The sequence below is a fragment of the Hemicordylus capensis genome, chromosome 2, assembly GCF_027244095.1.
Source record: "Hemicordylus capensis ecotype Gifberg chromosome 2, rHemCap1.1.pri, whole genome shotgun sequence".
Lineage (NCBI taxonomy): Eukaryota > Metazoa > Chordata > Lepidosauria > Squamata > Cordylidae > Hemicordylus > Hemicordylus capensis.
The window spans coordinates 77,405,355-77,693,712 of NC_069658.1; the positions used below are offsets into that span (position 1 = coordinate 77,405,355).

At 43.4% G+C, this 288,358-nt stretch overlaps 1 protein-coding gene across 16 annotated transcripts; it reads right to left on the minus strand.

Moving 5' to 3' along the window:
• Positions 1-9,120: 9,120 nt before the first annotated feature.
• SEMA6A (semaphorin 6A) lies at positions 9,121-242,437 on the minus strand. 16 transcript variants are annotated; one of them, XM_053303549.1, is made up of 24 exons: positions 221,155-221,248; positions 220,788-220,853; positions 220,590-220,685; positions 220,269-220,385; positions 218,103-218,256; positions 131,683-131,818; positions 127,536-127,653; positions 112,124-112,184; positions 109,278-109,340; positions 106,942-107,043; positions 99,094-99,184; positions 92,523-92,642; positions 89,590-89,678; positions 88,497-88,714; positions 79,607-79,738; positions 75,584-75,739; positions 73,550-73,726; positions 72,482-72,622; positions 72,275-72,355; positions 65,136-65,194; positions 60,282-60,302; positions 60,089-60,139; positions 50,506-50,670; positions 9,121-13,300 (listed from the first exon to the last, which is right to left on the minus strand). In XM_053303549.1, exons 6-24 carry the CDS (start codon positions 131,780-131,782, stop codon positions 12,111-12,113), a joined length of 3,135 nt encoding a protein of 1,044 aa, XP_053159524.1. In that variant the 5' UTR covers positions 131,783-131,818; positions 218,103-218,256; positions 220,269-220,385; positions 220,590-220,685; positions 220,788-220,853; positions 221,155-221,248; the 3' UTR covers positions 9,121-12,110. The 16 variants fall into 16 exon arrangements, with proteins under 16 accessions (XP_053159524.1, XP_053159527.1, XP_053159525.1 ...); XM_053303552.1 differs by lacking the exons at positions 220,788-220,853; positions 221,155-221,248 and adding an exon at positions 240,765-240,784; XM_053303550.1 differs by lacking the exon at positions 220,788-220,853 and having other exon boundaries at positions 221,155-221,282.
• Between the last annotated feature and the right edge of the window lie 45,921 nt (positions 242,438-288,358).

A 288,358-nucleotide genomic window follows, 5' to 3' on the forward strand; every position in this document is an offset into this window, starting at 1 on the left:
CATCCTCTCACCCCAGTGTAGTTTGCCTGACATGGCAACTGTGTATTGTTTCCTCAGCAAACAGGGGCATGGGGCGACATTTTTGTCTGGAAGATGGCATGGGAGAAAGGTGAAACACATCTCCCTCCTCCCTCTGCTTTTCTGAATAAAATGGCAGCTGCATTTCATTTCATATTAATCCGTCACTTATTGAGGCGCTTCACACAATTAGTATGAAGCGCGGTGGTTGTGGGGAGGGCTGGCTTAGGGGTTCTTGGCCTCCAGAAGTCTCAGGATGCCCCACATGAGTGCACGGGGCATTCTGGGGGGACCTCTGAGCCAGGGAGGCAGCTTGTAGCCTCCCAGTTGGGGGTCTACTCATGTGTCATTGTGCATTGCAGTGGCACACAAGCAGAAAAACAAGGTTAACAGAGCACTCAATCCATTAACCTCATTTAAGGGGAGGGGGAATTAGGCGGGCTAGCTGCCTTGGTACCACCGGGCTCTCCAGAAAGCCCAGTGGTTCCCACGATCATCAGGTAGCAGGATAGGCTCCATTAGCCCACTTTCTGGTGAACTTCAGAATAGCTTCATTATGTAATTTAGCCCTAATAAAAGTCTTTTCAGTCTCAGTGGCATCAGGCTCACCAGAAAATGATTTTACAGGTAATGCAACCTTAATATTTAGATAATTTATTGGGAGAGAGCAAGTGGGTGGATGAAATAATCCAGGAGCGCCTGCTGTCTCTCTGAGCATCTTCATAGCCCTGTTGTTATATGAGGAAGCAGGATAACCCAAAAGAAATATAAGAAAAAGTGTGATGTGCCTGCACGTAATAGAAAGTGAGTACCTTTTCAAAAGACTTAGCAGGCAGCCAGGAATCTCTCCTTGCCTAATGGATTTTTTAAAAAATGTCTAAAGATGGCTTCAGTATAGTCAAAGAGGAGCAGGAATGTTGCTAAGGATTACCTTCTTCCGTATGAAGCTAAGGTCAGCTTTGGTCACTGGCCCACCTTGGGCAGATTACAGACTGGCAAGATCCGAAAGGCCTTCTAAGGGACTGCAAGTCTGAAATGGTCTGCCTAAGGAGACTGGACTTGGTGTCTCCCTTCTCATTCGTAGGTAGATGTAGAAAACCTTTATGTTTCCAAAGGCATTTTCAATTTGTTCTGCTGTTTAGCTAATTAGCTCCATACTGGTTTTTGTGCTGCATTGTTCTGGATCGATGATATATATTTTAATGCTGTTTTATGGTTATAGTTCTATTTGATGTCAACTGTCTTGATAACATGTGTTAAAAGTGAGATATAAAGAAGCTGAAATAAATACTCATGACAAACTCTGGCTCGCTTTTTCCATATCCTAAAACCATCTACTTGTAATCCTTCTATCAAAACATGTTTGGCAATGAATGTAGGCAAAGGCATATGATGACAGTGATGCCACATGAGAAGGGTAATCAGAGAACTGGAATCCATTGTGGATTTCAGCTTTCACCCAGAAATTGGCAACCCTGTAAATGCACCCCATCAGCTTCATTCATCGTGAAGACTACAGAGATACCCTGAGATAACGAGGCTGTTGTCACACGCAGCCTAACCCAGGCTACGGGACAGAGCTGCACCTAGGTAATTTTGGAGCCTGGACCTAAAGGTGTTTGGAGGCCCCCCTCCCTTGCAAATTAAGCATCATCATGCTCTGCCAGGCAACCACACCACCCGGGACAGACTAAAGAGGATTTGGGGGTTGTGGAGGCCCTGGACTTGGGCCCCAAAGTCCAGGTGTAACAGTGCCTCTGCTAGGGAAACCCAGCCTGGGTTAAGCTGCACATGAGAACTGTCAGGATTGGGCCTGATACCAGTGGGGCAGTGCTGCCTAGCCTGGCTTTTTAGCCTGACTCTTAGTCTGGGTTAATGGTGCCAGCACACTGTTAACCTAGACTCTGGGACTTTGTGTCTCCCTGGGCTGCATCAAGCCTGAAGAGACACAGAGATACAGCCCGGGGAGACACAGCACCTGTCTCCTAGGGGAATCTCCCAATGTGCTGTGCTTAGTGCATGGTGCATTGTGGGATACCCAGAGGCCAGGATGTGTCATCCTGAGCTCTGGAGCCCCCCACTGCCTGGAGCAGCAGCTGATTGTCTGGGAGTCTGGTCCACTCTCCCAGCAACGTTTAATGGATCGTCTGGGATGAAGGTAAGATTCGTACAGCCTTCCTCCCACCCAGCCAGTTGTCAGAATAGTCCCAATGTCTTGTATGTATTGCTGCAGTGGAAAATGGCCTCTAGGTCTTATAGATATTGCAGGTTATTTATACTGATTATAATTTACCCACATGATCATCTTTATTATACTTTGCTTCTATTTCAAGATTCAGCTTAATTTCTGATGGCCTCTAGCTAAGAAGCATTATTGATTTTTCCTTTTAATATTTATGTTTCAATTGTTCTGCTCGAAGGGCTGCCAGCCACGTTCTGCACACTGATGGTTGGGACTTCCAAATGCATCTTGGCCCGCCAAAGAACCTACTCATCTAATTGAATTAACAGTGACTCTGTTCTGCTTAATAGAGTTTGTCATGAAACACTAAATAGATGCGACAATGATCACAGTAAATCATGCTTTGTCTCTGCTCTCTGGCTAACATTAACTATTAGCTGGCTGTTGAGAGGTTTATCCTTCTTACTAATCAGTACCTACATGCAGAACTATCTTCTTGAACGGATGGATGAAATATGCCAAAGATATGGCTAACCTGAAGTGTTAATATTGGCAATGAACTTGCCTAATTAAAAGAGATGCAGATGGCTCTTCTACCTAGCAATTTTCACCTCACTTACTTCAACTCCAATTATAGCCCTTCCCTACTGACTTCACACTGTATAAATTACGAAGTCATAAGGGCAGATGACTATTCACCTGTTTCTATTCATACAGAGAAGTCTAACACTTTAATCTTTTTCTGTGCAAGGCATGTGATCATGGTTTTAATATGTCCTCTGGAAATAGAGGTAACTTCATTTCCTAAAAAATCCAAGTCAAGAAACAGATTAATTATATTGGCAAACACAGTAGCATGACACGTACAACAAAACACAGTCGATACAACCCACTAGGATCCTCTCTTGGTCCACTGAAATAGCTGGGAACTCATTGAACTGGTATTACTGCCTTATGGTGGATGCAGTCTTGAGTCTGATTATTTGCTTCTATACGTCTGTATTTTTAAAATAAATTGTTTGATAAAAACAAATGTGCCCAAAGAAACATTACACAGTATTTTCATCTGTAAGTCCAAGTCAAAGGAATTGTACTGGGCAAATTCGATCCCCTCTGAGCTTTAACTGTAGCAGTTAAATTTTTAAACCACTGTTTGTTTTCTGAGTACATTTGTTAAAATATATAGCTCACTCCTTTCCCAACATGTCAAAAGGTTTGGTGCATGTGAATATATATATATATATATATAGCATTTTTCAAAATGATACACATTTCCTTTTACTGGGAAGTAAGGACTTTGCATGATTTCACCAGCTGAAACTCAAGTTCTCCCAAAATAAACTGGACTGACACAGGCAATAAAATGAGACAGATGCTATAATAGAATCCAAGATGTTGCACCTTCTAACTAGATGCACAGTCTATTAAAATGATGATCTGCATTTCTGCATCTGTTGTTTTAAGAAAATGGAATCACTAGATTGTACCATGTCATCATCCAGACACCTGCAGACCACCTTTTGTCCTGTGAGAGCAAGACAAATGACTCATGGAGAGCACTGAACCTAGTTAGATGGTAGATCTATCTTGCTGCCCAGCACTGTACAAACTCAATGGCATTTTCCAACAGTAGAAATCAGATTTGAATAGAGCTATCTTGCCCTGCTCCTTTTGTGATATTTTCCTGACAGGTTTTCAGTGCTAGTATCTCTAAAATAAATGTGTTAGACTTTAAGATGTCACAAGAACCTTTCTTATTTTTCTTACCAACAAAGTATCCTGTGGGACTTTAAAAGCTAACAGATTTCTTGTATTGCAAGCTTTTGTGGACTAGATCTCACTTTGTCAAACCAGGATAGGTTATGCCACAGTAAATCTGTTAGTTAATTTTTGTGGCAGAAACTACAAAGAGGAATACTGCTACCCTCTGAGATCAAGTGAGCCAAACTACTTTTTCTATTGCACTGTTTTCTTATCACCCAGTCTGTTCTTTTTTACTCAGATGTGCTGGATTCTATAGGCCCATTCACACATTGTGTTCAACACTCATACAAAGAGTGTGGTACAGACATTCACGTGTTATGTTGAACAAAAGTACACTTCCTATGTGTACTGTGCAGTTGAAGGGCCTTTATCTAGGTTCACTTTTAAAATGAACACAAGTCACTCATACAAACACATGTACGGGTATACAGACATCTGTACACTCATACAGCCTAATCTCTGATTTGGGCTCACATTAACTAAGCAGATCAGAAATCACCTAACTCACATCGTGTTGCAATCTCTGATGATTATTCAGGTAAATATCCCAAACTGCAATGGTTCCAGAAAAGGATCCAAATGAACTTGGATTTCTTTATATAAAACAGTTTTGGTCTGTTAATAACATAGGATATTATGCAAATTAATGCTGGTTTGCAATGAGCTTTCATATTTCATAATGACATACTAAATGAGGATATCATGATGACCATTAATACAATGAATCTTATGCCATTACATTGATTAAAAAGCTCCCAGTCCTATTGCTCTCCTCCTGCTAGCTCCTTCCCTCCCCACACCTATCCAAACCTGAAGAATTAATCCAACATAGTACTGAATAATTCATGTGTGGCAGTGACATCTTTCTAACTGTTAATAGGGGGAAAGGCCTCACACATTTCATCATGCATGTTCCTTTGCTTCTTCATTTATCCCCCCACTAACTGAGTCTATGGAATAGACCATCTGTAGGATAAATGAGAGTCTCTGCAGACTGTAGTAATGTCTCTACACACAGTACATTTTTTTTTGAATGAGAGGTGCAAAGAAAGGCTGGCTTTGACATGGATATTGGCATTTTCTCTCAGAATGCAGAGCTGCTGTGGCTTAGATGGGAATTTAATACCAACAGGTATAGAGGATCCATTTTGCTTGGAACTGGGAGCCAGCACTGATAGTAGTCTTTGAGGTGCTTCACATGCTATGAATTTAGTGAGTGTGAGAATTACTAGGCTCTCTACATACACCCACAGTTGAATGGCCTCTTATGAGATAAGAGGGCGTTTCACATGACCATATTGGGGGGTTAGAGATCTCCTACCCTAATAGCAACAGACAATCAGAATGGGTCAGCAAACCCAGGAAACACATGAAAAAGCCAGGCGAGGCCACCATTGCTGAAACTGAGAGCTGGAATCATAGAGAGTTATCCAAGGGCATGCAGACCTTTCCAGCATACTTTGTGTTGCCAATAGACTGGAAAGCCTCCTTACATCAGCAGCTGCCCTCTGATTCGCCATGGAGGTGCAGGAAGTGGCCCCAGCCCGCCTGCAGCTGCTGCAAGTACAGGATCATAGAGTGCACATTACAGGGTGGTACAGTCATGGATGGCAGCCCTTGTAGCCACAGCTCTCTATTGTTCCCACACATGCTGCCAAAAGAAAAAGTGAGTACATCCACACAACCAGCAAAACAAGGGAGGAGAGTTCTCTTCGTCTCCTACCTTGTTTAAGAGCAGGGTACAAAAACTGGGCTACCCTGCTTCAGCAAAGTGGGTTGGAGGGATATTTGTGAGTACATGCAACTGTTCAAACCAGGGTACAAGGTCTCCTACTCTGATGTTGATGGTTGTGTGAACAGCCCTAAGCTATTTAATGGACACCGACCAGTCCCAGCTGTAGAGTGTTTGACTGGAGCCCATTGACCAGCTTTGCAAAGTGATTGGTCCCCAACTTGAGATCAGAAAATGGTGCAGCCTTCCTTGGGCCCTAGAGTCCCTTGTCCTTGCTAAATCTGGTTCCTGGCTAACTCTACTCTGTACCAACACTGTACAGCAGTTGGGGTTTCCTTTTGGTTTCAGCAACTCTCTTTCTGTATTATACTCAGAGCAACAAGGGAAACTGTTTAACCACTTGCTTTGAGCACTGAGACTTTTCAAATGACCTCTTCTTTTAATACCCCAAACAAAAGGCAACATCCCAATTCTGAAAGAGTACAAACCCTGTCTATGACTGCAAATATCTGGCACTTCTCTCATCTGTTAGAGAGGGTATTTGGTAGAGGACTTGAAGCAGAGGTCTTGAAGCCATTCTAATTCTAAAGTATCTAGCAATACAGAGACTGCAAAACCAGCTAGGCATTGGAGGAGGAGAGCTAGACTTGTGGTAGTGAGCATGAATTGCCCCCTTTACTAAGCAGAGTCTGCCCCTAGTTTGCATTTGTATGGGTGACTACGTGTCAACACAGTGTCTGCTGTAAGATATTCCCCTTCAAGAATGGGGCCATAGCTCAGTGGTAGAACATCTGCTTACAGGCAGAAGGTCTCAGGTTCAAACTCCGGTGTCTTCAGGGAGAGCTGGGAAAACTCCTCCTAGAAACCTTGGAGAGCTGCTGCCAGTCAGTGTAGACAATCCCGAGCTAGATGGGCCAATGGTCTGATTCAGTATAAAGGAGTTTCCTAGGTCTAAGTCACACTGGACATTAAATGAAATATGAACTTCATCCGTGAAAGGATAACTAATGTGAATGTGGCTGGATTTATCAATGTATTATAGGACTGTGAGATAAGGGAGCCATTCAAATGACACAATGACATACTCACATAAAAGGCAAGCATAATATGCCTTGAGGAGAAAAGGCATATTACCTTGACGGGTGGGGGCTACACAAGGCTCTCTGGGCAGCGTTTCCTGCATCTGTGGTTGTTGTTGTTGGCCTCTGCCAGTGATCCTGCAGGAGAAGCCTGGTATTTTGAAGTCTTTCCAAAAGGGAACATTTGTGATCTAGCCTCTTGTTTTTCTTTAATTAGCTGTAGATAGCTGGTGAACTACCACAGCTAAATGCACACTAAAGATAATGATGGAAGTTGTCAAAGGAAGACAATACACCCCCATCCAAATTAGGAAGTATTAAATGTAGCAAACATAGCACAGGAGAAAGTAATACAATGCAAATTTAATTATAACGAGTTTCTATTTATAGTTTTCTTGCTTGCCATACTTAGAGCAACATTAAAAATATACAACAAAACCCAAACATCTTGGGAGGTTATGTAGCATTCTGATACTAAAAATATATTTTTTTCCAAGCCACAGAATTTCTGATTATATGAAACTCTGCATATAATTTGGAATACTATGAACACGATTTAACTGACGGTGTTTAGAAGGGATACAGAAGTACTCAGCCAAGGGTCCATTTGCCATGCTGAAGTTCAGTTTGTTGGTACACATGGTGATCCCAGACATGTAGACCTTGGTATAGTAACTGAATGTCTGAATCTACTATTCACTTCCACTGTAAATTATCGATAAGTTGGTTTGGTAAAAGCCTTTACAGGCAATCACAGATGGCATAAAACTGGCTCAAGTCTGGACCAACACAAATTGGTTCAGTGATAGGGATGTGCACAAAACAGATTTTGCATTTTGTTTCTAGCTTGAAACAAAATGCAAATGCTCAAAATGTATTGAGCCTATGGGAGTTTGTGGGGAAGGTGAAAAAACTGGTTTAAAATTGCCTGCTTGCCAATTTCTTTTGTGGGTTGGGTGGTAGGTAGGGTGCCCTACCACCGACCCAACCCACGCTAGGAGCTACTCAAAACATTTCAAGGTTTGTTCCATTGCAACAACCGGTTCAACTGCTGGTTTGATAAAACATTTCGGCCATCTGCATTTTGTTTTGAGCGCGAAACGAAATGCAAAATCCATTTCATGTACATCTCTAGTTTCTAGTCACCCACGAGGCTGCAAACCTTGGTTTGTTAGTTTATAATGTATGAAGACTGCCATAAATATATGATGATGAAGTCAATAAAAAGACATGCAGGCTATGAAAGGAGAGAGTGAGTAAGCAAATGTGTGATAACATTTGTAATGACTAACACTCTGTGAACACATAAAAGCCTGGGTTCCTCCTAGTCATCGTTTATATAGCATGTTTCATTTGCAAAGCGTTTTACAGTCCAGTTGGATCTTTAGAACCATCAGTGAAGCAGGTCATTACATTCACGTTTTACAGTCACTTCTCCAAGGCTGCTCCAAGGTTACTAGTGAACAGCACCCAGATCCCCTGGATGCTTGAAGAAGGTGATGGGCTGCACCAGCTCTTGCACTGCTGTAAATCAATTGGCAAGGTTATTCAGATCCTGGGGCCTAGCACTTACTATGGGGGCCCTTTGCTATGCTGCTCATCCTCGGTCCTTTCTCCGTCCCCTTCTCTTTGGATTCATGGAAACTGATAGCAAAGGATCATCATAGGAATACAGGAAGCTACTGTATACCAGTCACACCATTGGTCTGTCCAGCTCAGTACTGTCTACGTTGACTGGTAGCAGCTCTCCATGGTTTCAGGCAGGTCTTTTGCAGTTTTACTTGGAGATGCCAGGAGTTGAACCTGGGACGTTTTGCATGCGAAGCAGAAGCTCTGCCACTGAGTTCCTGGCAGTGGGCTGCGTAATCGGTGTTCACTGTAATGTTGATTGATTGATTGATTAAGTGCCATCAAGTCGGTGTTGACTCTTAGTGACCACATAGATAGTATCAGTGGTTATTTCCACTCTGCTGGCACTACTTGGGCACATGTTCTTGTGTTTTGGGCATTATACATTTGCATAAAGGGTGCAGGTGGGGATCCCTGTCCTTGCCAACATGGACAGGATTGTGTTTGGTGTCATTTAAACACGCCCTGTTATCCCTGCACCTCTGACCAGTGTAATCCTATGACTTGTAAAGATACAGTGGTGCAATATCCTTTACATCCAGCTCTAGCCACAGTTTGCCTTACACAGCAGACCACAGGTTTTCCCTGTAAGTTGCTTTTCTGCAACAGAGATCCAACAATTATATTCATCACCAGCACCTACTATTAAAATTAGCAGCGCAATCCAATTTATGTCCTATTTAGCAGTAATCAAGAAAGAACCAGGACACAAAATATAAGGTAGAACAGTCTGGGTTTATTACTTTATGTCATCAAGAGATTTTTTTTTTCTTCCCTTGCCATTTTTTTCTTTTCCTTTTCTATTTTTAAAATATTTTTTTCCTTTTTCTTTTTTTAACAACATACATTAAATTGTGAATCAGATGTTAGAGGGATGTGGAGATGAAGGGAAGTTGGTGACATCACAACATTTTACAACTTTACAACAAATGAGAGTCTGAATTTGTTGTGTCTACCAGTGTATAGCAAGGGTGGAAAGCAAAGGCACACGTAGGTCTAACAAGACCCTCTTCACACCAAGGGGCGGAAAGAGGTGGTGGAGGGAAGGAAGAAAGGAAGAGAACAGAAAACACACTCCAGTACAAAATGGGCATCTCAAGGTCAACCCAGTCGTTGGCGTGATGTATATTACAAAGGCAGATCTCTGTACAAAGCTGTAGTGATTATTCATTTCTACATTATGACAGAATGCTTTGCTAAGGTGTAACAAGGGGCACTGTGCCCTCTGGAACTCCAGGGGGTTGAGCTCGGGAACAAAATACTGCATTGCTCCTTTTTATTTGCCTGATGAATTCCCTGCTACCTGCAGTTTAGAAAGAAATTAGAAAGACAAAACAAAATCCCCAACAGAAGCATTGCTTTGACTTCAGTATGCATAGTTCCCTCATGGTGAACAAATCAGTTTCATTAGAGGCAGAGATGAAAGGAGAGAAGATGCAAGCACCCTTGTTACACAATTTGGTTTCAACCATTCAGACTGTCTAAACAACCACCTATGTGCTAACCATCTCGAAAACTTTCCTTGTTTTTGATCCTTCAGAAAACAAAATGCCCCTCCTCCCTAAATGCAGCAAAATAAAATTCTTCTCTTAAAAAATAACGCCCACCCCCAAGAAATCCAAACAGAAACCACCCCACCCGAACCCTCCCAAACATTCTCTCCAGGCAATATAAAAACACCATCCACCCCCACCCCCCCTTTTTTGCTACAGCATATCGACATAATTATAGTAACAGATTAAAAATAAAATATATGCTTGTGCTCGACCAACTGATAAACTGTCAAACCATACACACACACACACACACACACACACACACACTCCGTGCACCCACACGTTCCCCCATCCTGACAAATGGGATTAAAAATGAAATAAAATTCATTTCCCCCCTTTTTCTTTTAAAAAAGGGGGTTATGCAGCATCCTTCTGGATTTGCCTTACTGTCGCAGTTATTGAGAACCAGCAGGAACCAGCCTGCTTTAGGCTTATTTCCATTTCATGCCATGCATTGGTCATACGCTAGCTTGCGTGCCCGAGGTTTTTCTGCCGGAACAACAGCCACAGTGCTTCTCTGAGGCAGACACATACCAGACTAGGTGACGTTCTGTTCATGACTTTTATGCTGGTAAAGAATAAGAATAGATCACTATGCTGAAATGATATGAACATATTTAGATAGAAGGAAATGCTGCCCACAGTACAGCATCTATACTGCCAGCATAGCCCAAAGTTGGTTTGAGAACCAAATTGGCACAACTCGAAAGTCACGCTGAATATTGTTACTGGTCTGTCTTCTTGTCGGCCAGGGTATTCTGACAGTCACAACATTCTTCTCGGAACAGCGTGTCCTCAAATTCTCCGGGTTTGGGGGGGGGATAAGTGAGGATGGGATAAATAAATATCTGATTTATTCTAGAGAGAGGGATAAGGTTTTACATACTACATCTCACAAATATACACAACTGAGGGTGTAAGGCACAAATTTACATGTGGAAGAAAACAGGCTATTCACAGATGTATTTCCACGAAAAAAACTCGTGCAGTAAGACCATAATCTATGCATGGCACAAGCCAGCATATGAAGGAATTCACAATGTTTGTAGATTTGATTTGCCATCTCACATGCAAGGGTGAGATGAGATGGCAGAGAACAAGCTGGTGCCTTCACAGAAAGTATGAGCTACTGACAAAACCATGTTCACAGCAATGGGGCGCAGATGTGCAGCTTTCAAGAGCCTCCTCTGCCGTTACTCTAGGAAGATGGGAACCTTGGAGGGTGGGTAGGAGGGATTTTTGTTTCTTTATTTGCTGCCTGACAGAAGAGGTGGAAAGGCCAGACAGCACAATCAACTGACATTTAAATAAATATTCCCCCTTTTTTGATTTCCAGAAAGAGATCAGAGAGTCCAAACACAAAGTTCAGAATTCCAGCTCCAACTTATTTAACTCAGTGAATTTATTGGAAAAATAAAAAGAGTTTTAATTACTCCAGTTAATGGGTTTCACGTTAAATAGGCATAATTTGCAATATTTGTTTGTTTGTTTTCCTTCTGGAGAGCTGCTCATACGATGATATGCAGAAGTAATTTCCTTAGGAATAATAAAAAAAGACAAAAGGATGAACAATAAATAATAGGAGTTACTTGCGTTAACAGTCACATGTTATTCATTAAAAGAGAAGAGTAGCAGAAACTTATGACAGAGTTGTTGCCCAACATGGCAATCTGCTATAACCAAATGGCTGTAACACTGATGGGCATTTCACAGTACCTGCACATAGTAAACGTCTGCCACAGTTCAGTTAAGAGTTAGCTTAATCAATGAATTCCACTTTTGTTGGTGTTGGTTCTGTCTCCCCCCCGCCCCCCTTTTGCTTTCAAAGCACTTGTTTCCCAATTCCGGGATGCACTGTGCAGTTGAGAGTGAAGTTATCACAGTCATCATTCATGTGTGTGCTTTTGGCTCAATGTTTGTGGTTAGTCTTTTGAGTAAAGAACTGTCGTGTTGTGGGGGTGGGTCCTACAGTTGCAAACCATGGATTGCATGGCCCGATTGTTCAAAAATATTCCACTTTTCCCAGAGAGCAATACATCCTCAGCTAAGCAACAGCTTCTTTGTCAGTTGGAATGAGCAATCCGGTTGCCAAATCCTGGCTTTTAAGGGCATACTCGGGTCACCTGCTGTTCCCCCCCACCCCACGGTGATTATGTACATGCATCATTAGGCTTCATGGACGTTGAAAGAGGGGAAAAGGAGGGCTTGGGAGGTACGTCGGGTTTTAACGATGGTGTGCGTTTCAACCCTGATCTTGTCAGAGAGTTGTATGTGGTGAGACTAGGCTGTCTAGACACAGTCACGGTCTGACCCTGAGCAGCATGGACTTGTATAGAGTCCACTCTTTGTGGAGCGGGAGGGGGGTTGTCTCCCCTTCCAAAGCTCTGATTTCTCGAAAGGTGGGAGGAATTAGAAGAATTAGTATTATTTCTTTTGAGAGTTGATGTCTGATGATTTCTCGTAAGCGAGTTCGTTGGGTAGTTTCTCTTGTAGTCCACGTTATAAGCAGAAGTATGCATTTCCAATCGCTTGCCCAGACCGCCCTGGGATAGAGAGGACCCAGGGGGACCCAGGGAGGCTTCCCTCTGGGGTACTTTTGGTGGCATGCTATCCAGGTTTTCCACCAGATTTACCCCGTGGTTGGGGCTTTTGCCACTAAGATGCTCCTTTATGGTTCTGTACTCAAGTGTGGCGCTTTGGTCCTCCATTGCCATCTGTGCCACGTCACTCATTTTTGGCTGATCAACGTATTCATGCTGATAGCCTTGCTGAGAGATGGGCAGGACTACCACACTTGGGATATGGCTGGGCGAAGCCCGGAGAGGAAGATCTGTGGGGATCACAGGTGATGCCATGGGGGGGATATCTTTCGTGCAGGCATTGATTAGATTCTGGTTTCTCTCCCAATCTCTGCTGCCACGGCTGGGCTTCCTCTTCTGCTGAAGTGTTGGGGTGGACTCTGGGGTTGGTAGAGCAGCCAAGTCCAGGTGATGTTGGTCAGCTTTGATAAGCATCTTGGCAGTGCTGCCTGGGGTAGCAAGTTTGCCATTGTGCATCAGGGGTGTGAGAATGGCTTCAGGCTTTGGCTCTTTAGACTGACTGTCCCCAAAGAGGCCGCTGAGCTTGGTGACGCTGCTCATAGAACCCCGGCGGGACTGGGTCAGCTCCTTCTCCTTCCTCTGCACGATGGTCACATCTCGACGCCGATGGTCACAGATGCAGTACACTATGATCCCCGAGAAGACAGCCCCCATGACAAAGGCAAGAATGACTGCAATAGCCAGAAGGGTGACAGGCACCAGCTGATCATGACCTTTCAGATAACTCTCACGAATGACTCCTGCAACAAATATCACAAATTGGTAAACAAAACAGTGTAGAGAAAAATGTCATAATCACAGTTAATCAATGTATAGGCATTTATTAAATGTACTTGCAACTCCTATATTCTGAAAACAGCTCCATTTCATTGCAAACATTTCAAAAGTACTTTGAGTAGAGGTCTATCAATGGCTACTAGTCAGAGGGCTATAGGCCACCTCCAGCCTCAGAGACAGGATGCCTCTGAGTACCAATTGCAGGGGAGTAACAGCAGGAGAGAGGGCATGCCCTCAACTCCTGTCTGTAGGCTTCCAGTAGTATCTGGTGGGCCACTGTGTGAAACAGGATGCTGGACTAGATGGGCCTTGGGCCTGATCCAGCAGGGCTTTTCTTATGAGATGGCTCCAGGGACCCCCAGTGCCCCACTGTGGAGTGATAACCTACCACCCAGTAATTGGCTGGAATCCAGACAGTTATTGAGACATGCTCAGTGGCATTCTTCAGACATTTTCTTTGAAATGCGGGAGGGGGAGATTCAAAACTATTTTAGGCATGGAGGGTCTGCTGTTCAAAGACTATTATTATTTTTTCATATGGAATAGGGAGCAACTGTGTGACAAACCCAAGCCCAAAGCCCTTTTGTGCTCTGAATGACTTGTATGGATCTTTGAAACCCAGACATTCTCTTTGTATGTGGTTGGTGTATACAACTTTTATGAACCCAGATCTATAGTGGTTCTTTGGCCTAATCCAGTACTTCTTAAAAAAGGTGTGTGTGTGTGTGGGGGGGGGGTTTCTTAAATTGAGGGCCAAGTTATGGGGATTTAGACCTTATTTTGAACAGAGACTTGTTTAGGTTTCTGTGCAATCAGGAAAAGGGCCTAATCAAACATCCAGATTTATTTTATTTATTTATATACTGTCTGATATCTGTATCTCCAGCTTTATAGAAGAGAACATTATTTCCTGAGTGTTTAGAAGCATGGCTTTAATTCAGGACTTCTTTGGTTTTGAGAACGTGTTGCTGTCTTTTATCCCTTCCTCCTCTTTTTGCCACACACACACAACGTTACTGGAAGCAATGAACTGACAAAGAAACAAGATGAATGCTGCAGCTGTGCTTCCCGGTGCCCCTTTAAGAGCCTCCAAAGTTTGCACATGTTGAGTTTATCCTCTGAACTTTCTTTCTGGGCTGCATCACAAACCCCTTTTGAAACCTCCCTGAGCTTAAACATTGCTTGTTGTACAGCGCACAGGGCTGTGGTGGGAGTGGGGGCAGAGAGAAGGGGTTAAAGATCTACTGGGCTCTTGAAGCTACTTTACAGCTCATTTGTATTATGTCTTTCTCAAACTTTCTCGTTCCCACAGTTCTTGTTTGCCATGTCTGTATTTAGATTGAAAATTTGGTGTAGCATGTGTGAATATTCTAATGTGTGAATGAGTGGAATAACTATGAGGCAAAAGGATTAGCTCACACTGACAGTAAACTAGACAGGACGAGTCCAGCATTAGAAACTCTCTTTTTCCTCTCCCTGGAGAAACCCTCACTCAGAGACCTGACCATTTTACGGGGTATTCTCCTGTTCTTGTGTGTCTGGTGAGAAGTCCAGCTTCTCAGAAATCCCTGCCTATCGAAGCACAGTTAATCTAATGATCCGACTGTTCCCATCAACAATCACACAGCACATGACCAAGAGGCTGCATTTCAAAATGAATTTTTAGTTCAGCTCTTCCATTTCTTTATTTTAGATATATGTGCTGCCATATACCAAGTCAGCAATGATAACTGTATTCCACAATATCAATAGACAATGCTTGCAATCTACTACACAGAAAGGGTGTAGAGGGACATGAAAACTCACCCCTATTCACTCCTTTTGAGAGCTGTTATAATCTATACATTTCCTTAACACCCCCGCACAATCAGTTTGAGGTGCGACTCAAAGCTATGTATGCTATTTCCCACCCATTGAGAAACAGTCCAAACGTGGAATATATTCTTTCAAGCACAGAATAATTATGTTACCCAACTCATAGAAAAAGATGGAGACACCCATTTGCATAGTCCTCCTCCATGTGTGTATCAGAATCACTGAATTACAGCCAAAGTTACTAAGCTCTGATTGCTGTGCATATTTTTCTCATTTCCTTATATTTCAAAATAAGCACTGGGTTTTTCTGCTGACCTAAGCAGATAAATTCATACCTCGATGCCACAGACTATGGAGTAGGCATATGTTACTGTTAACTTCTCTTCTTATGCGCGCGAGCACACACACACACACACACACACACACACACACACACGTTGTGTATCAAACTGGAACAATTATTGTACCCACTGAGAAACTTTGTATTGTATTTGTTCCAATGCAACATTATGTAAATCAGTCTGATCCAATACAAACACAGCCAATATTTTCCATGTTATATTGGATGGTATCAGGTTTCTTCCCACTAAATTTTCTTTTGTTTTGCTCCAAATTATGTAACTCTTTCAAACTATATGGGATGGGGTAATGTTCCCCATATGCAGAAGACTGATGTAGGGAAGGAAGGATGTTGTCTGATTGACTTATCTAGCTGGCTGTTGAGGGAATGACTCCTGAGGCTTGGGTCATCTGTATTTTTGTTTCCTTCCAACTGCAGTGTTTTGAGGGAGTAACGTAGAAATAATATATCAAACTCTGCCTTGGGCTCCATTTTGCCTACTAGTGAGTATTTGGAGAAATGCTTAAATGTGCATTGGAAAGAAAGCGAAGAGTTTTGTAGTCTGATTTTAGTTTTATGTTCTGCTTGTTTGTGAAATTCCATTTCAGTTTGTTCTCTACCTAATTCCTAGTTGTTTAACTTTTGTTTTTTGTTGTTTGTGTATTGTCCAGTCCACAGTCTTGCCTTTATACTCCCACTCCTATAAACCAACAAGATCCGAAACCACACGTTACTTGTAGGTGTTTGTATGACAGCTTTACAGTAGTCAAGGTTTACTGTAGTGAAGCTGTATAGAATGCACACACAGTCACACAATTTCCATAGACTGTGTGTCTGTGTGCTGTTCTATGTGTGTTAAGACATGCATAGCTCCAACACACATTTCCACGGCACAATGCAGAAGCACATTTTGTGTTCTTTGTAACCCATGAAGCTAAAAATACAAATGAGCTCAGGTGCAGAGCAAGGCCCCGTGAAGCGAGGCAGGGGCAGAGGTGTTGTTGGCTCCTCACCTTCCAAATTGCTTTTCCAGACTCGCTGGCAGGGGCAGTGCTGAAGAAGCTGAAGGTACCAATGGCAGCTCCCATACCACCTCCTCCCCACTCTGTGGTCTGTTACCATGTGAGCGCCAGTGCAGTGGTAGCAGCTGCTGGTGCTCCAGAAGAGAAGATCCTGGATCTGGCACCAGAGGAGACTGTGGAGATGAGGGGAAAGCTCCAGGCAGAAGAAGGGGAGTTCGTGTTGCACACCCCTCACAGTTGCCCTAGAGCACCCTGCTCAGCTTACAGCTCTCCTGCAGATGTTGGCCTAAAATCCCCATAATTCTTCGCTATTGACTGCTATGGCTGGGGATTCTAGGAATTGTTATCCAAAAACAGCTGGAGGGCCAAAGTTGAGCAGCCCTGCCCTAGAGCAAGTTCTGTTGTGCACAATGGGATGTAGGGGTAGGAGGAGGAAGAGGAGGAGGAGGAGGCCATTCCAATTCCTACTCCTGCTGATTCACAAGTGCCAAGACAGCATTGGGGTCATAATGAGGAGAAAGCAGGTCCCTCACCATGAAAGTGGGGTAGCATATACTCATTTTGAAGTGCTGGTGGAGAATCTCATACCCTGTAGGCACTGTAAGGCAACAATCATCTGGGGCAAGGATGCACGGCATTTCAACACCACAGGGATGCTTTGCCATTTGCAGAGGCAGCATCCCATTGTCTTGCAGTCTGGTACTGGCACTGGCAGCAGCACAAGCCAGAAGTCCCCCTCCAGCCCCAAGGGGGAGGGGAATTAGAGAAGCAGATGCAGAGCACCCTGGAGGACCAGGATGGGGAAAAGTAATGCTCCAAAGTCAACCTACGTCATGCAGAGATTCTGGCTTTGCCCTGGTTGAATGGGCAAGACTTAGGCACCTGGTGGAACTTGTGCTCTGTTAAGGTCACCTTCAGCAGGACCATGGTGCCCTCCTTGTACTGGGCATTCAGGAGAAAGTGGAAGAGCAACTATGCAGGGCAGAGCCACAGACTGCTGTGTACTTTGCTACAGATATATGGAGCAGGCAGAGTGTGGTGTATGCACACATGGTCTCATAATGCATTGGTGGGGAGCACTGGTAGCTCTGGTGGGACATAGAAGGCATGATACAGAGGGGCTCTCCTTAACACAGAGATTATGGATGTGTTTGCACACAGCAGAAGAAATCTGGATGGCCATGGACCAGATAGTGAATCAGTGGCTAGTTGGGCAGGACCAGCTCACCTGTGGGTCATGGACAATGGCACCAATATGGTCAGGGTGATGCATGAGGTGGAATGCTTGGGCATCTGCTATGTGGTTCACACACTACACACAATCATCTGGCTCCCTTGTATTGGACAGCAGAATCCAAGTAGATTCCTCTGTCCTTCCAGGGCCACCTTTTAGACAGGTGCCATATGATAGCAGGATAGTTCCACTAAAGTATGAAGGGGGCTAAGATGCTGTTGGACAAGCAGGCCCAGGTGTGCATCCACAGCACAGGCTCATTCAAGGTGTGAGGATGCAATGGAACCGCACACACTTGAGGCTCAAGCACCTTGTTTAGCAGGAAAATGCAGCACATGCGCTGGCTCTAAGAGACTGGTTTGAGCAAATCACTCAGCAGTAGGGATGTGCAAACTGTTTTGACTCAAAATAAGTTATGTTGAGTGTTTTGAGCTCAAAACAGAATGCCCTCCTTAAAAAAGGGGGGCCTGCTTCGAGTCTGGAGCAGAACCCCATTTCAATTGAAACTGTTTGACATTTCGAGCATCATTTTGGAGACCTGGGTCTTTCCAGGTTACCCGCACAACAGTGGTAACATGCTCCGGCAGATCGCAATTAAAAATGTAAATAAAAGCTGTTGCAGAAAGCTACCAGCAGGGGGAGCAGTCTTGAGAAAACTCCACAATCAGAAAACACTATATCGAAGTGATTATTTCTGAAACAAGGCATCCGAAATGTGAACGACACACTGCTGACAGTGTACGGACTGCGGTGTCACAACACAGGACGTATGGAAGCAAACTTAGCAGATATGTCGTGACCCCACTGTAGGGTCTAATCTCGAAAGCAACCTGTTTTCGCCTTGCTGATTGGTTTTCTGATACTGGCTTCTGATTGACTTGCAATCTCCTTGCTTCTTGGTTGGCTTGTTATCTTAGAAATCAAGTGTTGTCATGGGCAATTGTGCCTCCACTGGCTGAGGAGCGGGGGAACAAAAGGAGGGAATTTCAAAATGTATTCAAAGGGACTGGAAGGCAGAGAGAGCCCTTACAGTGTGCCACCCTTGAAGGATATATCAGGACTGGAGGAAGGTAGGTTTGATTTTGTGGTTTTCTTTTCTCGGCACTGAGTTTAGTATGCTCCGCTATTGCTGCTATAACTATCTGGTTTTGCTGGATCTCAGATTGGTTGAACTTGGGTGCCTTCCTTCCTTGAGTTGTGATTTGTTTTGTTTGTGATATAATATTGTGGTGAGAAATGGACAGCGGCAGCTCTCTCTCTCTCTCTCTCTCTCTGTGATATTTCTTTGTGATTGCTGTGATGAGGTCCATGTCTGGCCTTGAGACTAACTTGTGCTTCACTCACTGCTCTGGTCTGCTCTGCAATATGCATTACACGGTATATTCAGTCAAAATGTGGCTGAAGTTGCTCTAGTTGAGCTTACGGCTATGCTTGCTGCTAAGGGTGCTGCTGTAGCAGCTGTTGCAATGCTGGGAAGTAAGGAGTCATAATTGTGTGTGAGAGAGAGCAACTTGTGCTAGTGATGTTACTGCCATGCAGGCACGGTGGCTAGCAGTGGATTCTGAGTCAGTGATTCTATTTTGGCCATCTTTGGAGTGTGTTTTTAATTTGTGTTCTATGCTGGGAGGGACAGATTCCCTTTTACTGTGTACTTCTGCAGTGTTTTTCAAGGCAGGGTTGCAAAATGCATTGCAAATTGCTATGCAAAATTTGTGTGCACTCTGTGAGGGCAGCTTGTTCTGGCCATAGGGATCAATGAGGAAACACAAAACACCCCATTGCTCCCCATGGGTAGCTCCTATGGATAACAAAGTGGGTTGTGTGGTAGGGCATGATGGGTGCCACCTACCACCCAACCCAGAAAAGAAAGTGGGCAGGCAATTAAACAAATGTTTTTAACATTTCCCCCAAATTCCTATGATCCAGAATACATCTGATTGACCATCTGATTGGTTGATGTGTAGGTGCATGCAGCAGCACATGCACAATGGAATCCTGTGCTTGCATGTTTTTACCCCATCACACATTGGAGGCACACATGAGAGTTAACCAGGTCTACTGAGTCTGAACTGGCTCTATGTAAGTTAATTCTGAGAATCAAATTAGACATTATTTTAAGCATGTGATTTGGATTAGCATGCAGCAAGTAGCTTGATTGGGCCTGGGACCAGGGCATGAAAGAGTAGAATTTAACCCTCTTCCGCCACCCCAGAACTAGTCCAATTGGAGGCGTATCTAGGGAAAATAGCACCTAGGGCAAGCTCTGAAATTGCGCCCCCTGTCCAAACACCCATCTTTCAGATAACTTTACCATAATATCAGCTCAAAAATACAAGCCAAGCTCGTTAATCTTTTAATATTTCAAAAACTATTTAGCAATGAACGTAGCCAGACCAAAAAATGCTGGAAATCTACAAATTTCAGTATGCTGGGGCTCGTGAAATACCCAAATACTATGTGGAGATGTACTTGGAAAACTAAACAGAAGTGCCTGTCTAATTCTCTACTATGCATTGTAGCATCACCATTATATAAGTTTTAAAAATAAATGGAGAATTTGACTTTTCCCAGATACTCTGAAAATAATAAAAGGATATGCAGAGTAAACTGTGTCACTGCTTGGAATATATTCTAGTATTTCAGAAAGACAGTTAAAATGAGAGCAAGAAACTCCCCGTGGGCCTTAACACTAAGGATTTCCCACTGATTCAAAGACAAACTCACCATTAATAGCCATATGATTAAGACATCACATTTAACTCACTTATCACAAGAAGCAAAGTAAGAGCAAATGAATACAATCCTAGCTCATAAGCTTCAGCTCAGTATTCACAAGCCCTGATTCTCTGTACATAGTGCCAAACTGAATATGTGTACAGTGACTTATATTATATTAAATTATTTTTTTAAACCTGTATCCCCTTTGGGGGGTTTCCTAGAGGCCGTGGGGGGGGGGGAGTCTGCAAAGGTTCCCTCTCCCCCCACTGGCCTCTGGGGACTTGCAGGGACCATTTGAGCATGTGCGGTGGCCATTTTTAAAAATATTTTTTTAAAATGGCCGCTGAAAACAAAATGGCCACTGCACATGCTCAAATGGCCTCTGTGAGGCCTGGCATGGCCTAGGGCCTCACAGAAACCATTTGAGCATGCGCAGTGGCCATTTTGTTTTCGGCAGCCATTTAATTTTTTTTTAATTTTTAAAAATGGTGCCCCCTTCAAGTGGCGCCTGGGGCATGTGCCATGCCTGCCCCACCCTAGATATGCCCCTGTAGTAGCCTTGGGGGTGGGTGGTAAAGTTTCCACAAGGACTTTCTACAGGGCAAATAGCAGCTGTGGTGTGTGTGTTTACAGTAATATGAGTCAATATTACCCACGGTTCCTGTTTACTAGAACAGGAACCTTTCTGGAACCTGTTTTTTGTAGTTACTCCTCTCTCTCTTTTGTGGACATGTTGGATCTTTTTTAAACTTTTGATAGTTTTAAATTTCAAGTTGAGGAAGTTTTTGCATTGGTTCAAGTTAGGACAGTTTTCACACTAGCCTTCCTTCAACTACCACTAGCCACCACTGGCTTGGATTCTGACTTCTGTGAGCAGAAGTCTGCTCATGAAACAGGCACTCTTGCATTCTCCTTCTTTCTTCAGACTCTAGTATCTCCCCCCACTCCATCTGTTCTCAAAGGTTGTAGGACTCCTTGGAACAGGATATCATATGGCGCAGAAAAGCTGACAGGAGAAGGGATTTGTAAAAAAACAGGGTCCCCCTATAGTGCAAGCAGGAGTGCCTTCCAACTGTGCAAGAGCAAGTCAGGACCCGAACCACTCTCTATTCAGAGCAAGTGTTGCTGAATGGGTTTGCATGGCAGCTATCCCCTAACAGGTATAACCAGATTCATTGTGAAAATAAGCATTCTGTTCAACATTCTGCAGTTTTAAAAGAAGCGTAATTCTTAGGGTCAATTTAGGGTCAGTTTACTAACACACCCCTCCTCAGAAGCCAGAGTAGGATAGGTTATTGAAGATTAACTGAATTCAATGTATAGCAGGAGGAGGAGCAGGAGGAGGAGGAGGAGGAGGAGAGCCTTCAGTAGGGTGCCTCGGTAGCAGAGAGGCAGTGGTCCTTGATGTAAGAAGAGGGATACATCTCTCTATAGAAAAGGCTAAGGACATACATGGCAAGCTCTGCCCACACAGTGCTTTACCAATCGGAGGTAACAGAGCAGAAGGACCATGGTGACTGGGCAGTAGGGATTCCATATGCAGATGGGGGGAGGAGCCTGAGATGGTTAAGTTCAGTTGGAATGCAACTGGTTGGAAGATGTGCTTGATTGTAAAGGAGAGAAGAATCTCTCTATATAAAAGGATAGTGGGCAGGGGTCTGCAAAGAGAGGGGTTGTGAGGGAGGAAAGAGCCCCTTCAGGAGAAGGAGGATGCACTATTCGAATTAGATGAGGAAACAAGCTGAACAAGATCTGTTCACTCAGGAAGGAAGAGAAAGAAAGAGAGAGAAAAAGAAAAAAAAGAAGGGAGAGGAAGAAAGACAGAAGGGAAGAGCAAGTGAAGGAGAGAGAAAGAAGGGAGGTGAAGAGAGAAAGAAGGGCAGCCTGAGGGGAACGAGCGGCCATGGTGGTGGCTGCAGCTGCAAGGAAGGGCCTGGTCAACCGCCACTGCTGCTGCTGCTCGGGGGTACCAAGGCCACTGGCAGAGGGAGGCAGGCAGGCGAGGGATGGGCATGGGCTTGTCCATGTCCTGAGGGGAACGAGCGGCCATGGTGGTGGCAGTGAGGAAAGGCCTGGTCAACTGCTGCTGCTGCTCCTGTGGGAAGGATCTAGAGCAGGGTGAGGGTGGGGAGGTCTCTGGAGTTAGGGGGCTGTGGCTTGGCCAGCTGGCACCGGCAGTGCTGAAGCCATGATTAAGAAGGGGAAGGGGGATGGAGCAACAGGATGGAGGAACGATCAAGGGGGGTGAGGGGGATGGAAGCAATGGGATGGAGGAGGAGGAGGAGGAGGAGGAGGAGGAGGAGGAGGAGGAGGAGAGCAGCTCAGGTGAGAGTGGAGAGATCTCTGAGGTGAGCGAGCTGTGGGGGAAGCAATTAAGTAGTAGCACGCAGATGCTCTGTGTGGGTTAAGCTAGTATACAATAATACATGTACTTTCATCTCGAAGGGGGGCAGTTATATCACAAAGACACGCCTGTTTGTTTTCATTCACCAAAGCCATAGCAGTTTGCTAGAGTTCCAGACTTGCCTTCCCATCAAACCTAGTCTGGAAATCTATTTTTAGAGAGATCATACTCTAAGGCTGCCCTTGATGTGTTGCCATCTCTAGCTGTGATTGCAGACAAGACAAACTCAGACTGGTAACATGTTGAGACTATTTTGGTCCCTCAGTCTGCCTGCAATATAAAGCAGCACACAGAGCCCTTTTATAGGACCCTCGCTGGGGTCCCATTTCAACGGACGTATGTTAATAACTCCACTCTGGAGACAGTCACATGCCTTGTAGTATCTCACAGTATTTTGGAAACAGTGAAGAAAAAGAAATTATACAAAGAAGAGCTGTCATATTTTAAAACTCAAGTCAGGCCTTCATCCCCTACTGTTAGAGAGACTGGTGTATGGCACTAGTTATACCCCTGGGATTGTTAACCCTCACTCCTTCTTAGGGTCAAACTAGATCCTACTTTATGCATGTACTTGGGGCTAGTATGCTTGTTTTTAATTCAGTAAATGGCAGCGGGATCAGAACCATGATGGGAAGGAGTGGAGAGATTAACCATTGAACCCTGCCACAGTCCCAATCCATATTGTGCGTACAAACACACACACACACACACAGAGGCTGTTCACATGTGCAGCCAAGAGCATGCTAAGGCAGCCAAACCCACTCTTGCCTGCCCATGTGAACCTGCTGCTGCCAGTGGCACCAAACCTGCCAAAGAGACCAGCCTCTTTAATGGGGTTAAGGGAACAAGGGCTCCTTTAGCCCCATTTTTTCTATCGTATGCCAACTGGGGCTGGGAGACTGCGGGGCATTGCTGCAGGGGAATCCTCATAATGCCCATTGCTGGGAGAATCCTCCCATTGCTGGGGGAATCCTCATAACGCACTGCACACTCACACAGTGCACTATGGGAATTCCAGGGGCCATGGCGGCAATGTGTCCTGGCCCCCTACCCTCCATGCTGCCAGAGGAGGCAGCTGCACATCTGGTAGTTTGATCTCCACGCCCTGACCCAAACCAACGATCATCTGCGGGGAGGTAAGCTTTTCAAGCCTTCCTTCTTCCACACAGTGTGCTTTGATGCCTACAAAATGCCTATTTTGAGCAAAAAAGATCAGAAGATCGGAAAGGGAAAAACTCAACTTCAGCACTAGGACAAAGCCGAGACTCTTCCTGCACAGTCCCTGGTTTTTGTTGGGAGAAGAGAAACAAAGCAATATAATATAATATAATATAATATAATATAATATAATATAATATAATATAATATAATATAATAATATAATATAATATAATATAATATAATATAATATAATATAATATAATATAATATAATATAATATAAACTAAACATAACTATGTACACCACTTTGGGCTCCTTAGAGGAAGAGTGGGACATAAATGTTAAACATAAATAAATAGATAGATAGATAGATAGATAGACAGATAGATAGAAAGAAATGGGAGAGAAATGGAGCACCACAACGTGGATCATAGTAAGCACTGAACCTGGACCTCTTGCTTCCAATCCAGGCAGGATACTTTTGATTATCTTTAGTAAAAAGTCTGATACCTGTCAGCAAAATGGCTGCCAAAAGGATCCAATCTGCCAAATCTGAGTTTGTGTTTGTGTGTTCAAACCACATCCTTCACTATAAGTGAACTTTTAAATTCTTTTCAGAGCTCCAGCAATCCAATAGCCATAGTGCATGGGAAACAGAGAGCGCGCAATGTGGCTTCCTAAGCGGGAATCTGTCTTCTTCTTTTCGTTTTAATATATAACGTGGACCAGATGGCAATGCAATAAAAAAACACACACACCCCTCCAAATGCTGGCATTCATGGAAATGGGAGTGAGGCTTGGTAAATGAAATATGATGTGATTTTGGAAGGGATGAAGAGGAAACTGCTAATTGGGGTATAAAGTTTCAATGACTAAATGTGCTGTGGTGAGGAGGCGAGCCATGAGTAGTAAATGCAGAGAGCGTGGCAGCTATTTCAAGCTTCACATCTTGAAATGATGCCCATAGTGGTTGGGTGGGAAGCATCCCACTTCCACTTCCACCACCTTCGGAATCAGCAAAGCTTAGCCCAGTCCCTTCCACATATGAGCAATTTTAATCTAGTTTTATTATGACTGTTTGTTTTTAATGGGGGGAAAAACCTGCCGTTCATCTTTGTTAAGATCTGGCAATAGGAATTTTACTGTGCTAAAGGCTTGTTCCTAACATTCACCCTTGCAGACATTATAGCTTCAAATCTGAAGCTTGGAAATGCTTCAGTGTGCACTGTGGGCCCCCCTCCCCCTTGTGTCTCTATGGTTATTTCAGATCATAAAGAGCACATATAATTTCAAGCTTCCCTATCCTTCTCCACGCACCGACCCCTAAAAGTGTGAATTTAAAACAATTCTGAGTCTGATCATGTGAAGAAGGGAAGGGGAATTGGGTATTTGAGATAAATGGCTATGTGACACAAGTTAAAACTAATAAACGGTTCAATAAAAAGAAGCATTGTGAGCTTCAACACATACTTATCAAATTGTATCTAAATGATACCAGATGTTAGGATCACACAAAGAGTTAACTTTAAGAAGCTTTTATGTCCTAAGCTGTTTGTTGGATGATCCTCAATAGAACGATTGAACAGCTCAGTTATAGCACGTGGACGTACAGTACAATGAAGGGCTCCCATTCATCTACCTAACACTGGCCCACACATTTCACAGCCCTAGGAGAGTGGAAGAAGGACTCCACCCTCACACAGACTCTGCAGCAGAGCTGTGGCAAAGCTTGTTCCTCAGATGAGCACAGATTGAGCAGGAGAGGGAAGAGATTTCCGTTTCTCTCCTCTCCCTCCAAAAGCCTTATTCACTTCTAGAAAAATGTTCCTGAGAACAGGGCAGCCCTCAGGAAAATATTTCTGCAAGTGAAAGGAGAAGGAAGTAAGGAAGGAGTGGAGAGAAACAAAAACCAACTCCCCCCTCGATCTCAACAAGCCTTTGCTGCAGCTATGCTGCAGACTTTGTGTGAGGATGCAGCCCTTCATCTGCGTTCCTATGGCGGCAGAACATGTGGGCCCCTGTCTCTGTGCCTTTAAGATTAATAATAACATTATGAGATGCCATTATGAGAGCTTCATTTGTTGAATTTCTGTCCAAGATCTAATGGGGACATAGAGCTTCTATCACTATAACTTGTACTATTTTTCAAGCTGAGATCACTCAGGCAAGAACAAAAACAAAACATTCAATGTGAGAACCATTTCCCACTTCACTGATCTCTGAATGTGCTGCATTTTTCCAGTGTGTGTGAAGGTGGCCTTTAAGAGAAATTGAGCTCTTGTTGAGCTCGAGCGCCATCTTTAAAGGAGTATGTGTGGAATGCTGGGAAGTGTAGTTCTTTCCAGCATTTCCCCTATAGAGCTCTATGGGGAAAGCAATGGGAAGGACTACATTTCCCAGAGCTCTGTGTCTTCAAAGATGGAACTGGGGCTCAACAGGGCTCCATTTCCCTTAAAGGAGCCCCACCAACACTGGACAAAGTGTAGCTCTATAAAGGTTGCGTCTGCATGGAGCAACATACTCTCACATGGAGCTGTGTTCCCTCTAACAGGGATTCCCAGATTTTGTTGATTACAAATTCCCAAGCAAAATCCATTGCAGCTGGGGATTCCGGGATTCCCAGATGTCAATAACATCTGGGAATCCCTGTTAGAGGGAACACTGTGTGGGAGCTGTGAATATTCAGCTAAAGCTACACAAAAGCCTAATGAACAATTAGTCAGGGAGCTACACTTAGGTTCAGTGGGAGCTGCCACTGGCTCCTGGGCCTTGCAATGAAGAATACTGTTCCATTAGGACAACAAGACAAAATGCAGGTTTTATGTTAAATATAGTGGACAGTCAACTTAATTTATTGTCTAAGTAGTGCTGAAGCATTTGTTTCCGGCACTATATACTGGGGTTGCCAGTATGTATTTATATCTGTGTAAACTGCTTTGGGAACTTTTGTTGAAAAGTGGTATATAAAAATTCATTGTTGTGTAGACCAAAAAAACCAGTGACCTGTCATGTCCTTGTGCCTTAATAGTGGTTTGATATGGCAGAATTAGGAATTAAGTGAAGCGTCTCTCAGCTAAAACTTAACAAAAAGAACAAAATGTCAATCACCTGCTTATTCCTGCATATCAAGATTCTGTTAAATGCACAGCTGCAGGAGCCAACTAAAAGGTTGGCAACCCCATTGGGTGCCCATGCAGCGGCAATTTGGATTACGATAAGAGTAGCATCCCAACTGTGATCAGACAACACTTAGTAGGCATGGAGCAGCCCGGTTCTGTAGCAGCGCAGGTGTGCTTTAGAATGCATTTCAGCAGTGTGTTGCGGTTAGCTTTTCTTACATTGGCACCTGCGCGGTATTCCAGCCATGAAGGCAAATGAATTCCTTTGTAGCTTGATTTTTTGCAGAATCACATGTGAGGATACTTTGCTTCTTAAGATGCAAATGTCTCTCAACACTTAATTCTGAGCTGGGGTACTGTTAAAACTTTTTACACATCTTCAGATCTTTCTCTTATGCTTGGGATGAACTAAAATTCAACCAGCTGTTTACTTTGGAAAAGCTGACTGCAGCTGGGCTGAACTAGATGTATATATGCTGACATGAATGTGGCTTGTTTCAGGGTTCCTGGCTAATTGTTGTGTTATTTCCCATCTCTCACTGCTTGCTATTTATTTCTCTGATGAGTTGCCCCTTCTTCCCAATTCCCTTGTGAGAACATCATAATTGTTATGTATTCTGGGCAGACCTTATTCTTTTTCCTCACTCAGGCCTCTCTATTCCTGCACAGTTAAGAAAAGAAAACACACATTCTCTGGTTCTGTGTAGCTCCTGTCCTATCCTGACTATGATCCATCTGCTCAGAGGAAAAGTGTCACAGAAGCTGAATGTCAAAAAGACTTGCTTTGCTTAAGGTTACTTGGAAGCATCTCAAACCAACAAACTCAAATAGAAAGAAGCAGGTATCCTCCGCCCCGACCACCTTTTGTTTAATGGAAGAGGTTAAGTACAGTATACTTCCAATAGCCTTTCAAAAATAGAAAGTTAATTTTAACAAGTGAATGAAAAAGAATGGATGAAAGGTGTGAACAAGATGGAGAATGAGGGTGAAGGGGTTACAATGAGTAGGCAACAGAAGGTCACAGGAGAGTCCAAATCCCCTGCAGTTTACAATGGCTATGTCTGTTCATGCCTGCTTCTACTTCTTGCTCACCAAGTTACTCACAGGAATATGAATCTATACGGGCCCCTGACCATGCAAGGAGGGAGAGGGTACACTAAATAAATATATTTAAAATCTCCCCCTACAGTGCAGTGGGACAAGCAAAGTGAGAACAGGTTGAACTAATTAACCTAGTCTTGATTAAATATCTCAGGTAGTTAATTAATAAGCACGTGCATGCCCTCTGAGATTCTTGAAAAGTGTTAATAAGCTGACAGAAAAGCTGAAGGGCAAACCTTAGTACCAAGAACTTGTCTTTTCCATTTCGTAACAAGTGATTTATAGGGATTAATGATAAGACTGGTGCAATCCAAATTGATGGAAAACCATATACACAGATTGCGCTCCTGAGGGCAGTTATTGTATATTTGGAGACAGACAGAAAACAGGGTTGCTGAGAGGTTAACTTGTTTCTAAGGCAGAATTATGATAAAAAGACAAGCTCTCTTGTTAAATGAATCAGGACACTGAAGTAAATCCAAGGGGACGATTGTGGAGGGAGAATTAGAGAGCTTGCACTTACAAAGACATTATACTTCTCTTTTCTTGTTCTTGTAACACATCCCATGACCTTGACTACACTCAGAGACTACAAAATCATTTAAACCAGAGGCAATGCCCATCATAACACACCGCACTATGGAATCAGCAGTGATATCTCTTCTCCTCTTTCAAGTCTTCTTGATAAAAGCATTAATGCTGAGATCACAAGTCTCTTCAATCCCTGACTGGCTTATAGGATCAAAGGGTTAACTCAAAGTCAGAATCATATAGTCCTGTTTGCAGGACATATCCAGGATGATCGAACATGAAAGTGGGTGGGGAGCAGGATCAAAGGGGCAGGCTCAACTCTCAGTTTATACACATGCAGTTCAGTGTCGACATGGTGTGTACTCTTGTACACAACTGTACATGCATAAGGCTCTCCCTACACAATCGAGGACCCTGGAAAGGCAGAGGTCCCATTTGCAGGAAGAGTGTCTACAGTTGCATAAATTTCCACACCACACAGACATCCAAGAAAATGCATGAGTGTCATACTTATAAGTGTATTCGCTTACCTTGGAAGTGTAATTAGAACATGACTCAGTTGAATGCAAAGACAAGAGCCCCTAAATAAGCAGGACCACTAATGTGCCTCAGTTCCACCTCAGTATAGAGTGCTAGAAAGATGTTATCTTCCACTGGCTGTACATGTGTGTGAATGGTTCTGATATGTGGGAGGAGGCTTATACCAAAGAAATGTTTACCAAAGAAAATTAAAATACACCAGGATCCGTGACAGATTTGATATCACATGCAATTTGATCCTCGGTAGGATTTTGAAAGCAGATTTTAGGTTTTCCTTTGCTCATTAAAGATAGTATCAGGGCTGGTGTCAGGCTGACATAGACCGAAGCCCATTACCTGGCAGAAGCTTACTGCTAACCTGGCCCATGTCCACTTTTTATTCTTATTTTATTTATTGCTGTTTGATTTCTATGCTGCCCTTCCAGGGGTGGCTCAGGGCAGTTTACATTTTTGTTCTGGGAGAGGTTCTGGCTTGCAGTGCGAAATGCAAATGACAAGGGAGCCATGCTAGGATTCCCTCTCCAAATGTCCCTCCCATGGGGATATGGAAAGCAACTCAGAGGTCCCCAACACTGCAAGGACTTGCTGAGGCAAGGCTGTGGGACTGGAAATCAGAGCATGTATCCACCTTAGGATACAGGAAAGTTGCTGCTCTGGTGCCTTTACCACTAGAAATTGTATTATCACCCTGCACTGTCAGGAAAGCCTCAGGGGTGATCCCTGTTGCACAAAGGAGGGGGTGCCAGAAATGCCTGGGGAAGTAAGTTTTTTTTTTAACCCCACCAGCAACAGGGTTTAAAAGAGCACAAGAGGGTGGTTGTATCCCACTCCCACCAGGGTAGCACCCCAGAGGCCACTGAGTGCTACATTTGCTCATGGGTAAGCGAAGCAGTAGTTCTTTTGCACACCCTTCAGCCCTGCTGGCTCCTTGAAACCGAAGAAAAAGAGTGGGGAGGGAAAGAAGAGTTGCTCTCCTCTTTCCAGCACTCTCCCCATTGGGTCATAAATGATTACTTTAGAAAAGGGTTGCACAATTTTGGCCCTCCTGCAGATGCTGGGCTACAACTCCCATAATTGCTTACTATTCACCACTGTGGCTGGGGATGATGGGAGTTGTAGTCTAAAAGCAGCTGGATAACTGAAATTGTGCTTTAGAGACTCCTGGGGTGTCACGAGACCCTTCTGGACAATTGTTTCTGCTGATCACCTGACGACGTCATCGGAGGGGGCTCCACTCAGTGTGCTGACAATGAGAGAGGCTCGGCTGTAGAGCCTGCTGGACAGGGCCTTCTCAGTCATTGCCCCCAGGCTTTGGAATGCTTTCCTGGCTGGCATCCGCTGCTCAGCCGCCGTCACATGGCTCTTCTTCAGACTTTTATATGAGAGTACAGTTTTTATTGCTGATGCTTTGTGTGTTACTGTTTTATATAGGGTTTTAAATGTTTGGAAAGATATATATTACACACACACACACACACACACACACACGTGTGTGTATTTAATATTTGTACTTTTAATTTGTATTTTAATTGTGCATTGTTTTAATTATATTGTAAACCACTCTGGGATTATTTTAATGGAAAGTGGTATAGAAATGGAACAATAATGAATACAATGTGAGAAAAGCTGCAGAGGGTATAAGTAACTAGGGGCCAGTTCTGATCCCAAACAACTGTGATAAGGAAGTGTGAATGCAGTGAGCACGCATGTCCTTTCCTTCCCAGTGTGTAGAGGTGACTTTCTATAGCAATGTGGAGAGTGGTTTGTCTGAACTGCTCCAGTATATTTGCCATAAATACTATATACACAACCACTGCACACATACTAAAATAGATTTTTTTGGCCTATACAGAGTAGCGGTTCTGACCAACTGCCCTCCACATGACTATGGAAGGAGGAAAGCACATGCCCAGTCACATGTGCACATGTTCTAATTGTGTGTGCTCAGACCAGTTGGACAAGTGTCATCTGATCTAGCCCTATGTAAACAAGAGCTTCCTCATTATCTTGGGTATTCAGCACATAGAGATTTGAAGAAATGTTTCAAAAGCACCCTTGGACTACAATTCTATGAAGACGTACCCAGAGGCAAGCTCCACTGAGCAGACAGGGACTTCAGGATAAATATGCTTAGGATGTTATTTGATTCCTTGCCTATTACTCAGAGGTTGCTGAATCAGGGTAAACCTAGTCAGTATCTCAAAAATAAGAGTGGGCACATGGCCAATCAATGTTGATGTGGCAATGTGGAACTGAGCCACCTAATGGTGCAGCGGGGAAATGACTTGACTAGCAAGCCATAGGTTGCCGGTTCAAATCCCCGCTGGTATGTTTCCCAGACAATGAGAAACACCTATATCGTGATATAGGAAGGTGCTGAAAGGCATCATCTCATACTGTGTGGGAGATGCCAATGATAAACCACTCCTGTATTCTTCCAAAGACAACCACAGGGCTCTGTGGTCGCCAGGAGTCGACACCGACACGACGACACACTTTATTTTAATGTGGAACTAACATTTAATTAGGACAAAATCGATGTAATATATAGGGGGGGAGGTGGTGGCTTGAAAAGAAACTATCTAGTCTTATACCATGATTTTATTTAATCATTCATGCATCTTAAATGTTGTATCTGATCAATGAACCATTTATACAACTGGATGTAGAGGTTTCTGTTAATCTACATCACAGCACAGATTCAGGCTCATAAGATGGCCATTGAATGCAGGGATGAATAAACCATAAGCCTTAGTTAAATTCTCATTTAATGGAGAGTGCTTTGGGCCATTGTATCCAGGATATATTTTGACCCTTTTGCGGACAAACTATGCTGAATGTATTCATATATGCTCTGTTTTACGTCCATGATATGTGATGGCATAATTGCAATAGGTCCCTTAAACTTCAGCTGTTGTGGTCACATGAGGGCAGGGTACCTAGAAAAGTCTGCTGGTTGCCCCATCTCAATGTAGCGCATCTTGCCTTGGGCCAAAAGTAGACAATGAAAAGCTTGCTAACTCATTTTTACTCGTTATCTCAGCCAAACACGACAGGCAGTAAAAATTATCATGTCACTCCTTGAAGGTGTCAGCTAACGTATTTAAAGCCATGTCTGGATACAGCACTGCAGGTTTTATTAAACAGGGTAAAAGCTGTACCCAGGGACGTGTGACCACTAGCGTGACGCATAAATCAGAGCCCTGCTGAGAAAGTGCCTGAGGCATCACTTCTGACTTGCCAGTATTTAAGCAAACACAGAGATGGCCTTTGGAGGCCTCTGAGAATGTTGTAATATTGCTCTGAATGGACATGAATGTTTTATGGAGTCTGAATGGACATGTAATGTTTTATGGATGTTTTGTCTTGGTACAAAGGTGCCTTTTTGTGTACGTGTAATTTAAGCTGTAATCCCTTAAGTCTCCCTCAAACAACTGAGCGGACAGGTCGTCTTAAGAGGCTGCTGGTAAAGGATACAAGTGCTTTGTGCCACTCTGAGAGAGTCTGGCGGCACAGAACAGCACTGCAATAACAGATAGAGGATAAAGCCAGAAATTCAGTTTCTACAGTTTTGCTGGCAGGTTGCTTAAATCCCTTTCCTACCTCTAGTATCAGTCCATAACACTGCTGTTGGCTTGCTTAATTAGATGTTTGTGTTTGGCAAATACTTTGGGCTGTGGCCATCTCTAGAAGAAAGCCCAATTGGTTGGTGTAGATGAATTGGAGTGGAGATAGAGAGACAAAATGTGCCACTGTTTTTGTGCAAGTGCATCAGCTAATGGCATTGATATGTCATAAGCAACTATATCTTAGGTATTTCTCTCCTCCACTCTCTTTGTTCAAAGCCATTAGAATGCATCCAAACATTAACTGAGCAAAAACAAGGGATAAAATATTAGAGGCACTCAAAAATCCTGACAGCAGTTCCAGAACTTGGCACTGAAGAAGCCCAGACTGTCCACAGAAGGGCAAGCAGGAGATCAGTGTGTGCCAGAGGCTTTTTCCTACTCCTGCGGAACCAGCAGCACGGGACTACAGGCTTATAAAAGTACCCAAGTCTGGGGTTTAAACATTATTTTAAATGAGTGAGAATTACAATTCAGTTAGGCGGGGAGAGCTTCTGTCCCAATTCTGAGGATAAAACATCTTTCTATTCATTCAATGTGCATTTTGGAAAGGAAAAATAGGTTTACCGTTTGCAAGATGAAAGAGGCCTACAAGTCAGTGGCCATCAATCATGATAGTTTTATGCCACCTCCAAGTTCAGAGGCAGTATGCCTCTGAATACCAGCAACAACAGCAGGGGGCAATTTACCTACATGCCTTAGTTGCAGGCTTCCCGGAGGTAACTGGATGGCCACTGTGGGAAGCAGGATGCTTTGGCCTGATCCTGCAGGGCTCTTTCTACATTCTCCTGTGTTTTCTGACCTTCTTCCCCAATGTTTAATCTGCACAGCACAATGATGTAAATGGTGGACATCCTCACTAAAGAAGCAGATGTGCAAAGAAGGACTGTGGACACCTGACAGACCCGTGCACAGTTCTCCCAGTCCCAATATGCTAGTGCTGTTACACAAGGAGGTGAAACATACCTGCTCTGCCCATCCATGCTCTGAAAGTGACCTGGTTGTGACATATTTCCTCTCCTCCAGATTGCTTCCAGAGCATAGGCAGAGCAGAGATGTTGTGACTGCCTGTGTAACGCGTGTGTAGAGAGACTAGTGGAGTTGCACGGGGGGGGGGGGCTGTCACATCCCTGCAGTCCCTCTTTACACACGCACTTCATTAGTCAGGATGTCTGTTATCATCTGGCATCCAGACTAACAGTATGCTGATGCAATGGGGGGGGGGGCGATTTTTGTCTCTCTCTATTTCCCTCTGAAACCTACTGGGTCTCCCAAAACTGTTTTCTTGAGGATTGCATGAGGCCCTCTGTAGTGCCAGCACAATTTAGGTAGACGGCCATGGTGATGAATGTTTTACGATCACAGAGAAGATTTTAGGCTGAATTAGACTCAGGTCTGTGTGATGTCTAAATCAGAGACATAATACAGATAGTCCTTTGCCAGGTGGTAACTTATCATGATGTACATGTAACCCCTGCTAACTGAGCAAAGAGATACCTTTAAAGGTGGTGATGCTCTTATATTTAGCAGGGGGAGAGCAACTGGCCCTACCCAGCCCCAGCACAGCATCCCTCCAGTGGCTGTTGCTGGTATCTGCCTTACGTTTCTTTTTAGATTGTGAGCCCTTTGGGGATAGGGGGCCATTTTATTTCTTTTTCTATGTAAATTGCTTGGAGAACTTCGGTTGAAGAGCAGTTTATAAATATTCATAATAGTAGTATTCACTTGGTAGGCCAATCACCTATACTCTCTTGCATAGAGCTGGGGAAAATCTCACCATACTGATGAGAAATCCAGGGAAGCAAGGGAGGAATAAGATTATTGTTGTCACTTGGGAGAGCAATACAGTTAACACCTCAGAAAAAACATGGAATAAACCTGATCCAGAAATATAGTCAATAGTAAGTATATACAAAAGACAAAATTATAAATAGATATCATATAAATAGATAAATATCATAAAATAAAAATAGATAAATCTCATTAAAAAGTCCTCAGTCGTATGCTAAGTGGATATAATGTAACCAATTATAGAGCCACTTGTCCATATCCATCAGAAGTTTGAAGTTCAAGCTTCTTGCAAAGGGTCTGTAGGGCCCTACAGACTCCTGATGGATACGTTTACTACATTTCGACAAGTGGCTCTATAATTTCTTAAATTCTACAATAAGGGCCTAATATCCTATGGAAGAAAGATGTGCAAGATTATTACTAAGAGGGAGATCTTGGAAAATTGTGAAAACTTCTTTGGACTAGAAGAAGGTGCATTGTCCCTGTGAGAATATTGTGTGAAAAAAATCACTGCGGAAATCTAAGGAAACCGAAATGCATCTGACTGTGAATTAACAGGAAGACTATAGGATCTGGTTAGCATATGCCTGAGGAGTTTTTATGATATAAGAATTAATGAACTAACCAGCATATGCTTGAGGATTTCTTCTATATTGTGACTTTTTAACATTTAAGTATTTCTATTAAGTACCATCAATTTTTATTCTTAAAATACCTATTTATATTTTTGTCTTTTATATATACATAATATTAACTATATTATAGCTACTCCCGATCTTTTATATTACTTCAGGGCAATACAGTTGACCAGTTGACCAAGTGAATACATGCAAATGGTTCAGGAAGAAGCCACAGATCTATGGTAGAGCACATGATTTGCATTTGGAAGGTCCAGGGTCCAATTCTTGGCATCTTCAACTAAAAGGAACTCAGGTTGCTGGAGATGGGAAAGAACTCTACCCCAAAGAGCTGTTGCTGCTCAGACTGGGTGATATGGACCAGTGATCTGATATGAGGCAACTTCATATGCACATCTGTCTACACCTGTCCTTGTAATCATCTGTCTTCACCTGTCCTTGGTTGGCTGATGTTATGATGCAGTGCACATGTGGCACACCTCTTCCCTATCATTTTATTTGCTAGAATCAAATAAGAAACGTATCCTAAAGTAGCCTTAAAATGGACCTAACAAAAAGTTATCTCGATTAATTTGAGAGAAAGGAGAGCAAAAGCCTTTGGTTGCTTTCTGTTAAATCAAGGGTAACTGCATAACAAGATGCAACTGGGTGGATCTGCTGCTCTAATTTCCCAAGCAATTGTCTGGCCATTACCCAACTGCATGGGGTCCAACACTGAACAAAAGCTGATTCTTGCAAATAGATTTTCTGGCTTATTTTGGCAGCATGGAAGAACCATTTTGCCAAATTGGGGAACTGGAGAAGAAATCCAAGTGTACTTTTTAGAAAATCTCAGTAAGGTGAAATCCTGGGAATTTCAGGTACACTGGGACAATCTGAAATTATTATATTCTGTTAGAATTTACAGAAAATGAATACAGCTTTTAATTAGAGGGCTATCAAAATTTAGATTGTTGTAAAATTATTACAAGCCCTGATTAAGTAATGTAATCATTGAGGTGAAACATAAAAACTAATACGGACAGAAGAATTAGTCAAATATATTGAAGAATATTGCCATTTTAATTATATACTAGAATTAATTTCACATTATAAATATGATCTATGATTCTTTTTATGTTAACTTATGTTTTGGTTATTGTAGCCTTTAAATAATTTTTAATGTGAAGAAATACATTTTTTTTTCCTTTTCCCCAGATCCGCTTACCTGCCATGCTGTCCCACTAGCCAGAGCTCGGATGGGATGTTCAAAGAAGCAAGGATAATGGTTCTGTAGGGTTAGTATTAACAGCTGGGACAACGCTTCTATAGATTCAGTATTAACACAGGATGGATGTCATCCAGCCAAAGCTAGGCACATTTAAGTCTCCTTAAATAGCCTGTGGAAGCTTCATGTTCAAAGGCAGTATACCTCTGAATGCCAATTGCTGGGGGAACAATAGTAGAGAAAGACTACTGACTTCATGCCCTACTTGTGGCTTCCCAGAGACATCTGGTTGGCTATTGTGGGAAACAGAAAGCTGGATGTGGTGGACCTTTTCTCTGAACCAGCACAGGTCCTTTTACAGTCTTAATGAAATAAATGAAACTTGAGAATATAAAATCAAATCATTAAATGTTCTAGTTTGGTTTTGGCTCAGCTAAAGGCCAAACTAAATGTGATGCTGGGAGATCTGTGATCAGGATTTCCGGTGGGCTCTGCTTTGCCTATTAGCAGCCCCAGGATTGTTTTGAAGATCAGGGAAGTGTTACTGGGAGGGGCTGTTTAACCCTTTCCTCCCATGGCCTCCCTCCAATGTAAACTGCCTATTAGTGCCATGGGGCTGGAGGAGAGAAAGAAAAGTACAGCTATTGCATCCGGAGGTGCACCTAGATAATTTTGGAGCCTGGACCTAAAGGCCTTTGGAATGGACCTAAAGGCCCTGAAAATTAACCATCATCATGCTACGCTGGGCGACCACACCACCTCGAAAGGACTAAAGAGGATTTGGGGACCCTAAGAGCCTGTGGAGGCCCTGGACTCTGGCCCCAAAGTCCAGGGGTAAGAGCACCTCTGATTGTATCACATAAGGGTATGTCAGCACAGTAATACTGCATGCATGTAAGTTGCACGAATGATGTTACATAAGAGTAAGGTTGCCGGTTCAAATCCTCGCTGCTACTATATAGGGTAGCAGCGATATAGGAAGATGCTGAAAGGCATTTCATACTGTGCGGGAGGCAATGGTAAACTTCTCTTGTATTCTATCAAAGAAAACCACCTGTGGTTTTGTGGGCGCCAGGAGTTGAAATTGACTTGACAGCGTAAGAGTAAGAGTCAGCCAATTATTTCCAAATGCCTTACTCTTGTGTAACACGGTTTGTGCAACGCAATGTTACCTGGTGATGTTACTCGTTTCTCCCTCCATCTCTTTCTGAAATATACAGCACCTCCCTGAAACCCGAACAGCAACGGGTTGGTTGCTGGGCAACCCAGGACATGGGGAAAAGGCTTTAACATTCTCTCCCAGATAATCATTTCCCAGATTTTCAAAACCATCTTCTTGCTCTGGTTTATTCCAGTTTGCTTTTGGCTCACACAAATGAAGACTTGAAACCCTGACCAGCAGTGGCGTAACTAGGGAAAACGGCGCCTGGGGCAAGCACTGAAATGGCGCCCCCCGTCCCCCCAACATACTACATTATACTTAGGTTTTTCCTCACAAGCGCCCGCCGCCAAGCCAGGCCACTGACTGGCCCACAGGCATCAGCAAAACAATGGGGGTGGGCGCGGGCGGCGCAGAAGGGACCGCTCGTGGAGGAGGGGGCGCCGACGCGCTCCCTTGACTGCTGCAGCGCTGCTGCACTGAGCAGGAAACATTTGTATTAACAATTTAAAAAAAAATTAAAAGAAATTTTTTTGTCATGGCGGCGCCCCCCATGTGACCAGAAAAGATGGCGCCCGGGGCACGTGCCCCCCCTATAGTTACGCCTCTGCTGACCAGGTTCAGTTTAGGCTCACTGGTAAATTTTAAGTATCATTTATGGGAATTACTACATTTGATTCTGCCTTTGCTCTCAAGAACACAAGAGCAGTGGCTCGCATACACCATAAGGGAACACAGATGACTTCAGCATCGCCTGCGCCCCACCATGCTCATAAGCACCACTGATGGAGCTGGCTCCATTGTAAGGGCTCTGTGCACGCAGCTGTGTGATGAGACCCATTATTTCCAATGGGAGTTGCATCACACAGCTGTGTGCACAGAGCCATTGCGATGGATCAAGGCTGCCTGCAGCACAGCCCAATTCGTAGGGCTAACGAGTATGCAGGACATGGCCAGTGCTGAAGCTGCCCCCATTCCCTTGTGGTATACGTGTGTCAGTGCTTTTAAAGCCTCTCAGCAAATCTGTGCCTTGTGACACCACAATGTGCGTGGTGTTATATTCATCACATGTGTGCCCTCATTATCTGACATGGGACAGCCTTCAGGAAGCTGCCATGTGGGTTCCTCGAAAGCCTGGAACATGGATGCCCCAGCAGGCTCTTAGAAGTGTTTGGTAAGGGAAACAGAATGCAAAATTCTGGCTCTGAACACCTCAATCCTAAACAAACAGCTTACATAACAGTAAGTGTAACTAGAATCAATGGAACTTGGTTTAAAATAATTGCTCCAATAATGCTGGAGGCATACACATGTGGAAGCAGATATTTTTGCCCAATTGCCTACCTTCTTTAGGAAATGGATGAGCACTCAGATAGCCCTGTTCAGAGAAGTGATGCAGGGAAAATGGAATTTAGCTCCTTGGTCTCCTTTCTACAGGTGATTGGCAACACTGCTGATGATCTAGCTGGCCTTCCTAGATGAACAGCTACAACTGCTGGATGAGTCTTTTCAGGGCTGGAAATTGTGCATATAGCAGCCCACAATGATGCATGTAGGTAACTGCTGGGGCCCGTAAAGAAACATAAGAAGCTGCCTTATACCGAGTCAGACCATCTAGCTGGTCCATCTAGCTGAGTATTGTCTACACTGACTAGCAGCAGCTCTCCATGGTTTCAGGCAGGAGTCTTTCCCAAATCTCCCTGGAGATGCCAGGAACTGAACCTGGGACCTTCTGTATGCAAAGCAGATACTCTGTCACTGGGCTACGGCCTCATCCTCATATGTTTATGATCAAGCACATTTCTCTGTTTCATGGACTGAGGTTGAGTATGCATCTAGGAAAAGAACTTCAGTTTGTTCGTTTGTGTGCTTTCCAGTGGAAACAGGCTTGGAAGAGCCTAGCCAGAGAAGCAGATGCCAATGGTGGCTTGCGGGGGGGTTGGAATTCCCTTTACAGACAGTTCATGTGGTCTTGGTCAGTCACTGCACTTGGCTAAATAGCTCCATTGCTTCCACCCACCGCACCCGGTATTTCCTCTCAGTTTTGAGCTCTTTCCCGTAAAGCCGGCAGGTTGCTTCTCTATGAAAGCACTGAATCCAGCCAGTGCCAAACAGTGCCCAGCTGCTGGCACTTGAATCAAAACTGTGAAATGTCAGGCGGATGCAACTATTTCAGTTGTTTTCATGGATGTGCTATGTTGTGTTTTGGGTGATTTGTCAAAGAAGAGGGGGAAATGGGAAATGAAGTTGCAAATTTGAAAAGCAAAGTCTGTTGCAGGGTGAGGCAGCTTTGCACCTAGGTGCCAATTCTGCTTTGCTACATCAAAAAGCCATTTGCTCTTTGTTTTATAAATGCTCATGGATGTGTGTTCATGTGCTCTTACATCTTGTGAAACCAGCTGTGGATTGATGCAATACCTCTGCTGCTGGGAATCACTTCTATGAGATGAAAATCCACTAAACACAGTGCAAGTTGGAGAGTGTATGGTAGCTGAAGGGCTAAGTTGACACCTTACTTCTTCGACAGTGAACTATGCACCTTCCACATTTTGCTCATGTCTACTAGCTTATACTCCCTGAATATGGATTAGTAGTTTCAATGACTGGGAGTTTCTATGATCAAATGATTGTGACCAATAATGTGACATGTAATGGGGCATGGATTTGTAACTCTTACTCAACTTGCAGTGGCATCATTTTCTGAATGCTTCCTCTGTTTCTCACCAAAACTGTGTGCCCTGCCATGCTAAGCATTCTCTTTGGAAAAACACTATTTTAATCTCATCTTACATCGGTTTCTCATTATCTCACTCTAATCCTTTTCCTATTATCTCATATAAACTCTTTATTTCAAATCCATCTTTCTACCTCTGCTTTAATCTCTAATTAAAAAGAAAACTTTTGTGACATGCATGAGCAATATGTGCTCTATAAACAAGGATGTTTACAATAATGTAACTGTCATTCACCAAAGGATATCTTAAGGAAAATAAAATCTATAGGGCTTTGCAAAGGAGAGACTATTTTAAACAAATCTCCACTCCAATTCATATGGGGAAAGTATTTATATGAGGAGATAGCCTAAATGAGGATAAAGTTGTTGAAATGTATTCAGATACTGAAGTGGTTCATGCAACTCAACCAACATGGCTGTATGTATGAAATATTACTTGGATTACAATTTCAAAATTTCTTACTTCTGGTTGCAGACTTCTGCCAGATGTTCGAAGAACAGCGGAAATAGAGACAGACAGGACTAATTCTGCCCAGTTATGCTATTTGGAAACCCCGGCACACCAAGCGTGAGAACTCCACTGCTGCAACAAAGGAGAGAATCTGCCTTTTTCTTTAGCATTGGGGACCTAAGGGTTAGCGTTTGATGTCAGTTGTCAACAAGGTTTACTAAAATGAGAGTGACTGCAGCCATATGTGTCTGAAGAACAGATCTCTTTCCTGGCCCCCAAAGATGGAATTGATTATGCAGTTGCTACTTGACTGACACAGCCTTTAAAGATCACTTGGCCCTTTATCAGTTCCCCATAGCCGAGATGGGCTCCAGGGTGCTCAACTGACATTGGAGATGACACTTCCAGGGTCATTTTAGTAGAAACTGCAGTGGAGAATTGTTTTACAAGTTATGAAGAGTGAAGAAACTGAGTTTCACTGATCATAATTAAACTCTCTTATAGGACTTTCTTTCAGTCACTGACATGATGTGCAGAGTTCTGGCTGGGTAATGTTGCGGCCTGGGGCTGCTGCAGAGTTGGAACATAGCCCTAACCCTATTAAAAATGGGCTGTTGTGCTTAGCAGTGCTTCGATAGTTTCAAATCAGGAGAACTGCTGCTAGTGCGACTACCCCTTCTTAACAGTGTTGATTCTGCGTACTGCATACTGACTCCACAGCAGCCATGGGATACAGCATTATGGAGTCATAATGCTGTGCACCATGTGGGCCACTGTCCGTTAGGGATGTGCAAACCAGCTCGACGTCAAACAGGTTTGATGTCAAGCCGGTTCGGTTCAACCATCTGGGGTCGAACCGAACCACCCCCTGTTCAGTCTGACCCTGGACTGAACACCCCCCGACTGTTTGGGGGTTCATGAACATTTTTTTTTAAACTGAAAAAAAATTTTTTAAGGCACTTACCCCCTCCGGGGGAGTTGTTGGAGGCAGTGGCGGGGGGTCCATGGAGGTTCCCCCTCCCCCCGCTGGCCTCAATGCAGCCCGAACCGGCCCGTTTGGGCCTTCCCCCTTGGTGTGGTGGCCATTTTGGAGGCTGCCACGCCTATGCAATTGGCCTCTGAGAGGCCCTGAATGGGCCAAAGAGCTGGCCAAACAGGCCGGTTAAGGCTGCATTGAGGCTGGTGGGGGGAGGGGGAACGTCCAAGGCCACCCCCCCCCCACTGTGTCCTTCAACTCTCCTGGAGGGGTTAAGTGCCTTAATTTTTTCCCCAGTTTTTTAAAAAATGTTTGCAAACACCCCCCCCCCCCCGGAGCCAGCTGGTTCCGTGCACATCCCTACTGTCCTTAAATCTTAAAGTAAGGGACTAAAGTAAAAGGTGCAAAAACCCAAGTGTACAATAGCTACTGGCGCCTATAATAAATGGGACCAATGATGAGCATTTGATTTGTTGAAGAGAGCAAGAAGCAAGAACCTCTTTCTCCCAAGGGAACCGCAATATGGAAGGCCTGGCAGAGTCTCCTTATTCCTTAGCCCATGGGTGGGCAAACGTGGACCTCCAGCTGTTGTTGAACTGCAACTCCCATCATTCCCAGCCACAATAAATCCCATAAATTGTGGCTGGGAATGATGGGAATTGCAGTTCAACAACAGTGGAGGGCCAGATTTGCCCACCTCTGCCATAGTCTCTGCTTCATTACTTCCTCACCTACATGAGATGTCTTTTCCAAAGAAAAGCTATGTGTGAGTGAGGAAACTTCAGGGCTGTGTCACAGGAGGAGGCAGAGTATAACCCTTCCCCCTAAACTGCAGCATTGATAAAAATCATTCTCTCCCAAAGTTGAGGGGAAAACATATTGTGGCTGTAAGTTTTCTAAAAGCAGCTTTGAAGGGCAATTGGGTCAGGGAATTGGCATGGAGGACAAATGGCTATACCCTTGCTGCTTTTAATTCGATCGGTTTAAACAGAAAAAGACATCAGGAGTTCCACATTGTATCTAGTTTGTCTCTCAGCAAGCCACCTCAGCATTATCATGCTTTCAGTGAAGCTTGGCTTCCCATGCAGATGAGACAGAGGAGGGCTAGCAGCAGAACCTGGAACTGGGCGATGGGCAGAGGAAGACAAATCAAATGCACCATCAAAATCTCAGCCTCTCCTCTCACTGATGTGCTCAGGATTTCCATCTCTGCTATTTTTCAATATGGTTCTTAGAAAATCTTGGGGGTTCCTTAAATTAATGCAAAGCAATTTGTACCCCTCATCAAAGTATAGGTGCCTATATTAAAATCATAGGCTACAGTAGGGCTGCTTAACTTTGGCCCTCCACCAGTTTTGGACTAGAATTCCCATAATCCCCAGCCACAGTGGACAACAGCCAGGGATTATGGGAGTTGTAGGCCAACATCTGTAGGAGGGCTGAAGCTGAGCAGCCCTGGGCTACCATCTTCATACCAAATGTACCTTCTCAGAGGGCAACATTCCAAATGGAAGTGCCCTTTCAGGTATATTGGTATAAATTTATTGTCCATGCTCACTTTTGTCCCTTCTAATAAATGCAGTTCTTTAGAGAAGGTACTAGTCAGCATCAAACACTTCTTCTGAGCCAAAAGTTAAAAAACCTGTGGCCACCATTTACCAAGGATGTTTCCTATGGAAGTCCCAATCAAGGAACATGAACAAGAGGAAAGCAGTGCTTTCTCTCATTCCTTATTCATTTCAGTGAAGTTTGCATCGGAGCAGACTGGAACACTGGATTTAGCTCTATATTGTACATGAATAGTCAAATTAACAGCACAAAAAAAAATTAATGCTCTGCGATGAGGAGGTATAGTGAATGACATCCAGAGCAACCAAATTGGGATGTAGCAGAGGTGCATCTGGCTGCCAGCCAAAGTGTTGTGAAGCAGCAGAGAAGGAGGAGGGAGTTTTGTTTTTCTCCCCTGTCCTGTAAGTGCTCTTTGCCTTCACAAATATGTCCCTGAGGGCTGTGCAACCATTAGGGACATATTTGTGAAAGAGCACTTATGGGGACAGCGGAGACCACCTTGTGCGTGCTCTACTGTTTGGCAACACTCTGGCTAATCATTGCATGTAGTTCTGCTACATCCCAATTTGGCTGCACTGTATGTCGACTGCTATTTTCTACCCACATGTAAGAGCAAGGGGCTTCTCCCTTTTATTAGTATATTAGGATTAATAAAAATGAAGATAAAAGAAAAGCTACACTATTTGTACAACAGACAAGATAATTGTTTTTTTGGCAAGGCACTTTATATTTGAAAACTGTGTCTGACATTGCTATAGATTTCCTTTAAAGGGAAAGCCAAAATCCGTAAACTGTTTACTTGCAAAGGGAGTCGAGTGATAAAATGTATAGCAACACTTGAACTCAAGACTACACACTAATGCATACTTACCTGGGGAAAAACCCTACTAAACACAATGGAACCTACTTCCTTGTGAACATTAATAGGCTTGCACTGCACGCCAGAGCAAATTGTCAGAAGACGGTAGAGGAGTTTTGTTGTGCAGATGGCACTTCTGAGTGCCATCTAGCACTCTGCTGACAACAATTAAATGATAGTCAGAGCAGTAGGGGCAACATAAGTCAGACTGGCAGGTGTACCATCCCTCACTCTAGAAGATGGCCCCATGACATTTAGGGCTGATTCAAACACTATGCCATTACCCAGTGATGGTTACTGAAAAAGCCTTCTGTGTGGTGGTTTTCGACCACAGTGTACCACATTAACGGTGGTTACTAATTCTGGTGTAGACACTGCGTGATCAGGGAAATCCATACAAACATGATTACAAACATTATGGTTTCCCATGGGATCCAAAAGTAATATGGGCAACTTCCATAACATTAAAACAGCCTTCATGAGTGCGCTTATATTTCTGAGCCTTATAGCATGACTGAAATCCACATGCTAGATGGTAGGTTGTGGTCTCTCTCTCTCTCTCTCTCTCTCTCTGACACAAGGGACTCAATGAATTCCACAAATGTTTACACATATCAAAAGAAATGTGATTTTAAATTACCTTTGATGCATGCTTTGCCAATAGGGTTAAAACAATGAAAAAAGACACTGTTTCCAAGACATAATGGCTGATATACTGTACAACTGTACATCAGCCTAGTAAATCTGCATTTGTGCAAAATGTGTGTTTGTGCAGCTTATGCAAATTGTGCAACTGTGAGCTACTAGACTGACATACTCTTGCGCAGTATGTCAGTCAGCATTTATAGCTCTTAAAACTTGAAACAGGCAAAATACTCTTTATTTATGTCAACTGCAAATGTATACCATATATTTCAGCCAGGGCCAGCCCAGATAAATAGTGAAGTGGGTGTGAAGTGCCTTTTGTTCCCCCTGTTAGTTTATCATTATTGTTTTTAACTCCCAAGTTCAATGCAGACAGTACACTCAACAAACAGTGAGCCACCAAGTTCAGCTTGATGCCCCCTTCAGGTGAGTGCCCTGGGTGACTGCCCAGCTCTCCCACTCCTAAGGCTGGCCCTAGTTCCAGTCCACAAGATCCCTCAAGACAGCTTGCAATGTGATAGTGTAAATAGCAGGGATGTGCAGAACATTCCAAGCTCGGAACATTCTAACTCAAAACGGGCTGTTTTGAGTGCTCTGAGCTTGAAACAGGATGCCCTTCAAATGAAGGGCCTGTTCTGAGCTCAGAATGACTCCATTCTGAGTTGGAACATTTCGAGTGTCCCGAGCTGTGCCAAGTGGGTGGCGAGGGGCAGTGGGAGGTATGTTTAACAATCATCACCTGGTTATCGCTTGCACTTGCCAGCTGTCACGAGCAGTGGTGTCCCATCAGGCATTTTGCACCGAGGCTGCCCCATCTACAGTGCTCTTCTGGCCTCTGCGCATGTGTGGCAACCATTTGCATGCACGCAAATGGCTGCTGCATGTGCACAGAGGCTAGAAGAGCGCCGTAGATGGGGCAGCCTCAGCGCGAGACACTGCTGCTTGCAGGGATTCACAGGTACGAGTGGTACCGAGGTAATGATTTTTAAAGTTACCTCCCACCACCGCTCATTGTCCCACCTGCTCGGAACCCAGCTCGACCAGTTGTTCTAAATGATTGTTTATTCCATTCCATGCACATCCCTAGTAAGTATTTTCCACATTCAACTGCCAGTTCACTTCCATAAATCATGGTTCACAGCAGCAGTCTACTCACCTGAGCAGCAGAGCCATGACACATTACTGTGGTTCCTTTCCTATGAACATTTATTATTTTATTGGAGCCATGTTCTCATGTGAATTTGCAGAAAAAGATTACATTGCTCACGTAAGTAGATAAGTTGCACAAATAGCGATTTGCGGAACTGAGCTGGCAGCTGAACAAGAATGAAGGGTGTCAGGATCACCTTACCAGAGAATGTTTTCCCTCTTATCTGATTTCTGAGTGCAAAGAAAAGTGATAGAAAGCCTTCTAAAAACAACACAAAAGCTTATACAGGGGAAAAATTGAATAAACCATTTGACCCTGCTTTCAAATGAGTGGTGCAATGTAACAACTGTAACACTCCACAAAGTTGAAACGACATCTGTGTTGAATTTTCAACACTTTGACTAAGAGGGACAGCTTGAGCAGGCACTAGACATCTAAGGACTAAGAGTGAAAACAGAACAGTTGGCTGCGGCTTTAGTTGATAAATCTAAGACTTTAAATGTATCAGGGATCTCTGAAGAAGAGAAGAGAGAGAGGAGACAGGGGAGGAAGGTAATGAAGGGCAAAGCCCAGTTATTGCTAGAGAAAAAACACTCCACTTTCTTCATTTACACTCTTTTGGTTAGTAGGAGATCTAAACACAGCACTGTAGTACTACTTATAGTAAAAAGGGTAGAGCCTTGGAACATTCTCACAACAGAAAGGGTTTTCTATCGTGGGAGAGGGCAGGGGAGAGACGATGTACAATGGCAGCAGAAGGGAAGGTTAGATTGCAATGTGAGAAATACTGGCTTTCAGAAAAGGTGAGAAACACACAGAATTAAATTAACACTGCAAACACAGCAAGAAACAAAAGCAAAACAAAAACATATTCCGGAAATGCTCTTTGCGTTTTTTTATTTATTTCCATGGAAGAATAGTGCAGGTGAATCACAGAGACAAGTTGAGAAATTCCGTCAAGCACAACTGACCAAGCACTGTTGGTTATTAGGGAGGATTCTTCCCCTCCCTCGTGGCTCTGTCACCAATAGAAGATGTTTTACAGTGGTCAAAATGAGCGGGCCAGATTGGAAGGCAAGATGCAGCTTTTATGACATGTGCTGCACTCCACATTTTCATCTTGGCAAGAATTGTGAGGTTGTTCCAAAACAGCAATTCCGGAGTATATTTAGCTACTAAGGCTACAGTGCACACAAATGTCACATTCCCATGAGTCAACCCATTTAATTATCCCCCTCCCCATTTCTTGCATCTCTTCTCAAGATATTCCCCAAGATGCTTGCACTGAATTAGAAGCTGAACATATGGATGTGACATCATCAAGGCAACAGTGGCATTGAAAACAAAGCAGCAAGTGACTTAAGAATTAGTACAATTAGAGGCAAGTCATTTCTGGGTAGGAAAAAGAAGAGAAAAAAATCATCTTCCCCAAGAATAATGCAACCACAAAATAACACCAACAAAGCACTTTGCAAAACAAAACAAAATATAAGGCAGGGGGAAAAAATAGATATTGTTTGTGAAGAAAAATAAATCCACTACCAAAGTGAACACAAAGATTAAGCGTAACACTCTCTTAATTTTTTTTTTTTGCACAACAACTCTTTCCTTTGCCCTTGATTAAGAATTTTCAATACCAATAGAAATTTTGTTGTTGTTTTAAATGCCATTTGGGCTTAGAATGGGCAAGGGAAGGAGGGACAGCACACAGATATGTGATAATGGTAAACAACCATGCAGTCACCTCTGCCACCATTGTTTGTCCGCGTTAACGTGTACAGACTGCTTCCAGCTTTGGTAATATTCTTAATTAGGCCCCAAAGAATCCATGATATTTAAATAACCAAGTCAAGTGCTAATAAAGTCTCTCTGGTAACTTCATCATTAGTTGAATTCAAGTGAAAATGATCATGAACCATCAAGATTTACACTTATGAGAAATTTCACTGGGAAGGGGGATGTTTTTGAAATTTAGAAGAATGTAATGTGACTTTAAAAGCAGCCTGCTTGCCCATCAAGGCAACTGCTCAACAAAGCAGCAGTGAAGTCTAAAAACCACAAAGAACAAGTAGTCTTGACTCATTCTGAAAGGTCTCTATTCAAACCACAGCATAAATTTTAGTTAAATAGCTGTCTTTGTACCAATTAATTAATCAACTAAATACATCTGCATATGACTAAAACCTCTACATGCATTTTTTTGGGAATATTGAAGGAACTGATTGCTTATAATTTAATAAACAAAAATTACCACTGATTGCTAGATGGAAAGATGATCTTTTATTTTTGTCCCTTTAATTTGCTGTTACAAAAACTTACATAACCAAAATACTTTCAAAAATAAACAAACAAGCTGTTAATTAACCGTTACAATCTGCATTCAGTGCCGGACTTTCAGAGCAAGGATGCACCAGTGCAATGAAAGCGCAGCTTAAAAGAACTTTCAAGTAACTGCACCAGTGCCCTGGGGAAGGGACCATTTTTGACACCCTCTCCTTCCCCAGGAAGTCCTCTGTGCCACCTAAAAACATGTCCCCGAGAGTTGCTCAGCCCTCGGGGACATATATTTGGATGGTGCTGCCTTGCTTTGAATGTCAGTCACTATTTAAAATAGCCCCAGCCCAATAGTTTTAGTTGATTAATCTATTAATTAAGGGGAATGAAGCTTGCAGCCCTAATTGCAACCATTGGATGATTTGGTCCCAAACCCTCTTTCCCCACTACAAAGCAATCTTGGCATTGCCTCTATGCAACCCTTCCCTGTCCCATCCATTACCAAGGGACTCATGTGGAATTCCCATGTCCCATTATAATAAATGGAAGCAGCACAGCAGCATTTCAGTGGATTGTCCTGAGGCACACCTTAGAGAAACAGCTATTCTGCAACTGACATGTAAAAAGAGCATGGATGTTTAATTCATTTAATCTGCATCAATTCAAGCCACTTCCATTGGAACTGGGTATAGAAGTCTCACTGAAATTAAAGACACAAAATGTGGTAAACATCTGACAAGACAGATAAAGCTGGTGCTTCCTATTCTAGGCAACATTACTTTCAAAACTGGAGAATGTTTTACTGGGGCCACTGTCCATGTAAAAAGATCTAATTGATTCTCAATCTTCTAGTAGCAAATGACGTACATCACAGAAAGCTTCAATGTGCTTATTCTGTTTGGTTCTGAGGATGTACTGACAGCTTTTATTTTTATCTTTCTTATTTTTTACATCTTTATATTCCACTCTTCCTCCAAGGAACCCAGAGCAGTGTACGTAGTTAAGTTTATCCTCACAACAACCCTGTGAAGTAGGTTAGGTTGAGAGAGAAGTGACTGGCCCAGAGTCACCCAGCAAGTATCATGGCTGAATGGGGATTTCACTTTAGGAGGTCAAAAACTGGAATTATGCTTCCCTGATCCAAAGATGAATGAAAAATAAATACATATTGTTGCCTTACAACTAGTTGTGAGAATATGTACATGTATATATCTGAGTATGATAGGTAAGGAAGGCTTTTAATGGATCCACACACTTAAAAGCATGTGATTCCAACATAGCTGTGAACTGGCTTTTTATTTTAATGCCTACATTTGAGTAACCAAAAAGCAAAATGATGAAAATATTACTACTACTTAGATCAGAACAGCACAACTTTTGTCTTTCTGCAGGTCTGGACTACAGCTCTCATCATCCCTGACTACTGGCCACTCTGGCTGGGGATGATGGGAGTTGTAGTCCAAAACCAGCTGGAGGGCCAAAGTGTACAGCCCTGACTTAGATGATAAAAAAGACAACCTCTAACCAAAGTGGCAGGAGCCATTTTGTCATTCATGGTCACCTTGGGTTTGGGCACAATCTATCAGGAAGGTAGCCTGCAGAAGGCCCACTGAAATGAATGGAAGCAGCTCACGTTCTTATACATTTCAACTGAGCTTGCACAAGGGAAGTGTCTGGTCGTCTGTGCCCTTATTTTCAATGGGATTTCCATAATACAAGTGCCTTGAGGTTGCAGTTTAAATAAATTAAACATCAAAAGTACTTTCATGCACTCTGTTGGAAGTGTAAAATGCTGAATAATGTAGAGCCGAAGCTCATCTTCTATCATCGTCATCTGATCTAGCTTAAACTTTCTGATCTCGCCTTCAAACATGTCCATAGTTTTTATGTTCACGTTTGTTCTGCATGGTTTTCTTAGTCACTGAAAAGCCAGAAACCAAATTTAATTTTTTTTATTTTGCTTCTGCCTTGCTCCCCCTTGGTGAGCTTTTAATTATAGGGCAAGAGCTGTATTACATGTTACCATGATCCAGCTGGAAGCAGTTACACTGCAGTCATCCCCTCTCCCTTGCCACCACAGGAAGAACGATTTCCAAGGCCTTACCCTTTTTGTCTTGGTGATTATGCGATGAGACAGCCACATGTGGATTTGTGTTTTCAGATGAGCCAACCGGATCCTTCCAATCTAGCATGCGCCCCCTAGCATCGTAGCCCTGTTGGGCTGGAGAGTCTGAAGTGGTGGTGCTGGGAACCAGGGCACTGGAGTGTCCTGTTTGCATCACAAACACAGTTAGAGGAAGGAAGAACAAGCAGCCGGGTCAGATGCAACATTTCCAAAGATGTTTCCTGAAGGCAGTATATTATTTGAACATTCACGATCAATGAAGGAGTATATTTTCCTAAAAGTCAGGGATTTGAATTTAAGTTAACGGCAAGATGAGGCGCAACATCTGAGAGGCCGATAGGATTATCTATGGGTTAAGTGGATTAGCTGAAGGTTGTTTCCTGCTAATTAGGTAAAACTAGTGTAGTGGGATGGACTGATGTCTGTATGTGCGTGCAATTCTTATTGTTTCAATAGTGGGAGAATTGTCAAAAGCAAAGCACTGATGAGTGTGGTTGGATATGCTGAAATTACTGAGATGAGAAAAGTAAAAAATAATCTAATGCAAAACAAGGGTGGGGGAAGGGCCTGGCTGTTATTGTCTTGTTCCACTCACATGGTTTTGGCCAAGAAAATGTAACTTACTGCCTTTTCCTTTGGGATAGTTACACAGACTAGCAATAACTAATGTTTTTAGCTTACTGAGAACACTGATTTAACGAATACTGGCCGACATTCTCCACAGCCCTTTGGCAATGGCAGGAGGGCTGCGGGTCCACAAGGAGCCTTCGGTGTCCCTGCACTGAAAGCTTCTTGTGCAGTGAAATAGAGGTGCAGCAAGAGGAGGGTGGGAGGGATTTTTGAATCCCCCTCTTCCCTACAAAAGCCCTTTCAGAGTCCACCTGCCACTAAGAGCACAGAGGGTGAACGGGAAGTGGCAGCAGCAGCAGCAGGCAGCACAGTGGGGTGGCTGAGTTCTGGGTAGGGAGAAAGGGATAGAGATCTTAAGTGTGGGTACCTTAACTGGAAAGAAGAAAATACTAATGGGGATGGGGTGAAGGGCTTCTGAGAAGAAAGCAGTCACCAGAACTTGGAGGATATGTGTGCATATGGGTTAGCCAACACAGAATGAGAGAGGTGGAAACTGTTCCTCTCAGCCCTGTGAAGGTTTTAGTATAGCTTAGGAGCTCTTGTCAGCTCTGATATACTACCTTCTAGTGTATGTAACTAGTGTATAGGAAAGCAGGTCAGATTCATAGGGTTTCACTGTGGTTTTAGCCACCAGATGCAACAGCTAATCATTACCATGATTAATTTATAGGACTGTATCTTAGGCTGGAGAATTACACTGACAAGGGCACTGTATTATACTTTATCTCTCATGACAGGGAGTGCAGTTCCACCAGAGCCCATTAATATTGAAACTCAGGAGCTGCCATTTAGAGTTTTTGAAATAAAAATAATAATTCTTTAAACTGAGGCTCAGTGGGAGGACAAGCCAATACATTTGCTTGGCATTTGGGAAGGTGCTACACTGTCTGCATGGAGTAGAGAGAGTGGACAGAGGGGGAAAAATCGCTCTCTCTCACAACACTAGAATCAGGGGTCATCCCATGAAACAGAAGGACAGGAAATTTAGGACCAACAAGAGGAAGTACTTTTTCACACAACCGCCCTGAGCTATTTTTGCAAGGGCGGTATAGAAATCAAATCAAATCAAATCAAATCAAATCAAATCAAATCAAATCAAATCAAATCAATCAATATTAATCTATGGTTTTTTGCCATGGGATGTGGTGATGCCAGCTAGTTTGGATGGCTTTAGAAGGGGCTTAGACAAATTCATGGAGGACAGGTATATCAATAGCTACTAGTGGCTGTGAGTCTAGTAGCTGTGGGCCACCTCCAGCCTCAGAGGGATGATGCCTCTCAATACCAGTTGCAGGGGAGCAACAGCAAGAGAGAGGCCATGCCCTCATCTCTGCCTATGGGCTCCCTGGAGGCATCTCGTGGGCCACTGTGTGAGACAGAATGCTGGACTAGATAGGCCTTGGGCCTGATCCAGCAGGGCTGTTCTTATGTTCATAAAGCAAGATAGCACTGCTGGAAATCTTGGTTTTTGTCCCAGGATGGATTCTGACACCCTTGCTGCCTAGCATATGAAATAATCTGCCTGCTTGCAAAATGGGTGAGTGAGAAGTGAAAACGCATGGTTCTACAGCTGGAGCCATGTTGAAACAAAATGATTCTTTAGAACTGTATCTCTGTCCACTTCTTAGTAATCCCTAAGCAACAGAATAGCTATGGAACTGGATGCCACTAGATTTTTATGCCCTCTTTTGCCTGCAGTGCCAAATCATAGCACTATTGGTATGTACCCTTGGCCAATTATGTGCTTACTTCAGTGCATCACAACATCTTTTTCATCTTTACAAGCAGTGCAGTTCTCAGAATGAGAAAACGATTAGATGTATCTAAAAGCATTAGCAGTAGATAAAGCTATTGCCAAAATAGCAGTTATATTTTATACCTGGATTTGATATGCCTCATGCACCCACATCCCAGTTAAGATACTTTCCGTTTAGCTGTGTTCAAGGGGCCATTTTATGGTTAAGCTGTACATATGGTTAAGGAAAACCTTTTCTTAATACGGTAATCTAGGGGAAATATTTGCCCAGGGGACACATTCTCTGCAGTAAGTGTTCCTGAACCATATGCTACAAGTATGTGGAGAACTCATTGATAATGGAAAGCTATAGCTCTGCAAAGAAATTAATGAGTACCAGATGGTGGTAGGGCAAGGAAGTGTTTCACACAAGTGTGAAAAATCAGCCTATTTACTCCATTACTAATGTGTTAGACTACTGCACATTGAGAAATGATTTTCTATATGGAATCAAGATAAACCTTCATATCTATGCTCAAGGGGTAGTGGTGGTTGTGGTGAGGATGATAAGGGGCGGGGAACTAACATCGTACAAATCTTTTCCACTTCTGTTTAGAACCAGTCTTGCAGACACTAACTGGGCACTCTTGACTTACTGAACCATGCCAGCAATCAGCTTCTTTTGGTAACCTTTATCCTTTGAATATTGGGATACCTTAAAGCTATGAACCATTCATATTCTACATGCATTCTAATACAGTATGTCAGACCAATGGTTTGCTGAACTCAGTGCTGAAAAGCCAGAGAGTTAGCTTTCCAGGATCTCTCTTTTAATTGGCCTCATTGATGCAAAGTTATTATTTACCACTGAGCTCAGCAACCCTTTCCTTAGGATGTAGGTATATTAAAAGGATTTGAACAGTGTAATACAATTCTTCTACAGAGAAGAATGACCTACCACATAACAGTAAACAGAAAGCAACGGGACTACTTGCAAATAAGAGGGTTCAGGATTATAACCATTACAGTTGTTACATTTACTGAGCAATTTTGGAAAGCATAGATAAATCAAAATGCAAATGAGACACATACAACCTACCTATATTTATATAGAGTAACTCTGAATATGCCTTCAATGTAACTCCTAAAACTAAATTCCTCAAAATAAATTACTTTTTACAACTCCATTTTTTTACTATAATCTGTTTAAATTAGCATCAATATACTATTATTTTTCAAACACTGCTTTGGCCAATGTCCATTTAAAAACATAAATCTTCAGATGTTTAAACAGAGTCTGATTTAGAAGCTTGCAGCATTTGGAAACAAACTAGCTGACATCCAGACTAACAAAGCACTGGTACTATGGGAGAAGCACCGGTACTTAGTAAGCTCCATTGCTCATGCAGTGGGGGCTGGGGGGATCTGAGAACCTCTCCTTCTCCTGGAAGTGCTAAGTGCCATCCAAAAATCTGTCTCACAGGGTTGAGCAGCCCTTGGGAACATATTAGCAGGTGCCACCGGGAGCTTCTAAACGGAAGAGGAGATGGTCAACCCTCTCCTGCCCCGCCATGAAAGCACCCATGCAGCATAAGTCTGGAACTCTCCAGAAGCACTGGCACTACATGGGTGATTCTCCCATAGCACCTGTGCTCCATTAGTCTGGATATCAGGAACTGTATCTATAAGAATACTACAGGTTGAGTATCCCTTATCTGGACTGCTTGGGACCAGAAGTGTTCTTCCGGATTTCAAATTTTTCTGGATTTTGGAATATTTGCATAATGAGATATCTTGGGCATGGGATCCAGCGCACCAAAACAGACACCAACAGAGTAGGTGCCAAACTGAGCAGGGAGTGGAGGAGGGGGGCTTTCTATTTTCCCTCTAGTGCCAAAGCAAGAACATTAAAAAAAAACATTAAAAAGCTTCATAATAAAAACAGAGCCGCAACTAGAGAATTACAGACACTAACAGTCTTCTGAAATAAGCAAGTTTTGACTGCATGTTTAAAAGCAGCAAAATTGGGAATCTGCGAGTGAGCTGAGGCGTTTTTGTTTGTTTGTTTGTTTGTTTGTTACAGCGTGGTGTCCGGATTTTGGAGCATTCCGGATTTTGGATGTCCAGATAAGGGATACTCAACCTGTACAAAACACCAAGGTTATAACAGTTTAAAAAGCAGCAATTGGATGCAGCTGGATCACTGAATGACAAGACCCTTAAAAACTATATTAATACATAGTTGACATTTGTTCTAGTAAATGACAGTGATTCGGGTGTTCTTCATACTATTCTGTTAAGTAACTAGAGCAACCTAGTGAGAGATAATGAATTGGGAAAACTAAAACAATACTACTGAGGGAGATGGGATGTGGCAATGGAAAAATGGGAGGCCTGATTCACGAAAACTGATGTTTATATGAGCAAGTAAACTTTTTCTGCAAAGAGAAAGTCTGTTTCGTGCTTCTGACAAAACAGTGTTTTGCATGTTAACTACCTTGCTTTGCATATGGGAAATAATTGTTCATGAAAGGTCAGATGTGCAGTACTTTCACTTTTGTGACCTGTTTTGTAAATGAATGCATTTTGTAAATAATTATCAGCCAGTGCAGTTGCCAAAAAAACCTCAGAGCTGAATACACAAGGAAAAAAATTCTTGGAAGTTAACACAATGGATGAAAATATCTAAGGGGAGCAAACCATTTATTAGGTTGGCATCTGGAGGCATACTATGATATTTACCCTTCTCTGTCACTTAATTATGCATTTTATTTGAGAAAATAAATAAAATGCATCATTAAAAAAATGTAGCTGAAACACATAATTTTCTTTTCATGCAAAAATGACTCCTTTTACATGATTATAATGGAGAGCAAAAATAAATAAAATGTTTACAAGATAAACTGTTGCTTAAAAGACATTAAAAATAAATGTATCTTATTTTATTTGGCATTTCGAGCAAACCACATGAAGAGGAAGAAAGGCAGTTTAATTTATAATGATGCCATAGAATTGTCAATATTGTGAGTTGTTAGTTCATTATTGGTATAGGAAAAACATCTTGGCCACTGGCCATATCAAGATCTGACCTGGCAGTAATGCTGGTGTGATATGAAAGGCAAGGAGTGGAATATCTTGGCTGTGGTATTTTTAATATTTGAAAGTGGACAAGAAAGCAGTTAAAATGCTCCCTGTTTTCAAATATGGTGGAGGACTAAATGTAGTTAGTTATAAGTTTATTCGGTCACTGACCAGCAAATGGATTAAATGTATAAATTGCCTTGTTTCATTAAAACATCCAGTGGATGCTGTGACACTCACTTAGTCACGTTTCACATAGCTGGGAAGCAACAGCAGGAAAGGGCTAGCTGGTTACATGTCCCACTTCTGGGCTTCCCAGAGGCATCTGGTAGGAAACAGGATGCTGGAACTGATGGACCTTTGGTCTGATCCAGCAGGGGTCTTATATTCTTATGTCCAGCAATTGAGGTAGCAATGAATATACGATGGCTGGTGTACAGAGCGGGTGTGGGTGTTGTATCTTGCCAGACACAAAACATTGTACTTTGTGTGTAACAATGTCACATTCCTGAAGCAGAAACTCTATCGGGGAAGGGGACCATGCAGACTGTGCACATTGTCAAATCAAGTTGCTTATGTGCCTCCTCAAACAAAAAAGTAGAGCTTCATTTAAATTAAAGATATTTCCATGTCTATGAACATGTTTAGCATTGCGTGCTAGTCAGGAGAAGAAAGTAGTATCCACCGAAGACCATACCACTTCCTGCATCAGACAGAACAATTTGCCAGACCGTAAGAGTCAATGGCTGAAGTCCAGATTAATGTTTTGTGTGCTTAGAAAACATTTTGTGCATACAAATGGGAAGGGGTGATTTTTGCTGATCTCCCCTTCTTGCTGCAGCCCACTGTGCCTCCTGAAAATATGTCCCAGTATGTGGTGGTACCCTCAGGCAATATTTTGGGAAGGCACAGAGGGCCACAGAAGAAAGGGCCAGTTAAAATCACCTGTCTCCCATTGCATACACCAAAAATAATTTTTGGTGCGTGCAACCTTGTGTGGATGTTAGACAATATTATTACCCTTGAGGACAAAGAGTTAAAAAGTCAAGAGATGCTGCTTAAATTATACTCTTGGTAGTTGTCAAAGCTATGAGCATGATTTCCTCCTCTTCCTTTCGGTGTTCTTCCATTACTGCTATACTCTACGTCTGGAGGTATCACACAGAAAACCTCTCTTCGGCACTCAAAGAGCAGAAGTTCTGTATTAAAATGAACACTGTCTCCCATGCAAAGCAAAGGTCAGACATCTCCCCATTGGTCTTCCGGTGTTTTTTTCATTATTATACTTGCAAACAAATGTCACTTGCAAATTTACAATCCCTGATGGAAAACAAATGCTTTAAATAATCTGTTTGTTTTGCTAATAAAAAAACTTGCAGCATCACAACTATTCATAGGAACACAGGAACATAGGAAACTGCCATTGGTCTATCTAGCTAGATAGACCATTGGTCTATCTAGCTCAGTATTGTCTTCACAGACTGGCAGTGGCTTCTCCAAGGTTGCAGGCAGGAATAATTCTCAGCCCTATCTTGGAGAAGCCAGGGAGGGAACTTGAAACCTTCTGCTCTTCCCAGAGCAGCTTTATCCCCTGAGGGGAATATCTTGCTGTCCTCACACATCAAGTCTTCATATGAAAGGTATACAATTTTGTTAGGTATGTGTGAATTTTGAAGATTAAGTTCTGCTTAAATGTCCCTCGCTTGTTTCAAAGCAGGAACATGGAAGAAGGATTCCCATTTTCCTGGCAATGTGAATGCAGGGGCAAGTGTGTGTATATGATTAATCCTTATTCCAAATCCATTTTCTCTTGCGAATGCCCCAGAAGCCCAATTTGCTTCAGCTGAAGAGAAAATGGTCTTGCAGGAGGACATTTGCAGAGGAAAATCAGCAGACTGGAAAAGGATTAAGATTCCTACTCCTGCCCACTGATTCTCTCCTGCCCCTACTTTCACATTATCTGGATAAACATGGTATTAGAAGCACATTTCTACTAATATAACATCTAGTTCTCCCCTAAGCCACCCATTCTTGCATTCAGCTGTCCATGTGTCCTATTTGGTCAGAATTTTGATTATTTGTTAATCTGTAAGGTCGTTCACAGTGAACCACACAATCAAAAACACTGGTGGTGGTGGGTGAGGGCTGGCAGAGAGGCAGGCTCTTACCTGCCTCCCCAGACCTGAGTGAATCTAGTTTTAAGGCTCTGTCACTCACGCACAGAGGTGCACCTAGGTAATTTTGGAGCCTGGACCTAAAGGCCTTTGGAGGGCCCCCTTGCTGGAGCCCACCCCCCGCAAGTTAAGCATCACCCCCCTATTCTTATCCCACATATTTCTTTCCCCACTCGCCCCTGCCTTTAAAGCACCCAGGACAGGTCATAATCACACTCAGACGCCTGGCGCAGTGACAACACCACCCAGGGCAACACCACCCAGGGATTTGGGGCCCTCCGGGGGTGTATGGAGGCCCTGGACTTCGGGGCCGAAGTCCAGGGGTAAGACCACCAGTGAATCACGCGGCACACAAGCTTCTCGACAGTGAGTGGCAGAGATGGGACCAGGAGGACGAAGTCCATCGGCATCGCTCACGGCACTGTACCAGGAGCGTGATGCATTGACGGATTTCCCCAGGGCCAGGTGCTCTTGCCACCCGGCTCTGTGTGCACTTGGGCTGCCTGAAGACCAAGCACACACATGACTGGGGAGGAAGGGCACACTCGCTCCCCTTTACCTTGGCAATAGCCTGGGGGGAATTCCTGGTGGGGCAGCACTGAGATCGGCCTTGCTCCTGGCACTTCACATGAGTAGCTCTACCCTGGTAGGGCTGCTCATGTGAATAGCCTCTGTATCTGCTTGGCAACAATCTGACTACTATGACCCCAATTCTGGGCCCTAGAATAATTTATCAAATTGATTTTAGGGGGAGCAAGAGCATGTAGTCTTATGTCTGAATATGGCCCACAACAGGAATTGTGGGCAATGGAATGGAAAATAACATAATGGAAAAGAGGGATGATTGTAAAGCTTTCTTCATAGGATGATTTTTTCTAAAATAAGGTTACTTTCAGTCCATGGTACTATTTTTTAGCCTTCCTTTGGCACATGGGGCTGAGGTACAGATGCATGTTCACAGGAATGGGTTCCTTCCATGCAATTTTCTGAAAATCATGATGTAATCAAAACACAAGCCCTATTCAGACACTTGTACAGTGTACACAGCTAAAATTACTCACACATTATGTTGAACACAGGTATAGCAGTATACAGTCCTTCCTATCTTTACCCAGTTCACTTTTAAAATGAACACAGTTACAGTCATTCACACAAAAACATGTATGAGCATCTGTATACTCGTAGAACATAATATCTGAATAGGGCTATAATTTCACTTCTGTCTTCAAATATGCCTACTTGGTAGTAAGCTCCACTGAATTCTATAGATGTTGCTTTCAAATAGAAGTATTTAGAATTATTTAGAAAAAAGTATTTATTTAGAAAAGTATTATTTTCAGCTGGCAGCTTGCAGTTTGGATCTCTTCTTGAAGCAATTGTGTTTGGCCACCCTGATCGCCACTAAATATTATTTGATATATAATTAAAATGTTTTGCCCCAGTTTCCTTTGTAAAGCAATGTCCTTAGGTTATAAGAAACAGATCCCCCTCTTCTATGGATTTTATACACAACTTGTAAATTGACATATTTGCATGCATCAGCTTTGTAACTCTGAAGCCCATAAAGAGACATGGAACCAATTAATATGGAGACTGATAATGAATGAGGTGGTCTTTTTGTTCATTTCCAGTCTCCCGGTCAGTGAATAATGTGGCTTTTGAGAATACAGGAGTTGACTATCCCCATCTTTGAAAAGTTCTGTAGTTCGAGTATGTTAATTTGCAAGGTACTTGGCTTTAGTAGTGAATTCAATGAAAAAGTCCTATTGGAGGAAATGGTTGAAATAACTGTACTTTAAGGAAGAGAACAGAATCTTGTATCAGTTTAGTGAACCAGGCCACATAGTGAAAAATGATGCTATCTACTTTGGGAACTACCAGCTAACACAACGATTTGACAAAGAAAAGATATATGTATATATATATATATCCCCAAACTGACCATACACTGTAGTGTAAGACATTTCATGATCTGATGAAGTAGTTGAAATGTCTATGAAAAAATAAATTAGGGAACAACATTAACTCAATAAAAAAGCATGGAAATATTTGACAAAGTTGTAAAACATATGATTCCTCCAAAATTGATCTGCACAGACAAGTATTAAAATGATGCAAATGGGGAACTTCCTTACCATTCAGTGCTACGAACGAATCTGGAAAAAAAGAGAAAGGAAGGGGAGTGGGAGGGGAAAAAATTATTTCTAATATCATTCTAAGTTCTCTATCCACAAAATTTTGTACATCTTACTATTATTCATTCATATTATGGCAGTGTCCCATCTTGAGATCAGCTTATTCATGCTGATCATCTCATATGGTTTTATCATATTTATTGTTGTATCTTGACTTAAATAAAAGCTTCATTTTTTGTTGCAAAGAGAAACACAAAGATCCAAAGCTTTGGATTCAAACCATGGTGTCAATGTACGAGTTTCTAAATGTTCTCTTAGAGATTGTGCCCAATAATCGGACAGAGGCTGCTTTACAGAGTTGCTGTTGTTTAATTAAATGAGAGATCTTAAGAATAATCCCTACAGCCATGCCATTCTCTTTGCCTAATCGAGGCTCCGTTTAAGAGAAAAGGCAGCAAATGATGGGACAAACCATATGCATGAATCCTGAAAAGAGCAGAGGGAATGACAAGGCTGGTTAAAAATAAAATACATGAAAGAAAGGCTTGTATAAGGTATCTTGGTCTAGGCTGGTGGGCCACTTAGGCCTTCAAAGCAAAATGGGACACTGCTTGTGCATTAGCCTCATAAATGGCTCCTTGCACAGGGACTGTTAAAATTCCCTTCAGATTGTAAGCAAACTATGACTGTTAATCTAAAAACTATCACTTGGAAAAATAGGACCCTGAAGTGATGTAGGAAGAATTCATCTTCAAGATAAATATTTAAATGATTAAATTCAAATAGCTAACTAATTAAAGCACATATATTGGTCCTTTTGAAAGAAGTCATGGCCTTTGGTAGTATCGTGTCTCACATTCAGTTTTGGCGGAATTCATAAAGAAGTGAAATCTCTGTACAATGACAGTGAGGAATGCAATGAAGGATGTCATGGTCCCTAATTCCAAAATATAACCCGCAGAACAACTGTGAATACCAGGAAATTATCAAGTTTGCACTATAAACTGTAGCATAAATGTCACACTAGTACAGAGACAAGACTAAACAGTGATAGCCAAATTAGCTGCAGCATGGAACCATCACAATCACTGAAATCTGTTTACATGGTGTGAATAAACCATTCCCAGACTGTTGAAAGGGATCCAGACTACTTGCCTTTGAACAGGCTAATGTGGAAGAGAGATAAGTTCACACACAGAAAGCAAAATGAATTGCAGTTATAATCATGAAGTTATCATCATCAGGTGATATACACAGTATCACTGGTAGTGTTATGTACAGTGGGACCCAAGTCAGAGACTTACAGACAGTGCAGCACCCCACCAAAAGAAGAGCCGGGTACATGCACTGACTCCATGCTAGTCCAAACTGCATCCACACTGATAGCAAGTGCAGAGAGGCCCTGTAACCCCTAAGGATTGTGTCAGATCTGCAGCGCCCATTTCCCCATCGTTCTCGATGATAAAACTGGTGCTATAGCTCTGATGCAATCCTTAGGAGCCGCAGAATCTCTCCATAGTTGCTAGCAGTGTGGATGTAGTTTGGACCAGCAGAGAGCCAGTGTGTGCCCCGCTCTTCCTTGGGTGGAGCACTGCACACCATGAAAGCCAGTGTTCTCTAATGGGCAGTATTTGTTGATTCCTAAGTTTTTTATTTAATCCACTGCGGTCAATATGATTTGGAAGGTACTGCACACATCCTAAAACAATATGAAGTGATGGCTACTTGGTGCACTTATGTTTGAATTCATACAGTACACATTTTAATATTTGAGTCCTTTGACCACAATGTGGCAGGTTCCTCTTTGAAATTATTAGGTCAAGGAAGTTTACTGTCTATTGTTTCCTCAAGGTATGACGGTGCTGTGTACTTAACTACTCAAAAATGTACACCTCAATCCTAAAAACTGCTAAGTAACCCAAATGATCTCAATAGACTTACTCATAAAAGTCCAAGTATTACAGTTTCACTGCTTTATGACTACATCTTAGTACTTCTGAACTCACTGGTCTAGGCAAATTTACTTCCAGATCAACTTGTTCAGGATGTTTAATTGAAGGCTGCAATCTGTAAGTACATTCCCTGAACTCCATGGAATTTATTTCAGAGTAATCCTGCTTTGGATCAAGTTAGAAGTGTTTCAAATGTATAACCATATTCTCTTTCCTCTGTTAAATCATGCATTGTCTTTCCCTCTCTCTCTTAGCCAATTAAAAACAATTACAGTTATGAGGAATAGGATATTTAAAGTTAGTTTATGACACACCTTGAGTTATCCTTAAGCACAGCTGAAGGAATTAGGTTATGAGTGTTTTGTGTAAAGCCATGGCACATAGGCAGTACTTTAAAAGATTCCCAGCATCTGAAATTCTAAATGTTTCTCCAGAGGGTAGCACAGATAGGCTGATTTTAAGAGTTAGGGAAGAAGGTTACTTCTTCAATGTAGTCCCTGTGTCTTGAATATTAAATAATTGGTCTTATGTGTATTTTTCATCTCAAGGGGAAGATTCTGATCTGATTCTTTTACATTATCTTGATGAGCTTCTGACTCAACAGGAATGTCACTGAACTTCTTGTGGTTTTTTGAGGAGTAAGAAACTCTCAAGGCTGGTTAAAGATGTCAGGGGTATCTACACATTGCACACAAAGGGGATATTTTGGAGCAAGGAAATGGCAGGCAAGGAAATTGTTAAGCACTCCTTCCAGCAGATGCTTCTTCTAAATTCTACTCAGAGGTTCCTTGCTATTTAAAATTGGAGTTGGAACACTGTTACATGTGTTAGTTTACATAGGAACATAGGAAGCTGCCATATACTGAGTCAGACCATTGGTCTATCTAGCTCAGCATTGTCTTCACAGACTGGCAGCAGCTTCTCCAAGGTTGCAGGAATCTCTCTCAGCCCTATCTTGGAGAAGCCAGGGAGGGAACTTGGAACCTTCTGCTCTTCCCAGAGCAGCTCCATTCCCTGAGGGGAATATCTTACAATGCTCACACTTCTAGTCTCCCATTTATATGCAACCAGGATGGACCCTGCTTAGCTAAGGGGACAAGTCATGCTTGCTACCACAAGACCAGCTCTTCTCTCTCAGACCAGCTCTCCTCATGTTTGTAACATGTATTTAACCTTGTAGGGTTTATGTGATTAGTTTATACATTAATTGCTGATAAACAGATACATGTGCAATAGTTCAGGTATAAAAATACTTTTTCTATTTTCACAAGAACAAATGACTGTTATGTATGTAATAAAAACACTATTCAGAAACAGATTTTTATCGTGCTTACAGGTATTCAAAATTCAAGATGTAATGTGGTGCTCACTAGCAACAAGTTATCTCAAGCACCTCACATACATTTTGAAAGCTTAGAAACCCTCTACTCTGTTTTCTATCCCTTGCCCTCTGGACCATCTCTCCTGGACTGATACCATGGTTCCACCACCATCATGCTCATTCAGACAATCTATAGAAGGCTAAGGTGCTCCCCGCCCTCCCTATCTCATTTCATTTCTACTGGCTGGCTGGTAGACCTATAATCTAGTTCATGCTTCAGCACACCTGAATCCAAAGCTTGGCATACCTACATTGTGGCTGTGCATTTCCTATTTCCTTAAATATGTAATCCAATTCAAAATCTAGCTATGAATTTGTAAAGCAAACACAGATTTGTTTAAAGCAGCTTTAAACAAATGTACATTAGCATTAAAAGTTTATAGCTGGAACCTGACTCTGAATATATGTTTATTTTTTCCTAATAGACCTGAACCAATTTTCAGAAGTGAACATTTTTGGCACCCTTCAGGGGCCTGAAATATCTCCAGAAAGACACATCCCCAATGTACTTTTTGTGTATCAGCCCTGATCAGCGGCAGGTTCAGAGCCACAGCTTCACTGAATAACCCTGCTTTTTCTTACTAATATCACACACTGATATCTGATTGACTACATGATGATCTTATTAAGAAGAAGAATGGCTATTTCAGAACAAAATATAGCATTGAAGCAGCAGCTGATTGGGTCACAGAGAGCTCATGTTATGGAGTGCTGCTTCAGTAGGTGTGTGCTGGTAGTGGTAGTGAACATTCATGCTGTATGAACACTTTTGCTCCTTACATTAAAAAAAAAATCATTGAAAGGCAGGGGACACACACTTTGTGCAGAAGATGACATTTATTAAATGTGGCCGCCCTATTTCAGCCATACTTCCTAACCCAGAGATGGTACAGGAGATCAATAACACGGGCTGACATCCAGACTAATGAAGCACCAGTGTTTCTGAAGAGTTCAACTAACTCAGGTTCACTGCATTACAAAGGTTCTACAACCTCCCCTTCCTCTGGAAGTGCTCTTTGCCACCCAAAAACAGGTTCCGGATGCCCTCAGGGATGTATTTTCGGATGGCACAGAACATCTTCAAGGGAAGGGGAAGTCATCAAAACTTGAGCCCCACTCCAGTGCAAGCACTGCTACAGCATTAGTCAGGAACTCTTCAGAAGCAGTGGTGCTATACTGGTGTTTCTCCTGTAGCACCTGTATTTTATTAGTCTGGATGTCAACCACTAACTATTATTAACTCAGGTCTGATGCACAGCTTAGGTGAGGTCTATAATTAAATTCCCTTCACAGCAGGATTTTAATTCCAACATAATTGCCATTTAAACAGGTGATATTTTTGTACAACTTAAATGCGTCTCTGTCTCTCTCTCTCTTTAGGTCTGTTGCTCTAAGTGCTGGTTCTGCTATTGTTAGATTTTTCTATCTTTACTGTTGCTGAATCTGAGCTCACAGCATTCAAGCATTTCTACAGATTCTCTAATGTAAGATAAATGAAAGATTAAAACCACTTCTGCTTACTTTGGCAGTCACCCAGGCCATCGGTATTGCCATGCTCTATGTCCTGCTCAAATGCCAGTCTAAAGAAGAAAAAGGAACATAATGGTGTGAATTAGTGCACTTGCAGGCCCCGCCACATACAGGTCACCATTCCTGCAAGCAAAAGGAAGATACAGACAACACACAGCCATTTTTTCAGTACTTCCACAATGCAAACGTCCTTTAGCATAAGAAGGTTCATTTTACTGTAGTCCCTTTTTGCTTCTTTGGGTGAATTTTTTTAAAATCCTACCATTGTCAAATGGATACTTTTAACTTCAGATGTTTGAAGCTTCAAGATTCAAAACCATTAAATCAATAATCCAAACAATTGAGAAGATACCCAAATATTCCTCACCTGCTGTTTTCCGATGACATTACCCCAGTAAGAAGCACAACTTAAGGCATGTATGCAAAAGCATGTATAACAAATGCAAGTCACAGTATGCCTGAGCCGCCACTGTATGCATGCCATGATGTTTAATGCAGCTTAGCACATGCACATTCCAAGGCACACTGGCCTGAAAAGTGCTATCTTTACTTGCCAAAATTGAAGGGTGTCTGGTGCTCAGTTCACAGTCTGTAGATTTCCATAACATGGGCAAGGAATTATTATTGGGGGGCAAGCAGAGAGTTGAACTTGCCTTGCAAAGAAACCTGGAGCAAATCTAACTATCTGCCCCAAAGAAGAGCTTCTGGCAGAAGTGAGTTTGCAGAAGTGAATTTGCAGGCCACCAAATTGGTCTGGGGAAGCCATCCTCTGACTTGAGATTGCACTAGCTTCATTACAACAATGTTGTACTGAGGGAAATGTAATTGGGAAGGAAATTAGAAAATGTGGTTTCATCTTCTGTGGACAGTGGTTTTCAGAAATAAATTTACATTGCCTGTTGAATCAGCCATGAGAATACGAGAGGACAGTAGTTCAGACTTTCTAATCCATTTCTAGTAAACATTGTATAGACGTAGGTTGACATGTCCCACAGCATAACATGGGTGGTGCAGATACGTCTGCCTTGTTGCAGGGCTCTAAATCACCTTGTGGTGCTGTAGTGCAAGAAGGCAGTAATAGTACTGCTGATTCTTGTGCAAGTGAACGTTGTATGCTACTTCCATTATTCCCAATGAAGGTAGTGCTCAATTTCCAATGGAGGTAGTGCTCACAAGAGTCAGCACCACTGATACTGCTCTCTTGCACAGCAGTGCTGCCAGGTGATTCAGAGTCCCGCGGGAGCATGGGCAGGTCTATACTGCCCATGTTATGCTGCAGGACATGTCAGCCACACTATACTGTATATACAGTATACACCCCCCCACCACACCCATACTGACTGAAGGCATTTTTATGCAGAAAGACAGGATATAAATTGACAAACAAAACTAAATTATATCCTTCTTTTGTTTTTTGTATTTATTTGTTCATTTGTAAAATTAATTCAGGGTAGTATGACAAAGCCTTGGATGTGGAGTAGGGGGCTTGACTTCAAATTCCTGTACAGTTATGATACTCTCTGGGTAATGTCTGGCATAGTTGAAGTTTCTAAAACTAGCCAGCTGCACAGGTAGAGGTGGACAGAACCTATTCAAGCCCACTTAGGAAAAACTAAGCAGATAGAGCTGTTTCTTACAAATATCTGCAAAACTAATGCCCTTCCTACTATGGATCCCCATAACACTGAAGATCACAACCTTGTGTTATGATATGATGCAATTATTTTCATTAAAAGCAGCCAATGATATGAAACAGGTATAGGGCAATGTACAATATGATGACATAACAAAAACAGGTTTCTTACCTGTAACTATTGATCTGGAAGTGATCCATTGCAGTCATACGAATGGGTTCTGCGCCTGTGTGGGACCATTAGGGCGGAATTGACTAGCTCCTCAAACTTCTTAGCCCCACCCTGTGCACATGGTGCGCTTCCTCAGTTTGGCCGGGCTAGCATTTTCTCCTTAGTTCCTGAAGTCCAACATTTGGATACAACCATCATATGGAACTAGTCCACAGCTCAACAAGGTAAGTTTTGTCTCATACTCTGTAAACATATGTTTTGTCACTTCACATACTGCAGCGGGACTAGCAGGAGGATCTTATGACTGCAACGGATCACTTCCAGATCAATAGTTACAGGTGAGCAACCTGTTTATCTGGATCGTGATCTGTTTTGCTCATAAGAGTGGGTGACTAACGAGCTGACAGTATGGAGGTGGGTGTAGTTTACTAAGGTTTCAGCATACCCTTTTCAGCATACCCTTCCTGAAGTAGGCTTGCACTGCAGAGCGAAGGTCCAGTGCATAGTGCTTAACAAAGGTATGCTCAGAGGATCAAGTTGCTGCTATACAGGTGTCCCTGAGCTTAATGCTAGCCAAATGGGCAGCAGAAGAAGCATAAGCCCAGGTAAAATGAACCCGTTTGGTCTTCAGGGGCTCCACTTTCTGGTGTTCGTAAGTCAGGAAGATCAGTTCCACAATCCAGTGGGATAGTCTCTGTCAAGAAATCTGGCATCCTTTCACTTTGCCCTTGTAACCCACAAAGAGGCATTTTGTCTTTCTATAGGGCTTATTCAATTGCAAGTAGAACAGGAGCGCATGCCTTACATCCAAGGGATGCAGGAAACGTTCTAGAACTGTCGTGGGATTCTGGAAGAAGGTAGGCAAGATGATGTCACTGTCGATGTGAAAATCTGCAACCACTTTAGTCCTAAACTCAGGATCCAGGTGAAGCACTACCTTGTCCTCATGAAATTTAGTATAGGGGACATCAATGCGAAAGGCATTTAGTTTGCTGACCCACCGAGCTGACATTATGGCTAACAAAAAGGCTGTCTTTAGTGTCACAGGTTTAGGAAGAGCCATTGCCATGGGCTCAAAAAGAGGCTCCATTAGAGCAGACAGAACAAGGGACAGGCTCCATTGTTCAGTAGGCTGTCGGATAGGCGGGTAGAGGTTGATTGGACCTTTTAGGAATCCCTTGGAGTCCGTATGTGAGAAAACTGTTTTTCCATCCCATCCGGGACGATAAGCAGAAAAAGCAGCTAAATGAACTTTGATGGAAATGTTGGCCAGCTTCTGCTGCTTCAGGATCGTGAGGTATAGCAAGACTTGGTGAGATGTAGCGGACTGAGGTAGAAAGGAATCTGACTCTGTGCATACAGCCTAAATCACTCCCACTTGCTGTTGTAGTTGACGCCAATAGATTTCTTCCTGTCGTTTAGGAGAATGACATTCAAAAGCCTTTCCTCCAGGCAGTCAAGTTTAGGGTTTTCCAGTTGGGATGATGGAACCTTCCGCCCTCCTGTATCGGAAGATCCTTGTGTTGAGGCTGATGTCTGTGGTGACCCTTCGACAGTCTGAGTGCCTGTTGAAATCATGGCTGCTGGGGCCACCATGGAGCAATCAATATACAATCTGCAGACCAGAAGACCCCAGATGAATTAGAAGGCTTCCTGTCTGGAGTTGCAGCCGATGCTGGTCCTTGAACAATACTGGGGTCACTTCTTGTTCACGGACGTTGTGAACAAGATGTTCTGGGGTCCCCCTGGTCCTGAACAATGGCTGGATGTATCACAGATTGATCTTCCATCCGTGTTGCTGTAGAAAAACTTGTGACCTGCTGAGATGATCCGCTAAGGTGTTCTCCACACCTTTGATGTGAATCGTGGTCCGCTGTGCTATGGCCCAGTTCCAAATCTGTAGGCTTAGTATGCAAAGGGAGAGGAAGACTGTCCCTCCCAAGAGGTTTACATAAGCAATTGTCATAGTATTGCACAGGCTGGTTTGGACCACTTCACCCATCAGAGATGGTTGGAAGGACTTGAGTGCCTGAAACACTGCCAGCCATTCTAAAAAGTTGATATGCATTTGGCACTGGTTCGGAGACCACAGACCCCATGTTTGAAGATCTCCTCAGTTGGCTCCCCAGCCTTGCACGGACGCATTCGTCGTGACCCGGGTAAATGGCTGAGGCACTTGGAAGGGGACTCCCGACAGCAGGTTGACTTCCTTCATCCACCATAGCAGTGAAACCAGGACTGGGTAAGGAATTGTCAGCAACATTTGAGCGCTGTTCATGTTCGGCTAGAAAATTGACAGAAACCAGAGCTGAAGATCTCCAAGCAACCTTGGAGATCACAGGCAGCATAGGGAGGTGCACTGGTTGGGTGGTAGCCGCCGAGTTAAAGAAGATATAGACAGGATCATCCCCATCTTGCGCCTGCTTCTTTAACTCCAATCCAAGCACAGATGCCATCTCAGAGATCTGTCGGTGATAAGAATGCACCTCCTCATTTGGAGACACATTGTCACTTGGCACTACCTTGAGTGGGGGGTTGTCAGGGTGTTCAGAGGAACCCGTCCTAGTATAAGTCAAATCAGAATTGTAGTCATCTGTTAAGATTATGGTATGTGGCCCAGAAGGACCGTTCTTAGGGACCGTTCTTAGGGACCGTTTCTTAGGGACCATTTGAGTAGTAGATGAAGTGGTGTCAAGGACCACTGTCTGGGTGGGCTGACTCTTTTGAGGATGAAGCTTAGGTACCTCCACAGTCTGTGTGGATATGCAAGCAAGCTGAATTTGGTGCTTAGGTACCGATGCATTGTCTATTCTCGGTGGTGTAACTTGGGTTGACATTGAGATTCCAAAAACGGTCGGCATAGGCAATGGAGTGACCTCAGTTGACACTGAGAACATAGTAGCAGTCAGTTTAGGTAATTCCAGTGGAGGCGTCACTTGGGTGGCTATAGGCACTATTGAAGCTGACAATTGGCGATGGCCCTCCAGAGTCTATACTCTGGAAGACCAGGGGAGTGCAGTTGTGTTTGCAAAGCATCTCCCCAACCTGCTCCGCTCACCAAGCCCTGTGTGGCAACTCCCCTTGGGGCTTTCCATGGATGTGGGCTGGAGATCTGCATCAATTGGAAATGCTGGAAAGCTGATGGTGTGGAATGAGTGGAGAGATGAGCCCAAGAAAGCAAAGTTCCTGGAGTTTTCGGTATCGAGAACACTGCTCCATTCTCCTCGGCACTGAGAACACGGCTTAGAAACCCATAAAAGGTCAATGCGAACAAAGTGCTTTCAGTGGAATCCAGAATATTCAAGAGGCATTGGGCATCACCAAGTCCCAAGCTGGCCTCCAGACTGTCATCCTCAGCATCAATGCCTAAAGAGACAGGGGAAAATGGAAGATGAAGGATGAAGAGTGTGCTACGCACGAAGAGTGGCTGAAGATGGAGATTGTATTGGTGTCGTAGCCGGTCATAGGGAGTGCTTACGGTGTCGAGCAGTCAATACTGTGGCCGGTACTGATTGCTGTGTTGCCGAAGTAGGGTGCCAAGTTGTGGGCATGGTAAAGTCAAGCTCCACAACTGCCAGAGTTTAAGGATGAGATCGAGGAATCACCAGCGCCAATTGGAGAGTCATCGAAGAAGGCATAGCTCACGAAGTGGTGAGTGTCTCTTTACGCCCAGTCCTGGCACTGTTCTTGCGATGTTTCTTGGGAGGGGAAACTTTGGCATCAGACCCTCAATGTTGAGACTTGTGCCACATATGATGGGACGGGTCGGAGGAGGGCTTAGGTGCCTTAAATGTGCTGGTGGTCAGGTGCAATCTTAGGGTGGTGCGACTGGGGTGGTAGCCCTGGGCCGCGCATTTGGAGGGGACCCGCTGTGCCAGCGAGCGGTGGTCAGGCTCGCAGAATGCTCACGCGCTCAGCTCCTGGCAGCCACTGTGGCTGCCCGCTGCCACCATGTGTGCTTGCCCGAGGGGGGAGCAAGCCTCATGCCCCCTGCACCTGATGCAGGGGGCACGGCTTCGCTCTGAAACAGGGCTGTGCACTCAGCTTCAGAGCAAATACTGGTAGTGCTACACTCACAGCGTGGCCGGGAGTTGCTCTCCTGGCAGGAAAAGCAGCGCCTGCCCATGCTGCATATGCAGTGCTGGCTGGAATTTGTTATGAAATGGGGCGCACGGCTCTGTCTCAGAGTGAGGCCACACTCCCTGCTGCATCTGATGTCAGATGCTGCTGATGTCAGATGCAGGGGGCGGGACCATTTGCCCTGCACCCCCCAAGGGACGGCATTGCTGGTGATAGACACTGAAGTAGTTTGTGTTGAGGTTTTAGACTGCATGATGGCAGTCCCCAACATGGACTTTAACTCCAAGCCTGATGTTGAACCCAATACCATACCAGATGTCGAAGGCACAGGGGTGCCTACAGGAGATCTGGGCATCGGCGTGCTGGGGCGCAGGCCCGCAGATGTAGGACTCAATTTTTCCTGGTTTGGTGAGAGAAAGTAAGACAAATCTAACAAGCAGAGGTGTTGTGCTCCTCTCCCAAACAAAGTAGGCAAAGTTCATGGTCGCCCACCGAGGGGAGTTTGGCACTGCAGTGGAGACAACATTTAAAGATCTTTTAAAAATCCAAAGTAGGCAAATGAAATAACAGGAATACTCAACTCTCAGTTTAGCAGAGAGTCCGTTCCGGGTCCAAGCCGAGTTAAGCCGTCTAAGAATCCCAAGTCGCTACCAAGAAAACCATCCATTCGTTTAGAATAAAATTTAAAACATCAAGAGAGAGAATAGTCTCTCTGGTCTAGGTCAGAGGATGAAGTAAAAACTAAGCAAATTTCTATCTTTATTTTCACAGAAACTGTTCCAATCCAAGGAGCTCACTGTCCAAGGTGCTGACACAATGGCGGTCAGAAAGGAACTGAGGAGAAAACGCTAGCCCGCCCAAACTGAGGAAGCGCACCATGTGCAAGGGGCAGGGCTAAGCACTTCGAGGAGCTAGTCAATTCTGCCTGAATGGTCCCGCGCAGGTGCAGAACCCACTCTTTTGAGGGCAAAGAATCATGATCCAGATCACAAGGTAATTTATTTCAAATGTTAAGGTGTAGAGAAGCAGAACTAAACACAGAGGTGCACTAATGTGCATAAAACTTGTATAAAGTAATATTTTGGAAGCTGAAAGAATGTAAAAGAGAAGGAAATAAACATTTCACTTTCCCCTCACCTTTCTTTATTGAGAAGCTCATTATTGCCAATTAGTTTTCACCATAGTTACAGATGTATCCAACATTACTATAGCTCACTCTATCTTCCAATGGTGATTATGACTTACGTAGTTCCAGGAAAGAGCTGCATGCATGCCCCGGTTTCCTTCATCCATCCACAATATGGATCTCTAGAAGCTATGCAGGCCCTTGATAGAAGAGATATACATGGATCATTCTAAAATTCATTAGTAGTACCATCAATACTTGGTATATTTGAGAAAGGAGTTAGTGAGAGAAATGGTGTGACACCATTGGTGTCAACGAATACCTACTTTTTGCACTTGCCGTGACGCTCACACCTTCCCAGCGGAACTCTTATTAAACAGTTTGAGAATGCTACATAAAGGGCACTGGTTCGTTTATCCAGCTGCATGCCCACAATTCTTTTGTCTTCTATCCCATCATAGCTGCACCTAGTGTGAAAAAAAGAGTCAATTCATTTATGCATTCATTCTTGGACAGTTGATTACAACAGAAATATCCCATCAGCATAAAACCAGGAGAATTAAAATTTAGCTTTGGAAAATGTGCACATAACATGGGAGAGAGTCTACCACCATTTCTCTGCTTTGCAGCCCAACATACAGATCATCAGCCCTGCCATAGATCAGCATGGGGAAGACCCCACTGCTGTCTTGTCTGAGGTCCATAAGAGAGTGGAGTGGAGATGGGTGTAAGAGCCTTTCTAAACCCAACCCCATCATTCATCTCTGTCATGAGCTAGATAATGGATGGCCACAGTTTTCATTCTTCCATTTGTGGCAGCAACCTTTATGATCCTCTGGGGCATGGACACAAACTTGCTAGGCCATGTTATCTAGGTCTAGCTTGCTTCCCAGCCCCTCATTCTGATAGGCATTTCACAACTATAATTCATATTTAATGTTATTATTATGGAGAGTTGAGATGATGACATGGCATTACTTTCGAAAAAGCTCTCAGAAGTTACATTTTTGATCATCATCCCAGATTTTGTTGACTTCCAATGAAACATAGTTGTAACTGGAGATGGAATTCAGTGTATTATTTGTCTTGGGGATGGGAGGGAAGAAACATGAAAGCTCTGTGAACAATTTTCATGTTCTGTTATTTCATCTTTGATGTGGCTGTATGAAATCATTTGTTGACCTTAGAGCAGTCATTTCTTTTCATGATGAAATTTAAATAAAGAAAAACAACAAAACAGAAATAAATATTTAGAGTTTAATTTTAAAAACAAAACAAAAAACCCAGCTCCCAAGGGTTCACCCCCACCCCCCACCCCACGGGAACAGCACTATGCTTGAGAATTCAGAACTACTGTTCTTTGTTTTAAAAAATACAGAACCAATAATACACACTTTTCAGGATTGTAAATGCTCATCTCCTCCAGAAAAAGGCTATCATTTAGAAAACCGCTATTTCCTGTCCTGACCAAGAACTTCAAGATGATTCCCTTCTCTGATCCAAGGAAAACCACAGTGTGATTCTGATTTGGCCCAGCGGCATTATCAACAGCAATTTTGGTCAAGCGATATCTGGAAAGACAACATCACAGCTTTCACCACCTTATTAGCCAGTCATTTACTTTATAATTACTTCCACGAATAGATAGGTATTTAGTAAAGTTATGAGCATGATTCGTCTATTCATAAACAAACACAATTTTAAGCTTAAACTGGCTAAAGCAATACACACAGAGCACTTTCACACAGTATAAAATCAGGCCTAAAGTGGTCTGAGATGAGGCCTCTAGGAGCTTATTTTTATGTTGTGCCTACTCAGCATTTCAGCAATATGGAAAGATTCCCAAAATTTAGGAGTAAAAGGCAACTGCTTTTTACAGTCTGTTTCCCACTTTGCTGAGAGCACTATGTATGAAGCTATGTGTATTTTGGAATCAATATACTTTATTGTGTGTCAGCACATTTATTTTTAACCTTTGTACGTGTTTTTAAACTGATGCAGAAAATGGTTTCCTAACACATTATTGAACCACAAATAAATATACTGATAACACATACATTTCCTCATACATGATTGCAAGCATGAGTGTGGAAAAATAATGCACATATTGGCTTGCAAAACAAAGCTCACAAAACATTTTATGTATTTTGGAGGCTGCTGACATGTATCCTTGTGTATAGGGGAATCTCCAAAAATTGTTGTTTCTTTTTATGCTGAGACACAGGATTATTTAAATGTGAATAGTTCTTTCTGAACACTTGCATAAACATTGGAACTATCCACAACATATCCTGACAGGCACCAGGATGTTTTCAACATATGAAAACATCCTAGCAGACAGATTTCATATCCGGTGGATATCCCTTCAAGCTATCTGTTAATCTTGCCCAGAGTTTTCTACTGAGGTAGAAAATGCTGACTCATAAGCAAACACACAAGCTGGTGTTTCCTCTGAGACTTGGGCTCAAGACAGCCTGTCTGGAGTTAAGTAACATCTTTCCAATAACTTAAGCTGCTTTGATAGTAATGTGGTAACTCCTTTGTCACTGTCAAAACTCATAAGAACCCAAAAATTATCGTAACAAACTAGACCAAAGATTCCCCCAAATCAACATTTTAAAGCTGTACACATGATCAGGGTGTAGAGCCAAAAGGGGTTCAGCAGGGAGTGCTTAATCTGCTCTCCCCACAGACGATCACATACCCCTCCTCGGGCAGATCGCCCACTCAGATGAGTGGCTTGGCTCTGGTGTTCCTGCGCCCAGCTGTAGCTTGCCTGGCAGTTCCAGGGAGCGGGCGAAGGGAAGCGCTGTCACATGGTGCCTCCCAGAGCCCCAGTAATGTACTGTGCGAGAGCGCGGTGCATTCCTGGGACCGCCCCCATGTGTGCCCACTGTGGCCGCGAGAAGCCGCAGCAGACACACAACCAAAAAACTGAGGTTAACCAAGTGCTCGCTCCGCTAACCTTGTTTAAGAGGGTGGCTACACGAGTGGGCTTGTTGGTTCTCATGAGCTTCAGGAACTGGGCTGGTTTCTGCTGCTCGTGAGAATAGCTTCTTTGTTTTCAGCAGTGGGTTGCCTGGTATACAAGGATCCTTTGGGGGTCCTTCAGAATCTGCTTGGGATTTCAGCATCTTGAATAATCTAAAGCCAGCTATACATTTAGCAACTTCCCTTCACCTCAGCTCCTTAAGTATATTGTAGATGGCATTGATCCCAGAGTCAACACTTTCTTCCCTTATGGAAAACGCCCATGTATTCCTACTCTCTAGATCCATTTCTTTAACCAGTTCCTAATCCAGCTCACAGCTAGATGGCAACAACAGCAGACATGTTAAAACAATGTTAAACAAACCAAATCCCAATACATTAGCAAATCTGAAGGGGGGGGGAAACACAAGGTAAGAATCAGAGGAAAACTTATTTACCTGACCATTGTCCGCAGAAACCATGGCTTGTTAACAATTGATGGTACCGCTTCGTCCATGAGAGAATGTGTTTTGATAAAGTTTAGAGTGTCATCTGGAAACTCGTTGGAGGATGTGTACTTTTGAAGAGATGTAGAGCCAGCACAGGAACCTGGTCTAATTTTTTTAAAAAAATGCGGGAGGGAATATAATTACTTACTGCTTTGGTGTAAATATTCTACATAAGTTGTATTTCTAAGTATCTGTATTAAGTGAGTGTGTGCCTTGTAGAGAAAGCTGAACAATGCATAATGCCATCATTTGAGGTGCTTTTAGATTTCCTCTGGGTCTTGTCATTCTACAGTGTGAGTTTAGCATTCAACACACAGTTCTGAGTATCATGGGAGTACCTGATTTATGACCATTAGTGCACATAAATTTCCCACGCACATTATGAAGTTTGTAAAATGCAAGTTCACAGTTCATCCATCTGCATGGAGCCCAATAAACACGTACATAGTTTGGCAAGATCCTGCTCATTTTTTAGGCTTGCTCCAGATTGACTTCTGCAAGGCTCTTGTTCTTGGAACGTAGAGCACTTTATTTAATTTACAAGGGAAATGTTGCGTTTTCCTCAAAGTGTGAAATAAAGCTGCTTAAAAACACAGCTTGGAGGGTGAGTTGAGCCAGCATCAGAGTAAACATCCTCTTTGCTATGGCTCCCAAGAACATTTTAATTTTTGACAAGTATGAAAACCCTAGCCTTTTAAGCATGAGTCTGCAGAGTCTTTTAATAAGGCAGTGTTATCTGTCTTGGATAACTGGAATACAAATGTGCTGCTTATTCCTGGAATCTCCCCAGTACTCTCATGGAAATGAGGCCAAACCAGTCATATATCGGCTGCAAAAAAAAAAAAAATCCAGTTTCTTTTGCTTACTACGCCCAACTCAAGTCTTCCCTGCCTTCCTATTGCTTCTTTTCTACAGTCACTATCCTCATTCAGTCTTTGAACTGCAAGTCCACATATTTGGATGTTATTCTACGGAGGCTGTGCTTCAATACAGCCTCTGAAAGTGTGCCAGATGTCCTGCCCCTGCATGTCACTCATGGCTACGGGCATTCAATTGAAGAGGCAAACACGGTAAGTGTGATGGTAGGTGCTTCTGTCATTGGTCAAGTGAATGGCCTGCCAGGTCAGGTGTCCAAGCCTGCCAATCACGGAAGCACCTGCCATCACCCTTACAGTGTTCGCCTCTTCAGATGAATGACTGTAACAATGAATAACACACCAGGCTGGAACTTCCGGCATGCTTTCAAATGCTGTACATGAGTACAGCCTCTGTGGAAGGTTTCATTAGCTACTGCTATGAGGAAATTACATATATGTTTATATTTATCTGAAGGGAAAAAAATATTTAAAAAACAAGAATGTAATTCTGGTCAGATAAAGCGCATGTGCATGAATATTGTAGTTTATTCTTGTATTTACACTGCATACTAAATCTCACATTGTTATGAAAATGATCAAACTTCCTACATAAGTTGGCAGCCTATTCTGGATGGGTTAGCACTCCCCTAGAAAGAGGAGATTCAGAGCTTGCAATTTGCCTTTGCTCCTGGATGTTCAGGTAGTAGCCTTCGTCAAGTGTGCTTTTGCCCAACGTTGGCTGGTGCACCAGTGCCTGGAGCAAAAAGACTTTATCTTAGCACACTCTTTGGCATCTCTTGCCTAGACTACTTCAAAGCACTCTTTGTGAGGCTGCCCTAGAAGATCCTTCAGAAATATCAGTTAGTACAGAATGTGGCTGTGAGGATTTTGACAGGAGCTAGACACTCAGATCATATTACCAAGCTAGTGAACCAGCTACCCTGGTTAATACCCTGGTGTATTTCTGGCTGTGATTCAGTTATTTACCTTTAAATCCCGAAGTGGGTTAGGGCCAAGCTATCTGATGGACTACCTACTCCGGTATAGTTCTGCATGGTCTGTAAAATCATCCCATGAGGCACTCCTGGGTGCCCTGCCACCATTGGAAGTAAAACTGGTGGTGCTGTGTACCTGAGGGTCCTCTGGGGGGGGGGGGCTGGCTCTCAAACACCCTCCCCTTGATCTTTGGTTACTCCCCTCCTTGTTAACATTAAGCAGAAGTAAACTCTTCTTTTCCAGTAGGCCTTTCCTGACACTTGATTGGCTTTGCCACCAGATAGTAATTGTTCTTCTGCTGCATAGGATGTCATTGCTGATCTGTTGTGTTTCTTGTATTTTTATTGTGATTTTTAATTCATTATTGTGAGCTGCTTTGAGATAGATAGATAGATAGACAGACAGATCAATCAATCAATCTCTTTATTTCGGTCAGCGACCAGCATGAGGTTAAAACAAATGTAAAAGAGCAGACAATCAAACTTCTATTACAAATGATAACACCAAATAAATTTTAAAAAGTCCTCCTCAGCATAGATCAAGGTACTAAAAGTACTACTAAAATAATTAGGGATAGAGGAGGCAGCAGTGTTTCATGCTTATGAGGCTATTACACAAACTCAACCAGCTGCCTTTTCGACTCCTAAATCTGAGAGGAATTAAACAATTCAGGAGCTTGAGAAAATATTGTCATTAGATTTACTGCTGATATACAGGTGATACCAGTACCTGCGTGCCCACCTGCAGCTAGCCACATTATAGCTACAAGTTGCTCTGGCCTTAAATCCGTCGCCTATTTTCCCAATACTAAGCTCTTACGCAAACGGAGGGCTGCACTACAAAATTTAGCTACCTGTCTGGTGGCGCAGGAGTTACTTCCTTCCAACAGCCTGTCAGTCATCTGAGGAGAATCAAGACCTGGGCATTTAGCTATCAAAGGGTAAATGAGATCTCGACGCAGGTGTCTATAGAACAAACGTTCCAACAGCACATGGGTGACTGTTTCCACTTGACCTTCACCACATGGACAGAGCCTCTCCCCATAGGGAATCCCTCTATATCGGCCCTCTAGGAGGGCTGATGGCAGAGCATTGCATCTTGCTAAGGTAAGAACTCTTCTAAGTGGGGGCACCTCCAAGACAGTGAGGTAGGATGCTGGAGCCAAACTATATCTGACTGATTCCTGGCTCTGAAAGTCAGGTACCCTTGCTATATCTGTTTGTCTCTCAATATCCTCAGTTCTCTGTTTCATGAGCTTCCTAGCTGTCTCCAAACTTTGCGCAAGCAGGGCAGACTGATCGAGGCCCAAAGTGGTCATCTTTTGGTTCAGAGCACACTTCCAGGTCGACTGATAAGAATCCTCTAATACTAGACGGCTCAGCCCTGTGTTCGAGGAAAAAACTCTCAGCCAATAAAACAGTACCATTTGCCAACATCTGGCCTCCACTCTAATGAGACCCGCCTCCAATCTGAGCCTCGCATTAGAGGTACACTTGGGTGTCTGAGATATTGCTCTCAAAAACTTAGACTGCACCACTTCTAAGGGGGACAGATCTGGGTAAGGACCCAATTGGGCACCGTACAGTAACTGTGCCAATGATTTCGCCTGGAAAAGTTTTAAGGCCGCGGGGGTAAAATACCCTCCCCTGGTTCTATAGAACCGCAAAATAGCTCGGGTGCTGTTTTGGGCAGCCTGGGCCACATGATAGGTATGGGCCCATCTTGATCCCGATGAGTGAACAGCTACTCCCAAGTATACAAAATTTTGGACCTGCTCTATCCTTTGTCCATCGATTTTCCACACCCGTCTCTTGGGTCTCCTAGCAAAGGAGAGCACCTTTGTTTTCTGTTAATTAATACGCAGCCGTTCTCTCTTACAATAAACAGCCAATGCCCCCAAGGCCCTCCTTAGACCGACTGGGGTTCTGGCCAGAATGGCCGCGTCATCCACATACAGCAACACCGAGATACTTCTTCCAGCTAGCTTGGGAGGATGGAAATCACAGCTATCTAGATGGGTCACCATATCATTAACAAAAAAGTTAAACAACAAGGGCGCCAGCACACATCCGAGAGAGAGAGAGAGAGAGAGAGAAACAAGAAACATAGATAAACGTACCTGGGCTTTGGCACTCGTTCATCAGGAACTGGTGTCCATATTGAATCTGGAGACTTTTGCTCTTTGAATCTCCCAGAAAAGACATTGGCAATGTCAAGAATATCATAAGCGCAGACAGCAGAGCCAGGGATGCTGCAATGTGACATTTCCAGAAATAGTTACTCATTCTAAAGTTATGCAGATTTTTTTTTGTCTGAGAAACATGCTGCATAGAAGTCTTCCTGTCACAGGCCATTCAATTCTGAACCTTCTAACCTCTGGGTATTGACAGTAAAAGGCTGCCCCCGTGCAGGCATTTGAGATGCTCCAATGGGCAGCCAGTTCCTGTCAGTACTGCTTGCTCCCAAAAGATGAAAAGCAACAGTATATTACAGTAATTTTGAAGACTCCGAAGATTCTGAGATATACTTCTGACAACTCATGCTACAAAGAAATTCCTGGATTATTAAAATCACAGCCCATTTTCTGGATAGAAACTTGCATTGTAAATGTAACACATTCACAAAATTAATCCTGCAAGCCCTGCCACATTTCCATTCTAGAAGCTATTTAGATGCTGGAGTGGATTCATTTTGCATACAGATGCACCTCACTCAACCTGAAAGAGCAGCAAAATACCACTATCCATCCGCTGAAGTTCTGAGCATCATTCGATTTTCCTGTATGTTTCTGGCTGAGTTCCTATGAGCAGGAATTTGCTTTACTCAGTCAACCATAAAGAGTTTGCAGAAGCAAATGCAGCTTGCCTTACACACACTAAAATTTAAATTTGGATTTTCTGATTTATTTGCATGTAACCTAATAGTAGCAATCACTAAATATAATTACAGTCTTACACAAACACTTTTCGAAAGGCTTAGTTCTTTCTTTTAATCAATGGCTTTCATATATGAATTATTCATTGATCTGCTTCATTTGTTTACACATGATCTATTGTACTGAATTTGTACATATCTAACTTATGCTCCATGATTCTGATCAGTCAATGAACACCATCTGGCTAGGAGTTATAACTCTGACTTAAGGTGGGGGGTTATCATGCATCCAACTACCATAATTTGGCATTTGGATGTTGGGGTAATACTAAGGGAGGGGTATAACCAAAAACAGTTGTACAACAAAACTAAGCTGTTAAATAGATGGCTTATTTACCCCAAACGGTAAATAAATGGAGTTAGAATACCAAACTCATAAAGGTAATACTTTGCCCCCACATATCAAACAATATTTCCCCCCACATATCTAACAATATTTAAAGTTGCAAAGTAACCTATCAGATAAGACCATTTCATTATAGTGTTTTCAATAATCTCTAGAACTGCATCAGAGATATATTCAGAATAGTTCAGACTACTCAGGAGTGAGCAGACAAAGTTTTCAGAGGGTTGTGGTTTTGGGGCGTGGGTGGGCGGGCGGGCAATGTATTGGGATCTACCAGCATGAAATACTGGCTTGCGGAAGTGGAGTGAGTCACAAAATGGTGGGCTTGGGACAGTAGAGCCAATCACAGAATGGCAGAATATACACAAATGTACATCGCCAAAATAAGGGATTTTAACAACAAAACTCTTGAATTGCCAGAGAATCTTGTGGCAGAACAGAAGGGAACTGCCTGACTGGAAGGAAAGGTGGAGAGAGGCAAGCCCAAATGTCTGGAGAGCTACTTCAGACAAGCCTGGAAGCTACTAGTAATGCCCACTCCTGTCATATACCAATGCCTTACAGCCTTATCATATTGTTTGGTGGTCCAACCCGAAGAGATCTTCAACCCTATGAGACTGCATAAAAGAGAGATTACAACTGGAACAGCTCAAGAACTTGTGGTCTTATGCCAGCGCAGGAAGTTCCAGAGGCTTTACTGGCAAAGCAGTGGTACACTTCCATTGATGGACTGTGTATGGCACTGTGCCAGAATATTTGAATACTGATCAAGAAGGATGCTACCCACTGTGTCACCCTAAAGGCATGGCACTGCTTCACACATTAAATTAGCAGCAGTTCTGCATGAAACATCTAATGCATACCCACCTCTGGTTTGTACTGCAAGGCCACTGAACATATTGCAAAAAAATTACATGCCAGGGAGCTGGGTCTAATGGCAGGTGTGTATATGATGACAAAAAGATCAGAACTGAGTGGATCTGCTCTGATTGCCAGGCAGAATGCTGTCCTAACAGTGCCAACTCAAGAAAATGGTTGTCCTACCACAAATGGCATAGCTCTCAGGTACCTGGGGTTGAATTATACATTGGGGCACTTCACACAAGCAATGTGAAGCGCCAAAAGGAGATCTGGGGGGGGGGAAGGGGGTTTGACCCGCTCTCTCTGACGAATGCCCCTTCCTCGGGCGGGCGAATTACCTGCCCAGATGAGCAGTGGCTTGCCTTCGGCTGTCCCGTGCAGGGAAGCACCGCCGCATGTCCTCTGCCCCCTGGAGCCCCAATAATGCACCGTGTGAGTGCATGGAGTGTGAGTGCACTGGGAGCCCCCTTCCCCCCTGAGTGTGTCCACCATGTCCACATGATAACTTAGCCCGGGATATGGGTGCAAACTTGGGTTAAGCGGTGGGCTACTTAAAAGGGTACACGACTGCCGGGAGCCATGTACTCACATACAGCGAAAACCAGGCTGGGCTTCCCCTAGCCCGGTTTTCGCTGCTTGTGAGAATAGCTTCATTATTTATTGGCAAAGAGTTATTGTTTAGATTGTGTTCCTTTTTGCTGCGTGCTTTGTTGCTCTACGATCCCATCCTTGTAGGATCCAATTGAAAAGTTCCTGTTTGCAGGTCGGGAGTCATATTTGACTTCATCTTCCTAGCCCTGCTTTGGGGACCAATCCTTGGTTGTGTTACAGTGTGACAGAGACAGAAAATGCTTTTCATGGATGATGATCAGGTGTTTGTTCCACCAAGAGTCTGGTTTATGGTGGCGCCAGAAGGAAAACATATTTTTGTTCTTAAATTGCAAGATGGCTGGAGGAGGACAATGAATGGCTGATGAGTTGCCCTGAAGGCATTATCCTACTAATTAAGGTTGTATCTGTGCTGATAAAAGGTAATGAAAACAGCAAGAAAAACACTGAAAATATTTAAGACACAATTTTACCAACACTTTTTAGTGTTTTCTCTTTCTTCCTCTTCCTCTTTTTGTCTTAATATATATTATGCTTAACCGCTATTTTCTTTTAATAAAATGTGCCTACTCCTTGTATTTGGCTATATTTTCTGCTCATGGCTTAATCATTCCCAAAGCAGCAGCTTTAAATTGGCTGTCAATGGTAGCTATTAGTTCATGTTGCCTGTATTTTCTCCTGCATTTTGTAGCAGTGGGGTGTGTGTGTGTGTGTGTTGTGTGTGTGTGTCCCTTTGACCTTGCTGTGGCTACCCTTTGACTTCAGGTAGCCACTATGTAACATGAAGACATGAACTAAAGCATTCCCTCGTCCCTCAAATGTCCTTTCTAATATAAGGCATGGGAAAGGAAACAAGCCCTCATTGTCACAGAAGCAATTTTACTTTAATTAGCATATTTGCTAATGTTTCCTGGAGACCTTAGCAACTGGAGACCTTAGCACGTTTCCATAAATTACTGAGAAGTGTGTGGTAATATACCAGTGCTTACAAATTCTTAACAGATGAGGTGATGGTATAGAAGTATTTTATTAGCTGACCTAAAAACTATGGGTGTCAAAATCACATTCCCCATTACTTTCATTTATTACTTGTATTGCAGCAATAATGAAAGGACGTCAGCGTGGTCAGGCCCCTTCAGCTGTGCTGCATGCTATGCAATTTTTTTAAAAAGAGAAAGATACAGCTATACACAGAAAAAAAAATTCAATCTATTATGAGGGAGAACTATTCCTACTTGGCACACACCCTATTTCCTTGTGATTCACAGGCAATACCATCTGTATCCTACTGAAATGCACTGAACTTGTTTAAGATTTCTCTGTTCCACAAGTCCCACTTGTTTCAATAGGGCCTGCAATGAATTGTGTTCAGAATCATTGATGGCTGTTTCACTACACATTTTAGAAATGGCAACAGCTGAAGTGACTTGTGCATCGTTAGTCTACTCTTATCAGGGGTGTAACGATAGGGGGGCAGGCAGGGCATGTGCCCTGGGCGCCACCCTGGCGGGTCACGTGGGGCGCGCCAAAAAGTGGCTCCCCCCGCCCCCCCGGATCACCCGCCAAGTGTGGCGGCGTGCGTGCGGCGATTTGGCGGTGGCGGGTCGCCCGCGGCCCGCCGAGTGCGGCGATGGCTGGTGTGGCGGCGATGGGCTGTAGCGCAGCCTGAGCGGCGGCGGCGGATCACCCACCGAGGATGGAGTGCAGGCAGAGTGATGCCGAGCCTGCCTCCTGGCCCGGTGTCGCTTCCCAACTGCGCAGGCGCGAAGCGACGCTGGGCCAGGAGGCAGGCTCGGCGTCGCTCTGCCTGCACTCCATCCTCGGCGGGCGATCCGCCGCTGCTTGTGCCGCGCTACAGCCCATCGCCGCCACGCCAGCCACTGCCGCACTCGGCGGGCCGCGGGTAACCCGCCGCCGCACGCCACCCCCAAATCGTCGCCGCCCACCCGCCACCGCCGAATCGCCGCCACCGCCGGTGATCTGCCGCCTGGGGGGCGCCGCCGCGCCCTCACAGGTATGTGGGGGCCGGGGGGTGGCATTTCAGGGCCAGAGCTTGCCCTGGGCGCCGTTTCCCCCTGATACGCCACTGCCTCTTATAAAGGGCAAACTTGCAGATCTTGCTTGCTGTGAGATACACAGTACGTCATCTCCACAGTACGTGCAGTTCATGCATTCACTGGAGTGCAGAATTAAAAGGCCCCCCTTTTATATATTAGAAGTATGAAGGGGATATGTGAATCTCATGTATTTTTATTGTTGCCAATTGTAGTTAACATTCTAAATAATCAATTGTGGGTGGAAAGCTAATTCCAATGCAGTTTAGTGAACAATAGTTGCTTTCAAATAGGGCATAGCAAATGCTGTTCTACAATCAGCTGCATGTGGTATTGTAAATGTGGTTCCACACTATACTAAACACTGTATTACTTTGCCTGTAAACAACCCATCATGTCTGCCCACCAAGTGGGCATCACAGTAGTTACCCCAAAGTAGTAGCTTCTTGGCCTTTTGGCTAAGATCAAGTGTGTGTAGTAGTAGTAGTAGTAGTAGTAGTAGTAGTAGAAGTAGTAGTAGTCACCCCTGCTAACTGAGCCAAGAGGTACCTTTTAAAGTGGTGATTCTCTTATTTTTATTGGGGGAAAGCAAGTGACCCTATCCATATCCAGCACAGCATCCCTCCAGTGGTTGTTGCTGGTGTCTACTTTGTGGTGTTTTTTTTTTACTTTTTGGGACAGGGAACCATCTTATTTACAGGGAGTTCCCAACTTACAAATTGTGTTTCAAAAGTTTGTTTGTAAGTTGTATGTTCATAAGTCGGAACGCACACAGTTCTGATGAGAGACGATTTATTTGTAGGTATGGCCTGGCGTTTGTTAGTTGGGGACTTCATTAATTTAATAGGTTATGGAGAGTTGTTTGTATGTACAAGTCGTTTGTAAGTTGGGGGTTTGTAAGTCGGGTGTTTGTAAGTCGGGGAGTGCCTGTATTTGTTTTAATGAGAACTTTTGTTGAAAAGCTATATATAAATATCTGTAGTAATATGAATATGGGTGTCTCTAGCACAATATAGATGGTGATAGTCCCTCCTCAGGTTCCTTCTGTTAAAACCTGAAAATACATGTGTACAAATATCCCTGCACACGTTGCTTCTGTATGAAAAAACAGTCAGATTCACAACTGCACTATTGTGCTTCTAATTAAAATAATTTTTGTGCTTTTGTGCAAAAAAAAAGTCAATTAAAAAAAGTAATTTCAGAACACTAAAGAATAATGGCAGGAATAGTCACTTTGTAGCAAAGGTAATAAGGAAGGTGCAGCCAGGTTTTTCAAGACAGAACTTGAGGATATCTCAGTCACTAGTGATATCACTGCAGGTATCACTGAGCATGCCTCCACAGAGGGCAAGGACCAATACTAAACAGATCTACACTACCAAAGTTTGTGTTACAATTCCATTTCAAGGTAAAAGTCTTCTCACAAATGACCACCTTTGAAAAAGGGAGTACAACTTAAAGAGTATAGTGAACTGGAAACAATGAGATATGGATTTTTTTTAATAACAAGAATGAGTAAATGACATCCACCCTGAGAAAACGACATGTGTGGCGGCAGCAGAAAAAGGCAAGGAAAAGACAAGTAATTGTTGTAAACGGTTTTAATGTTGTAACCTGGTTTTTCAGGGTTTTAAACTGTTTTGATTGTTTAATTGTTGTTTTATGGTATTTTATAATCTCAGTTTTAACTGTTAATTGATTTTAATGGTTTTGTTTTAATTGTAAACTGCCCTGAGCCATTTTGGAAGGGCAGTATAAAAATTGAATGAATGAATGAATGAATGAATGAATGGAATGAGGCGAGTCTCACGATTGGTGAGACTCGCCTTCAGAGAGTTTGTGGGGAGAGTGGGCTTAGCCCGCTCTCCCTGCAGAAGATCCCCAAACAGCCCAGGGAGGCCGCATTGGCTGCCCACACGACTTCTGGCTCCGTCATGGAGCCGGTGGGGGCTGTGGGGATCAGGGGCTACATGGCCCCTGGAAGTTCCAGGATGCCCTGCACGAGTGCGCGGGGCATCCTGGAGCGACCCACAGGGCCGTGAGGCTTGTTTCAGCCTCCTGGCGGGGGTCTCCGCGTGTGTTGCCGCACTGCGGCAACACATGATCAAATAGACAGGGTTAGCGGAGCCCTCGCTCTGCTAACCTCGTCTAACGGGAGGGGAAATTAAGAGGATTTGCTGCTGGGAGCTGCATGGCTCCTGTGGCAGCACACGATCCACCAAAAGTGGGCTAGGCTCCCTTAGTCCGCTTTTGGTGGATTGTGAGAATCTCCTCAATGAATGAATGAATAAACCTGAGTCGAAGCTATTAGAGATCACAAATTTTAATACCTTGATTTGATAGGTAGGGATTCTATTGTTAAATAACTGGGGGGAAAACCCCTTGCTGATCTGCTGCAAATCATCCAGAGATCTACCAAAAGATCTTAATCTAGCTTCTGCCCAACTCCATGATATAGAATCCTCACAGCCAAACACACTGGAAAGCCATTTAAGACTTCATACAACTCCTTTGTTTTGCATTCACAAACACCTTTCTTTACTTTTTGGAGAGCTATGTGGAAGATCTTAGAAGACACATTTGTGAGAATGGCAGACAGTGAGGAGACATCAATTCAAGATGTCTCTTGTAGACTGCAGGGGGCAAAATTTAGATTAATTTCATTCTAAATCCAGTTGAAATTAATGGAACTTAATTCGGTCATGGCAAACTTGCCTCATAGATTTCAATAGTGCTATTCATAACTAAGTAGTCTGGATTCTGCCTAGGGACCATAACTAATTCTTCAGCTGTATCCAGAGAGAAGTAAACATTCCCAGTGGGATCAAGTAAAGAAAGGCTTTTATTCCAAAGGCTAGAGACACGTCTGTCTAGTTTCCGGCATAAGTTATTTTACTATAAGTTGAATATGACTTTGGGCAGCTTCACATGTAACAGGGGAGAGTACGTAGGAGGGAGCTCCAGTTCCCAGAGAGCATGTGCTCCCAGCATGAGCTGATACTTCCACCCCTTTCCATGCTGTCCAATCCCAGATATGCCAGGTTGCCAATGTTGGGTCCCCTCTGCCACCTGACATCTGCTGCCCAGATTCAAATCTAGATTACAAATGTCAGGCGGCAGAGGGGAGCCAACACTGGCAACCTGGCATATCTGGGATTGGATTACACAGAAAGGGGTGGAAGTACCAGCTTGTGCCAGGAGCACCTGCTTGCTGGACACTGGTGGTTCCCTCCTATTTACCTGCCACCATTAGATGTGAAGCTTCCCATAATTTCTGTGCTTACTGACCATGCTATAACAGGGCTGCACAACTTTGGCCCTCCTGCAGATGTTGGACTACAACTCCCACCATACTTGACGTTTTTCCACTGTGTCTGGGGATGATAGGAACTGTAACCCAAAACCAACTGAAAGGCTGAAGTTCAGGCGCGTAGCCATCATTGTGCGAATGGGTTCAAAGAACCCAGGTCGCCAATGGTAGGGGCTGCTGAAGCCTCGGGGGCTGGTGTGAATGAACCCCCCCGCCCGGGTTACCGGGAGCCCCGAGCGAGTGCTTGCTGATCCTTTTCAGGCAGCGTTCTCTGCCTGAAAGCATCTATTCCTCTTTCTCCCCCTCCAGAGAGGGAGAGAAAGGGAGAATAGACACTTTCAGGACAGGGAAGCGTTCGCTCGGGCTCTTAGGAGCTCAAGGTCACGTGCAAAGAGGGCATGGCCTTCATCTCCGAAGAGCCCAAGCAAGCCCTTCCCTGTCATTTCAGGCAGTGTTTGCTGCCTGAAAGCATCTGTTCTCCCTTTCTCTCCCAAGTGAGAGAAAGGGGAATAGATGCTTTCAGGCAGAAAATGCTACCTGAAAAGGACTGGCAAGTGCTCGCTCGGGGCTCCTGGTAGCCCGGGTGTGGGTGAGGTGTTTCGTTCGGGAACACCCTGTGTGCGTGATGTCACGTGCATGGGACGCCATCAGATGGGACGCTGGTTGGGGCTGGACATAGGCCGCCGCTCGGCTGGCTCAGTACCTGCTGAAGTTGTGCAGCCCCACTGTAACTTATATTTTGCCACCCGGGTGATTTGTTATATAATAAGACCTTATACATGTGTACAGAATTAGCAATATTTTTCTTCTATATATTCCAAACCTTTCGGGTAGGCAGCTAAACCAACACAGTTAAATGGTGAACTTTGAGAGGCAAGGCTCCTGCGGAGGTTACCTGTTATATGGGGTGGAGAAGGTTGCTAAGACAATATCCCGACCGTTGATACGGATAACATCTGTAACCGCCTGCAGTATGTTAAAGTAGAAGTGTGAATCTCCAGGAACTGAGCAGTTCAATCGTGCCTTTAGGAAGGAAGTCCACTGTTTTTCTAGCACTCGTTGAGATCCACCCATGTCATTCTTGCAAACCCGAGCTACTCTGGGGAAAACTACCTACAGCGAGAAAAGGTGGGGAGAAGGAAACCTAAATATTTGTTTACCAAAAGGGGACAAAAAAAACTTTACTGGAGCTCTGTTTTTCTTTTTGTTCTTTCCTCAGAAATGACAATGCAGGCTGCTTAATTTGATCCCATGTTCCCTATAATCTGTGACAAATAACAAACAGAAGAAAATTCAGCTTTGGAACTCTGTGCTATGGAAGATAAGCCTGTGGCATTTCATACACAGCCATAAATCCTTCAGGAGATCAGTTCTTAGCCCCTGTAAAACTCATTTCCATGCAGACTGCTCAGCTTTCTATTTCTACAAACAAAAGCACATTCTATATTTGCAATCCATGAGGCCTACATTGCCAGCCTCTGAGTCTTGTATCCTCAGCATTTTTCAAAAGCATGCAAGCGTCATCAGGCTTTTATTTATGTCCTTCTCCTTTTTAACCTTGTAAGCTTTTTAAAATACATTTATTGTGGATTTTTTTAAAAGAATGCTTTCAATAAGGCTTTCGTTCTTGTTTATGACATGGCAAGATTGAAATTTCTTCCCATTTACTTCTGTTGTTCTTTATGAAGGTCTTCCAAATTCAGCTGCTTCTTTGCTTTAAAGTCAGACTTTTAATGATTATTTGGAGTTCTGAATTAAATCAATTTGCCATATGCTTTCCAGCTTAATGGAGGGGGGAAAAATCACATCTTGTCACCATCACAAGCCAGAAAGTTTTATATCAAGGCACTGTATTGCTGCATTTCAACCACCTCTGGCATGAGCAGCAGGATCCTCTCAAAACAATGACCTTGTCACTGTGATTTATGGCTCTCATTTCAAGGTCACTGCTAACTTGAACTGGCCTGTGAGGACGTTTTGCCTCTTACCTTTCCCATGCTGTGGTACTCCACTGCTATTTCTCTAAAGAAGAAGTAGATATAGTTGCCATAATCCACTGCATGGACAAAGTATGGCTCTGTAAGCAAGACAAAATGTTCTGATCATGTAAACATGAAAGCCAACTAGGGCAACAAATCTGAGCAAAGCACAACACCAATTCAGGATAATTTTTTATTTCTGTTCATGCAGGAGGATATTCTCTCTCTCTCTCTCTGTTTGGGAGGTAGATCATGGACAGACTTATGAAGATCTAGGTAACTCAGTCATGTTCTTATATGCTGCTAAAACAGATAGCATATTACTGCCGATAGCAAACAGAACTGGTTTCATCCACAAAGGGAGGACTGGTCATGTCAAAACTATTGCTAAGACAGTTTATTTTTCAACTAGAAGCACCCAAGTTTCTCAAAATTAGATCTTACTGCTGTTTAGTGAAAGAAATCCAAACAGGAACACAAATGGCTTTTGACTCATAGTTGTCTGTTGTTGTTTAGCCTGGGAAATACCAATTTTCAAAGTTTTTCTGGGAATTCAACATTTAGTTGTAATTCACTATCCTGTGAAAAGTCTTAGTCAGCATTCTAACTTTCACCAGAAAGTGTATAATTCAGAACCAATTAGAGCCTTTTCAAATGGTAAAAAGTGCATGCAACTGAATGGTGAAAGCAGGGCTGGTCTTATACTTGCCCTCACTCTGATTCAGAACTTTAGCAAGTATGGCTGATAGCCTCTGGCCATTTTTGTTTTTGTTTATAAAGTGGAACATGTGCTCTTTGAGGTGAGTTTACAGCCTTGGAAGAATTGAATAAAATGCTAAAGTTGATCAAAAATTGAAAAAAAGAGAGGAGGTTAGAAACAAAACCACAGAAGTATTTCTGGAACGGCATTATTTATATATTTGTACAATTTTTTAAATCCTGCCATTCAGGAATGTTTCCTGAAGCAGTGGCTAGCAATATTAAAATAAAACAGCGACCACAAGGTTATTCATATGTGCATGCAAAACTGGGTTACTGGAGCTATGGGGGCGGGGCAGGGTGACACGGTCCGGTATCCCGACTCTCGGAGCTACTGGTAGTAACCGGTGCTCATCTGAGCGGGCAATCCACCTGCCCAACGGAAGCATAACATATCATCTGCAGGGAGGTAAGCTCTTCAGGGCTTCCTCCCTGCAAACCCTATTGCCATTCCACACTGCTAATGAGAAACAGCTCAATGGGTCCAGACATCAAGTGGAAACAAAATTAAACATTGACTTTGCATAACAGCTCAGATCCTCAAGAGTGTGCATTCTCCAGTCATCTTGCCCATGAGCCGCAGAAGAATTCTCCTTTGGGTTATGGTTAGAAACAAACCAGAATTGGTCATGACATCCAAACCAATGAATCCTGGCTTATGATCCAAAGGTATTGGTTCCTGTAATCAAAGGTATTAAAATAAACCTGAACCTGATTTCAAATCTTGGGTTCAGATCATGTTTCATTTTAAGCCCTGTGGTTGAATAGGTCAGGAACTGTCAGTTAGGATGTTGTGACTGATCCTGGTTTGTTTTTAACCACAATTAGAAGTGGAATTCTTACTAGGCTTGTGCGTGAAAGGGAGCTTATCTCAAAAAATAAAACCCTGCAAAGCTATGGTTTAATCTTGACTACGTCTGAACTGGCCCAATAAACAGAACAGATGAAAAATGTGTAGCGGGAGATCTGGAAACCTATCTCATAAATGTATTCAACACACACAGATGTAGAAAACATCTTGGAAACATGTGGTCAGTGCTTAGTGGAGGCTTAGAAATCATAGTACCACTGGCAAGGGGGAGTTCCTCCCGATGCATTTTGATGACTCAGTGTTCTGCCCAGGTCTCTGTTAATTTCTCATGACTCCTTTCCCCAATCTATTGTCCCATTTGGCTTGTCCTGCAGATTATTCATTATTCAATGCTAGTCTTCTTTCTTTGTGGAACATAGCTCTGAACATAAACTAAATTATGCAAAGCAGTGAATTAGAGGGGGAAAGCACTTAATTTGTTTAGCTTCCTCAATGTATAGAAATGGGTTTTTTGTATTCACAGAAGCAGGTTTATTTCTTTTCGCAGAGAATTAACAATCGCCTATAGTCACAAAGTAGTAAATGCTTGCTTGACAATAAAAGTACTACAATTTAAAAGGAAAAATTGGATCGAAGTACATCATCTTAGTCCTAAGAAACAGTTGTCTTTTAAACACTTCTCTGTCTACAAGCCAAATCCCCTTTTCACTGTCTTTGAGTACTATGTTGCACCATTCATAATGCCATTGGAAAAGAATGAACAGTAGCATTTGTAACAATGAGGTTATTTAGAACATACACATTACCTAATTCAGCAGACCCGTACAGTACTTCACAGCAATAAAATGGAAGTTCTGTTACTTTATTTTTATTGATGGTACCTAATGTTGCAGAACAAATTCTCTACACATCATAAAGCCTTGATAGTTACCTAGCTAATCGGAAGGCAGGGCTGATGGTACCATCACTGCTTCAAAACACTCCCTACTGGCTCCCAATACTCCATCTTTCCCATGATATAATGAACTATCCAGGCTTTTAAAAACAAATTGGATGCTACCTATTCCGAGGACTCTTGTGGTTTTCTATCAATATCTAGCAGCAAAAGAGGGGGAAAATGAAATAAATGTAAAAGTAAAGGAGGTAATTTAGTCTCCTCTACCTGACAGAAGACATTGCTGCAATGAAGTATGGCTGTCATGTGCGCAAAACCTCTTCTCTTTTAAAGATCGTTAAAGTGGGGAGGGCAAGGGAGGACTAGACTGTAAAGCAGCACAGTAAAGATAAGAAAAATAACACAGCAAGATTTGTCAGGAATCCAAGACTGTAATCAAAAGTGCTGCCCTTCCCCTCTCTACTTTTGTTTACTCACCTTTCAACCATTTTGAATCATGTTTGACTGTCCGCAGAGTTGGGCTGTCTCCAAGACTTCGGTAAATGACTGCATCTATGGCAAGGAAGTCTGTCACAGTGGCAGAATAGAGCTTTCCCTCTTTGGAGGTGTGTGTGTGTGTATGTGAGAGAGAGAGGGGAGAGGGAAAAGAAGAGTGGTGGGAGGAGAGAGAGTAGGACAATTATATTTCCTCATCAATTAATGAGACATTAACAATAATCCTAGGGAACTCTTGAAATGAAAATTCTGTCAATGTTATAGAAATCAGACACAATTGTATTTCTCATTTTCAAATGATATGAAGATGCAAAAGGAATCATCCTAAACAAGAAAGAAAAAGTGCCTGTACTTCAGTTGATTAGAAATACTGGGACAACTTTGCATTTCTCCATTCTGAATGAGAAACACAGCATTTTCTAATTTCATATAAGATAGTGTGACCTACCTAGAACTACAGTGAAGGTAAAAGGGTGCTACCCCAAAAGCAACAAAAGGGAAAGATGATGTGAACTCCAACAAGGGGCAAAACAATATGTGGAATTTATTACAGAAATGTCATCTTTATATGACCAGTGTGTTTGGGTGATGGACCATCTTCAGGGGCACAAAAAGAATTCTCACTCCACACAATATAATGATTCTTGCAAGTTGGTTGCCTTGTGGAAACCAATGTTGTCCGGAGAAACTGATGACCTTTTCTACCTACCTTCTTCTACATACCTGAAGAAAGTATATCATCAAAATCCACTAGGCATATAAAGATTACATTTTCCTCTAATAAATCCCACATATTGTTTTGCACCTTGTTTGGGCCCATCTCCACTTTTCCCTTTTGCTATCTACAATTGCAACATTTCCTGAAAGAGAGGAGACTAATTACTATTCATAGAATTTTATGGGGACCTACAGACCAGGAAAAGCAAGAGAGATTAGGGAAGCATTCAGCCATGCATGCATTCACTTGAAACACCACAACTTGAACTGAGTGAACAGGGAATATGTAGAGAGTAATCCCCATTCCCCTCCACCTCTTGGGAATCCTGAGCAATGGATGGGTTCTTCCTGTATTTATACAACTGTCAACCATGTCAAAGGAGTCTTCTAAGACTGGCTTACTGTTGCCTGGAACAAGAACAAGGAGCAGGAGGAGCTGCTGCTGTTGCTCTACAGCAGGGCTGCTCAACTTTGGCCCTCCTGCTCAACTTTGGCCCTCCTGCCTACAACTCCCATAATCCCTGGCTCTTGACCATTGTGACTGGGGAGTATGGGAGTTGTAGTCCAAAAACAGCTGGGGGGGGGCCTAAGTTGAGCAGGCCTGCTCTTCAGCAATCCATCTTCTTCAGCAGTTCTGACAATCATTAAAAAGCAACAGTTCTCATTCATTCTATCAGCAGCTGATCTCTCCTGACTAGGCATTGGCAGCGGCTGCTAGAGCAAATGAGGAACAATGCTTTAAGACTGGCAGTGGCTCCTTCAGGAGCACTTCGAGAGGACAATCCAGAGCCCATAATTTCTCTCTGGAAAGCTGCTAAGGGTTTGGTTCTTAAGATGTGCAAAGCAGAATTCTGATCCCTTCCACTGTAGCTGCCTGCACCAGGGCTCCCGCCCTGCCCCGGGGCCAAGCCATTTTTGAGGGCTGTGGAACCTCTGGAATGGCACTGGATGGGGTACGGCAGGTTAAAGTGGCAGTGGGGGAATTGTAAGAAAATGAGGGAGCACCTTGGGTGACTGGAGGTGCCTTCCACTTGCGCACAAGCACTTTTGGATCCAGTCCAGGACAAATCATTCAAGAGAAGTCCTATGAATTCCCTCCAGATTCTGCAGGCTTATTAGTACATGTCTGAGTTCACATTCATGCAATCCTAGGTCTGTTTTTCTTCTTGTCAAGTCCCAGTAAGATTTATGTCAACTTTTACAGACTCCATCCATACAAGATCTTCTAGATACTACAAGAAGGCTCACATAAGAAAAGAGATTTCTTTAAACAGAGATTTCTTTTAAATAAATCTCATATTCGGGCCGATTTAGACTCCACAATTACTTCAGTGTCTGATGTGGAGGTGTCCAGTGGCTCCTCTTGTGTGGTTCGGTTGGATCAGTTCCAGTTTGTGATTCCTGAGGATGTAGACAAGCTGATTGGAATGGTGTGGACTACCACCTGTTCTCTTGACCCTTGCCCGACATGACTTATATTATCTGGCAAGGGGGTTGTTGTAGAAAGCCTGGTAAAGATCATAAATGTTTCTCTGAGGGAAGGCAGGATGCCTCCTTGTCTTAAGGAGGCAATTATCAGACCACTTCTGAAGAAGCCTGCATTGGATCCTTCAGAGCTGATCAACTAAAGGCCTGTCTCCAACCTTCCATGGCTCAGCAAGGTAATTGAGAGGGTGGTGGCCTCCCAGCTCCAGACAGTCTTGGAGGAAACAGATTATCTAGACCCATTTCAGACTGGCTTTCAGGCAGGCTATGGGGTGGAGACTGCCTTGGTCAGCCTGATGGATGGTCTCCAATTGGGAATTGACAGAGGAAGTGTGACTCTGTTGGTCCTTTTGGACCTCTCGGCGGCTTTCGATACTATTGACCATAGTATTCTTCTGTAGCGCCTGAGGGAGTTGGGAGTGGGAAGTGGTTCTGCTTTGCAGTGGTCCTGCTCTACCTCTCAGGTAGGTTCCAGATGGTGTCCCTTGGAGACTGTTGTTCTACAAAATCTGAACTTTTGTATGGTGTCCCTCACGGCTCCGTATTGTATCAGATGTTGTTTAACATCTACATGAAACTGCTGGGAGAAATCATCTGGAGATTTGGTGCAGAGTGCTATCAGTATGCTGATGACACCCAAATCTATTTCTCCATGTCAGCATCATCGGGAGAGGGCATAACTTCCCTAAATGCCTGCCTGGCGACGGTGATGGGCTGGATGAGGGATAACAAACTGAGCTGAATCCAGATAAGATGGAGGTACTCATTGTGTGGGGTAGAAACTCGGGAGGTGAATTTGATCTGCCTGTTCTGGATGGGGTCACACTTTCCCGGAAGGAACAGGTACACAGTCTGGGGGTGATTCTGGATCCAAGCCTCTCTCTGGTGTCTCAGGTTGAGGCAGTGGCCAGAAGTGCCTTCTATCAGCTGAAGCTGATACATCAGCTGCATCCATTTCTTGAGATAAACAACCTCAGGACAGTGGTATATCTGCTGGTAACTTCCAGACTGGATTAATGCAATGTGCTCTGTGTGGGGCTGCCCTTGTATGTAGTCTGGAAACTACAGTTGGTCCAGAATGCGGCAGCCAGGATGGTCTCTGAGTCATCTTAGAGAGATCATGTTACTCCTGTATTGAAAGAGCTACACTGGCTGCCGATAGGTTTCCTGGCAAAATACAAGGTGCTGGTTATAACCTATAAAGCCCTAAATAGATTGGGCCCTGGGTATTTAAGAGAACGTCTTCTTCATTATGAACCCCACCGCCCATTGAGATCATCAGGAGAGATCCATCTGCAATTGCCACCAGCTCGTCTGGTGGCCACTCGGGGAGGGGCCTTTTCCCACTGCTGCCCCAAAGCTTTGGAATGCTCTCCCTGCTGAAATAAGAGCCTCCCCATCTCTGATAACTTTTAAAAAGTCTTTAAAGATGCATCTGTTCACCCAGGCTTTTAATTAAATAGTGTTTTAATAGTTTTAACATTGTTTTAAAATATTTTAAAATTTTAAATTGTTCTACTGTGTCAATCTTTTCTGTTATCATTTATTCTGTTTTAACTAATGTTTTAACCTTTTTGTTGTAAACCACCCAGAGAATGAGTTTGGGCGGTATAGAAATATGTCAAATAAAAATAAAATAAATAAATAAAATAAACCAAGGGCAGCTGGCCTGACTCTCACAATTTCTACCCTATGCAAGAACACTTGACAGAAAATTATGGCTCATCAAGTTAAAAAGATTGACTTCTTTTAATAAATTATTTAACACAAATTTGACATTTTACTTCCCCCTGTGAAATTTCAATAAGCAGGTCATGTTCTTTTCTAGTTGTGTGGAAACTATTCATTTTTTCCAATTCAATAATAATTGGCTTTTTGATCATTTAAGCACCTCTGTGAGATTATTTTAGTATTTCAAATTCTAGCAACACTCTTTGGATTGATCAGTATGTATAATAATGACTGGATGTTTTAGGCAATTAATATGGCATTTCCACATGCTTTTTAGAAGAACAGACTTGACATTTTACGTGTATTTCAGGATGTGCCATGCAATCCTATGCATGTTTTTTTAGTAGACCTATTTATTTCATTGGGACAAAATGATGCCAATATACCAGCAATACCGGTGCTGTAGGGAGATAAGCAAATCAAACATCTAGGAGCAGGGTGGAAAATGAATAAATCAAAATGGCCCACCTTTCCTGTTTTACAGATTACTCTATCAGCCTTATATGTAATCAAGCACATTTTTCAGAGCAGGAGGACGGGTTGTAGGTAGTCAGCATTTGCTATGACATAGCTAGGCTGCTGCTCAAAGAGAGCCTGAGAGGTTATCCCAGGTGGTTTCCACAATACTACTGAATACTTTACAGCTTCATTTGAAATGGGATCATTGGGGTTCATGCTAACACAATTTCAGTAATGAGACAATTTAATCATAAATCTATAAAGAGCAAAATTCCAAAATGCCATTCCATAATCAATGGCCCAAATTAACCCCACTAATAAGCGCTCAGTTTTTTAACTACTGCAAAAAGAATTAAGAGTTAATTGCATTTCATTGCATTCATAATAAATCATGATTAAAGCCAGAGACCCTACTTCAGTCCCTCCCCTGCCACAGCTGGTAACAAAACATCAAGACACTAAATCATACCAGGTTTGCCCTTTTTTCCTCCTTTTGTTTTAACCCAGAAAAAATGGAATCACACACAATAACTTGTTACCACTACAATCTACATGAAGCCTTTTTTGTTATATTAGTGTATATATAACTATTATTAAAACAACTGGAAATAATGATGTGCAAAACTGAGGGGATGGATATGTAGCTCAGTGGGAGAGCAGAAGGGTCCAGGTTCAGTCCCTGGTATCCCCAGGTAGACCAAGGAAAAACTCTGGCCTGAAACCTCAGAGAAGTCCCTGCCAGTTGGTGTAGATCATTCTGAGCTACAGAGACCAACTGGTGAGTGGACAGCAAAATGGCAAATGTGGTTCAGTGTAAGCAAGTGTAAAGTGATGCATATTGGAGCAGAAAACCCCAACTTCACATATACGCTGATGGGACCTGAGCTGTCAGTGACTGACCCAGAGAGAGATCTTGGGGTCGTGGTGGACAGCTCTTTGGAAGTGTCGACTCAGTGCGTGACAGCTGTGAAAAAGGCACATTCTATGCTAGGAATCATTAGGAAGGGGACGGAAAATAAAAATGCAAATATCAGAATGCCCTTATACAAATCTATGGTGTGGTCACATTTGCATACAGTTCTGGTCACTGTATCTTAACAAGGACATTGTAGAACCGGAAAAGGTGAAGAAGAGGGCAACCGAGATGATCAGTGGTCTGGATCACCTTCCTCATGAGGTAAGGCTACAGCATCTGGGGCTTTTAAGTTTGGAAAAGAGGTGACTACAGGGACACATGATAGAGGTATATTAAATTAAACATGGAGTAGAAAGAGTGGACAGAGAGACATGTTTCTTCCTCTCTCACAATACTAGAATCAGGGTCACCCCATGAAACTGAAGGCCAGTAAATTTAGGACCAACAAACAGAAATACTTTTTCATACAGCACATAATTACTCTATGGAACCCTCTGCCACAGGATGTGGTGATAACCACCAGCTTGGATGGCTTTAAAAGGGGCTTATACAAATTAATGGAGGACAGGTCTATCAATAGCTGCTAGCCTGGTGGCTATAGGCCACCTCCAGCCTCAGAGGCAAGATGCCTCTGAATACCAGTTGCAGGGGAGCAACAGCATGCCCTCACCTCTTGCCTGTAGGCTTCTCAGAGGCATCTGGTGAGCCACTGCGTGAAACAATATGCTGGACTAGTAGATAGGCCTTGGGCCTGATCCAGGAGGGTCCTTATGTTCTGATGTCTGACTCAGTATAAGGTAGATTCCTATGTGGGGTTTTACCTTTTTACCATCTACTCATGAGCCCAGACCATGTGATACATCCTGAACCAATGAGAAGCCTGCCGGATCAAATGAAAGGACCTTTGAGTCTAGCATTCAGCAATCTAGCATTGAGTCTAGCATTCAGCAATCATTCAGTGGCTGATCCGATGCTTCTAGGAATCCCAAAAATAGGGCATGAAGGCAAAAGCCTTTTGCTACTGCCCCTCCACCAGCAACTGGTATTCAGAGGTATATTGCCTCTGAACAAAGAGGTTCTAAATAGCCATCATGACTAATACAAAATTTCCAACAAACGTTGATTTCCTCCTGGATACTACTATAGGTTCATGTGCTCACTATCTTCTGGGATTGTGAGAATAAGTACACTGCAGTAAGCACAACATGATAAAAGAACATGTTTCCTCCCCCTCCTCCTTATTACCTGCGAACAGTGCAACATTGGCATGTTTTGCATCATAAGGACACCTGGCCATTCCACTAAACTCCTCTTTCAGAAACTCTAGAGTATCCATCTGGAAAACAAAACCAAACAGCAGAATCTCTTTAGAAACATATAGAACTGAATGTCCCATATGACCTCTGATTAATGTCATTTCAGAACAGCAAACCAAGTTATTCTCCTCCTTTCTTTTTCAGTTCTTATTCTTACTGAAAATGCTGCAAAATTATAGCATTGAGCTGCATCTGTCTAGCCCAGAGCTATGAGGGGAAAAACCATCTGGTATAGCCTGTTATCCTGTTCCATACATTTAACAATGTAAGTCTCAAGTATCATCCAGGGATTTGGAGTGCAGCATCATCAGTATTTAGATGCAACCAACTCTATCTCTCTTTTCCATCAGATACCAGGAGGCAATGGAGGTCCTGATATGAACCACTGCCTAGGCTCTGTGATATGGGCTGAGACAAGATGGAAGTGCTTCTAGTCAGTAGGAGAGCTGATCTGGGACTGGTTATGCAGCTTGTTTTGAATAGGTAACCCATCCCTTGAAAGATCAGTGGCATAGGAACATAGGAAACTGCCATATACTGAGTCATTGGTCCATATACTGAGTCATTGGTCTATCTAGCTCAGTATTGTCTTCACAGACTGGCAGTGGCTTCTCCAAGGTTGCAGGCAGGAATCTCTCTCAGGCCTATCTTGGAGAAGCCAGGGAGGGAACTTGAAACCTTCTGCTCTTCCCAGAGTGGCTCCATCCCCTGAGGGGAATATCTTGCAGTGCTCACACATCAAGTCTCCCATTCATATGCAACCAGGGTAGACCCTGCTTAGCTATGGTGACAAGTCATGCTTGCTACCACAAGACCAGCTCTCCTCTATGGATGCACCGCTTGGATGTGCTGGTAGACCCAGTTTGCTCCTGGGTGTTCAGCTGGTGACTGTAGTCATGCAATGGTTGGTGTAGTTGTGCCGTTCATGGAGAAAGCAAATTTGGCCACTACTATGCATACCTTCGTTACATCCTGGTTAGACGACTGCAACATTCTCTACAAGGGACTATCTTTGAAGAGTGTTGGAAAATTATAACTGGGGCCTAGTGCTGATGCACAGTTGCTGACAAGGGCCTGCATGTTACTGTGCTACGTTTTGATCTACACTGGCTTCTTTGTGTTTCGAAGTCCAACACAAGGTGCTGGTTCTTGTCTTTGAAGCCCTACACGAATTTGGGTCCAGGGTAGTTAAAGCAATGCCCATTGCCACATAATATTGCCCACCCTGCTAGGGAGACTCCACTCTCTGCCCTACTGCTTACTGTTGGCCTTTCTCCATCATGGTGACCAAACTTTGGACTTCTTTCTTTGGGAAGTACAACCTACTACCCCACCCCACCACAACTTGACCTTTCAAAGGTCAGCAAAAATCTTGTTTAGATTAGTCTTTAATGTAGCTTAATATGTTTCTCCAAGTTAGTTTTTGTGTCTCTTTTTGCTGTTTGTCTGACATTTTTGTTGCTCTGATCTGCCCACTTTCTATAATGTTTATATATATGCACTTGAAATACAACTCATTCAAAGCAGTCTGGGTTCTGGCAATCAAGCTGTACCCACAACAAGGCAGCACCAGTTACTGTATTTGAGCAGAATTTTGTATTTTACCCGCTAGGGACTCTTCCCTCTACTCCACCACATACTATTTCTAATAAGAATCACACTTTTTTTCTTGCAGCTTCCCCTTTCAGAAGGACATCTGCTATAGCAGTTTAAGCCAGTATCATACATAAATCCTCTTCCTGCCTATCAAGAATTAATATGTGAAGTACTTGTAAATCTCAGCCTTAAGTGTAACCCCTGAGAAATTAATTCTCCACAGGGTAGGTGTAATTATACAAATAACCAGCTAAAGACAAAGCAGAAGTTCAGTAGGTTTATAGTAGAAGCTACAGAGAGAAGTGCAGAAGCTACACACACGGCTTAAGATTCATGTATCAAGATTATTCAGTAGTGACTTTTGTTTTATTTAGGTTCAGATGCACCTAGCATATTCAATTTACTTTTACAGGAGAAAGTGTAAGATATGGAGTTTGAAAAACGAGTGTGGATAATAAGCCATCTAAGCACCATCAGTCTCATCAAATCAATGTTCAGTTCCATGTGCTCAGAGACCTATTTCAAGCCATGGATGATTTGTCATCATTTGTTTCCTGTCATGTATCCTCTCTCACTAGACATTCTGAAGGGAATTGGTTATGTTTACTAGGGATGTGCAATTTGATTCGTATGTGAATAGATTTGCAACGAATCAGGGGAAATTTGCAGATTCGTATGTGAATCGAACCACCCCTTAAATGAAGGGGCTAATTCAAGGGTGAATTGAATTGGTCCCAATTTCTCACGTAGATACAAGTGATTAGCATCACGGGCACCATTTTGTCTCTGTGTTTTTCAATTGCTGATTGGTTCTCTGGCATGTGAAGTAATGTTCACTCTAATTTTTTTCATCTGTGTGTGGAATGAGTTTTGTTCTGGGCAGCAGTAACAAGGCAGTGTGTGCGCACATGCATTCAGAATGGGGTCTTCCTGATTCAAAGTAAATGGAATCTAAAATAAATTGAGTGAACATAAAAAAACTTGTGAGCATGCACACTTGCTCATGCCTTAGAGGGATCACTGATGTGGAGGTGCTGGACACTGAGCACATGGAAGGTAAGCTGTCAATGGCCATGAATCACCAGGTGGAGGAATGGCTGGCTGGGCAGCTAAACCTTCGCTGAAGGTTCATGTTCACCAACAATGCTACCAACATCACAAAGGCAGCTGAGCAGGGTCAGTTTGTGTCCATTCGTTGTGTGGCGCCCACTCTGAACCTGGTTGTGTGGGATGCGCTTAGCCTTTCTGGGGCTGTGGCCAGGCAAGACATCCCAGCTGCAGGTACTGGGCACCATCCTGCTGCTGCCATGGCCGCTCTTCTGGAAAACTGCCAAATTTTCCAGAAGCAGCTTCCACCGGAGCAAAAAGGGTAGATGTATGCTCAGGCAGTGGCAGCTGGAGCTGGCCCTACCTGAACACCCAATCTCTCAGGATGTTCAGACCTGGTGGAACTCCATGTTTCTTTTTCTCTGGTGCCTGCAGGCACTGTGGCTGGCAGTGGATTCTGAGTCAGTGATTCTTTTTTGGCCAACTTTAGACTGTGTATTTGGCAAAATGTGTTGTTCTGTGTTGGGAGGGGGTGCGTGTGCTTCTGTCTGCAGTGTTATTTTGCAAGGCAGGGTTTCAAAATGTGTGTACTCTGCTTGTTTTGCCCATAGGGAACAATGGGAAGCGCTAATCACTCCAGTGTTTCCCAGGGGTAGGTCTTAGGAACACCAAAGTGGGTTTGGTGGTATGGCAAGATGGGTGCTACCTATCAATACCACCCAACCCACAAAAGAAATGGGCAAGCAGGCAATTAAAAAAATATTTTTAAGCTACCCCATAGGATCCTACGGAGTTTTAAAAGAATTTTTTTTAATTAAATTGCCCACTTGCCCGTTCCTTTTGTGAGTTGGGTGATAGGTAGCACCCATCATGCTGTACCATCCAACCCACTTTGGTGTCCCTAGGACCTACCTATGGGGAACAATGGGTGATTTGAGTGAATCACATTTTTTTTGTGAATTTCCTATTTGATTTGTTGAACTGGCTGGAAATTCTATTTTTTGCAATTCGATTTGAGGTCAAACTGTATTGCAAAAAAAATGATTCATGCACACCTGCACTTTCACTTTACAGCCTTGAGAGATGACAGTAGCATCAAGACAAACAAATATCTGAACACCAGGTGGCCCAGGTGTTCCATTGACCTTCCAAAGGTCCCTGAGAGTGCAAGCTCTCTGAAACCATGGCAATAGGTGAAGAAGCTGTGGGCCCATATATCATGGGGAATGAAACATTGGCAGAAATAACAAAAAAAAGCAATTTATTTCCCCTACAATATGGTGAAATACAAAAAACAAACTGGCATTTGCATTAAAAACTGCCTTTCAGCTGGGAGACTCCTTGAGATTTGCCTGTCACATTTATTGAAGTGAGCACTAAAGCAAATTTCCCAAAATATGTTTCTGAAGCTCCCCAAGTAAAAAAACCCAACACCTGCCTAACCCTTTCCACATACTGTATAAGACAATGGCTCACATACTGTGCAGAGTTCTGCTGGCGTTTTACACACCGTGGGTACTGCTGGATTTTCCAAATGCAAGTTGCGCTAGAGCATAGGTTGCACAAATGCTGAAATTGAACAAGGCAGTTAGGAACATAGGAACATAGGAAACTGCCATATACTGAGTCAGACCATTGGTCTATCTAGCTCAGTATTGTCCTCACAGACTGGCAGCGGCTTCTCCAAGGTTGCAGGCAGGAATCTCTCTCAGCACTATCTTGGAGAAGCCAAGGAGGGAACTTGAAACCTTCTGCTCTTCCCAGAGTGGCTCCATCCCCTGAGGGGAATATCTTGCAGTGCTCACACATCAAGTCTCCCATTCATATGCAACCAGGGCAGACCCTGCTTAGCTATGGTGACAAGTCATGCTTGCTACCACAAGACCAGCTCTCCTCTGGTCTTGTAGTCAGTTGTATGATCACATGCCCACTGGAAATAACAGGAGTACGACCACACAACCTCAGCATTTGTGCAACCTATGCTCTAGTGCAACTCACATTTGGAAGAGCCAGCAGTGTCCGCAGTATGCAAAATGCCCACAGAATGCTGCACTGTATCTGAGCCACAGTTTTTAGAGTTTTTAGCTTACACTTTTTCACCCAGGTCCCTGACAATTAAAAAAACCAACAACCCAGAGGGAATAAGCTTATAAAGGCTCACAATGCTACGAAGGCATGACAGCATAAGGATTTAGGGGGGTGGGGGTGGGCATAGCTACTATACTGATGAAGAATACTGACAATCAGCACACAGACTGATAATCTAATTCCTGTACCACCAAGATGCATTTTGGGGAGAATGTAAAGGTGGCCATTAAGCTACGAATTTTCTGCACCTCTCTAGAATGGTCCATGCTTTTGAGCTGAAGTAATGTCAAGCTGCATGAGATCTACATGACATCTGAAAACAAAAAACATTAGCTATCTGCTGGGAAAGATTTGAAACAGAAAACAGGAAGCTAGCAACAAGAATAGATATATGTTGTTCAGACTGGATCCTGTCTTGTACATCTGGTTATGAGAACAGGATCAACAGGTAGCAAAACTGTCTTCAATAATTATTTCACTCTTGTGGTTGTGTCAAAGAAGCTGTAAATGAATAACTAAAAGCTAAGAAATGAGGGAAGGATGTTGGACAGGGCTTTCGCCAGCCAGAATTGGTGGCTATGGAGTACAGTTCTGCATCACCAGCAGAGGTGACATAGTTCTGCGGCTGATGCAATCCTCATTTCTTGGCAAAATCCCTCCGTGACTGCCCTTTGCTACCACAGTTCTTGGCTAAATAATCCAGTTAATCCCTACCCTAGCCAAACCTCCAATTCTTGGAAACAAAATCCATCATACAAGACACAAATATGTATGTTAGCAACAGCACACTTATATTGGAGTTCTTATTTAAAAGTTTGCTTTCATACACTCCTGCATAAAAACCCTGTGGTGGGCCCAGTTAGAATACAGTTGAGCAATGGCCATAATTCAAAAATCTTTGGAAACCTGCTGAAAGCTAAATTGACTTGTCTGAAGCAGGCAGAAGACATCGAGGGTCCTACTATAAACCTACTGCTTCAGTTCTCTTCCATTTATAACACTCCTTGCTGTAATAACAACCCTAAAATTGTTCCTGTAGAATACAGATGGATGGTTTTTGTTTTGCTGTTGTCTTCAACTTCAGTAGGAGTGCGTTTCGTAATAACAGTTAATTAAATCTCCCTACTCTCAAGGGATGGGCGGGGGGTTCCTTGGGAATCAGAGATATTATACACAGAGTGTGTTCTTCATTCTGTTCAGTCTCTGTTTATAAAAGCTTGAGCTTACTTCAATGTGTAGCAAGACTCACACTGATTCCAGAGAAGCTTATTTCAAGATTAACTCAGACAAAAATTGTGAAGCAAGGCAAAAATAAAGTGGCTTTTATTTGTGTTCAAAATAGTTACAATGTCACTGAGGCAAGAAGGGAAATGAACTTCTGGTGGAATTTGGGTAGACGAATCATGGCAGCTGATCAGTGCCAACTACTTCACTTTTCAATGAGCCAGCTTTCAGCGGCACTCACCTCTTTGCTGTATGTTTGGGACTGAAGGGCTAGGCACAACACCACAGCCACATGATTGAACGAGCCAAAAATACTTCGCTTCAGGCACCTACTTACAGGTCTGTCAGGACTGAACGTTTTAATTAGCAGCAAAGCAGGGGAATACTTTTGAGTGTCTCCAGCTGTAAGACAGTATTCCAAGTGGCTACAAAGTATTACTGGCTTATACAGCAATAAATACTGATTCAAAAGGATTGTGAAAGATACCTAGACTGTTTCAGGTGCATTTTAATTTCAGATCAGGATCAAACATGTGTGGCAATCCAAAGCTCTGCAGGGCTCGGCAGAACACATGGACCTCCACATGAGCAGAACCATTCCCATTTATTTCACTGTTGGAGAATATCCTGTATGCAGTGGTCCCTCTAATTTTTTTCATCTCTGTGCAGAATGAGTTTTGTTCTGGGTGGCAGTATCAAGGCAGTGTGTGCACACGTGCATTCAGAATGGGGCATTCCTGATTCAACCTGAGCAGGATCTAAAATGAACTGAGCAGACATCCAAAAACTTTGAGAGTGCACATGCACACGTCTTAGAGGGAACAGTGCCTGTGTGCGCAATGGGACTATGTTTGCCTATCATTCCTCAGCATCATAGAGAGAGGCTTAGATTCTGCATAGCTGCCACATCAGGGGCGTAGCCACCATTGCGTGAATGGGTTCAAAGAACCCGGGCCACCAAAGGTAAGAGCCACTGAAGCCCCCAGTAGGGAGTGGCTGGGGCTCCGGAAAAGCCCCGAGCAAACTCCCCCCGCCCACACTCTGGCTACTAAGAGCCCCGAGTGAGTGCTTCCCCGTCCTTTTCAGGTAGCGTTTGCTGTCTGAAAGCATTTATTTCCCTTTCTCTCCCTCCAGAGAGGGAGAGAAAGGGAGAATAGATGCTTTCAGGCAGCAAGCACTGCCTGAAATGACACGGAAGGCTCGCTTGGGCTGTTTGGAGCTCGAGGCCACGCCCCCATTACGCATGACACCATGTGCATGGGATGTTGTTAGAGGGGCCTCCGGGCAGGGCCAGACCTAAGCTGCTGCTTGGCTGGCTCCGTGCCTGCACCACATACACAAGAGGGATGTGATCTTGCTGCTTCCGTGGCACTCACCCACATATGGAGGCTCCTACTGATGGTGGGAGAGGTTCCGTGGATCCTAAGTGCTGTGACAAAGCAGCTGCAACCTACTCCCATTGGGATGCAATGCTTAAGATGCATGAAGCCTCCCCAGCTGTAGGCGGAAGTGTCCGTGTGCTGAAGAGTCCCATGCAGCCAGCAAAATCACATCCCTCTTGGGTGCGTAGCTGACTGTGTGAAATGTAAGCCAGTGAAAACATTGCTTCAGAATCAGGGGAAACAAAAGAGCAAACTGGTTAACATTACAAGGTAGTACTGTTCTGCCTTTGTCATAGCACTACCAAACAGTGCAGGTGGATTTCTAATCATCTGAATGCAGTTTAGTAGATTTTAATGCTTTTTAGATCTCAGTCCATCACAATAATTTATGACATTTTCTCCAGTGCATACAATTTCTTACAAATGCAATGTACACATACCTTATAATTCCTGCAGGAGGGACTAAAGGCATTTGTCCCGCAAATAAATAATGTATCATCATTTCGTTTTAGGAGAACCTTAATGAAGTTATGACATTCATCCTGGGAAGGGGGGGGGGAACCCCAAGAAGACCAAATTATTATTTCAGCAAATATATTACAAATACTTTTGTTTACATTATTGCAAGGAGATTTCATTACAAGGACAACAATGAAAGTAGCTACCAGCAAACTTTCAGCTTTATTTCAGAAATTATTTAAAAACAAAAAACAGCAAGGCAGACAATAGGTTCCCTTCTACGATATGGACTGCTAGGAAGAGAAGAGATGTTTATATTGGTTTTATTTGTTGCTTTTCATTATTCACTTATTTCCTGAACTTATTCACCTCTCTATAACAAATAATCAAAGCAGCTAATGAAACCAGATATTCAGTAAATATACCAAGCAAATAGCAATAATACTGATAAACAAATCTAAAAACAATTTTTTAAAAAAAGAATAATCAGGAACAGCACCTGTCAATTCTATATAAAATAATAATCTAGAAAAATTGTCTAGATGAGTTAAAAGAATTGTCCTGAAAAATAATTGAACATTTTTATTTATTCATTTGGGGTGGAAACAACCCCACCCCCGCAATGTTTGCTGCCTACTGAAAACAGTGATGGGACTAGGTGGGCCTCTCATAGGAAGTTATTCTGAATTCTGGGTGACACCAGAAAAAAGGCTGTGATCCCTGCCATGGCAGCTAGATTTGGAAAGACATCAGAAGTAGGTTGCAGTGCTTTGATAGGGCATATGGGGGAAGGTGATTCCTGAGAAACTCTGGTCCCAAGCCACTCAGGACTTCAAAGGTCCAAAAGAGACCCTGAGACTGAGCCTGAAAACAAATTGGTTACCATTGTAGATGGTAAGTCTCCTCTCCCATGTTATTCTTCCCCAGGCTTAGATTATGCTCAGGTCCCAAAGCATGTCTAAGGGCACATGATACAACCCCCTTGCTGAAGCTAAGCAAGTCTAGTGTCTGGATGGCAGACCCATATATGCCACCCTTGCGGGTGGGCCAGGCACAGAGCCAGCCAAATGGTGGTTTGTGTCTCCCCCCCCCCCAGCAGCCCCTCTAGTGACACCCCGTGTGCGTGATGTCACATGCACAGGGGTGTGGCTCGGGCTCCAGAGAGCCTGAGCGGCATTTATTTCTCTCTCTCTCCCTCACTGGAGATAAAATTTCAAACGCTGCCTGAAATGGATGGGGGAGAGCTTGCTTGGGCTCTCCAGACCCTGGGTGTGGGCAGGGGAGAACTCGCTCAGGGCCCCCCTGTGGGCTTCGGTGGCCTTTTCCATTGGCAGCCCGGGTTCTTTGACTATAGCCTCTGAATGGGGCTACAGCTACAGAAGGTCCCAGGTTCCATCCCTGGCATCTCCAGGAAGGGCTGAGAAAGACTCTGCCTGAAATATTTGAGAGACACTGCCAGTCAGTGTAGACAACACTGAGCTAGATGGACCAGTGGTCTCACTCGGTATAAGACAACCTCCTATGTTCCAACCAGTGTTTCCTGTAAGAAGGATTCCCAGATGTTGTTGACCACAACTCCCATAATCCCCATCTGAAATGGCCTTTGGCTGGAGATTATGAGAGTTGTAGTCAACAACATCTGGGGATCCCTCTTACAAGGAACACTGGTTCCAACCCAGCTATATAGCAATAAAACAACTAAATTGCCTGCCCTGATCCTGAGCCTTTTAGCACTGTATCACACAGTGGGGAATATTCCAGGAAGAGGGAAAAGAAAGAGGGTGCCCTTTGTGAGTCCCAAACTGCTACAAGGTTCCTCTTCCAAGCTGGCTGAAGCCCTGAACAGGAGCCCTCTGTTAGGAAGACAGTGCAACATTTTGTTGTGGGTCCCTACTTGTTCGATCTGTGTTTATCTAGTTCACAGCATTCTACATTTCTATAACATTTCTGTCCCTCCTGTGCCTAAAAAGAAGCCCACATACAGAGACACTACACTATGTCAGCTCCCAATGGAAAATGGACAAACGCTTTGCTACCCAAAATAGCACTGAATGATGTCAGTACACCTTGTGGAGTCCGCAATCCCCAGTGAGCCTAAGTATTTCATGATGTTGCTGTGTCGGCTGTCATAATGTTTCATCACATTAGAAGCAAACTATTTTTTGCAAATTAAAGCCTTCAATAAGCTGATGGAAAAAGCAATTACTAGCTAAGAAGCAAACGGCATGATCCATTCCACATCACAGAGAGTGGTCTGAGATAACAGTCAAGAAACTAAACAAGAGTGGCAGTTGCAGGAGAAATGAAAATTGCCTACCTTATGTTTTCCCTTCATTTTGCATGTGTCTACATCGAGCTGTTTGGATTTCCACGTCAATTTCTGCAAGGATCAAGAAAGAAATCAATTAGAGCCCAGAGGTGGTTGTGTTTGATTTCAAAAGTAAGAGTCCTCTAGGGAAAATTAGCTGCTGAATATAAACTTATTGAAAGCTTTCTGCACTCTTGCCATGATTAATTTACCGTAACAGTGGAAGACCACAGATGCACAACACTCGCTTAGTTTTGACTGCTATCTGTTAAACTAGAGAAACAGCTCACTTTATAAAGCTGAAGACAAGCAAAGTTTGTAAGAGGCAACACATGAAAATAAAAAAGACACAGGACATAGGAAGCTCTCTTATTCTGCTTGGTCCATCTTAGATCAGTATTGTCCATAGTGACTGGCAGTGGTTTGCCAAGGTTTCAGGAAGCAGTCTCTCCCCGCCTACCTGTAGATGCTAGGGACTGGGATCTACGTGTAAAGCAGATGCTCCACCACTAAGCCATGGCCCCATCCCCTCAGGAGAACATCTTTCAGTGCTCTTATGTAGTCTTCCATCCAAATATAAACCAAGGTAGACCCTGCTTAGCAAAGGGGAAAATTCATGCTCGCTTCCACAAGACCAGCTCGCCTCTCCAAAGACACGCATCTATAAACTGTGGCTAACATCCTGAATAAACAGTACTACTCAGGAGCTATTCCAAAGGACAACTAAATTTCAATAAGACTTCCTCTAGTAAAAGCAGTCAGGATATTAGCCTGTGTCCTTATCTCTTAATTTGTAACTGTTTAGGCAAAACAGTGTTTGTCATGAGTTACGTGCCCATTATTTATTAAATCGAATACGTGTTTGGCACACTATCTGAGTCCATTAGAGAGGAACAAAGAAATCTAACTAGAGCTACCTGCCGTTCTCAAAGACCTGGAGAGTTCACTATCAGAATCCATCAGGTTTTTATCTGAAAAAAATGGGTTTCTTTGAATGAATGCTTACGGCTGAACATATTTCCAGACTGGTCTATTTTTATGCTCCATAATTTTTTTTTAACTAATAAGCAGCTTCTTCTTAAATTATTTGCACTGAATTGGGAGGGAAATGTTGAGAACTGGAACCATTTATGACATAGTGAGGCTATTCTCACGATCAGGTGAAACCGGGCTAGGGGAGCGTAGCCCGATTTTGCCTGACCATGAGAACCACCAGGCTCGCAGGCGAGCCCGGTGGCCTCCAGGCAGTTAACCCGCTTAAATGACCATCCCCTAAGTCCAGGTTAGCGGAGCTAAATTTTCCCCTTTAATCCTGGCTCGGGCGTCTCTCCAGCATGCCCTGCGCACTTGCGCAGGGCATGATGGAGCTTCCGGGGGCTGCGCGGGCCTGATCCCCCTCAGCCCCAGCCGGCTCTGTAACGGAGCCAGCAGTCATGTGGCAGCCAGTTTGGCTGCCTGGAGCAGACTGCTTGGTTGTCTGCGGGGAGAGCGAGCTAAGCCCACTCTCCCCACTAACCCTCTCCAGGCGGCTCCCACTGATCGTGGGAACTGCCTCAGTGTCTGAGCAGCTTGATTGAGCAGCTGAGCAGCTGAGACTGAGAAAGTAAAACAAAATTAAACCATATTATAAGCTATGCCTAGGAGCAGCCCTAACCAGGTTAGGGAAGCGCTACCTGGGTAGGGCTGCTCGTGTGCAATGCCAGGATTAAGCCCGATCCTGGCACTGCTTCCCCCATAACCCCGGATTTTTTTACCCAGGCTTTTAACTGGGTTAAAGGGTGTGAGTGCGCCTTATACCCCAGGTATGGGGTTGTGGGTATGCTTGGGCTGCATGCAGCCGAAGCATACATAGAGTCAGGCTCCTAGAGCGCCCAACTCCTGGGGGAATTCCCCAATGGGAATCCCTCCACTGTGGGATTCCTAGAGGAGTCCCAGCCTCCAGCAATCCATGCTGCACAGAGCAGTGTGGATCATGTGGGTGTGTGCTGGCATGCCCATGAAGGATTGTCTGGGGGGAACCCTTGGCATACGCAAAAAGGCATACCCTTGGTAAGTGGAACCCTTGGCATACGCAAAAAAGAAAGGGTTAAATTTACCTATCTGCAGGTTGCAGGGTGACCGAAAATGAACTTGGAGGTCATTTCTGACCATTTTGAGCATGGGAGCCATTTTGTAACTAATTTCATTTTTTTAAAAACCGCTTTTTGGTGAAAAATCAAGGAATAATGACAAAATTTGGACTTCTTGGGGGCTTCCAGCAGAGCACAGTACGGCACACACCCCCCGCATTTCCCACCATTTTGTATGTGATTCTGGGGCCTCCATGAACCTAACCTGCACAATCCCACAGAATTAATGACTCGGTATTCATAGTTTCACTATCCATGGTAATTGTGGAGAGTGCAATCCCCATGAATACCAAGTTCCACCTGTATTTTATTCTGGATAGAAGATGAATATTCTCATAGGACACTCAGAGAAATCAAAAGACTGTCTTGTATATGTTTGCTTAACTGTGAATAAAATGAGCTTAAAAAAAAGTAGAGTTGTCTATTAAAATAGTTTTATTATAATAAATTGAGTATGGTAGTCATTCACAGCTGCAGAATACAAATGAAATGTATTTGATGGATTATGCCCACATTTCAATTCAGACTGTTCATCAGCTCAGCTAAGCCACTTATCAGTGGATATGGCAACTTCTCCTAATCTGATTCATATGCACCATCTTCCTTGATCATTGCAAATTTAAGAGAATGTTGGAAGCTGAGTGGAACAAAATATTTTTCTTATTTATCCCCCCTCCCCCAGTTTTTCTAGTGTCCTTGGCTTGAGAATGACAGAATAATACTCACTTTGCTAAAATAAATTTCTTCTGTATGTGATATGTCCATATCAACAGTATAAATATGGTCCCTGTAAACAAAGTTTGAAAAAATGAGTGCCAAGATAAACTCAGACAGTTCAGAAATAGTTCTTTGTGAACAGATAAATTATTGCAGACTGGGGGTAGGGGTGAGGGGTGGAACAAAAAACAATACCAAAACATCGTAAAAGATGTGTATTCTGCTTCCCTTGCTTCATGAAAATAATGAGCAACAAATTTGAAAATGATAAACTCAACATGCAAAGTTGTGTTGTGTGAATCAACAATTATTGACCTACAATTAGGACTGAGAAAGGTTCCTCTGGACAGATTATGTTCTTTGTACATCCTGTGCAAGTGCTTCTCAGCCTTGTAGGGAAACTGTGAGCTTGTAGTCCTTAAGATTATCCAGTGGATCCAAAGCACATGCAAAGATTCCAACATACATGCAGAGAATTGTTTATGTAAAAGCATCCTTGTCCTCTTTTGTAAACAGTATTCTATGCATCATAGGGAATCCTTGTGCATATACAAGGTCCTTTTTTTCATAAAAGTAACGGAAATGCCTGTGCATGAAAAATCTGCGCCATGCCATGTCCACTTCCCAATAGATATATTGTAGAGATGTGTCTATACATCCTTATTCATCTGCATGGAGAACTTTTATTAGGTTCTTGGGATGATATTCAGCATGCCACAGTTCACCATCCAACATTCCAAAGAGGTTAAGGTTTTATTCATTGTTTTTTAAAGGCTATTATCCCAATCTGAGGGAAGATGATACAAACTGGCTATAGTATAAAAGGGAAAGGTTGACAGCAACCAAATTGTTTTCAAAAGTTATTTTTCTTTTGCTATATCGATGGTCAAGTTGAGCTGAATATAAAGGCATGTTTGTCTTAAAGATAGCAAAACAAAATATCCAATCTAATCAAACCCTGAAAAAGCCACAATGAATTGGGAGAGAGGGATAGGGATATGGACTGTATTTTTTTAAAAAATAGCTATCATTTTTTTCATTTGAAGAAAACACGTCTCCCCCCCCCCCCCACACACACACATACACAACAATGACCCCTAAGTGCAGGCTGGAAACATTCTTTGTTGCAGGACAAATAACAAGCAACACACAGAGAATAGGGGCAGTATTTTATACGTATTTCTGAAAGAGTTGGAAACATTGATGATCTTTATGGACATATAACCAAGGCATCTGGGGTGACAGGGAGGTACAGGCAGACTCAGAGTCACCTGCAGATATTTCCATTTTACAAAAATCTGGAGAGAGAAAATCCTAAAGTGGCCAAAAAAACCCCAAACTGTCTCAGTGTAACTCAATGTAGTGGGATTGGAATATTCATAGGCTCAGAGGACACTTAACAGCCAACCAGGTGGTCAGAGCTAATAGAACTCTATAGTGAGGAGGGATGAAGTAGGACTTGAACAAAAAGCGCAGGACGTTTCTCAGCTTGAATAATACTCCTTCAAGATAGTTACAACAGGATGAAAAGGATCCGGGACTGAGCACCAGTCCTCCTCACCCCTTAACCAGGGCTGTCCCTAGTGGGGTACGGGGCTGGGGGCGAACCAGCATGTGTGGGGGCCCCTTAACATTTCAAATACATAAATAATATACATTATTATTATATATAAAACCAAGATACACAGAGGCTCTCCACACAAGCAGTGTGGAGAGCCAGATGGGGTTAGGCAGGGAGAGCGGGCCAAGCCTGCTTTCCCCACACACAAGCACCCACGGAGTCCTGAGCGGCTGGATTGGCCACCCACATGACTACTGGCTACGTCACGGAGCTGGAAGGGCCTGTGGGAAGCGGAGGCCACTCGGCCCCCGGAAGGCTGAGGATGGGGAGACCCTCGAGACTGAGAGGCTTTTTTTAGCCTCCTGTCAGGGGCCTCCTCACAGGTCACTGTGGCACGGAGCCATGTCGTGGCAACTCACGATCACCAAAATGGGATCCGCTAACCTCATTTAAGGGAGAGGGCTTAAGCAGGCTAACCCCGGGGAGCCATGTGGCTCCTGGCGGTTCCCACCACTGCAGGAAAGCAGGCTGGGCTCCTTCCGCCTACTTTCCTGCAGTGGTGAGAATAGCCTCACAGTTTAACACATTTGCATTCCAAACTTGAAGTCCAAAATTCAAGCTGGAAAGCACATACCATCATCCATCCAAATTATTCACAGAATGCCCACTGCTCCTCCACTTCAAAGGAAGAAAATAATCTGTTTCTGACACAATATTTTTTATCCTACATTTATATCCCTCTCTTCCTCCAAGGAACCCAGAGCAGTGTACATGGTTACTTATGTTTATCTTCACAACAACCCTTTGAGGCAGGTTAGGCTTTTTATACCATTCTTCTTTCAAAAAACTCAGGGCAGCATGCATGGCACCGCTCCACATTTTACCCTCACAACCACCCTGTAAGGTAAGTTAGACTGAGAGAGAGTGACTGGCCTAGCATCACCCAGAAAATTTCATGGCTGAATGGGGATTTGAACTCAGGTCTCCTGGGTCCTAGGCCGACACTACACCACTAACCACTACACCACACAGGCTCCTGATCCTGTTCCTTCCCTTCCCTTCCCCCGCAGCTCTTCTTCAATCCATTCCCTTTGCCTCACCTCTGAACGGTTACTGCAATTTAACAGCATCACTGCACCAGCACCTCCTACCTTGCTTCAACCCGCCCGAGGTGGTGTTTTATTTCCCCTTTAAACAGTCTTTTCATGGGCATCAATATGTGTAGCACTGACTGCAACTCACAGCAACTGATCTGCAAAAACTAGTGCAGCCAATAGATATTCTTTTGATTTAAAAAAATTTTTCCCCCTGCTAACTGGGCAAAGAGGCACCTTTTACCGTGGTGATTCTCTTTATTTAGCAGGGGGAGAGTAACTGGCCCTATCCACCCCCAGCACAGTACTTCCAGTGACTGTTGCTGGTGTGTGTCTTATGTTTCTTTTTAGAATGTGAGCCCTTTGGGGACAGGGAGCCATCTTATTTGTTATTTCTCTTTGTAAACCGCCCTGAGCCATTTTTGGAAGGGCGGTATAGAAATCGAATTATTTTATTATTATTATTATTATTATTTATAAACAAAATGGCACAGAAGCAGCAGATGGGGGGGACAGGACAAGGGCTGTGAGCATGTGAACAATCATGAAAACACTGGCGACATGAAAAAAGGTTGGGGTGTTTTGTGTGGACATCTTTGCACCTTAAACCAACAGTTCTGCACTCATAATTAATTCTGTTAATTCTGTTCTGTTAGTGTTATCACCTCCTGGATAGTGCTGATCACTGACTGGACCATTCAGGGGAGCTTTAGAATAATCCTCCCTTCAAAATGAAGATAGGATAGTGTGTGTGACCTGCAGCTGGTTTTCCTCTGAACGTCTGTGTACAGTGTCTTCTTATTTATCAGAAGTTCGGAATTAGCAGTGAGGAGGAAACTTTGAGCCTCTCTTGATATATTAGCAGTCAAGTCACAGTACTTCTACTGATTTTTATTACTGCACTGAACTCCACTCCCAGGCTGCCCGGCTGGCTCCTGTTCCTACACACGATGCAATGAGATGCCAACACATGCTTTGTGTCACCTGGTGCTGCTCCCTCTTGCACGCAGGTGTCCTGCCAGCTGCTACGGCTGGGCGGGCTGGTGGGCGGGGAAGCAAATTGGGCTGCTCCACCCCCTACTCTCACCCTCGTAACCCCCCAGGCCCGCCCCCAACAGCTGCAGCAGAGCCAGAGGAGGAAGCATTGATTTTCATTTTAAAAGCTGTGCAGAGGTGGCGTGTGGGCACAGGCAGGGAAAAACCACCACCACCACCCTGCTCTGTGTCCTCCTGTTGCTTCGCTTGCAGCCACTCTCTGCACTGCTGGTTCAGGGCTCTGGGCAGTGGGTGGGCTGTTTTCGTCTTCCTGACTCTCTCTCTCTCTCTCTCTCTCTCTCTCTCTCTCTCTCTCTCTCTCTCTCTCTCTCGGAGTGGATGGCAGCTCAGTGGGATGGATGGGTGGAAGAACACACTCGCAACCCGGAAGTGCGGAACAGTCATGAGACACAAGCTGCTGCCTCTATGCCTGCTGCACCTCAGTGAGTTATTGCAGCAGAGGGAATGAGCAGGGCAGCAGCGAGCAGGCGCAGGCTACTCAGGCTCAGAGTCTCTCGGACACCCAGGCCCCTGGCCAGTATGCGCCCATGGTCTGTCTGCCACGGGGCCTGTCCCACCGCGGGGCTCAGGGCAAATCCCCCGGTCATGCCGCCCTAAGGACAGCCCTACCCCTACCCCAGAAAACAGGGGGAATTTTTTTTTTTTTTTTTGCATATGAATATTCAGGTCACAGCAGCAACTCCTGTGTTTGTAGCTAACATTTGTTTTTTCACCACGCTCAGTGATCGGCTTAGAAAAGATGTGCACATCAGCGATATACAGCAACGTTTTCCCCCAGGTCCATACTTGTGAATCAGATACTATTCTTTCAAGATTCTACTGCCTGCCACTGCTTTGTTAAATGCCAAATTCAGGAAGTTGCATCTCTGTGTTTTTCTTATTGTTTTGTTTGTTCCTCAATAATAATAATAATAATAATAATAATAATAATAATAATAATAATTCGATTTCTATACCGCCCTTCCAAAAATGGCTCAGGGCGATAAGACTGCTGCGATAAGACTGTCCTCATGAGCAGCCTAACCCAGGCAAGGGCAGCCCAGCTCTTGTGGAATGCCAAGATCACGCCCAATCCCGGCACTCCTGCCCAGCTTAACCTTACTCTGAAGCCCAGCTTTTAGCCAGGTTTAAGGGTGGGAGTGCATCTTTAACCTGGCTGCCGGAATCATATGTGTGCTTGGGTTGCTTGCAGCCCAAGTAGACACAGAGACAGGCACCTAGAGTGCCCATCTGATGGGGGAATCCCCCATTGCACCTAATGGGGGAATCCCCACAATGCACTTCATTGCACGGTGCATTGTAGGATTCCCGGAGACAAGGCAGCCTCCAGGAGCACCAACTGTGTGTGTGGCTGAGCTGCATGGCAAGGAGGCAGTGGGGAGGGCACGGAGATCGACTGGGGTGAAGGTAAGTTCAGCACAACCTTCCCTCTCCACCACACCTCCAGTTGTGTAAATAGGCTCACTATAGCTTCCAAGATTGTCTTACTATTGGCTTGACTTCACTGGAAGAGCTATGATCGGAGGTCAGCACTGAACAGAACTCCTCATCTGTTTGATTTCAGTTTCATAGGTGTTTGTGGTGTGGCTTCCCCTCCTGTTCCACATTGCCCCCCCTCTCTCCCCCCTCATTATAATCACTACTGTGCTGCTATGGAAAAGCAGACAAAAATATTCTGAATTGTAAATGAGCAAGTGATTATTATGCACTGGCAACATTTCAGAAAATGTTCCAGTTGCCCTCTTTTAGCACAGCTCTGCATATGTTAATTGCCGTTAAAAATGAAAGCGGCAAGATTTCAAAATAGGCTTGGGTTGCTAAGCTCCATACTAACCATGGTTCTGTATAATGACTTAGTGGCTAGTTTGCCAGTCAACCCTAAAGAAAGGACAGGCCAATTGCTGGAAGTATATCTGAATGAAAGCTGATTTCCAGATAACTAGAAACCATTTCCATGTGTGTTCTTTAAACTACAGCTGCTCACACAATGGCAAAGATTGAAAGTACTGCCAAGTACTAGTTAGGCTTGGCTAAACTACTCACAATAAGGGACTGTGCTGTTCTGTTTTCCTGGCTGCTGCCTAGCCCCGCTGCCTCCTGCTTAGAGGATCTGTACAGTTCTCACTAATTAAGTTATTCTTACGCAAATAGACAATCCCAACACTTCCGTTTTCCCACTTCCAGTCAGCAGGACTGCAGATTGTTGCCATGGCAGAATCATGTAACGGGAAGACATTTAAACAATGCTGGCTTTGTTTGACCCTAGGCCACCCACTGCAGCCCTCAGATACGCTGCTGGGCAGAACCGAGTGGTTGTTTCAGCAAACCACCCGATGGCTGCCAGGTGGAGGAGGAGAAAGAAAACAACTTTTCTAGTACAGTTCTAAAAGGGGACATTATTTAATGATTCAGATGTTGCTTGTCCTTCTCATCCTTCTCTAGTCAATGCTTGTCTCATGGCACCAAACTACTCAAGCTTCCTGCTTTGGTGTTTTAAAGACTATAAAGCATACAGAGTACATAGACGTTGCTGCTCAGCCCATGAGAGTTCAGGTCTTAATAGCTGTGCTTGGAGAACAACTTTGGGTGCTTTGCTGCTTACCATTTAATGACATGAAGTGCTCCAAGAAATCGCTACTACTTCTGAAGATTCCACTTGGGAAATATTAGTACACGTTAATGGCTTGGAGAAAGACATATTGACTGATGTTCCTTCAAGCAAGTTACCGGTACAAGACTTTGATTCGTCGTGCTAATTGTCCTAATCCAGCATCAGGCACACAATACACTATTCCCATATCATGAATTGGGCAGTGGGCAGTTTTGCTGTGGTGGGATAGATATATTCCTGTTTTGTTCTGCTTTTAAATAAAGGGACGTGTACATTCCAAAACTGGAGAGAGGAATGCGTAGCTTCCCAAACATCTACAATAAATAAGAGGTCGCTTTAGAAAAATCTATATAAAAATCTAATCTGTGTTTTAACTGTCCAGATAACGTTTTACTGTAGTTGTTTAACTGTAACTGCTGTTTTAATTTTTGTTCACTGCCTAGAGACTGGGTTTTTGTGTGGAGGTATAGCACTTTCCATATTTCCTCATCTGCTAAGGGACCTCTGAGTGCCTGCATATTGCATGTTCTAGCATGGCCAGGCATTTGAGGCTTCCCTGGCACCCCATATGCACAAGGCATTACAAGGCATGAACCGCCCCGAGACTTTGTTTTGGGGCGGTATATACATGTATTAAATAAAAATAAATAAATAAAATTACAGCCCCTCCCTTCAGGTGGAAATCAGCAGGTTAATGTACATAATACTCTACACATGAATGGAATTAGCTAAAACACACTTCAAGAGAATGTCAGGTCTCTTCTGAAGCAGAACACAGCAGGGGAAGGGCAGAAGTGGTAGGAAAACTGCTTTTAAGAAATCCTTCTCATCCATTACTCCTCTTCTCATTTAGAAACTCTAGACAAGCCTATTAGGAACCACAGGATTCTCTTAAGAATCATATGAAAACCAATGGAACAGAGAAGTCCTTCAGAGACAGAGTGACACAGCAGGAAAATGATGAGCCTCTAAATGAGAAAAAAGAAGAAAACCCATGAACATACCAAAGTGTCATGGGAAGTGTTGTGGTTCATCTCTAGTATCAGATGCACTATTCAACAGATGCCCACTCATTTATTTATTTATTTATTCAATTTCTATACTACCCTTCCAAAAATCGCCCAGGTCGGTTTACACAGAGAAATAATAAATAAATGAAGCCACATGCCACCCAGAGTACTGCCATGTGCTAGGGAGAGACTACAGGAGAACCTCCCTATCCACAGATTCACCATTCGTGGATTCACGTATCCGCAGTCGGGTAATAGACACCTGACCTCGGCATATGTGCGGGTGGGTGGGGGAGGGGGGAAAGGGAGTGGCCAGAAATGACCTCAGAGGTAATTTGTGGGAACAGAACCACTGCAGATAATGAGGTCCACCTGTATATTTTTACAGCGACACTGTATCACTAGAAAAATATGATGTCCCTACAACAAAATTACTCCTTTGAGAAAAGACATCTGAATCTTGTCCAAGAATTGGTAACAGCCACAGATGCATATTTGTTACATAATCTGAAAGACCCCTTTCACTTATATATAATAGCTTTAGACAAGGAAGTGTCAGACTTTCAGGAGCTCTGGCAAGTAGTTACAGTGGATAATAAGTAGTGCTCAGTTGGTTCTGAGCATGGTTCTAACGGCTCAGGCCGTTAACTGACACACATGAAACTATACTGGTTTGCTTCAGTTAAAAATCTGGAGTACAATTCACTTTCCAGTGAAATCAGTGGCAAAATTTCCATTCATTATATTGAAGTGAATTCCATTCTTGGTTCCTATTTTGTACTCAATTCTTTCGAAAATTAAATATAGTTTATAACTGTCCAGGAAAAAGCTTCATCTGTATCATATCATTCCCTCCTTCCTTTTGCAACACAGATTAATATATCATTGTATATTTTAACATCCCAGACACTGATGCTTTTCTCGAAACTCAAGGAAATTTCAGAGAATTTATTCTCAAGCCTATGCCGAGGACTGGATTTTTGCAACAAATGTTAGGCATTTGTTTTTATTGTTTTTAGGTAATTGGGTACAAATGTATACTTAACATCACTATATTTAGACAACTAAAAAAACCCACAACAACACGGAACGGAACATCTGATATGTAGCTCAGGGATTTATGCCAAGAACAGTTTCAATTAATGCCTTTACAAAGCTGTTGATAAACACCTCTGATTGGATTCATATTTGCCACTGTTCCGGGATTTATACTGCAACTGCCAAAGGAGAAGCAGTATAAACTTTCATTCACAGTAATTATGACAATATGAGTCACTTCCTAGAGTTTATCACCTAAAGAAAAAAGTGACCTTTGCATTTTTACGTGTTTTACAGGTTCTTTAGACGAGCAAGGGATTTTAAGTGACATTTCAAATGAAATAGTTTTTCTGTTATTTTGGTACAGGGAAATATAACATTTTTTGTACCCATAAGAGTAGGAAAACATTAAATATTTATTTTTCACCAGACATGAAACTAACAAGGATTTTTCAAAGCATGAACAATTTTTGCATTTTCAAACCACTAACTATCTGATACATCTTTGAGGTTTTTGCTGCTTAAGAACACAGCACATTAAGGTGGGCTCACAGTGAAGGGCCAGTTGACTTGTGCTTTTTGAACACTTTAGGTAGCACACCTGCCCTTCAGAAGGGCTACTTATACCAGAAACACATTGCTTGACCATCAGCATTGCATTTCTAATCTAAGTAGGCTTCTGAGTGTGGATGCATTACTTGACAGGGCTGTCGCTAGTGAGGTGTGGGGCTAGGGGCGAATCAGCACGTACGGGGTCTCCTTAACATTTCATATCATTACAGAATCATACTGATTGATGACATACAGTGTAAATAGTGTGAGTGGGGTTTTTGGACATGGCCAACCTGCTTGGACATATAATGCATTTCTAAAGAAATAAAAATAAAAAGCACAGCACATGCTTCACAGTTCTCAGACCTTCTGGGTTGCAAATCAACTTGAGATAGTGCATTTATAAGTAAGTAAGCAAGTATATATTGTTTGTTCCAGAAGTTTTTGTAATTTTCTGCCATGAAACAAACCACTTATAAGACATTTTGGATGGGTTTAAAAAACAACAACCCAAGTGTCCAATCCACTTCAATTTAAATATTTAAGTATTCCTCCCACCCTGCTCTACATCTCTGCTCAATACCAAAGTCCTATGGCAAGCCAATCCCTAAATATTCAAGTGGGGGGTAGGGTGGAGATAACCACAAAAGGAAATCACATCATACTTCCATTACTAGGCCTGGGCTGGGCAGAGAGCTCTGGTGCTGGACACTCTCTGCCTGCCTGCCTGCCTGCCTGCCTGCTTGCTTCTTTCCTCAGCTTCAGGCTTCAGGGAGGCCTGCATGGAGTCCCACCCATCCACCGAACAGCTGAGAGGCGGAGAGAGGCGGAGCTCTAGCAGTTTGCTTGGGAGCCTTTCAAGCTGCACAGCTGCACACAGACACAAAAGATTGGCTGCAGGCAAAGATAAGTGGCTGGGACTGGGTGAAAGAGGAGGGCATGCTGCACTGCAGTGTGCCCAGAGCGGGGCTTGTGCCAGCACGGGGCTCGGGACGATTGCCCCAGCTGCCTCGCCCTAAGGATGCTCCTGTTACTTGAAGTGTGGATCAGCACTGCCCACACTGAGCTGTACTGGGATGTCAGCCCCTGGCTTCAGTAACAGTGCAGAGGCACACTGTGCAAAGCGCCTCCGTGCAGCATGAAGAGTTGTGCTGTGTTCAGGGGGAAGCAATTTCCACCAATATCCCTCTCCTCAGAAGTGCTCTCTGCAACCCAGAAGTAGCTTCCTGAAGGTCATGCAGCCCTCAGGGACCTACCTTTGGGCTGCAGGGAGCACTTCTGGGAGCGGGGAGGTCGGCAAAAATTCTGACCCTACCCCCACCCCACCTTTGCACACCGTGTGGCTGCTGAGGCACTTTTGCTTCTGCACCATTACTGAGGAGGTCAACCACAGTCTTGATTTGTTACGCCTAAACTGACTGATTGATTGATTTTCTGGTGAACTCTGCTGCAACAGCCTAAGCAACTGTCCAGACAAGATATCACAAGACCATGTGATAGGTTTCAACCTATTGGTGTTCATATCTTCATAGATTATTGACACGTACTTGCAGAAATCCACAGTTTATTTACTTGAGTCCTAGGATAAGCCTACTTCTTTTTTAAAAAATGAATGTTCTGGAGTTAAATGATTTGCTGATTGTAGCTAAAGTTACCAGTTCAATTTTAAGTTGCCCCAACTAATTTTCAGCTTCACTGGCCAACAGCCAGATTAACCCTGCTTGTGGAATTCTCTGCCACAAGATGTGGTGACAGCCAACAACCTGGATGGCTTTAAAAGGGGCTTAGATAACTTCATAGAAGAGAGGTCTATTGACAGCTACTAGTCAGAGGGCCAGCATCAGCCTCAAAGGCAGGATGCCTCTGAGTACCAGTTGCAGGGGAGTAAAAGCAGGAGAGAGGACATGCCCTCAACTCCTGCCTGTAGGCTTCCAGTGGCATCTGGTGGGCCATTGTGTGAAACAGGATGCTGGACTAGATGGGCCTTGGGCCTGATCCAGCAGGGCTGTTCTTATGTTCTATCTGCCAGGGAATTCTGTTGCATGTGTGTGCATATCCATGCAATTTTTGACAACCCCACTTCCCTCTACAGCTGCCTCTGCCTCCTGAAATTATGCTTTAGAGGGTCTTCAAACAAGGGGTGCGATCCAAATTCGGACTGGTGTGCAGTCCGGCGAAAAGGTTCAGCCCAGTCTGGCCAAACCGTGGACTGGTCCAGTGGTTCAATGCACTGCCGGGTGGGCGGGGGGGGGTGGCAGTGAGCGGCACCTTTAAAAGTAAAGGTGGAGGGCATTACAAGCATTAGCACTGCTCCAGGCAGCTTCCTGGTGTGGTGGCACTCGCCCCAGCAACCTGCGCACAGTGACGGCGCAGCTCTGTCACTCACCTGGCCTCCGCGCATGACTGCCATTTGCAGTCTGCCATTTGCATGGTCCACATGAGGTGCTGACCACAGAAATGGCCTCCACACATGCGCGGAGGCCAGGTGAATGAAGGAGCTGTGCCGGCGCCATGCCTGGGCTGCTGGGGCGAGTGCCACCGGAGAAGGAAGCTGCCAGGAGCAGGGGTCATGCTGGTAAGGACCAGTGCCTTTGCCTTTAAAAGTGCTGCACACAAACACACGGTGCTGGGTCAAACCACCACACTGGTCTGCTGTTTGCCGGACTGTGGACTGGTTTGAATTCGGACTGCGATCTGTGCACACCCCTACTTCCAGCCAATTGCCAATCACCAATCACACCCCACTATGTAACTGGAATCCCTGGCCTGCGGATGCAGTGTTAGTCTTGATGCTGGCCACTATTTTTATTTTATTTAAAAAGGATTATCTCAGTCATAATTAATAGCTCATGTTTAATGTCTGTGCACTCAAATATGAATCAACATATTAAATAAAATATGAATTTAACATAAGATATATATGAATTAACATTATTCAAATATGAATTCGTGTGAATTAAAATGGAGCAATGGACCATTTCTATATCTGGACGTAGTGGGAACTTTAACAACAGGAGCAATTAGGTCCAATTCACACAATCCTTATACTGGCTGCTTGAAATAATTTTGAAATCACTTCACACATGTAAAATGCTCACAATAAAATGGGTCACATCAAGGTACCATCATACTCAGGGAGCTTGCATGCAAGCTCAGATCACACTAAATGTGGATCAGTAGCGAAATCTTGTGCATGTGGTAAAGTGTCTGTGAACAAGAAGCTTTCAATGGGCAGAAAGCCAATGAACACAGTCATTTCAAGTGGCTGCCCCTTATCCAGATATTTGCATAATAGCAATAGCAATAGCACTTATATTTATATACCGCTTTATAGCCGGAGCTCTCTAAGCGGTTTACAATGATTTAGCATATTGCCCCCAACATTCTGGGTACTCATCAAACTGGTCTTTATGCACTAACTTTGAGAATATTTCTTAGCAAACTTAGATAACATGTTGGACCACTCACACAAACTGGTATTTTGAGAAACAACACGTAGATCTGTTCAGAAACTGGCTCCTGCTGAAATCCAACTTGCATTACAATCTGTATTGGTTGAATATGACTCAACAAGATCTAGCCTAAAAGAGAAGGACTGTGCATTTTGGCAAAATCAGAATTCCACTTTGACATCCCCAGTCCCCACGACAACTGCCCCAGGGAGCGGAGGTGGTGGAGGCTATTTAAAAACCACCCAGCACTGGCATAGGGAGATTGGGGCAGCTGCAGTGCTGATGGGAAATGTGTAGGAGGCAGGCAGGGAGTGCCAAAGGAAAAGCTGGGCACTTGCCCAGGACGGCTGGGAGACACTGGGATGCCTGGGAGATGTAGTTCCTCCTGAGCGTATCTAGCTTTCCCTCTGCACCTGTCCCCTGCACGTTTCCCAGAAGTGCTGCAGCTGCCCATCTCTCCCTGCAGCAATGCTGTGTGGCTTTAAAGAGCCCCCACCCATCCCTCCTAAGCTGGCCCATGAGATACTGCCTCCTTGTGGTAGGGGATGGGAATTACAAAATGTAATTCTGACTTTTACCGATGCTCACGGTCTTACTAAACTAACCCCTGCTAATTGGGCAAAGAGGCACCTTTTTGACGTGGTGATTCTCTTTGTTTGGCAAGGGAAGAGTAACTGGCCCTAACCACCCCTAGCACAGTACTTCCATTACTGTTGCTGGTGTCTATCTTATGTTTCTTTAGATTGTGAGCCCTTGGGGACAGGGAGCCATCTTATTTATTTATTTCTCTATGTAAACTGCTTTGGAAACTTTTGTTGAAAAGCAGTATATAAATATTTACAAATACATAAATATTTTTGTTGTTGTTGTTGTTACTAAAGAGCTCTAGAAGGTTCCTCACCGTGATGCAGTCCTGAATGTGGGACTACAAGCCGAACACATTAAAGCAAGTTTGTTCAGGAACTAGGGTCTATTAAATTAATTAAATTCAAACCTGTCAACTACTTTGAAAGAAATGAAGTGTACACATCCTTTTTCCTCCCTCTTACTCTCTTTGTTTTACTATAAAACATGTTTAGACCTGTAGTGACATTAAAGTTTAATTCTTCTTCAAATATGTACTCGTGCAATGGGGATTATTCTTGTTTATTCTCCAAAACAGATAATTAATTGTGTACGCAAAACCAACCAAACTCTTTTACAGATATAATGAGTTCAATTTTCCACAGCACTGAGCTGTGTGCTGGCTTGGTACACCACTTGCAGGCATCAGCCAGCAACACGCAGTTGCCAGGACTTTGCAGCACTAAGTCCGAGCTAGACAGATTAAACAACCCTTGGCATTCTAAATGGGATACCAAGCCCATGAAGCAAGAAGTTTTTAAAAAGTCCAAGCTAAACAAGGATGAGGGAGTAGAGGACAGACCCATCTCTTGTCATGTCCCACATTACAGCTGAAGGGATGGTCTTCTCTCTTCTCCTTGCTTAGTTTGGGCTTTTCAAAACATATGTGTTTAAAAGCATAGAACTACCACTCGTTTTGCATGCACTCAAGGTTAGTCCTAGCAAGTGAGCTTTCTTTAGCTCAGGGGTTCCCAACAGGGGGTACTCAGAGCCCTCCTGCCTCCCCATGCTGCCGCTATTTGTTTCTCACCTGAGGATCACCAGCTTGAAGGTGAGGCATCCTCAGCGGTGTGTCTGCTGAAGAAGGGGAGGGAGGAGGCTGAACACCCTTCACCTTTTCTCCTGATTGGCTGGCCATATGCTGAAATGCAGCGTACCCCTCCCTTTAGCCAGACCGACAGAAAATTAGTACCGAGCACTCCCATTGAAACAGGCAAGTAAACTTGTCCTATTAATTTCAACTAGCCGACCTCGCACAGAGCATCTGTGCGGCGCTTTGGGGCCGGCTGTTTTCCCCTCCCTCTTCCTCCTGCCCCGGCCCCCGGCCTCTCCTCTCTTTCCCTTCCCTCCAGCCCCACGCTTTCTAGCCTTCCTCCCCTCCCGTTCCTCCCCCCACAAAGAGGCTTAGCGGACGGCCAAAAAGGACCCCACCGCCGCCATTTTTTCCTCCCTCCCATCCACCTGCCGCCGCTTTTCTCCCCCCACTCTACCTGCCCGCTGCCGCTTTTCTCTCCCCCTCCGCCGCTGCTTTTCTCTCCCACCCGCATGCCCGCTGCCACTTTTCTCTCCCCCCTCCTCTGCCCAGCCGCCCGCTGCCACCACTTTCTTCCCCCTCTCCTCTTCACTCTGCCGGGCCTCTCGCCGAAACTCTCGCGTGTCACGAGAGTTCTGCTGCCAAATCCTGGACACGCATGCCGGCTAAGAGAATTAATTATATAGATAAGGCTGCTTATAAGTAACTAACTGTGGATGTGAGCCACTGACTGGAGTAGCCTGTCTCATAACTTTAACATTTAAGTGTACACACACACACACACACACACACACACACACACACACTTCTATGGAGTATCTGAAGGTTTGTGACAAAAGGAGTACACTTGCTTTAAAATGTCTGGGAATCCCTACTCTAGATCAATGGCTTTTTAAAGTCTTTTATTCTAGAAGGGTGTGAGATGGGCAGTTTACACATTGCCTGAGCCCCCTGCAACCATTTCCTTGTGGAGATCCCTGCGCTACCTCCAGTAGTCCTTCTGTCATGGAAATTCCCAGTGATATGGAGGCTGCAAGTCACCAGTGTTTGCCTCTAGGGACATCTAGTACTTATGTTCTTACCATCAGAAGCAACCATCTGAGAAGCAGTGGTGCATGGTGCCACTTGGGATGGAAGGTCAATGGGGAGGGGGCGGGGGGGACGCCTACAGTGTGGACATAATGTGTAGACCAGCCCTGAGTTAGAATGGGCTTGCAATTACAAGGTAAGAAACTGGTGTGGACAATGATTCATTTGTGTGAGGACAATTCACACCATTGAGGGGACCCTCTGTGCCTCGAAGTATGAAAATAAACAAAAGGAAATAAAAACATTAGAGGAGTCTGTGTTGAAAAGAAAGTAAGATGAGAGTAAGGAAGAGGCAACAGACCTAGCAGCAACGTAGATGGTTCTGTCCATGATCATGAGAAGCTGGATGTCCAGTTTGTGCCTTTGTGGGGCGCTGTGTCCTGGCTTGTGACCCACAAACACCGGATACTGTTTTGTATCTGTAAAAAGAGAAGTGTTTGACAGAAAAACATAAAACTTGAGTCATGCAATGAAAGTATGTTAACATAGCCTAGATGGCCTCTATTACCTGTTGTTGACTCTATAGTTACTGCTCTGGTTTGCCATATAGGCTAAATCATAAAAATAACAACATAGTAGATTGCAGAGCTTTCAAAGTTTCCTCACATTCCTGTTGTCATGAAAGGAGTTATTATATTCTTAATAATAAAGAACATGTTCTTTTTTTTCTAAGAGCAAAAAGCTGCTAGAAGCTCTAGGCATTCCAGACACTTAGCATTTACACCTGGCTTTCGTTTCAGACTGTACAGAGTTCTAAATAGCTGGATTTTGCTTGCCAAAGATGATCTGTCAGAACAAAGATGTTTTGTAGGAGTCCAGCAATTACTGCAGTGGCCATATTGACTGGTATTTAGAAGAAAAGACTGAAAAGGTACAAAACTGGCCACTCTGCGGGTAGCCTATATGATTAGGCTAGCATGCTAATTGTGCTTATTATTAGAAACAGGGGGAAACCATTAACTGAATGTTGTGTCTTTGTAATCTTATTTCCCTTTCAGCCTGTCTTATGGCTTTGTTTATGACAAGTAGAATGTATTCTCTTTTCTGATTTTATTTTTGAAGCATTAGTGGAGACTGGTGATAGAATTCAGAGGAAGAAGAAACATGAGAACAATGTTGTTGCCAAATATACTCTCCTATGCCCTCTCTTTATCAACTGATTAGTTTTACTATAGAAAATGTAACTTTTTTTTTTAAAGGCAAGAATGCCTTGGATGTTGTTGCAAGCTAGCAGCAAATTACAGGTGGACCTTGTTATCCACAGGGGTTCTGTTCTGTCCTACAAACGCAGATAACAAAACCGTGGATAACAAGTCATTGAATGAATGAGAATTGGGGGGTTATGTTCCTGGAGGCAAAAAAAATCAGTAAAAGTTAGAAATATGAGCAAAAAAGCAAAATACCATGCTTTCCAGTTGTTCAGCAAGCCCCGCCCCCACCTCCAAATCCAGCCAATTTCCCATGAAAAACCATGGATCTTTTTTTTAACAGAAGAGCCACAAAATGGCTCCTTTAAGCAAAATGGAGAAACCACGGATCTCAACCCTTTGTTTTACTGTGTATACCAAGGCTGGATCTTCATTGCCCAACCACAAATACACGAAACCGCGGGTGTCGGGACCGTGTGTGATGAGGTTCACCTATATGACAATCCGTGCTAATATAAGTGGCAAACTGTAGGATAAATGAGGAGGGCACAGAAATATCAAGCACTAGCATTTCTTTCTTTCTTTCTTTCTTTCTTTCTTTCTTTCTTTCTTTCTTTCTTTCTTTCTTTCTTTCTAAGAGTATTGTTTCTTGTCCTGGGTAGGATGGGCACAGCCAATCAACATTCTGTCCCCCACATTTTATTGAGGGTGGACAAAAAGCCATCCTACCAGCTCCTCCCATTCTTCCCTCCTCCAACGTTGATCTTTGCATGCCTAAGACGCAGGAGCAAGCACGACTCTCCTACCCTGGCTGGTCACTACTCCTACCCTGTTTAGGACCATGGGAATGAGCCTAATATGTGATTAGGACATTCGACTTGGGCCCCCATTTGAGTGGGAAGAACTGCAAAATAGGGTTTCCATGAGAGTGCCCGCTTCACCTGTACTGTATGTGAGGAAGGGATGAGTGTATCCCAACCACATGTAAAAAGGATCTCTGGCCTGTAAGTATATGAACTGCATCTAATACGCACCATAGCAGAGAAAAAGACATCAGCTAACACTACACAAACAAATAGGTGATTCAAGCAAAACAACTGTATCACACAAAATGGACCCAGGACTTTCAGGATGCTCAGACAATGGGGCCTAACAAAAAAAAAAAAATCCCTATTCTGATCCTAAATAATTTGGCAAAAAGACACTGGTTGACAACTGAACTAACGAAGAGCATGTGTTAGGAGGCTATACAGTGACGTGATGGGAGCCCATGCACAGCTCTCCCAATCCTCCTTATGCGCACACTATGGGACCATAGTGCGAAGACTTCCCAGTGCTGCTCACATTCTGGATGTGCTCTGTGAGAGAGGAAACACACCCCTGAGGGGCAGTGATGTGTTTCCTTTCTTACAGAACACTTCCAGGACCAAGCAATGCTGGGAGGTCTTTTCTCTGTGGCACAACAACATGTGCATAGTCATGCCCACCAAGCCTCCTAAGGTCTTGCATCTCAAAAGTTAGAATGATTGTGCAAAGAGGATCTGCCAACGACACTAGCTAAATGCACATTTTAAAAGATTCTAATCCTAAACACATTTACCAGGAAGTAAACCTCACTGATCTTAAAGTAACTTCTTTCCCCAAGAGTGCTTAGGATGATGGTATCAGCATTCTGGTCTAGTTCCAAAAGTGTCTACTTTCATTCATAGTCCAACCAATCTAGAGTATAGTGGAATTACTGTACAGCTAATCCTCTTCTGACAAATAGTGATGTAGCTCTTATATCACTATGCCTGAATGCCCAAATTTAATGCTCAGCTACAGGGATGGCAACAAGTTTACAGACCACCTCAGGTGTGTCAAACACAGAACCTTGGGTTATTAAAAAGCATACTAGCATTCAGATCTTAATGGAAAATAGGTGGTAACAGGTATAACTCTAGATGGCAGAATTACTTCACATGCAAATCATTCAGCACTGACTTGCAATTGGACAGACAGTAGCTAACACTTTGTGCATATGCTGTGTGCTTATAATTCTTGCTCTCCTCAGCTTTAGAATGAAACCATTTGTTCATAACTGACTGGATATATGGAGTTTGTATGCATGCAGCCATGAAGAAACAGATGGAGGCTTTCATTATTCTCTCTGCCCCTTTTCCTATATGAATTTATATGCTTTTCAAGGCAATTGACACTTTTGATCTGGCATTTGTTAGCATATTTGGATGGTTAACCAATCCTGGTTAAGTATTACAAACTACTGAAAACTCAGAGACCGTAAAGGCACTTGGATTTGCTGCAGCAACTAAAGAAAACTTTAGATGAAACATATTATAATTGTTATTGTATGGGCAGATACAGGAAGCTCCAACTTACAAATGGGTTGTGTTTCTAAAGTTTTTAAGTCAGATGTTCGTATCTCAGAATGCATTTAAGTTTCCATGAGCGACAACTTGTTTCTGTTATGGGCTGATGTTTGTATGTTGGAGACTTCCTTAATGTAATATATTAAGGAGCTTTGTTTGTATGGATGGATGTTTGTAACTCGACGAGTGCCTGTATTGTGATATTTTACTCGTCAATGCATCTGAGTCCTGATGGACAGATGATGTTGTATTAATCTTCTTCTAGACAGAATGACACGGCTGGTCTAAATGGATTTTTTTGTTTGTTGTTGTTCCCTCAAGTTCCGTTATACATGACAATTGCAAAGTCTCTCTCTCTCTCTCTCTCTCTCTCTCTCTCTCTCTCTCTCTCTCTCTCTCTCTCACACACACACACACACACACACACACACACACACACACACACCACTTGTTAGATAAGCAGTCATTTAGTGCAGAGTGGAATGTTCCCCACAGATCTGTGCTACTTATTAGTGATTTATTTAATGGTAAATCTAATTCCTCTTATTAGGAACTGATTAGCTCTTGTTTTGGCAATCCTGGAATAACCTTCTAAATTATGGGGAAATGTTGGTTGCAGAGGCAGCTGGCTGAGAAAAATGTGACCAAGTTTGGCGAACACCAGCTTGAAGAGGGATATGAACAAGCAAACAACTGTTTAATCCTCCTGCATTCAAAGACCATGATAAAATATTGATTTACAACAAAGGGATGGGTTGACATGGAGCTGAAGGAAGGATAGTTTGGTTGTTCTGAGAAGACGTAATAGGAAAAACCAGATAGTATAGTTTCTGGCCCACTGAAGCTTGCAACCTTAAATCTCACTGGCCAATAAGCCGTGACTTGGAGGGAAAGGACATCTTAGTACAATTTCCGGGCCTTTCATACTCACAGTTGCCATGCGAAATACTGATTGGCTCAGGATCTTCTGGGAAATCAGCCCCAGCAAAGTGTAGCAGTGTGAAATATAGCAGCAAGGCTTCTGACCTCATAGTAGTTCAGCTGGGAGACTATTTCTTCACTTCACCCTGTGAAAGACAAACAAGGGCATAAGATCTTTCTATCAACTCATATTTAGTCACTAGAAACAAAAATGGGCCACTAATTGTCAACACATAATAAAAGGCGACTCTCCTGACCTTTAGGCATTCACTAAATAAGCAATATGTTCACTTTAAAGGAGAAAACCACCCCAACAGCAAGTCTCCATGGGCTCTAACATATAGTGGCACCAACATCTTGTTTTTGAATAGACTTAAAGATGCTACAGGTTACCAGCAAACAAATTGTTCTCTCTCCATTCATTTGCTCTGCCTACTGCTGCTTTTTATCCCAATCAAGAAAATGTCTCCTATAACGGCCAAGCTAGACGAGCCATACAAGTTCTAGGATTTTAAATCCCGTCTTTTTCTTTTCAAAACAGCAAACATGGAGTGGGAGAGGGTTGTTTTCGATCAGGACTGTGACATGGGAAGACCAACCCTTAAAGCTGGTATTAGTTTCAGAAGGGGAAACAAACAAACAAAGGAATAGTTTTTGACTTGGAACTAGGCTGTGGCTCAGGGGGACAACTTACAACTTTGCTTCATACTAAAATAAAATAAAATCCTTCCACATAGAAAACTAGCTATCTCGGGAAAGAGCTCCACCCTGGGGTATGGCCTGAAGGTGCATGATGCAGCAACCTAAACTGGGGAGGAGACCTGGTCTTGTGGTAGTGAGCATGGATTGTCCCCTTTGCTAGGCAAGCTCTGCTCTGGTTTGCATTTGGATGAGTGACTACATGCAAGTGCTGTCTGCTGTATTCCCCTTAGGGGATGAAGCTGTAGCTCACTGGTAAAGCATTTGTTTGCATGCAGAAGGTCTGAGGTTCACTCCCTGGCATCTCCAAGTAGGACAGTGAAGGACTGCTGCCAGAAATCTTGGAGAGTACTGAGCTAGATGGACCAAGGGTCTGATTTGATATAAGGCAGCTTCTTATGTTCCTATGAATCTAAGCCACTCTGATATTGGTCAGCAGTGGTCCTTCTAATTTTTCCCCATCTCTGTGCGGAATGAATTTTGTTCTGAGCAGCAGTATCAAGGCAATGTTTGCACACCTGCATTCAGAATGGGGCCTTCCCGATTCAACCTGAGCAGGATCTAAAATGAACTGAGCGGACATCCAGAAACTTGTGAGCACGCACACGTGCACACACCTTAGAAGGAACAGTGCTGGTCATTGCATGGATGGAAGAATGACTGGTAACTTTATATATGCTGTCTTCATTTCCAACATGAAAGAAAAGAATATAAACAAATAGCCTAGCCTTCTCCCTACATGCTATTTTTTCATGTACTGGGAAATGGCGGGTGCGGGGGGGGGAGCTATAATTGGATGGATGTTTTTGAATGTCACAAGCCGCCCATTATCTGGGAGCTGCCTCTCACCTCTCTGCTTGCCGACCACTTGTCCTGCTGTTGCTGCCACCCACTGCTCATTTGCTACCCACTTCAACTTGCTCACCACCCATGCTGTTGCTCGCGGCCCGCTGCCTCTCTCTGTCTCCCCAGACACGCATGCGGTGGGAAGTGGGAAAGCCCCCATCTGCAGATTAAGGTTGTAGATCTCAGACAGAGCTTTACTACCCCAGTGGCAGCTACTTAAGGCAAGATTTTCAAACTTGGTCCCCAGATATAGTTGGACCAACTCCCATAATCCTCCACCACAATGCTGGGGATTATGGAAGTTGAAGTCCAACAGCTTCCATAAGAAACTGTTCCATGAGAATCCCCGACATAAGGCAATTGTTACCTGACACAGGTTTTAGTGAAATTTTCTGCCTACCAGGTTTGTAGGTAGGTGGAGCATTACATAATTATACAATTGCTCTGTCCATAAATTTAAAATCCTCTACATTATTTAGGTTTAATAAGGGATTAAGGGGCCTTCTAGGAGACTGATTCATACTCTGAAGAATTATAAATCTGGTATAGTAACACGAGGGTGGGGCTTGATGGAGCACAGTGAATGTGTCATGAGACTTTATCATAAAAATATGGACTCATAAATTAGATACCATAAAAACCAATGTTCCAAATTACAGTAAAATAAGGGTGAATGAAACTGCCTAAAAGCAGAAACCTCACTCCCACCTGCTCCATTTCAGGGATGTATTCTTTTATTCACCTTATAAGAAGCACAAAAATACGTGCAGACAACTTTTGATTCAGTTAAAAGAAATTCTGCATGGTACAGCAAAAATCTCATAATTCCCAGGCAAATTTCATGGAAGTACTGATAGTCTGGGTGGGGGTGGGGGGAATCAGTGATAAAAGTGGGGATTTCTTTTCATCCCTGCCAGAGGTTCAAAACTATGATGCAGCCTGTCAATATCTTTTTGAAAAAAGCTGTTTTGCTACAGTCTTGTCAATCACCCCAGATTTATGCGCAGAAACTCAGACTTTGTAACCAAGATAGCTTTTGAAAGCCCATTTGGCAAACAAAGTGCTAACTTGCCCTTTTGAAACACCATTTAATATATTAGATGCCTTGGAGTCTTCCTCATGCCAAGAAACAGCATTAACAAGCCCTGAGTTTTACTTTCCAATGTGTAATTCACAGACACAGCTGGCTCTTAAACATTTATCCATTTGGAAACACTTTAGTAATTACTTTGGCTGTTCAGATATATGCTTTTGAAATAAAACTTTACATCATATTACAATGGAGGTGTAAATAGCTGCTCTGACCACTGCAATCCCTCAAAAGAAGGTGTACATGAAAAGATTACACTCCTCATTTGTCTATTTTTTTACTCACATACCATTTTAAAATTTAACTGGCTTCCCCCTAAAATTAAACATTGAGCTCTTAGAAAATAAACTTTGTAGTAAACTGGTCTGGGCTTAATTACTGCCACAGAAGCAAGGATATAATAGCAACAGGAAGAAAAACACAGAAGAGGATCTGAAGGGTTACCATATCTTACATAAGAAATCATGTTTCATTACAGAACTTTTAAGCCAACTTTCTGCCAAAACAGGCACCCAAAGCAGCATACAGGAAGAAAATGGGACATACAATCCTTTTGAAAAATATTCTTGTCTGTTGCTGGTTTGGAAGGAGAGTTATAATGTGTACCTAGTATTCAGGCAATGATTGATTCCATATGCCTGAGAGCTGATGTTAGGTTTTGAAATATTTTCTATTTGTTTTTCAGTGTATAAATTAATTAATGCCTGAAATGTACATGCCTTGGAGAATGCAGAGGCTGTTTCCTGTGTTTTTTCCAGCTGCTGATACAGCTGCTGTGTCCCCACCTCACAGCTCCCTAACTGTTCACTTAAGTGGACCATTTGGGTGGACCACAGTTATTTATAGGGATTAGGCTGCTACAGTAACCTAAGTACAAGCTCCTCATTCCACATTTCCTACACCATAAGTGGCTGTCGTTTGTTGGATTGCATTAAATATAGTTAATTCTAAATAATGTAATTCTGTGTGCAGGATTGCAGCCAAAATGCAAAGATTGTGAGGCTGTTCTCATGAGTAGCCTAGCCTGGGCTAGGTTACTTGTGTGGAGTGCTGGAATCCATGTGGATCCTGGTGCTCCTATCCAGCCTAACCCCACTCCTTAGCATGGCTCTTAGCGGAGGTTAAGGGAGTCAGCACACCCCTAGCCCAGCTGCCAGGATTGTGTGTCTCCTTGGGATGCAGACAGTCTGAGACACATAGACGGGCACCTAGAATGCCTGTATGATGGGGGAATCCCCCAAGGCACCGTGCTCGTCACGTAGTGCCTTGTGGGATATCTGGCCGGGGAAATGAGTCCCGGCCTCTGTTAATCAGCATTGCTCCTGGCAAGGCAGATCGTGTGGACATGCGGCTCATGTGCTGAAGACGCAAACATCGATCATCTAGGGGAAAATAGGTTGAACCCTTCCTTCCCCCCTGCCCTCCCCACCCCGCTACTGGTCGTGTGTACAGCCTTTGTGTCTCTTCCACTCTCAATTTGTTTCCCATGTGACCTTCAATGATGATTAGGTTTCCCACCACAGCTAAAAGGCACACCCAAGACTGATGCCTTCCAATACCAAATCCAATCCCCTTTGGTTTACCCAGTACAATTTATCTGGACTTTCTCATTTGTCCCTTCCAACTCTATGATTCTATACCAAATGAAGTGGCAGAGTTGTTCTCAATCTATTTAACATTAGCATCACACTTTCCTAGGAGCTTGGCCGTATAGAGAGGGCTATCCCATTTAACTTCAGCAATACTATGAGGTAGCTTAGGCTGAGAGATGGTGACTTACCTAGACCCACCCAACAGACATCAATTCATGGCTGTGTGGGATTCATTTTATCTATCTATCTATCTATCTATCTATCTATCTATCTATCTATCTAATTTGTAAACCACCCGAAACTTTCATCTCTGGGCTGTTAACAATAGCATAAAACAAGTTAAAAATATACACTTAAAACAATTTAACAATTTAAAAGTCAACCACAGATTAAAACCTAAAATTTTTAAAAAGCTAAAAAAGCTTGGGTGAAGAGATGGGTTTTCAAATGCTTTTTAAAAATTGTCAGAGATGGGGAGGATCGTATCTCAGTAGGGAGCGCATTCCACAGTCTTGTGGCAGGAACCGAGCTGGCGGCTACTGGAGACGGACCTCTCCAGACAACCTCAATGGGTGGTGGGGCTCATAATGAAGAAGACGTTATCTTAAATACCCAGGGCCTAAGCCGTTTAGGGCTTTATAGGTTATAACCAGCACTTTGTATTTTGCCCAGAAACCTATTGGCAGCCAGTGTAGCTCTATCAGCAAAGATGTAATGTGGTCTCTCCGAGATGACCCAGACACCAACCTGGCTGCCGCATTCTGTACCAACTGAAGCTTCCGGACTACGTACAAAGGCAGCCCCACATAGAGTGCATTGCAGAAGTCAAGTCTGGAGGTTACCAGCATATGTACCACTGTTTTGAGGTCGTTCATCTCGAGAAATGGATGCAGCTGGCGTATCAGCTGAAGCTGATAGAAAGCTCTTCTGGCCACTGCCTCAACATGAGATATCAGGGAGAGGTGTGGATCCAGAAATACTCTCAGACTGCAAACCTGTTCCTTTTGGGGAAGTGTGACCCCATCTAGAAAAGAGAGATCAAAATCGTCTCTGGAGTTCTGACCCCTCATAATAAGTATCTCTGTCTTATCTGGATTTAGTCTCAGTTTATTCTTCCTCATCCAGCCCATTACTGCGTCCAGGCAGGCATTTAGGGAAGATATGCCAGCTCCTGAAGAAGTTGACATGGAGAAGTAGATCTGGGTGTCATCAGCATACTGATAACATCCCACTCCAAATCCCCTGATGACCTCTCCCAGCGGTTTCATGTAGATCTTAAAGAGCATTGGAGAGAGTATGGAGCCTGGACACCATACTTAAGCTCAGATTTCAAAGAGCTACAATCTCCAAACGACACCATCTGGAATCTGTCTGAGAGGTAGGAGCGGAACCACTGTAAAACAGTGCCTCCCACCCCCAACACTCTCAGACGTTCCAGAAGGCTACTATGGTTGATAGTATTGAAAGCCACAGAGTGGTCCAAAAGGACCAGCAGAGTCACACTTCCTCTGTCAATTCCCAATTGGAGATCATCCATCAGGCCGACCAAGGCAGTTTCCACCCCATAGCCAGCCTGAAAGCCAGTTTGAAATGGGTCTAGATAATCAGTTTCCTCCAAGACCGTCTGGAGCTGAGAGGCCACCACCTTCTCAATTACCTTGCCCAGCCATGGGAGGTTGGAAACAGGCCTATAGTTTCTCAACTCTGAGGGATATAATGCAGGCTTCTTTAGAAGAGGTCTAATAATTGCTTTCTTAAGACAAGGAGGCATCCTGCCCTCCCTCAGAAAAGCATTTATGATTTCTACCAGGCCTCCTACAACAGCCTCTCTACTAGATAGAACAAGCCATGTTGGACAAGGGTCAAGAGAACAAGTGGTAGGCCTCACTGTTCTGAGCAGCTTGTCCACATCCCCAGGAGTCACAAACTGAAACCAATCCAGTTGAACCACATAAGAGGAGTTGCTGGACACCTCCAGTTCAGACATCAAATTAATTGTGGAGTCTCCATCTAAGTTGGCCAAAATCCGAGAGATTTTATCTGCAAAAAAATTCTTTAAACACATCACAGCAGGTAACTGATGGCTCCAAATTCTGATTCAAGGAAGCAGGGACGCATACTAGCCCCCTCACAACCCTGAACAACTCTGCTGGATGTGAACTTGCAGATGCAATACGGGCAGAAAAGAACCACTTCTTTCCCTCACATATTGCCTGAGCATAGATCTTTAAATGTGCTCTATGTTGTAATCTGTCAGATCCAAGTCAAATCTTTATTCAGTTGCACTCCAGTCGCCTACCTTGCCACTTCTGCCCCCGTAGATCTTCCATATACCAAGTGGCCAATTTCGAAGCGGGTCAGAGGGAATGCTTAGGAGCAATCGTGTCTACTGTCCTGGTGAGCATGTTGTTCCAGTTCTCCATCAGGGCATCAACAGGATCACCGGCAAAGACAACATCGAATCCCTCTAAGGCTTCTTGGAATCCTACTGGGTCCAATAACCTCTTCGGGAGGACCATTCTAATAGGCCCCTCGCTCCTGTGGAGGTGGACAGTGTTTGTAAGCCTAACCTTAACTAGATGATGGTCCATCCATGACAATGGGGAAATCACAGGAGTCCCCACCCATGGAACACCACCCTGATCAGAGTAAAAGACCTAATCAAGTGTTTGACCTGCAATGTGCGTCGGTCCAGAGACCACTTGGGATAGGCCCATAGTTGTCATGGCCGCTATGAACTCCTGAGCTGCCCCGGACAAATTGGTTCAGAAATGAACATTGAAGTCTCCCAGCACCAAAAGTCTGTGTGAGTTCTGCGACCAAGTCCCTAGTAAGCTCAGTAAGGGATTACATCGGGCAGCCGGGCGATCGGTACCCCAACAGAAGTCCCAATCTATCCCTGGTCCCCAAACTTAAGTACACATATTCAGTATGGTCTGATACCCCAACAGGGACCCTGGTAAGGGAGATGTTATCCTTATAGACCACACGCACTCCACCTCCCTGCCCACCTCCCCTCCCCTGCTCCCCTACAGAATACCCTGGAGGAAGAAGCTGGGACCAGACTGGGCCACGAGCCTCCCCCCACCAAGTCTCGGTGATGCACACCAGGTTAAATTTGAACCCAGATCACCTCAATAAACATTTATTATTCTATTACTTGTTATACATGTTTACTATATCCTATCCTACATCCAAGAACCTCAGAGTGGCAAGCATGATTCTTCTCCCACCCATTATGTGAGCTAGGTTCAGCTGAGTGGGAGTGACTGGTCCAGTGAGCTTTACGGATTTCAACCTAGGCCCCCTCTAACCTATAGCATGCTGGTTCTCACCAATACATTAAAATGGCCATCTGCATGAGAAAAAAGGACAATTTACATTTGCTTCAGCAGGTATATTTGAGACATGAAGGAAGAATGTGGCTGAACCATGTGCTCAGAACTTTGTGGCATCTCACCAAAAGAAAACATGCTTCTATGGGTAATTGTAAATTAAGGTGGCCCTAGTTATTAGCAGGGGTTCTGTTCTTGCCTATAGGCATGTTTATGGAAACCACAAAGAAAGAAACCTTATCCCTGTGGGAGTCCAAGGGATAGACACAATTCCTACACACAAACAAGGGCTAAAAAAGAGGATGGGGGGAGAAATAAGAGAAATAAAGTACTTTACCTTGCTCTCCAGGTTCAAAACCAGCAATATCCCCCACAACCTCAATTCCTCTGAGTTTTTGCAAAAATCACGGGGGATTTTGTTTTTTAAAGAGCCACAAAATGGCTCTGCACTGTAAAATGACGGCTGGAAATGGCATTGGAAGTCATTTCTGGCCACTCAAAACTGCCAATAGGACAATTTTGCCTATTCTTCATTCCACAGATAAAGAAACTGGGTCTCTAAGACACATCCACAGATATGCAGAACCGCAGTTGTTGAAACCGCAGATAACAAGGGTCACCTGTAGTCTTAAGGAGAGGGATTTAAGCATCCTAACTATGTGCAGGACTTAGCCTTTATTTGAATGCATTAATATGCACTGTATTAGGGATGGACTGCTATTCTAGTGGCTGCTATTCTAGTGGTGCACTTGTGCAACAAAGTTGCATTTGTGCAGGAAGCAGAGATGTGGCTCTTCCAGAAAATTCTGAAATCTTTCCAGGAAATTTCCGCATGCAAATTTCTCCCTCATTTATAAAAAAGTTGCATTCATTTTCTTCTTTTTAAAAAACCATACAAATTGTACTGATGTCCTAAATAGGTTGTGATCTGATTTGGCATGTTATTTAACCTACTTATAAGTTTAATAACCGACACAAACCTTCACCATATTAATTTCCCTTCACTGTATCTCAGTTTTTTAAAGTAACCAAGTAGACATTTTAGAAATGGAAATTTTCTATAGAAAATTTTGCACCCCACATCTGTGGCAAAATGTTTGCAAAGCAGAGAAAATTTATGATGCTCCATGATGTTGTGCAACCTCTGTTGGATGACCTCTATTGCAGGATAAATTGATGGACAGCACACTTAAGGACAAAATTTTTACATATACAGAAGAAGGGGCTTGCTGAAGAAGAACCAGCATGGCTTCTGCAAGGACAAGTCTTGCATCACTAACCTTTTGGAATTATTTGTGTCAAAAGGCATCTGGATTAAGATGATCCATTTGGCATAGTATACATGGACTTCCAAAAAGCTTATGACAAAGTTCCCCATTGAAGGCTCTTGAGTAACCTTTGCAGTCATGGGATAGTGGGACAGTTTCGTGTGTGGATTGTTAACTGGTTGAAGAACAGGAAACAGAGGGTAGGAATAAATGGACAGTTTTCACAATGGACAGTTTTCACAGCAGAGGGAAGTAAGAAGTGGGGTCCCCCAGGGACTGGTTTATAAATGATCTAAGTTGGGGTAAGTAGTGAATTGACCAAATTTGGAGATGACACTAAACTATTTAGGGTAGTGAACTCCAAGAGATTGAGGAGCTACAAATTAATCTCTCCAAACTGGGTGAGTGGATGACAAAATGGCAAAAGAGATTTAGTGTAAGCAAGTGTAAAGTGATACATATTCGGGCAAAAAACCCCAACTTCACATATAGACCGATGGAGTCTGAGCTGTCAGTGACTGACCAGGAGAGCAATCCTGTGGTTCTGGTGGACAGCTCACTGAAAATTTCAACTCAGTGTGAAAAAGGCAAATTTCATGCTAGGGATCATTAGAAAGGGGATTGAAAATAGAATTGCTAATATTATAATGCCCTTATACAAATCTATGGTGTGACCACATTTGGAGTACTGTGTACAGTTCTGGTCATCTCAACAAGGTCAATGTAGTACTGGAAAAGGTGCAGAAGAGGGTATCCAAGATTATCAGGGGCCTGGAGCACCTTTCTTAAGGGCCAAGGCTACAGCATCTGGGACTTTTTAGTTTGGAAAAGAGGCGACTACTGGGAGACATGATAGAGCTGTATACAATTATATGTGGAGCAGCAAGAGTGGACAGAGAGAAATTTTTCTCCCTCTCTCACAACACTAGAACCAGGGGTCATCCTATGAAACTGAAGGCTGGGAAACTTAGGACCAAAATAAGGAAAAGATTTTTCACACAGCGCATAAGTGATCTATGGAATTTTCTGCCACGGGATGTGGTGATGGCTACTAGCTTGTATGGCTTTAAAGGGGGCTTAGACAAATTCATGGAGGACAGGTCTATCAATGGCTACTAGTCTGATGGCTATAGGCCATCTCCAGCCTCAGAGGCAAGATTCCTCTAAATACCAGTTGCAGGGGAGCAGCAGCAAGAGAGAGGGCATGCCCTCACCTCTTGCCTGTGGGCTTCTCAGAGGCCTCTGGTGGGCCACTGTGTGAGACCGGATGCTGGACTGGATGGGCCTTGGGCCTGATCCAGCAGGGCTGTTCTTAGGCTCTTATGACCTTTCCTCAGACATATGCAAGATTGAGCAATGAGCGTTGTGCAACAATTGTTACTAGCATTGTGCAACAGTCATTATAGAATTAGTGTTGTGCAACTTGTCAACATCTCCTGCTATAGCACAAGGACTAGTTTCAAACAGATGTTCCTTTCTTTGCCTAATAGTCTTGCACTACATCCTTAAGCTAGTGTAACGGCATTACACTAGTCCAACACTAGTCTGGAATCCAGCCTTCTGACATAGGGGAAGAGAGCTGGTCTTCCAGTAGCAAGCATAAAGTTTCCCTTTTGTTGAGAAGGGCCTGCCCTGGTTTGATTTGGATGGGTGACTACACGTGAAAGCTGCCTGCTGTAAGAAATTCCCCTTAGGGAATGGACTATAGTTCAGTGGTAGAGCTTTTGCTTGCATGCAGAAGGTCCCAGGTTCATTCCCTGGCATCCCCAGGGAGGGTCACTTGCCTTAAACCTTGGAGAGCCATTGCCAGTTAATAGATAATACTTAGCTCTATGGACCTGGATGGTTTGACTCAATATAAGGCAGATTCCTATGTTCCTAACACGCCTGAGCAATGTCCTTCTGCAAGCACACTGTTAGCCAAAATGTCAGCCACTGATTCGACAATATTCCCATTATAAGACTTGAGTCAGTTCTTTTTAAAAGATGGATACTAAAATGTTCAAATCAAGAGAGTTAAATTATTTTTACTTGCCTCCTCATTTCAGTTCCTTTATTATTTTGCCATTCTATTTTAAAAATCATTTCTCCTCAACTATAACAATAAAAGAGTTTCAAAATAATAAAATATCTTAATAACAGGATCTTCGGGTTAGCCCCAAAGAAATGTACTTGAGGCTACATGTAAATTACAGTGTAAATTACAGTACGTTGCTTATCCCAGTACAGATCACATAAACTAATGTGATTTAGACAAGCATATAACAATGGACCTTTAATTGTTTACCAGTGCACAGTAGGGGCCTCTAGTACTTGATTGGGATTAAACTGCACTATAAAATTTAATTAATTTAATTGTAATTAAAGATAATTGTAATTGTACCATACAAGACATACAAAACAATAAGTGATAGCTCAGATGCATGTTATTGTGCATTCAACAATTTACAACACAAAAGGAATGCAGAGGCTGAACGCTGTACTCTGCTGTGCGTGATAGAATACGGCTTTGCTATTCTTACAGATTTATGTTTCACTCTTGTTATCAATAACCTTTTCAAAATTAAGCATGCTTTAGTGTATCAACACATTTCATGTATTCCCCCCACTCCCCGCCGCCGCCCCCAGTCATTCTGGACAAATGTAAAGGTATTCTGGAAGTGGGGGCAAAAACACAGCAGAAGAACAGCACTTTATCCATAAGGAATGTGCCAAGCAATTCAGGTTTGCATTAGAAACTGTTTTTACCCACAGGATCAGGCAGATCAGTCAAACTTAGCTTAGGTCATGGTGAGACTCATGTCGGAGAAGAATGGGTGCTTTGTGTTGCTCTCTGTCATCACTTCATCAGCTACCTAACTGTGTGCATTATATGAGGAAAAGCATTAAGACAGTGTTGATAAATCTTGGCCACTTCACTTTAGAGCTTTTCAGTCTTTGGTTTATTTTGTTCAGTTGTACATATGTGATACATTGCTCCTTTTTTCTTGCTCAACTTTCTGTACTATTCTATGTAAACATGTCAAAAAGGCAACCTCCAACTGAAGTTACATTACAGTGAGTGCTTAGCTTGTCTAGTCTCTCATGAGTACAGTTTAACTAGGTGCTGTTTCACACATTATATAGCCACTGGAGTGTAACACCACAGAGTGTAAACAACTTCTGCAGCCATGGCCAATCCCAGCTTCGGTTTTATTTTGATTCATTGAGGCATTCCAGAGTAAGGTGGTGTGGTGCTCATGCTGAGATGAGAAAGTGAGCTTTTTTTTTTTTTTTGCCAAACTTCCCTTCCCTCAGAAGTACTCTGTGACCCCCCAAAATACGTTTGAGGACTGTGCAGCATTTGAAGGACAGCATCTATAACTGGCTATTTTTAATAACATGGCTAGATTGTTTCTTTTGTCCTTCTGTACTCTTGCATGTATGCTTTCTTTTCAGTAATCAAAGAAATGACCTATTTTCTTGAAAGTCTCAGATGGATATAAACAAAATATCACACAAGTTTATCTAGAATGCTCTCTTTGAGGCAGAGTTTAAGTAAGAATATAGAACTGACTAGCTAGACAAGACCCTCTAGTCCAGTACTGTCTCTAGCTATGACCAGCTAATTTTTTTTTTTAAGTGACAGTGAGGTTTGGTTAAGAAGTCTTCTTTCATTTGCACAGGCATAAAGGGATAGTAAGAAATGGGGGAGCCCCTCCCACTGCTCAGAAGGGATGATCAAATTTCTTACATTCTAAAAATTGCTGGGGAAGCAAGTTGTCAGCGGTGGGGATCTGTGTGTGCTGGGTGCCCACACAAGAGGCTAGGAGCAGTAGCCCTTACAAGCTGGTGAATGGAATTGTGAGTGCCTGGCACTGATAAGTATTATTTGTTGTTTGTCCTCAGCTTCTGGTTCCGGTATTTGCTAGCCTGAAATCGAGATTCCACTGATTCCATTTTCCATGTACTGGGCTAATTCCTTCTTTAAAAGTCTCCTAAACTAGTGACCATCACCACATCTTCTGGAAACAGAAGCCCTCTCCAGGTATTAAAATGAACATTTGGAGAGTGGACCCCTGCTAACTGGGCAAAGAGGCACCTTTTTAACGTGGTGATTCTTTTTATTTAGCAGGGGGAGAATAACTGGCCCTATCCACCCCTAGCACAGTACTTCCATTACTGCTGCTGGTGTCTGTCTTATGTTTCATTTTAGATTGTGAGCCCTTGGATTCAGGGAGCCCTCTTATTTATTATTTCTCTACGTAAACAGCTTTGGAAACTTTTGTTGAAAAGTGGTATATAAATATTTGTTGTTTTTGGCAGGTGCCACAGGCGGCGGGGACAGGAACGTGTCCACTCGCCACAAAACTTGAACTCCCCCCTCCATTCTACACTTGGTTAGCCAAGGTTCTAGAACACGGGGAGAGTCAGGTTCAGCACTTGACTGGGAGTCGGTTCAGATGAGCAGCCTCATCTACACTTGAGGATAGGCTTGGCGAGAATGCCCAGCCTGATGTCACAAGGTGATCTCAGCACTTCCTCTAGTTGCATGTGAGGGATGCTTATCTGAATTGCCACCCTACATGCGCTCCATATGTTTAAACAGGCTTTAGAGAGTGTGTAGCAGGGTGATTCACATGAACAGCTCTCACCTTGGCACATGCATTAGTGATGTCGGGCCAGGCATGTTCTCACTACAGCCCCATTTCATTGTGGCCCTGTCTTCCATGCATGTAGAGGAGGCTGTTACTTTGAAATGGCTCTCCGCCAACAAGTGCTGAATATGTGAGGAGTGGGGAACGTGGCAATGGAGAGTGTCAGAACGAGGGAAGCGTGGCTAGCCCAGCCCACTCTCTCCGCAGGGTGTGTGGCTAGCTGATGCCCTCCTTCCCCCCCTCTACCCAGATTCAGGCTGAATGCCTGAATAGGGATGAACTGCACAAATTAATTACATGTCTCATGAAGAAATATTTCCTTTCATTTATCTTGAGCCCATGGCCACGCAGTTTGACTGAGTGGCCTCAAGATGTAGAGCACTGAAAGACAATGATTTCTATTACTCTCTCTACACCATTCATAATTTTATAACATTTCATTCATACATTAACAAAGCTTTTCCTTCTTAAATATACTTTCCATTAGGGAAATAAGGTTTCAGGGAAACAATTGGAAAAAATCATCTCCAGCTGTCCAAGATGGATGAGGGGCCAGCAGCTCCATCTGGATGCAATGGTGATTCACTACTCTTCTCTGCAAAAGGGAACCATCAGAGAGGTGCAGGGACAGCTGGATACGGATGTCTGCCAGAATGCTCCCAAGCATAATCCTATGGAATGTTCCACACCAAGTGTTAAAGTCGTGCCAAGAGCCACAACATGCAGGGCATCTTAGGCGATCACATTTGGGAGTTGGTTCTCTGCATTTACTCACTTCCCAGTGAGTGCTGCCTGTGGCACTGTGTGTAGCTGCTCCCCCTTGTCTATACTTTTGTCAAATATGAAAACACTTCCTTCCAGGCAAATGAAAATAACATTTTCTGAGACTAGAAACTTTGAGGAGAAAGGCCATTATGTCTATACATTATTTAGAACAATGAGGCCCCTAGTTCAAGTGATTTGGTGTTATCCAATAGTGACAACAACCAATTTGTAATCAGAATTACAGATGGGGTAGGTACCACCCAACCCATTTTAGTGTCCCTAGGACCTACCCATGGGAAACAATGGGGTGTTTGGAGTTCCCCATTGTTCCCTATGGCCAAAAAAAGCAGAGTGTTCAAATTTTGCAACCCTGCCTTGAAAAACAGAAACAGCAAACCATGATAAATCAAAACCCCAAATCATCTGTCTATCCATACTCTAATATTGTCTGGAGTAGGGAAATAACCATAATTTTTCGGATTAGTGTAAAGAATAAAATCTGATCAAGAAACATAAAAAGCATTATTTGTAACCTAGGGGTGATTTGATTTGAGTTTGAATCACTCGAATCAGCTTGAATAGATTCAACTAGAATCGATTTGCACATCTCTAGGTTCCCAACCTCGGGACCCAGAAGATGTTAGACTACAATTTCATCCCTGGTCACAATGGCCAAAGACCATTGTGGCTGAGGTGTTGTTGTAGTCCAACAACATCTGGCGACCCAAAGTTGGGAACCCCTGGTCCAGAAGTCTCAGAGCTCCTTTGTCAATTTGGAAGATGTTCATCAAGGCTGTCTCATAAACACTGCAGCTCTCATAACATATAATGGTTTCTGAGGCTGTGTCACAGTAATGTCTCTCCTTGCTCATTCCATTGCTCTTTATATTTTCTTTGTGTTTCTACAAAACACAAGTTCTTAATCTTTTTGCACCTATGGACTTTCAGTATCCTCAATATCCTCAAGTATTAACCACAGAGGACATTCTCAAGACCAGGTGGGCAGCAGGGAAGGCTGCAGAAGCCCACCTTTCCTGCAGACAATATCTGAGGACTGTCTGGGTGTGCAGATCGCATGCCCAGATGGTCCACCTCTGCCCCAGATCGCATGGTGGGGTGGGATGAATCGCCCCGGCCCCTGGAAATCTGACAATGCACGAGCAAGTGTGCAGTACATTGTGGGGATCCCCCCCAGCAACAGGCAAATGCCCGTCAGTGCTTCAGCACTGGCTGCAAGCAATCGGAGCTGTCACACCATCAGGAAAATGTGGTTAAGGGAGCGCTTGCTCCCTCAATCTCATTCACGAGGTAGGCTCCCTAGGTGGGTGTGCTACTGAGCACACCCACTTAGGGAGCCGGGTGCCTTGTTTACAAGCAGCCAAGGCCAGACTTGGTTTCCTTATCCCGGTCTTGGCTGCTCATGAGAACAGCCTCATAGTGTTCAAATGTTACCCAAGGATCCCCACCCTATTTACATAAGATATTTTCATAAGACTGATGAAGAAGTTGCAGAAGGCCTGGAAGGCGTCAATGGGATCTCAGAAGTGGGGTAGGAAAGCACCAGCAGCAAAGCCTTTTTCATATGCACTACTGGGGAATGCTGGGAGCAGTAGCACCTTTTCTACTCTGATGTCTCTTGTCAACCGTGAAAATATAATTAAAATTCAAGAAAAACAAAGAAAATATATTATTTGATTATAAATGATATTTTTGGGAAGCCACCTTTAATTATATAATTAATTTTCCCTGGATCACCTTGACTTCAGTGCTCCCCCTAAGGTGTGCGCAAGTGCACGCGCTCACACATTTTTTGATGTCCGCTCAGTTCATTTTAGATCCCGCTCAGGTTGAATCAGGAAGGTCCCACTCTGAATACCTGTGCACACACACTGCCTCAATACTGCCGCCCAGAACAAAACTCATTCTGCACACAGATGAAAAAAATTAGACAGAACACTGCTTGATTCATCCCCTGGGCTGCGAATTACAGTGCTTACCTGGCGGGTTAATCTTTATAAGAGATAATTTGCTGAGTTTTGCCTACTGGCAAGGCACCTGCTATTAGGGATGTGCGCGGAACCGGTCCATGCACTCCTGGGAGGGTGGGGTGGGGGTCATTTTAAGGGACAGGGAAGGTGCTTCCTATCTGCCCATCCCTGCCTCGCCGCTTTCCCCGTCGGCACTCACCTAAACAGTGTGGGTGTGGGGCTGCAGCACATTGTCCATGGGTGTGGTGACACTGAATGGGGCTGCAAGTAGAAACACTGCAGCCCCACACCCATGCTGTTTAGGAGAGCGCTGGTGGGGGGAAAGCAGTGGGGCAGGGATGGGCAGGTAAGGAACCACCTTCCCTATCCCTTAAAGTGACCCCCACACACCCTCCAAACCAGCTCGAACACAAGACCTTCAAACCAGTTCGGCACTCCAGAAAAGGAGTGCCAAACCAGCTCTGTGCACATCCCTACCTGAGATCACACAGAAGTTCATGAAGTCTGCCTTGGGGTTGTCTGCCTCTATATATGTCAGCTGTGCGTGCTCCCCTTGTAGCTAATGTTAGTGTATATGATGTAATTTCTATGTAAATGATACAAATATGGAAGCCTGAAAGTTCATCGTAGGTGTAGGTACTGAACTCGCATAAAATATAAACATGCGGTATTGCTGGCAAATCCCTGGTTGTCTTTAGATGTGTTGTAATTTTCATTTGAAACTCCATTTTAGTTGAAACTTGTATTATTTTGGTAGAAAGCAGAATTTTCAATCTGTCTTATGCTGTTTCCATACTTTTGGGACATTTTCTAAATAAAGCAAGATCTATTCTAGCAAGATATATCCTTTGGGATCAACTGGCATCTTTCGTGAGCAATGCATGGCAACGATGAAATGAGTAAACAATGTTGGATCTAATTAAAATGATAGTAAATGTTTAATAAATTAACCTCAAAATCTCTCATGTCATAGACAACAGGTACTATTGTGTTCCATATGAATACTAGTAAACAGAATGTATGTGTACTGATAAAAAGGCACAATGGAAGCAGGAACTAATAGTAAATACGGAAAGTATAATAAGCAACTCTGCAGGTCACAGGTACTTTATTCCACATAGGTTCATATGTATATCATGTTCCTGTCTGTCTACAAACCACATTGCTCTTACAGAACATTCTAAACTCTCCCTTATTACTGGATAAGCATTATGTTTGGCCACACCATTTAGCTGAATGAACAATGGTAATTTGACTCTCTGGGATGTGATTTTATTACTGCCTTTTCCACATACTGGAGCACTGCTTTTGTTTATAGAATACAGAAGTGACATGAGTGTACATCACCAGTGGTCCCTCTAATTTCCCCCCTCTCTGTGAAGAATGAGTTTTGTTCTGGGCAACAGTATCAAGCCAGTTTGTGCACACATGCATTCAGTGGGGCCTTCCTGATTAAACCTGAGCGGGATCTAAAATGAACTGAGCGGACATCCAAAAACTTGTAAGCATGTGCACATGTGCACGCCTTAGAGGGAACAGTGGACATCACTGTCATACATTTTTTATGAACATGTGTCTGCCTTACAATGAGTCAAACCACTGACCCTCTATCCAGTACTGTCCCCTCAAACTGGTGGTGGCTCTCCAAGGCCTCAAGTCCTTCCCATCCCTGCAATTTGAGCTCTTTTGATTGGAGATGCTAGCGATTGAGTCTAGCACCTGCATACAAGTTCATGTGCTACCAATGAATTATGATCCCACCCCCATATGCAGTAACCAAGTAAACATGCAGTACTGCCAAGCTACATTGGTTGTAGATTAAGGGCCGGTTTGGACAACTTTGCCCTACTGGCTCCCAATAGGGGATGAGGATCAACTACACATCTGTTTCTTCCCCTCACCCAGTATGCCACCCCAAACTCTGCAAATGGAGGGCAGAAATCTCAATTGTGCCTAATCCAGAGACAAAATAATGATAACTATATGATAGTCATGTTCCAGAAGTTCCTCCCCATGCAATTATACATCTACTAGGAGATGGTACACACTCGCTCCTCATCTTGTATTGGGGACGACTGGGTGACCATCATCCAAACAGGCCATTATAATTTCCAGAAACTTGTGGAAGCAGCAGTGGAGGTGGCAGCAACTATACCGCCTTGTACCATGTATAAATGGGCTGCAGTTGCTGATGTGAAGGGCTGGTTTGTACAATACTCTGTCCATCCAGCCACCACAGGTGATAAGGATGCGAGTGCACGTCCTTCCCCTCTCTGGCACACAGGGTGCCTCTTCTAAATTATGAATTTTAAATCATAGTTAAATCATAATCATCCAAACCTTAATTATGTTTCATCCAAACCACCCTCTGAAGTTATTCGGGGAGACACCCCTACATGAGGGGTGATGGGAAGGACACACATGATCACAGTGTGTGCACATCCTCATCATGTGTGGTAGGCTGGGCTTATGGAATACTGTCCTAACTGGCCCAATGAGTTTTTAACTGGCTTATGAGAAATCAAGCCTCATATAAGTATAGCATGTGCTTCACCCTGGGTAAAGACTTGGACCCTTTCCCTAGTTATTTGCTATGCTTTTACAATGCATATAACACCCTTAGCCATATATTTATCTACTCTTGTTTAAGATAGTTGGATGTAATCTGTATGAACTAGTGTACAAAAGTTAAACTGTCAACGTAAGTGGATCAGATTTTACTATCTAATTTGTCCAAATGACACATCTCTTCCAGGCAGAAGTTAATATTAACTAAAGGGTGGGGGAAAGCCTTGCTCTTTGCAAATTATTTGGATATAGAGGACTGGGATGAGCAAATTGCTTAATTTCTTTATCCTGCTGTTTTTAACCTTCATTTTGCAATATATGGACTCAGATTCAAGTGCCACATATAAAATAACAGCCATATGCCAGCTATTTTTCAGAATTGCCATCAGCTGCAGATTTGTGGACCACATTTGTTTTAATGTCTATGCCTCATTTTTCAAACAGTGACTGAAGTTTCTACCTTAAGGGGAAGATGCAACTTGAAAGCTTTTGAGTTCTAACTTATATCATCTGCAGCAGATACTTTATTCTTCCACTCATAAAGTTCCAAGACTTGTTTCCTTCTGTTGTCATTGTGATATAGCTTTGAATCCAAATTTCTTAGATCATTTCCCAGCGTGTTTATGCCAGGCCTTGACAAATCTCCTTTGGCTCTGGAGCAAGCACCAACATTTAGGAGCCAGACTGCCTTCTGCTTCATTGGAGGGACAAATTCACCACTCGCCCCCAGCAATGCCCTCAGCTTGCAGGTGGACTTGCCGCCTTGTTTGCTCACTCCGTCTTCTTGCTGCACCCAACAGGCTCAGGCAGGTGATGGACAGATACGACCAGGAGGTGGGGAGGGGGGACCAAGCAAGATGGAGGTAGGTTATATCCTTCTTCTCCTAGTTGCATCTGGTTGGCTCAGGCAGGCAATGGACAGATGCTAGAAAGAAATCTGACACGCTTTGCTTGCTCATTCCTGCTGGTCATGTCAGTCCATCACCTGGCTCAAATTTCCAGAAGCCATGGCAATCTGGCAGCTGGAAATTGTCGAGCCCTGCTTCATGCTGGAACAACACATGAAATTTGCTAACGGAGAAGCGTCTGCCATTGCAAAACTAGGCTCAACTGCTTCAAGGACTGGTAGGAGCTACTGGGAAAAACTAATGTCAGATAATAGTCTGAAAGGGCAGCTTGGATAATACTTTGGGGCTATTCTCACGATCAGCCAAAATTGGGCTAGGAGAGCCTAGCCCAATTTTGGCTGATCGTGCAAACCACTGGGCTCGCAGGTGAGCCCAGTGGCTTACAAGTGGCTAGCCCGCTTTTTTAGCCCTCCCCTTAGCCTGGGTTTGCGAAGCAAGTGCTCCACAAACCCGGGCTTTCCGATCTTGAGTAGCCGCAGCATGGCTACTCACAAGGAGACCCCTGGAGGGGAGGCGAAAAGCTGCCTCCCAGCTCCAGGGGTCTCCCCAGTATGCCCTGCACACTCGCACGGGGTCACACGGCCCCCGAGCTTCCCAGCCCCTCCTGGCAACGTCACGGAGCCGGCAATTGTGTGGGTGGCCAATCTGGCCACACAGGGCTCCTGCCAGGATTGTGTGCAGGGAGCTTAGCCCGCTCTCCCTGCAAAAGCGGCAAAAGCGGGTCTCACTGATTGTGAGACCCACCTCTTTGTCTACCAGCCTCAGCATACACAATCAAGATATGTGTGTGCCATGAGTGTGCAAGTCTTCCTTCCTCCCAATGCACTGGAATGACTTTGTGCAATGACTTGGTGGGGAGGCTGTTTGGTTGTACTGCTCCTCTACACATGGCACAAATACTAGTTTAAATTCCTGCCCTTTGGTTGGTCTGCCCAGCCACATATCAAACTAACACAGCACCTCCTCTTCCATAATGGATATCTACTTAATACATTTAAGTAGTTATACCTGAACTTCCATTAAGTCAGCACTTTATGGGAGGAGAGCTGGTCTTGTGGTAACAAGCATGACTTGTCCCCTTAGCTAAGCAGGGTCCGCCCTGCTTGCATATGAATGGGAGACGATGTGTGAACACTCTAAGATATTCCCCTTTGAGGATGGAGCCACTCTGGGAAGAGCAGACGGTTCCAAGTTCCCTCCCTGGCATCTCCAAGATAGGGCTGAGAGAGATTCTTGCCTACAACCTTGGAGAAGCCACTGCCAGTCTGTGTAGACAATACTGAGCTAGATAGTCCAATGGTCTGACTTGGTATATGGCAGCTCCCTATGTTCCTATGTACCCACCTTGCTCCATTTCTTTGTGGTATCAGGGCAATCTGTTTTTTCTAGAAAGAACCACAACAGCATTGCCATTGTTCTGCTGGCCCATATTTAACTTCCTCCACAAAGCTAAAGACATGAAGACATTTTAGAGCTTATCAACCAGGATTTAATGAGAACTCTACTATCTTTAAAGGATGCAAGAATGGGTAGCAAACCAGTGATTTTGTACAGCGCTACAAAAAACTAAAACAAAACAAAACTGAGACCTCAATATGAGGGCCAAATTCCTCTATCAATTAATATCCATTCCCAATACTGTACTAAAGAATATACCGTACATAGGGATTTTTTTAAAAAAACTAAACCAAATACTATTATACTGCTTGATTAATTGTACTTTAAGGTGGCACTTTATCCCTTTAAATGTAGTGTAAACAAAAAGCAGGGTATCACATTTGCCTGTGGTAACATCCTAATCACAGGTTACTAGGATACCAGGATAACCTCTCTAGTCAAAAGGATAGATGCTCTGATGCATTTACACCTTGCATCATCATTCACCAAGCACTAAAGGTGCCAGACTTCTTAGCCTCCAGACACTGTCCTCCGGCAACTATCTTTGTTTTAAAGCAGCCTTTAGGCATATCATGATAGAATAGAGGGAGGACCAGGCCTCAATTAGAGTAACTGCTTGGAGGGTGGGTCTCTCCAAATAAGGAAGAAAGCCCGGGAGAATCAAATCTCTGTGGCTCAATCCAGAGGGAGGGGCAGGTTTACTGGACAACAACCTATAGAGAAATGAGAGTTCAGTTCTTCCCTGGAGGCCTCCGAGTGAGATCTGATTAGCAACTACTGTAAAGAGAGGGAGACTGCCTTGGGCTAGGAATCAACTGGAAGTTCTTTACCTGGAAGTAAGTAGGAAGGATAGGGATCAGTTTAACTAGATGCATCAGGGAATTTATTCTTGTTCAAGTGCTTGGATCTGATTGCTTGGTTATAGTAATTCCTGGGGAAGGGTTTTACTTGAATGGAAGCAGCGATCGTTGATGCCTCTATAATTTTCCTTATCACCCACTTATTAATAAATCCTTGCTGCTGCTGCTATAAAGTGTCACTCCTTATCAGATCCTGCCCTAGTCACACGCTCTTGAAGGCCTAAGACTGCTCAGGCCTTTTTATAGTAACATAGGAAACTGCCATATATTGAGTCAGACCATTGGTCTATCTAGCTCAGCATTGTCTTCACAGACTGGCAGTGGCTTCTCCAAGGTTGCAGGCAGGAATTTCTCTCAGCCCTATCTTGGAGAAGCCAGGGAGGGAACTTGGAATCTTCTGCTCTTCCCAGAGCAGCTCCATCCCCTGAGGGGAATATCTTGCAGAGCTCACACATCAAGTCTCCCATTCATATGCAAGCAGGGCAGACCCTGCTTAGCTAAGGGGACAAGTCATGCTTGCTACCACAAGACCAGCTCTCCTCAGAATATCCCCTTGGAAGGAGGAATCTGCTCATATAAAAGAGTGAAAGGTGACAGCCTACCTTGGACTTCTCACAGCTAGATTTTGGAAGCCCCCTTCCCCATCATTACATGGCATGACTCATAATCTTGCATATAATCTTGTGTCTGGAAATGGACTTAAGACAAGCAGAGTTCTGCATGCACCTTGTACCACACCATCGAAAACTTCCCAGAAACACAGGGGAAACTTTATGTTTGTTTTACAGCTTAGTGCTCGAGAGGATTAACCAAGTAATAAAGGTCATTCTCCTATTCTCATGTCTTTTGGTTGGGTGGGGAGCAGGGGGTGGAAGGCAGGGTTGCACCTACCTTCCCCCCCAATGATCAACCTGCTGCTCAGAGCAGTGCGGATTTGAGCACCCACATAATCCAGATCACCGGAGGCCAGGAAAATGAATCGGTATGTGGTGCATTGGGAGAATCCCCCTTGAGTCAGGCAGCTGGGCTACATGCAGTCTGAGCACACACACAACCACAGTTTTGGAGTTGAGGGCGGATTTGCACCCTCTAACCCCAGTTAAGGGCTGGGGTGAAAAGCCAGGCTCGCAGGGGCAGAAGTACCGGGATCCGGAGCGATCCCAGCACTCCACATAAGCAGCCCAAACTTGGCTGGGCTGCCCTATCCTGGGTTAGGCTGCTCGTGTGAACAGCTCATGGGGATGGGGTCGTGTGAGTGCTTGGACTGCATGCAGCTGAGCGCCTGACTCACAGGGGTTTTCCCCAATGCACTGCACACATTGCATTGTGGGATACCTGGAGGCTCATTTTCCTGGCTTCTGGTGATTGGGATCATGTGGGTGCTCGATGCGTGCTGCTCTGAGCATCAGAATGATTGGGGGAGGGGAAGGTAGGTGCAACCCTGCCTGCCCCCACCCCACCCCCACCCATCCTCCCCACCCAACCAATGGTTGTGAGAATGACCTTGTAGTCGTTTTAATAAAGGGATATATTAGGGGAATTGTGCTAGGTCTTTGTATTTGCTAGAAGAGGCAAGCTTGACAGGCAAATAGGGTACATGAATCAAAAATACCATCCAAGAGTGGTCAGCACTTTTGGCCAGAATGGTTCTTCTTCTGGGATACTCAACCAGCTGCAATCAGTATTTTATTGTAAAGACTCTTTGCAAATTGATTCAGTAAACAAGCTTCAAAGCCTACCAGGGTATACTGAAGAGTGTCAATTTCATCTTCATCCCACAACTCCAGCTAAGAAACCATTAATGCTAGAAAAAAGATTGCCAGAAAACTCTGTGCATGTGTGCATGTGTATGCTTCTCCTGGAGAAGAGTCTATAAATCTAATGTCAGAACGAAAGCTATGCAGGAAAAAAATCATCTCACTTAGCAAAAACTCATATAGCAACAAGATGCAACTTTAGAACAGCTGGTTCAGCCATTACAATGATGCCTTCATTATTTCAAAAAAGACTCATTCCGTTAAGAGATAAAAATAGTTCTATTGATTATCTGTGGGCTTCAATAAACCTCTTGTCAGGATTTTGAATGGATTTAAGAAATGAAGGCAGCAGCAATCATGGTCTTTTGACAAGAGAAAGAATACCATATCAAATATATACTTGGCTGTTTTGTCTCAGCATGCTTAACATAAAACAGACACACCACCAGCAACAACATTAGTCTTCCCAGTGCAAAATTTGCCTGGGAAATGTCTGTGCTAGTCAACTGACCGACTGTGTTTTCTTTGGGTATAAGAAAATAAAAATGTTGCTTATGTGCCTGACTCACAGATATACAAAGAGTATAAAATATGGGTATCATACAGCATTTGTTTAAGAAAATAGCAATGGAGGGACACAGAAACTTGTTATATTTTCAGAAACATCTTGTCTCCTAGTCAAGTTTCAGAAACAAGCAAAAAGCTTCCACTTTTGCAAATCTGTAGAATATACACAAGATTTAGGTGCTATTCTGAGCAAACCTTTTAGTTCATCAAATACTTCAGGCCAGCGTGGTGTAGTGGTTAGAGTGCTGGACTAGGACCGGGAAGACCCGAGTTCAAATCCCCATTCCGCCATGAAACTAGCTGGGTGACTCTGGGCCAGTCACTTCTCTCTCAGCCTAACCTACTTCACAGGGTTGTTGTGAGGTGAAACCTAAGTATGTAGTACACCGCTCTGAGCTCCTTGGAGGAAGAGCGGGATTTAAAATGCAAAAAAATAAAATAAAATAAAAACCCATTGCTTTCCACAACCCTCTGCTTCTAGTCTTGAGGTGTAGCAAGATGAGACTTGGCCCATGTTCACATAGTGAACACAGGCAGCCTCCCTACTCATAGCAGCATCCCCATGGCAGCGCATGTGTGTGTGTATATATGCACCCCCCCACTAACTCTCCTGCACGCTTGCCTCCCCCCCCTCCAGCTGGCTGCCTGTCCGGCACCCCCATTGTCATAGCTGCTGCCGGCTGCCTCCGCCTCCTGCTGCCTGGCTCTCAGGTCCATCATCCTTCCATCAGCCAATCGGGAGCATGTGCACACCCTCCTTCCATGAGCCCATTGGGATTGCATGTGCATCCTGCTTCCATTGGCCAAGAGCCTGGCCAATGAAAAAAGGAAGCCAGGCAAATGACTGAAGGTGGTGGCAGCAGGTGGACAGCGGTGCCAGCAGTGAAAGCCCCGGCTGAGGGGAGGGGAGAGCTCAGTGGCTCCCAGAGGCAGGGAGCCTTGGGTTCTTTGAACCCGTCTGCCCTATTATAGCTCCATCCCATGAGTTTCGTTTTGGTAAAATTTGCTATTATCTATCTATAATCATCAGAGTTCAAGATTACCAAGGTTTAACCCAGAGCTGCTCCGTAATGCCAGGACACTGTGTCAGAAACAGTACCTCTGAGCACGTCTGGGCTTTTTCTGTCCCCCACACCCAAGTAACACCATCACTCAGTATATTTTGGGTTATAATGGAAAATCGCTTTCAAGCCAGACCCAATATTCCAGAGTTGTTTTAGACCCCAACCTCTCACTTTAAAGATCAAGAACTGACAAATACTTACCCTGACACCATCCCACATATCAAAACATAAATTACAGTGATTTAGAAAAGCCCACAGGGAACAAGCAGCTGTAGTACTATTCTAGGCTTAAGACAGTTTCAAGCATGATATTACATTTTTAAAAGTGCTGAAATTTAAGGTAAACATAAAGGTTGAGAAACAGTCTGAAACAATAATGTGAACACACAATACTTTCTATGTGTACTTTGTAAAAGAAGAGAAGTACAGAGCTGCAACAAAATGTTGCAGAATATCCCTGCAAATAAATAGTGAGTTTACTGTGCGCCTGTGTGTGCAGGCATGCACATATACAATGACCAGCGGATTAACAGATTCAGAAGCTGTTCTCACGAGCAGCCAAGACTGGACTAGGGCAGCCAAGCCTGGGCTCTTGTGCGGCTCTTGGTGGTGCAGACCCACCTAGGGAGTCCACCTCTTAAACAAGGTTAAGGGAGTGAGCGTTCCCTTAACCCCATTTACCTGACTGTGTGCCAGCGCCAGCTGAAGAACTGATGGGCACCTGCCTGATGTGGGGGTATCCCCACAATGCACCGCACACTCGCATGGTGCATTATGGAATCTCTGGGTGCTGGAACAACAAGGTCCAGCCCTGGATCCCTCCCTCTTCCTCCGTGCTGCACGAGCACATTCCCACCACCAATTCTTAAATCATCTGTGGGGAAGGTAAGCTCTTTGGGACCTTTTCCACCCACAACGATAGTGAGAATTGCCCCTCAGTGTGCAACCTTTCCCTCTGTTCCTCAGGAGAGTTTACCACATACAGTTGTTATGTTATTTGGGCAGGGGTTATTCCCCTCAACCTCCACCAACACAGCAAAAGCTTAAATGTGTTAAACTCACACATTTCCCCTTCCCCCTGAGAACCAAAAAGCTGTGAAAATTTGGCTGGTGAGTAAATGAAAGAGTCTTAGACACCTTTTCCCCTGAAAAGCAGAAGGGGTTTCTATTGTCTTGAGGGAGTATTCTTCAAGCTGAGAATTTCCTGCTTTTTGTTCAAGTCATCCTTCCCCCTGTCTTCATCACTGAGTTCCGTTAGTTTTTCATCTTCAGATTTTGTGAAACCAATGTAGTTGCAGTTTACCCTGAGTCTGCCTGTATACCATCTTGCCCACAGGTGCTCCAGTTATGCATCCATTAGGATAACATTTCCAGCTCTTTCGGAAATAGAATAAGAAGTGGGTTGTGGTGGAGCTGCTGCTAGAAATACAATCTACGAGAAGTAAAGCATGTTCACACAGATCTGGTACATGCACACCACTGGACTGCAGTCAAAATATAATTATTTTTGGGCATTTATAAAATCAAACTTTTCAAATGCTGAATTCCGGAAATGTGATATCCCTGGACTTGGGGTGTTGTTGTTTTTTGTGGTTTTTTTTTAAAAAGAAGAGTTCTTTGGAATTCCATTAGAAATGAAAACAAAAAATCAATCTTTTAACATAATGAACAAATAGGGAGAAATGCAAATCTTCATATTTGCATCAACTGTTCAGTAATTACAGAGCACAGCCCATCTTGTTATAATTATGGATACCTAATGTTGGCTTATGTTAGTGCAGTTTACTCAGAAAACTGGCTCATCAGCTTTGCTTGATTTAGCTTGGGAGAAATAACTTTCTGCAGCACGCGTTTCAAAAATAATCAGTGTTAGCTTACAAATGATTGAAACTTTCCATGTATTGCTACCACAATCCAAAAAAAAAAAAAAGGAAAAGAAAAGAAAATGCTGATCAAAGCTATGCTAACCATCCAAAAACGTTCATCATTTTGCAATGTAAATCACAGCTTGATTAAGCCAATCACTCATGCAATATACCCTGGCCTTGCATTTCTTCCATGGCAACTACGGCAAAGTTAGGAGAATAAGGCATCCAAAATCTACTCAAGCAGAGCAATCTTGCCAGCAACACAAGCAAACGTTAAGTTTAAGATTCTATAGAAAGTTGTGCAGCAGAGTAAGATGCAAAGTAAAGTCAGAACTCCCAAAAGGCTATGCACACGAGTAGCAAACCCCCCGGCTAGGACAGCCTAGCCTGGGTTTAGCTGCCTGTGTGCACTGCCAGGATTTAGCCCAATCCTGGAGCTGCCCTTGCGGGTAGCCCGACTTTCAACCCTGGTGCTGGAGTCGTGAGTATGCTCGGGCTGCACACAGAGACACCTAGATGCCCGTCTCATGTGGGTATCCCCCAATGCACCACAGTCATTGTGTGGTGCATTATGGAATACCCAGAGGCAGAGATCCACACTGCATGGAGAATTGCAGATCGTCTGTTAATGTGAGCCGCACTCCCAGCAGCATGTGCTAGATCATCTGGGGGGGAAGCTAGCCCGATTTTCTCCCATCGTGAGAACCACCGGGCTTGGCTGCGAGCCCAGTGGTTCTTAAGCGGGTCACCCGCCTAAGTAGCCCGGCAATTAAACCGGGTTGCAGAGCGAGCACTCCGCAAACCCTGCTCGTGAGTTGTTGTGGCGCAGCTCTGTGCCACAGCTACTCACGAGGAGACCCCTGACCAGGAGGCTGAAAAGCAGCCTCCCAGCTCGGGGGTCTCTCCAGCATGCCCTGTGCACTCACTTCCGGGGGCCGCACAGCCCCCAAACTCCCCAGCCCCTGCCGACTTCCTGCCGTCACGGAGTCACAGAGCCGGCAGTCATATGGGCAGCCGCTGCGGTTGCCCAGAACAAACTGTCTGCTCGTCTGCGGGGTGAGTGAGCTAAGCCTGCTCTTCCCGCTCACCATCCCTAGGAGGCTCCCACTGATTGTGGGAACCGCCTCATCGATAGACTAATCCTCCATGTATTTGCCTAATCCTCTTTTTATCACTGTCTATACTGGTGGTTGTCACCACATCCGGCGGCAGCACTTTCCATCGTTATTGTGCAAATGTTCTCAGTTACAGTGTAACTGTAACTCATCCTGGAGAGATGCTGCAGCAACACACGAGCAAAAAGATGAGGTTAACAGAGCGCTCGCGCCGTTAACCTCATCTAACAGGAGGGGGAATTAGGCGGGCTAGCCACCTTGGGAGCACTGGGCTCACCTGCAAGCCCAGTGGTTCCCACGTTCCCTGGAAAGTGGGCTAAGCTCCCTTAGCCCACTTTCCAGGGATCGTGAGAATAGCTTCAGTGACTGAGTGTGAGTGTGTGTGTTAATTCTATCGGAGCTGCATTAAGTGAAACAAGAAATATAACTGAGAACCTTTACACAATAAGTAAATGTTCTCAGTCCAGGGATTGGCAAAAAAAGGAAAAGAAAAAAGAAATATGTTCACTTGAAAAAAGAGATGCCTTTGTACCCTGATGGTGATGACAAAAGTGAGAAAACTCCAATTGCGAGTGTTCAGACAGTATAGAATTGAGGCCCAATAATTCAGATAAACCTTTGTATTCAATAAATTTGGCAAAGAATTGAGAATGCAATCTTATGCACATTTACTTGGAAGTAACTCCAATGAACACAAGGTAAATGTGCTCATTTTAAAATGTGTACATTTTAATACACATGCATAGGATATGGAAGTCTGTGGGCCTGAAATCAAGTCAAGAGGTTTTGAATTTAAAAATAATTTTTATCAACCCATTGTGTCTCGCCTGAACAAAGCTATAGTTCTAAGCACACTTTTAAGACAGTATGCTCCAATGAACACAATGTGATTTACTCCTGAGTAAACACACTGCTGCTCTAGAAATGTAGTCACTGAAAATGACAGCATTAAGATAGGCAGCAGACTTAACACATGATGGTCATTAATGAGGCCTCATAACGTGTGTGTGTGTGTGTGTGTGTGTGTGTGTGTGAGAGAGAGAGAGTTGGAATCAGAAGATTAAGTGAAGTGTGATGGTAACTCACAGAGAGATCTGACGTTACACCATTTTAAATATGTATTTTTAAGTTCTTACCCACAACACTACCCCCCAAAACGTGTTCTCACGATGGCTATACAAATATACAGTGACACCCAAACCATCCATCCATCCATCCATTCAAGCGAGTGAGGCACTTCACCCAATTGGTGAAGGGGATTCTGCGGGAATGCGGGCTTAGTTTAGCCACACAACTGCCGGCTCCATCACAGAGCCAGCAGGGGCTGTGGGAATTGGGGGCCGCGCAGCCCCCCGAAGTTCCAGGATGCTCCACGCGAGCACGCAGGGCCTCTTGGAGAGACCCCCAAGCCCGGGAGGCTGCTTGCAGCCTCCCGATCGGGGGTCTACTCGTATGTCACCACGTGCCATGGCAACACATGAACAAAAAGATGAGGTTAACAGAGCGCTCGCTCCGTTAACCTCGTCTATGGGGAGGGGGAATTAGGCAGGCTAACCACCTTGGGAGCATCGGGCTCACCTGCAAGCCCGGTGGTTCCCACGATCTCTGGAAAGGATTGTGATCCCTTTCCAGGGATTGTGAGAATAGCTTCAGTGACTGAGTGTGTGTGTGTGTGTGTGTGTGTGTGTGTGTGTGTGTGTTAGTTCTACTGGAGCTGCCTTAAGTGAAGCAAGAAATAAAAATGACTACACCTGTGTTATTAACCATATACTTCACTTTTTGGAAACACTCAACTGAGAGAAATCTGCCGCAGTGAGAGATTGAGAGCTTCAGCATATGAATACATGAATTGGCAATGATGGATGAGCTACCTTTTGGAGAGGGGAAGTTTCTAATCCATACTCTGAATAATTGGAAGAACACGTCAAAGTCATTCTTTTCCCCTGCAGGGAATATTCTTTGCCCTTTCAAGAACAGGTATAAGATTTTTCAAAGAAGATCAGAGAATGTCATCAAGATAAGTCGGCAGAATGTTCCCAGGTAATATACATAAGTACAAGCTTGATTACTTGGTCCACAACAGTTAGAACAACATGGGAGGATTTACCATGTCATTGAAAGCTACTACAGCCTTCTGAGACAGAATGTGCCTTTGTTTCAATAGAAGAAGAATGCATAGAAAGAGAATACATGCTGAGGCTTTGCAGTTTTGCCTTTTACTAGGAACTCTGACATTATAAAAACTTATACAATACAGACAGCCTGTGGGGAATCCTTAGAGTGGGACAGAGGATATTCAGCTTCTAAAGGAGAAAGCAACTTGCTCAGGGGTTATTTACATGTTGCAATTCAGGGTCAATTTCCCCCTGCCCCTTGATACAAAAATCTTAAAGGTTTACAACAGAAAAGAAGGGCTTGACTCAGAGTAAAGCAACATACAAACTGTGGAATGCATGAAGCTTAGCGACTGCTTTTTTCCTGATCTTTGGAAGAATCCCAAATCATTTCCCACAAATCCTACTCACTCTGAACTCTTATTCTTGATGGAGACATATATGCTGCTTCACACTAGTCAGGCCATTAGTCCATGTAGCTCAGCGTTCCCTACAACGATTAGCAGTGGTGTTTCTGGGTTTCCAAGAGGAGACTTTTCCATCTCAACCCTGATATGCTAAAGATTGAAACTGGTACATTCTGCATGCAATGCATCTGCCTACTGCTGAGATAGGGTCCATTCCCGAATCAGCATCTAAGCAATGCTTATTAGAGATCTGCACAGAAATGGTTTTGAGGCCCTTTATGGGCCTCGGAACCGGTTCGAAGGCGGGGGGAGGAGGTGCTGTTTTAAGGGCGGGGGAGGGTGCACCCCGCCGCTTTTCCCTGCCAGCGCTCCAGTTTTCTAAAGTCCCTCGGGGAGACAGCGTACCTCCCTGCCACCCCATTGCCCTCGTTTATTGGAACTATCCAGAAGTAGCCAATGTGCCTATGTGTGCCTGCACAGGCGAACGCATGTTAGGCACACCGGCTACTTCCAGATATTTCCAGGAAACAGGGGCAATGGGGCGGCAGGGAGGTACGCTGCCGCACCGAGGGACTTTAGAAAACCGGAGCGCTGGCGGGGGAAGAGTGGCGGGAGGGGTAAGTGCACCCTCCCCCGCCCTTAAAGCAGCACCCCCTGCCTTTGAACCACCCCCGGCCGGTTCCGTGCACATCCCTAATGCTTATGCATCATACAGTGGGAGTGGAGCTTGCTGTTGGCTCCATAGCCCTGACACCAGTGTGACTTTACAGGATATATTGTCGACACTTTCCTTGGCCATTCATTTGAAAAACGAATCTTATCTTTGAAAATAAGAAGATACTTATTTTTGAAAATAAGACTTTTTCTTTGAAAAAGAAACTACTATCTTATCTTTTATCCTACTTATCTTTGAAAATAAGAAGATAAGTAGGGTCCTGCTGGACAAGACCAAGGTTCACCTCTAACATTCTACTTCTTGCAGTATGCCGCTGAAGGCAATATCTCATTGCTGCTGCTTTCCTGATGAAATATCTCCAGGAAGCCCACAAAAGGGCATGAAGGCCCTCTCCTGCCTTCTTCCCAGACATTGGGAAGCAGCAGCAATGGCATATTGCCTTCAGCGGCATACTGCCACTGAACATGGAGATTCTACTTAATGATCATGACTAATAGCTGTCAACAGCCCTATCCTCTATTAATCATTTTAATCCCCGTTTAGAGCCATCTAAGCAGAAAGAAAGGTTGTGCTCCTAAGCACACCTTACCTTGATACACCTTACTTTAATATGCAAAAATTTCAGAATTCATGGAAAGTTAGGGACATCACAGTAATATGTAGTAATCTCCCCTTCATTAGGAAAAAAATGTGTGCTTTTGGACTCCCAAAGTTTGCAGACCATGAAACACTACTTCCAGAGGAAAATGTGTGAAAACAAACTGCTTGCTTGTGCAATGTGGGGAGGGATGATTTTCACCAACCCCCTCTTTCCTCTGCAGCCTTCTATGCTGGCCAAAAATATGTCTCTGAGAGTTAAGGGACCTTTAGGCACATATTTTCAGTGGGCACAGAGGACTGTAGAGGGAAGGGGTTTGGGGTTGGGTTTTTTCTTTCTTTCCAAAATTAGTTCCTCTCCCCCTCTTTGCAAGTGGAAGTGTTCCACTCATGCATGTCTTACTCTGGATTCTACCCATTGTCTTAGACTCTCAAATTGTTAATGCAGCATCAGGGTGTATCTACTTTCAGAGGAAAAGGTATTTAATTCTGAAACTGCCTGACTGGCATGTTCCTTATCTTTTGGGATGGAGTTTATATCCAGGTCCTTTACAGAAGTAGTACGAACAGAATGACAAACCGGAATACTTTGGGTCAGTGAACATATTACAGTTGCTATGGTAGTGTTGTCAAAAGTGCCCTCCCTATGGCAACTGACCTGAACATGGCCAAAACTGTTCCACACTTTTCTGCATGGAGCTTGGCCATAACACTGCCACTATCCCAAGTACATGGCTTTTTCCATAGGGTGTGTGGGAACTTATAACATGATGGCTGAGCATCATGGTTCTAAACATTACCGGCAGAGGAAGGATCAGTTACTGTGGAAAGTTATTTTTAGCAGCATCCCTGTACTGACCATAATGTGTGCTCTGGTCTTAATTCTGTTTCTTGTTGTACAGTGCTAATTTCTCCTTCTCCTTTTCTAAATTAATGAATTAGCCTCTGACGATCTTAAAATTATGTTAGGAGAGCTGCTGTCTAGCATTCTGATCACTCCTACACCAATGTTCAGGTAGAAATGTTTCCCAAAATGCAGCCTAGTAATTACTTCTCTACCCTTATTTTAGAGTAGTCACTTTGTTGACTAATCTAAGTAATCTATTGACAGCTAGCTAATCCTCTTTGATTAGAGAAGAAAGACATCTCTGAGAAGGAGAAGTAGGCGTAAAATGTTGATATGGAATTAAGAGATATCCACAGTGCTTTCAGAACAAATAAGCTAAAAACACTTTTCTCTTCAAACAAGAAAATTAGATAATTTCCAGGACAGAAGTAGTAAACATACAGCTCCTTGACTCTCCTGTAGTTCCAAATCAGTAAGAAAAAACCTCCACAAAACTATTCCTACAGAAAATGGGCTTACTGCCAGTTTGATATCTGCCTAAGGGGATGTTTAAAGTGTGACTGTTTGTTGTTAGTTCTCCCTTTTATTGGGTTGTGCCAGGCCTTCTGTTGTCATGTGTTTGGGTTCTTTTGGGCAGAATGATGCCAAGTGTGTGTCCAGTGGCTCTTGGGCAGCTATTACTGTTGTGGTGGGGAATAGAAGAATTGGCGTTGGCAGAGCAGCTGGCCGTTACAGGGGAAGGGAAACCAGTAATTTAGTAACTGTTTCCACTTCCGGCTGCCCTGTCAGCTCTCTGGCCTTGGGGAGCAGTTCCAACTTCCCACAGAACCTAGTCATGCTCCTTTGCAATGCCAGGTCGGTTCAGAATAAGACCGAAATAATCCATGACTTGATCATGGATGAGGGAGCCGACCTGGCTTGTATAACTGAGACCTGGATGGGGGAAGCTAATGGCCCAGTTTGGGCCCAGCTTCTTCCACTAGGCTACTCTGTTGTGGAGCAGGCTAGGGGATGTGGGCAGGGGAAGTGGGTAGAGTGGCTGTGGTCCATAAGGATACCATTTCCCTTACCAGGGCCCCTGTGCGACAGTTGAGTTATACTGAGTGTGTCTTTCTAAGGCTGGCAACTAGGGATAGATTGAGGATTCTGTTGGTGTACCAACATCCACCCCGCTGCCAACCGACTCCCTAACTAAGCTGACGAAGCTGGTCGTGGAGTTGGTGTTGAAGTCACCCAGACTTTTGGTTCTGGGTGACTTCAACATCCATTGTGAGGCTGACTTGTCTGGTGTGGCTCAGGAGTTCATAGCGGCCATGACAACTATGGGCCTATCCCAACTAGTTTCAGGACCAACTCATGTTTCCGGCCACACACTTGATTTGGTCTTTTGTTTGGATCAGGGGGGTGTTCCATGGGTGCGGGATTCTGTGGTTTCCCCATTGTCATGAACGGACCACTGCCTGGTTAAGGTTGGTTTCAGAGCCACAACCCAGCCCTGCAGGGGTGGAGGACCTATTAAGATGCTCCGCCCGAGAAGGCTGTTGGATCCAGTAGGATTCCAAAAAGCCTTGGAGGGTTTTGATGTTGGTCCTGCCAGCAACTCTGTTGATGCCCTTGTGGGAAAATGGAATAGGGAACTCACCAGGGCAGTAGACACGATCGCTCCTAAGCGTCCCTTCCAATCTGCTTTAAAAGTGGCCCTTTGGTATACAGAGGAGTTACGGGGTCTGAAGCAGCAAGGTAGGCGACTGGAGTGTACTTTTACATACTGCCATGAAATAATTGTGTCCAGAAACAGTCTGAGAGGCACCCCTATACCAGGACTCATGATCCCAACTCATTTCCTGATTCCAACTTTGCATCTCACCCTGTAGTTCAGCTCGTTACTCTTGTTTTCCCATGAATTTCCAGCACTAGATTTCCAGCTGCTTGGCTGTGTCTACTGTGTAATTTGAAGCATGAAATGTTGGTTCTTCCCCATGATATTTTCTTCAACACTTCTTGGCAGTAGGAATGGGAAATTTTCCCCATGGTAAGACTTCCAGCTGTTTGGCTATACCACTTCAGTTCCGTTTCTGTCACACCTTTGGCCCTCATACAAACTTCAGACTTGAATCTGTACTCAGCTTGGAACAGGGCTTCTTTTATCTCCTCTAGCTCCTGCAAGTCATATGTGCCAGTCCTGTGGCCACATATTCAGTACACACCTGTTCCCTTCACTCGCCTCCTGGCTAGAATGATCTTGCCTGCTCTCACAACACAAGAAGCCCTGATCACACTTCAATACCCTTAATTTCAGCTGAAGTCTGTGGGAAGTATTAATGCTTGATCATACTAAAGAAATATTTTAAAAGGAAGCACAAACTTTGTAAATAAGCCTTCTCCAATAAAGTGTGGAATAGAGCTGGGCAACTTATTTTCATGAAGCCATTCTTAAGCTAGCCTTATTTACATGTGTTTAAACATGGTATTTCTGTGAGAAAATCCTGCTAAGCTATTTTCATACTGACGATAAGACAGCTTCATGTAAAAATGAAAGCTTTTACATGATATGAAACCACATGCATATCTGCCTGCCTACCCTTTTGGAAACATGCTGTTTTAAATACTGGATGTTTATTAACTGTTGTATTAACAATGACACCGTCCATTGAGACAACAGAGAATGCACCAATCAGCTAACCAGAAGCCATTTGTAGATTTTTTTCCCCCCACAGAGTTATTCCAATTATCAAATGTTAGTTTGGTAATTTGAACCTTCTATCAAGTATTAGCTCTATCATAGTTTTCTTCAACAGCTGGCAGGCACAGGGGCGTAACTATAATAGGGCAAGGGGAGACAATTGTCTGGGAGCCCGCTGCCTGAAGCCCCACCCCCACCCCAAGACAAGTCACATGACTTCCCCCACCTGCCTGCCTGGGCGTCATTCATTATTAATTAAATTGGTTCTTTTTTGACCTCATCCTAGTCAATCCTTCATTTCTGGGTTGCTTTCCTCAGAAACAAGCCTGGGAACAACAGCTTTTCTCAGAGCAGCCCCACCCCCTGAATGGTATATTACAGTACTCACATGGTCTCTCATCCAAACACCAGGCACTGCTTAGCAAAGAGGACAATTAATGTTTGTGACCACAAGATGAGCAATCCAGGTGGCTGCAGCCCAGAGACAGGGCTAGCTCTCCCCCAAGTGCTGCTGCTGCCCCCTCCACCAAGTGCTGCTTGATGAGTGTTCAAAGTGAGAAAGTAAAAAAACTAAAGTAAGAAAAGTGGGCTTGGGTGATGGTAAGAAAAGTGAGCTGGGAGGGTGGTAATTATGAGGATGAATGTGGCTGTTGTGTTGCTTAAATGAAAAAGGGTCTCTGTAGGCTGGTCATTGCATTGGACAGTGCTGAGCATTAACACGACTCTGCTCTAAAGAGTTCCAGGGGCCCCACTCCATCCCATGACTTTCTTCTTTTCCTCCATCGCATCTTGGATGATATTTTCTCTCTCTTCCCTCCCCTTCCCCCCTCCCTTGTATTAGGAGAGGAAGGCAGTGACAGGGGGGCCCATTTTAAAATCTCATCTCTGGGCCCACTCCAACCTTGCTATGCTCCTGCGCAGGCATTAGGGAGGGAAATTTGCATTTGGCAGGCTTAATACCCCATGTCATGAATCTAGCTGGCAGCCAACTTAAAAACCTATTTGGTTAGCAGACTGGACTGTGAGGTTAATAAAACATTCTACAGACTATTATCATTGCAGATCAGAAAAAAGAGAAAAATTGGTATAGAATACAACTCTGTAAAAGTGTAGTCAGAAACCAGAGTTGTAATGTTTCCTCCCTTGTTCTACACAGAAACTTCATTTTATTGAAGCATGTCAGCATGAAATATTCATATGAATTTCTTAAAATCCTCATGAGATTTGTTCCAGACAATACATATTCAGGTTATGCCAACATAAAAATCACACTGAAGGTCAAAATTTGGCAATTTGGAATTGTGAGGAAATGATTTATGAGATAATGTTCAACTTCTCCAATGTTATCAAAGCCAAACCTTGTATTATATATGATCTGTGGTTATATGAAATCTGCCACCTAATGGTGTAGCGGGAAATGACTTGACTAGCAAGCCAGAGGTTGCCGGTTTGAATCCCCGCTGTAGGTTTCTCAAACTATGGGAAACACCTATATCGGGCAGCAGTGATATAGGAAGATGCTGAAAGGCATCATCTCATATTGTGCTGGAGGAGGCAACGGTAAACCCCTTCTGTATTCTACCAAAGACAGCCACAGGGCTCTGTGGTCACCAGGAGTCGACACTGACTCAATGGCACACTTTACCTTTTACTTTATATCAAATGTATCGAGCATACATCCAGAAGGTAAATAATAGTGGCATCAGGTCTATACTTTAATGCCACTTTAACGTCCCTCCACCCAATTTTTTTCCGAACTGGGGAACAGCTTGTGGTCCACATGGCAAATGCAGTTTGAACACTCTGGCAATGCATTTTTGCAGGCCTTGGCTCCCACCTAAAACCTGCTCAGCTCTATTATGAAGCCTGCTCGTCCTAGGCATGATGCATTGATTCCACCAAATCAGAGTTCCCATTCTTTCCACTAACTCAGTGTAGCTGGAGTGAAGCCTCTGCTTCAGCTTCAGTCAGGTGGAGGGCCACTTTCTTTAATCTGGAAAGCATCCATTGTATTAAAATAAAAATAAAAAGGATCCCTGCCTGTCTACTGTGCCAGGCTCCCAAGATCAACAAATGGCACAAACTTGTACAGCTGAGTTGAGAGGCTCATATTCCACAAAGAACTGAATATACCGCCAGTCTCCTCTCTCCCCCTTTCTTTCCAGAGAACTCTGAACACAGCAGTTCACAGCAGGAGCTGAATATGCAGCCCTCATCTCACAGAGAGTAGGTGTGGTGCCACAGTTGCTTTCTGCCTGAATGGAAATGAATGCAGTGACAAAAAACTCATTTGTAACATCTGCCACTTCACTTTCCCCAAGTCACAGCCCTTTCTTTTTTGTAATAGATGCTTAGGGAAGTATAGAAAATCATATTGGAAAAAGCTGACTATTGTGAGATGTGACATTTCTAAAAAGACAGGGGAAAAATGCATTCTTTCAACTTCTATCATTTTGCAGGATTCCTTATAATCTTAAAAACAAACCTTGAAAGTTGAGTTAACAACACAGCCTTTCCCCAGGATGATATCTCAAAGAATTTCTAAAGAAGCAGACAATAGACATTTCCTTTCTTGTGGGCGTGTTCAACTCCTGACCTACCAAGCAGATCACAGCCCACCAGCCATGTATTGCGGCATGCCAAGTGCTTGACAAACCCTGTTTGCGCAGTCTCAGGTAGGGAGCAAAAACAGGAGGTTTACTGATTCCTGAAAGGACTGCCACAAATAGCTGGTGGGCTGTATTTGCCTTGGTGTGATATAAAGCAACTCTTTGTAGCAGAACAATATGGTAGCCTAAACTAAAGGTACTGTGAATGCTAGACTTTACCTCCAATTAAGTCAAAGCCAATTCATTTATTCAATGCCTGACTCTTTTCTTCACCTTGGCTAATGGTAAAAGCTGAGTTAGCCTACAATATACACAAATAATTATAGATTACTGCTAAACACCAATAAGGAATGGAGAGAAACAGCTTCTGTTGTTTCATTCTATTTGCAAAAGAACGCGGTCATTTTTCTTGGTGGTTTTTTTTTTTTTAAGTATCCAAAATGTTTGGTAGCTGTCAAAGACTGTGCCATCTAAGACTGTGCCATCTTGTCTTTTGGTCATGAAGTCAGTGCATCAATGCACATTATATATATGTTACTGGGAAAATAAATGGAGAAGGAAACAAAACAAACTTATTTGGCTCTAGATGGACTTTCGAAGCTGCTTTTCAATTCCCTTTTTAAAGCTAGTGTGGTGTAGTAGTTCCAATCTCACCATGAACTCACTAGGAGGTTTTAGGCAGGTCACTTGCTTTCAGCTTCAACTCCATGAGGAGAATCATATGGGTTTATATATAGATTACAAGATAATAAATATGAAGTGCTTTTGAACACTCTAAAGCACTATACCTATGCTTATTATTATTACAGACAATGAAGCGGTTTTGACAAGCAGCCAAGACTGGGCTAGGGCAGGTAAGTCCGGGCTTGGCAGCCCATAAGAACTGCCGGGAGCTGCATGGCTCCTGGCAGCACCTTGGCAGCAAACCTGCCTAGGGAGCCTGGCAGTTAGCCACAGTTAAGGGCGCGAACACTTAGCTTGGGCTAACTGCTTGTGTGTCAGCACCAGTTGCTCCCAACTGGCACTGACAAAGGAGCAGGCTCTCGGCCATTGCTGGGGGAATCCCCACAATGGACTGTGCACTTGTGTCCCGGCCCCTGAACCTCCGCACTGCATGGAGCAACAGCAGCTCATCTGGGCGTGGTATCCGCACACCCAGAAACTCCTCAGGCCGTCTGCGGGGAAGGTAAGCTGCTGCAGCCTTCCCCTCCACCTGCCGTCAAGTCCACTCACGGGATCATGAGAAAGGGCTCACTTTCTCATGTAACCACTACTTTTCATGCTAGTGAGAATGTGATTTCAAAGAGATTACAGTTTACTGAAAGCAACATCACAAGCTAAAACGTCAGTCATCAAGTGAGAAGGAGCAAGATGAGACTTTGTTGGTTTAAAAAAATTTGCAATTCCAAAACATCTATTGCATTCCCAGCTATATTTACCAAAGTGTTTGTTCCTTTGAATCATTCATTGCCTTTCCAACTGCCGTGTTTTCAGAAATTTGATGGGATTTCTCTCTCTCTTACACACTCAATTTCCCATGCACTTCAAATTATGGACACATATTTAGAACGGCAGTGAGTTTTGTCCCAAAGTTTCTGGGCAGACAACTACACTATAAATCTCACTGCAATATAAAATCTCCTAACAGCAATACTGCAAAACCGTTGTTCAATTCAGTAAAGCTTATGATGAAGACATTCCTGGTGGATTGAGCCCAGTGCTTCTGTAAAATAATCTCCATGACAATTGACTTTACTGCTGGGAACTGATGAATAATCATTATCTGGCAAAATATGAAATGAATGTACCTCAGTGCTGAGCTGAGTCTTTTGAATCAGCACTTACTAGTACTAAGCTTTTATGTTCCAGCATGAACCTGGCTTCACAGCAGGGTTTGCAGTATATAAATATAAGCACAAATCCAATGATTCATTTCTGTGATAAAAGCTAAGTCATTACTATGTTTTGCAGATTGCTAACATGTCATTAGGAGCTATACAAAGTAAGTCTACTAACAAGGTCTGCATAATTACCAAGGCTCCCTCCCACCACAGCCCACATGCTGAAAAGGAAGCATGCGTGCAGCTGCTGCATTTCAGAATACAGTAGCGTGGGTACTTAACGCAATATAGAAGCGGGAAGGGATTTTTCACTGATCTTCCTTCCCTCTGAATTGATCTATGCCATCTGAATATATGTCCCCGAGGGCTGAGGGAAGCTTTTCCTCTTACCTTGCTTACACACAATAACTTCTATCCAACTTTTCCTCTTACTTTGCTTCCACACACCCAAAAACTGGGAGCACACAGTCCCAAACCTGGGTAGAACACAGTTTTTGATTATGTGAATGACCTCATTATGTATGGCATTATGGATGAAAAAACTTGGTAGGAGGCAAGAATGGAAACCTCAGAGAAAAACCTACCCGTGCTTGCTGTAAGTCTGCAATACCCATCTGCCATGACAGTAAGGGGAGGCCCACCAGAAACAGGGCCCTCTCGACCCTGGAGTTGGCCCAGGCCTTGTACTCAGCAAAAAACTGAACACCCATCTTCATGAGCATTTCAGTAGTACAATGATACTTTTCCTCTGTTAAATCAAATATGTTAGGCTCAAGTGATCATTAAGAATATGTGAGAATAAGTGATAATTCTGTAGACAACACCATGACACATGGTTTAAAGCAGGCCTGTAACCAGCCTCAAAAATTATTAGGGGGAGGGGGATTGCAGAAGTCAGGGGAGGCAGGTTATAAAATGTTCAGTGAAAACAGAGGCTGGAGAGGAAAGATAATGCCACCAGCTGACTATGGGCCTCATTTAAAGTAATTTCTAGATGAAATACCCTGGATAAGGCTCATTTACTGAAATATTACTTGGAAGTATTTTAATTACTGTAATTAATTGAACCTTTATGCAACTCATGCTACATACATGCCCTCCCAGTTCATTTTTTAGTCACAACCAGTGTTATCTCTTCATTTTTTTCCATCTGTGTGAGGAATGAGTTTTATTCTGGGTGGCAGTATCAAAGCAGCATGTGCGCACGTGCATTCAGAGTGGGGCCTTCTTGATGCAACCTGAGCAGGATGTAAAATTAACTGAGCGGACATTTAAAAACTTGTGAGTACGCACACATGTGCACACCTTAGAGGGAACACTGGTCACAACTACCCTGGAAGATTGCTTAGGCTGAGTGACTGGCCCAAGGTTATCTAACTCCCACTGAATTTCCTAGTAACAATACATTCTTAGTGCTGTTGAGTGGCCAGGTCTTAGCAAGAGGCAGGGTAACAACAGCAGTTCTTAGTGGTGATGGCTAAAAGTGGAGCCAAATCAGCATCAAAACATCAGGTTAGTGGTTTTCAGAGATTCAAGGCAAGCTAAGCAAAGATGGGAGCAGAGGATGGGTAAGTATGTACAATTGGGAGTAGTCAGGAGCAGCTTGGGAGTGTTTACAGTGCTAGGGAAAACATCATTCCCAGGATCATCTGACCAGCCACTGGAGCAGCAGGGCTCAGTCTGGGCATGACAGACCACAGGTTTACTGTGTGTGCTGCACTTTCTTGTCTGCTACCTTAGCAACATCAAAGTGCTGCAATTAATTGGCCCAGTGTCCTTGTGCATCTCTTCAGATAAGCTTCCTTGATGATGTAAAGGTGCTGGGGATGGCTGCCAGCTAGGTCCCCTGGTTCCAGGCACTGGTGCTTTGTATGCCCAACTCAGATGCAAGTGGCATTAAAATCACTGGGACTTCCAAGTAAAATTTAAAGGAATCAAGTGCCAAGGATTAGTGCCTAAATGAGTACTTCTTCTGAATACCAACAATGAAAGGGAAGACATGAATTACTGTAATAAATTACAGCCTCCAACATTTGACAGACAAAAAGCAGCGACATTCATTTCACAACATATGAACAAGGTAATTTATAAATTCAAAAGGGAGCAAAACAAGCAAGCTCCGAGGCTGTGGCCAGCTTTGCCCAAGTATTTGGGAAATGTTAACTTCAAATATACATTTCCCTACAACTGAGACATCCATTTTCTCATTTAGATGTTATAAATGTGTGCATTCATGAGGACATAGAATATCTCACTTTCAAAAAAACTGATGCTATTAGAAGTTGGACACACTGGCGAAGTTGTGTGACCCAGTTTCCACAACAATCTTCTGCCAGCGAAATAGAAACAGCTGTCAAAAGAATTCCAATATTTTGGTACATATTCAGGAGACAGCCGCAATTTAGTACAAAAAGGTGCAGTTGGTGGGTGTGTGATCAGCATAATTAATGTGTTCATTATTTTGTTACTTGCCAGTAGGGGGGAAAAATGTTCACTGTTTCAGTAAGAGCAGAGTTTTTTATAGTGTCTGTGTATGTGTACGCACATGCATATATATAGCAGCAGTGAATCTCCTAGGATCATTTTATTGTGTGAGTCTATATTCAAAACTGTGTTGCTGTCTCTAAGAAGCCCCTTGAGGACTGAAGGTTTGCTTTAGCAAACTATTCTAACCCTTTTTGCTAAAAGGTTTAGACTAGCCTAAGAAGTCAACATAGGCCACACAATTCATTTTCCTTTGCAGTCCTCTGCAAAACACACGCATACTGAAGTAGGTCCTACTCAAACTTCTGAGACTTGCTCCTAATATGTTTTTTATAACTGAACCTCCCAATGTGATTTTGTGGCTTGGATGTTCTTTAGCCACCTGTCAGGCATATGACCAAATGACATTTGAGTGCCCAACAGGTGTGCCTGTGTATGATCAACTCAGATTATTGCACAACTGTCCATTCCCATTCATCTTGACCACCTGTTTGCTATGTGGTTAATGAATTCATCCAACATCTAAAAAGTCACAGGTTACTCCCATGCTGTTCCAGTTTTGGCTGCCTAAAAAAAACCCATTAAAAATATTAATACCAATCCCCTTTCCAGCAGCAACATGAACTTGGAATATACTATGAGTTAAAAGAATTCAATTGCTTACTATTTCTTTTCCCGTGGCTGGGGATACATTTTGCCTTTAAACAGAGGAAAACTGTGGCTGTTCTCACATGCGGCCTACCCCAGGCTAGGGACACCCAGCCTGCATTAGGCTGCATGTGAAAATCACCAAGATCAGGCCCGATCCCAGCAGGCTAGTGCCACCTAGTCCAGCTGCTAGCCAAGGTTAAGGGAGTAAGCACTCCCTCAACCCAGGCTTGCTGCTCGTGTGCAAACTGAGCTGTTTCCAGCCTTGTGCACACTGAGATGGGTGCCTAGAGCGCCTGTCTCTTGGGGAAATCCCCCAATGCATTGCACATGTAACATGATGCATTGTGGGATTCCCGGAAGCTGGGACAACAGGTCCTGGTCTCTGTTTACCAACTGGGAGCATGTGAGTCATCTGTGCTGCTTCCAGCAGTGCTGGTTGTGTGGGGCTTGCGTGCCACCCGGGTTGTGAGCAGTCATCTGGGGGAGAGTAGGTTGAACCCTGCCTACCCAACTCCAGGTCCAGTATCCATTCAGCTAGTGAGTAGGGAACTAACCTGAACGCTGTTATGGAAGTGTCACAGCTTGCCTATACTATTAACATTCCTTACAGGCTCCTACCTTCTATCCTGCTAGCCATAATTGTAAAAGTAGGCAAGCTTTCAAATAGTCCCAGCAACTACTGTTAACATCCTATGACATAAGGGGGAAAGAAATCAAAGAAACAGCAACCTGTGGCTACTTTGCAGCCAGCCCTGGGTCTCAACATACAATGGAGAGAAGCCTTTGTGTCCTCCGCTTTTCAGCTGATAACCAATGCACTACAAGAGGTTTCTCTTTTACTCTGTGATTATACCTACTCTAGTAATGGTCTGCTCAGATTTTGCCAACTGCTGGTGCCCAGACAGTTTAATTATATTGTATCCTACTGTAGAAAACTAACTGCCCTGGCTCTGATTCTGACTTGATACTAGCAGAGCTGTGAAACAAGGTATGCTTCATACATGACATTCTCCCTACACTGAGAAAAATCACTTGTAGGGAAAATGTCACATGTGAAACAGACCTCACCTAAGTAAGTGTTAGCTAAGTGAGCTAGCTAATACTATTTTGATTGCTGAAGAAAACTTTACACATTAGGGTCTATGCACCAGATTATACAAAAGAATCTAACCCCACTGTGATGTACTGTACAACTTGTGATTTGTTATTACAAGTTCTGTATCTTTATAATTTATAGAGTGTCAGCTGTGCTTGACACTGTATATGTATAGGGAGCAAAATATACAGACCTAGCTCTAAGGAAGATTATGCTACCCAAAATAACTCAGTTTGGCACCTGTTCCCATTCCTTTTGGCTTCATGAAGAGCAACATATGAAGAAGAGCTGTAGAGATGGACTGTTCACATTCTGATGGCTGGATCTGACTTTGAATTTGTTTCAGTGAAGGACTCGCCTGCAAATCAGATGAGGGTGACCAGGGCGTTTTTCACAAAGCAGACTTTACTGCGAGTTTACTGAGAGGCTTTACTGTGAGTTAGAGGTCCCCCACCTCAAAAAAAATAAAATACAAAAAACAAAACAAAAAACACAGATGCAAACAGTAGGTTGTTTTTTTTTTTACTCTGGATATAAATCAGGCTACACTCTTAATGCATAATTAAAAACCTGAATAGTGTGTAACGTGTTCCCCGTTAGCTCACAGGGACTTCAAAGTAAATCTGGCCAATATGTGAACGCACACCCTCCATTCTGGAGGAGATGCGAACTAAAAGCCCTGTGTGAAAAATGCCCAGGTGTCCTTTTCTTGAAAGAAGGTGAGGCTATTCTCACGATCAGCTAAAATCGGTCTAGGGGAGCCTAGCCAGATTTTAGCAGACTGTGAGGAACACTGGGCTTGCAGGTGAGCCTGGTTGCCTCACAGCAGGTTACCCGCTTAGGAAGCCCTCCCCTTAGCCCAGGTTAGCGGAGCAAGCGCTCTGCTAAACCGAGCTATGTGGTCATTTGTTGCCGCTGTGCGGCTCTGCGCTGCGGCAACTCACGAGGAGACCCCCAACCGGCAGGCTAAAAAGCAGCCTCCCCGCTTGGGGATCTCTCCAGAATGCTTTGTGCGCTTGTGCAGAGCATGCCGGAACTCCTGGGGACTGTGCAGCCCCCGAACTCCCAAGCCCCTGCCGGCTCTGTGACGGAGCTGGAAGTTGTGTGGGAGGCCGATCCAGCTGCCCAGGGAAGGGCTAATGATCATCTGCAGGGAGAACACGCTTAGCCGAACTCCCGAACTCCGAAGTCTCCGCCAGCTCTGTGACGGAGCTGGCAGTCATGTGGGAGGCCAATCCGGCCACCTGTTGAAGGGCTAATGATCGTCTGCAGGGAGAGCGAGCTTAGCCTGCTCTCCCTGCAAACCCTCTGGAGGTGGGTCTCGCCAATCGTGAGACCCACCTCATTCTGTTTAGTTCAGAATGGCAGTATTTAATAAAAATGGTAATCTCCAGTGTATTTGTTTTGTTCGAGCCCAGCAGCAGCACTGGGGCAGAGATCGGCCCCAATGCCCCCTTTCTCTCCATCCTTACTTCACAGTGTGCATACAGCTATTTACAGAAAAATGTGCACGTGTGCAACCAGTAGTAAGTAGGTAGCTACTCACGTTATCTTCCTCATGTCTTGCGGCTTACAATGGAACCACTTCCATTGTATCAGAATGATGACTTGTGTGATCACACACACTTTTTGAAAGGAATGTACTGGCATGCTATGGGAAAACATACCTGAAACACTATTAGTCGTGCCCCTTCTTAATGGTCTTCTGCTGCTGGTTTTGTACATTTCTGTTTAAGCAAGTGCTTGGCTTGCCTTCTGTCTGATTATTTTGTTCCCTCTTAGTACTGGAGCTGTCCATGTAGTTCTGTTTGTATTGTTTGGTCATGCTTTGAAAAAACTGACCCAAACTCCAGACTACTCTCCGCTAACGCTTCCTTAGCAGGAATGGGAGGCGTGATTTGGTTGGATGTTGGCCATTATTTTTAAATATTGTAAGCCGCCATGAGTATTTTCATGGAAAGGCAGATTTAAAATCCAAAAATAGACAGATGTGTATTTACATGCATAATTTAAATGTGTAAATAAAATGTGTATTGCAAGAGAAATGTATTTTTTGTATACTGACATGGTAGCCACCTAATGGCGCAGTGGGGAAATGACCTGATTATCAAGCCAGAGGTTGCGGATTCAAATCCCCGCTGGTATGATTCCCAGACTATGGGAAACACCTCTATCAGGCAGCAGCAATATAGGAAGATGCTGAAAGGCACCATCTCATACTGCGTGGGAGGAGGCAATGGTAAACCCCCTCCTGTATTCTACCAAAGACAACCACAGGGCTCTGTGGTCACCAGAAGTCGAAACAGACTCAACAGCACACTTTACTTTTACACGTATTAAATACCATATTTGTTGCAATGATCAATTGGTTCAGTTACAAGAGTTTTGCATGCAGCGCACACCTTTCTTTCCCCTATAACTACTTTGTGGTTTCCTATATGACTATGTTTCTCATGTATTTGTTTGGTTTTAAAAAAAAAAAATTATTCCTCCTATCAGCCCATGAAGGGCTAGATGAGAAGGGAGCAATTCCTCAAGCACAAGGTTGAGCAGTGCTTCTGCTAGTGGTTCCTCTCACCATTTCCAGGATTTTCCCCACACCCTGCACAGTATTTCACCTGCTGCTGAAGGTTTCCCAGCTAGAGATGTGTCCATAACTGGTCCCGTGCACTCCTGGGAGGGTAGGGAGGGGGTCCTTTAAGGGGTAGGAGAGGCCACTTCTATTGTAACACTGACCGGGCGCAGGGAAGGACGCTGCAGGCCCACATGCCCACTTTTTATGAGAGGTAGATAGCACCTCCCCTGCCCTTTAAAAGAACCCCCCCCACCCTCTGAACTGGCTTGAATGCCTGTCCCGGTTCAGTGCTCCTGGAATGGAGTGCTGAACAGTTCCGTGCACATCTCTACTCCCAACCCTCTTCCATGGCTTTTCAAGGAGTTCAAGCTAGGCTTATCAGGGAAGAGAGGCACAGAGAAGGTGCCTTCCTCTGGCTCATGTTATGCTAGTGATTCTGTGGATGTTCTCTTCTGTCTCCAATAGTGTTCAATGTTTTGGGGGGAAATTACAAGCAAATAATGAAAGCATTGGTTTTTTGTTGTTACTTGTTCCCAGCATTATTATTCAAGTTACAATGCCTGACATCATAATGGCATGGACATCATAATGACATGGAGGCAAAATTTAGATGTCACAACTGATAGACCCGATGGGCAGAGTCATCAAACGTACGTAGGAAGCTGCCTCCAGTCATATCATAGGTGCAGCTAGCTTAGTTTTGTTGACACTGACTGCCAGTAGCTCTCCTGGGGTTGCCTAGGGATTGAACCAAAGAACTTGTGCATGCAAAGCATGTGTTTTAACATCAAGCTAGTTATGTGCATGTGGTACGGTCTTCTTGCACAGAAGAACGAAAGTACCATCTTGAGTGCATGTGTAGTATCACTTGTTTGAAAACACTCCCACGCAGAAAATGTTCACATAAAGGAGATATTGTGGATTGAGGGTCGCAACAACAACAACAAAAAGGAAAGCAGATAACATAAGAATATGCAAACATGCCATGCTCTGGGATCTTTAAAAAAAGAATAATCAAACTGCAATGTACTTTCATTTTACACAGCTGCAGAGATTAATGTTCTTCTCCATGCTTCCAACATAAATCCATGATTTTTTAAAATTGAAACTCAGCTGTTCCAAATTGTATTGGACTGAACAATTTTGGCAGCCTGCAAACTCAACTCAATTCCAGGACATTTAACAGATTTTTAAAAAACAAACCAGGACCACTCTATAAGGTTTCTAGTTCCTTTGTACACAAGAAAGAATGGTTTAAATTTCAAAAATGAAATGCCTCGTACCTTTCTCTCAGTCTATGCCAATCACCATTACAGGAGTTGAAAAAGTTCTTTAATTTTAAAGTGTTTGGATGAGGGATTAAGTCAGCAATTTATACAACATTCTTTGGAGGATTTCTGACAGGAAAAAATCATCACAAAATTGATATATAGATTTGAAAAACATTCATGGGAAAGTAAAAGGATCTTCTATTGTCTACAGGTATTTGTAAATTTCCCCTTTCTTCTTCATCATCATCAATTAATTTTAACAGTGTTTCAATAAACCACTGATTTATTTCACTGCGTTTTCTTTTACTTTACAAATATTAACAGGCTTATTGCAAATGTCAGAGTTAGATCATACCAGTCATTTAAATTCTAGCAAATAAGTGTGCCATGTTAGAAGTTCAGCCTGTTTCACCAAAACTGATTCTGAAGAACTCAAAACAAAACACTATCATATTTATACACATTTGAATCCCATCCTTCCTCCACTCTGCTCAAGGTGTCATACATGGATGTAGCCCCACTTTATCCTCACAATAATCCTTGAGGTAGGTTAGGCCAAAAGACAGTAACCAGGCCAAGGTTGGCCAGTGAGTTCCATGGATAATTTGAACTCTGTCCTCCTTAGCCATTATCCAACATGCTAACCACTACATCACACTGGCTAGTACAATTAAGTTTATGGGAGTATATCCTGTGGAAGAGGGTGGCATAACACTCCCAATGAACTGTGTGTGCTCTTCACATGTTGCAGCCATGTGGCATCAAAAAAACCAGTCATGTCGTCTCACAAAAATAACATTTTGAGGCTGCTCATACGTAGCCTAACCCAGGTTAGGGAAGCTCAGCCTGGACTAGGCTATGCATGACAACCGCCGGGGGCAGAGCCGCCTAGCCCAGCTTTTTAATCCAGCTTTTATCCGGGGTTACTCCCTTGACCCCAGCTCCAGGGTTGTGTGTTTGCTTGAGCTGGGTTCAGCCCAAGCAGACACAAAGATGAGTGCCTAGAGTGCCCGTCCCCTGAGGGAACCCGCCCAATGCACCATGCATGTTGCGCAGGGCACTATGGGACATCTGGAGGCTGGGACACATGGTCCCGGCCTCCAGAGCTCCAAGCTCTGTGGCACAGCATGAAGCGTATGGGAACACAGGCCACGCTCCCAGCAACATTTGTTGCTCTTCTGGGGGAAGGTGAGTTGGCTGAGCCTGCCCAATCAGTCATGTGGATAGCTCCTTTATATGTAAATAAGCATTATAGATGCAGACTGCCATGGAAAATACATTGCCCACTAATGAGAGCAAAATTTGCTTCAGTAAGGTTAAGACCAAAGTTATCCTTGATGATTTTTGTTGGTTAAATTTGCCCTGTCCCCATTTTACTAGCAATTTAATTGTAATTTGAAACAACTGAATCCCTTGTTAATTCCTGAACAAAGAATCCTTTCCAGGATATCTGTGGTTCCTGCATTTCTGATGCTAAATGGGTATGCCTGACCATTTACTGACCATCAGACAAGGAGGAGGTCTAGTGAAGAAAGGGGCATTGTCCTTAAAGCCTCCATTCATGGGAGCTCACACCAGCCCAGCAATGCACTGCAATATGTGAGAACTACTCTAAGTTACAAAGAGGGTGGCTTATAACATACACACACACACACACAAAAATGTGATGGTTGTGAGGACTTTAATATATAAAGGATATAGGAGGACTTTAAAGGAGGACTTTAATATATAAATAAGTACACATCTGGAAGAAAGGCTGACAAGAAAAATAAAAGTGTGTGGTGTTATTTAAAAAGATTTTTGGATGCATCAGGAACACACACACACACACACACACTTGACAAGGTCTCAAAGCAGGCCAATTTCTCCTGAAAAGCTTGGCGTGGCTGTGTTCTTTAAGGTACTACATTGTCAACAGCAAGATGTTCCCAGCAGTAAAATAGCAAACACACAATAAGAGCAGCTCCTGAATGGCTAAAAAGCGTCCTCCCCCCCCTCCACCATACAGGCATGGTATGATAAAAACCTGGTGTTCTTTTGTACCTCACAAAGCCTATACTTCGCTGACTCCAAGTTCAAATCTCAAGGGCTATTAGGGGAAGGAAGAACAGTCCATTAGCATACATGACAAGAGAAGAATATTCTACCTTCTGCAAGCCAAATGTGGTCTTGGAGCTGTGCTACATCCTTGACTCCAAGCCAGAAGCAGCTTTTATGTCAACTGTAATGGAACTATTTCAGCAAATAGAGATCGACAGTATGTAACAATACTTCCAGTTGTCATACGTGCTGAGGTAAAGGGAAGCATTTTCCAGAAAAGGTGAAAGCAAAAGTTGTCTGCCCTTTCCTTCTTTCATCCCCATCCCCACCAACCATATATAATAGCCACAGTAAAGCGCACTGGAAACGTCCTCAGATAACCGTACATCCCTACAGCATTTTTGGATGCACAAAATTAGAGAGTGTGAACAGTACTGACACACATTTTCACAAGACAGAAGCAACCAAACAAACAAAACAAAAACCAGGGGAAATAACAGCTACTAAAAAAATTACAAAGTCTTAGGAATAGCTAAAATACACAAGATTTTCAACAGCAAAACCTACAGATTTATATATTGCATTTTATAGTTCCTATACGGTGAGGAAATAGGACAATGAATAACATAAGTCTGTCAACTGTTTAATCTTGACCACCAAATACCAAGTTAAAAAAAAAAAAGATTCCAGGAACTTTCAGACTTTAGTATGGGGTGAATTAGAATGTTCTAATCAGAATTATTTAACCCCGCCTTGGGGTTATTTTTAGCGAAAGGCGGTATATAAATCTAACAATAAATAAATAAATTATCTATTTGCTGTCATAATTAACTAAACACACATGGAAAACATCAATAAAGCAGTCTAGGTAAATGTATAGGTAAGACCCAAAAAGCACTCATCAGTCACTACAATCCCTGAAACCCATTTCCTAATTAAGTCAATCCCTGAAACCCATTTCCTAATTAAGTCATTTCACAAAAACGACTGAGAATGCCAAAAACTTTTCTTCACATTTTTCTGGATTCACCTCTAACAGGTTTCATGAAAACAGACCCTGACCACTGATCGATTCTGAGCCCATTCTCAGGACTGAGTGAGAGGGCTTGAGGGCGGGCAGCGGGGAAGGCAGCAGAAGCTCACCTTCCCTGCGGACGAGCAACATGGAGTTGCTGGGTGCGCAATTTGCACCCCATTCCATGGCTGGCATGGGCAGCACAGAGGTGCAGGGGTCAGGATGCATTGTCCTGGTCCCTGGAAATCCCACAATGCAGTGCACTGTGGGGATCCCCCAGCAATGGGAGGATACCTGTCAGTGTTTCAGGACCAGCTGAAAACAGATTATCAATTCAATGGGGTTAAGGGAGCACTCGCTCCCTTGACCTTGTTTTAGAGTCTGGCTTCTCAGCCAGGTTTGTCACTGAGGCACCACCAGAGCCATTTGGCTCCCGGCAGTTCCCACAGGCAGCCAAGTCCAGACTTAGCTACCCTAGCCCAGTCTTGGCTGCTTGTGAGAACAGCCTCTTCAAGTAATTGCACAAAGTTCAATGGACATGGATCAGATTAGAGACAGAACTGGATTCACCATTTAATTTCATTCAGTGGACTGAGGAACTGAGGACTTGCACCGTCAAAACAGGAAGCACTTTTATAACCTCACGTGTGGAGGCTGATTTTCAGTCTGCTGAAAAATCACTTTTTATTGTCGTTTCAGTGTTCAAGAGTTGACTTTCAACATAAAAATCCGTTTCTGTAGTTAAGCCTTCCTTTAGTTCTAACAATATACTTGCAAGTTTTCACCTGAGCTATAAAACAGCTTTGTATGCACAGTAAATAAGGCACAATGGAAGCCTCAGAATCTCACAGGGTAACTTTTGGGAAATGATATGCAGGTACCTATCACCATTCTTACTCCACCCTGCTGAGAACAAGTCCAGTGACTTGAGAGTGCTCCCAGGAATGTCTGTCAAATCACACAATTACAAAGCCAACACTTCACAATCAGCAGTATCAAAGGCAGCCGAAAGCACTAGCAGGATAAACAAGGTATAATTTACACTAGCCTCTCCAGGCAGGGATTGTCTGCCAAAGCCACAATGCAGGCATAGTGCCATGGTTGGGTTAAAAGCTACATTGTCAGAAATGCAGAAAACCAGAATTGTCTGCATGTGCCTGAATTGGAGCAGCCCTGTTCAACAGTCTGTCAAGCAACCAAAAATGTAGCTTGAGACATGATAGTAGAGCCACATCACTATTCAGGTTTTTTGAGCAGCAGGAGAATAACTGAAAATCATTCTGCACCCCACTCTCCCAAAGGGAGGCACAGGTTAACCGAGAAAACAGATGTCCCAGATTTTTCCAGATGGCATTTAGCAGCTGGCAGGGGAAAAATCCATCTTGCAACTGGTCACGTCCAGAACTTCTCTGTATTGGATACCAACTGAAACTGATCTAAATGAAGATGAACTGGCAATTTACATGCTTATTTCTGACCAATGATGACTCTACTCCCTTTCTACCAGGGAACTATTTTAATGAAATAACAAGGGTATTTACACAACCACGGAGGTGGGTGGAAGGCTGTTCCAATCTTACCTTCCCACCCCAGACGACAGCAAAAAATGTTGCTGGGAGCATGGACGATCAAGATGATCCGCATTGCACCAAATAGTGCAGATCTCCAGATGCTGGGACAACACGTCCCAGCCTCCAAGAATAACAATGCACTGCATGCTGAGCTGTAGGCACCTGTCTCTGTGTCTCTTTGGGTGCAATCTCTTTGCGTGCAATCCTGGACACACAGGGCACACACACAGGACACACACAATCCAGAAGCCAGGTTAAGGGAGTGCTCACTCCTTTTAATCTCAGCTAAGAGCTGGGCTTAAAAGTAAGGTTTGGCTGGGCAGGAGAGCTGGGATCCGCATAAATCTCAGAGCTCCACATGAGCAGCCTAGCTTAGCGGATCACCTGCCCAGATGAATGGTGGCTTGCCTGCAGTCTGTCCACAGCTCAGCTGGCAGCTCTGGGGATTGGGTGCAGGGAAGCAACGCTGTGCGGCGCAACGCCCCCTGGAGCCCCAAAAATGCACCACACAAGTGCATGGTGCATTACTGGGAGCTCCCCTTCTCCCCAATTGTGTCTGCTGCAGCTGCAAGCAGCTGTGGCAGACACACAATCAACAAAACGTGGTTAAGGGATTGCTCGTTCCCTTACATTTAACGAGGAGGCCACTTTGGCGGGTGTGCTGCCATGTGGCCACTGGGACTGAATGTGATCCCGGTGGTTCACACGAGTGTGCAAAACCAGGCTGGGCTCCCTTAGCCTGGTTTTGCACACTCGTGTGAATAGCCTCATTGGTCTTTAAACTGTATTGGTCCACTGTCTTCTAGAAAGAAATGAGATTTAAAAGGCCCTGTCTCCCTTTTTTAATTTAGCGACCAACTGCTCATTTTGATTTTATTAGATATTGAAGCTGTTCTCACGACCATGAGGGCAGGTGGGCAGAGGGGAAGCAGGGTGGAACCTACCTAATTCCCCGCAGACCTGAAGGTCCTCTTCGGTACGCTACCGTGCACCCACAAGATCCACACTGCACAGAACAGTCCGTATCTCTGGAGGCTGGGACTCATTGTCCTGGCCTCCAGATATCCCACAATGCACCATGCAATAAGCATGGTGCATTGGGTGATATCCCTCATTAGCTGAGTGCTCTAGGCACCCGTCTCTGCATATGCTCGGCCTGTGAGCAGCCCAAGCATATACATGACACCGTACCATGGGTGAAGGGCATGATCACGCCCTTTAATCCAGGTATAAGCCCAGGTACAAGACCTGGGCTTGCCAGGAAGGCAGCACCAAGATCAGGATCGATCCCAGCACTGCACATGAGCAGCCCTACACAGGTAGGGCTTCCCTAACCTGGGCAGTGCTGCTCATGTACACATCCTTATTATGTGGTTCATTTGATGTTAAAGATAGGGATGTTTGGAATAATAATAATACCTATTTATTTATAGCGATGTTATGACCCTCAACTACAGCTTTGTATGCACTTTAAGATGTTATTCATTTAAAAAAAAAGCCAGGTAATTTTATTGGAAAACTATTATTCCTTGGCAATTTCCTCATTTTTTAATTTGTCTCACTTCCTAAGTGTTCAATATATCTTAGTCTTAGGGCTAACATTTATTTCTTTGTCTCTAAATCCTGGCCAGAATCCCTTGGTAAACACAATTTCCAGTACCTTATGTGATTCAGTAACAAGTATTTAGTGTAAATTATGAGAGATTAAACATTTTGTTCTGATTTACTTGGAAGTCAACTACCTTATCCATCCTACAACAATTTTTTTAGATAAAACGAAGCTGAACCAGGTCAACAACAGGACTACATTCAGAGACAGCCCCTATGGAGGTTGTTAGAAGTATATTAGAACTCCAAAGTAAAACAAAAATTCATAAAATTTTGAACAACATTCTAGTCTTACTAGAGCCCTCTAGAAACTAGATGTTATGAGTGCTGCAGGTGCTCATGCTTACGAGGGCAAAGGCGAGGAGGAACTGCCTTGCTGTCCTTCAGCCCCTCATGCCTGACAAACACACTTACAGAGCCGCTTTTCTGAAGGGGGAGTCACTGTAAGCATGTTTAACGGTGATTCCATGAGCTGCAACCTCAATCAATCCCCTTCAGACAAACGTCAGTGTAGTGTAGGTCTGTTTGTTTGGCACGAGTGGGTGAATGGCTGTGGGGCGGCAGGACTTCCTCCCCACTTTTGCCCTCATAAGCTTGAGCACCTGCAGTGCTCAAAACGTCCGAAGAGGGCTCAGAAGAACTGTGAATTGATATCTTGTTCAGTACGATGCATCAATTCTTACGTTTGAAGAAATTAATCGAGCATTGTAGAGTCCGCACAAATTAGGCTGGATCCAATTTATTGTTCCATTCACTTGAAGTTCTTGAGCAATTTTAGAAAAACAATCCCCCCCCCCCAATTAGGATGCTGCAGCAAAAATTCATAAAGCACATTCCAATTTAAAAAGGTTGTTTCATCTTAAGATAAGATATGGATAAGAATTCATAGGTGGTGCTTCTGAGAACATATGCAGTGATGTTCCACAACTTTTAGAAATAATGAATGCAGCCGTCTGTTACACCAATGGCTGCTCAGATGCATATTCTTATGGTACACCGAAGTGACAAAATACATGATTCAGGTTCTGTTTCTCAAACCATTCACTCTTAGAAGACACAGCCCCAATCTGACCTACATCTGTGGGCACTGACTGGCTTAAGTACACTAGGAATGTGCATGAACCAGTTCAGAGGCCCTTTTACAGTATGATAGACCAGCGGTTCCACCTGTTCAAAGGTGGAGGGGATAGCTTTAAGGATAGGGGAGGATGCACTTCCCCATCCCACCCCCACCAAGCTCCCCCCTATGGTGCTCTGTGCAAAAATAGTCCGGCGGGCAGCAGCATACTTCCTTGCCACCCCATTGATCCCCTGATGGAAGTGACTGGAAGTGCCCGGCGGCATGTGCCTGCCACATGCACGCATGAAGTGCATGCACATGGGAGAAAGAAGAGTGTGTGAACCAAAAAGTATAATGCTCCTCTGGCATCCATCATGAGCTATTTATTGGCTGGAGGGAGTGGGCCTGAGGAACAGAACAAGAGCTGAAAACATGGAGAGGGATCGATTTCACACCACAAGGAGTCAAATGCAGCTGGGGCCAAATGCAACTAGGGGCTGCCAGCCAGTGACTGACCTCCTACTGTACAAAACAAATTCTTTGAAACCAGTTACTATCTAGTACCTAATTTCAGAAAATGTAAAAATGTTTCAATAAAATGTTCCACAGAGTTTCAATAAAATGTAGTGCATGATTCTGAAATCCACCAGTTATACTCTGTAGTGGCGCCGCTGATATTAGTAGCAGTTAACTTACCTCTTATTTTTAGATTTTTCTGTTATATTAAAGGATATTTTCTTAGGAGCATTAATTTTTCATAGAATAAAACTTATAGCCCTCACTTTCAACAGAACATTTCAGAACGTATCTCACACTCTTATTTTCAAATTTTTAATTTCTTAGTCTTGGTAAACAAGAACAGAACTGGCAAAAAACTAACAAAAAGTGAATTGGTTCCTGCAAATATCATTTATAAGTCTCAAAAAAATAATCCACGTTTACTTTTCACATTCCTGTTGCTCTCTTCACATGTCTTCTCTTTAAAATGAGAATTTTTTTCAAAAAGCAAATGAAAACATGGTCAGTGATGGTACTGACTGAGGCGCTTCACACGATTAGGGTGAAGGGTTAGTGTGGGAGGGTTAGTGTGGGCTTCGCCCGGACATGAGAAGAATGCTCGCTCTGGGTGGCCAGATCGGCCGCCCACATGACTACCAGCTCCATCACGGAGCCGGTAGGAGCAGCAGGGATCGGGGTATGCTGAGGAGACCCCCAAGGCCTGGAGACTTGATGAAGCCTCCTGATTGGGGGTCTCCTCGTGAGTCGCTGTGGTGTGGAGACACTAGAGTTGTGCACGGAACTGCAGATCTGCGGTCCGGCACTGGGGTTGGGGTTCCTTTAGGGGTGGGGGTTCCTTTAAAGGTGGGGGGAGGGTGTACTTACCCCTCCCGCCACTTTACCCCCTCTGGCGTGCTTTTTTTGTTAGCAATTGGGGCGACAGGATACCTCTCTGCCACCCCTTCCCCCTCTCGGCTGCAAAAGGCTTCAGGAAGCCTTTTGAGCATGCGCGCAATGTGCACATGCACAGCCACACACGTGCACGCACGTCGCAGAGACGTGATGTGCGCGCAACATGCGTACACACAAAAGGCTTCCTGAAGCCTTTTGTAGCCGAGAGGGGGAACGGGCGGCAGGGAGGTATCCTGCTGCCCCAATTGCTAACAAAAAAGGCACGCCGGAGAGGGTAAAGCGGTGGGAGGGGTAAGTACACCCTCCCCTCCCCCTTAAAGGAACCCCCACCCCAGTCCGCTCGAACCGCGAACCGCCCATGCTCGGACCGGTCCGGAGGCCTGTAGAATGGTCTCCGGACCAGTCCGTGCACATCACTAGGAGATGCGCCACAGCTAACCTGGGTTAAGGGGAGGGTTTTCAGGCGTGCTAGGCACCAAAGAGCCACCAGGCCCACCCGCGAGCCTGGTGGTTCTCACGACCGTGTGAAAGTGGGCTGGGCTGTATTAGCCCACTTTCGCATGGTCATGTGAATAGCTTTACTATGTACCAGGACCATCCTGTATTAGGAAAGTTACAGGCCCTTTTCAGAGCTTCAATGTCATAATGGGAATATCCCCCCACCACACACACACACACACTAAGCCTTAAGAATTGTTATGCTCATTCCTGTGCTTTTAATCTTTAACCTTGCTAGTTAAAAGTTTATAGTAACCACAAACATGACAGCCTCTGCCCTTTTCTATTTATACGTTTGTTCCCTCTACTTGCAATTAATGATCAGCTTGTTAAAACAAGCCAGCAAAACTGAGCTTCTATAAATTAAGACACTGTAAAAAGGAGATACTTTTTGAGCAGACAGCATTTCATGTGGTTGAAGATCAAAAGGAGTTGTGTAGACAAAACAAAAGCAAAGACATACATCTCCATCCTTTAGTGAAATGGGCTATAAATTGTTCTCTTTCAAAGGCAAGGGAAGTGATGACAGGTTTGACTAAGTGCCCACTGTAACTGGAGCACCTTTATGGAGTAAACTACTTTTCTCTTTCAGAGCTCTCTCTTTTTAAAAAGATACTTTGCTTGCTAATGCACTGGTTGTGGCTGGGGGGGAGGCTTTCTTCCTTTAGGGATATGAAATGAAGCACCCACATAACCTATGCACCAAAGTAAGGAAGAGGATGGTTGCCATCCCTTTCTTCCCTTGATGACCTGCACTGTTTGTCTTCATTCTGTGAGACATTATTTTCAACCAAGGAATCCCTTCAGCTTTTCATTTTGATTTCATCTTTGGCTTGAGCTAAGATCAACAGGACATTTCTTATTAAGTCAATGGTTAGATGCTGTAACAGATTGAAAGTCTTCAGGCAATAACTGAAGATGAATTTCTTGTGGCAACAACTGAAGGATAATACAACAGTTGGATAAATCTCTGGAAAAGCCTTGTTCAAGGAGAAAATATGGTTCCATTCATGGCAATGGGAGTTTTGCCAAAAAATTTATTCCAGTCAGCGTAATAATTCCCCTCAGGTCAGAAAGTTTCAACTGCCCCATTATATGACATGGTTTATTGTTGCTATGTTGGCAATGAAAGTATGAGCAACACAGAGAGTGATGAAGCAAAGAAAAGTAATTATTTCATTGCACTGTTTTAGTCAGAAGTACCATACAAACTCTGATAAATCAGGTACATTTCCACCTGCTTTAGAAACAGTAACAGATAATTGCCTAAAAAGTACAGTACAGATAATATTACCATCCACGTAAGTTCATATGGAAGATCTGATTGCTACTAAATACATTCACTTTCCCTACAGTGAAAAGTCACTAATTGAGTATTTGATATTTCTGTTTAAGGTACACTTGTTCCCTCTCAAAATTCAGAATGGTAATGCCAAAATCCTTTGCTGGTTAAACACAGGAATTTTCATATTAAGCTTGTAGGTTAGGATATTGTAGAATAATGTAGTAGATAATGAGCAAAATTATTGCAAATGCTTATTTTTCATTTATGCAAGGGTGTGTGTGTCTTTCTTATAAAAAGATTGTCACTTGTGCCACTAGAAACAATTAATATTATTATTTTTATTTATATTGTCCTTCCGAAAGCTCAGAGCACCTTCTGTGGGGATTCCATTGGCCAGTCATCTGTCTCCTATATAGGCACCAATCAGGCCCACATACACTTTGTTTCAACTGTGCTACAGCAGAAGATGCTTCCAGATCATTGAGAATGGCATATACTACACAGTGAAAACTGAAGTTCTTTGCACACACCCTACCTTAGTTGTTATATTAGCATTTTATTAGCATTTGTTTGGACTACACATTCTTTTATCTTTCATATATAATGTAAAATAAATAATAATAATAATAATAATAATAATAATAATAATATTAACTTCTTGCTCAATATGGTATACCCTTAACTATTTGTGAACAAAGGACCCAAGTTTGTATATTCACAAACAACTATTTAACTTTACTGCTATGCATACAAGACAGAGGGGAGAAAAATATAGAGCCCAGATAGGTACTATAGGCAAGCCTTCGCTGGATTGCAGCCAAGGTAATCCACTCAAGTTTACACAAGTTGTCAGTCTTTGATGATAAGGAAAACTTACCAAGTCTTTGATTAAAATCTTAGCCACTGAATCATCTTTACTTGTATGGTCCTATGGCTGACCTACAGTCTTTTCACTTTCTATAATATCCAAGGCATTTGTAGGCCTCCATATGTATATTCCAAGCCACCTGATGCCTTCTCTCAAAGCCAAACAACACTTCAGATGAGAGGTCTATTCTTGGATATCCTGGTGTTCTGATTTTTACTTAAAGGCAGTGCGGGGGGCGGGGCTCTGAAAGGGACCAGAGCTGTGGCCCTGGGTGTGAAGGGTTTAATTTTTTTTCTCCATAACATCTTCCTGAGGGAAATCAACCCTCCAAAGTTGCTAGCAGTTCCTCTGTTGTTTTTCTGAAGGGGCCAATAGTGGTTTTGAGACATGTGATTTAGCCTGGAGAAATGGCACGGGAGGAAAGGATTAACACTCAGCGCCACTGATACAGTTTGCAGCCTCCTGCCTATTAAAAAAAATTGGGAGACCTGAACACAGATCTCTTGCATAACACATAGTTCAGCTCTCAGTGGTACCGCATGCTTGGCATGCTCCATAGCCACTGAGGCTGTTCTCACGAGCAGCCACGCCCAGGCTTAGGCAACCAAGCTTGGGCTTGGCTGCCCGTGAGAACTGCCAGGATTCACATGGATCCTGGCACTGCTGCAGTGCCAAACCCAGCACAGAAGCCCAGCTCTTAGCCCTTAATGTGGCTCCTGGGATCATGTGTCAGCACGAACTGCCTGCAGCTCATGCTGACACAGAGACAGGCACCTAGAGCACCCATACCATGGGGGTATCCCCCAGTGCACCAAGCTCAGCGCACGTTGCACTGTGGGCTTTGTAGAGGCCAGGAAAATGAGTCCTGGCCTCTGTTGCTCCACACTGCCAGAAGCAGCGGGGATAGTCATAGCCGGCAGCACAGAGATGATAGCCGGCAGTGCAGGACATGTGGTCACGTGGCTTGTGGGATCAACAGTGATCATCTGGGGGAAGGTAGGTTGAATCCTGCCTTCCTCCCTGCCCAATCATGTGAATATCCCAATTTTTTCATAAATGCAGTGTAGATTCCCTACAGTGACCATATATTCCCATATTCTGTGACTTTATATTACCATCCTCCCTACTGTGACCTTATATTTTCATGTTTTTACACACAGATACTCCTTAGAAGTAGGGATGTGCTCGAAATGGGATTTGGCTTCCAAACTGCAGCACAATCCTTTTATTTTTTTAATTCCAGCCCTTTCAATGCAGAGGAGAGCAGGTCCATCCCTGCTCCTCCTCCACTCGCTGTTACTTCCATACTGGGGGTGCTCCCCCAGCTAACAGTGCATGTTGCTGGCAATCTCCCCCAGCAGCCTGATTTAAAGGCAGCCTGAATACCCCTAATGTCTTCTAAGTAGGGATGTGTTGAAGCGGGATTCGGCTTCTGAATCATGGCACAATACCTTTAAAATCAAGGTCTTACCCAGGTCCATCCCTGCTCCTCCTCCGCTCACTGTCACTTCTGTATTGGGGATTTAAATTTTTTATTTAAATCAGATTTTAAAAAAAATTAAATTGTTTTTAAAAATCAATTCATAAAGAACCTAGGTCAAACATATCATCATGAATATTAATCATAGCTTCTAATTATATTCTATAAACATGTTAACAGCAGTATATGGGATCAGAGATAACAGACCTGATCAGTCCTATTCTGCAGGCGGTGTACATGCAGCACACATACAGTCAAGCCCTTGCTCAGTCCACCACAAGTGCAAAGACATGAATAGAAGATTTGAGGGGGTGGATTAGATCTGAGGCTGAGCAAGGAGAAAAAGTCTGGATATTAATGCACAGGGAGGGGAGGGGAATAGAAAGTGAAACCAAAAGTGAACAGAACATATTAATGCCGTTCAGAGGGGACACTTTTTCTGAGTGCATCCGCCATCGTAGAAGAGAAACACCTATCATGGCAGCAGGCTGTAAAACATTTGGGAATATTTTAATAAAGTTCCTGTACCTGTGGGTAAGAAAAACATGCATGCAAAATGCAAACCATGCAGCAACGAAATGCAAGGCCTGGTTGACCAAACGAGACAGCGTTATGAGACGTATGTACCTATTACAGTGTATACCTACCTTCTAAAAATGAAACCTACATATATCTCTAAATATGCATTAAGGTTATATTAGGCAACAAGAATGTACTTTTATAGAAAATGATGATTAAATAGAATTTTCCTGACTAGTAATTTAAATTGTGATTTAAATCATTAAAATTGAGTCCTGTGAAGTGATGTACGTCATAATTTAAATCATTATTTGAATCAATTTGATTTAAATCAAATTAACCCTGATTTATATTTACCTATTTAAGCTTTGTTTCAATCATTCAAGTAATTGATACACTGACTCCAGAAAGCCGCTTTGTTCCCGCTTGTTCTTTTCATTCTGTTCAACATTACATGAAAGCATTTGCTGATAAATAAAATCAAGATCCTTTTCCAGAGTACCTGCTGTTGAACACTGTGATAAGGAAAAGTTAATCCAAACAACAGTTTAATGTAGGGTAATTCCTCCTATCACAACCCGTCAGTAGAGTCTATAATCTCTGTTTATCTTTATGGCTCCAGTCATATCATCTAAAATTCTGCTCGCTCTATTGTGCAGAATGTTATTGGTGATGTTTCATAAGGCACGCTGAATGTTGAGTTCTAGCTCAATCACCTTCCTAGTCAAATATTGACAGCATTGTGTATTTGAATCATAACTAAGAAGAAGAACAAAAGATTGTGCACCACTGTTCAAATAGAAATTGAAATGAAATAACACTCTTGTTCTCTTCACAGAAAAATTAAGATTGCTACCATGCTATTTTCCACAGACGTTCCTGGTTGCTTGTTAGGACAGTTTGGACTATATAATCCTCTATTTATTAATACAGCTTTATTGTTAAGTTATTTAATCAATTTCCAACCTGCCTAGGTTGGAAAGGACCCCAAGATAAGTAACAAATCCAGTAAAGACAAGACACTTAGAAAAATTAAAATGGCAAAAATTAAAATGATCATTGATGCGCTAACATCAACACAGTTTAAAGGCACTCTAGCATATCACCAAATGCCTTCCGAAAGAAAGTTTCAAGTTCCTCCTAAAAATGCCCAAAGACTGACTTGGCTCTGCCACTCTAAGTGCAGTTCCACTGCATCTGATATATGCCAGTTTGGCCTAGAATGATGACCCATGTGTAGCAGGGCATTCCTTGCAGACAGAAAGGGGTGGGAAGAGTATACAGAAATGCCCCTTTAAGAAGGCAGTTTTGAGGCACTAAGATCAAAATTAATCTTGCAAGGAATATAGACCATAGAGATATTTCAGTTTGAGAGCCTGTCAGTTTTCTTACTTACTTACTTATTTATTACATTTATATCCTGTTCTTCCTCCAAGGAGCCCAGAGCGGTGTACTACATACTTAAGTTTCTCCTGACAACAACCTTGTGAAGTAGGTTAGGCTGAGAGAGACATGACTGGCCCCGAGTCAGCCAGCAAGTATTATGACTGAATGGGGATTTGAACTCAAGTCTCCCCGGTCCTAGTCCAGCACTCTAACCCCTACACCATGCTGGCTCTGATTGACAACTGTCCAAATGCAGTCAGCCTTTCAGGCTGTCTGAAGTGTTTTAAACATGCCCTACTATCCCACTGACGCTGTCAGATATTACCCTTGGTGGGTGGGGCAGTAGCTCAGTGACAGAGCATCTGCTTGAATACAGAAGGTTGCAGGTTCAATCCTGGTCTGACTTGGTATAAAGCAGCTTCCTATATTCCTAACTGAAGATGAGTGTATCAGCAAACTGAACGCTGGCTGAAGCCCATTTGTCTTGCCTTTCCTTACCTGCCTGTTCACTCCCCTAATATCCTCTTCTTCGGGCTAGAGGGAGTTAAGAAACCACCTGCAGCCTGGTGCCTGAGAGGAAACAAGGTGCACTGCTTCTGTTTCAGGCACCTGGCTGTGGGTTCCTTTGCTAACTTCCCCTAGCCAGAAGCCACAGCAGTAGTAAGGAAGAGAGCACAGCAACACAGAAAGCGGCTTTACACCAAGTCAGAAGCTTGGTCTACCCAGCTCAGTATTCTCTACACTAACTGGCAGTGGCTCTCCAAGGTTTCAGGCAAGAGTCTTTCCCAATCCTACCTGGAGATGTTGCCAGGGATTGAACCTCGGACCTTCTGCATGCAACTCAGATGCTCTACCACTGAAGCTCAACCCCAAACTTAGCAGAAGCAAATGAGCTTAGAGGCATGCTTGATGCACTTCAATTCTTGTTTAACTGAAGCAACAATAAGAAAGATGTACTTCCATTATTGTTTAATATGTTGACATGCTTGCCTGTTGTATGCTCCCCTGCTAACTGAGCAAAGAGGCACCTTTTATGTGAGTCTCTTTATTTAGCAGGGGGAGAGCAACTGGCCCAAACCAACCCCAACACAGCATCCCTCCAGTGGTTGCTGCTGGTGTTTTTCTTTTCTTTTTCTTTTTTTTTTTTTAAGATTGTAAGCCCTTTGGGGACAGGGAGCCATTTAATTATTTAGTGACTTATTTCTGTATGTAAACTGCTTTGGGAACTTTGGTTGAAAAGCAGTATATAAATATTCATTGTATTGTATTGTATATACAGTTCAGCTGTATAGGGGAGATGGTTAAAGGATCTGCTGAGAGTCCTCTTTTTACATTATGTCTGTCTTCATCCTAAGAAAACACAGATATCAAAGTAAGTTACAATCTGATCAGAGAGTTAATAATGGTCCGTTTCAAATGTCAAACCAAATCAAGGTCTGGCCATCAGCGCTATACTTTGGGCTCATAAGCTCCTTCCTCTCTGCGTGTGTTCCATCTCCTTCCATCACTTCCTGCTTCACAATAAGTATAATGTGGTGTTATGCTCAAATCAAGGAAGTAATGGTTCCTGCAAAATAGTGTGAAACCAGAAATGAAAATACAGTTTTAACTGTAAGCTTGAGACATGACCCAATTGGCCATGACATCTAAAGCAGGCTAATATATTGTTGTTTGTATCTCAAAAGGCTTTATTTATTTGTATTTGTTTAGTCGGTAATGCAACCATCTAGAATTGGATGAAGGAGAAACTTGGTGGGTGAAGCTATTCACTTTGCCTTAGAGAGGATTAGATTGACTGTTGATGAATGTTCAGAACAAATTTGGTGTATGCCTTAAATCCACAATTCATCTATTAGGGGCTGTATGCATGCAGAGGCAAGCCTAGTTGATTGGGGAATTGTTGGGAGTCAGAGCCCTAAGCCAGTAGGTGGGGCTGCACACAGTGCAAAGTCAAGATGGAACTACCGATTGGTTATTTAGAAGAGGGAATGGAGGGCTTGATCCACTACCTCTTCCTTGTCAGATGGTAGAGTTCCAGCCTTTTAAAACTCCTTATTGGTAAACTAAACATGGAAGCATTTATACCATTACTGTACATTTTTTGCTAAATCTGCCTCTATTTTTTTCAGATAACAACAGGTGTTAGATAATTTTAACAGTTATTTTCTTCTGGTGTTTCAAATCTACTGAGTCATCTTCATCTTTTCAGCCTTTTTCTTGAGTTAATGATCACTCTTTTGAGATAGTGCGCACATTCCATTTGACTGTATTCATGCTGCTTGTTGCTTGCTTTCTGAATATTCCTGTAAATCAGTTTACTGGCTTGAATGCCTAGCAGGAACAGTTTATTTTAAGAGAGTGTCAGAGGACTATTTCACCCCACAGGGAAAGAGTGGAAGAACCATGTATAGTCCTGAAAGTGAAAGTGATCACGGCCAAAACAAAATCGTGATTAAGTTGCTTCTCTGTATTTGGAACAGTCATAGAAAGTGCTGGAAAGATTCCTCCTTTGTTCCTTGCTTTCCTTTAAGTTGCTTAACAACAGAATACGTTTTTGACAGATATACAGAACCTGTTTGCATCTTTTTTATTTTGGGATTTGTAGCCCACCACATGTCTCTGAGGAGGCTTCAAGGTGGCTTACAGCATAATAAAGGTAACAATCAATAAAACACATTAAAATACGTCATCCAAAACCACAAACACAATCCTAAACAACAAGATCATAATTCAAACAAGCAGCAGCCAATAAAACAGTTTTAGGACGTTGTCGCTCGTCCTCAAAGGCTCGCCAAAACAAACAACAAACAAGTCTCTATAATTTCCTTAGAAATAGCAACACTTTGTCCTATGAAATGTCCTATGGAGGGAGTTCCATAATGTGGGTGCAGGGCCCTGTTTTTTGTCCTCATATGGGATGCTACAGCATAAGGCGATGGCCTTCAGGAGAGGAGAGCTGGTCTCATGGTAGCAAGCATGACTTGTCCCCTTAGCTAAGCAGGGTCCACCCCAGTTGCATTTGAATGGGAGACCACATGTGAGCACTATAAGATATTCCCCTCAGGGGATGGAGCCACTCTGGGAAGGACAGAAGGTTCCAAGTTCCCTCCCTGGCTTCTCCATGATAGGGCTGAGAGAGATTCCTGCCTACAACCTTGGAGAAGCTGCTGCCAGTCTGTATAGACAATACTGAGCTAGATAGACCAATGGTCTGACTCGGTATACGGCAGCTTCCTATGCTCCTATGTTTCATTTGGAGCTCTTCTGAAGATCTTAGTGTAAAAGGAGTTTCATATGGAAGATTATGCTCTCTAAAGTAAGCTGGGCCAAAACCAAGGCTAAAACGATTAAAAACAAAACTTTTGAGTTATATCCAGAAACAAACTGGGAACCAATGAAAGATTCTTTTAACACAGATATAATGTGCTCCTGTTTGCTCATATCTGTTAATAAGCTATCAAGATCTGAACTAAGTATAGTTTCCAGACTTTTTAATGGCACCCCCACATATCGCACTTTATAGTAGTATGAAGGTAACCAAGGCATGTATCACAATAATCAGATTATCATTCTCTGCAGGTGGCTGCAGCTGGTGAGTCTACTTAAATTAATAAAAATGCCCCTCTGATTCAGCTGCCACCTTACTAGAATGAAGGCTACATAAGAAGAGCCTTGCTACATTAGACCTATTTAATCCACTATCGTTTTTCCCACAGTGGCCCAACAAATGCCTCTGGGAAGCCCACAAGCAGCCAAATGCCCCCTCTTCTGCCATCACTCCCCTGAAACTAGCAGAGGCACACTGCCTCTGAACCTGGAGGCAGTATATAGCCATCAAGGTTATTTGCTATTGATAGGCTTGTCTTCCATGAATAGATGCCCCAAGGCTATATCCAGGAATATCCCCATCCGGGTCAGGGGAAACATCAACCATCAGATCAACTGGACTACCTGCCATTAATGTCAATATTTTGTCTGGATTAAGGCTTCCACTGCCCTTTGGCATGTTCTCCATGTGCACTGGAGACCAGGGAATTGCTTCCAGTTTATCACAAACCTCTCCTCTGCCTCAGTTTTACTTCTTTAAATATGTACTTTTAATAGGCTGAATGCAATACAAGAAGTTTCATAGACCTGGGTGGTGAAGACATGGAGAGTGAATAAAAGAGCTTTTATTCACTAAAGCAGGGGTTTCCAGTAGTGGGTACTAGTACCCCAGTGGTACTTGAAGGACTCCCAAGGGCCCTTCTGATGCCTCCCCCCTGCCTCCCATACTGCAGTCACACTATTTGTTCCATATCTGACGACTGCTAGCTTGAAGCCAATGTGTCCTCAGCAATATGTCCGCTGTAGAAGGGGAGGGAGGAGGATAAAAACAGGCTTAGAAAGTTACTACTGAGAATTCCCATTGAAATTAATTGGACAAGTACATTGGTTCTATTAATTTCAATAAAACTGCTTATGAGTAAATTAATGTGGATATAAGCCACTGATTGTTGTAGCCTATCTCTCTAAGCATAACACTTAAATGTGTTCTCGTTCTCTCTCTCTCTCTCTCTCTCTCTCTCTCTCTCTCTCTCTCTCTCTCACACACACACACACACACACACACGTACGTTACAGTTGTGAGACAGGCTACTCCAGTCACTGGCTTACAGCCAGTTTAAGCTACTCATAAGCAGTCTTGTTAAAATGAATGGGAAATGTTTACTTGTCCTACTAATTTCAGTGGGAGTACTCATGAGTAACTTAGTTTGACTGGAGTAACTTGTCTCATTACAGTAACATTTGTGCACACACACACAGTCTCTATGAGATGCCTGAGCTGAAGGTTTGCAACACATGGGGTACACATATTTTAAAAGAGTTGGGAATCCCAACTCAGCTCAGTTTTCACTGCCCTAAAACAGTGAAAACTTTACTAATCACAAAAAGGCAAACATTCGATGTGGTGCTTATGGGGTAACACATAATGCCATTGGGCATAATATTCTTCACATAATATAATCTGTTGAATATACTCCAAGGAGTCATTGCCATTAGATCTCTACATTTCTCATTGTGGTTGAATGAAGTACACAGTAACACCAACACTTGTATTCTTTTACTGAGTCAGGTTCGTCCAGTAAAAAGGTATCACTTTACTTTACCCACTGTGGGTCTCTCATCTTTGTCACATATGGAACCTGTATTATGCACATTGTAAAACAGTGGGACCCCCATGATAACTTAAGGCAGTTTTAGACATGGCAGAGTTGGCAGGGTCTTTAAGTGGATGATACATAGAAACTGAAACTATTCACATGCATGTGCAAAACAGGGCTAAGAAAGTCAGGATCAGGCCCAATCCCGGTGGCACCGCAGGGGCAAACCCGCCCATGGAGCCACTCTCAAAAACTGTTTTGCTGATAGTCTGCCAGTGGTGGCTGATTGCAGCTGCCGCTGGCAGACTGAGGCCATCTCGATGAGGGGAGGGGAAATCCTCATAACGCACCACGTACCTATGCAGTGCATTACTGGAGTTGGGTGGGCGGGTTACACGTCCTGGCACCCCTGCCCTCAGAGCTACCGGCAGTAGTTGGTAGACATCTGGCCAGGCAATCCACCTGCTGAGGAGAAGCCCAACACTCGTCTGCAGGGAGGTAAGCTCCTTACAGCTTCTTCTCCGCTATCCCTCTTCTCTTTTCTCACTGCGCATGAGAAAGGTGTCACTGTGGTTCTGGTAACATGCTAAAAGGTAACACACCACTGAAAAAGAAATTGAACCCCCAAGCTCCTTAGTGTGTTACTTTTACATGTAACCAGAAAAAAGAAAAGCATGTGCTATGGGCATGCATTCATATGTGGTAGAGAAGCACTTTGCAAACTGGTGTGGGGTGGGGTGGGGACAGTTCCGGGACTGTTACACCAAATAAGAACATGAAAAAACCAACAGCAAATGTTACATATATACTGAAAAGAAAAACGCAAACGAAATGGGTAATGCTAGAAACAAAGAGGCAGAAGAGAACAGCAGGGGATAAGATACTACAAAGCTGAAACCCCTGGAAGTCGCCACCAACCCAAAATGAGTAATCCCCATCCAGACGGGACGAGAACATGCAAGCGGATTCCTAGGGTGGGTCGGATGGCCTCTTCAACTATGAAAAAGAACCGTTCGTGGTAAAACCAATGTTTCTTTTTCCATAGTTGAGGAGGCCATCCTTAATTCTGGGACATGCCCAAGTTGGAAAAGAATACAGGAGGGAGACTAGGAAGATGCATCATACTACTTGCTGCACGACCGTGTGACCTAATGCTGCCTGAGCAGAGTGGAAAGAGGAGATTTTGTAATGTTTAATGAAAGGGTAATGGAAGACCATGTAGCTGCCCTGTATATTTCCAACAGCGGGGTTTTGGCTAAAAATGCCACAGAAATAGCTGCACTGCGGGTAGAATGGGCAGTGATTCCACTAGGAACAGAAAGATTAGAGACCTTGTAAGCTAACTGTAATGCAGGTTTTTTCCATTGGGACAAAGTAGCTTTAGACACCTTATTCCCCAGAGACAACTGATGAAATGAAACAAACAGAGAGTCAGAGTGTCTAATGGCCTTAGTTTGTCCAATGTAAACACAAAGAGCATGACGTACACCCAAAGTATGCCAGATTTTTTCCTTGGGACTATATCCTGAGAACAGTGGAAGTTGGAGTTGATTTTTGGCAGAAAGATAGGATCTGTCTTCAGCACCACGGCATCTGGCTGGAAGATGCAAAGCTTCTTCCAGACTAAGAGAGCCCCCCGTTCAGAGTCTCTACGCCAGGACTGCTCAACTTTGGCCTTCCTTCCAATGTTGGCCTACAACTCCCATAATCTCTGGCTATTGGCCACTGTGGCTGGGGATTATGGGAGTGGTAGTCCAAAAACATCTAGGGGGCCTAAGTTGAGCAGGCCTGCTCTATGCACAGATGTGATTGCTGTGAGAAAGAGGAGGAGCTTCAAAGAACAGTCTGCCAGGGGCTCAAAGGGAGATTGAGTGTGTGTGTTAAGCACCTTGTTCAAGCTCCATGATGGGAATCTCTGGACTGAAGGAGGATCCAAATTGGAGGCACCCTTAAGGAACCATCATAAATGGGGGTGCAAATGGGAGAAATCCTTAGCTGAAAGTCTGAGAATGGAAGAAAAGGGCGGATGTCTGGCATTTAAGCACGTTGGGACATGACCCCATATCTAACCCCAACTGTAAGATGGCGAGAACCTCGGAAATGCCTGCAGATAGCAGATGAACTGCCTTCCTGCGAACCCAGGGAGAAAAGGCTGCCCAGGTTGCCTGGTAAATACAGTTAGCAGAAGGTCGCCTGGACAAAAGAATAGCATTTTGAACAGCCTTTGAGTGCCTCTTCTTGGCTAAGATAGAGTGCTCAATTTCCAGGAGCAGAGTCAGAGCCACTGAGGAGCGGCCCTTGTGACAGTAGATCTGGCTGCAGAAGGAGCTGCCATGGCTGATCGACCGAGAGGTTCTGAAGATCCGGAAATCAAGGCCTTTTAGGCCAATAGGTGCAATCAGAATGTCTGCCCTTTCTCTGCGAAGCTTTTGAAGTACCTTGATGATAATCGCCAGAGGAAAAGCATACAGAAGGCCCGGGGGCCATGGGGCTGTCAGGGCATCTGTTGCCTCTGCCTGGGGAAAAAAGAACCTGGTGAAGAATCTAGGCAGTAGATGATTCTGGGAAGATGCAAAAAGGTCCACGACGGGGGGGGGGGAGGGAGAGGGAAGCATCTCGCAATCTATTGAAACACTAATGGGTGTTGTGACCATTCGGCTGGATCTATGCTTTGGAGTGCAAGCCAGTTGTCTTGTGAATTGGCTGTGCCCTGCAGATCTTCCACCGTGATGGATGCAAGGTGAAGTTCCACCCAACAAAAGAGCTTTTCTGAATCTATCATTAGGGGATGTGATCTGGTGCCTCCCTGCTGAATGATGTGTGATTTGGCTGTCACGTTGTTGGTGTGCACCAGAACATGAGCCTTCCGAACTAGAAGGAGGAACTGAATTAGGACCAGTCAAACCACATGAATCTTGAGCCAATTTATGGTGTGTGTCTCCTCCCTGGTTGACCAAATGCCCTGGGCGTATTGGCCCAGGCAGTGTGCTCCCCAACCCGACAGACTCACATCAGTAGTGACAATGATCCATTCTGGAGGAGGGAGCCCTAGATCTTGGGATGGCAATAGCCACCAACGGAAGGACAGTCACGCAGTTGGGGTGAGAGGGATCTCCTTGTGCGCACAAACCATGATGTCCTCTTGGAAGGGAAGCAGGAACCATTGAAGGGGGGGAGAGTTCCAGCAAACCCCTAGTGTGCACTCCAGAAAGGCGATCATGGAGCCTAGTAGTTGAGCCAACAGCATCAGGTCTGCAGACTCACTCTGGATGAACGGTAACCTCCAGGCTTGACTACTGCAATGTGCCCTAGGTGGGGCTGCCTTTGTACATAGTTTGGAAACTTCAGTTAATTCAAAATGCGGCAGCCAGACTGGTCCCCGGGGCAACTCGGAGAGAACATATTATACCTGTTTTGAAACAGTTGCACTGGCTGCCGACATGTTTTCGGACAAAATACAAAGTGCTGGTTATTACCTTTAAAGCCCTGAATGGCTTGAGTCCAGGTTACCTTAGAGAGCGCCTTCTTCTGTGTGATCCCCACTGCACGTTAAGATCATCTGAGGAGGTCTGTCTCCAGTTACCACCGGTACGCCTGGTGGCGACTTAGAGGTGGGCCTTCTCTGTAGCCACTCCCGGACTATGGAATGCACTCTCTGCAGAAATCCGTAATTTGAACTCTTTATTGGCTTTTAGGAGAACCCTTAAGATCTATCTGTTTGGCCTGGCCTTCCAGGGTTTTTAATTTGTTGTAAAGGGTTTTAATGTACCTGGTTTTTCAGGGTTTTAAAACTGTTTTTATTGTTTAACTGTTGTTTTATGGTATTTTAAAATCTCTGTTTTAATTGTTGATTGATTTCAACTGTTTTTGTTTTATCTGTAAACCTCCCTGAGCCATTTTGGAAGGGTGGCATAGAAATTGAATGAATGAATAAATGAATAAATAAATAAATAAAATTAACAGTGAGATCTTCTCCTTCCGAACTTGTGGTAGGGAAACTAGCCCGCGCGATGTATCGAAGCATGATCTGAGATTTTGTAACTGTTGAGAAGGTAAGAGATGACTTTTCTGATAGTTTATCAGGAACCCATGATCCCTGAGAGTCCTCAGAGTAAGCTGAAGGGCCTGTTAGGCCTGCTGGAGGCAGTATTCTCAGGAGGAACATACTGGGCTTTTTGGTCTGAAGAACCGAGGCCCGGGCGAAATAGAATTTGTGGTGGCCGCTTTGATGACAGTGGCTACCACTGTTTAACTCTTATGAAGTAACAAATCAGATTCACATTCTTCTGGTGTTCTCAGATGTTCCTCCCCCTCCTTAACCACCACCACTTTGTTATTCTCAATGTCAGCTGCTAAGATCAGTGGCCAACACTCCATGCACTGGAATATTGGCATTAGGGACCCACCAGGGATGCTGCGCAATATGAAAGGCATCCCTGGTGCTGCTGAGGAAGCAGGAAGTTGCCCAATGGCCTAAAACAGTACACAGGCATCATGGCATATGTACCTGCATGCTGTTTTAGGTCACTGAGCAACCTCCTGCCTCTGCAACATGAGCAGAGCTCTATTTCAGATTGCACAGCTTCTTGGTGAATCCCTTATACCAGTGTTCTGTTGTGCAGAAAGTCAGCCAGTAGCACTTATTCCAATAGCCTAGGATTAGGGAAACCCAGGTTCCAATCCCCACTAAGCCATGAAGCTCACTGGATGACTTTGAACCAGTCTGTCTGTCTAGGCTTAACCTACACCATTAGGTTTTAGTGAGGATAAAAGGGGCAAGGGGGCAAAGAACTGAGCTCCTTGGAAGAAGAGCAGGATATAAATGACATAAATAAAATAAATAATTTTATTCATTAATTTTATGTCTCATACAGGGTGCCTCATGCATTCACCAGTGGGAGCATGCAAGGCTGCTGAGCATAAATCATGCAGAATAACTTGATTTTATGAACAGGAATGTCCACATAGGGCCTGTCCATGAGGCTGCTATGATTTGCGTGCTCACTAACTTGAGTGACTGCATGGGGCCAACCCATGAAATAATTTTGTTAACATACTCTGTCTAAGACATTTGGATGTCAGTTTAATACAATCACTTTAGAAACCCCGCTTTGTGCCTTACAGGTGAAACTCAGAAAATTAGAATATCGTGCAAAAGTCCATTAATTTCAGTAATGCAAATTAAAAGGTGAAACTGATATATGAGACAGACGCATTACATGCAAAGCAAGATAAGTCAAGCCTTAATTTGTTATAATTGTGATGATCATGGCGTACAGCTCATGAAAACCCCAAATCCACAATCTCAGAAAATTAGAATATTACATGGAACCAAGAAGACAAGGTTTGAAGAATAGAACAATATCGGACCTCTGAAAAGTATACAGTGTACTGTGCTTGATTGGCCAGCAAACTCGCCTGACCTGAACCCATAGAGAATCTATGGGGCATTGCCAAGAGAAGGATGAGAGACATGAGACCAAACAATGCAGAATTGCTGAAGGCCGCTAATGAAGCATCCTGGTCTTCCATAATACCTCATCAGTGTCACAGGCTGATAGCATCCATGCCACGCCGCATTGAGGCAGTAATTGCTGCAAAAGGGGCCCAAACCAAGTACTGAATACTTATACTTTTCAGAGGTCCGATATTGTTCTATTCTTCAATCCTTGTCTTCTTGGTTCCATGTAATATTCTAATTTTCTGGGATTGTGGATTTGGGGTTTTCATGAGCTGTACGCCATGATCATCACAATTATAACAAATTAAGGCTTGACTTATCTCACTTTGCATGTAATGCGTCTGTCTCATATATCAGTTTCACCTTTTAATTTGCATTACTGAAATTAATGGACTTTTGCACGATATTCTAATTTTCCGAGTTTCACCTATATACCATATGCCGTTCTCAGTACCTGAAATAGGGTCCTCTTTCTAGCCATCTTCATCTTTTTCCTTTCAGTTACTGCAATATCTCATGAACTGCCATGGCCTCACTTTTTCAGAGCATTCTGCAAGTTAATATTCTTGCAGAATGTTAACATTCTTGCAGAATTCTTCCTTGCCATTCATTTTCAACCCGGACTTTGCCTGGAGTTGCCAGCTTTTTGTTCCTGTTCCTGTACTTTTATGATCTGCATAATAATAAAAGTAATTCAGCAAGAAAAACGTTTCCTACCATTGTACCTTCAAGCCAGGTTCAGCAGCTGAATTAATATCCAACTTTTAGTTGTTAAGAGGAAGAGAAGCTCATTCAGAAAGCAAGTTGCCAGTCCTACTTGCCCTACTTCATGTTTGCCCTAGAGGCTGCTATCTTCTACTTACTTGGAGATAAGACACTCAACTCAGTGGATTTTTTCTCCTAAGTAAACATGCTTGGACCCTCTTGAAAAGAAATGCATCACATTTTCTGTTCAGTGTGTAGCACAGTGTTGTCACTAAATACATATGCAGAGGTAGTGATAATGATGGCTACAGTAGTAGTAATTTACTCAGTACAAAGACTCTTAAGTCAACTAAAACTATTTATTCCATTTAGGATAATTTCTTTTGTTTGTCCCTATTTAATGAAAGTGTTTTCTAAGAAGCAAACCGATTGACATTTTCTCCATTGTGTATCCAACAAATAACTCATAACCTATTACCCAAGAAGAAAATACTTTCTATGTTACAAAACAATTCCTGTTTGAAAATCCTTAAGGTTTTACATAGAGCTGTTCACTGTAGCCTCTGATCTTGTTTGTGTGGTTTCTGACTACAAATGAGTGATGAAGCAAAGATGTAATCTCCTGACAAACATTTATTGCCCAAGCCAAATTTCACGCCAGTGTACGAAATACATGTTCCCCCCGCCCAGATACATTTTAGAGGATCTTTACAAAAGACACCATTGTTGGATAATGCTGGATAATGTTGGATAATGCAATGCACTGCTTATTAAAACCACTGGCATGTTTTGATAGCATTTCAACAATTTGCCTGGTTTTTCCCCATGACACTCTAATTGAGGCTGCTCTACTGACACAGTTAAGTAACATTTGGATATTACTCAGATATGTACATACTTGCTGCTAAAGCAGTAGGATGTAAAGTTGTGATACGATCTGAGATTTGACTTGTATTACAAGTATTATCCCCGCTAATAATACTAAACTGGCATTTCTGAAGCCTTTGGATCAGAGGTAGGAACATAAGAAGGGCATGGCTAGATCAGATCAAAGACTTATCTAGTCCTGCATCCTGTTTCCTACTTCTTGCTTCTGGGAAGGCTACAAGCAGGATATGAAGGCAACACGCCTTCATGAAGACAATAGTTCTCCTTCTGTTGCTTCCCTAGCAACTGGTATTCCAAAGCATACTGGCTGAAAAGATGAGGAAAATTACTCAAAGTAGTCCCACTGATAATTAAAAGATTATTAGGCAATGCCTAAGGCCACGTTAAGTGGAGCAATGGGGAAATGCTTGACTAACAAGCAGAAGGTTGCTAGTTTGAATCCCTGCTGGTACTATATTGGGCAGCAGCAATATAGGAAGATGCTGAAAGGCATCATCTCATACTACACGGGAGGAGGCAATGGTAAACCCCTCCTGTATTCTACCAAAGAAAACCACAGGGCTCTGTGGGCACCAGGAGTCGAAATCGACTTCACAGCACACTTTACTTTACCTTTAAGCAATGCCTACCTTCTTTTTAAAAAAAATTAAATGAGACTACCCTGAGTAATTTTCCTCATCATGTCAAACCTCTGTCTCTGAACCAGGAGGAAACATATAGACAATGGGGTTAGGCGGAGAGAGCGGGCTTAGCCTGCTGTCTCCACAGACGGTCAACAGGCAGCTCTGGGCAGCTGGATCAGCAGCCTTCAGCGGCTGGATCGCCCGCCCACATGACTGCTGCCTCCATCACGGAGCTGGCGGGGGCTGTGGGGATCTGAAGCCACGTGGCCCCCGGAACTTCCAGGATGACCCCGACTGAGCCTGGGATGCTGCTTACAGCCTCCCAGTGGGGATCTCCTCATGTGTCGCCATGGCACAGAGCCATGTCGTGGCAGCACACGATCGGAAAACCCAGGTTAGCGGAGCGATCACTCCGCTAACCTGGGCTAAGGGGAGGGCTACTTTGGCGGGCTAGCTGCCAGAGAACCACTGGGCTCGCCCGCAAGCCCACTGGTTCTCACAATGGAGAGAAACCAGGCTGGGCTTCTTTAGCCCGGTTTCCCCCCATTGTGGGAATAGCCTCATTGTAACTAGTAGCCATTGATAGACTCTGTCCTTCACGAATTTGTCTACTCTCTCTTCAAAGCCATCTAAGTGACTAGTCATCGTGGTGATAGCCAGTTGCTTAGATGGCTTTGAAGAGGGATTAGATGTGGTATCTTGTGGCAGCAAATTCCATAAATTAATTATGTGCCATGTTAAAAAGAAGAGTTGAGACTTCCTTTTGTCTGTCTTAAATCTTCTGCCCATCAGTTTAATTGGATGTCTCCAGGTTCCAATGTTATAAAAGCCAGAGGAAAACATTCCTCTATCCACTTTCTTCAGACCATGCATAATGTAAAAGCCTCAGTCAGTCACACCCCCTTAATTGCCTAAATTTAAAAAGCCTCAAACACTGTAGCCTTTACTTGTAGTAAAAGTGCTCCAGACCTATTCTGCACCTTTCCAGGTCTACAATATCCTTTTTGAGATATGGCAACCAGAACTGTACGCAATCTTCCAAGCAGATACATATATTCCACCATAGATACATAAAATTAAAATATTAGCACTTTTATTTTCTATCCCTTTCCTAATGATGCCTAGCATGGCATTTGCCTTTTCCCACAACTGCTGAACACTGGTCATCATCTTCATTGATTCACCATGACTCAGAGTCACCTTGGCTGTAAGATCTCTTTCTTGATTAGTCACCACTAGCTTAGACCTGCGAGTGTGTGTCAAGGTGGGTTTTTTTGTCTGTCACTTTGCTCTTATTTTTACATTTAACCATATTTGCTTTTTGTTGACATTCACCCAATTTGGAAAGATCCTTTCCGAGCTTTTCACAATTCCGTTTGGTTTTCATACCCTGAATCATTTTGTGTCATTCATCAACTTGGGCACCTCACTGCTCACCCCTAACTCAAGAGTAATTATGAACAACTTTAAAAGCACCACGAGCCCAGTGGTTCTCACGATGGGAGACAACTGCGCTAAAGGAGCCCAGCCCGATTTTCTCCCATCTGTATCAGTTCTGATACACACTGAAGCTATTCTCACAAGCAGCCTGGTCTAGACTGCTCATGTTTTGCTGGTCGAATGACCGTAACAATAAAGATTTGATTTGACTGCTCATGTGGCACTCCAGGATCTGTATGGACCCCGGCACTCCTGCCCAGCCTATCCCCCGCCCTAAGCCCAGCTCTTAACTGAGGTTAAGGGAGCAATCTCTCCCTTAATCTGGCTGCCGTTATTGTGCATGCAGCCCGAGGAGGCACAGAGATGGGTACCTAGAGCTCATGGCACAGTGCTCGTGGCACGGTGCATTGTGGGATATCCAGAGGCTGGGACGCATCATCCTGGCCTCCGGAGCTCCATGCTGTGTGGCACAGCGTGGATCATCTGGGAGTGTGGTCTGCGCTCCCAGAAGCATTTCTTTGATCATCTGGGGGTGAAGGTGAGTTAGAGCAGCCCTCCCTTCACCTGCCTGCCCGATTGTGTGAATAGCCCCAATGAATGTTAATGAGATGCTGAGAAGTAATCAGTTACTACAGGATAAAACACATCGATCTTCTGCTTAACATCTTTTCTGGATACATGTTCATATCCTCTCCCTGTGATGGGGCCCTAATGCCAATTTCAAAAGCGTTCTTGCCAAAATCAGAAGCACATGGCAAGCAAAACAGAAATGAACTATTAAGATAGAAGGTGGCTATAATTTTTTACAATGTCAGAAATCTTCATATGGATTGCAGAAAGGTCAAAGAAATAATTTTCATTTGGATGGAATGTTACTTGATACTATTAGAGCTTTATTGTTCCTGTGCCTGGATCTAAAATCAGCACTAGGTCAAAACAATCTAGCAAAATTGCTTTTGCTAAGAGTATTTTGCTGTATATAGGAAAGCAGCACTGGAAGGATTTTGTTACCAATGTGGCTCTAGAGGTCTCTCTTTCTTCCGTATCAGCTTTGTCAAACTACAGAGAGCCAAAATAGCATCACTGTGCTTTTCCATTCAACTAGTTTGCCAACTGTTTATTTTTCCTTTTTCAAAAATCTGTTCTATGAAATAGTCAATGACAAAAAAGCACTCCACCACAAGAGGATATCTTCTAAGAAACCAAGTGCACTCTGGTCCCTACTGATTTCCATAGAAATCCTGTCATTCACTTTGATATAGCTGGATTGCAATTAAGGTCCTAATTATAAGCATACATGGTTGGAACTTCTATTACAATCAGTGAGGCTGAAGGTCAATATAAATGTGATGGCAGTTGCTGAAAAGCATGAAAGCTGCCAAAAACACTTTCCATTGCAGCTGCTCCACACTCGATGTGTGACGTTTAAAAGTCCCTTAGTCCATGCTATGGCCTACACATCTGTAGCATCTTCTATACTGGTAACAAAATTCCTACAGGAAATACTCTTAGCTAAAGCAACTTTGAGTATTTTGACCTAGTACTGGACTTAGATCCAAGGACAAGAACATAGATGGATCTGCCAAAGGCTAGTAAGGGGTTAGAGGTGGCCTTAGGCTTCCTAAATATTGTTTATCTGTCTAGTTTAGACAATCATCTAAATAATTTAGATTATTGTGAACAAGCAGTGAAGAACTTCGTCTCTCCTCTCATCCTCCTTTGTGCAAAAGTGGATGAAAAGTGTTCACTTTCACCTCTGAATAAACTGCAGTTTCCTAATATTTCTGAAGTCAAGAACAGCAGTTTGTTCTAACTGTGGTTAGCAGAGAAACCAGAATCCAAACCCACGGCTCTTCCTGGTCTGTTTGAACTGACCACAGTTAAAATAAGTCACAGTTTGAGTTGACTTGACTTGAGTTGACTTGACTACACACACACACACACACACACACACACACACACACACACTTACAGTATATGAGTTTATACTATTTCAGAAACTGGAGGTAATCTGAGAATCAGTATGGTGTTGGGCACAGAACAATGGTCTAAGGTTGGGGAACCCCAGATTCAAATCCTGACTTTATTGGGACACTGTGTGCCAGTAATTACCTCACAGACTGACCCACTTCCCAGGGTCACTGAAAGGATAACACGAAAGGCAAGAACCACCATGTTTGCTTCCCTGAACGCACAGGAAGGAGAAATGAGATGCAACAATTCTCAGATCAGAATCATGCTTATTAGTGGCCAATAGACCACTCCGGGTACTGAATCTGAGTCTGACCCAGAGGAAGCAGACGCAGCACTAGATCCAGTCCTGTGCCCCAACACTGCATCAGAATGTTGGGAGAGCTCTAGAGCTGGAGCTCTCCCAAAACAGAGACTGAGCCCCCGAGGTAGCATCCTCAAAACCTGAGCCCCTCCCACACTAGGGATGTGCACGAACCTGCATACTAGGGATGCACTAGGAATGTGCACGAACCTGTTTGGAGGCCCTTTTATGGGCTTCTGAACAGGTTCAAACACTGGCCAGTTCGAACATTGGGTGGGGGTAGGGCTTTAAGGGTAGGGGAGGGTGCACTTACCCCTCCCCCCACTTCCTCTCTGCCAGCGCTAGAGTTTTGTGAAATCCCTCAGTGTGGCAGTGTACCTCCCTGCTGCCCCTTCTTCTTCGGCCAGAAGTACCGGGCGCATGTGTGTATGCTGGGTGCGCATCCATTTTGTGATCACATGCAAGGCCATCTGACATACACGCACATGCCCAGTACTTCCGGCTGAAGAAGGGGAGGCAGGGAGTATGCAGCTCCCCCAAGGGATTTCACAAAACTCCAGCACTGGCGGGGGAAAGGGGGATGAGGTAAGTGTACCCTCCCCCACCCTTAAAGTCCTACCCCCCAACTCTTTTGAGCCACCCCTGCCCGGTTCCGTGCACATCCCTATCCCACACCACTGCATGCCCTGATATCGGAATGTAACCACTGTAACAGGCAAGGCAGGATCAGGCAGGGAGGAAAAGGCATGGCAGACTCTGGGCATGCCCTTTTAAGGCCTTCACTCTCAGGTAGGTAGCTGAGCTCAAAGGGGTTTTGGAGCTTAGTCTGTCTCTGACTGCTGTTGGGTCGACTTGTCCCATGAGCTCTTGGTGGTGCTGCAATCTATCTTGGCAGTTGCCATGGGACAGGGTGGTACACGCTAAGCCTATTGCTGGGAAAATTAAATTCATCCTGGAATCTGGGGCTGATTTCATTTGCACAGAACATAAGGAAAGACTTTTAAAGGGTCTGCATCTGTGAACAGGGTTAGAATGTTAGAAGTAATCCCAGAGAGATGGATTAGTGGGCAAAGTGCAGTTGAGGTAGGCAAAGTGCATAATGACCGCTATTTATCACACAGACATCTTTACAAGGCTTGTAATGTGGTTAAAAATTACAACAAGCTCCTGACTATATATGATTGCTTCTGTGTGACTTTTAAAAAATATTGTTTTGGTTGAATCCAATATAGTTCTTAATGTATTGCTGCATCTATAATGATGATGCTTTCCCCAGCTTACAATGAGGTTTATTGTTACATTAAACAAATTAATAACCTCTCCCCTCCTCGCTGCCACACACACACAATGAATATTTGTCACCAGCCTTCCAGACCACCCTGGAACGCCAAACAAGCCAAAAAGCCAGGCTACAAATGCACGAGGGACACGGCCAGAATAGGCTGCAATCCTGCCCCCAGTCTGAATACATTTCATCTCCACTTATTTCAAAAGACAAGCATGGTGCAGTAGATGCATGATTGCACCTTTTGTCTCTACAGCTCAGCAGTACACATGCTATCTGTAGCCTCTGCTAATATTAGGATCAAAATCTTCAAAAGAAGCATATTGTGCAGTACAGGAAGCAGTAGCAACAAATCGGAAAGCAGGGAAATCTGTTGTCCTAACCAAGTGAAAATTCTGTCACACACACTGTACTATAAAACTAGATTTGGCTTCTTAGTAGAACAAAACAATGGATTTGATAGCACACAATGCTAGCAATTGAGTATGTTCTTTTAATTAGGGCAGCTTTCCACAGATGTGGGGGGATGGTTAAGAATGGGGAAAGCAAGATTCTTGAATTCTGAATGCTGTCACGTACTATGGAGCACTGCAGCGTGAATACACCAATTCAGACACAGGTCACAAACACACCACACCCCTTTAGAAAATATGTATGGACTCTCATGTATGCATATAGATTACAAATCATACAATTTCCAGTGAAGCTAGAACAGCATGTAGTTGGATCAGAGTTTGCCAAGCCAGGTTTTAGTGATTGTTCAACTGACCAATCCAAAAAAAAACATTCACAAAGCCCTCCAGGCCCTGAAAAGGGAGTTTGTTTGAAGTAGAGGCAGTTAATTGCAGCCTTTCCAAGTAGGAGCAAGTCTCTCTATTTATTAATTGGATACTATCATAAACAGTAAGCATTTAAAAATCCATTTTTTAAAAATGATAAAAAGCACAACTGTTACCAATTAACTACATTCAAAAGGCTAACATCAGCATGAAGTTTTTTTACTGGGTTAATAATCAAGGCAGAGTTTAATCTTTTACCAACCATTCATTTGGAAAGCTCGCTGCAGTACCCAAATATATAAAGGTCATAATTCCATTGTAGTTTTGCTATGGGAACTGTAGTTAAATCTTTCGGTTAATGCAGCATTCCTCTTTGATTTTTTTTTAATATATATATCTCATGAAGAATGCCAGATTTATAGTCCTCAGTTCATCACAAAATACATTCAACATGGTCAGCATAAAAATGCTAACTTGTCTAGACTGGCGGTGGCAATATATTCACAGCACTGAGCAAGAAAGCAAAGATCAAAATATATCCTTTCGTCCTACTATTCCTGGAAAGAAATTATTCTGAAAACTTTACACAAGTCTACATCTACCAACCAGTTAAATACTAGGATTCAAGCCAGTTTGACTTTTTAGTAAAGAATTTCTATAATTTAAATATCTCTCTAGGGAAACTTTGCTTTCCCTCCTCCCTGAGCCATTTTTGGAAGAGCAGTAAATCAATCAATCAATCAATCAAATAAATAAATAAATCATCCTCCAGTAACCCTTGCTGAGTATACTGCAGTAAGGAAGGGAGCAAAGGCACTTGCACCCTTCTGCAATTCTACTGCAATTCTTATAAACTGGATGGCTAGAATTCTTTAAACTTTATTTGAGAGCCAAGCTAATTGTTATGGGGATGGACAACTGCTGCCATGTATCTTCAACCAGAATTTCACAGTATCATAGAACTGTAGAGTTGGAAGGAATGTTGGAGGCTGATCTGGTACAGATGGAGCTGGGGGTGAGTGGAGAATGAGCTGCTGTGGTGGCTCCCAATCTCCCCCCCTCCCCGCCCCAGCTTCCTTTTGCACATATGCTGCTTGCTCTGACCTGAGCCACAGAGGCTGGTCACTCGCTTGGCTGCATCCCAAGCAAGCTGCTGAAGTTCGCTTGCGAGAGAAAGTTCCCTTGAGAGGGATCTTCAGCAACTTGCTTTAGAAGCAACCAGGTGAATGATGAGCCTGCAGGGTCACGGTGAGCAGCATGTGCACGAGAAACGAAGCCAGGGCGGGGAGGGAAGCTGCAGCTGCTCTTTGTTCTCTGCCCCAGCTCAACAGTACTGGCTGCCACTGCTTGGAGGACTTCTACTTCAACCCCCTGCTCCGTGCAGGCATCTATTACAGTATTCTTGACAGATTTCCAGTCACACCTTCCCCGTAACATCAATTAAAAGATGATGGATGAATAACAGCATTGCACTCATGGCACCAACGCCACTAGCATCTCCACCCCACCCTCACTCCTCCACAGCAAGCAGCAACCACTGAAGGGAATGCAAAAACTCAAGTGATGTTATGTCATCTGTTATCTCCCACTAGTTACCAGGAGATGTGGGTCAGTAGCAGCTACATGTTCTTTAATATTTAGTTTGGAATGCAGTCACCTATATTTCTAAACATTCTTTAAAAAGCATATATAATAAATGACATAAATTTCTGTGTTCCTGTATTTAAGCTCCTGGGCTGGATATCCTTTCTATACCATCTCGTTCAATCCATTTCCAAGGACATTGCTAACATTTATTTACAAACAACAGAAGTAAGTAATAGATGGCCCTGAAGATCATATGAGAACCTGGGCAGAACTCAGATTGTTCTTAGAATCACCAGAACCATCCCTTTACTTGTAAAACACCTAGGCCCACAGTCTCATGGCTACAGAAAGAAGAAAGAAAATTTGATGGCAAGCATGCCCCCCGCCACCCACAAAAATCAGATAGGATCCCACATTCCCTGTTCTAAGTCCATCGACCAGGATATTTCAAAATCAGATTCAAGTTTCACATGTTTCAAGGTAGCAATTCCAGCACAAAATCCCTGTAGATTAACTTCCACCGACTGTTGGTTTACAGATTTACAACAGTGATATGCAAATTATGTGAATGTAAATACAATGAAATATGACCTCCAACTTATGATCTCTATGATCTATGACCCCTCTATGCTAAACAAGTGCTTGCCCATTTTACATTTTAGATCTGGATAGAAGGATGGGTTTTACATGTTTTCAGTCAATCTGTCACTTAGAACAGTAATCAAAAAACCACTGTTGTTTAGATGAGGCTTACCATAGACATATTTATGCCTGCAAAAACAAAGCCATCTTTCTTGGGAAAACCCCCAAATATCTTTGCCCTGTTCCACATGATGCTAGCTGACCATGTCCAAGAGGCTACAGACTGAAAGTTGTTGAAGAGAGCAAGTGGAACCAGGAATGATATCTGTGTGATGCAGCACTGAGGTACAAAGCTGACCCAACCCAGAACCTATGGACTCACCAACCAAGCCATAGTTCTCCTTGACAACAGGGCAAGGTTGGAGTTACAAGGGTCAAGATCAGAGAGGGAAACAGCAGGGAATTAGGAAGCCAGTCTGCAGCAGAATTTGCATTAGCAATTGCTAAGTGCATCTGAAGGCTTAAGTAGGCTGGCCAAGAAAGCACTCAAGACTGTAGCACTGTTGAGGTGACTCTGAGATCTGATCTCACCAAAACCTATCCAGACTTCTCTTGAACATTGTGTTGCCAAAGAGGAAGAGTTTGGGGCATGACACACATCCTCCTTCTGAGAAGTGCTGTTTTCACCTGAGGCAATCATTGCTATTGTTCCTGGCAATCAGTACAAGAGTTATCCAGGTCAGTGACCTTTTGATGGGTATGGTATGCAGCATTTGAGGCTGAGGAGCAGGGGTGTAACAAGGCTGGAGTGGGCCCAGAGACAAAATTTTAAAATGGGCCCCTCGCTGATACACACACACACACACTACACAATATATAGTCATATGACTTGCCTCTGGGGGGCCCCTCGAGGCGTGGGGGCCCCCAGGCAGCTGCCTCCCCTTGCCTAATAGTAGTTATGCCCCTGCTGAGGAGTCATCTGTGCTGTCAAGCAGGTCATCCCCAATGCTAGGCTTGGGGCAGTTCCCTGTGAGTAGTGGGTCCTTCAATCCTTCTGTCTTTGTAGGAAGAAGAGCAAATGGAATTTGCAGCTGCAATCAAATATACTAGCTTAACCCGCATCTGCGTGCTAGTACCTGATTGCTCCCCTCACCCCCTGCCACAGCCCCCCCCCCACCTCAGAGATCTCTCCACCCTCATCTGAGCCAGACTCCTCCATCTGGTTGCTTCCATCCCCCTCACCCCTCTTGGTCATTCCTTCATCCTTTTACTCCATCCCCCTCACTCCTGCATCCCTTTACTCCACCCCACTTGGCCCCTATTGGCTAGGCTGAAGTCCCCTATCCCCAGAGGCACCCTCACCCAAGTCCCGCTCCTGCTCCTCCCCACAGGAGCAGCAGCAGTTGATCAGGCCCTTCCTCGCTGCCGCCACCACCACCACCGGAATGCACAAAAGTTGCATTCCAACTGACCTTAAACATCACAGGCTCCTCCCCACTATCTACATATGGAATCCCCACTGCCCAATCACCATGGTGCTTCTGCTCTCACAGGCTCCTCCTCCCTATCTGCATATAGAATCTCCACTGCCCAATCACCATGGTGCTTCTGCCTGAGACCTCTTGCGAGAGCTGCCACAAACGGGATTAGCCATGGGTACGCCTTAGAGAATTATATATATGGATGGATGGATATTCCTTATTTCATGCAAGAAAGTTTCATTGACAGGCACTGAAGAACTGAGCTCACATTGTTTTTGTTTTAATTATACTAGAAAGGTTAATTTTGCTTGGTCATTCTGTCAGTTAATTCACTGCATAGAAGAAAGAACCTGTTTGTCAATAATGCACCTTCAAATAGGATACTACATCTAGAACCCAGGAATCTAGATAAACTGAATTCAAAATATAATAATGTTCTGAATATTCAGATACTCTGAAGCCATAATCAACTCATGTTGCTCCTTCATTGCCAAAATGCTTTTCTAAAAAGTGTGCAGTTCTCCCTAAATGGTGTGGCAAGACTAAACAACTACTCTTGATCTAATGAATTTGGAGCTCATCTGTGTGGCCATTTGTTATGGCAGCTTCAAATATGCACAACTAAGAGAAGCCTGGTTTATAACAAAGGACGTGGTATAGTATATGGAGGATATCTTTGGATTTCCTGTGTTTCCTGTACCTTATCTTCTGCCAACCACTATCTAGCTCTGATGCTGTTCACAGCCTGTTTCTAGGACTAGTGATATTAGAAGCCTGCTCAACAGGACACAGTGGTGTTGCCTAGGGCTACAGAGTCGATGGTAAGAAAGGCTTTTGTTGGCACTGGGACATGTTGTAGACTGTATAATTACTGTTCTTAAGCCTTCTCATGTGCCGAGATTATTAATTAACACATCTTTCAAATGTAAACAAATGAATTGCTTGACTGGAAAGACTGGTTTCCAGGCAGGTAGAAGGACTGAATGAAGAAACCATCCTTATTCTCAGAAACTGATCCAAATACATGTACTTTGCTCTGGGATGCTATTTAAAAAAAAATAAAAATTCTTGGCGTATGCATAGCTTTGACTAGCACCCTTAATTCATTTAATGCAAGGTTACCTCCAAGCTCAGACAGAATAGTTTAGAGAAAAAAATTGCTAAGAAGATCATATAATATCTACAGCTTCCCCCCCCCCAGCCCCTCAAGGATTGGGTAATGATCAGAAAATACTTCAATTCAAGATGAACTTTAAATACTCACTGGATCACATTCTGTGCAGTGTTTGCAGAGAAGAACAGAGCAGTGTAGCTCAGAAATGATGTCTCAGAGCTCATCCAACATGTTCCTGAGCAGCCAAATTGATGTGGAGGCGGAGGGGTTTTTGCTGTTCTCTCCTCCCTCTAATAGTACTAGACTTTGAAAAAAATATCCCTGATATTTATATATATCCCTGGTAATTAGGACCCAATATATCCCTGGTAATTAGCACCCAACCTTAGTATACACAGAATAGGGGGGGACCCATGTATCTGCTGGTCAGGGTGGCCGGAAATGACCTTGGAGGTCATTTCTGGCAGCCATTTTGTGTTTGGGAGCCATTTTATGGCACGTTTAGTTGAAAAAATGGGGCAGAAACTGCTATTTTCAGCCAATTTTTGGCCACCTGGATGCCCTGAACTACTTTGCAGAATGGTAGGACACTTTTGGAGGTGATGGGAGGGGGGAATGTGGGCATAAACCACAATTATTGGCTGATTTTCAGCCATTTTGATCAGTCCGGGAATCTAACCCCCTGATTCCCATAGCCATAATACCCCATTATTCACAGATTCACTATCGGGGGGGGGGGGGTGGAACGGAACTCCTGTGAATAGCAGTATTCTCCTGTATTTCAGTTTGTTAACTCCCCCCACATCTGATTTCAAACCAAGCTCTATTCACTGGTCCATACTGACAAAAGCTTTTAATTTCGTTCATTTATTTTCATTATAATTTTAGCTGAGCTTGGTTTAGTTATTTGCTTAGGTTTAATGTAGTTTAGCTTTTCCTGTTCTAAAATTGTAAGTTAGCATTGCCAAATGATGGCTTACAATCCACCAGCTTTAGGTGCATGGAATGATGTAGCTTAGCATGCTATGTGTGTAGATTTTAAGTTCAGCAAAGGTCCTGAAACAAATCAGAATTCTATTAATGCATACAGAGAAGTAAGCTGGAAAATTTTCTTATACATTATTTTTCTGGAGAAATGTTTTTATTTCTAACATTTCTACTTGGCTACCTGAAAAATATTTGATATAGAGTAAGGATAAATTAATATGGTGGAAGTTGGTTTTTTAAAAACTGTATAAATAGATAAAACAACCTGCCAAATCAGTTCACAATTTATATAGGGCACCAGGAAAATCTGTGTGATGGGGGGGCGCAGGGGGGTTTACACATTTTATGCAAATGATGGGGAAATTTGCATGGAAAATTTTCTCAGAAAACAATCAGAAAATTCTCCAATTCAATTTCCCCCACCCAGAAAAACCTACATCTCTGAAGGCATCCCATTGTTAGAATGAAATGAAATGAAATGGACAGTTTTTGTACATGGAAGATATCTGAAGCTCTTGGAACTAAAAGCCATGATCTGATATGCCTTTACTGGTAACTGTTGGGAGCTGTCAATGGTGGCAGTGGGCTTCTCAGTCAGAACCATGTGTATGTGCAGTTGCTGATTGGGTAGCAGTTCCTATTTACTTCAGCATCCAATACCTGTGTTGGAAGTTGCTATCCAATCAGCAACTACACAGGTACATCATGCCCCCTTACCTAAGCAGGGCCTGCCCTGGTTTGCATTAGAATGGGGGACTAATTGTGAGTACTGTGAGATATTCCCCTTAAGGGATGGTGCCGCTCTGGGAAGCGCATCTGCATGAACTTCCAAGTTCCCTCTTTGGCATCTCTAAGATAGGGCTCAGAGAGACTCCTGCCTGCAACCTTGGAAAAGCCGCTGCCAGTCAGTGTAGACAATACTGAGCTAGATGGACCAATGGCCTGACTTGGTATAAGGCAGCTTCCTATGTTCCTACCTCTACTACTACCTCCCAGCAGTTACCACGAAGGGTGGGGTCCCCCGCAATGGCCATACAGCAACAGTGAGAACTTCCCACTAGAGTTCACCTACACTGGGTAAGTCCCACTGAGCTCAGGCTGTTACCATCTAACAACTGGTTACAGTACATTCTGCTGTACCAGGTTACAGACAGAGTTCTTGACTGAAAAACCTTCTACATTTAAAAAATAATAATTTGTACCACTTTCAAACATGTAAAAAAAAGAGTAAATGCTTTTTTCTAGCAATGAAAGCTACAGTTCATTTGAGTAAAAGGGAAAGTTGGGAATTCTTCCAGAAACTATTTAATATCTTGGAGTAACTTTTACCGTGAAGTTTGCCAAGAAAAGTATTGTTATTTAAAGATTGTGAAAGCTTTCTCTGCTCCTATTCTTTTAGGGGAAAATCCATTGCATTTGAATTTAATCTTCAGTCCTTCATCAGTACTAGAAAACAAGAAATAGAATTAAAAAACATTTTGTGTCAGTATTATTATGAGAACAATATTATGAAAGTTAAAAGGCAAGAGGAATTGCAGATGTGAGCACATATATAATCTAGCATTTTGCTTAAGAAACTTAAATGGCTTCTGACATTACTTATAAACATCACAACTCCATATTATAAAAATATTGAGCTTTTAAAAGTACCGCTTTGTATGCACTGTTTCCTTGGTACAACTGCTTTGTTAAACATCTGGCTGGTGAGAGCAACTGCAATGAGACTGCTTAACACAAGAGGGCAGACTAGAGAAAGGAAGGGAAAATGAAAAATAGTAGGTAAAAGAAAGCTTTATAGAAGACTGGACCTTAACAAGTAATGCCAACTGTATTTCATTTGGATCTCACCAGATCTGAAGCAAATCTATGCAGACACAGGGCAAGCTGTTTATTCCATGCTATTTTATGTGTTCCCTGTGAGTGAAAATGTAAGAAGCATCTTACTTCTATTATAAACATTCCAGTAGGAAAAAGTCTACCAATAGATGGGTAGATATGTTTAGTACATCTAAGCAGACTGAATTATATTCTAAATCATTTCAAAATCAAGCAGTTTCAAACCATGTAATTCCAGAGAGAAAATATTAATAAATGGAAGAACTTCTTAGGTACAATTCCAGGCACAGCATCTATAGTAGCATTCTGTGTCTCATGCTGGGTTAAGCTGACTAGGTCTGTCCCACTTTTAAGAGACTTCCTCCACTTCTTTTCTTACTTCTAGCCAATCCCGCACATAGCATCTGTGCACTCTTTGGGGCCGGCAGCTACCTCTTCCTCCCCACCTTCTGCCCCAGTCTCCACTTCCAAGCCCAGCCGCCTCTCCTCCCCACCGCCACTTCTGCCCCCACCACTTTCTCCCCCCCCCCGCTCCTGGGCCTTGCCTCCACGGCTGGGCTGGGCCCGCCTCTGGCCTCTGCGGCCAGGCCTGCCACTGCCGCGGCGACCAATCCTCCTGGGTGCACCTCAGCCAATCAGGCCAGTCTGCCGCCCGGCCAATCAGCTGGGAGCTGGGATGCACATTCCAAGGCACACCCAGGAGAATCCTATATAATCCTATATAATAAAAGGCTAAGTGAGTGGCCGTGGCTTTGGAACGTTGGGGATCTGCGTCCCTGCCTCCCTGGGCTGTTCTGGGCCTGCGCAAAGCGCAGGCCCAGAAGAGCCCAAGGGACACAGGACTGCAGACACCAGTGTCCCACAGCCACGGGCGGCCATTAGCTGGTGTGTGGCGGCGGGGGAAAGTGTCCGAGGCGGCGGCAGAGCCACCGCTTCGGCCATGAGCTGCGGCACGGCAAGAGGAGGCCGAGGCAACCAGAAGCGGCCGCCCTGAAAAAGGCGAGGGCAATGGCAGCGGGGGAAGACTGAGACGGGGGACAGGGAAGCTGGGCGAGGTGGCGGCGAAGCCGCCAACGAGGCCCCCGCCCGCTCACAGCTGTCGCCCCCGCCTGCTCACCCGCCCTCCCAGCTGCCCAAAATCACCTTCCCCGCTCCCCCCCCAAAAAGATTAAGGGCCAAAATGGCCCATGAGAAGGTGGCCGCCCCCGCCTATCGCCCTCCCGCCCACCCAGCTGCCGAAGACCACCTTACCCGCTCCAGCCCGAGGGAAAAGAGAGGAGCTCACGAGCAGAGCTCCTCTCTGTGCTAAGTCACTGCTCAAACTGCCGCTATGGACGCAAAGGACGCCTATTGCGTCCATTGCGACAGTATGGGCAGCAGCTTAACACAGAGAGTAGCTCTGTTCCCGAGTTCCTCTCTTCTCCTTCGGGCTGGAGCGGGTAAGGTGGGCTCCGGCAGCTGGGTGCGCGGGAGGGCGTTCTACAGTGTTCACCACGGCTGCAATATAAAACCAATATTAATTTCAGTGCCATGTCACACAAAAAAGGAGCCAGCCTGAAGTGATGCTATTTCTCTGGCACTAAAAACACTTGAGATAGGTGCTATTTTTGCAAGTGATGTCACTTTCAGCACTTCACTTGCACAAGACAACTTAAGACACAAGCACAGATAAAAATATCTATTGTAAAAATACATGGTGGTTACATATTTAAAGCACCTGCTAAAGATGAAGCAATACTCTTGAGTCTGAGAATGTAGTCTTATTATTATAGGCATTAAAACCACTTGTACTTAATTGTCTCTAGTGAATGGTTGAACTATTTAGTCTCTTCTAGAAAAACCTTATCATGGTTGCTTCAGTAGGACTGCCAACTATTTTACTGTGCCCTGCTCCTGTGCTTTTATCAGCAGCCTCACACACTGAGGTTTAGGAAAAATGAAACTTTCCCAAGCAGAAAGTGATTTAAAAACAGATTGTTCTGGTAAGAACTAATCTGCCTACTTTCCTTTCACTATAATCTTAATTGATACTTATCATCCTCACAAGTTAGCCCACTTCAGTCTTAAATGTTCATGCATCTGCCATTTTGAATGGGTGGATGACATCCTCACAAACTACACCCTTGAAGCATCCCTATAGGTCCCTACACCTGTAGCAAATTCGGTCTAAATCATTTAGGCAGTTTACAAGTTAGCCCACTTGTGCTTCAAATGTACATGTGGCCGCCATCTTGAACCAGGGTGGATGACATCATCACAAACTATGCCATTGAGGTGTCCCTATGTGTCACTCACTACAGCTGTACCAAATTTGGTCCAAATTGATTAGATGGTCCATAAGTTAGCCTACCTGTGCCTCAATTGTTTATGAACTTGTCATCTTGAATTGGGGTGGATGACATCATCACAAACGATGCCACTGAGATGACCCGATGTGTCCCTCTAGCTGTAGCAAATTTGGTTCAGATCGGTTACGCAGTTCATGTTAGCCCATTTGCACCTCAAACGTTTACACGTCCACCATCTTGAACCAGGGCAGATGACATCATCACAAACTATGCTGAAGAGGTGTCTCTGTGTGCTCCTACAGCTATATCCCATTTGGTTCATATTAGCCCAGCCATTACAAAGTTGATGGGGATACACACACACACGGACACACACAGAGAATGCCGGGTGATCTCATAAGCTTATTTTCCTAAAGAAAAGTGGGCTAACAACACACATTAACTGCACAACTGCTCTGTATGGAGTTCCTGTTAAAGGCTTAAGAAGAGGGTCAGTAAAATGGGTTCAATATAAAATACATGGCAATCCTAGGCTTCAGATTCAATTACGTTGCATAGGTAATAGGAAATGCAGATACCACACACTTCCTGCTCCTCTGCATCTCCAACTCTTTCAAACTTTCATATCTCCATGGCTGGGAGATGTACAAACTGTCCCCACTTAGGAGTTTCTGTATCTCTTAGCCAGGAAAAACAGGAAATGTGAAGTACTCGCGCTTCCTGTTCCTTTCACAACACAGTTGCATCCAAAGCAGCTTTGCAGGTGCTCAATGACCCATTTCATTTGATCTTAAGAACAGCCGAGATTACTAAATGATGGATTCTGGAACTGCATTTGTTATTAAATAAGAGTATCATCCTACATTCCCCCCCCACTGCCTTTGGGAAAGGAAATGTTCTGGCAATACCTTGGGATTTATGTTCAGAGTAGGGTGAAAGGCCAAGAAGACAACACCCTGAAACACATGTTTATTCTGAAGGAATAAAACAGCGTAATCAAACATGCTGGACTTCCCTACATCAAAACTAAAAGGAAACACCTTGCAGTTAATAAAATAATTGTAAGAACTTATGCAACTGCTTTTCCCTTTGCCAGAACCACTCTGTAAGGGCCTCATGCTGCAGTCCTTGCTCTGGATAAATACCTGAGAGAATTTAAAGTTCTATCGGCACTTTCTGGCAGAACGACTTGTTATTTTTTATTTATTTTATTTAATACATTTATATATCGCCCCAAACCAAAGTCTCGGGGCAGTTCACAATTATAAAACAACAATACAAATAAATAAAACATTAAAATCAATTAAAACTCCAAAAAGCTGCTTAAAACAAAAACAGTTTACAGTATTTAAAATTACAAAAGCTAAAAGGCCTGGTTAAAAAGATAAGTCTTCAAAGACCTTTTAAAAACTGCTAGAGATGGGGAGAGTCTTATGTCAACAGGAAGCGCATTCCAAAGTCTCAGAGCGACAACTGAGAAGGCCCGTCACTGAGTGGCCACCAAACGACTTGAGGTAGCCACAGACGGGCCTCCCCTGATGAACGCAGTGGACAATGGGGATTGTGCAGAAGAAAATGCTCTCTTAAATACTGTGGGCCTAAGCTGTTTAGGCTTTATAGGTTATAACCAGCACTATGTATTTTGCCCAGAAATCTATTGGCAACCAGTGTAACTCCTGTAATATAGGAGTAATATGATCTCTTCAAGATGACCCAGAGACCAACCTCGCTGCTGCATTCTGTACTAACTGCAGTTTCTGGACTACATACAAAGAGTAATCAAGTCTGGAGGTTACTTGAGTAATAAAGTCTGGAGGTTACCAGCAAATGTACTACTGTTCTGAGGTCATGAATCTCAAGAAATGGACGAGGCTGGAGAATCAGCTGAAGCTGATAAAAAGCGCTTCTGGACACTGCCTCATTCTGAGAAACCAGGAAGAGGCGTGAATCCAGAAGCAGTCCCAGACTGTATACCTGTTCCTTCTGAGGAAGTGTGACCCCATCTAGAACAGGCAGGTCAATATCGTTTCTTGAGTAACGACCCCACACAACAAGTACTTCCATCTTGTCTGGATTCAGTCTCAGTGTTATCCCTCATCCAGCCCATTACCGCCTCCAGGCAGGCATTCAGGGAAGATATGCTTTCTCCTGTTGATGTTGACATGGAGAAATAGATTTGAGAAATACAAAGTTTATTTGAGATTTGACAAACACAAAGTTTATTGTCATATTGTTATATGACAAACACAAAGTTTCCAACATGGCTTTGCCTAGAAGTGTGAGTGCAGAGGTGAGAGGGGAACAATTGCAGGATAGACTATTACTACTACTATGAATATTTCTACACCACTTTTCAACAAAAGTTCTCAAAGCAGTTTGCATAGGAAAAATAAATAGTAGGATGGTTCCCTGCCCCCAAAGTGCTCACAATCTAAAAGGAAACATAGAGTAGACACCAGCAACAACCATGAGCAAGTCAGAACATAATATCCTAAAGTCTACATTTGTGCGAAAAAAGTACTTTTGTTAAGGATTTCTGAAAAGGTCAGTCATTCATTTTTGTTCACATTTGCAGGAGGTACAGGGCCAGTTCAAACATATGAAGTACTACAATCCTCACCCAGAATCATGAATCAATCCACATATATTGAAAAGAGGCAAAGAGGAATACAGTACTATAGTAAAAAAATAATAATAGGGACTTGAATTTTTTTTTTAAGAGTACACATCTTAATTAGTTACTTCCTTAATTCTGCATACCATACAACAGAAGTTATTTAAGGCATTGAACATATCCTACAGATAATCTTATTCTATGGTCAATCCATTTGGGCCAAATTTATTTTGCCACAACACCTGTGTATGAAACAATTTTAAAAGCTGTGACACTTTCCTCTAGCTTTATCTTTTCCCTGTCCATAATATCATCACATCATAATGTATACTAGGATTAAAATTCTAACTAGTTGATTTTAAACTGACTGAACCAGGTTTTTTCCATACTGGATGGTTACTTCTTAGGCCGGTCTACATACTAGAAAATGGGCAATCTAAAATGTATGCATATTTAAATAAATTAACATATGAAGATTAGTAATAGGCAGGATGTCACCCTTCCTGTAAGACTTAGAGAAAGAATTTGCTGTTGAACCATGGGATGAATAAGTGTTGATAGCTATGCAGACTTGAAGGCCTAGGGTCAATGGCATCTAGGAACTCTACAAATGGATAATAGACTTAATGTTGCCCAGTATTCATTGCCATTTTTCTTACTCTACAAGCATACAAAGCATACAACAGTACTGAAGGAACTGGGATAGCATGAGCAGTAACATCTCAAGCCAAAATCACCAAACCACATTGTTATAACTAAAAATGAATACTGATTTATTTATTTGTATGTATGTTTGTTTGTTTGTTTCTATGCCACCCAAAACTCACGTCTCTGGGCAGTTTACAAATAAAATCATTTAGAACATTTAATAAATTAAACAATGAAAATCATTTAAACATTAAAATAATTAACATTAAAATTAAAATCATTTAAACCCCAACAAACTATTACAGAATCTGACACTATCACACGTGATTTTCATGCATACATTTTGCTCTACAACTTATTATTGTGCACAAATGTTTCTTTTATACACATGCAAATCCCATTCACTAAGATTAACTGAATTTCATCACTTTAAACAATTATACTGGAGTCTCCTTTGATAACAATTGTGTCAAAACCTCTTCACTCTTGAAAAATCTAATTGCAGAAGTAAAACCCTAACCCCAAGTGAATTAATGTAAACTACCCTTTCAGCCTTTGAACTAAGATATGCTTCCCTTAATATCACTTTTCCTTTGAATCAACCAGCTTCTTACCCATATGAGTATTGTAAAGTGATCAGGACATATCCTTTTCACTGTCAAACAATTGAGCCATCACAATACAGTACTGGATACATTAACAGACCTGTTCTTTAGTCAGTGGAAAACAGTTCCAGAATATCACTGAGGGGCACATAGGCATAAATACTTGCTTGGTCCTAAACTTATGAGTCACCTTGACAGTACGGGATTACAGTCCAAGAGTTCTAAATGCCAAAAGCTAAAACTAGCAAAACTAAAGCCTTGTAATCCTTTTCAACTATTTTATAAGTAAATCATTATTTGAGCAAGTAAGGCATCCATGAAGGGAAAATATCCAAAAACTGACAGTTGGACTTTCTGCAAAACAATATAACTCAGGTTGGCGAAATGCCAAATAGAAGCTCTGAAGTTCAACTTTGACTAAAAAGTAGCCAATTTACAATTTAAAGTCACAATATCTTCAGGTTCGTTCTACTTCTGAGGAATTCAAATTGTCCATAACCCAGGTACATAGCTTTCACAATATCAGCTTGCTCAATGTGAAATCTGTTAGGCTTCTTTTCATCAACAGAAAGCACTTCTCAAATTTATGGAACTGTCTTACTGAAGCTGCTGGAAACAACCTTTCTCTTGTTATGAAGAAAGTCTGCTAAAACACCAAGCCCAAACTTGCTCTTGTTAGGAATTTGTCTTCATTTCAATGGGGAGAAAAACAAATCCATAATTTTTCTAGTGACAAAGTTGTCACTAGATAGTGCTCTATTCAGACAACTTGTTGCATCTGTGTTCAGATCTGTGTTCAGAATGACTATACCTGTGCTCATTTTAAAAGTTAAGCAGAGTATAGGCCCTGCCATTTGCAGGATATAGTTAGGAAGTGTACTGCTGTACCTGTGTTCAACATAACATGCAAATAACTGTACCTGCATACAGATCTGTACCTGTGTATTGTATACACAGAATGCATGAAGGTTGAACATCACATGAGGCTAGGGCTACAGAGACCAAAGTATAGAGGTTTAATGTTAATAGTAGGAGGAGTGCATGGGTAAATCCTCCCTGCACCTTCACTGCATCTCGCCTATAGCCCCTCTTTCCAAGCAATCTTCAATCAGTTGAGACCACTCTCAGTATGAGAGCTTGCTAAAGGGGGAAAAACATATGGAGGCTGTTCTCATGAACAACCAAGACTAGGCTAGGGCGGCTAAGCCCAGGCTTGGCTGCCTGTTGGAATTGTCAGCAGCCATTCAGCTGCCAGTGGCAACCTTGGCGGCTACCCTGCCAAAGAAGCCCGCCTCTTAAATGAGGCTAATGGAGCGAGCGCTCCCTTAACCACGTTGAATTGATCATGTTTCAGTGCCAACTGCTTTCAGCCAGCGCTGCAATGCTGATGTATGCACGCCCGCCACTAGGGGAATCCCCACAAAGCACTGTGCACTTGCGCAGTGCATTGTGGGGTTTCTGGGGTCCAGGACAATGCATCCCACCACCCCCTGCCTCCACACTGCCAGGGGCAGCAGCGGAGAGTCGGGGTGCATGACCCGCATGCCCAGCAACAAGATGATAATCTTCAAGGGAGGTAAGCTTTCCAAGGCTTCCTGCCCACCCGCCCTCATGCTTGATTGTGAGAAAGGCCCCATAGGCAACTAAGTTTCAAGTAGAGGGGCAGGCAGTGGTGTTGTGTTGTAGGGACTGACAGGGACACAGTCCTGGTACTTTCCCCTCCCTCCAAGGTCTCAGCAGGGACACAAAGGGACATATCCAGCTTCATGGAAATAATGTGCTGCTCTAGATATTCCAACCATTTATTACCATTCTTCCTATCTTCAGAACATAGGACACCGCCTTATACCAAGTCAGACTCTTGATCCATCTAGTTCAGTACTGTCTACACTGACTGGCAGCAGCTCCCAGTGATTTCAGGCAGGGATCTTCCCCAGCCCTTCCCAGAGATGCTCCCAGGGACTGAACCTGGGACCATCAGCATGCAAGTCCTGTGATGGACTAGTGTCAGGACATCTTAAAACGAATGACAGGGAACGCCCACTGTACTGGTTCCTTCCAAATAGCCATGTAATGCATTGAATTTCCAAATGGCCATTTTGGCATTCCCTGTCATTCATTCTAGTACATTTTCTAGAGACTACATGATCCTTGACTTCTTGGAATGGAATCCCCAAAGTATTGCATCTATCTAAGTGTGGGGTGTGGCCATTGGGATGGGCGTAGCCATGTAGCATGTCTGTCAGGGTGGGTGTGACTATGGGCGCTGTCATAGAGAGTGCCTGCACTTCTGAATTTGTGACTACATCACTGGGGGCAGGTTCTATCCACACATCTCTTTTGCTGTCAAGCCTAGATCCCACTCCCTTTTTCAATGTGACTGGAGAAATTCTGTGTTTAAACACGGAACTGTTGCTGTGTTTAGTCTAGTTTGGCAAATGACTGAAATAAGGACTTCAGCAAAAGAATTTTAAGCAAGAACCATCTATGATTCTGGGCAGGGGCATAACAAGGCTGGAGTGGGCCCAGAAACAAAATTTTAAAATGGGCCCTTCGCTGATAAACACACACACACTTCACAATATATAGTCATGTGACTTGCCTCTGGGGGGGCCCTCGAGGCATGGGGGCCCCCAGGCAGCTGCCTCCCCTTGCCTAATAGTAGTTACGCCCCTGATTCTGGGTCCTCTTCATAAAAAGCTCAGGAAATGGCTGTTCTGTGATATTCATTTAGGAATTTACCAATTGCATTTCTCTCCATATAAATTATCATTTTTGGCTATCTGAATACCGAAAGTTCAGATCCCCCATCTTTGAAACTTGACTAATTAAAAAGCTAGTATATTGAGCCCCAATTTTTTCAATCTGAGAGAATAATTAAAAGAAGGTTAAAATTAAGGGTAATAATGAAAACCACAAAGACATATTTGTTTTGTCAGAAAATGATGTCATGTCATGTACAGCTAAGACAAGGCATTTAAAACAAATTACCTAGACCACTTCGTAAGCCCTAAATACCCTAATTTACTCAACCATTCATCAACAGCCCTGATGAAAAGCCTTGCCTTGCTTTGCAATAGATAAAAGCAGCCATTAGTTTCTGAACTGTAAACTTTTTTACCAGGAAGAAGCAAATCCTGGAGTAAATATCAGCTGGGTGTGCACATAACAAGGTCCAGAGAGACACATCCAGAAGTTGCCTCTTTTAATCCAACACTGAATTATGTTGGAAGCTGTTTTCTGTTCTTTCAGAGCTTTGCAACTGCCAGAATAACTGCAAGGCTTGCAAGTCCTAGTTTATCTCAAGCCTTTCCCAAGGCACCCCAACACTATCTGAGGCACTGAAACTATGGCAACCGAATAAGAAAGCAGCTTCCATGATTAATAGATGAAGAGGCCAAGAACAGTGTCAAGCTAGGCCATAACTCAAGAATGGAAGAGGAATTAGCACAGCATCCATGTCAAACTGGCACTAAACATTAGATTTTGATAAGCATCAATAAAATATTGCTTTTTTGTTTTTCTTTTCAGAAAACACACCAAAATGACAGCAAGTTATCAGCCTCCTCAGTTCTCTGTCATCTGAAAAGATGTCAAGAAAATCATAAAGCACTCTTGGTTTTTAGAGATTCTTTCTCATTTTAGAAGTTTCTAGATTGGGAAAAGAAGGTGAGGGTTATATTTCCCGGAGTTAGGATTAAGCTTTAACTCTTTTACTAGAGATTCTGAAATAAGACCTTCCCTTTCAGCACTTTCATATAAAGATAGTGTACTGATGCAAGGTTTCCACTGATGCAAGGTTTTTTGTGAGCTGCTTTGGCTACAGCAATATTGATGGAATGCACACATAATAATAATAAATAACCTTTTTAAAAAGTGATCAATATGACAATCACAATCCCCACTCTATAAAAATGTCAAGCCTTTATGCAATGGTTCTGGACTATAAGTGAAACCATGTAATAAAAGCATCCTTCCTTTCCTCTTGCTTCCCTAAGTATTTGGTTTCTACTTGGAGGCAGCTGGATAGAGACTCCATAGGAGTAATGGAGTGCATTTTTACAAATGTTTGCCAACAGTCTTATCCTAGAGGCGGACATGCAGGCAAAAATAAAAATACCACAGTTTTCAACATGACATGACTGGTGCTTTTCAGTGCAAGTTCTGCTTGGTAACTTCAGAACAGAACTGGGAGGGCCAACATATCCACTGCAAATTCCAAGTATCTGCCCTGAAATACTGTATATAGTAATAGCTATTATTAAAATTACTTTTATAAGAAAGGTCAGTACCGAATGCAATGAGTTACCATATGTCTTTCCTCTTGAGATGCAGCAACTGGCAGTTCTGTTAATAGCTGGTTTGTCATTTTCCACCCATGCTTCAGTTTCTCCAGACACACTCTGGGATTTTGTTTTAAATTGCCCTTTCAAACAAAAAGCAAATTACTGCATAACGGGCAGCATCCAGACTGAAGACTTGCGTAGCAGAACAGTTTCACTTGAGTGCATGGGTGGAAGGGGTGATTTTTGATTATCCCTCCACTCCCTCTGAAGTCCCAGTGTTCTGTTCCCAGTGAAATTATGTCTCTGAGGATCCCTCAAGAATATATCTGCAGAGGCTACATGGCTGCAGATGGAAGGGAGGATTAGAAAAAATTTGCCCCATGTGCAAGAGGAAGGGTCCTCCTTGCACAAGTCTTAATCTAGATGTTGCCCAATATTTCCTGCACTGAACTAATGCTTCTTTGGAACTGATAAAATTCCATACAACAATATTAAAGATTTTAGGAAAACTAAACTATCATTGTGCTTTACAATAAACTAATGCAGCACAGTCACACTTATAGAAGGGTTCTCAATGTTTAACGTGACTATGGATTAAAATTGTAGCTTGAATCAAATTCTAGATATAAAACAAATTGCTTGGAAACATCATTCTTGGTTATCTGTTACACATTGATTTGAGGGGGCAGAGAGAGATTATTTTTCTGTACAATTTTTATCCTTTGCCTCTTTATCTAGTATTAACAGCTTTTATGCTTTTTCATCATTGAGAATAATAAACAGTTCCCATATAAATACATTTAAAATTAAGTGCATCAAAATTTATAAAAATTTAAGTATTGTCTGATGGTCTGAAAATTTTAAACTGTTTCATTTCTTCAGTGTTATTTTCATTTTCCACAGTTTCAGAATCTTAAGACATCTAATGGCCTTATTCTCACTGAGGTGCTAAGCATGTGTATTGACATATTGTACTTGTATTGACATACTGCTTCAGACAGCAGGTGAAGACTCCCATAATATAACTGAATACTCTAACATACAAAAAAATCCTGTCACATGGAAAACTAAATGACAGGGGAGAGATTTCTCACCCAGACTTCTCTAATTTACTAGCCATGTAGCACTTCTGAATGGAAGAGAATTTAATCACCTGAACTTCCACTTGCAGACTGTTGGTACAAGAAAACACAGATTTACCACTTCTTCAAGCCAGTTCTGATAATGCATCCGCAAGTCCTGTCAAATGCATGGGGAGGAACATGAGTGCATATGTATCCCCATCACCAGGCACACCATTTTGTGGCTGCCTAATTATGGGGGGGGGGACACATCATGTAAACTACTCCTAAATGTGAAGATAAAAGATTTATTCTATGTTGAGGATTCAGACAAACTGTCCCTTGAGCAAATAAGTGGTGGCACAATAGCATGTCAGAAAAGAAGGGAGTTGTGCACACCAATGATCCTCCCCCATGCAGGTCAGTACATGTATTATCTAACAGGCCAGTAAGAACTAAACCTATGCTGTATCTTTATAACAAATTGTTTTCAAGCTGCTTTGAAAGGTCATGTTGACATAAGTGTGTGATATATCATAAATAAACAAATGGGCTAGTGACCTCTAGAACACTATAGCCAACTGTAGTATTACAAGGATAATTCACAGTGCAGTTGAGGAACCCACCAGAATACAAACAGATAAAAAAAATTAAAACAAAAACCCGACTGGCACTCTTACTTCAATATTCCATGGATTTCTGTACATTTCTGAAGTCAAGAATATTAGACTGAGAGATCTTTAGAAACCCATAATAAAAGCTGCTATGCTAATTCATGGTTCCAGGCCAAATTCCCGATCAGATAATTAAGTACTGCTGACCTATCTTTCAGCACAATCCACCAAAGTTCTTGGATTTAAGCCAGTTTAGTCCCACTGAAATGGACTAAACTAGTACAGAGACTGCACTAATTCATCTTAAATCCAGCTATTTTAGCTTACTTTATGGAGCATAAGCTGACCTATCAGTTGAGTAAATTTAGTTAGATGAATGATTTCACTGACATCAAATAAACAGCCCTTGAAATTTACTCCCAGTGCTAACTCCTATGTACCAACAACATGGAAGCATCCTTTCTAATCCCATCAAATTATATCACAGCACAGAGACTATGCCCATTTTTTAATCTCAAATTTTGTATACAAAACTGGCACAAAAATGCAACAGCTCAGTGCAGTCAGAAGCTCACCTGGCAATATGAGCTAGGCTATTGCAACTCCACTAATAGAGTTGCAATAGCCTGAAAAATGCCCTGAGCCATTTTTAGAAGGGCGGTATATAAATCACATAAATAAATGGAATCTATATAATGGCAGAAAGTGGGCGAGACTGCAGCTCTCAGTAGCAAAACAGTAATACAAATCCCTAGGCCAGAACCAGTTAAGGGTGGAAGGGGTGCTGATAACATCTCATAAGAACATAAGAACAGCCCTGCTGGATCAGGCACAAGGCCTACATAGTCCAGGATCCTGTTTCACACAGTGGCCCACCAGATGCCTCTGTGAAGCCCACAAGCAGGAGGTGAGGGCATGACCTGTCTCTTGCTGTTGCTCCCTTGCAAATGGTATGTAGAGGCATCCTGCCTCTGAGGCCGGAGGTGGCCTATAGCCACTAGACTAGTAGCCATTGATAGACCTGTCCTCCATGAATTTGTCTAACCCCCTTTTCAAGCGATCCAAGCTAGTGGCCATCACTAGGGATGTGCACCGGACTGGTCCGGGGCCATGATAGAGGCCTCCGAACCAGTCCGGATTGGAGCCGGTCCAGCGGGGGTGGGGTATGGAACTTTAAGGGGGGGTAGTACTTACCCCTCCCGCTGCTTTTCCCCCTCCAGCGCTTGACTTTTTGCAAAGTTTCTAGGGTGGCAGCGTTCCTCCCTGCTTCCCCTGCCTCCATTGTTGCCCAGCAAACAAGGAAGTTGAGTGTACGCATGCGCGTGCCACAACGGGTGCATGCATTCACTCAAATTCCTTGTTTGCTGGGTGACGGGGGCAGGGGCGGCAGGGAGGAACGCTGCCACCCCAGAAACTTTGCAAAAAGTCAAGCACCGGAGGGGGAAAAGCGGCAGGAGGGGTAAGTACTACTCCCCCCGCCCTTAAAGCTCCATCCCTCCCAGTGCCGGACCGCACCTCTGTGGTTCGTGAACATTCCTAGCCATCATCACATCCTGTGGCAGAGAATTCCATAGTTAGTTAGTTATTCGATTTCTATACCGCCCTTCCAAAAATGGCTCAGGGAGGTTTACACAGAGAAATAATAAATAAAAATAAGATGGAACCCTGTCCCCAAAGGGCTCACAATCTAAAAGAAACATAAGACAGACACCAGCAACAGTCACTGGAAGTGCTGTGCTGGGGGTCAATATGGCCAATTACTCTCCCCCTGCTAAATAAAGAGAATCACCACATTAAAAGGTGCCTCTTAGCCAAGTTAGCAGGGGTTATTAACTATGTGCTTTTTGAAAAAGCACTTCCTTTTGTTGGTCCTAAACTTCCTGATGTTCATTTTCATGGGATGGCCCCTGGTTCTAGAGCTATGAAAGAGGGAAAAATTTTTCTCTCTGTCCACTCTCTCTACTCCAACATAATTTTATATACCTCTATCATGTCTCCCCATAGTCACCTCTTTTCCAAAGTAAAGAGCCCCAGATGCCGTAGCCTTGCATCATAAGGGAGGTGTTCCAGCCCCTGGTCATCATGGTTGCCCTCTTCTGTACCTTTTCGAGTTCTACAATATCCTACTTAAGATATCGTGACCAGAACTATATGCAGTACTCCAAATGTGGTCACACCATAGATTTGTATAAGGACATTATAATACTAGCATTTCTATTTTCAATCCCCTTCCTAATGATCCCTAGCATGGCATTTGCCTTACTCGCTGCTGCTGTGCTCTGGGTCAACACTTTCAACTTAAGTTAAATGTAAGTGGCTAAGTATTTAGGAAAAGGGCTCAAAGTTACAACAAGCTTCTCCCATACCTGACATAACATTTAATTTATAAATAAGGTTTTGTTGCAAAATCTGGTCGTTAGCTAAGGATTTGCTGAGCTGGCATTCCAAGGGGGGATGCAAAAGATTGTAGTCAGTTGAGTAATGATAAATGGTGAAAGTAAAGTGTTGTAAACCACCTAATGGCGCAGCAGGGAAGTAACTGGCCTAGAGAGCAAGAGGTTGCTGGTACGAATCCCGCTGTTATGTTTCCCAGACTATGGGAATTTGTGCTAGAATCCAGACTATGGGAAACACCTATATTGGGCAGCAGCGATATAGGAAGGTGCTGAAAGGCATCATCTCATACTGCGCAGGAGATGGCAATGGTAAACCCCTCCTACCAAAGACAACCACAGGGCTCTGTGGGCTCCAGGAGTCGACACCGACTCAACGGCACAACTTTACCTTTAAAGTGTTGTAAGAGCACTGAAGTAAAGTTGTATTTGTGCTAGAATCCAGATTGGATTCAAATCTGATTCTTTTGTTACTCCTTGTTATTACTCCTTTTATTACTCCATGAATCTTAATTAGTTAATTACTGGGAACACTTCACATCCCACCAGTTACAGAAAAATGCAAGCTTCTATTGTCTCTTACTGTGTTGGTAATATTGGGATAGAATTGGGGAACATGCAGATATAGTTTGTGGGGATGGGCAAATTGGAAGAACAATACTCTAAATCACAATCTGGGATCCCTTGTAGATTTTACTCACAAATCATGCTCTTCTGTCAGTATACTCAGAATCAGGCTGACATACATGCACATACCCACCAAGAGATGCTTTGTCATGTCTATCCACTTCTGCTGCTTGAGATCTTTTGCAGCTATAACAAGTATTGTGATCCAGATTCTGAAAAGGCTACCAATATTCTGAATTACTTCTGAGAAACATGGCTTCTTCTTTCACTAGCCATGACAAGACAGCAGCCACCATGTTCTGAGCTATAGAGAGTCTAAACTAGCCCATTGCACAGTACAGGAAGATATATTCTGCACATCAGAAAACTCCTAGACAATTATACTGTATTAGAGGCCCTTATTTGACTAGGACTATATTCTGTAACCTACTCCACATAATGTTTAATCCATCCCTGATAGGCTTCAATTGATTATGATGCTGCTTTTATCAGCACTATATCAGGGTTGGAGTACTCAAAAAAGCACTGAGTTGTCAGTTTTGCTCCAGGATATCTGATCCCTTAAAGATAATAATTTCCCATTGCCTCATAATCATTTCTCAATAAATGACAATGCTTTACTCAGCCTCAAATTTTGCAAGGCATTTGATCCAAATGGTCCCAGTGACTTCAATGAAACTACTCTGCAGAATTATCTCATCTGTCCTGGGCTTTGAAAGATTAGGATCATCACTAAGGATGTCATACAGAAAAGTGGTAGCAACGGCTTAACTTTTGTTCCTTTCAGATCTTTTCCTTCCACCCATTCTATGAACCTCTCCCACCTGTCTTCATCAATGTATAATTTGCCTAAAGAATTAAAAATGCTACAATGCACTTGAAATATCTACGTACAGCATTACAATGATTTCAGAGCCCTTTCACCCAATTTTCTCTTTTCTACCCCCTGTGTGTGTGAAAATAACACTTCATGCATGTGATGAGGTGGGCTTTAATCTATGAAAAGCTTATGTTGAAATAAATGCATTAGTCTTTGAGATGCCATTAAGACTCTTCATCATTTTTGCTACAATAGACTAACTGCTACCACTTAAAGTTGTTTAAAGTTGTTGCTACACATAACTGTATTTGGTCTTTAAACTTTCAGGATAATATGTGGTAGAGTTCTACAGTTCACTAGGCATTCATCTGCATAGCAGCAAAGCAATGTATTCCTGCAAAGAGGCAGGATGTAATGCATATGTTAGGTGAGGTCAATTGAATCCCTTTTGTGTTTCTACTGCTGTAAACTGTGTGAACTCCTTTCAGATGTATTTGTGTATGGTTCTTTTTGGTCTTGTTGAGATGACAAATTTCCCCTTTCCTCTGCCAAACAAACACACACAAATAAGTTTACAACTGCTTACTTCCTTTTAATGAGCACAGTTCTATTTTAGATTTATCACAGGTCATTAATTTGCTCTCCTTTTTATCAATGAAGGCAGCTCCTTGCCTTTAACCCCTGCTGCCCTCTTTTCCAGACTCCAGCAGCAATAGCTTAACTCCTCAGATTACAACCTATGAAAAGGAGCTATAGCCAGCATCTACTTTTGTTACCATTAAGTAGCTGGGGATGTTAAATACACATGTTCTTTATCCATTTGAGTGCCCAGTTATTTCCCCTTTCAAGAATATTGGTTTAACACACAAAGTAGATCTCTTTAATCATCAGGGAAATAAAATAAGCAATATGATGTTAACTAATGGAAAGTATGGAGAACATATGTGAACATCTGATTCTTTTTATTCATGGTCTTATTTGACTTTTTGTATATGCAAACCAAGCATACCAGCTACCTTCAGACTATTGTATAGACTGTCTCATGCTTTAGCATTAACAGACAGGAAGAACAATCCGTGAGTTCCTCCTTACATCAAACTTTACTAAAGTCAGTAGATTTTTCTGAGTAACAAGGGATCAAGGACTTTGGTTCTATAGTCAGTTTTTAAATATTTAATTTTCTTTCAAATAATGGGTTGTTCAGAAGATGCAAATTTCTTCAGAGGTTAAGCTTTATAAGAACTTATCTATGTTTAAATAAGTTCAGTCAAATTCCAAAGGAAATCACAGATAAATGTTTTAGCAAAAAAAAATCATTTAATGAGGACTGTGTTCTCTTCATCTCATTTATTCTGAAAGTACTACTGGACAAAGTATATGTGGTTAATACTTTTGGAATATTTTAAAGAGTTTACATAGGTTGTATTTTCCTTATTACCCACTTTTTTTTTTTTTTTTTTTTTAGCAAATGAGGAGACACAAGTCTGTTAAGCAGTTAATTAAGAAAGGAACTTTTTTGGTTTTTCAATATCAGCAATCTTGGAGAAAGTCAAAAACTGTTCCAAAACTAATTAAAAAGAAACTTCCCTACAACATCCCCTTATACTGAACTATGCTTATTGAAATCAATCGTTTTATTCCTGAATAAAGTGATTTACTCAGGAACACAGATTGTAGGATCAAGCTGAAAAGATGATAGCCAAATAACTACTGGATGTTTTGGTTTTAGAGACCCATAATACAAAGACTCTATTTTCTTTCACAATAATAGTTATAATAATAATAATAATAATTTTCACAAAGACAATACTAATAGAACAATAATAATAGATAATAACTGGAGACAGTATTCTGCCACTTTATTTAATGTTAAGTTAATAATTAACCTTGATGCTGAATTATTATTTGTATTGGTAACTTTCATTTAATGTAATTTGTTTGGTGCCTGTACATTAGCTTTAAAGTATTCAGGATTATTTAAATTCCATTATGTCCTTGTGATATGCACAAGTGCAGATTCACCACCACCAAGCATCTGAGGAATTCCCTTCTTCATGTTACTGAACTCCCCCTGCTAAATGTAATAACCCAGTCCCCAAAATGTTTTCCCCCATCCCCCACAACCCCACAAAGTTTAAGTAAGGAGTTGTTCTTTAAGCTTTCCCTCTACCCCTAGTGACTATAATGCATTGGGCTTTCACAAACAAACTTAAACTTTGGTTGCTTATTGTTAGAGTAGTTAAAATGTTCTCAACATAGACAAAAACCTGTAGGTTCAAACATATTTATACTTGCTGACTTTTTAGGAAAGCAAAAAAGTAAATTTTCTCCCCTCAAAAAAAGGGTATAGATATAACAAAAACAAAACAAAACAGTCATGCAGGGTGAAAAAACAACAACTGGATGATATAATAGCCATTGCCAGACAGTCAATAGCCAGACAGTCTTTGGCCCAAGACCAAATTATAGTCCAGCATTCCAGTTGTTGCTTAATAAGAAACTACTTAAAAACCAGGAGATTGAGATCTTTTATATTCACTCTATCAGTTTCAGTCACCGCAATCAAGAGGATTTTCACCCAATTTCCTATGAAATGTTTTGTAAACACTGTGCAAAGTTGAACCAACAGTCTCTGTAGACAAGGTTTCCCATCTAAGAAAACCCAAACTTTTCAGTAACACTCTCTTGGCCTTGTCAATGCCCAAACTGGATTCACTGGGTTTGGAGCCAGAGCCTTTCCGCAGATCACATTTACACAGCAGCTGTTAGTTTTGTTGTGGCTGCTCCAAGGAGTCCAGCAATCAGCCAGCAGTTCTTCTTAGCCTCCTCCCCTCTGCCTTGATCTGCCTCAGTGCTGCTCCACTTCTTCAACAGACCAATAACAAGGGCTAGCATCTCTCAAGAGCAGGGAAAACAAGGCATGGGGGTTTGCAGGCTCCTGCTTTCACTCATCCAAATTCACAGTCAGAGCACTTAATACACGGTACTCGCAACTGAAAGCATTTCATGGTCACCAGCACACAGACACAATCATAATCCTTTCCAACAGCAGCATCCTCTGCCACCAGCATCCATAGCGCCCTGCCTGATCCCAGCACATGGTGGTTTGGTGCTATGACTGACAGAAACCCCTCTGGCCCCTTTTTCTAACTGAAAGGAGTCTGGCTAATATTGGGGAGGGAAGGGGGCTTAGCAGCTTCCCCAGATATGTTCTTTTTCTCTATGGACCAGGGACCTTTCATTAACCCCTTTCTTCTCCAGGCTTTGGGCATTTTCAGTCAGCAGTTTTAAGAAGCCTTGGAGGAACAAAACCTCCATTGTGCAGTTCATCTCTGTGATAGCTTTTTTTTAAACCAACACACCATCATTTCTCTAGCATTGGCTCCTTTCCTTGGGGCTCAAAAGAGATGTGAAAGGACTTTTAGTGCTTGATTTCTAGAATAGAGGTATCGGGGATCAGGTCTTCATAGAAGGCATACTTTCTGCCCTGGGAACCTTTTCTACATCTAATCCCAGATGTGGGAGATAGCTACAATTAACTCAAGTGGTGAGAAGGGGGGGGGAATCACACTGCATATGTTCAAAAGCATGTATTTTTTTTAAATGTTATTAGTTCACATTATGTCCCAAAGGTGAGCTATATTGATAGGTTCTCATAGAGTTTGTTTGTTTATAAACATGCTATCAGATCAGTGCCTTTGGGCTATCAGTTTTATTGTTTTATTTATTTATTTATTTCTTACATTTTTATCCCGCGTTTCCTAAGGTCAGGTAATAAAATAATACGTGAATGGTCAGAGCAAGCAGTTCCCCCCCCCCTTACTTTGCAAGTACTCCTTTACCATTTATCTCATACTTCCTCCAGTGTTTCTCCCCACACCTAATGTTACATACAATATGACCTGCACAGTACCACACCGCCCCAGCTCTAACGGCCCCATGCTCTGGCCGAATGGAAACAGCGAGCGACCCTCAACCACACCGCCCCTGCTAGTTAGTGTTGCCCTCTCGCCTTTCTCCAAGTTATCACTACCTCCACTCAAAGAGGTTATTCATTTCATTCTCCACTGAACTATTCCGCCTCCTCCCAGGCGCCCTGCTATCTCGTCTGTCTCCGGAGGTAGCAGCAGCATCCTCCTCCTCCCATGCACTGGTCAAGGGAACTGGACCGTCAGGGATGGGGTGGGGGGGGACACACTAACATTTCCCCTTCACTCCCTACGAGCGGCAAGGGCGGGGGCTCGGCCCAATTAACTCCTCCCTTAGTGGAGGCAGCAGCAGGAGAGACCGAAAGGCGCGCGGGAGAAAAGTAAGCCGAGCGCGCGCCCCTCCTGCCTCTCTTCCTCCCCCTCAGCGACAGTAGCCGAGGGAAGGAAGGCAACAACAGGAGGAGCAGCCTTGCCCTGCGCAAGAGCTGACAGGCTCTGAGGAGAGTCAGAAGATCCAGCCACTCTCTTCCCATGCATTACCTACATACGCCGCCCCACCCCCGCCAGCACCGCCTCCCTCTCCTCCAGCTTTGCCCATCACCTCTCCCGGCAGAAGTAGACTGACAACCCCCCCCCCGCCCTCCCCTCAGTAGGGGGTGCAACGGGGGGAGAGCAGCAGCAGCAGCCCGGAGCTTGCGTCAAGCCCAGTCCCCAATCTTGCAAACAAAGCCAGAGACGGGCGGCGGCGGCAGCAGCAGCAGCAAGCGCCAATAGACACGCCACCCACCATCCCAAGGGCCAGGGTGGGCACCAGGCAAGCAGAGCGCTCAAGGGGGCGGAGAGGCGTTGGCCTGGATGGAGAAAGAGGGGGACGCAGTCAGGCTCCCTCAGCCCCAAGTTTCCCTCCTTCAAGCACGAGCCGTCGCCGTGTCCCTCTCCCCTCATGTAGTGAGTGAGCCAGCCAGCTAACGTGCTGCCCCAATTCCTCCCCGCTTCTCCTCCTCTGCCATCACACTGACGGTCTCTGAAACAAAGACTCCACGCCCATCCTCGCCCCCCAAGGAAGCCTCGTGTTGAGGGATGGAAAGCCAGGCTAGGAGCACAGGGCGAGAGCGCTCTCCGGAGGTGCTTTGTGTGCGGGTGGCAGCAGCTTCAGCCAAGCAACACTCAACGCCGCCGCCGACGCCGCGCCCCAGTTCTCTCAGCGCCCGGGCGGGCAGCAGCAGGGCAAAGTAGCCCCAAGCCCCTCACGAGCCGCAAAATAGAGACGAGAGAGAAAATCCCGGCGCGCTTCCAGCCAAACAAATACACCCAATCCTCGCCTCGGTGCCCGTTCGTGCAAACGAGAGGATGACAAGAAAAAAGAATGAATTGCCCCCCGCCCGCCCTCTCCCCAGCACACCTACCGAGACGCGGACCGGGGAGAGAAAGTGGCGGCGGCATCGAGCGTACGCTAGCCCTCGCCCTCCTTGGAGCGCCTCTTCATCATTACGCCCCGTCCTGCTGTCTCGCAGGACCTTGCAGAGCAACGCTCCTCGCCTTGCAACCTCCCCGCCCCACGCCTGCCCCAGCCTTGCAACGCGAGCCCCAACAATGCACGCATCCAGCAGCAGCAGCAGCGCTGGAAGGAGTTACATACCTCGTCGGTGCATGTATCTGGACAGGACTAGCTGATGGAGTGTCCCATTTAGTAATCCATTTAAGGGGATCGCTCAGCGAAACTCGATCCACTTTCGCCTTGGCAATCCTTTGTCATTACTACATGTGTGCTTCTAGGGAAGCGAGATTTATTCTTTCGACTTTCTGCAAAGCAAACACAATGTGTTCATTTCCACGGAGGGAAAAAGGGGAAAGGGTGGGTGTGGGGAGGGGGAAATAAAGAGCTCCGTTTACTCCTCTTCCAAATGTCTCTCGGATTTCCAACCCAGTAAGTCCCCTTCAGACGGATCTTGAGAGAAAAGTCCTTTCAGAGTCTTGTCGTACCCCTCCCAAAAAGTGTTCCTGGCTGGCGAGGTTGCTTCAGGGAAACTCCTAGCCAGGCAGTGCTGCTGCTTGTCCCTCGGCAAGAAAGCGCGATTTGCCCAACCGCTTCTGGTCATTGAAGTGTGTTTGGGGAGGACTTCGGAGCAGTCTCTCTCGATCTCCCCGTCCCCTTGCCTCTCTTCCCACTGCTACTCTCCGTCCCAACTCCTCTGTCACTGGAAAGCAGCTTGGCTGGAGGTGGAGTCAAATCCCGGACTGGATTCCGTGGAACCGGACTGGCCCGATCATTATTTCCACCTACACCCACTTCAGAGAATGAATGGGTGTGTGGGTTTGAGGAGGGGTCGTAATGGTGGGTGGGAGAAAATATGTATGAGGTGTGGGCACTGGCAAACTTCCAACTGAATTGGCTCACACAAACACACACGAGAGAGAAAGAGAGTGACAAATTGGTAACCTCCCTTTATCCTGCACTCTCTGTATACATGACACTGGATGTAACTGATGTGTATTGGGTGTGTGTGTGTGCAAATGCAGGAACATAGGGTAAGTTCTGTGCTAATTAAAAAGAAAGCTTTTTTAAAAAAGAAGAAGAAGAAAGCCTGAGAAGAAATAATCCAAGAGACGAGCTACAAGAAAGGATTTGTTCATCGATTTTCTTAAATGGAAAAGTTTAAAGGGATGTACGAAGTCTTTCCTATTCAAGCCACTGTGCCGAGGCTGACGTCTCCACTGCAAACGAAGCAAAGAACAAGTAAGTGAAGGGGGTAAATGCAAAACCCACTCTGCTTTTAACCCACTTTTTAAAAAGTTTAACCCTCTTTTTTTTAAAAAGAGAGGCTTTAATCTTGTACACCGTACTGGACAGTGGGTCTTATCACAAGAATGCGCAGGACTTTACTTCCAAAAAAGCTCAGCTGGTAAGATGGTTTCAGAATTTTGTTTAACTGCTTGCTTTCAGGGATTGAGGAACAAGTGTAGGGGCCGATGCGTTTTCTTCTTTGTGTGTTAGTTTTAAAACAGATATACACTGCAATACATGAAAAGGAAAAAGCATGTTCATTCTTTCCCCACACTTTTTATTGGCATGGAAAAAGCACTGCCTGTGTTATAACAATCCCAGAGAAATTGCACAGTATGCCAAAAGACACTAAAACCTCGTTTCCTTTCGTTCACCACTCCCTTTATCTAGTTTTATTGTCCGCATCACACTTCCATGGATGCAACCCGGATTCATGCAGAAAAGCAAAATCTCAATATACTGCCAGAACAGGGGAAACTGCTAAGAAACTACATACTTTTAAAAATATTTTTGTATTATTAAAAGAAGACGGCAGAGAACTTAGTAAATGGCAGGGCCATGTGTTTGAGAATGAAAGACACGTTACAAGGCGACAGAAACAAACCCGAAACTGCTCAAATATCTACAATATTAACAGAACTCTCGATGCCACTCTGCGCCTGCCTGCAAAGTTTTCGAAACGTGCAGCAATCATTATTATGCTCAAACACGTCGCCTGGGTGGCTTTTAGCACGTAGCGTGCACAATATTTTCATTCTACGTAACTAGGATGGGTTTATTATCAAGGGAGAGAAGTAGTAGCTTTGGATCTGCCTCTTGCGCTTCTCTTCTTTTGCCAGAAGGGGACGCTACGCTAGTGAATGCTTTAGAAATCACACGAGGACGAGTGATTAAACTTGCAAAGTTTGGCAACCCACCGCAGTACCACTCCATTGACCGACAGCTGCTGCAAAAACACTGTGCTGTGACTTATCTGTGGACAGGATCGGGCCCGTGATGTAATATACAGACTGAGCCAGCTGCAGCCGCCTGCGGCCACAGCACACTCTAGTTATCGGAGCGAGGCTGTCCTTTGGAAAGTTCTCAGCCTCTGATGACGCTCCTGTCAAGGCGTATTCAGCGCGCGCAGCCAGCATTGTCCACTGGACACACGCGGACAAGGTACACCCTGCCGCTTTTGTCGATTTTCCTGGGCTTCTGACAAAAAAAAATTTAATTGGTACAGAGGTGTGCACGGAAAATGCTTAATCTGATGTCCCCGGAGTGGACATCGCGTCGCTGTGTTCCTTTTGGGACTCTTTGGCGCACCGGTCGTCCTTCCAATCAGCTTGCCTTTCTTTTCGCTTTCCCCCAAATCCCAGGCTGATAGCTACTGGCTGGGCTAATCCGTCCCTGTCTCGTTGCCAGCCAGCCGGATGAAGAGCAGGAGCAGCAGCGCTAATAAATTAATCCTTCCTCCTCCTTCCCGGCCCGCTCCCGCCTCGGAAACCTACTGGCTGCCGTTAATCCTAATGCAGCTACTTAAATCAGTAGGATCACTAGCGCCCCCAGCGGCCAAGATGACACAGCGCAAAGTGAAAGCTTCACCTTGCTTTTTCCCTTCCATGTTTCTCACTGCATCCTAACGCACCATTCAGCCGTCCCGCGGTTGATTTACATGTTAATTGTGTCTAAGAAAACTTGACAGAATTAAGCAGAGCAAACGGCCAGAGTAAAGCAGAGCAAACGGATTGCTTCACAAACGGAGCCAAATTAATTCCGGGTTTAGCACCTTCCCTTAGAGAAACAAACAATTTAACACCTTCCCTAGAGAAACAAACAATTACGATGTCCTGTTTGTTCTATGGCTATATTTGAATGTTAGACACATTGACATTTTAAAAGTTAGGGACTGGTGTCTTCTTCTACCTTATTCTTGCTTTAATTTGAATAACACTTTCTTCTCATTGTTTCACAGAGGCATGGAGATGAAAAGAAGAGCCTTTCAGCAGTTTTAAGCATATGTCAATCAGCAAAACACTGGCAATTTATGTGGAACTCAAGAGTCATAGATTTAAAAGAAAAGAAAACCAGGAAGATGTTAATGCACAGATAGCAAGCAACTGTACTGGGTAAACCCTAATATTTATAAAGGATGTTTATTGGCATTTATAATCTAATGTTCACAGCCGGGATTTCAAAATGTATGAATAAGAGTCCATTCACATAGCACATTGGTTCAGCACATGGGAGTTCGGCACTTGTCAAAGCATTCATATGCCTAACCTACTTCACAGGGTTGTTGTGAGGAGAAACTTAAGTATGTAGTACAGTGCTCTGGGCTCCTTGAAGGAAGAGCAGGATATAAATGTAATAAATAAATAAATAAATAAATAAGCAAGCCACATTCTCAGGCCACAACTCAAGGCGCATTTGCCAGATTCAACACAAAGGCCCAGCAGAAGACAAGGGTGGTGCCATTTTGTCTCTGTCGTTGTATGTCATTAAAAGTAGTCCCAACAGTGGTGAGTGCCATTTTGATTTTCAAAAATATCCGAAGCCTGTACTGTACCTGTGTTATTGACAGAGTCTGCTTTGCCCTTAGGCAGCTGTGTGTGTCCCATTACATGAGCTGAGCATATCACAGGGCTCTTTTACCACATGCTAGCTTTTGCATGGATGTGGGTGTTGGGGTGTGTGTGTGAAGCTGATGGCTTTGTCTTTCATTTAAAAGCCTCCTCTAAATATATATTATTGCACAAGTTGCAAACATAAGCTGCCCTCTTTCCTCTTTCTTACCTCTGTGCTCTTCCTCATTCGGTTACTTGCTCTGGATTACCCAAATGCAGCTGCTACACTCCCATTCAGGCAGTTATCCTTTTAAGCCATTCATATCTGGATCTCAATAATTACATGAAATTGCATTAGAGGCCAAGGGGAAATATAATGCCTTGAATCTATAGGTTCTTTTACTGGGCAATTGTGCTAGTTGCCAAAGCAATAAAGGGAGAATTATCTCATGTTTCACCTTCTCTTTTTCTGACTTGGGTCTGCTTTTTGGATTACTGTGGATAATCAATCTATCTGTTGATTCAAGGGGTGCGTCAACATACTTTTTTCAGAGCACAATCCATTTAGTGTGCTATAATTCAATCATGAGACTTGCTTCACCAACACAGAAATTGACATGCTACTGGTTACATCAGTGCAATGTAAAAACAAAAACAAAAGGAGATATAACACCTCACAAGACATTACAGAAGTGGTGTTGCAATGGTGCTATTTTAAGACCGCAGACAAATACACCAATTCCTATATTGGCAATGTTACAATTGAGGTTTTTGAGAAGTTTCCCATTCTGCTTCTCACACTGCCTCAAAATATACTTTATATTGAAATGCTGTAATTACTTCTAATGATGAAAAGCAAACTGTCTCTTATGCATGTTCATTCAGAAGTCTGTGCAATAGGACTTGTTTCCAAACAGGATTGTGTGATAGGATTGCAGCATTGCAGTACAATCTCCTGCTTGTTTACTCAGAAGTGACAACCCTGCTCAGTTCAATAGGCCTTACTCCTAGTAAGTACAGGTGAAACTCGGAAAATTAGAATATCGTGCAAAAGTCCATTAATTTCAGTAATGCAAATTAAAAGGTGAAACTGATATATGAGACAGACGCATTACATGCAAAGCGAGATAAGTCAAGCCTTAATTTGTTATAATTGTGATGATCATGGCATACAGCTCATGAAAACCCCAAATCCACAATCTCAGAAAATTAGAATATTACATGGAACCAATAAGACAAGGATTGAAGAATAGAACAATATCGGACCTCTGAAAAGTATACAGTGTACTGTGCTTGACTGGCCAGCAAACTCGCCTGACCTGACCCCATAGAGAATCTATGGGGCATTGCCAAGAGAAGGATGAGAGACATGAGACCAAACAATGCAGAATTGCTGAAGGCTGCTAATGAAGCATCCTGGTCTTCCATAATACCTCATCAGTGCCACAGGCTGATAGCATCCATGCCACGCCGCATTGAGGCCATAATTGCTGCAAAAGGGGCCCAAACCAAGTACTGAATACATATACATGCTTATACTTTTCAGAGGTCCGATATTATTCTATTCTTCAATCCTTGTCTTATTGGTTCAATGTAATATTCTAATTTTCTGAGATTGTGGATTTGGGGTTTTCATGAGCTGTACGCCATGATCATCACAATTATAACAAATTAAGGCTTGACTTATCTCGCTTTGCATGTAATGCATCTGTCTCATATATCAGTTTCACCTTTTAATTTGCATTACTGAAATTAATGGACTTTTGCACGATATTCTAATTTTCTAAGTTTCACCTGTATGCTTAGGGCTTCAATCCTATGCGCACTTATCTGGAAACAAGTCCTACTGAACAAAGTGGGACTTTCTTCTAAATAACCATGCTGAGGATTCGTCTGCAAGCCTAGCCTATTCATATATGATGTTTAACACAAATACAATTTGTATACATTGGTAGACACATGACCCAGTGTTACAGTTGCAAAAGGACCTTGCAGTAGCACAACATTCATGAGCAAGAGAGTTCCAAAGTGCTGGGAGCTTGCATTGTTGGCTATTGTTTCCACTTGTGCAACTGTGATAGCAGAAGCAATAAACCTGTGCACTTGAATGAGAACAGTTAGCAGCCCAGGCTGTGCTTATGTAATTGTGCTGCTTGCACATTTGGGCATAACACAGTTGCTATAATTTCTTGTGCTTGTACAAATTCCTGGCTTCTGCCAGTGTAACATAACATGACAGCCAGTAACAGAGCTGTACCCACATGCTGTTATTCACACATTAAGTTCAACATATACAGTCCAGGGCATTGTTAGAGTCCTATTAGGATAGGCTTCTTGGCCCACAGTACCTGATTTATTTTCATGGTCTCTTCCCCTTTGCAATCATGTCTTGCAGTGGCTTTGTCACTGCATGAAATTGGACTGGAGTGGGGCATTCGTATATTGTCCTTCAACTTTTCTTTTTTTGGCGGGGGCTTTTGTGCTGTGGATTTTTTAAAGAGCTAACCTTCCTTCCAACTTTTTTAAAAAAACAAATGTACACCAGAAAAACTAGCTAATTATTTGGGGGAGCTTACTTGCCTCCTTCGTAGCCACCACTACAGCCCTCTCCACTGAGCCCATCAGCTAGGTTGCTACTGGCCGTGAGGACCACCCACCGTCCTTTCCACTGAGTCCAGGCTTTCAGCACAGAAAAAGCCAGCCCCCAGTGCCTTTCCTTCCCCCTTGGGAACAATGGAAAGGAAAGGGACAGAGAGTGGAAGAGAAATGGGCAGAAGGTGTCCTGCTCCCTCTTTCAGTTACAAGCACAGAGTGGGAGAACAGAGGCTCAGCAATGGAAGATTCCCTGCTGGGCTGGAATTAAAAATTCAGGGTGTGCCCTCTTGCCTCCTGATTTGTTCAAACAAGGCTGGTGGAGGGTGCAGAGGCCAAGCAGACAGGCGAGAGGCGTGGTGCACCCAGCCAAACATTTGGAACATGTGCCCAGTACTAGCAACACTGATGTGTACAGTAGTACAATTCCTGTCTGCGTTTGAGAGGGCCTGTATCCAGGTTCACTTTCAGAATGGGTGCATGTCAGGGGCGTAACTATAATAGGGCAAGGGGAGACAGTTGTCTGGGGGCCCACTGCCTTGTGGGGCCCCCAGAGGCATGTCACATGACTGACTCCCCCAGCTATGCACCCTCCCGGGCTTCCTTCAGTTGTATTCATCCTCCCAAATTGATGTGGGTGTTAAGACCTGGAGCTACCAGAACAGCATGTCTTTCTCTAGTACCATTAAACGACTTGCATCATCCACAGTTTACAAAACCTTTTAAAAAAATTAGGATGATGTTCTTTTGTGGCACGTACACACACACACAAATATAAATTTTACTCTGCTTTTTGTTACCACTCTTCAGCCTCATTTAAGATTTCTTTACTTCATGAGCTGAACTTCAGTGACGGGGGTCCCATTTTAAAGTCTTGTCTCTGGGCCCACTCCAACCTTGCTACGCCCCTGGTGCATGTACAGCGATTCACACAAGAAGCATACATATCTGCAGACACCTGTTTGCATGTACCACATGAAGTCTGAATAGGGCTTCTGTTAACCAATTAAGTTATATACATTTGGGAGCAGAAACTCAGGGGCAGGGCTGCATTGGATTCCATTTGTCAATTGCTGCCTCTAGCTTGAAACAAAGTATAGCTGGCAATGATGGAACAATTCAAGCTACAGTGAAAGAACCTCAATTCAAAACAACACATGGAGACTTCTCAGTGATTTTAAACTAGGGTAGAAAACATAACCTCTAAAGTCCTGGGAAGGAGCTCAACTATAACCTGAATTCATGTGGGACAAAGGAGGATCATCTCCCTTCGATTTTGCTTGCACTAATGTGCAAGTGTTTCCAAACAGTGCATTCACTGTATCACTGTCCCATGAATAGATCCACAGCACTGTGTTGTCCTTTGTATTCAACAATCATTCTACTGTACTTGGTTAAATCTTTAGCCCTATTCCTTTTGGCTCTATTCACTTTTGATATGAAATTATCTTTGTGGAAATTCAAAATAATACTGGAGCAGAAGTTGATACAAATTCCAGTATCTTAAAAACAAACAAACAAACAAACAAACAAAAACCCCTCTAGAGTTGTGACTTTCTATTTCAAAAGGGGTTTCCCCTTAGATTTGTAATATGGGCAAAGGGTCTCAACAGTATTTTTCATCTTGCCATTTACAGCTGACCTGTGTTACAATGACAAACTCAGCTCATTTCGCCTTGGAAGGTATCTATTTTCCAGTGGATTCATTCACAAGTGCAATTGCTTAAAGATAATTTATATTTTCAGATCCAGATAAGTGAAAAGATTGAATACATTCTGGAGATTGACTGTGTGGCTACAAGAAGCATGGCATTAAAATTAAAATAATTACATGGTGCTGTTTGTCTGCCTTTTACTTTTAGATAATGAAAGGACTGCTAGAATTTGGAGTTGCTTTGATTTCACGATCTAAGCTAAACATGAATTCATTCACTTCTTAGTATGTTAGATTACAAAGAAAAGCTTTCTTCTTGGATCAAGCAAATATTTTCTTCCCAAAGACACTTTAAACTAAAATATGCACCCAGTGCAATTTTCCAACCAAAGGAACTGAAAATTCCTATACTGTTTATATTACTTTTGATTATAAATTTTAAACAGAAGTTACCAACAAGGATAATTATTGAGGATGGATGCATTTTGCTAGCAAGAGTGCCTATATATGGGGGAAAACTTAGAGCAATGGAATGGCTTATAATAAGTTTACAGTGTGCAGCGGCAATCCTAGCTGTTTTCTGGGCTCAATACAAAAATTTAGTGTGCCCTAAACTTTATATTTCTTTCCTCGTCAACTAAATAAATCTACTATGATAAAATGTGTGCTCACCTATAAAATCTGACATCTTGAATCACTGTAGTCAAACTGCCTTCTCCTAGCTCATGATCCCTATTCTGAACATAGCATTTAGAATTACTTACAACGGGGCTGCCATTTTCAAATTGAGATCCACGCTCTTTCTGGCAGCCTCTTTCATGGCAATGAAGACAGACCCAGCATGATAGTGGAGGTCTATGTAATAATAAATGGGTCAGAATATTGGGCTGGTTCAGGCTTAATGTGCTTTTTCAAATCTTTGTTCCAGATCTAGGTTTATTTTAGGGAAGTTGGTTAGAATAAACCAAGGTCAGTTGGTTTGGATATCATGACAGATCTTATTTGTTAATAACCTAAATCAGAAGTAGATATCTTTCAAGGCTCATGCAAACAGGGGAAGATGGAACATGCAGTCATAAGCTCAATAATATTGTATGAAACCAGGCTTTAACTGTGGTTCCATTTGACAGCTGAATCAGCCTAGCATGGCTGGTATAATCACTACAATAATTAATCACCACAAGACTGGCTTTGGTAGAAAACACAAAGTAAATGTAATGTGTGCACCATTATACTGGATCTTTTGAAAATAAATAAATGCTTGAAGCCATCTCTAAGAGCATGAGACCAAGGATGACGGCTCAAAGAAGAAGGGAAGCAGGTGACTGTGTGACCATTTGCCCCCCCCCCCCCAGAACTCTAATTCCCAAGAGCTACCAGTTAAGTATCATATTGTGTCCATTTGTTAAAATACATGGGGCAAAGTGCACAAGGATTCAAAAGTTGAGTCCCTAGCATACTTTTCTCAAGCACATTTTGAAATCTTGCAAGGTTGACGTCTGCCTTGCTCTCCTCTCCTTAGTAAAAAATAAGGTTCAATAGGATATTTTTAAGCAAGAGGTCCTCTTCAGAACAGACCAGCTTTCTGGACTACTTCAAAAGACAGGGCATGAAAATGATTTCCTATTTCCTGAAAAATATTATTAGTGGTGAGAAGTTATATTGTTAAAGCCCTTTTATCATCCGCTCCCCATCCATTTTCTATCTTTTCTTTTTATCTCAGGTGCTCCAAACCTGTACTGAGTCATTTTCTCTCTCCCCCATTAAAACCTTCCATTTTCCTTCAGCCTACAATTGAAATGAAACTCTCTTCACCTTCTTGTTCTCCTCACAACACTTTCTCATTTTCAGTTTCCACAATGTAATCTGCAGTAATATTTATTGTCAAATCTTTCCCCTTTATATTTCTACTCTCTTCTTATCTTTCTCAATCCAAACTTCCTTCTAAGTTTTTCTTTCCTTTTGTGTCCACAAGTCTGCCTGTGCTGCTGAAACGTGTAGTGGTGGTAATGTGTTTGACATAGATATAATTTGCGTTACAATACATTTTGCCACACATAACTCGGTAAGGTCTAGTCTCCAGAAGGTTGTGCAACAATACCTGTTCACCTTATTTTTTTATTTTATAGTGCAATCATGTTTACTCAGAAGTAAGTTCCACTGTGTTCAATAGGGTTTACTTCCAGGTAAGTATATGCATAGGATTATAGCCTTGGCCCTGTTGGCCTACATAGAGCCAATAAAGTAAAGGATGAAGGGCGCAACTGAGAGTCAGTACAGTCAAATAACTAGAACTAGTTGGCCCGGGCGCAGAGCATCTGTGCCTCTAGTTCTCCCTCATTGGCCTTATGTTCCCTGCCACTGTTGCTTCCCTCTCCCCCCTCTTCATTCGTGAAATTTCGCGAGAGCTGCCATGCATGGGATTAGTGCCGGGTACGTCTAAAAGAATTATATATCTCTATCTCTATCTCTATCTCTATCTCTATCTCTATCTCTATCTCTGTCTCTGTCTCTGTCTCTGTCTCTGTCTTTGTTTTCTTTGAGAGACTTAGACTGAAATGTTGGCTTTAGTGATAACAAAGTGATCTTACTCAAGATAAGAGTGGCAACTCTTCTATAAAATGCATGCAATAGTTATTCTACATGACTACTGTGAATCTCCATGATATAAAGAACTTGTTACAAAAAGTTATTTTTGAGAGCTGCCCACAGAGGTGCACTTAGGTACTTTTGGAGTCTGGATCTAAAGGCCTTTGGAGCACCCCCTCACCTGCAGTATTTTAAACACATTTTTTAAATTTGACCGCACCACCTGGAGCAGACTAAAAAGGATTTGGAGGCCTCCAGGGTGTGGAGGCCCTGGACTTGAGCACAGAAGTCCAGGGGTAAGAGTGCCTCTGGCTGCCCAGAGAACAATTTGTTATGGAGCAGCTAACAAATAAAGTTGTTGTTGTTGTTGTTATTCTTATTATATACAAGACAGATATACTTCCAGGTATTTGCTCTACTGGTTTTTTAGATATGACATCCACAGTGATTCATTATGAATAATCTGTGGGATGATGATGATGATGATTGCTTTTATTTTGGATTTGAAGTTTAGTACAAATATCAGGATAAGAAAAGAGAATGTCAGTGTTAAACTTCAGGTATGATCAGGATGCAATGCCAATTGTGAAGTGTTGTTGTGACTGTATATAGAAAAATGTGTGGAATCAGGTTTATAATGGACAGGCTGGATGCTGACTTTAGTGGGCATCAGAAAAATGTAGACTAAGAGTCAGTTCACTTCTACTTGATATGTAGGATGATTTGCTGGATCGCATGTGGGTATATTATTGCTTGACCAAGTATTGCACAGTTATAGCCTGTGCATAGTTTTAGATTGTGAGCCCTTTGGGGACAGGGATCCATCTTACTTATTTATTATTTCTCTGTGTAAACCGCCCTGAGCCATTTTTGGATGGGCAGTATAGAAATTGAATAAGAATAAGAATAAGAATAAGAATAAGAATAAGAATAAGAATAAGAAGAAGAAGAAGAAGAAGAAGAAGAAGAAGAAGAAGTCACTTTTCCATTTTATTAATAATGCCAAAAGAAAATGACGAAGCAAAAAATGACATGAAAAAAATAAGGCCACTTTTCGAATACAGTATATTAGTTTGAATAAATTATTAAGCAAAGACCAAAAAAGCTGACTATATTTTCATAACATTAGGGTCTGGGTGCAGTAATCAATTGATGGCAGTAATCCAGTAATGGCCGTGGGGCCAAGATACGCAAGAAAGCAAAGCAAAGCAAAGCAAAGGAAAGGAAAGGAAAGGAAAGGAAAGGAAAGGAAAGGAAAGGAAAGGAAAGGAAGACCTGAGAACTCCCTTTTCTACAAGGACTTCCCAAAGAGAGGGACATATTGGTTTGGTGTTTAAATGAACCTGTACCCTGTAGCGGATTTCAAAGCCTTTGTCCTAGTGCAAGCCCATGTGAGGGGAAGAAAAACGCTGAATTATCCCCTCCATGCATTCCAAACAAAGGCTTCTCCCCCAAACATTCCTGTATCTTTGTAGGCTGCCACCACCACCCAAATTATCAACAGAGTTTGACACACACCCACACACACACCTTGGGCTTGGGTGGAATTCCCAGTGAAACTCTCTCCTCTGCTATTGGAAAAGTACAAAATCCTCCCACGTGCAAGCATACACTGGTAGAATTGCTACATCTGAGGACGTGTTTTGCACCAGAGAAACCCCCTTTCCTGAGTTGTTGTTGTTATTGTTGTTGTTGTTGTTGTTATTATTATTACATTTATATCCCTCTCTTCCTCCAAGGAGCCCAGAGCGGTGTACTACATACTTGAGTTTCTCTTTCACAACAACCCTGTGAAATAGGTTAGGCTAAGAGAGAAGTGACTGGCCCAGAGTCACCCAGCTAGTTTTTCATGGCTGAATGGGGATTTGAACTCGGGTCTCCCCAGTCCTAGTCCAGCACTCTAACCACTACACCACGCTGGCTCCACTCAAAGAGGCTTGTTAAAAGAAAAGGAAAAAAAGGGGGGGGGGAACTTTATTCAAAATACTACGGACTGCTTCGGTCTGAGGCACTCTCAACTTTTTTGTTACAGGTAAAATAAATACTCAGTAGGCTACAAGAATACTTCCAAAAAGCACCCCAGATGATATTGGGGTGGCATACTTTAAAAATCATGGTTACTCAGTTGCAAAGAATATGGATGTAAAAAATACAGAAGCACCTTTAAAAGCTTACATATAAACCATCTTAGATCAATATCAGGGATGTACAAAGCTCACACAAAAAATATAAGTTTCTAACACAAAATCTGAGTAACAAACTGCTCCCTAGACTGACTTTTCCTTGAAAAGTCACCCTTCAGGTGATGAGCATCAAGTTTCCTGTAGGGATGTGCACAGAACCAGGTGAGAGTGCATCTTTAAGGGTGGGTGCACATGCCCCTCCCTCTGCTTTCCCCCCACTGGTGCTCCCTTTTCTTAATGTCCATCTGGGCAGCTGTGTACCTCCCTGCCGCCCCATTGTCCCGTTTACTGACCAGAAGTATCCGGCGTGGTTGACAAAGGGAACTTCTCTTCCAACTCATGGGTCTCTAGGTTCCACCCACCTGGTGTGCTGTTTGGCTAATCCCTGGAGTTCACCAGCCTGTCAGTCAGGAGAGGGTTCATTTCTGGTTAACTCTTTAGGGGAGAGGAAGACTGATCACTACATACCCTGTGAATATGCACTTAAAATAAGAATTGAGACAGTAAACTCAAACCCAAAGTTTCTTCTTCAGGGCAAATAACTGCAGTAGATCTGGCTTGATTTATTGAAATCAACTTAAATGAAGTATGCCACCTGAAACAAGCCTAAAAGGTTTGGAAGGAGGAATAAAATCTGAGCGTAAAGTTCTGAGATGTCAGTTGACAGACAGAGAACTGAAGAGACTGAAGCAAACTCCCAGCCAGAATGTAGAGATAGGAAATAGGGATGTGCACAGAACTGGCGGGGGAGGTTCAAAGGCGGGGGAGGGTGCTCTTACCCCTCGAACCACATTCTCCCACTAGCACTACACTTCAAAAGGGTCCAGCGGGAGGGTGGGGGCAGTGTACCTCCCTGCCGCTCCGTTGCCTCGTCAGACTGGAAGTGACAAGAAGTACCTGATGCACATGTGCACGTTGGGCATAGGAGCACATATGGTGCACTCGCTTATGCTCCTGCTCTTGGAATTCTTTGTGAGATATTGGGAACTGGGGACCCCTCCGGGGTTCTGGTGATGCATGATCTGTCTCTGGCCACTCACTCTCCTGCACATTCAGTGGTGTCTCCCTATTGGACGACTCTTCGGGAACCCCCTCGTGTGGGGGCTGCACAGAGGTTACATCAGGCACAGGCTCCCCTTCTGAGTCCGACTCAGATGTGCATGGGTAGATCATGTTACCATGACTATCAAGCTCCATCTCTAAAACACCAGCACATCTTGTTCTCACAGCCACGTTCTTCTTCTGACCAGCCAATCACCATTCTTTGTCCTGACACCAGCGGTGTGGCGGCAGCGGCTGCTGCTAATAAATAATAATAGTAATTAATAAACTTTATATATTAGCCACACTATAACCAATTGTTCTCTGGACAGCTCACAACAATACAACAATAAAAAACATCCAATTAAAACATGTAACACAAAACAAACAAATTACAATAGAAAATATAAAAATAAAACACAAAACATTTTAAAACTCTAAAAAAGGTTTAAGCCTGAGTAAACAAAAGGTCTTCACCTGGTGCCTAAAAGAAAAAAGTGACGATGCCAGGCAAGCCTCACTGAGAAGGCTGTCCCATAGACAGGGTGCCACCACTGAGAAGACCATCTCCCTAGTAGCCATCTGCCTCACCACATTAGGACAAAGTAAAGTAAAGTAAAGTAAAGTAAAGTAAAGTAAAGTAAAGAAAATAGAGACTGAGGATGATAAGAGAACACAAAACTATGCCCAGACACTTGAGGTATATCCTGTATGGCATGGAATAACCCTGCATATGTGGATATATAATGTGCTCCTGCCAAACTTTGTATTTTGTTGCAGGTCTGGGCTGAGAGTCCCATCTGGGTCTCTGCTTCTGCAAAGCAGAAGTATGTGTGTGGTGCTGGGGGAACCATTTGTAGCAAAGAAGCAGTGAGTGGCAGAAATATTGTTTCCTACCCTCCTTTTTGCCCCTGCAACTCTTCCCTAGCTACTTTTCCTTATGGATATCATAAACACACTCCTAGAATTCTAACATGGGGAATAGTGCCTTGGGAGCAGAGGGTTGCCTGGGAAAACAGTGGACAGGAGAAAGGTTAAGCAACCTCTCCTGTCTGCCATTTCTTCACTGCAGATGACCTCCCCATGTGCTGCTCTGCAGTCATTTGGTGGAGACCAAACTATGCAAACACTGAAAGGCACTGAAAAATGGATAACAAGCCAATGCTCCAAGAAAGAAGCAAGGCCATGCTCAACATTTCTGCTGATTTGTGTACTGACTGCCAAATCCTTATCAGTTGTTATGGGTAGGTTAGTTAGATTAGAGAATAACATTTTTTGTTGTTGGCTAAGAATCTAGGAAAAATCTGTTGCTGGGAAAGGGTTGTGTCTTTCTTTCCCTTGTAGGAGCAAGATAAAGAAAAATGGGTTTCAACTTGAGGATTATGCCTAGTTTAAAATGAATGGAATTGATGGTGAGCATGAAATTGTCTTAATATAAATATTTGTTCTGTAGTTTGAAGTTTATACTAAGTAAAGCTCATCAAATAGAAAATATGATTTTTCTCAAGAAAGCCATTTTTGAATGTCTGGAAAATAATTACTCTCATGCAAAGATAAGAACCTTCTGGAGAAATTTTCAAAATTCAGCCATTCTTTTACAATGCTTTATAAGACAGCAGCTCACTATTCAATCAGAAGATAATGAATCCGGATAATTAACATTTCTAGCAGGAATAACTGGGCAAACATTTAACATCAGGAGTCAACACTAAAATTCTTGCTTGAATAAGAAAGCGGTGAGAACAGACAGAATAGGAATGTATGAGCAAGTCCATTATTTTAGAAAGATTTGCTCTGGGATGCATTACTTCCTGCCTAGGTGTGCTTTCTTTCTTGAATCTTCATTTGACTCAGAAAGCTGGTTCTGTTACTGCTATTCACATGGACCATGCCAGGTATTTCTGACTTTTGGACGAGAGGTATGCTTTCTCCAGCCCTGACTAATTTGAGCAGCTTTCTCAGGGTCACGGTATTGCCAAAGCCTTCAAAGGCAATTACAGATATACGTCTTTACATTACATGTTCCACCAGATTTCCTGCTGGCGGTACTGAAATGCATACAAGACCCACAGTCTTCTAGAGGAAGCTAGCAGGGCTGTATGTGATGGCTATTATTGGTACTGGGATTGGTATCAACCCAGTACTGGTAATGATCGAATTCTGCACTGGATATTGGAAGCATCCTGGATGGTATTGCACCGATAATAGTTATTGGCTCAATGCATTGGGACGTGGAGAGAGGCTTACTTTTCTTGCAGATGTGGTTGTTCCCAAAGAAATCCCAAACACAGCAGTGGTGTTTCAGATCATCATCTTTTCCTCCACTGTCCCACTCTGGAATGCACCAAGGCAGGAAGCAATGTCATGAAGTTACATCGTTTTCCTAGTGCATTACGGGGGGCGGGGGGGATGGCTGCATCCTATAGTTACAGGCAGTGGCCATACCCCCCTGCCCCATTAATGCATCAGGAAAAGGATGCAATATTATGATGTTGCTTCCTGCCCATGTGCATTCTAGGGTGGAACAGTGGAGGGAAAGGCAGCAATGTGAAATACTGCCCTGCAGCTGCCTTCAGTGCAGCTGATTTTTTCAGGAATAGCTAGATCTGCAAAAAAGGTAAGCCCTCCCACTTTTGGATAATATTGGATGAAATGCTGATACTATGCCCAAATCAATTATTGGGACATTTTCCATCAAAATGATTTCCAGTAAAAAATGCCTGATAGCGACTGTATCAAATCAGATCTGGTTATTATTCCACTTCAGTGCCCAGCCCTTACAGTTATGTTATTTTTGTCTGACATCTTCTGCAGCATATGTAGAAGATATATGTGTCCTGAGTCTGTGTTCCATACAGCCTGAAACTGGGTCTAGAGGCAGGCTAGGACATAAAATGTGATGCCTTGTAATAGAGATAGGATTGTGCTGTCAGATGAGTGGATGTCACGCTGAATCTGCATAAGAAAAGTCTAGCTGAGTCAAACCAGAAGCCCATACTTTTTGCCATCCTCCCCATTGATAACTACATGACAGTTAGAAATTGGTTATGCTTTCCCTGATGCAAGGGTCCATGATGTGGGAAAAGGTTCACCTGTTAGATTTTTGCCTATTGTGCAAAAAGCACCAGTCAGGGGCATAGCCACCATTGGGCAACCGGGTTAAAAGAACCCAGGCCACTGCCCCTCAGGGGCTGCACCTCACAGCCCCAACACACACCCCCGCATCTGATGTCAGACATGGGGGGGGGCTAGTTTAGCTCCTGAGCGGGGCCATGCAGACAAGTTTGGAAGTTAAATGGTCAGCGCTGCATTCACAGTGAGGCCAGGAGCGGCTCTCCCTCATGGAGAGATGCTTCTGGCCGCCCTGCAAATGCAGCACTGGCCCCAATCTAGCTCCCAAATGGGGCCTCATGGCCCCATTTGGGAGCCAGATCACGCCCCCTGCATCTGATGTCAGATGTGGGTGCGTGGCTAACCCCACATCTGATGTCAGACGTAGGGGGCAGAGTTAGCGGGGCCACCGTGGTGGCCAGACACGGGCTGCCGCTGGTCTGACTCCTCTACTGGCACCAGTCTTGATGTGGGGGAGGGGAAGAGTGAAAAGTATTTATTTATTTCCTTTCCTTTCCTTTAATTTAAATGCTTTTATTAGAATTATAGGTAGAAACAGAAAGGTTACATCCCCGAGAATCCAACAGAACCATACAAGTTTACATAGAAAGTCATATCCATCAAAACTAGAACATAAGAAAACTACAATAGTATTAATTGTGTCTAGAAGGTCCAAAACTAGGCATCAATAGCTATCGAGAAAGAATCTTGAACCCCTCAAGGGAAAAGAAAACAAAAAATCTGCCCCAACCTGATTGGTCATCATATTGTCAGGCAGTCTAAAGAGGGGAGAACCAACCAAGCTATGACATACAAAATAGAAATGAGTACAGAACCAGACATCCCCAATACTCTATGGTATGAGCTCCACCCCACAAATTCACAAACTCAGAAAATGTTGTTAAATATTAATGATTAGATTCTATTTTCTATAGGAGAGAGTATAAGATCCCTTGCTCCAATTTTCTCCTATCTATATCTGATTTGAAACCTATATAAATAAGAATAAGAAATGAAATTTATCCAAAAACTTTCATTAAGTGAGTTAATTGAATCTTATAATATATATGTTTACTAAAATATGTTTTATTATGTATTATTCTTCAATACTAAACAAAGAGGGAATTTCTAAAATGTCTTGGATCTTCTAATCTTTTCTGTCCCTGCTGCATAGCAAAATACTATAAAGTTCAATTGCACCTCTCTTCCACTTGAATTTCAATGTTATAAATGATTTATTTATTTATTTATTTATTTTCATTTATATACACATATGGATAAATGTGTTGGTACCCCTCCATGAAAAAAGAAGAACCTACAATTCTCCCTGAAATAACTTGAAACTGACAAACATAATTGGCACCCATCATTATTTATTCCGCATTTAACAAAAACCAGACTTTGCTTTAGAGTTTTGATGCAATAGAATATTTCAAATAATAACACAAATGAAAATGGCATGGACAAAAATGATGGGACCCTTAACCTAATATTTTGTTGCACAACCTTTAGAGGCAGTCACTGCAAACAAGCGATTCCTGTAGCAAACAATGAGACTTCTGCACCTGTCAACAGGTAGTTTGGCCCACTCTTCTTGAGCAAACTGCTCTAGCTGTGTCAGGTTTGAAGGTTGCCTTCTCCAGACTGCATGTTTCAGTTCTTTCCATGGAAGTTCAATAGGATTCAAATCAAGGCTCATAGAAGGCCACTTCAGAATAGTTCAATGTTTTGTCGTTAGCCATTCTTATATTGTAAAAGCTATTCTTTTAGCTGTGTGTTTTGGGTCATTATCCTGTTGGAGGATCCATGACCTGTGACTGAGACAGAACTTTCTGACACTGAGCAGTACGTTTTGCTCCAGAATGTTTTGATATTCTTGAGATTTCATTGTTCCCTGCACAGACTCAAGGAACCCCATGCCAGACACAGCAAAACAGCCTCAAAACATAACTGAGCCTCCTCTATGTTTCACAGTAGGTATGATGTTCTTTTCTTTGAAAGCTTCATTTTTTTGTCTGTGGACATAGAGCTGATGCGACTTGCCATAAATCAGGCTCTGTACCGGAGGACTGGAAAGTAGCAAATGTAACACCAATTTTGAAAAAGGGATCCAGGGGCTATCCAGGAAATTACAGGCTGGTTAGCTTAACTTTTGTTTCAGGCAAATTGATGGAAAGCATCTTCAAGGATAACATTGTAAAGCACGTAGAAGAACAGGCCTGCTGGTAGAGAACCAGCACGGCTTCTGCAATGGTAAATCTTGCCTCAAAAACCTTTTGGAGTGTCAACAAGTGTGTGGATCAAGGTGATCCAGTTGACATAGTACACCTGGATTTTCAAAAAGCTTTTGACAAAATTCCTCATCAAAGACTCCTGAGGAAACTTAGCAGTCATTGGATAAGGGGATAAGTAAATGTGTGGATTGCTAACTGGTTGAAGGACAGGAAACAGAGGGTAGGGATAAATGGAGAATTTTCACAATGGAGGGGAGTAAGAAGTGGGGCCCCCCCATGGATCTGTACTGGGACTGGTGCTTTTTAATATATTCATAAATGATCTAGAAGTAGGGATAAGCAGCGAGGTGGTCAGATTTGCAGATGATACCAAACACTTTCAGGTAGTGAAATCCAAAACTGATTGTGAGGAGCTCCAAAAGGATCTCTACAAACTGGGGGAGTGGGCAACAAAATGGCAAATGCAGTTCAGTGTTGGCAAGTGTAAAGTGATGCACATTGGGACGAAAAACCCCAACTTCCAGTATCCCAACTGATAGGATCTGAGCTGTCAGTGACTGACTAGGAGAGGGATCTTGGGGTTGTGGTGGACAGTTTGTTGATTTGTCAACTCAATGTGCGGCAGCTGTGAAAAAGGTCAATTCCATGCTGGGGATCATTAGGAAGGGGACTGAAAATAAAACGGCTAATATTCTAATGCCCTTAGAAAAAACTATGGTGCTGCCACACCTGGAGTACTGTGTACAATTCTGGTCACCACATCTAAAAAAGGACATTGTAGAACTGGAAAAGGTACAGAAGAGGGCAACCAAGATGATCAGGGGCCTAGAGCACCTTTCTTATGAGGCAAGACTACAACACCTGGGGCTTTTTAGTGTAGAAAAAAGATGATTGTGGGGAGACATGATAGAGGTCTATAAAATCATGCATGGTGTGGAGAAAGTGGACAGAGAGAAATTCATTTTTCATCAATTATTGTTTCTGGACTATGTACAAAGGCAGCCCAATGTACAATCCATTCCAATAGTTAAGCCTGAAGGTCACCAGTATGTGCACTACTGTTTTAAGGCCACTTTTATCAGAAAAGGATGTGGTTGGTATATCAGCTGAAGCTGATAAAAAGCACTCCTGGGCCCTGGCCATCACTTCAACAGTATTAGAGAGAGGTTTGAATCCAGGAGAACTAAATAGCACACCTGTTCTTTCCAGGGGAGTGTAGCTCTGTCCAGAACAGACAGATCTATTCCAACTTCTGGAATATGGCTTTCTACAATAAGCACCTCCATCTTATTTGATTCAGCATCAGTTTGTTATTCCTTATCCAGTCCATTGCCACCTGCAAATAGGCATTTAGGGAAGATATGCCATATCCTGAGGAAGCTGACGAGACAACATAGTTTTGGGTATCATCAGCATACTGTGATAGCACACTGCACCAAATCTCCTGATGATCTCCCCATCCATTTTATGTAGATTTTAAAAAGCACTGGAGACAGAATGGAGCCCTGTGGGACTCCATATAAAAACTCTCACTTTGAGGTGCAACAGTCTCCAAGCAACATCATATGGAATCTGCCAGAAAGGTACAAGCAGAACCATTGTAAGACCACTTGATGCTTAAACATGTATAAGAGTTTTATACATGTTTAAAGACTTCCCCTTTAACCTACAAGGTGTAGGAAGCTCCAAAGCTAGGTCACGTGGTCATTGCTAAGAGTAGGCATGACATACACTTTAGCTGACCCTCTTTTCTGGTACTTGTCCTTAGCCAATCAGAGGCCCTATTTTGGCTTTTGGCATGTGCCTTTTAAAATTGTATGAGATGCTGGAATTATCACATTTCAGGGCTCAGCTCCCTCCCTAAGGTCTAGAGCTCAAATCTCTTGAGTGGAAGGTAGCTATACCTTGTCTCTGCAACATGCACACAAGAAGTGGTCTTATCTGAGTCAGACCATTAGTTTATAAGCTGAGAACTGACTGGCAACCCTCTCCAGAATCTCAGGCAGGGGTCTTTCCCAGTTCTGTTACCTGGTCCTTTCAACCAGGAGGTGCTAGGGTTGAACTTGGGAGCCTCATGCATGCAAAACATTGCCACTGAGAAATGGCTGCTCCCCGTAGCAATACCTATACATGAATATCAAGGCACCCTCAACAGGTACAGCCTACCCTATCACATTTTGCTGGGATACATTTTGAGCTACTTGAGAACATATTGCAGGACAATGTTGTTTTTCTACTACAAACTCCATCTTGGAGTGGAACACAAGCTTTTGCAAAGTAAACAAATATAACAGGCAGACAAATGCGAATACGATGAATTTTTATACAGTATACTGCTTTTCAACAATAGTTCCCAAAGCAATCTACATAGAAACAAACAAACAAATAAATAAAATGGTTCCTTGTACCCAAAGGGCTCACAGACTAAAAAAGAAACATGAGATAGACACCAGCAACAGCCACTGGAGGGATGCTGTGCTGGGGATGGATAGGGTCAGTTGCTCTCCTCTAGGGATGTGCGAACCAGCTCGAAGTTGAGCCAGTTTACCATCAAACCAGGCCATTGAGCCAGTTTACCATCAAATCTGCCAGGCCAGCTTGGTCCGGGGTTAGAAAAGTTCTCCCTCTCTCTCCCTCCCTTTTTCTCTCCCTTGTGCGCACCCCTGCTCTCCCCCTGCTAAACAAAGAGAATTGCCATTTTAAAAGGTGCCTCTTTCACACCTCAGTTAGCAGGGTTTTCAGCAATGTTTTGCGGGTCTTTGGATGAAGTGTGATATAAAAATATAAATAAAATAAATTTTAAAAATTTAACAATGAACAGGGATCTCAGTTAGTGATCTTTGCTATGAAAAAGAGGGTGTTCCAATGCCAGTGTTTTCATTTGATGAGTATTGTGGGTATGCCATGAGAAGCTGGCCTAAACAGAACAGTGAGAATTGGGGGGATCAAATGAGTGAGAATGATAGGACATTATTCCCTTTCTCCCCATTGTGTCTTTCCAATATATAGTGAAAGGGAAGTAAAAGAACCTTTAGAGCACTGAGGCTTATGGATGGCAGATGTTATTGGAAAAGGTAAGGAGATATACAAAATCTGCAGCAGAGTGGACTGGTTCCACAGCTTGGCTTTGTTGTGCCAGCTCTGTTTACTTTGGCTGAAGCAAGAAATGGAGAGGGAGAGGGGCCAAGAGAGAACACTTCATGCAGAATGCACCCTTGCTTACCAAGAGGGATATTTGCGAGAAAGAAATTAACAGATGTTCATGAGTGTTTACTAGCACACAAGCTTGTCAGAAGTGATGTGTTTATAAGTAGGCCTGACACACATGATAGAATGCAGTACCTAATTTTCAATGTGCAATTAAATGGCATGTGAAAAAATTTCCAGCTTAAGGAGTGCAAACTAATACATTTTTGGGGTGGATGAAAATTTGGGGGTGATGTCGCTAGCTGAGGTTATCCTGCCCGGCTAGCAGAATCTCCAGGCTTGGAGATTGCACTTTTGCTATGCATAGGAGCTGCACCACAATGTGAGCTCCCAGTTTATGTTATACATGGGGACCAGTTGCCTAGTTGGCAGTGGACTGGTCGCCCCTAGATTTGGGCTGCATGTAACACAAATTGCAAAGGGGATTGCCTTCACATCCCCTTTCTCTAAGTGGGGATCCAGCTAAGCAGAACTAGCTATTGTGAGTTATCTAGCATCCGAGGTCATTTTGGATTTAAGATGAACTCTAAAACTCTCCTCATTGCCTTGCAAGAAAGAGAACACCTGATGGTAACGAAGCAATTAGGCCAGGAAGGGCTAAGCCCGCTCTCCTTGCAGATGAGCAGGGTGGGAGCCCTGGGCGGCCGGATCGGCTGCCCACATGACTGCTGGCTCTGTGATGGGGGCTGGGAGGATTGGGGGCTGCACGGCCCCCGGAAGCTCCAGTATGCCCTGCGCAAGCACCGGGAGGCTGCTTTTACGTCTCCCAGTTGGGGGTCTCCTTGTGAGTAGCCGTGGTGCGGAGCCACACCGCGGCGACGCATGATTTAAAAAACCGGGTTTGAGGAGTGCTTGTTCCGCAAACCCGGTTTAAGGGGGGTGGGTAGTTTGGCAGGTTAACCGCCAGGAAGCCACAGGGCTCGCCTGCGAGCCCAGTAGCTCCCACGATCAGGCAAAATTGGGCTAGGCTCCCCTAGCCCGATTTCGCCTGATTGTGAGAATAGCCCCCTTATCATGAGTAATTGAATGAGTGTGAGAGAGGATTGTGTTTCTTTAATTTGCTCATTAAAGTATATTTCTGTCCCATCTTTCTGATAAAAAAAGCTCAAGGCTTGTTTGTAATAGAGAGCTGAGGCTACATGAGCACATAGTAATCTTATATAGATTTAATTAAGGGTTTATTCAAATACAACTCAATTTTCTCCTTCTTTCCCTCCCTTTTCCTTTATGACTCCATCCACCCACACTCTCTAAAGGATACCTTCTGGGACAAATTTCTAAACAACAAAATGTAAAACATACTGGATAGAATACAACACATCGCTCCCCTTTATAACAACCAGAAAAGTTTATTCAGAAAAAACACAATTTTTCCTTCTCCTCCCTTCCTTCTCCCCCCGTTTTCCTTTCTGATGCCATCCCACCCACACACTCTCTATCTACAGAATCCCCACTGGGACAAACTTATAAACAACAAAACAAAAAAGATACTGGATACAATACAACAGGGCCACCATCTGTGAATGTGCCCCTTTCTCTATGGTCCTTTGCTAGCTTTGCTTTCAGTATAGCTGGGCCCATCTCCGGCTACCTCATGGACAATGAGAGGACTGCTGATGATGCAATGAGAGCTGCAGGTCTCCTGGTAATGAAAGCATGATGGGAAGATTTTGCCGATCCTTGGAGGACTTTCTTTTCCCCAGCTCTCATTTGCAGCAATGGATCCCATGGCTGCCATGGTCAACTGGGTGCTGAGTTTGCAGACCCAAACAGAGGGTCTGCTCATCTGTGGGGGAAAGGGTGGCAGGTCTTTATCTCCACAAACCATCCCCATATCATCGGGTGAAAGGTCTTAGTGCGTGAATAACTGTGCCTTTGTACAGATCTGTACCTGTATATACTGTACACTAGTTCAGCATAATGTCTGAATAGGTCTAGCAACAGAAGGCTATCCAAAAGAAGGCAGGATGAGCCTCCCTTGGTAGGGAATTCCAAATTCTAGTTCCAGCCTCTAGGTGTGGCTACAGAAAGGTTCTCTCCTCCATCTCTGCCAGATGTTAGATCAGAAGCTGGTGGGACACAAAGGAATACCAGTGAGGCTGTTTCAAGCTCAAACATATTATCATCGTGATGAATCTTGACTATGTTCATTGTGTTCTGAGCCAGCTGAAGTTTCTGAACACTTTCCATAAGCAGCCCTACTATCCGTACAATGCATTACAATAATCTAACTTGGATATTATCAAGGCCTGCATAACTGTGGCAAGGTCATTCTTATTCAGAAAGGTTACAGCTGGTGTACCAGCCAAATGTGGGGGATGGGCATGGAGTTCTGAGTCATCAATGCCATTTGGATATCTAGAAGCTACGATGGAGAAGAGAACTTCAAAATAGTGAACCTGTTCTAAGGTAGAGTTCAACCCACCCAGAACAGGCCTAATACCTTTTCTAAGACCAGCTGTGGGGCAATTCTGGACTGATTATTTATTATCAGATTATTTGTTTGTTTTAACATTTATGTTCTGCTCCTTTTCCTAGGTTATTGTATTGTTATTTTAATCCTCACAACATGCCTGTGCAGTAGGTAAAGTTAAGAGACAAGTGACTGGTCCAAAGTCATTCAGTGAGCTTCATGGCTGAATGGAAATTTGAACCCTAGTCTCCCAGGCCTAGGAAAAGAAAAAGCATTATGAAAAAGAATTTGAAAATAATTTGAGGCAAAGAACAAGCAACTGCATTATCAGGAATAAAAGGCATTATCAGGAATAAAAGATAGTAAGAAGTAGGAGTAAAAGCTCAGTTCTAGCAGAGTCAAATCTGAGAAAATTGACACATCCAATGAGAGATAATAAAGACAGCAGCAGATTGGGGCAGGAGAGGAAGAGGAAAGATCTGGTAGAGAATGATAGAATTGAAGATCATTGACAAGAGGGTGGTACTGAAGACCAAAGGAAGAAATAATGAGACCAAGAAAGGGAATATAAAGAATAAAGAACACTTAAACGAAAAGTCCTGCAGAAAGGGAAAAGATGAAGCAATAGAACACTTTTTTTAAAAGTCCCATTAAAGGCACAATGAAAAGATATGTTTGAAAAATGACACAATACTTGAAAAACCATGAGAGAAGACAGGATAAGTGCTTTGTAAGAATGTGCAAATATATTTGTTTGTTTACATCTGTATACCACCCTTTGGGATTTCTATAAGCTCCTTTTTCATGTTTGTGAACAAGCTGTACTCTTCATCAGAGCAAGGAACAAATGAAGATTTCAAGAAAGTTGGTGACTGAAAAGTAGGTTTATGTTAACAGAGCCTTTATCTTTGCAGCAGAATGATACGGTACAAGGAGACCATTGCTGGCTGCAGATCTCAAAATAGCAACCAATATTTCAAATCCAGCTGTGGAGAACCAAGAAAAGTATGAAATTATTATAACCAAAGAGAGAGTATTGTGAGAGGTCAGTATGATAATAAGCCTTTAAAATGCCATTACAGAATCAAAATAAAGTTGGATCTAATTTAAAACAATGGAACTGGAGTTAGTTGAATAAGTCAAAATCACTGTTCTTGGTGTTTTTTCAGCTGGAAAGAAAGGCTGTAATAACATTCAGAATCTTCAGAATTCTTACAAGTTGCTGAGTGCATTTTCATTGGACATCATGGTAGTTTATATGCATATATTATTTCAATTTTTGTTACATTTTCATAACTTTATGTTGTGAGTTGTCTTAAAGTGCCTTAATACGCAGAAAAGTAGGGTGGTGGTGGTGGTTTAAAAATATAATAAAATAAATATAAGAACATTCTTCCAGTGGTTTCAGAAGTGAAGGAAAGTGACTTTATTTGTCTCCTTCCCTCACCATCTTTAATTCATGATATTAAAACTCATACACTCATGAACGTTTTCACCACCTGGTGGGATGGAAGTGGTGGAAAGCAATCAATGAAGGTGTGAAGAGCAAAACAAAGGAAGATATTCAAGGGATGGAAAACATGAGAGAAGGCCTCATGTACTGAGGGGACTTGGTTGAGATTAGAACTCAGAAAATAACAAGATTGAAAACACACACACACACAGCTTAGAAAGAGACATATGTAGCAGAGGTATAATGTAAAGAGACTGCCAAAGGAAGAAGTGTGATAGTGGCATTGTCTAATTTGTCTTTTTAATTTCATCGGACTACTTTGAGAAATTTTCCTCATCCTTTCAGCTAATGAAAAAGTTTACAAAATTATTAACTAACCTCTGCACCCAACAACAGAAATTAACTTATCTATCTATCTATCTATCTATCTATCTATCTATCTATCTATCATATTTTTACACCGCCCAAAACTTACGTCTCTGGGCAGTTTACAACAATATTAAAAAGTAAAACATTAATTAAAAACAAACGACACAAAAACAAAAATTTAAAAGCAAGAAATGTAAAACATAATTTAAAATTTTTAAACAATGTTCTAAAAGCAACATTCAAAACAATCAAAACAATATCAGTTAAAAGCCTGGGTGAAGAAATTCATCTTTAAGGACTTTTAAAAGGATGTCAGAGATGGGGAGGCTCTTATTGCACTAGGGAGTGCATTCCAAAGCCTCGTGGCAGCAATGGAGAAGGCCTGTCCCTGAGTAGCCACCAGACGAGCTGGTGGCAAATGCAGACGGACCTCTCCTGATGATCTCAATGGGCAGCGGGGTTCATTATGAAGAAGCCGTTCTCTTAAAAACCCAGGGCCCAAGCTGTTTAAAGCTTTATAGGTTATGATCAACACCTTGTATTTTGCCCGGAAACATATTGGCAGCCAGTGTAACTCCTTCAATACGGGATTAATATGGTCTCTCCTGGATTACCCAGAGACCAGCCTGGCTGCTGCATTCTAGACCAACTGTAGTTTCCGGACTATGTACAAGGCAGCCCCACATAGAGCACATTGCAGTAATCCAGTCTGGAGGTTACCAGCAGATGTACCACTGTTTTGAGGTCATCTAACTCAAGAAACGGACGCAGCTGGCGTATCAGCCGAAGCTGATAGAAGGCACTTCTGGCCACTGTCTCAACCTGGGACACCAAGTTTGGATCCAGAAGCACCCCTAGACTGCGTACCTGTTCCTTTTGGGGAAGTGTGACCCCATCCAGAACAGGCAGATCAAAATCGTCTCTTGAGTTCCGACCCCGCACAATGAGTACCTCTGTCTTATCTGGATTCAGTTTGTTATCCCTCATCCAGCCCACTACCGACTCCAGGCAGGCATTTAGGGAGGTTATGCCCTCTCCCGATGATGCTGACATGGAGAAATAGATTTGGGTGTCATCAGCATACTGGTAGCACCCTGCATCAAATCTCCTAATGATCTCTCCCAGCAGTTTCATGTAGATGTTAAACAACATCGGAGACAATACGGAGCCATGAGGGACACCATACAAAAGTTCAGATTTTGAAGAACAGCAGTCTCCAAGGGACACCATCTGGAACCTGCCTGGAGAGAGGCAGCAGCGGAACCACTGCAAAGCAGTGCCTCCCACCCCCAACCCCCTAAGACGCTCCAGAAGGATACTATGGTTGATAGTATCGAAAGCCGCCGAGAGGTCCAAAAGGACCAACAGAGTCACACTTCCTCTGTCAATTGCCAGTTGGAGATCATCCATCAGGCCGACCAAGGCAGTCTCCACCCCATAGCCAGCCTGGAAGCCAGTTTGAAATGGGTCTAGATAATCCACTTATTATTGATTGAACCTTCTGATTAACTGATTAAAAATTCCATTCCATTTTGGAGGGATACAAGGCAGTGAGAACCTTTTACATATATTTCCAGCTGCTATCCATTTCAAAGGGGGGTCACTCAGAAGTTTACAACAGCTCTTGTGGTGAATATATACGTATAAGTGGAAAAAGAGATGAAGCTTTTCTGTGAAGTGCCATCTACCCTAAATGCTTTTGCAGAAGAAATTAAATGTCAAGCACATTTTATGACCTGCTGTGAAATAAAGGCGTTAACTGGGCAAAAAGCAAATGCTGGAGGATATGACATAAGAGTTTGGAGAAAGCATAATATATTTTCATTTTAACTAATGAGTTTCAGTGTTAAGTGTATAATCAAATACCTATAGGGAGTATGGAGAAACTGCACGTACTAGATACAACATAAAAGGTAACTCTTTAAAATCCACAACCCTTGTTTTCTCAGCAACAAATAGACGCTGCTGTATTTTATGCCCCTTTCCAGGTTTTATGCACTGTGAGGGAGCACATTCTTTCCTCTGAAGACTCTTTCAAACTGCAAGCTTGAAATCCCAAACTTGTGCTTAGGACTGAGCAAAAGAGAACATATTTTAAATGCTTAAGATCAGGGGCAGGGCCACAACTGACCAAACTTGTGCTCTGCACATGGGCCGCCAAGTGGGACCAGGGTGGGGAAACCACTGCAATATTCCCCTGTGGCCTCTGTGGCTCCTGTCTGCTTGTCACTGGCTTCTGCGGCCCCTGCCTACTGCCTACCATAGGCACCGGCTTGCTTCCCTTTGCTGAGCACAGTCTGGTATAATGACATCACTGCCCCGGTACTTATTACTGAGATGGACTCGTGCCATGGTAGGGATGTCCTTATACCATGTCATGGCTAGCAAAGAGAGGCCAGCCAGTGGTGATGGCAGTGGTGAGTGGGATGGGCAGGGGCCTAGAGTGGGTAAGCAGCATTGGTGGTGGTGGTGGTACCACCAAAAAATCTAGACATGGAAACCACCAATGTCACTATGCCACTACTTAAGATGCTAAAATGGTAGCCTGATGTCAGCATTAGTTAGACTTGCCATCACCCAATGAGTGAGTACCATTGTACCAGCTGGGACTTTCTCATGGCCAGTTTTGGAATGACTTGAACTCATATTCCAATCTAGGAAAAGAGATCCTCATATGCCTAAGCAACTTTCTGCATACATTGTCACTGCAGAGGTAGATCTCTGGACACACATTTCCATCTGCATCAGGATGTTCATTTAAGCCTCATGAGTGGTTTGATGCAGTTTTTGACACACATGGGAGTACACATCTATATTTAGGACCACTATTAAGTTACCAAGGGTTCATTATTATGCATAACTAGATGTTCACAGCTACAGCTAGACTTTGAGGCTGTTCACACAACTGAAAACTGGGTAGGACAAAGTGTCCTAACCAGGTTCGGGAGCTGTGTGCACTACCAGTCTTCGGTTGTGTGAAAGCATACTGATAGGTAGGAGGAGGGAGAAGTGACTGTGTGGGAGACAGGAGCTGGGTAGGACAGCTTTTCCTCTTACCTTGGTCAAATGCTGGGACTGGGAGGGCGACATTGTCCTACCCAGCTCCGTCTCCCACACAATCACTTCTCCCTTCTCCTACCTAGATGTTTGTTTTCACACAACCGAAAATTGGGAGCGCGCATTGCTCCCACACGTGCATAGGACACTTGTCTTACCCAGTTTTCAGTTGTGTGAACAGTGTGTTTGCCTTTCCTAGATGATACCTTAACCTGGCTGTATGTTCAATGGATTATAGCTTTTTGCCCAAAGCAGTTGTCAAATGTATGCACAAATGCTGTGATGCGCCTCATATAAAAACTCCTCATGCAAGTCCTTCCTCTTTCAATTCAGTGAAGGAAGTGGCTTCTCATACAAATCTATGAACATATGAAGCTGCTTTATACTAAGTCTACTACTGGTCCATCTGGATCAGTAATATCTACTCTGACTTGCAGCAGGTTTTCAGGTATGGATGAACCTGGGACTAGGATGGCCACATGTCCAGGATTCATCTGGTCAGTCTGGGAATCAGACGTCCTGCCCAGTGTGTAGGAAATGCCATCCTGGATATGAAATGCCCAGGAATTTGAGCAGGAAGATTCCTTTAACAAAACTTATCAATTTTTCTGTTGCTTCTCTCCAGAACTTTCTCATTGGCCATGAATCAAAAGATCTGCTGAAGGCAGCGGAACTGTTCGCCCATCAAAAAGGTACAAGACTGGAAAGAGAAAGAGAGAGAAAGCAAGCAAGATAATGAGAGAGAAAGGGGGTGGGGGGTTAAGACTAGATATCTAAAAAATGCAGCAATCCAACCTGGGACATTTTGCATGCACTGCATCATAGAGCTATTGCTCCTGTCTGCTCTGTGGCTTATTCCTAGTATGAGCACAGCAGAACCGCTGACTATCCTCGAACTAGGGAGAAGATTGTCTAAAAAGAGGAGATATGGTATATTATTACTTCATCACTGGAACTCCAGAGGCTGATTCTATCCTCTGCTGTGGTTCAGCAACAGGACAAAGCATTGAGCTCTTCAACTGATAATGAAGAGTGTGTGGTGGACATCTGTCTTCTTATGTGGTATGGAATGATAGAGCTAAAATGTATTTCTGATTGCTCCATATCTGTAGCCATATTGCAGTGTGACATGTTTTATTCATTCTGAAAATGTATTATTTGGAACAGCATCACTTATATGATTGGTGATTGGCCTTTAAACATATGAATTATGTATGAGAATAGTTACATTCTCTTGCTTCTGTAACCTTCTTTGGATGTTGTTTTCTTCTTGCATATGGTTATGGCAATTTGGAATAGGATTAAATTGACTTTTGTACAAATAGCCATTGCAGCTAAGTAGATCAGTGTCTGAATGGATGACCAGGGAAACGACTACAAGTGGCAACCCTACTACTACGACAACGATGACTACTACTACTAGCACTAAAGTAAAGTAAAGTTGTGCCCTCAAGTCGGTGTCGACTTCTGGTGACCACAGAGCCATGTGGTTTTCTTTGGTAGAATACAGGAGGGCTTTACCTTTGCCTCCTCTCACGCGGTATGAGATTATGCCTTTCAGCACCTTCCTATATCGCTGCTGCCTGATATAGGTTTTTCCCATATTCCAGGAAACATACCACCCAGTTATGCAGTCTGGGGGTGCTTCTGGACACAAACCTCTCCCTGGTGTCCCAGGTTGAGGCAGTGGCCAGGGGTGCTTTCTATCAGCTTCAGCTGATATACCAGCTGTGTCTGTTTCTTGAGATAAATGATGTACAGTGGTACATCAGCTGGTCACCTCCAGACTTGACTACTGCAATGCGCTCTATGTGAGGTTGCCTTTGTACATAGTCTGGAAACTGCAGTTGGTCCAGAATGAGGAAGCCAGGTTGGTCTCTGGGTCATCTTGGAGAGACCATATCACTCCTATCTTAAAAGATCTACACTGATATACAGACTACACAAAGATCTACAGTTTCTGGGCAAAATACAAGGTCTTGGTTATAACCTATAAAGCCTTAAACAGCTTAGGCCCTGGGAATTTAAGAAAGCAATGACCTTGAGCCGCAACACCCATTGAGCTAATCAGGAGATGTTCATCTGCAGTTGCCACCAGCTCATCTGGTGTTTACTTGAGGACGGGCCTTCTCCATTGCTGCTTTGAGGCTTTGGAACACACTTCATGCTGAAATAAGAGCCTCCCCATCTCTTACAATTTCTAAAAAGGCAGTCAAGACACATTTGTTCACCCAGGCTTTTAATGAGATACTGTTTTAATAGTTTTTACTTGTTGTTTTTATTGTTTTGTTGTAAACCGCCCAAAAACCTGCGTTTTGGGTGGTATACAAATATGTTAAATAAATAATAAATAAGTAGAAAGCAAGGCAGAATGAGCCTAGGCACCTCCTTTTCTTTTTCTTTCTTTTTTGCTTCAATTCCCTGGCTATATGAAGAGTTCATCTGGGAGGGTTTTGTGACGCTGAGCACCCATTTGGATAACTCTTTCCAGCCAGCTTCCACTGCGATGAGTTTAGTTAAGAGTGCACACTTCCTGCCTCCCTTGTGTTGTGCCAGGGCAGCATTGCCTAACTGTGTGGAGGCGTTGGTTTGTCTGAACTGCTCCTCCATGCACAATTTAAAATACTACAAGAGTATTTGGGTCAAAGCCAAGAAGATGAAATTCAACAGAGGCAAATGCAAAGGCTTGCATTTGGATAAGAAAAACCAAATGCACAAATACAGGATGGGGTTGATCTGGCTTGGCAGCAGAATATGTGAAAAGGATCTAAACGTCTTAGAAGATTACAGGTTGAATGTGAGCCAGCAATATGATGCAGCTGCTTAAAAAAAGCGAACACAACCTTGGGTTGTATTAACAGAGTGTCCAGATCACAATGAGTAATCATTCCACTTTGTTCTACACTAGTCAGACCTCACTTCAAATACTGTGTCCAGTTTGGGCCTCATATTGTGAGAAGGGTGTGGATAAACTGCAATTGGTCCAGAGGAATGCAGCAAAGATAGAGGGAGGTTAGAACCTGAGCCATAAGAACATAAGAACAGCCCTGCTGGACCAGGCCCAAGGCCCATCTAGTCCAGCATCCTGTTTCACACAGTGGCCCACCAGATGCTGCTGGAAGCCCACAGGCAGGAGTTGAGGGCATGCCCTCTCTCCTACTATTGCTACCCTGCAACTGGTACACAGAGGCATCCTGCATTTGAAGCTGGAGGTGGCCTTTAGCCCTCCCACTAGCAGCCATTGATAGTCCTATGAGGAATGGTTGAAGCTGGATCTGTTTAGTCTAGAGAAGAGAAGACTGAGGATGGGGGGGATATTATTATTATTTTTATTGTTAAAACTTTTATACTGCCCTTCCAAAAGGCTCAGGGCGGTTTACATTAAAACACTATTAAAATCAGTTAATAATTAAAACAAAAATTATAAAGCATAAAACAATGATTAACAATTAAAAACATCATAAAACAACAATTAAATAATCAGAACTTTTAAAAAGTTTTAAAAGCTGAGAAAGCCTGGTTGAAGAGATGTGTTTTCAGGTGTTTTCTGAAAATTGCCAGAGATGGGGAGGATCGTATCTCAGCAGGGAGTGCATTCCACAATCTCGGGGCAGCAGCCGAGAAGGCCCGTCTCTGTGTAGCCACCAAACGGGTTGGTGGCAACTGGAGACGGACTTCCTCAAGTGACCTCAATGGCCAGTGGGGCTCACAGCGAAGAAGACGCTCTCTTAAATACCCAGGGCCTAAGCTGTTTAGGGCTTTATAAGTTATAACTAGAACTTTGTATTTTGCCCAGAAACCTATTGACAGCCAGTGTAACTCCATCAACAAAGGAGTAATGTGGTCTCTCCGAGATGACCCAGAGACCAACCTGGCTGCTGCATTCTGAACCAACTGAAGTTTCCGGACTACGTACAAAGGCAGCCCCACGTAGAGTGCATTAGAGAAGTCCAGTCTGGAGGTTACCAACAAATGTACCACTGTTTTGAGGTCATTGATCTCGAGAAACGGGCGCAGCTCGCGTATCAGCCGCAACTGATAGAAGGCACCCCTGGCCACCGCCTCAACCTGAGAAACCAAGGAGAGACATTGATCCAGAAGTACTCCCAGACTGCGAACCTGTTCCTTTTGGGGAAGTGTGACCCAGTCTAGAACAGGCAGATAAAAATCGTCTCTAGAGTTCCGACCCCGCACAATAAGTACCTCCATCTTATCTGGATTCAGCTTCAGTTTATTCTCCCTCATCCAGCCGATTACTGCTTCCAGGCAGGCATTTAGGGAGGATATGCCAACTCCTGAAGAAGTTGACATGGAGAAGTAGATCTGGGTGTCATCAGCATACTGGTAACACCCAGATCCAAATACCCTGATGATCTCTCCCAGCGGCTTCATGCAGATGTTAAAAAGCATTGGATTGGAGAGAGTATGGAGCCTTGAGGGACACCATACTTAAGCTCAGATTTTGAAGAGCAACAATCTCCAATTGACACCATCTGGAATCTGTCTGAGAGGTAGCGGAACCACTGTAAAACAGTACCTCCCATCCCCAACCTCCTCAGACGTTCCAGAAGGATACTATGGTCGATAGTATCAAAAGCCGCCGAGAGATCCAAGAGGACCAACAGAGTCACACTTCCTCTGACAATTGCCAATTGGAGATCATCCATCAGGCCGACCAAGGCAGTCTCCACCCCATAGCCTGCCCGAAAACCAGTTTGAAATGGGTCTAGATAATCAGTTTCCTCCAAGACTGCCTGGAGCTGAGAGGCCACCACCGTCTCAGTTACCTTGCCCAGCCATGGGAGATTGGAAACTGGCCTATAATTGCTCAACTCTGAGGGATCTAATGCAGGCTTCTTTAGAAGAGGTCTAATAATTGCCTCCTTAAGACAAGGAGGCATCCTGCCCTCCCTCAGAGAAGCATTTATGATTTCTACCAGGCCGCCTACAACAGCCTCCCTGCTAGATAGAACAAGCCATGTTGGACAAGGATCAAGAGGACAAGTGGTAGGCCTCACCGCTCCAAGCAGCTTGTCCACATCATCAGGAGTCACAAACTGAAATTGATCCAGTCGAATTGTATAAGAGGAGTTGTCGGACACCTCCAGTTCAGACATCAAATTAATTGTGGAGTCTCCATCTAGGTTGGCCCGAATCCGAGAGATTTTGTCTGCCAAAAATTCATTAAACACACCACAGCGGGTAACTGATGCCTCCAAATTCTGGTTCAAGGGAGAGGGAGCAGATACTAGTCCCCTCACAACCCTGAACAACTCCGCCGGACATGAACTTGCAGAGGCAATACGGGCAGAAAAGAACCGCTTCTTTGCCGCACATATTGCCTGAGCATAGATCTTTAAATGTGCTCCATGTCGTAATCTGTCGGATTCGAGTCGAGTTTTTCTCCACTTGCGCTCCAGTCGCCTACCTTGCTGCTTCAGCCCCTGTAGATCTTCCATATACCAAGGGGCCAATTTTGAAGCGGGTCAGAGGGGACGCTTAGGAGCAATCGTGTCTACTGCCCTGGTGAGCAAGTTGTTCCAGTTCTCAACCAGGGCATCAACAGGATCACCAGCAGAGCCAACATTAAATCCTTCCAAGGCTTCTTGCACTCTTAGTGGATCCAATAACCTCTTCGGGCGGACCATTCTAATAGGCCCCTCACCCCTGCGAAGGCGGAAAGCAGTTGTAAGTCCAACCTTAACCAGATGGTCGTCCGTCCATGACAATGGGGAGATCATAGGAGTCCCCACCCATGGAACACCACCCTGATCAGAATAAAAGACCAAATCAAGCGTGTGACCTGCAATATGCGTCGGTCCAGAGACCACTTGGGATAGGCCCATAGTTATCATGGCTGCTATGAACTCCTGAGCTACCCTGGACAAATTGGTCCCAAAATGAACATTGAAGTACCCCAGCACCAAAAGTCTGGGAGACTCCAACGCAAGTTCCGCGACCAAGTCTGTGAGCTCAGTAAGGGATTCCGCTGGTCAGCGGGGCGATCGGTACACCAACAGAAGTCCCAATCTATCTCTGGTCCCCAAACTCAAGTACACACATTTGATATGGTCCGATACGCTAACAGGGACCCTGGTAAGGGAGATGTTATCCTTATAGACCACAGCCACTCCACCTCCCCGCCCACGTCCCCTCACCTGTTCCTCTACAGAATATCCTGGTGGGAGAAGCTGGGACCAAACTGGACCACTAGCCTCCCCCAACCAAGTCTCAGTAATACACATCAGGTCGGCCCCTTCATCCATGATCAAATCATGGATGAGTTCTGGTTTATTTTGGACCGACCTGGCATTGCGGAGGAGCAAGGTAAGGTTATGTGGGATGTTGGCAGTGCTCCCCGAGGTCAAAGAGCTGGCAGGACAGCCAGAAAGGGGGACAGCTATTCTGACCACCCTTCCCCTGGAACAGCCCGCTGACCTGCCAGCGTTTCTTTTTCTGTTCCCCAACACCACCGGAATAGCTGCCCTACCTTCAACGAAGGCACTCCCTGGCTCCCCATCTCCAGACAAACCCACACACAATACAACTTCAACCCAACCTCAGCACAACTTAAAACTGATTAAACAGAAGCCCCACTATTGAATGCCTCCCTCTATACAAATGGTTGGACAAAATGTCCAGCCCTCGCCCTCGTTTCTCCCCCAAAGTGGCTCCCCCAAAGGGGCAACCCCCTTTGGTGTCACCCCTTCGGTGGTGACCCCTTCGGTGGTGGGCCCGCCGCCACTGGCAGTCTTCCTATATAGGCTGAGCAATAAGCTCAGCAGGTGGAACCAGGAAAAACTGCCCAGGCACTCTTACAGCCCCAGTCCTGCAAAGCCTCTCCACAAGCAGTCCTGGGGGGGAGACAGATGGTAACCAGGGAGGGCAGAAGAGAAGAGGCAGGCACCCCAGTCTCACACCCTGTGGGAGATGGTATCCTCTTCTCCTCTTCTCCAGCAGGCTTCTTCTTCCAGCAGGATATGATAGCTGTCTCCAAATATCTGAAGAGTCGTTACACAGAAGTACGAGCAGACATATTCTCTGTTTTTCAAAGGACAAAACCAGAACCAAGAGAGCCTATTGAGGCTAGACATTAGGAGGAATTTCCTAACTGTAGGAATGGTTAGGCAGCGGAAGTCTGCCTCTTGCATTGGGGAGCTTTCCTCCTTTAGAGTTTTCACAGAGAGGCAGGATAGCCGTCTCTCAGAGATGCTGTAGCAGTTTCCTGCACTGAGAAGGCAGTCGGACTAGAAGATTGTGTGTTTGCTGGGCCTATGTTTAGCCCCAGCAGACACAGAGATGGGTGCATAAAGCACTCATCTCTTGGGGGAACCCCCCAATGCATTGTGCACACAGTGAATTGTGGGATTTCCAGAGGCCGGGATGTGTCATCCCAGCCTCCAGAGCTGTGCCCTGTGACAGGCCGTGCTGCTCATCTGGGAGAGCTCCCAGAAACCTACACTCACCCGTCTGGGGGGAAGGTGAGTATAAGCAATCTTCCCTGCTGCCCGCCCTGCCCATCTGGTTGTGTTGTTGTTGTTAATTTGATTTCTATACCGCCCTTCCAAAAATGGCTCTGAGTGGTTTACAAAGAGAAATAATAAATAAATAAGATGGATCCCTTCACCAAAGGGCTCACAATCTAAAAACAAACAAAAGATAGACACCAGCAACAGTCACTGGAGGTACTGTGCTGGGAGTGGATAGGGCCAGTTACTCTCCCCCTGCTAAATAAAGAGAATCACCACATTAAAAGGTGCCTCTTTGCCAAGTTAGCAGAATGACCTCTATATTTAAATAGCATGTGCAGGAGCAGTTTTTACAATCTCTTTGCCCATGTGATTAAGAAACAGTGCCCTGCATGATGAGAGGGGTGGAAGGTACATGCTCTTGGTGAGCTTATATCCCTAATCACTGGATAGTGGAGCTGGTCAGCAGAGGTGTTACTAGGTACTTAAAGAATCCAGGACCCAGGTCCACAGCCCCGCTTTTGATAATTAAACTCAATCATGCCCGCTGAATAATTATGCATATATTTTTTTAAGTCTTTAATATTACAGTACAGCCCCTATGAAGGTGGAAGCAGCAGAGAGCTAGGTGAGGCTAGGTGTGCTCTCCCATGCTTTGGGCAGGTGCCTCCACTGCTACACTCCCTTTCTGGAAGAGGCCATGGAGGAAGGAGGTAGCTGATGAGATTTGGGGCTCTGAGCCATTCATTGGGGGCCCGTGCCCATAAGCCACCCCCTAATGATGCCCCAGCTCATCAGAAAGTATTGTCTGATCTGGACCCTTATTTAATTGTTGTTGCTATGATGAATGAGTGTGTGTGTGTGTTCTCAGAGACATTGAGAGACAAGGCTAATGGAATCTTGGGTATGAATAATTGCTACAGTGTGAGGTCATTCACAGCAAAGTAGGAGGAAAACGTGGGTAGCTTTTTCCCTCACACAATTATTTCTACCCAGGTTTTCCTCTTACCTTGCTTCCAAACAACTGAAAATTGAGAGCACACACAGCTCCCAAACTTGGCTTGAACACAGTTTCTGATTGTGTGAATAACCTCTGTGTGTGTGTGTGTGTTCCCAACAAAAAAGCTCTCAAAACAAAAAAACCTCAAAAGAATGAGAAAATGATACTCTGTCCCAAAGGAGCTCATAGTCTCAGAAGAGAACAGTAGTAGCAGTCACTGTAGGGATGCTACACTGGCCTGAAACAGACTGTTGCTCTCTCCACCCTGGACATAAGAAAGAAGACACTACTTTTAAAATGTGCCTCTTTGCCCAGTTAGCAGGGATTGTGCACCTGATATAAACAGAGTAAGTAATCAGTTGACCTTGGACAGCTTCTTGTGGAAAATGTGGAGCAACTGTTCAGGGTCAATTAAGTAGCTGCTTTATGTTTAATGGGAAGCAAACATCATGAGCTCATCTGCAAACCACCGTGTATTTAGACTGGAGATAGCTATGATGTGCTGACTCGGTGATTTGTAAAAGCAACAACCTTGTTCAGAGCAGTTCAACCCGCCCCGCACTTCTTTTCCTGCTCCACACAAAGCAAACACATTCACACACACAAAACCAGCACTTAAAACACCATAAAGAATGACTTTTGCTTGTTTTGTTTTCTTCTTTTGCTTTTTGCTTTCTCATTTCTCTGGATTCTAGAAAGGTCCAAGCAATGATTCTTCAAAGAATGTATAACATTTAAAACCTCTCCTTGGTAGTCTGCCTGTGTCATCAAATGTTCCTGCAGAGAGTTTTAAACTCTTGGAAGCGTAGGGTTCATAATGAAAACTCCACTTCGCCTAGTGATGGTGGCACATAATAATCTGAAGGTTGTTGAAAATGCCTGGCTAATGAATACCAGTGCGATGTGAATGATAAGGGCACCTTTTAAATCTCTATGCCATGGTAGATTTATATTGCTAATTACAATGAAAGTTGCACAGGAATCTATGGACATTACCTCTTTCACCCCCAGAAATCAGCACCGTCCCCTTATTAATTAAATTGCATATAGAACAATATCTGTCTCCCAGCTCTTATTCCGCTCCTTTCATACATACTAATGAAGAAGAGCTTCTGAAGCTGGTGGTAGGAATCATTTATTTAGTGGTAGAAAAAATACCATCAGGATTCAGCCCCCCTGCTGACTTTGCACACAGTTCTGGTAGATTTATATTGGCCGACTAATAAGTAACGGAATACATTAAACAACGAGCTTGTCATTGGGAGGTTTACAAGAGAGTCCTTGTTTTGCTTCCTTCCTTGAGGAATCTTGGGTAAGGGGATTAGAGGAGACTGGTCTTCTCTGTCAGCCTCTCTTCCCTTTGTGTTTCACCCACTGGTGCAAAGATATCCTCTCCAAACAGAAACTAGGGCAAAGTTCTCATCAATCATTAAAAGTCTTCAGCTGCTACAAACCGGCAGATGTACAATGTAATGTGACTTCTTTGCACACAGAAAGTATGGCGCAAGATACTTAGCAGTTCATAACAATGCATTACGCCGTCTGCATGCTAAGCAAAGAGAGACACAGAAGATGCAAGCTATAGTCTCTTCATTCCCACCCTCCTGCTTCCCTCCCACCAAATCCCTTTAGAAACACCACCAACAAATGCAGTGCAGTTGATATGAGGCTGCACATATAGACAAGGTAGCAGAGTCCTATCAGCCTGTATTTTAGATTAAACTCTTGGGCATGATACAGGCAAAATGGAGCACTTTTCAGTATAGTGGATTTTAATAGGAATGTTAAGCTCATATTTCACTCTCTCCCATTGAAATTAGTAGAACTTCAAAGTGTCTAACTATGGCAGATTGTATCATTCATTTTGCTGGCTTTGCGGGCATATAATATATGCTGGATGTATTACATACAGTGTGCAGCACTACAGAATATATACTTCAGTACATACAAGTGTGTGTGTGTGTGTGTGTGTGTGTGTGTAACTATATAACTGTCACTGCAGCTACTTTAAAGGTAAAGTGTGCCTTCGAGTCGGTGTCGATTCCTGGTGACCACAGAGCTCTGTGGTTGTCTTTGGAAGAATACAGGAGGGGTTTACAGTTGCCATCTCCCACGCAGTATGAGACGATGCCTTTCAGCATCTTCCTATATGGCTGCTGCCTGATATAGGTGTTTCCCATAGTCTGGGAAACATACCAGCGGGGATTTGAACTGGCAACCTCTGGCTTGCTAGTCAAGTCATTTCCCCACTGCGCCATTAGGTGGCTATGCAGCTACTGTACCTTTCCTTTAACATCAGAGCAGCTAAGGGTTTGTGCCCAACTGATGAGGTCACTGGAGGGGGATTTGCTCTGTGTGCTGACAATGAGAGAGGCTCGGCTGCCATGCATGAGAGACAGGGCCTTCTCAGTTATTGCCCCCAGACTTTAGAATGCTCTCCTGCTGGGCATCTGCTGCTCATTCTGCATCACAGTTTTTAGAAAGCAAATGAAATCTTGGCTTTTTACCCAGGCTTTTCGCTGAGCATTTGCTTTTCTCTGAGCATTGTTTTTGTTGCTGCTGCTCTGTATTTTATGGTCCTGTTGTGTATGTTTTCCAAACTTAATTAGATTTGTTTTTTAACATTCCGATTTAATATTTCTGTGTAACTGTTTTATAATCTTATATTGTTATAAATGTTTTGTAAACTTTTCTGAGATGGTTTTAATGAAAGTATAAAACGTTTATGGTAGATGATAGATAGATAGATAGATAGATAGATAGATAGATAGATAGAAGCTGAAACATCTTGCCAGATCAATTTTTCTATTTTGTTAATCAATAAATTTATATATATTAACTTTATTAAGAAAAAGGTAGTTCTTAAAAATAAACAAAACCCCAATAATGTAAACATAAAGATGGTCTAAATATAGTGTGTCTATATGAGTGTCCTAGAATATGTGTGGGTTGTTGCACGATGTGAGGGTCATATTATAAAACCATCCTTTATTGAATCCATAACTGGTTTGAAATGCTGGCTTTTGAATTGGAGAGTATTTATTTTTGCTCTAGCTTGGGTTATACAATCTACAGTATGCTACCTGTGATTTCTCCTTGCCCTGCAGACAGTTTAGCTTCTGACACATGTGGCTGATTTGATTTCAGTTGTAATTATCTCTTTTGACAGAAGGGCAAGTATTTTTTAGGCCCACAATGGAGCTCATAAAAGCCCCAGTCCCAGAGTCTCTTGGAACAGCATCTGAAGTTCAGACGCCTTTGTACAAACTATGCCCTTGAACTCTCTATGTGTCCTTTGCAATATCAAGCAATCAGATGGCATGGATTTTGTATAAGTGGTTCCCAAACGTTTGAAATGTTGAAGAAACTCATCCACAGAGTGTGCCTTTGTTCAACACCCACTATTGATACTACCCCCTAACCAAGCCACCACTGGTCCCTGCAACTATATGTTCTTCACCCTAATGCATTCTACTAGCAACTGGGCAACTTACATATACAGTTCCTTATCTGCTGTGCTGCTGCCTCACCATTTGAGAATCACTATTCTAGGGTGAATTTTATGGCTTTTTTGCTTTAGAAATTACAATGCACATTCATGTAACGTTTCATTTCAGTTCTTAAACAGAGAGGCTGACATCCAGACTAACAATGCACAGGTGCAGCAAAAGGAAGGAAGGAAGTCAGTCAGTCAGTCAAGTTTTATTTACAGTCCTAGACCAAACAATCCATACATACAAAAGCCAAAAGAGATTTATAGAAAACCCTATAAATTCTCATTATACATCTTAAAAGCAATATAACAAAATTTAGCTACGGAGTTAAAAATTAAAACATCCTCATCAGAAAGTAGAAATTTAACAAGTTGTTCAGCAGACTGATCCGTCTGTTTACAGACCAAAGGCTCTGTAAATGCTCCCTCAATTCCCTATGTATTTTACAGGATAATAAAATATGCTTGATAGATTCTATTTCCCCACTACCACATCTACAGTAAGTTCTTCCAAGGGAATACCATTGTATCTCCCGGCTAATAATGCAGAAGGAAAAGAATTTGTTCTGGCCCTTGTAAATGCCCAACAGAATTTGCTGAGTGTAATGTGGGACAGATAATTCGCAGGGGTAAGATCCCGTCTAGATCTTACTCCTTTATAAAATTCTGGTAAAAAAGCCCAGTTGTTTTATAATTCAATATCTGTCAAACATTGTTTCACTATTCTTTTAGCATTTACCAGATCTAAATCCAGCAGCTGTTCAGATTCTAGTCCTAGGGAAGTGAGTTTTTTGCCAACTACAGTGCACCATTGTAGTTGTAGATTTATTGATAGAAACTGAGAAATTAGGCCCACCGGACGTAGATGGACTCTCAGCCAAAAATAAATAATTAAAAGCCAGGCACGAGATTTGATCTTTAAAAGGCCAGTCTCCATATGCAAAATTATATTAGTGGTGCATCTTGTAGTACCAAAATAGCTCTCAAAAAACCTGATTGAATTCTTTCTAACATATCAAAATTCGCATAAGGTCCCAGTTGAATCCCATATAAAAGCTGAGGGAAGTATGTGTGCAGTATGCTGCATTTCAGAGAAAGCAGTATGGGAGGTCATTTTCACTAATCCGTCCTCCCCTCTGAAGTGCTCCGTGCCACCCAAAAATATGTCCTTAAGGTTTGCGCAGCCCTCAGGGCCATATTTGTGGCTAGCACAGAGAAATTCAGAGGGAAGGGGAGATTGGTGAGAACTGGCTCCCCCTTCCTTTGCAAGTGCCACATTGCTTAAGTCTGGAATGCAGAAAAAATAGAAACTATTTAACAGTAACTAAAAAAACTAGGTAAAATATTTCCTTTTATATTGGAAAGGACTCCTCAATTTAGTAATTTTCTGCACTGCAAAGTTTTTCACTTGTTGCAGTTCCCTTGAGATCTTTTACTTAATGTCATTGGAGACATATTTTCTTCAGTTATAATTTAACAAGCAAGGATATAATGGCTGACATCCAGACTAATGCAGCTTGTGTGCAGCAGAAGGAACAGGTATGCAGTCTGGGGGTGCTTCTGGACACAAACCTCTTCCTGGTGTCCCAGGTTGAGGCAGTGGCCAGAGGTGCCTTTTATCAGCTTCGGCTGATATGCCAACTGTGTCCATTTCTTGAGATAAATGACCTCAGAACAGTAGTACATTTCAGACTTCATTACTGCAATGCGCTCTACAGTATGTGGGGCTGCCTTTGTATGTAGTCTGGAAACTGCAGTTGGTTCAGAATGCAGCAGGTTGGTCTCTGGGTCATCTCGGAGAGACCATATCACTCCTATCTTAAAAGATTTACACTGGCTGCCGATAGGTTTCTGGGCAAAGTACAAGGTTTTGGTTATAACCTATAAAGCCCTAAACAGCTTGGGCCCTGGGTATTTAAGAGAATGTCTTCTTCGCTATGAACCACATTACCCATTAAGATCATCTGGAGAGGTCTGTCTGCAGTTGCCACCGGCTCATCTGGTGGCTACGCAGGGACGGGCCTTCTCCATTGCTGCCCTGAGGCTTTGGAACACACTTTCTGCTGAAATAAGAGCCTCTCCACCTCTTATAACTTTTACAAAGGCAGTCAAGACACATTTGTTCACCCAGGCATTTAATTAGATATTGTTTTAATTGTGTTTTTAATAAAATAGTTTTTACATTTTAAATATTAATTGTTGTAATGTTTTTATCTTTTTATCTGTTTTTATTATTTTGTTGTAAACTGCCCAGAAACTTGCGTTTTGAACGGTATATAAATGTTTTAAATAAATAAATAAATTCCAGACTAAGGCAGTACAGTTGCTTGCATAGGGGGCAATTTTCACTGATCTCCCCTTCCCTCTGAAGTGCTCTGTGCCATTCAAAAACATGTCCCTGAGGACTGAACAACGAGAACGTACTTTCAGGTGGCACAGAGTACTTCAGAGGGAATGAGAAATCAGCGAAAATCATGCCTACCCACCCATGCTCCCACACTGCTTTAGTCTGGATCACAACACACTGCATACCCAGGACTGGGAACTAGGATCAGGAAGACCCAAGTTCAAATCCCCATTCAGCCATGAAACTCACTGGGTGACTCTGGGCCAGTCATGTATCTCTCAGCCTAACCGACCTCACAGGGTTGTTGTGAGGATAAAAATAACTATACACTGCTCTGAGCTCTTGGAGGAAGAGCAGGATATAAGTGTAAAAATAAATAAATGATGTAATGTAATGTAAAATAATATAAAATAATATAAAATAAATATCTGCTCCCTTTGCTGCACACCTTCTTCATCAGTTTGGATGCCAGTCATTGTGTTTATAGGAGTGTGTCTATGTAAATAGGGGCTCAGTTCAGACATTGTGGCAAATCATGGTAAAGGAAGAGTAATTTTATTTTGGGATGATGTCCAAATTGACAATCCATGCTGTGCCATTGCTCAGTAAAGCAGAATCAGAAAATATTATTTGAAGTAATTTTACAAATCCTAGTTTGTGCTGCTCTAAACCATAGTTTGCCTGATTCTTTGGATCTATGATTCTAAAGTATGGGTAGGAAAACTCTTGTTGTGATGCATATATTGAACTAATCTTATATTTTCACCAAACTTATAGGAACTGTAAGCTGCCTTAGAGCATGTGGATGAACTGAAAATGCAGCAGCATGGCAAGTCTACGGAAGCAGACTTCCATGCCTGCAATAACTTGTTGGATGCAAAAGGGTCTGCATGAAATACAAAGTCCCCCAGCTAGGACTATGCCTGCAATGCCCTGCATTGATCCCTGGTGAATCAAGGTCATGTACAATTCACCTTAGGAGATAGTCAGCTCAGTCAATTTTGACAGCACCCCTTCCTCATTCTAGGGATAGGGGATTGCATCCAGGCCCCTTGACACATTTGCTCTAGAACACATGATCATTGCTATCAAAGATGACAGCACTGATCATTATTTTATTATTATTATTATTATTATTATTATTATTATTAATTCAGTTTCTATACCGCCCTTCCAAAAATGGCTCAGGGCGGTTTACACAGAGAAATAATAAATAAATAAGATGGATCCCTGTCCCCAAAGGGCTCATAATCTAAAAAGAAATGTAAGATAGACACTAGCAGCAGTCACTGGAGATACCGTGCTGGGGTTGATAGGGCCATCATCACTGGAGTGGAGGTCAGTCTGGACTTCTGTGTATGCATCAGCTTGCATGCAGCCAACTGCCCTGTATGTGATACCTTTTCCCTCTGGAGTTGGCTTAAAGTTTCTGCTTTCCTCAGGGTCTCAAAAAAGCAAATAACCTTCTTGCTAGAGTAAAACACCATAATTTGTAGTTTAATTGTAGCCAGGCAGATTCCTACACTCTTTCAATATAGGTAATTGTTCAGCTAATTTCGTTGTGTTGAAAAGGGAATGAGAAAACAGGAGTAGGAACATGTACAGTCTTCTCTATGTTTTATAGCAGAGGGCATCATGGCTTTTGATACAACCACATGATCAGTCACAGGACATCAGCTTCAGCCTCTGCAGAAGCATGTTAAATAGTTTTCCAGCTGTTTCCAAACATCAGTCATTTTGATGGTACGGTGTTCTAAGGCAATTATACTGTGTTACTGGCTCAGTGTATAGTAATTTAGTTTAAAAGACAATTAGGATAAAATTACAGATATACGTTCAAAGGGATCCATTATTATTTATTCTCTGGGAAATCTTCAAAGGATCAGGTTTAGGTTGTTGTTAAATAAAGCAATCTCATTGGCCTCTAGAGACCCCCAGCTCCTAGTTTGCAATGTTTGGTTTCAAGCCTATCTTTTGATGCCTGGACTTAGATGTTAGATTTAATATTCAGTTCAGTATTTACTGAAACAATGGCTGGATCTCTTCAGCAATCTGGTACTTCATAAACCTGGATATGAAGGTTAACCTTTGCTGGAAACAACATATGATAGAAATACAAGGCTCTCCCCCCACTTTCAGCAGAATTAAAATA

Coding starts and splice junctions, on each gene's coding strand:
- SEMA6A (XM_053303548.1), bottom strand. CDS start 131,782: ATGAGGTCAGAAGCCTTGCTGCTATATTTCACACTGCTACACTTTGCT. Junction 109,341..112,123: donor AAGAAATTTATTTTAGCAAA/GTGAGTATTATT, acceptor TGATCCTTGCAG/AAATTGACGTGGAAATCCAA. Junction 92,643..99,093: donor CAATGTTGCACTGTTCGCAG/GTAATAAGGAGG, acceptor ACACCTCCAAAG/AGGGAAAGCTCTATTCTGCC.